We start from the raw sequence: 264,067 nt of genomic DNA on the forward strand, positions 1-264,067 counted from the left end.
GGTCTGACCAACTGTTTCTACCCCAAGCTGGTACTGCACAATTAAAAAAGAAGGAAAAATAAAACAAGAAAAAAATGGCTACAGATGTATTTCACATACAGCTGCATAGTTAGAAACTTTTCTCAGTTACGGTTCTTGAAAAGTGTTCTAATTACTGTGACTGTATACAATTTACCCCAAAACTTAGTGGTTGGGGTAAATGACAATATTTATTTTATTCATGAATCTGCTATATGGACCTCTCTCTCTCTCTCTCTTTTTTTGAGATGGAGTTGTTGCCCAGGCTGAAGTGCAATGGCGTGATCTTGGCTCACTGCAACCTCCACCTCTCAGGTTCAAGCAATTCTCCTGCCTCAGCCTCCCGAACAGCTGGTATTACAGGCACGCGCCACCACGCACAGCTAATTTTGTATTTTTAGTAGAGATGGGGTTTTTCCATGTTGGGCAGGCTGGTCTCAAACTCCTGACCTCAGGTGATCCACCTGCCTTGGCCTCCCAAAGTGCTGGGATTATATGCATGAGTCACTGTGCCCAGCCTCTTTTTAAAAAAAAAAAAAATTTTTTTTCTTGGATCTACATCTCTCTTTTTTTTGAGACGGAGTTTCACTCGTTACCCAGGCTGGAGTGCAATGGCGCGATCTCTGCTCACTGCAACCTCCACCTCCTGGGTTCAAGCAACTCTCCTGCCTCAGTCTCCCAAGTAGCTGGGACTACAGGCATGCACCACCATGCCCAGCTAATTTTTGTATTTTTAGTAGAGACAGGGTTTCACTATATTGACCAGGATGGTCTCGATCTCTTGACCTTGTGATCCACCCGCCTCGGCCTCCCAAAGTGCTGGGATTATAGGCGTGAGCCATCGCGCCCGGCCGGATCTACATCTCTTATGGTCTGCTCTCAATAGGGTTAGTTTGTCCCTGCTTAGCTTGGTGTCGGGTGAGGGTGGAGGCTTGAAGCTGGAGCTAGAATCATCTGATGGCTTCCTCAGTTGTATATCTGGCTATTGATGCTGACTGTCAGCAGAGCCTTAGCTAGGGCTGGTAGTTGGAACACCTCTTCATGTTTTCTTTATGTGGCTTGGACTTTCTCCCATCATAGTGGCTGGGGTCCGAGAGTGAGCATTGTAATAGGAAGCAAGCCTGGTAGAAGCTGTGTCTTCTTTATGACCTAGCCTCAGCAATCACATAGCATCACTTTTGCCCTATTGGTTGGAATGCTCACAGGCTCAGCCAGACTCAAGGAGAAGGAATATTGATCCCACTTCTCAGTAAGAGGAGTGTCAGTTACATTGTAAGGAGAAGCATGGGATGGATCATATAGATTGGTGTGGCATCTCCCAGGTTGATGCTTTCAATGTAAATAAAACAAAACAGACTGGTGTAGTCATCTTTGGAAAATACGTCTGTCACGAAAGCTTATACTGCTGCTCCTCCTTTTTCCAATGCTGTGCCTTTCCAAAGACATTATACAAAGTGATATTTTGCCATTACAGTATGAGATGAAGACATTCTCCAATTTAGTTAATGTTTCTAGTCAGAGATCATGCTGTGGAACAAATTTGAATTGTGCACTATGGAGAATCCCAAATGTTTTACTGTCTTGCATCTCATGTCTCTTAAGTTTATTGTACATGTGTACTTTTCTCATGTTTCAAAGCGTTCTAATGTTTAGTCTTTAATTTTCCCTCAAGGTATATGTGTGTATGTGTATTTTATTTTTATGTTGGTTTAAGTGAAGCCCTCAAAAGATTTAAAAAATTAGCAAAGAGCGCAGAAAAAACACCATTTATGCCAGGCACGGTGATATGTGCCTTTATTTCCAGCTACTTGGGAGGCTGAGGCAGGTGGATAGCTTGGGCCCGGGAGTTTGAAGCCAGCCTGGGCAACATAGCGAGGTCCTGTCTCTTAAAAAACAAACCATCTTTTAAAGATCAACTCACTTGCATCTCTCCTCCACCAACTTGCACCTAATAATAAATCTTGTCTTTCTGGCCAGTGCAGTAAGTCTTAATGTCTTACATTTTATGTAAAAGCCATATTTTAAGCAAAGTTTCTTATTGCTTGTATAATTTTCTGTTGCATCGATATATTTTTTTCTATTAAAAATATTTAGGTGCCTTAGGTTGGAATTGAACAGAATTTTGCCCATTTTAATTAATGGAAAAAATTTAACAGCTTTCCTCCTAGAAGCAGAATTTCAGGAATGAATTAAAACCACTCGGAGGGTGATAGCTGTATGTTTGTCATCTCCCCAAGGGCTTTTGGACAGCTTTCCCATCCTCTGTGCCTGTCACTTTTCTAATTCCCATCACCTGTTGTTCTTCCAATTAGTCACCCCTCCCTGTCTGTTTCAGGTGTTCAGTATTAATTGTGTTAGAATGCATCTGGTTGCAAGCAACAGAAAACTCAACAAACTCTGGTATACATAAGATTCCTCACCCCCATAAGACAGGATGGTAGTACAGGGTTTGTGTAGCTGCTTGAGTATGACCTAAACAAGCAGGCTCCTGCTTTCTGCTCCACCTTCCTTAGCACAGACCTCCTCATGACCGCTAGGCTGCTGTGTACCAGGTGTCACCTAGTTCCAAGCATAAAGCAGGGGAAAAGTGAAGGACACTAACTTCAAGAGAAGAAGGAAGGGAAGGTCTCCTTTGATACTTCTGCCTACATCTTATTGGCAAGGACTTTGTCTCACTGCCACCCTTAGCAGCAAAGAAGGTTTAGAACTGTGTGCTATGCTTTCCAGACCCTGTAGTGTAGGAGGGCAAGGGAGTGGTTGAAATAGATACTGAGTTAGCCTGCTACATAATTTGTCACACTGCGTTGAACTGAAATGTATTGCTTGGATCCACAGCGTCCTGGACATAGCCTTGTTCCTATGCTAGCACATTCTTACTTTTCTTTTTCCTCTTCCTTCCTGTAGCTATTTTCCTGGGGGGTGTGGTGTGGTCTTGAGGAAACACTCTTCAATTTTACCCTTTCTATGAGGATACTAGTTCCCTTATCACCCATTCCTCACCTCAGTTAGAAGAGATTAACTTCTGAGGTGAGGAGTCAGAATCTTCTTTGCTTCTTTCTGCTTTTCAAACACCTGTGCCTTCACCTCTACTGAACACCCTGACCCCTCCCTCTCTGAATACCCAAGGTCAGACTCAAGCCCAGGTCCTTCGTGAAGAATTCCACCATTCCTCCCTCCTCTTCTCGCTCAGTCCAAGTTTCCTCCGTTACACTCTCAAAGCACTTAAGCTGTACCTCTCCAGTGGTACTAATTATTTTCTTCGTTGAAGTGAAAGCAAGTTATTGAAAGTGGTACCGTTGACAAAATGTCTGGAGCATTGCAGGTGCTCAAAGTAGTATCTCTTACTATTACTATTACTGCCTTATCTCTAACAGATTCAGCTCTTTAATGAGAGGCTCTAAATCTTATGTTCCATTCACCTTTGTAACCCACACCAGGCCTGGAATAGAGCACTGCTCATAATTAATGATGTGCCCATGTAATAAGAGGGCGGCGAGTAAAGAACATCATTTCAGAGGGAGGGTGCTGTAATTGTGGGATGGGAGAAATTCCCAGAGCCTGGGTGGGAGCCAGAATCTTGCAGAGAAGCCCCTTACTCCGTCTGCACCGAAAACAGGTAGAGCGGATTGCCGTAAGATTCCTAAAGACGCAGGTGGAGTGCCTCCTCTGTGCTGCGATGAGGTAGGTGCATCCGTCACTTCACTCCTCCCTCTCCATTTGATCCGGAAAGGGAGGACGGAATGCGCCCCGCGCGGCGATCTGGGATAGCTGCGCAGGCGCAGCTTCCGGCTCCGTGTCTCGGGAATTATTTGACGCCACCGGTTCAGCCCCGCAGAAGGCGCTGATCTGGCGCAGTGCGCACGCGTAGTGGCCCACTTGGCTGGGGAGTTATTTGACGCCGCCGCCCCTGGCAGTCGGAAGTTGCCTGAGCAGAGCCCAGCCGGCTGGCCCGACTGGCCTTCTTCGTCCCTTGGCGCCCTGGGAGAGTGGCTGACGGGTGGACAACGGACCGCCTGAGGACGGCCGGCCAGGGCAGTGAAAGTGCCGGCCCCATGGCACGGGTCGCGTGAGGCGAAAGGCCGAGTGCGGCCGGCGGCGGCGGCGGCGGCGCCCGCCCCAGCGATGCGGGCCCCGCCCGTAGCCTCAGGTAACTGGGCAGCCGGCCCCGCCGCGGCGGGACCCTCCCCTCTCCTTTCCTTTCCTCCCCTCCGGGCGGTCTGGGGATGGCTGAGGCTGTTTCTCGACCCTGGGTGCTCCAGGGGCCCGGCCTTTGGAAGCGCATCTCCAAATTTTTGGGAGACCCACAGGGGCGGGGAAATCTCTGCCCTGGAGTGGGCGGCTGCTGTCGAGTCTGTGTAAACCCGGTCTAATCCTTAGGAGCTGCCCTGGCCGGGCCAAGCTCTCCCCTGGCAGCCTGGGGGAGGGGGCGGGTCTGGAGCGGAGCGAAACAACTCTGGCAAAGAATTTGGTCCAGCAGAAAGGGTAGGCGAGTTGCTGCCGCCCAGTGGGGACGATACTGCCCATCGCACAGTGACACTGATGAAGAAGAGTTGATGAGAGTAAACAGCTAACCCCCATTAAGCGATTCTTATCCGCCAGGCATCATGCCAGGCCATTACGTTAACCACGTCTAACTTACAGCAACCCTGTGAGGTAGGATTATTGTCCCCATTTTACTGATGAGGCGACTGAGTCCCTGAGTTGTTGGGTGACTTAATTACCCAAGGTCACAGAGCTAGTAATTTGAAACGAAGCAGTCCGACTCCAGAGTCCCAAGTGCTTAACAATTAGGGCAGTGGCTCTCCAAGTTTGCTACACGGTAGAATCACCTGGGGGAACTTTTGAAGGTTTCTGATGCCCATGTGGCATCCCAGACCAATACAGTCAGAATGTCTGTCGGGTGAAAGCCAGACTTCAGTACATTTTTTTAAAGATGCCCAAGTGATGCCAGCGTGCAGCAAAGTTTGAGAACCGCATGTAATTTGTTAATTCTGCATCTCAAAATGCATCTCTGCTTCTCCACCTTAAGTGTGCAGGAGAATTGTCTGGGACCTTGTTAAACATGCAGGTTCCACCGCAGAGATCTTTTCTTTAGGTCCGCTGACCACTACACCTTGTGAAAGACTGTTGGGGGTGGGAAATAACTTTCTCTGCAGGGATTCAGAGTCATCTGGAACATTTGAAATGTATGCATCTTATGCAAAACTGTGCGTTTGCAATTTTCCTAAATACACAGTACTTACGGGTGTAGCATCTCTAACCTCTAGGTTGTTTTTACATGTGCTATTCGTCTGCCTAGACCGTCCTCTGAGCTTTCTGGCCACTCCACCCCAACGCCTACACTTCTGCTCTCTCCTGTATACATATACACACCCTTTTCTTTTCTTTTTTTAGGCAGAGTCTTGCTCTGTTGCCCAGGCTGGAATGCAGTGGCATCATCTTGGCTCACTGCAACTTCTACCTCCTAAGCTCAAGCAATCCTCCCACCTCAGCCTCCCAAGTAGCTGGGACTACAGCTGTGGGCCACCACACCTGGCTAATTTTTGATTTTTTTATTTTATTTTTTGTTTTGTAGAGTTGGGGTTTCTCCATGTTGCTCAGGCTGGTCTCAAACTCCTGGGCTGAAGGGTCCCAAACCCACCTTGACCTGCCGTAGTGGTGGGATTAGAGATGTGAGCAACTGTTCCAGGCCTACATACCCTTTTCTTCCTTTCTCTGGCTACATAGCTTTAAACATTCCCTTCAAGATATCTCTGTCCCTGACTCCCACCCACCTTGAGTCCTTCCAGTTTGCTCTTTAGCAACATCATAATGAAACTTACCAGTTATTTTTCTGGGTTGTAATTCTGTCCATTCTTCTAGATTATGAGAAGCTTTAGGGCAGGGACCATGTTTTCTTCATCTCTGTATTCCTTCCAGTGCTTTGACATACAGACTCACAAAGCTTTTACTGATGGAATGGTTGGGTCCTTTTATGTTACAGATAGATCACGTTGCAAACAGATTCTTCTCTATTTCCATTTTTGTAAAAGATGTTTGGTAGTTCCCAGCTTACAGAGTTTTGTTCTTTTTGCTTAGGAATGAACATTTTAGTTATGTTCAGTCATTTGTCCAGCAGTTGAACACACACACTGAGTTCTTAACATTGCAAGGCACTTCGTAGGACTAACCATGTGCAATCAACATTGCTTGATTTTTAGTGTCTGATTTTATCACAGATGCAGTCATGTCTGTAGGGAAAGTCTTTTTATTATTGTTAGGCCTTTGCATGTGTTCCCTATTTCATTGTCCAAAAAAGTGTTTAGTTGTCATCCACTAAATGGCACTGCCTTGTTGGTATTTGGGAAATACAAGTACATGGAATTGCCAAGTAGATTCTGTTCACCGAGAGAGATGATGTAAATACTTAATGAGGAGTAAAATCATGATGTCACAGGAATTGACAAATTTAACACATATTTATTGTGGAATGCCTGAACTGCCATTGGTCCATTTGCCATATTTACAAGTTTTAAAGGAAGGCAGGCCAGTAATTCAGATTGGATTTGTTCTTGACTGGTCTTAAAACCATGTAAGAGTTTGCAAATGTTAGTGAATATGTGTGTGAAGGTCATTATGAAGAGGTTTTTGGACAATACAGATTTTGTTTATAGCAGTTAAACATGACAAAGTATGTAGACTGAATTAAGAACACATTTTATAAAATATTCCTTTTTTTTTTTTTTTCCTGAGACAAGAGTCTCGCTCTGTCCCCCAGGCTTGAGTGCAGTGGCATGATCTCGGCTCACTACAACCTCTGTCCCCTGGGTTCAGGCGATTCTCCTGCCTCAGCCTCCTGAGTAGCTGGGACTACAGGTGCCCGTCACTATTCCTGGCTAAATTTTTGGATTTTTAGTTGAGAGAGGATTTCGCCACATTGGCCAGGCTTGTGTCGAACTCCTGACCTCAAGTATTCCGCCCACCTCGGCCTCCCAAACTGTTGAGATTACAGGCGTGAGCCACCGTGCCTGGCCTATAAAATATTCTTTATAAAAATTTTCTTTGTTCTGTTTTGTACTATTTGCTCAGTTTTCAGGCTTAGCACTAATAGGAACTGATGGGACAATTTACGTTAAATTCAGATACTCAAGAAACTTGTCCTTGTGTGTCTGATCAGATATGGGCACAGTATCCAGTTCTTGCTTTAGCACATGGAAGAAACTTAATCTTTAAGCCTGAAAGTTTAAGTCTTTAGTTGAGCCCCAAAGTAAAGGTGAAAAATTCCACATGCTCAGAGAACAAAAGTGACTCTAATCATGATAGCTTGGGACCTAGAAATGGATTCTGTTTAATACGAGGTACTTGTCAGTGTTAGCAGGTGTGTTTCCTGACATGTGCAAAGACTTTTTGGGCAGAATACTTGATTTTATTTGGTGCAAGGTGATTTAAGTTTTAAAATTAAGCTGCATGGAGTTTCATTCTAACTTTTTATAGATGTGGAAAATGATTTGGCCAAGGCTACATGGTTAGCTTCCAGCACCTCCAGTACTAGAACATAGCCCTCCTTCCTCTGGACAGTGTCCCCTTTCACCCCGACCCCTGCCCCATGAGAAAGATTGTCTTGTGTATTGTTGTTTTGTGTTTGCACATCTGTGTGTGTGTATGGGCTAGGAAAGGGTAGAGAGTGATCTGCATATGTTGGAGAAAATCAATTAGGTATCTAGAGGCTCCTCAACTTATGATGGGATTACTTCCCAATAAACCTATCAAAGTTGAAAAGATTGTAAGCCAAAAATGCATTTAACATAGCTATAGAACATAATAGCTCAATGTGTTTAATATACCTACTGAACAGGATAGCTTAGCCTCATCTACCTTAAACATGCTCAGAACATTTACATTAGCCTTCAGTTGGGCAAAATTATCTAGCACAAAGTGTATTTTATAATAAAGTGTTGAATATTTCATGTAATTGATTGAATACTGTACTGAAAGTGAAAAACAGAATGGCTATGTGGATATTCAAAGTACAGTTTTTACTGAAAGCATATTGCTTTCACACCCTGGTACAGTTGAAAATCATGAGCTGAGGACTGTCAGTATAGTGAGTACTTGGTGTGTTTTCACACACTTAGCTATATAAACTGGGGATAAAAAGATAAATAAGACACAGCCCCTTTCCTCAAGGAGTCTAATCAAAGTTGAAATAAAAATAATAGTGTAGTATCTGAAGCAGCTCTGTGAGATAGAATTTTCTGCAATCATGGAACTAAATCTTATCTGCTCTGATATGGTAGCCACTGGAAAATGACTAGTGTAACTAAAGAAGTGGAGTTTGATTTAAATAGTTTAAACTTAAAACTATTTTAATTAAAACTATTAAAATTTAAAAAATTTTTAAATTTCAATAGTTACATGTGGTGATAGCTACTGTATTGGACAAAAAAGGTCTGAGGCGTAAAAGATGAGAACTGTGGTGGTGCTGGTGGGGGCAAACAGGGTATTCAAATATTCTTTGGGGCCAGGAACGTTGGCTCATGCCTGTAATCCAAGCACTTTGGGAGGCTGAGGCGAGCGGATCACCTAAGGTCAGGAGTTCAAGACCAGCCTGGCCAACGTGGTGAAACCCTGTCTCTACTAAAAATACAAAAATTAGCCAGGTGTGGTGGCATGTGCCTGTAATCCCAGCTACTCAGGAGGCTGAGGTGGGAGAGTTGCTTGAACCCAGGCAGCACAGGTTGCAGTGAGCCAAGATTGTGCCACTGCATTCCAGCCTGGGTGACAGAGCAAGACTCTGTCTCGGGGGAAAAAAAACCAAACCAAACCAAACAACTATTCTTTGGTTAGATTAGCAAACACCGCTGCTTTCCAGTTTTTGGGGAGTGGGGAGAGATGCAGGCAGAACCTGTCTTTCTTTTCTGTAATTCAGGTGTTTGATGGAATCTCCAGTAGCATCTGGTACATAGGTGAATATATTCCTTTTTTGCCAGCTTTATTGATGTTTGCCTTATGGGGTCAGTAGGACTGCAACAGAAAAATGAACTATAGTCCTTTTGCCTTTATTAGTCATGAGGTTATATGTATGAACTTGGTGGACCTGTGTACCTTAAAATCCAGCACAGTTCATTTATTTGCTCAATGTTTTATCACCCTGTACCCTATTTTTCCCAAGAGAAATAGGCATGCCTTATAATGTATACCTTCCATTGGCACATTTTAAAGTATGTCAATTTAGGTTGCTTTATTTGTTCCTTCTCCCAGGTCACTCTAGATAGGCACTGCTGGTATTCTCCCTGTTTTATAGATGAGGAAACTATGACAAAGAAATGCCAGGTGGCTTGGTGCGGTGGCTCACCTGTAATCCCAACATTTTTTGAGGTCGAGGTGGCAGGATTGCTTGAGCTCAGGAGTTTGAGGCCAGCTTGGGCAGCATAATGAGACCTCATCTCTATAAAATTTTTTTAAAAAATTAGCAGAGCATGGTGACATGCACCTGTAATCTCAGTGACTTGGGAGGCTGAGTGGGAGGATTACTTAAGTCTGGGAGGTGGAGGCTGCTGTGAGCTGAGATTGTGCCACTGCGCACCCCACGCTGGGCGACAGAGTAAGACCTTGTCTCAAAAAGAAATGCCAGTTGACTTGTCCAAGGTCATATGGTGAGGTATGGAGTTTGTACAAAGGGAAGCAGCTTTGGACTTTGAGGCAAGAGGTGGAGTTTCTTGTCCCAGCTCTGCTGTTACTTGATGTGATCCTGGGCAAGTCATAGCTTTACTTTGTTTCCTTACCTAGTGGTTAGTGACATCTGTCTTACTTAAGCTTCTAGGATTGTTATTGGAATAAAATGAAGTAACCTGTGAAAGCTCTTTGAAAATGATCAATTATGCAAAAGTACATTGTGCTCAAGCAAGATCTCAAGTAGATTCCCTCCGTCCCTCCCTTCCTTCCTTCCTTCTTTTTTGAGATGGAGTCTTGCTCTGTTGCCCAGGCTGGAGTGCAGTGGCATGATATTGGCTCACTACAACCTCCACCTCCTGGATTCAGGCAGTTCTCCTGCCTCAGCCACCCTGTAGCTGGGATTACAGGCACCCGCCTCTGCACCCAGCTAATTTTTGTATTTTTAGTGGAGATGAGGCTTCGCTATGTTGGCCAGGCTGGTCTCGAACTCCTGACCTCAAGTGATCCACCTGCCTTGGCCTCCCAAAGTGCTGGGGTTACAGGCGTGAGCCACCATGCCTGGCTTCAAGTAGTTTTTTTGTTGTATTATGCTGCTGTCATAACTCATCAGTTACCATATCGAATACTACTGTACCATGGTGTCATCTTTGATTTCTCTTGTCTTCCTCACTATGAAACTTTCTCTTGGGCAGCCATTGTGTTTTGTTTATATGTGTATCTCTAAATCTAGGACAAATTTGACATGTAGCTGGTGTTTAATGTTTATTTCATGAAATAACTTATGTCTGGATACGCTTTACCAAGTTTTAAAGAATTGTTCTCTGTAATTAGACTTGAAGCTCCTTGGGAACAGGGATGATGTTTATTTTCTGTGCTTGTTGCGTAGAAGGCATGTAATAAATATAGGTTGAATCAATTAATGTAATTAATGTCAGGCTGTGGTCTTAGAGTGTCCACCATTGTATTGATTATTTGGGTAATTTGTCATTTAGACCAAACTTGCATGTTATTTTGTGGTGGTGCTTATAAGCCATAAGCTGTTACCCAGCACACAGAACCTCCAGAGAGAATTCCTAGAAAATGAGTACATATAGAGTTGGGAAGGAAATTAAGGGATCTGCAGGGGAACACTGTTGACTTCTTCCCATCATATTTACTTCTGGAGCATTGAAGATAGAGATTTCTCTGCTAGCAGCTCAGATTGGCAGGAGACAGTCCACTGGGGAGGAGACTCAAGATCCCTAACTTTGCAGTTGAAGTCCTTTATCATTTAACTTCAGTTATATCTTCATATCTCATTACAGTGCCCAGTTTCTCCCAGTTACCTCCCTGATTGCCCTCAACCCTAGCCTTTATGGTAGTCACATTGGAGTTTCCTCTTCTGCTATCCCTTCAATGTATCTTAAACACTTCCCTCAAATTGCTTTAATGGAAATTTAGTTCCTGATGTGTCATTCCTCTGATAAGTTTAAACTTTCTTCTTTTCTTTCTTTTTTTTTGAGACAGCGTCTTGTTTTGTTGCTCAGGCTGGAGAGCAGTGGTGTGACCCTGGCTCACTGCAACCTCCACTTCCTGAGTTCAAGTGATTCTAGTGCCTCAGGCTCCTGAGTAGCTGGGATTACAGGTGTGTGCCACCTTGCCCGGATAAGATAAGGTTAAACTTTTGCTCATTAATTACAAATATTCAATCCTGGCATTTAGAGTCCTTCAAAATTGGTCACTGGTTACCTTTGAAACCTTACCACCTTCTACATAGAGCATTCTTTCCTTTCACTCTGGGTTTTCAGTTTCTGGTGCTTTTTTTTTTTTTTTTTGCTACCTGAAGCAAGTATCTTTTCTTTTATGTATTTTCTTTTTGTTTTTATCTGCCCCTTTTTACTCTCACTCTTATCACCTCAATTTTCTTACCCCTGTCAAAACCTTCCTTCAATGCACAGTTCGTATGCCCTGTATCTGTAGTCTTCCTGAGGTTACTCTGTTGTTTTCCAGCTCAGCATATTTTTCAATCAAAGGTAGTCTTTTTCCTTTGAAATTCCATGTTATCTCGCCTATAGTTTTTTAAAAAATAGCACATTCAACAGTTTAATGTTCTAACATGTTATAGTTGTTATGGTATTTATTATTAAGTTTTCACGCTGCTGATAAAGACATACCCGAGACTGGGCAATTTACAAAGGAAAGAGGTTTAATGGAGAAATGCTAGTTCCATGTCTGGGGAAGCCTCACAATTATGGCAGGAGGCAAGGAGGAGCAAGTCACATCTTACGTGGATGACAGCAGTCAGAGAACTTGTGCTGGCAAATTCCAGTTGTGTCTTTAAGACTAGGCTGGCCACTGACAATACTGGGCCTAATCGAACTCCCTCTACCAAGTGTATCACTACACTTTGCCTTCATCCTTTTTTTTCCTAACAGCAACCAAGATGAAATAAAATGAAGTTGTAGGACCTTCATAGTTAGGTTATAAGCCCAGTCCCTCCAGCAAAGGTGGGTTGGGGTGACTTCTGGGGCACCAGCAGCTTATACAGAGTATATACTTTACTATCCTCTTTCCACGAGGATTGTGCTAATTCAGTTACCAAAACTAGTGTATGCCTTTATCTGTGATGAGAGGCATACACTGGACCATAGATAAGTTCTTTTTTAGCCAACATTTTTTTTTAATCGTGAGTTTAGTTGGTAACATTTAAAGAGTAGGAGACTTTGTAGAAATGTCCAGATTTTCTGTGTCTCTTTAAAAATTGGATTATCTGGTAAGTCTGGGTCTATATTCCTACCAGGTGACAGCTAGAACTGAGTAATAGCTATAAACAGAGTGACTTTAAACAGAGCTTGTATATTCTCCTTTGCCATAGCACTCACTCTGCCCACTTTGCTACTTAATATGTTACATTCCTAAATTGGTGGTTTTCAGTCTTTTCAGATCTTATAAGTGGTAATTAACTACCTTTGAATCCTGAAATTAACAGATAATATATAACCTACTGACTGAGCATGGTACCTCACACCTGTAATCTCAGCATTTTGAGAGGCTAAAATGGGCAGATTGCTTGAGTCCAGGAGTTTGAGACTAGCCTGGGCAACATGATGAAACGCCCCAAAATACAAAAAATTAGCCAGGCATGAGTTGGGAGGATCACTTGAGCCTGGGAAGTCGTGACAGGGTGAGACCCTGTCTCAAAAACAAACAAATAAACAAACAAAAAAACAAACAAACAAAAATATATATATATATGGCCTACCAACACACAGATTTTTATATTTTGAAAAATGAAACTTTCTAACTCTAGTAAAGGAAAAGCATTACTGTCCAAATAAAATTAGCATTTCAATAAAAATATGTACAACTATCCTAGAGAGCACAATGAAGTAGGCAGGTGCTGTGTCTACTTATAAGTTGAGAAGTAAGACAGTAATATGACACTTTTTCTTTATGTTTGACTCCTTGAAGTAAGGGCTAAGTAAGTATATTTGTAGTTCTTGCAGTTGTGTTTCTGACACAAATGGGGGATATTAGCTCAGATACCTCAAGTGGCTTGGCCATTGATTATATGATTTTTCTAGAGTTGTGAACAGTTCTTGGTTCTAAAGATAATGAAGTTCAGTCTTGACTTCAATTTACATGAGTAATTGCATTATTGGAAAATTCAGTGTATTAAAATAGTGCAATGTGTTTTGTATTTATATGTAAATGAAGTTAATTTTTAGGCTTAGACAACTAAGTTCAGAATGATTTTCTAGCAGATGTTCAAAAGTCATGTGAGATGTAGCATAATTGTTCATTGTGCAGGACTGTCTCATGCAGTACAGGATGTCTAGATTTCCTGATTCTGCCTGCAATACCAGCAGCCTGCCCCAATCATTGTGCTATTTCCACAGTGCCTCTAGGTGACAGGTTTTTCTATTAAAAACCATTGCCCTAAGCTCTCGATTGGGTCCTTACCTCCTCATCAAAGTTGAGTTTTTTTTGTTGTTGTTGTTTGAGATGGAGTCTTGCTTTTGTCACCCAAGCTGGAGTACAGTGGCACGATCTCAGCTCACTGCAACCTCTGCTGCCTGGGTTCAAGCTTCTCGTGCCTCAGCCTCCTGAGTTGCTGGGATTACAGGTGCCTGCCACACTCCTGGCTAATTTTTGTACTTTTTAGTAGAGATGGGGTTTTGCCCTGTTGGCCAGGCTGGTCTCGAATTCCAGACCTCAGGTGATCCCCCCGCCTTAGCCTCCCAAAGTGTTAGGATTACAGATGTGAGCCACTGCGCCTGGCTCTTCTTGTTTGTTTCTAATGTTTATGTTCTCTTCATTGTTTTACTTAATATACATATAATTATAATGCATTTCTTTGTCGTAATGTTTTTTGTCTGTCTGCATTTTGTTAATGTTTAGCATCTTTTTTCTGTTACATACATTTTAATATTTTAGTTCAGCTTTTTCATTGTATCCTTTCTGTATCTTTTTTTTTTTTTTTTGAGGTGGAGTTTTGCTCTTGTTGCCCAAACTGGAGTGCAGTGGCATCATTTTGGCTCACTGCAGCCTCCACCTCCCGGGTTCAAGTGATTTTCCTGCCTCTGGCCTCCCGAGTACCTGGGGTTACAGGTGTGTGACACCACACCCAGCTAATTTTTTGTATTTTTAGTAGAGACAGGGTTTCACCATGTTGGCCAGGATGGTCTTGAACTCCTGACCTTATGATCCACCTGCCTCGGCCTCCCAAAGTGTTGGAATTACAGGTGTCAGCCACCATGCCTGACCTGTATCTTTCTACTTTGCATGTTTCTTGAAAACATTTTTCATTTTCTTACATTTAATCATTTAAACATTAATACATTTAGAAAATGAAAATTTCTTACATTTAAAAACTTTAAAAAGTTTGCCAGAGGGATTTAAGAGCTATTAAACCTATTTTGATTGGTCTTTCAAAATGTATACTCCTCTCTTCAGAATTGGGAGGGTGGTAGCCATTTCTTAAAAATGCAGATTTTCAGGCCCCACCTCAGACCTGCGGAATTGAGCTCTCTCTGGATGGGGCCTAGGAGTCTGCATTTTCAGCTAGACCCTTTCCTCCCCTGATGATTCTTAAGTATACAATAGAGTTTGAGAGCTAGTTTGTCCCTTTTTTTTTGGCCTTCTTAAAACCTGTTTTCTTTCAATAATGTGCTATCTGTGATGGCCACTGAATATGAAATATTCCTTTAATATTTGGAAATCATCCAGCTTTTATTTTTACTAGTAATTAGCTTCAAACAAATGAACATTTTTCAATTTATATTTGAATATAACATATACATTTTTGGGCATACTTTAGTGGAATAGAGGGAATATTCTTTTTCCTATCGGTAAACCTTGACACTCTGAAACACATGTTCAATGTCCACTGTGTGCCAGGGACTCAGACTTTCAGGTGGCGAGGTCGCCTTTCAAAAAAGGCTGACACTTTTGTGGTTAATATATCCGTACACTACTAACGAATGAGCTAATGGGCAGCTTTATATGAACAGCCAGTAATAGGCACTCAACTAAGAGGAGTTGGTCTGAGGAGTCAAGGAAGGTTTTACCAAAGAGAGGACATTTGAGTTGGGCTTTGAAGGCTGACTACTTCATAAGGTGGTTCAAAGCAAGGAGTGGCAGTTCAGTCAGTGGGAGTAGCATGATCAGTGACCTAGGGTAAGAAAGAATTTGCTGGGTTTGAGCAATCATCAGTAGTTCTTTGTGACCAATGCTTGGGATGTTGATGGGAAAGTGGCAGTAGAAGATGAGGCTGGCAGGGTGGTATATGCAGTTCCCATTAGAATTCTAGCAAGGCTTTGTTGTTGATTTTTTTGATTTGGATAAAGGTCAAATTGTATACCGAAGAATAAATGCCTAGAAGACAAAGTTTTGGAAAAGAAATATTGTATAAAACCACTGAACTTAAATCATTATGGATTAGCATGGGAATAGACCAATAGTTGAACAGAACAGAAGTTTCATAGATTCTAGAATAAATGAAAATTTAGTATATGACAGAATTAGTATTTCAGTTTAGTGCAAAAGAATGTATTTTAAGAGGTGACGCTGATACAACTGACCATACATTTAGAAGAAAGTAAAATTGGACTTTCCTACACCACTTTGCAGAAGTAAATTCCAGATGAGTGTAAAAGTTAAGTGTGAAAAATTGTACAGTTACCTTGCAGGAAAATCTAGGAGACTGCATATTCACATTAGGGTCATGTTTTCAAATGTTTGAACTAAGACCTGTAATAAGAAATGTATTTTCTATTGTGACCCAGATCATATGCATATATTACAAAGAAAACAAGTTTCACAGAAACATTGCTTACCTTTACTATGTGTGATGCCCTTATTGTATATCCTGTTCTATTTAATTAAAACAGAAGTATTATCCATAACATTTATTTCATGTCCCACAGTTTGAAAAACATTGATAGTTTTGTGACCCACAGTTTGAAAAGCATTGATAGAGGGGATGGGAGAGAGAAACCTAAGCCAGACTCAAAGCCAGAAGCTATAAAATAAAAGTAAATATTTGACTAGAACAATGAAATTTTATTTTATGCCTATCAAGTTGGCAAATAAATAAATAATGCTGATTTTTGGCAGGGAGTGGGGTAAATGAGAGAATGGCTCTTATCTATTCCTAATGTAAATGGGAATTGTTATGGCTTTTTTTGGTAATCAATCTGGTAAGACCTAATAACATTAAAAGCATATATACCATTTTACCTAGGAGTTTAACTTGAGAACTTATTCCATAGAAGTAAAAAGGACACTGCTTAAGGGTGTATTAACAAGTATGTTTATTGCATCATTATTTCCTAGTGTCAAAAAAATGGGGAATGAAGTGAATGCACATCGTTAAGAGACTGGTCGGGTAAATTAGACCATATATACTCAGCCATTAAAAAGAATCTGTTATTAGTAGGAAGGATATTCATGAGGTACCTGTACAATCCTTAGCTATGCATGTATGTAAGTTATTTTAATATGATTGAACCCAGGTGCAGTGGCTCATGCCTGTAATCCCAGCACTTTGGGAGGTCGAGGTGGGTGGATCACCTGAGGTCAGGAGTTTGAGACCAGCTTGGCCAAAATGGCAAAACCCCATCTTTGCTAAAAATGTAAAAATTGGCTGGGCATGGTGGCATGCTCCTGTAATCGCAGCTATTTGGGAGGCAGAGGCAGGAGAATCACTTGCACCTCGGAGGTGGAGGTTGCAGTGAGCCAAGATTGCGCCACTGCACTCCAGCGTGGGTGACAGCAAGACTCCATCTCAAAAAAAAAATGAGCTAAAGTTTTGAGTGGCGCAAAATACAGGAGGGAATAAACAAATGGGATCTAATTAAACTCCAGAGCTTCTGTGCAGCAAAAGAAACAATCGTTAGAACGAACCGGCAACCAACAGAATGGGAAAAAATTTTTGCAACCTACCCATCTTATAAAGGGCTAATATCCAGAATCACAAAGAACTAAAATAGATTTACAAGAAAAAAACAAACCCATTCCAAAGTGGGTGAAGGATATGAACAGACACTTTTCAAAAGAAGACATATATGAGGTCAGTAAACATATGAAAAAATGCTCATCATCACTGTTCATTAGAGAAATGCAAATCAAAACCACATTGAGATACCATCTCACGCCAGTTAGAATGGCGATCATTAAAAAATCTGGAGACAACAGATGCTGGAGAAGATGTGGAGAAATAGGAACACTTCTACACTGTTGGTAGGAGTGTAAATTAGCTCAACCGTTGTGGAAGACAGTGTGGTGATTCCTCAAGGATCTGGAAATAGAAATTCCATTTGACCCAGCAATCCCATTACTGGGTATATACCCAAAGGATTATAAATCGTTCTGTTATAAAGACACATGCACACGTATGTTCATTGCGGCACTGTTTACAATAGCAAAGACCTGGAACCAACCCAAATGCCCATCAATGATAGACTGGACAAGGAAAATGTGGCACATATACACCATGGAGTACCATGCAGCCATAAAAAACGATGACCTCATGTCCTTTGTAGGGACATGGATGAATCTGGAAGCCATCATTCTCAGCACACTGACACAAGAACAGAAAATCAAACACTGCATGTTCTCACTCATAGCTGGGTTTTGAACAATCAGAACACATGGACACTGGAAGGAGAGCATCATACCCTGGGGTCTGTTGTGGGGGTGTCTAGGGGAGGGACAGTGGGGGGTGGAGAGGTTGGGGAGAGAGAACATGGGGAGAAATGCCAGATATAGGTGACAGGGGGTTGGAGGCAGCAAACTACCTTGTCATATATGTACCTATGCAACAATCCTGCATGATCTGCACATGTACCCCAGAATGTAAACTACAATTAAAAAAAAAAAAAGATGTTAACAGGGTTACTTCTCTAACAATGACATAAGGAAGCTGAAAAAAAAAGAAAAAGATGTTAATAGGGTTACTTCTCTAACAATGACATAAGGAAGCTGAAAAAAAAGAAAAAAAAAGATGTTAACAGGGTTGTCTGTTAAGGAAGTAAATTATTTGGACAGGGAATGAAGCCTAACAAAAAATGAAAAGGGTGAAAAACCACACTAAAACAGAAATCCCTGTAGCATAATATACTTATGCATTTGTGTAAGAGACTATACAGTGTGTATATATTTATACTATATGTATATGTATGTAGTATATACATAAGTATGTGTATATATGTTAATTTTAAAAAGCAAGGAAAAAATATGTGTGGAAATTAGTTGTCTTTTGATGGTGATGGCTCCCTATCAGAGCTTTCCCTTTTCTCCCTTATACTGTTGAGAGTACTTATTTCAGGGGGACACCAGGATATCCTTGGGGGAATTCCTTATAAATCATGAGGAAACTGAGGCAATTTTAGTAGTCAGATGCATTTGTCCTTCCTTTGAATTGTGAGTGCTTGTTAGATGATGGTCCATTCCTCCTGCCTACCCGTTTTCAGGGAAAGATCCAGAGGAGGAGGCGGGGGGAGGGGGAGGGAGGGGGAGGGGGAAGGGGGAGGGAGAGGGGGAAGATCACAAGATCTTTATAGAGTCACTGAAGGGTACTTGGGCCCAGAGTCCCTCAGATTCCAAAGGAAGCTGAGTAGATTGAATTGGATGGGAGGGAAAATGTATGGATTCCTGTGTATGGAAAGGAGAAAGAAAGATAGTTTGGGACCACACTGTTAATGACTTTGACTCTCATACTAAAGAGTTTGATTTTCATTCTTTAAGTCTGTGATTCTCAAATGTTGTATGTTCTTCTTTTTAAAAAAATTCTTTAAATATTTTTCTTTATACTTCAGTAGAGTTAGTCTTAGAAAAATGTCATATACTGTTGATGTTCGGTGAGCTGGGATGAGGTTTCTCAGGATAAAATTAAACAATGCCAGTCTCTTTCCAGTTTAAGGAAAAAGTAGCTTTTGGGGATAGAACTTTTTTTTTTTTTTGAGATGGAGTCTTGCTCTGTTGCCCAGGCTGGAGTGCAATGGTGTGGTCTTGGCTCACTGCAACCTCCGCCTCCCGGGTTCAAGTGATTCTCCTGCCTCAGCCTCCCAAGTAGCTGAGACTACAGATGCCTTCCACCAGGCCTGGCTAATTATTGTATTTTTAGTAGAGACAGGGTTTCACCATATCGGCCAGGCTGGTCTCTAACTCCTGACCTTGCATTCTGCTTGCCTGGGCCTCCCAAAGTGCTGGGATTAGAGGTGTGAGCTACCACGCCCAGCTAGGTATAGAACTTTTTAAACATTAATAATAACTATGTAGTTTGCTTAAACTGCTTGCTGAGCAAACAGATTTCAGAACAAGTAGAAAGTGGAAGTTAACAGAAATGACTTGGAAAGGGCTAACCATCATTGATTCTTTTTATGAGTATGGCATTTATGGTTGTAATATTTACATTGCATTCATACAGATATGTTTTCTGCAGCTGACATCCCTCATATGTTCAGTAGACTTAACATATCGTTTCATGGAGTGTATACAGCATAGGCAAGAGCAGTACATGCCCTGGACAGTGTATAGATTAGGGAGAGGCAGCATGTGTCATGGCTAAGACCATATGCCCTGGAGCATAACAGATGTGGGTTGAAAACCAGCTCTGGCTAGGTGCGGTGGCTCACACCTGTAATCCCAGCACTTTGGGAGGCAGAGGTGGGTGAATCACCACCTCAGGTCAGGAATTTCAGACCAGTCTAGCCAACATGGTGAAACCCCGTCTCTTCTAAAAATACAAAAATTAGCTGGGCATGGTGGTGTGTGCACCTGTAATTGCAGCTACTTGGGAGGCTGAGGCAGGGGAATTGCTTGAACCTGGAAGGCAGAGGTTGCAGTGAGCTGAGATTACACCACTGCACTTCAGCGTGCCTGGGCAACAGAGCAAGACTCTGTCTCAAAGAAAACAAAAACAAAAAACCCTAGCTCTACCCTGTTATAACTTTGAAGCTTCAGGTAAGAAGCAAACCTTTCTGTGCTCTAGCATCTTCATCTGTGAAACAGGGATAATGTTACTGAATGTTCATAGGGTTGTTTTAGTGATATGAGTAGCATTTAGTAAATGCTTAATAAGTGACAGCTCTTAATATGTTTCCTGAAGAACACTGTGACTTCCCAGTGTTCCACTACTGAACGTTTCAGCACCACTATTGCGGAGAATGAAAGTCTCAAAGAATTTTTAAGTGCAGTTTGAGGACAGTGCTGAGACATTGCAGGGATATGTATCCAGCAGATAGTAGGTACTCTGAAACTGTTGACTGAAAATCTGGGTCTTAGTAAATTCTCCTCTGTCTCCCCTTCCTACTTAGGCCATTCCATTCTCCCGTGTTTTTCTATCTTGAAACCATTGAATTCGAGGGTTCCTTTATGCTATGAATGTCCCGTATCTGATCATGTTATTTCCCTGCCGAATCACTGTTTTCTCCAGCTCTGCCCCAGGGCTTCTGAGGGCTCTTGTAGCTTCAGAAGAGCTTCAGGATCTGCCTTCCTGTCTAATCTCACCCTGAAGTTCTGGGACATTCCCAAAACATTTAGATACATTTTTTTCTGTCTTCAGAGGCAAGATGTTTGCAGCATTCCTTATCATGCCAAAAGTCTATACATCTGTTTTACTTATTTCTATTAATTTCCAGTAGTATAATTTGACATGCATTTCTGTTTTGTCTTTTCAGGTGCCATTTGGATTGTACTTTAGTGGCACAATGTACTCTGAGTGGAGGTCACTGCATTTGGTGATTCAGAATGATAAAGGCCATACCAGTGTGCTGCACAGCTATCCAGAGAGCGTTGGGCGAGAGGTGGCAAATGCTGTAGTCCGTCCTCTTGGGCAGGTGTTAGGTACCCCTTCAGTGGCTGGTAGTGAGAGTTTGTTAAAAACTGACAAAGAAGTAAGTGTTTCTAAATTTCATTCTATTTTAAGAAAATGCACATTTGTTCTTGAAGAATTTGTTTAATGCTAACTTTTTTTTTCTTTTTTCTTTGAAAAGAGCTGTAATAGAATAACATCAACTTTCTAATGGATTTCTGCCCAATATAGTGTGACTTGCAATTTTGATCTTGTTTGAGTTGTGGGCTGGGACTCGGAGTTTATGGAGGTTATGGGAAATGAATTGTACTGTGTTGCTGCTGGGACTTTTTACTGGTTATGGTTAATTCTCCACTTGAGCTAAAGGCCAAGACAGAGACTTCAGTGTCAAACCCTTTCCCCAAAGCTCTAGCCTCAGTCTTCTGATTTCCATTTAGAGTGTGTTTAGAAGGCTTCATCCCTACCTCGAGATGGCCTCTGACTGAAGACTCATCTTGCGTCAAGTTGAAAACATGTATGCTGTGCTTAAGCTTTTCCCTGTCCCTATCCCTACCTACCCCTTCCTGGCTTCCAGGTTTAAGAGTGATGCAGAGAAGCCAAACCCTTCTGGCCTAAGCCTAGGTGATTGGAATTGGGGTTGTGTTTGCTGTTTCTTTTTTTTTTGATACAGAGTCTTGCTTTGTCACTCAGGCTGGCATGCAGTGGCATGACCACAGCTCACTGTAGCCTCAGTCTTTGTGGGGTCAAATGATTCTTCCATGCCAGTGAGTCCCAAGTAGCTGGAACTACATACAGACATGTGTCACCACACCCAGCTAATTAAAACAAAATTTTTTGTAGAGATGGTGTTCTCACCATGTTGCCCAGGCTGGGTGTTTGCTGTTTCTAAAGGTAGGGGCTCTTGGAATGGCTTGCCCTGAAGCTGGCCCTTTGTTCTTTCTTGGGTTCAGCGGCCTGGGCTGAAGTTAAATTGCCATTGGGAAGGTGTGATGGGGCCCTGAGAACGGAGTGATAGAGGAGCTTGCTAATATAAATTCTGGCTAAGATGCAGGATTAAAACTTTGTCCCTTGTGTTGAAGAAGCTCATGCAACCTTCAGTGCTCATGTTTAGCAAAACCTGTACCCTATTTCTCAGACCCTTTTTTCTGTTTGCTTTTTGGTTTCTTATGAAGGAGAGATTAGACTTAGATATAAAACTAAAACTTGTAGTTCTAGGGGCAGTTATCCCTCAGCCATGGGTCACTGAAGAGTAAAGGTCCTCAGCATTTTCTCCCCTCAGAGGACCCTAGATTTATCCCTGAGGATTAGCACAGGCCCTAGTGGTTCTCCTCCTGGTGCGTTTGGGATCCCTTATTGCCTCCTCCTGGGATGAGATGGTACATGAGTAGATAGAGGTGCTCTGGTACAGCCCTTGTTTTTCTCGTTTCTCACCCTTGAAAAGACATGAGAATTACTGTGTCCTCTAGAATTATAAAATTAAACGATTGTGTGAAGATATCACCAAAGATATCTTCTCCTTGGCTTTTCATCTGATAATTAGGGACCTGCAGTGTCTTTTAGAATCTCTTCTCTTACGTGGCTAAATCTTGCTACACCCTGCTCCAGATTTGTCACAACTTCACTGTGCTGTTGTAGGCTTCTCTATTATTTATGCAGTTAAACCATATATTTCCTGCCCTTAGCCTTTGTAGTTGCTTTGAGCTTAAAAATTTAATATGTATATTTATCTTGTTAGATTTGATTTTGGTTTTAAGCTGTTGAAGTCTTTTTGAATCCTGAATTTCTGTCCAACAAGTTGGTCATCCTTTTTAGCTTTGTGATGTCTACAGATGATCAACATATACTGTTTTTCTTTTTTTTCCCTCAAGTTAAAATCTTAACAGAGCCTTTGGCATGCCACTGAGCACCTTTTTCCAGAATGATCTTGGCACATTAATCTACTGTTACTCTGTCATGTGATATCTTGACCTGTTGTAAATCTAGCCATTCTACCATTCTCTGGGCCATATGTTTCCATCTTGTCCACAAGGAGATCCTGGGTCTGTTCAGATTTCTTGCTAATACCCAGATACCCATTTGCCAGAGATCTCTCTTAATGGCATGGTGAGAATAGCTTCAAATTTCTAGTTGGAAGACCAGGGTTCAAGTTTTCAGCTCTACTTTTTATAAACCACTGACTTGTGCCAAATTGCTTAATCTTGCTAAGTTTCTGTTTTCTTATGTATAAAGTAAGGATAGTTTACTCTGTCTACACAGGGTTATTGTGACGGCTAGGTGATATTTATGAAAGTGCTTTGCAAACTGCAAGGACTACATCGTTGTCAGCCCTCTAAATAGTAACACTGTTAATAAAAGAATGAAGCTCATTTGGCATGACTTCATCTTTTTGAGCAAGTTGAATCTTGGATCATGCTTCTTTTTTTTGTTGTTGTGGTTGTTTTTGAGACAGAGTTTTTGTTCTTGTTGCCCAGGCTGGAGTCCAGTGGGGTGATCTCGGCTCACTGCAACCTCCGCCTCCCGGGTTCAAGTGATTCTCCTGCCTCAGCCTCCCGAGTAGCTGGGATTACCAGACACGCACCACAACACCTGGCTAATTTTGTATTTTTAGTAGAGACAGGGTTTCTCCATGTTGGCCAGGCTAGTCTCAAACTCCCAACCTCAGGTTATCCACCCGTCTCAGCCTTCCGAAGTATTGGGATTACAAGCATGAGCCCGGCCTCATGCTTCTCTTTTATAAGTGTTCACTGATTGCTTAGTAATTTGTCTCAAAGTTTTGTTTGGAATTCACTTAAACTTTCCAGTTTACAATGTCTGGAATGCAGTTTCCTCCATTTTTGCAAATTAGGGTTCCTCATAGATGGAGACATATAGCTCAGATGATGATAGAATGGCTGGGTTTATAACTGGTCAAGATACTACATGACAGAATAATAGTAGACTAATGTTCCAAAATCATTTTGGAAAAAGGTGCCCAGTGGCACCTTCTAGTTGGAAGACCAGGATTCAGGTTTTCAGCTCCACCTTTTATACACCAGTGACTTGGACCAGATTACTTAATCTCTACAATTCTTTATGACTGCAGGCAGTGGTTCAGCAGTCTCTTAGACAAGTTCTCTCAGTCCCTAGGATTTGATTCAGGTAGGTCAGGATGCTGAGACTCATTCAATGCAGCTAAATGCCTTGTTAAGATCTTACCCATCTTCAGTCCTTTCTCAGCTGTGTTTGTTCTTCATTTTAAGTAATTTTTTTTTTTTTTGGCATAGAAAACAGTTGTAAAATTAGAGTCAAACAGTTCATCTTTCTTCCTGTTATTTGTTCATTTGCATAATCTGGAGATGGAATGTGACTGACTTTATATGATTTTCTAAATGCTACATATACTCATACACATTAAGTGGAGAAGAAAACGCTAAAATGTTCTGTTTTTGCATCTCTAATCTCTATGGAAAATTGAAATGACCTGTATTTACTTTTTAGTTCACAGAGCAAATAATAATATTATCTAAAGGGTAAAAACCAGCATAGGCTTAATATTTAAAAATAAGTAATTTGTTTTCTTCTTAAATCTTTTGCTTGGGAAATTGTATGTTTGATATGTGAAAAATGCATTCTCTAGAATAAATCTGATATTTACATTGAGATGAATATACTGTCCATTTAGGGACTTTTGGCAGTAAAAGAGGTTAACATTTTAAATCAGTCTACTGAGATAGGCATATATAATAATTCTATGTGGATATTTTCTTTTGTCTAGGTAAAATGGACCATGGAAGTAATTTGCTATGGACTGACCCTTCCGTTGGATGGAGAGACTGTAAAATACTGCGTTGATGTATATACAGACTGGATTATGGCTTTAGTGTTGCCGAAAGATTCTATTCCGTTGCCAGTTATTAAAGAGCCTAATCAATATGTTCAAAGTATACTAAAACACCTGCAAAATCTTTTTGTACCAAGGTAAGCTATACCTGTCTATCTTGCTCATTAACAGGATCATAGTAAAATATTCATAAATGTTACTGTAGTATAAAGAGCTGATTTCATTCTTCATCATCTGAACAGTGACTCCATGTGTTCAATTAAAGATTGTATTAATGTGAATGTTAGGAGAGATGGGCTTGTGTAATGTTTACTAGGAGTTTTTAACAGATATGTGTTCTTTAAAGGTTTTTGGCTTTGCTTCTAAAATCTTGTAACTGTTAGATATTAAAATACTGTAACATCTTTCCCTTCTACTGAAAAAAATATATATTTTTGCCTATCACAATTCTTGTCTCTCTTTAGGCTAAAGACAACTGAGGGAAGTGCATCTACCTTAACAGGCATCTTTCCTATGAGAGAATGAAGACACTTGAAATTATTATGGGCAAATTTGTTTTAAGCCAAAAGATTCCTCTTGATAGTTTGTTACTGATTTTTTTTTCCATCTTCTGAGGCAAGGGCCTTAAGTATCATAATGTAGGATACCTTTAAGGAGCAGCAGGGCATGTCTCCTCTTGGTAAAGTTCTGGTTAGGATTTTTGGTCTGTCATATGGTGAGGGACTTTGAAAACCAGCTATGTAAGTTTTAACTTTATAAATATAGAAGGAAGATTACTTTGGAAAATCTGAATTAGAAAAGAAGTCTCCATTAAGAGCTCTGGTCTGTAGGCTCAGAGGTAAACAGTGTGAAATGCCTGCTGTAGTGTGGCTCCTGAACAGACTACTGTTCTTAATTGCGCATGAGTGCTGCTCTTTAGTCAGACTCACACATCAAACATTCCCCTAAGACCTCTTAAAGATCCTTCCTATCATGATGTCTTTTTGTCTTCTTCCTTCTTCTCTCCATCACTACATTTCATTCTTGTTGGTTCTTAAAATCTGCCTTGTGAGGAGAAGTCCTACCTGAGCACTCAGTCCCACAGTGATTGCACCTGCTCTGAACCTGTATGATACTTTCTGCATCACTCTTGTACATCTCACTGTTTTGTTGATTATCTTTTAAAATGTGTGTCTCCTTTCCCTATCTAACCAACTTGAAGGCAGGAACTGTGTTGTCTATATTTTAGGCTTCCACAGTACCTGCGTCAGTATTGGTATTTTAGTACTTAGTACTTATCTTAGGTGTGAATTAAATGCATGTTGCTAGTATTTATTAATTTCAAATGGAATTAAAAACAGGAAATGGGCCGGGCACAGTGGCTCATGCCTGTAATCCCAGAAAGTTGGGAAGCCAAGGCCTGCGGATCACCTGAGGTCAGGAGTTTGAGACCAGCCTGGCCAACATGGTGAAACCCTGTTTCTACTAAAAATACAAAAATTAGCTGGACGTGGTGGCACGCGCCTAAAATCCCAGCTACATGGGAGGCTGAGGCAGGGAGAATTGCTTGAATATAGGAGGCAGAGGTTGCAGTGAGCCAAGATCATGCCACTGCACTCCAGCCTGGGTGACAGAGTGAGACTCCATCTCAAAAACGAAAACAAAAACAAAAACCCAAATGAAACAGGAAATGTTTGGTAATACTTAGAATATTGTTTATAAGCAGATTCTTCTAAAATGGTGTAATAGTTGTAATACTTTTTGTTATCTTATTTGGCAGACTACTGGGCTTTTCTTTGTGCCTGGGACAGTCTCATGAGTAGTATTATCACTGTGTCTCTTTCTTCTTTGTAACGCTACTACCTCTCAGTGCTCAGTTAATTTATATAGATGAAAAAAATTAATGGCATTTGAGTTAATTAGGCTTGCACCTTTACTTTACTCTTTTGAGAAACATGACTACCTTATAAATTGTTTTGCTATTTAGTAATTACCCTGTTTTCTCAAAAGTGTGTTTGCATAAGTGTTAGTAAGTTCTGAGAGGGTACTCAACTGAGAATAAGAGTTCTCTTCCTGGCCAATGTTATAGGAAAATTAGCTGAATATTTTCAATGCTAAGTATTGGTGTTATGATCTCATCTCCCATTATTTGAAGTTTTAGTTATTTATTTGATTCTGATCACAAAACTATCATCTAAGTTTACTTAATTAGTTGTTTTTATAAAAATTGACAGTCAGAATAGAGGGAACTACCTTTACCATTTTGCTAGAGATTATGTCAGAATGAATGTAACCTTTCTCTTTTGCCCATCAGTTTGATTTTTATCTGTAATTGAGTGAAGAGTAAATCATCTTTTAAAGTTGATTAAAGTTTTGATTGCTCACATATACTATACTGTACTTTATTTATTATTGTTATTTTTTTTAATATAGGGTTTCACCATGTTGGTCAGACTGGTCTTGAACTCCCGACCTCAGTTGATCCGCCCGCCTTGGCCTCCAAAGTACTTGGATTACAGGCATGAGCCACCATGCCCAGCCTATACTGTACTTTAAAAAAACATAATATTGTTCTAAAGCAGGGTTAACAAAGAGCCAGATAGCATTTTAGACTTTGCAGGTCATATCGTGTTGTAATTACTCAATTCTGCCGGTATGGCATGAAAGCAGCCATAGACAATATGTAAATGAATGATCATTACTGTGTTCCAATATAACTTTATTTACAATATAGATAGTAGGCCAGATTTGTAAACTCTTATTTACAATAAAAGATAGCAGGCCAGATTTGACCCATTGGCCATCATTCACCATCACTCTTCTAAAGCAGTTTTTCTGAAGATCGCAAGTTACTTTTTAAAAAGTAACTTGATATTTTTGACAGGGAAATCTCTGGTGTTTAGCTCTTCTGTTTGTTTTTATGTAAAGGTTACCTTGTTTCTTTTAGCTTTAGAACTTTGGACACTGTGCCTGAATTTAGGCCTTCTGAGTGAGGAGGAGCCTCAGTACCTGAGGAGCAGGTATTTCCTTTCCTGCCATTGGGCAAATGCCTGGAAATGGTAGGTAGGCCTAAGTTACAATGTGGGAGGCATGCACTCTTGGAAGAGTGTCAGTCCCAGGGCCATTAGTGGTATTTTTATTTCTTATTCTGAGCTTCCTCTTATATTACTTAGTTAGATTTGGGGCTATTATACAGTTTTTTCTTCTTCTTCAGGTAAGCCAGAGCAATAGACACAAGCTTGAACCTTAAAGCTTTACATGGACTAGATCCACCTTTAGCTGAATGTGGAACATCTCCCTGCTCCTGGGGGTGCTTGACTCTTCTAGGCAATTTTCTCATTATTTTGCCTTAGGTCTGACTACTTTAGGGAAAACTTAGTGATGTCATTTGCTTGCAACTCTAGGGTAAGTGTCCAGTTCTCTGCATCATAGCCCAGAATCTGAAAATCTCTATTCTAAGGTTGGGTTGAGAGTTCTAAGGGAACCCACTTTGTTTTCTGGAATTTCTTGAGGAAATTCCCCAATCTGATTCAGATATGTTTCTATCAGTTCTTTGTGACAAATGACAATATGTAGAAACTTGACCTCAAGACTTACTTCAGTAATATTAGATACTTCTGTTGGGTTTTCCATAAGAGGTCTGGACGTCAGCTTATCATTTGCTAATACAGTGGGTTTCCTACTATTTTCAAGATTCTCAGTGGTCTACTTTGGAAAGCGGAGGGTAAGGGGTGGGTGGTAGGGTCTGGACTTCAATCTTCCTCTTCAATCCTAGCCAAACTACTTCGATCTTTTTTTTTTTTTTTTCCCTTTTTGAGACGGAGTCTCGCTCTGTCGCCTAGGCTGGAGTGCAATGGCATGGTCTCAGCTCACTGTAGCCTCCACCTCCTGGGTTCAAGCAATTCTCCTGCTCCCGAGTAGCTGGGATTACAGGTGCCCCCCACTATGCCCGGCTAATTTTTATATTTTTAGTAGAGACGGGGTTTCACCGTGTTGGCCAGGCTGGTCTCGAACTCCTGACCTCGTGATCTGCCTGCCTTGGCCTCTCAAAGTGCTAGGATTACAGGCGTGAGCCACCACGTCTGGCCTGATGTGTTCTATAGATCATTCTTTATAAGATTTCCCCTGGAAAAAATGGTCTTGCAGTGAGTTTTAAAACTGTTGTTTCAGGGTATCCTGGGAACCTTGGAGTTCCCATCTTTGGCTAAGTGTCTTTTTCTAAAATTAGAGCAGCAGTAGCAGGTATTTATTTCTGAAGCAATGCCTACATACCTCATCAATTTTGGGGACCTGTTAGGCTATTCTATCCATCCCATAGGCCCTTCTCTAGGAGACCTTAGCTTCAGAGGGACTGTGAGGACTATAAAATCACATGCAGAATTCTTGCAAATATGTATTTAAAAAATTTAAAAAGAATGAAAAGACTGTTCTGCTTCAGTGTGAGCAGCAAGGGTGACTGTGGGTATTTACTCTTTCATTCAACAAAAACCTATTGAGTGCCTGCTAATCCGCGTTAGGCACATGGTAGACATAGAAAATCCAGAAGTGAAGTTTATGTTCGAATTCCCGCCTTCCTCCCAGAAGCTTTCCAAGTTCTCATAGGAGTGGTAGGTTTAGATCCCGGAGTGCTGAACTGTACAATGAGTAAGTAGTAGCTTTAAACTGCAGATAATATGCCTAGCTCTCTCTGCTGATACTGTTAGGGAGCTTCATTAAACAACTGCTTGCCACGTCCATGAGTCACCTGTCCTAAAGCTGTTGCTGTCTCTCCTCCAGGCTTGTCAGTGATATCTGTCTGTCTTCTTCAGACAGGAACAGGGTTCCAGTCAGATTCGACTATGCTTACAGGTCCTGAGAGCCATTCAGAAACTGGCCCGTGAGTCATCTCTTATGGCCCGAGAAACCTGGGAAGTCTTACTGTTGTTTCTTCTGCAGATTAATGACATACTTCTGGCCCCACCAACTGTTCAAGGTTTGTTTATTTTATTTCTGATTTATTTCTGAGCTCCAAATACAGTTCATCTTTAAACTTAGTGAGTGGTAGACTCATTGGGGATTTAGATTTTGGCATGACAGTTTAAAAATGAAGGTTAACAATTCTTAGAATGAAAACCCTCAGGCACAATATAACTTTAGCACTAATGAAATTATTTTACCTTTAGTAATGATTTTGCTAATGTAGGAAGGAACTCAGTGAATTATGCATGTTTAATAATAATGGCAACAGTAGCTTATTTAATATGTTAGGATAGGCTGGGCATGGTGGCTCACGCCTGTAATCCCAGCACTTTGGGAGGCCAAGGCAGGTGAATTACTTGAGGTCAGGAGTTTGAGACCAGCCTAGCCAACATGGTGAAACCTCGTCTCTACTAAAAATACAAAAATTAGCTGGGTGTTGTGATGGGTGCCTGTAATCCCAGCTACTCGGGAGGCTGAGACAGGAGAATGGCTTGAACCTGGGATGTGGAGGTTGCAGTGTGCCGAGATTATGCCATTACAGTCCAGCCTGGGCAACAAGAGTGAAACTCTATCTTTCAAAACAAAATGAAACAAAATGTTAGGATAGAGCCTATATAAGAAACAACTGACCGGGCATGGTGGTTCACACCTGTAATCCCAGCAGTTTGGGAGACCAAGGCAGGTGGGTCACCTGAGGTCAGGAGTTCGAGACAAGCCTGGCCAACATGGCGAAATCCAGTCTCTACTAAAAGTACAAAAATTAACTGAGCATGGTGGTGGGCACCTGTAATCCCAGCTACTCAGGAGGCTGAGGCAGGAGAATTGCTTGAACCTAGGAGGCGGAGGTTGTAGTGAGCCGAGATCACGTCACTGCACTTCAGCCTGGGTAGTGCAGTCTCAAAAAAAAAAAAAAGGAAACAATCAATTAAATTAGAACCTATAGATAATGTATTACAAAGTAGTTATCAAAGTAGAGTCTGAAAACTTGATAGTGACAGAAGATATTTTACTCAGCAAATGAAACCTCCAAAGTCTTTATTCTATTTGGAAGTGTGCCAGTTTGCTAGCTGTTACAATGCCTCCAATTTTATAAGACTTTACAGTGTGTTTCAGAAACCCTGCTTTGTATGTCATAGCACAATATATATAAACTATAAGTTAATCATCTGGTTCCAAGTTCTCTTGCTTATTTATCAGTATATTGTCTTTTCTAACACATATGAGTGTGCTTGTGCTCTCACACAGATGCAGTGTTCAGGGAAATATTTAAAAGGAAGCATAGAATTTCAGTGTGGGAGGGGACACCATGATAGGAATACTCTGTCTGGTATTGACAGTAGCTGGCCAGTCATTGATTCATCACCTCTCTGCTACTTACTCCCCATGCCAGGGATCTCAACAGCATGAGGCAGACAATTCATTCCCTTCTTGGGCTCTTTGTTGTTGAAACTTTGGTTTTGCTCATTTGAGACACACATTCTTAAAACTTTTCCTGTGAGTCCCAACTTTACCTTCTGGAGCTAGGCAGTATAGACCACTGCTGTATTTCCTCCTGGTTCCAGGGCTTTGAACGGGGAACAGCCCCATTTTCATGGTTAAGGTTCTGTCCTTCCCAGCACCAGTCCTTTTGCTCCATTATTTCTCTCTGTCTCTCTCTCCCTTGAAGGGTGGCTTTCAAATACTTGGAGCGTTGTATGGCAAAGTTTGGAGGTAAAAAGACATAGTTGTTTGTTCTGATTCCTTCACTTACTGGCTGCATGAAGTCGGAGAAGTTACTTAAACTTTCTGAATCTAAGTTTTCTCATCTTCAAAATGGGTATAATTGGCAGTTAATATTAGGTATTACAGATATCTATCCTACAGAATTAATGTGAGGATTATATGAGGTCACTTGTATGAACTATTTGGCATAGAAACTGACTCTCAGTGGTCAGTCATCATAGACAATCATCCTTTTCCTTCTTCCCTGTGTCCCTCTGGCCCCTTGCTGGAGGCTTGAGGCCTTCAATAAGAATTAAACAGGGCAACTTGAAATCTTTCAAAGTAAAAATATTTTGATGTATCTATGATTTTGGGCACAGGAATTCCTAAGAATTGCTTCTCATTTTCACTATTAAATGATTATTTGGAAGTCAAAACTTAGCATTGCGCTTATTTTAATTTTTTGACTAGTTCTCCCCAATCAGTGACTAAAAGATTCTGCTTTAAAACCAAGTTTGCCAAAGATGTGTTTTCTTTTCGTTGGTAAGGTGGCATTGCTGAGAATCTAGCAGAGAAGTTGATCGGTGTTCTCTTTGAGGTGTGGTTACTAGCTTGTACTCGGTGCTTCCCAACACCTCCTTATTGGAAAACAGCCAAGGAGATGGTGGCTAACTGGAGGCATCACCCAGCAGTGGTGGAGCAGTGGAGCAAGGTCATTTGTGCGCTCACTTCCAGGTAGGTTATTGTCATCACCCTGCCTTACTTCACCTGTCTGACCTTAGGCAGCTTTCTGGCATTCATGGAATACATTATTAAAAAGGCTGGGTCTGTTATTACTGTACTTTAGATACAGACCCAGCCTTTTTAATAATGTATTCCATGAATGAGCCACTTTTTAAACATAGATATAACAGTTTGGATAATGCCTGTTAAAAAAACCTTTCAGAATAATCAAGTATTTTTGAGAAACAGATAAATTTTATACCCTACTTCTCCAACAAAAAAATTCCATTCTTATTTTGATTATTAAAACATGCATAATCATTATTTTAAAGAAAGAAACCATAGAAAGGTATAATAGAAAAGTTAAGTTCTCCTGAAATCCTACCATGTATATTTAGATATAATTTTACAGAAATGGGAACCTACTATATATGCTACTTTATAACCAAAGTAGGTAGTTTTTTTATAATAATAATTTTACCCTTTTACCATTTATATATAATACCATCACTATTCTATAAGTATACTCTTAGGTTCATTTTTTTTCAGACTTATTTTTTCATTTCCATCCTGATGTTAGTATGTAGCTGTATCTTGTTTTATTGCATTTTACTATGTTGAGCTTCACAGATAGCATGTTTTTTTTTTTTTTTAAACAAATTGAAGGGTTGTAGTGACCCTGTACCAAGCAAATCTGTCGGTGCCATTTTTCTAACAGCATGTGCTCACTTTGTGCCTCTGTCACATGTTGGTAATTCTTGAATATTTCAGACTTTTTTATTACGATTCTGTCTGTTATGGTGACCTGGGATCAGTGATCTTTGATGTTACCATTGTAATTGTTTTGGAGTGCCACGTACTACATCTATATAAGATGGTGAACTTAATCGATCAGTGTTGTTTGTGTTTTGACAGCTCCACTGACCAGCTGTTCCCATTTCTTTCCCCCTCTTGAGGCACAATGATGCTGAAATTAGGCCAATTAGTAACTCTATAGTGGCCTCAAAAATGTGTTCGAGTGAAAGGCACAGAGTGAGCACATGCTGTTGGAAAAATGGCACCGACAGTATTGCATGTTTCTCACTTTAAATCAAAAGCTATAAATGATTAAGTTTAGTTAGGAAGGTGTGTTGGAAGCTGAAATAGGCTGAAAGCTAGGCCTGTTGCACCAATTGGTTAGCCAAGCTGCGAATGCAAAGGAAAAGTTCTTGAAGAAAATTAAAAGTGCTACACCACTGAACACAAGGGATGATAAGAAAGCAAAACAGGCTTATTTATGATATGGAGAAAGTTTGAGTGGTCTAGATAGAAAATCAAAGCAGTCACAACATTTTCTTAAGCCAAAGCCTAGTCCAGATCAAGCCCTAACTGTCTTTAGTTCTATGAAGGCTTCAAGAGGTGAGGAAGCTGCAGAAGAAAGATTGGGAACAGGCTGAGGTTGGTTCATGAGATTTAAGGAAAGAAGTGTGTCTATAATATGAAAGTGCAAGCTGAAGCAGCAAGTGTGATGGAGAAGCTGCAGCAAGTGATCCAGATGATCTAGCTAAGGTCGTTGATGAAGGTGGCTTCAGTAAACAACAGATTTTCACTGTGCATCAAACAGTCTTGTATTGGGAGAAGACATAATCTAGGACTTCTATAGCTAAAGAGCAGAAGTCAATGCCTGGCAAGCCGAAACCAGTGTTCATTCACCATTTGGAAAATCCTAGGGCGCTTAAGAATGATGTTAAAATTGTGCTCTCCTCGGCAGCATATATACTAAGAATGATGTTAAATGTATTCTGGCTGGATGCAGTCGCTCACGCCTGTAATCTCAGCACTTCTGGGAGACTGGGGTGGGCAGATCACTTGAGCTCAGGAATTTGAGACCACCCTGGACAACTTGGCAAAACTCTGTTTACAAAAAGTACACAAATTAGCCAGGTGTGGTGGCTTGTGGCTGTAGAACCCGCTTCCCAGGTTCAAGGGATTCTTGTGCCTCAGCCTCCTGAGTAGCTGGGATTACAGAGGTGCGCCACCACACCCTGTGAATTTTTGTATTTTTAGTTGAGACAGAATTTCACCATGTTGACCAGGCTGGTCTCAAACTCCTGGCCTCAAACACTCCACCCACCTCAGCCTCCCAAAGTGCTTAGATTACAGGCATGAGCCACTGCACCTGGCCTGACTTTCAAATCTTATTTACGAATACAGTTGACCCTTGAATAACATGTATTTGAACTGTGTGAGTCCACTTACATGTAGATTTTTCTCAATTAAAAATAGAAATTTTTTTTTGAAATTTGAGACAATTTGAAAAAAAATGTGCAGATGAGTCGTGTAGCCTAGAAATATTGAAAAAAATTAAGAAAAAGTTAGGTATGTCATATGCATAAAATATATGTTGATGCTAGTTTTGTATCATTTACTACCATAAAATATACACAAATGTATTATACTAAATTAAAATTTATTGAAACTTATGGATACAAATGCTTATAGACTATACATGGTTCCATTTGCAGTAAACAATAAAGAAATGTAAACAAGCTGCAGTATTAAATCATAATTGCATAAAGTTAACTGTCAGACATACTATACTACTGTAATAATTTTGTAGCCACTTCTTGTTGCTATTGCAGTGAGCTCAAGTGTTGTGAATATTCACTTAAAATTCCATGTGACACTAATGATCTCTGCTGGAGCAGTTAATCTCTCCAGTAAATTAGTGTGTCTCAGTAAAAAGTGATCTCGCAGTTTTCATTTATTTTTCATCATGTTTAATACAATACTGTAAACCTGGAATACATAATACCGTGGGACTCATAGGCAGAGGATTACTTTAAAAAATTACAGATCTGTTTTTAAATAAAACATTTATCTTGATTATAAAAATAGTACATGCTTATAATAGAAAATTTGGAAAATGTAGGGACAAATACTTATCATTTAGAGCCAACCCATGTTAACATTTTAATGTATTTTTTCATTTAGTTTCCTCTATAAAAGTGCCAGTTTGGCATTATTCTATATAACATTGTTATCTGCTGTTTTCATTTGATGCCTGATTCTTGTCACTTCAGTTACGCATACTTTTTCTCATTCTTAAATAGCTGTTGAGATCATATTTTTAATGATTTTGTAGTTTTCCATTATATACTTGAATTATTCATTTAATAATTTCCTTGTTATTATTGTTGTTATTTTTGTTTTTTTAAGGCAGTGTCTTGCTCTGTTACCCAGGCTGGAGTGCAGTGGCATGATCAGGGCTCACAGCAGCCCCAACTTCCTCAGGCTCAAACAATCCACTCACCTCAGCCTCCCAAGCAGCTGGGAGCTATAGGTGCATGCCACCATGCCCGGCTAATTTTTGTATATTTTGTAAAGACGAGGTTTTTGCCACATTGCTCAGGAAGGCCTCAAACTCCTGGACTCAAGTGATCCACTGGACTTGGCTTCCCAGAGTGCTGGGATTATAGGCGTGAACCACTGTTCCAGCATTTTTTTTTTTTTTTTTTTGAGATATGATCTTGCTGTTGTCCAGCATGGAGTACAATGGTGCAGTCATGGCTCATTGCAGCCTTGAACTCCTGACTTCAAGCAGTCCTTCCATCTTCCCCTGCTGCTGTTTTGACATTTATGTTGTTCCCATTGTTTTATTTAAAAAATATTGGTGATATGAATGATTTTTTTTTTTTTTTTCCAGAGACAGGGTTTTACCATGTTGGCTGGGCTGGTCTTGAACTCCTGACCTCAGGATTCCGCCTGCCTCGGCCTCCCAAAGTGCTGGGATTATAGGCGTGAGCCACTGCATCCGGCCAATATGAATGATTTATACACAGTCTTTTTTTTTTTTTTTGAGATGGAGTCTCGCTCTATCACCCAGGCTGGAGTGCAATGGCATGATCTCAGCTCACTGCAGCCTCTGCCTCCCAGGTTCAAGTGGTTCTCATGGTTCTCCTGCCTCAGCCTCCCAAGTAGTTGGGATTACAGGCACCCACCACTACCCTGGCTAATTTTTGTATTTTTAGTAGAGACAGGGTTTCACCATGTTGACCAGACTGGTCTCGAACGCCTGACCTTGTGGTCCACCCTCCTCGGACTCCCAAAGTGCTGGGATTTTAGGCATGAGCCACCTTGCCCGGGCTATACACAGTCTTTATATATATTCTGATTATATTATCTCTAGATAGAGAATAATTGAGTCAAACGACTTTGAATACTTTTAATACATTTAGAATATTACTGTTAAGTAATTGAGTTGTTGAATTTAGTTATTTTTATGGTATGTCATAAATTCTAAACTTCATGTAATTCTGTTATAACTTAGTTATGTTGCAGAAATTGGCAGTGAGATGAATCTTTAAAAATTTAAATATTGTATGATTATATAATGATGTATATAAAGAGCTATAATTTTTTATAAGTAATGTAATATATTTGTGATTTCTAATATGTAATTATTTAAATACAATTTTAAATTATATGTGTCTTAAATAATTTAAAACATTCTTTTTTTGGTGTACTTGTTTATTTTACCCAAAAACTCATGTGTGATGCTGATAACACATGTGTATAACATAGAAAATATATACACCAGAACATACTCTCCTCTTTCCAGCCTCTTTTTATTAGAAATCATTTTGAAAGTCTCCAATTTGTTTTCAATGTAAAACTTTTTTTTTTAATGGACACATAATAGTTGGACATATTTGTGGGGTACATAGTGATGTGTTTTGATGTATGTAAAATATATGGTGATTGGATCAGAGTAATTAGCATAGCTATGATCCCAAACATAAAAAACTAGAAATCTTTCCATTTGTCTGTTTTATAAATGAGGGTTTCCGTATATCTTATTCACTTATGTGAGGTACACGTTTCATGTATTTTCTCTTTCATGTTTCTATGCTTGAGTGTATTTTTCAGTCTGTTAAGAAATGGACTTGGTGTGCATTTATTTTCTAGATTGCTACGCTTTACGTATGGTCCTTCATTTCCTCCATTTAAAGTTCCTGATGAAGATGCCAGTCTGATCCCTCCAGAAATGGATAATGAGTGTGTTGCACAGACATGGTTTCGCTTTTTACATATGTTAAGGTATTACTTTTTTTTTATTATTTCATGTGCTATTTACCCAGTAAGTGTCTCTGGACAGGAACCATACTCTAAGTCTCTTGTTTGAATTCAGAATGTGGATGCTAAGCACCATTCATCAAATCGAACCCTGCTGGACAACAAGCACATTTCTGTCCTGTGCCTTCTGCTCGCCCCATCCCAGCAAGGTTAGGCTGTCCTCAGCCACTGTTGGTTTACACTCTCTAGGAATGTTTTCCCTGTTGTCAGTGCTGCATTTTTCTCTTGCCTGTTGCTGCAGCCTGGCTGATGATCTCTGTCTTGGGATTTTTGTCACATTCTGTGGGGACTGGAGATTGCCTTGCTCCTCTCTGTCCAGCACTGACTGGTCAGTCTGCCTCTCAGAGCCCTCCTCCAGTACCCTGTTTAAAGTTTCAGGCTGGGCATGGTGGCTCACACCTATAATCCCAGCACTTTGGGAGGCTGAGACAGGCTGATTACCTGAGGTCGGGAGTTCGAGACCAGCCTGACCAACATGGATAAACCCTCCTCTACTGAAAATACAAAATTAACCCGGTGTGGTGGCATATGCCTGTAATCCCAGCTACACAGGAGGCTGAGGCAGGAGAATCACTTGAACCTGGGAAGCAGAGGTTGCAGTGAGCCAAGATTTCGCCGTTGCACTCCAGTCTGGGCAACAAGAGTGAAACTCCATCTCCAAAAAAAAAAAGTATCAGTGAGAGATACACCCTAAAATATCATAGAGGGGTATACTACTACTCCCTGCTGTCCCTGTCTTTATAGTAATTCTCTTCAGTTCAGCTTCATCACTTTTTTCTTATCCCTCTTCTAGCCCCATCCATGTGCTCTGTGGGACATTTATTCTGTTGTAAATGATCTGATTCTTAAAGTTTTTTCTTGCATATCTTCTGTTTCTGGCCTAATTTTTCTATTTGTGTGTTGACTAGCCTAATTTTTCTATTTGTGTATCAGTAATTCTGAATTACTCTTTATGACCTTTTTATAAGTTAGGCATGTTAATCATTTTTTATTATTTCTTCCCATTTTGTAGTTATAGTGCTCTTTGATCAGATAGGTAGTCACCTATGATTTCTTCCAATTTTGTTTCTTTTGTAATAGTAAGTTCTTTTATATACCTCAGGATCTGTCTTTATACACGCGCGCGCACACACACACACACACACACACACACACAATTTGTAGAGATGGAGTCCTCCTATGTTGCCCAGGCTGGTCTCAAACTCCTAGACTTAAGCAGTCCACCTGCTTCAGCCTCCTTAAGAGCTAGAATTACAGGCATGGAGCCACTATGCCCAGCCTGGGATTTGTCTTTAGTACATATATTACTTTATTAATTTCTTCATTTACTTTTATATCAGATTTACACTCCTAATTATTTTAACTTTATAATCTTTACTGGTATTTAGTAGACCTAATGTTTTTCTCTTTCTTCTTCTCTTGGAATATTTCTCTCTTCTTGCCTGTTTAACATTTCTGATCAATATTAGAACTAATTTTTCAAGTTACAAAACATAAGCAAGCTGAAAGAAAAACCTCAACAAAACCTTCTGGGGTTTGGATTGTATATTAATTAGGGTAAAGAATACATTCTGCTTTAGCAAATGAACCTGAAAATCTTTTATAAAGTCTGGAGCAGGACTGGCTCTGCTCACATAGTCTTAGGAGACCCTGCTGGCAGAGGCTCTTTCATCTTCAACAGATGACTCCATTAGGGCCTCAATGTTATAAGCAGGAGTCTTGTATCTGGCTGGCAGATGGGGAACAGAGAGCAAGGAAAATTTTGTAGGAGGGTTTTATGTGTCAGGCTTTGAAGTAATATAAATCACTGCTACTCATATTCCATTGGCCAGAACTCAGACACACAGCACACTTAATTGTAAGAGAACAGAGAAGAAAAGAGAAAGTGGTGAACAGTTAGCCAGACTCTACCAAAGATGAGAATTGTATTAAGCCTATATATATATTCGGGAAAAGCTTATATCTGATATTGAGTCCGCCTTTCTAAGAGTATGTCTTTTTCTTTTTTTTAGAATTTTGCATATCTTATTGAAATGTTTTACAGTTTTCTTCACAAAGATTTTAATATTTTCTTTACCATTGTTTCTAGGTATTGCTGATGTTGTGAAAAGCTAACTCTTTTCTGCTATTCTGTCTTCTAGATGGCTATTACTGCTGTAAAGAACATTTTTTACTTTATGTTATTTTGCATACTATATATGGCATTTAAAAGAGCTCTGAGTATTTCACTGATTCTTCTGAGATATGGACACATATCTGCAAATAAGTGTCTTTTTTCTAATAATTCATACTTGTTTTGATGACTAAAAGTACTTTGGATGCAGTAAGACTTGGACTTGAGTTCTGCTAGTTTTTTCTTTGTGAATTTGAACAAACAATTTATTCTCTCTGTGCCTCAGTTTCTTTAATCTACATAATGGGAATAATGATAGTACCATCTCGTTATAAGAATTGAAGAAGAAAAAGTATGTAAAATGATATGATGCCTAGTGCATGGTAGGTGCTTGAAAAGTTGCTATTATTATTACAGTTAATTCTGTATATTATTTTACTGCATCCATCAGAATTTCTAGAATACTGTTGAATTAAAATGATACTGTTTTGGCACCTTTTTTGGTTCTGATTTTCATTGGAATGCCTCTAATATATGGAATTTTGAGTAGGATGTTGGTTGTTGATATTAGATGTTCTTTTTTATGCTCCTGGTTTCCTAAGCAATTAAAAAATTTAAAAAATATAGGCTGGGCATGGTGGCTCACACCTGTAATAATAGCACTTTGACAGGCCAAGGCGGGCGGATGACCCAAGCTTAGGAGTTTGAGACCCATCTGGGAAACATGGTGAAACCCCATCTCTACTAAAAATACAAAAAACTGGGCAAACTGGGCCAGGCATGGTCGCTAATGCCTGTAATCTCAATACTTTGGGAGGCTGAGGTGGACGGATCCCTTGTGGTCAGGAATTCGAGACCAGCCTGGCTAATATGGTGAAACCCCATCTCTACTAAAAATACAAAAATTAGCCAGGCGTGGTGGCACATGCCTGCAGTCCCAGCTACTTGGGAGGCTGAGGCAGGAGAATCGCTTGAACCTGGGAGGGAGAGGTTGCAGTGAGCCAAGATTGTGCCATTGTACTCCAGCCTGGGCCACAGAGCGAGACTTTGTCTTAAAAAAAAAACCCAAAAAAACAAAATACAAATTAGCCGAGCATAGTGATGCACCTGTAATCCCAGCTACTCAGGAGGCTGAGACACAAGAATTTTTTGAGCCCGGGAGGTGGAATTACAGTGAGCCAAGATCGCACCACTACATTCTAGCCTGGGCAATAGAGGAAGAGTGTATCAAAAAAAAAAAAAAGGAAGAAAGAAAATTAAAATATAAATAAAATCAGAAGTAGTACTGAATTGTTTCAAATAATATTTTTGAATCCATTTAAGCAATTAAGTGTTTTTTCTTCTTTCATCTGTTGATGTGAAATATTAATTAATTTCCCAACGTTGAACCATCTATCATTCCTGAAAGAAAAGATTTGCTTCGTTATGGAATGCTTTTCTTTTAATGTTTTTCTGAATTGTCTATAGTTCTATTTTTTGACGAATTGAATAGGAAAACTTTTTTTTTTATGCTCTGTTGTGTCAAAGTTTTATGTTCTCAAGAATTTGAAATAACAGAAAACTCTAGTCCTAGAGTCTTTTTTAGAGATAGTTCTTAGATAATCTTTCTTGTTGAGCTGACTGTGGTACTTTACTCAGGATCAGTTTGGATGGAAAAAATAGGAGACTACTTAAGCAAATGCAAGTGTGAAAAAGATTATGTGACGTTAAGAGCGTTCTTACTAGGCTCCATGAAGCAGCGAACAACCTTTTCTCATGTTGGAGAGGGATCCAGGCAGCCTTAGGACAAGCCACTCTGTCATTTGTCTTTCTTTGCTTTTTTGATTCTCTTGTGCATACACAACAATTCTCTTTCTCCAGCAGGCTTCTTCCTGAGTCCCTGTTTGAGAGGGGGACATGCAGTCTCTTGGTAACTGCCCAGTGGTGTAAATAGCTGTGATACTGTTTGACTTTAGTGCTTGTCCTTTCAGTTCATGGGGGCTTTCCTTTTGCTTAGTTTCTCAAAAGGGAAAATTGGGTCAAGTTATCTTTGTTAACTGTGTCTCTGGCAGACATCTGGATAACTCCTTTAGGACAATTTTACCTCCTTTCTTAAATGAGCTGCGAGTGGGTAGAGGGCAGGTCATGAGGATTATTTATGATTGTGATTATTTGATTGTTGGTAGATGTCCTAGGATGAAGGTGGAATATGATGGGGAGATAGGCATCAACATTTTGTCTTGTATGTTAGTGGTTTATCTTTTTCCAGGAAAACCAAAAAATGTTTCTTATTTTTGTTTCCCATACTGTTCTCAAATCCTTGTCTTTGGACTGTTGTATGACCACCTGCCCTTTAGGCCCTACCTGGAGATTGATCAGTAAATTTAAGTGGAATCTGGATTTTCAACAAGTTCCCCACGTGTGTCAGGTACACAGGCATTGGGAACTGCAGGAATGCAGTGTTTTTTTAGTTTCTTGTAGCCTTTGTTACCCATTCTCATTTCAGGTTTTATTTATGTTCTTGAATCTGTTCTCTGAATATTTGGGTGCCAGTAAAATCATTCCTGGTTTACCTCTGGAGAAGCTGATATGAACCTTTCTCTCTCTAGTTTTTGATGTGTAATAGACATGAATTTAGCTGAGCTCTGCTGGACTTAGGTGTAGTCCATTTCAGCCTTTCTCCTTGGTCTTCTAATTTCTGAATAGTTGAACTACAGCCCCCAGCAGGTACTGCTGCTAGAGACGAATCTTCCCTCCTCTACCTCACGTGATGAACTACAGTTCTATGGAAACAGTGTGCTACCACTGGAAGCCCATTTTTCATACATGCACACACATTCCCCTTTCCCCAATTACAGTTACTTGAAATTAAGTCTTTGGGTGGGTGGAAAAAAGGGTTTCGAAAGGCAGAGCATGTATAGATCACTGATTTCTATTTCTCAGCCTAGTTCTTTTGCCTTGTAGTTAGTGAAAATTCTGTTTACTGGCTTTAGATTATCAATATTACTTTGAATTGGAGAGGCATTTTAATGGAATGCTTAAGCAGATCATTTGAGTGAAAAATCAATCTGTTTTTTAATGGAAATATTTAAACCTATTTGTACATAAAATGTAATTTAAACACAAATACACTGTTTTGAAATGTGTGGCTTTAGTACATACACATGAATACAACATAAAACTGTAACACCAATCCTGATTTTCAAATTTGTTTTTTTTTTAAAAGAAAATTGGAAATGTTAATATTAAAATAAGATTTTTCTCCTTGGAATTCTTGTTGACATATTTATAGCTTTACCATTCCATTGCTTAATTTTTTTTTTTTTTTTTATCCTGAGATGGCCTGTTGCTCTGTTACTCTGGCTGGAGTGCATTGGCATAATCATAGCTCACTGCCACCTTGGCCTTGAACTCCTGGGCTCAAGTGATCTGTCTCAGCCTTCCAAGTAGCTGAGACCATAGGCGTGTGCCACCATGTCCATCTTCTATTGTTTAATTCTAAACATATTAGAAAAAATATTTATATATACTCTTAAAAAATTAAAACTTTTTCTAGTCTTACTTTGATTCTTATGCTCTGAATAGGCAATGTTCATTTAATCACACTGCAGATCTTCTGTAAAGAAGTGCTGATATTTGAATTATTAGCCCATTAAATACAAATCTGCCTCTTCTCTGAATCAAAGAAATAGATATGAACAGTCCTGTTCTTAAATTAGATTACATGTATTTTATTGCTATAGAAATTTCTAAATTTGTGATTAATTCTTCTCTCTCTTTTGATAGTAATCCTGTGGATTTGAGTAACCCAGCTATTATAAGCTCTACTCCCAAATTTCAGGAACAGTTCTTGACTGTGAGTGGAATGCCGCAAGAATTGAATCAGTATCCCTGCCTTAAACATCTGCCTCAAATATTTTTTCGTGCCATGCGTGGAATCAGCTGTCTGGTGGATGCATTCTTAGGTGAATTTTGTGTATGTTGTTATGTGTATGAAGAGCTTCATTTAGATAACTCTAGAGGCTAACCCTAGGAGTTATTAGAAAACACCCAGAGGAAAAGATGAACAGATTTGATGACAAATAACAAGCGAGGGAAAATTATTTGCAACAAATAAAATAGCCAGAGGGTTACTGTTGTTTTTATGTAAATATTTAGGTTGGTGCAAAAGTAATTGCACTTTTTGCCTCTTAAAAGAAATGGATATTGAGAGGGAACTAGCACTCTGCTATTGTCTGTGTGTCCCAAGCCTTCACTAGGTTGCTGGGAAAAATTTTCTGATGATATATTTTGATCTATGAAGAATAACTTCATTTGTCTTTTTTTTTTGAAGGCATTTCTAGACCCCGATCAGACAGTGCTCCTCCAACACCCGTGAATAGATTAAGTATGCCTCAAAGTGCTGCTGTCAATACCACCCCACCACATAACCGGAGGCACCGGGCTGTTACTGTGAATAAGGCCACCATGAAGACAAGCACAGTAAGAGTTTGCATCACCATTGTTATGCTATGTATAGTTGGCTTTTTAATCTGCCATTTTTTAAAATAAAGTCTTGCCATTTTCTCAAACTTTTCATGGGTATGGGTGTATTCTTGTGTTCTTCTAATAGGTTAGTACTGCTCATGCCGCAAAAGTTCAGCACCAGACATCCTCCACCTCTCCTCTGTCAAGTCCAAATCAGACTAGTTCAGAACCCCGGCCATTGCCTGCCCCTCGGAGACCAAAGGTTAACAGCATCTTGAATCTCTTTGGATCATGGTTATTTGATGCAGCATTTGTTCACTGTAAACTTCATAATGGGATAAACAGAGACAGCAGCATGACTGGTAAATATTACTCAAGAAATACGTTATCATTTTATTCCTTTTCCTTTTTCTTTTTCTTTTAGACTTTCCTACCTGCAAGATTAATATGTATCTTAAAAAGTTCTCTGTTTCTGACCAGGCAGTGTCTTGTGCTTAACCCCTTCCAGCTGAAGTAACAGAACTTTGAAAGTTTTCCTACCTGTTCTTTTTATGTATGTTCTATGAGGTTTGGCCTTTTGTCTGGTTTTATTAGACATACTTAAGGTTAGCCACATTTTGTTGAATCAGATTTCTTTTGGTAGGTGACCTGGAAGTTCCCTTCATGTCAGCCAGGATAATAACATTTATATAAAGAACTAAAAATTTGAACTGGAAATTTAGTTTACAAGAAGTGTTTTCTTAGATTTTGACAGCCATTCACTCATTAGTACATGTAAACAATCAGAAAAGTTTTGCTTTACACTATAACCTCTCAGATTTTAGTCTAGAGAAATTTATTTCAAGGGCACACTTTCAAAAATAGTATTTGCTCTTTAACTTAATAAGCGTGATTGGTGGAGAAATAATAACTCAACACTGATACCTTCATTTAGATTTTATTATGAAAAGGAAACTGTCTAAATAAGAACTGGTGTCTTTTTTGGTCATCTCAACCATTATATTTGAAAGTAGTGGCATAGGGGCCATGATGGATGGATGGGGTAATGCACAGTGTTTTGAATATTTATAATATGTCTTAGCTGAAAAATGACAGTGGCTGGCATTTATTGATAGCTGCTGTTACTGTGGGCCAGGTGCTGTGATATATCCATTAATGAGTGTATTGGTTGTTTGGTAAGAAAGCACTTTTCTACTAGGGTTGGAAATAGATCATAACAAAAAGATGTCTAATTATATTAGTTTATGTGTCTCTAGGGAGACTGTTAATTCCAAGGATAAAACTGATACAATGCCCAGAAGGGTCTCTGCTTTCTCTCAGAAATGAATTCTTAGCTGTTAGTATCATTTTTAGCTATTATTATTATCATCTCAGAACTAGGGTCTGTGTCTGTGAACATTATACACATGTAATTATTTTGAATGTTCTTATAAATCTTTAAAAGAATTTAGAGAAGTTGTGAATATAAGCACTATTAGGAATATAATTTGAGACTGCCATGGTTGAGTTTAGGGATACTTTTGCTTATTTTGTTCAAATTCAGACACTTTTTATTCTGCCATTTTCATATTATAATTTTATTCATAATTTGAAAGTACTGTTTACTTCTGGGATAGGTAAATGTGCTTACTTAACAATAAGTGAAAACTTTAAAAAAATCACTTTTGGGTTATGCTTGTTTTTATGTTCATGTACCTTATATTTTGAGTTTTCTGTACCATGTTTATATTTATTAATTTGTATTTTCTAGAATGAATCAGTCCTATTTTTCTTTTTTATTTTTATTAAGATGTAATTCTTACAATGTAACTTTTGGGTATAGAGCTGCTGACACTGAAATCTATGAATCTAGAGTGGCTCAACCTGCTGCTTGGTTGGTGGGCTTTCTTAAAGGGAACTTATAGATCTTTTTGCTCTCCAGGGAGTTTGTAACAGCTTTGCTCACCCTCTTGTACCAGAAAGTAAAAACCAGACTTCAAATCATATGTGAACAATGTCTTTAAAATTTTTCCTTGCTGGGGAGAGGATAGAAGTTCCTTTTCTCCTCATTGTGTTCTGAGATGATAAAGGCTGTTACATTACCCAGGAGGTATCCAAATAGTTAAAGGGGTTAGAATGCTAGGTGCCAATCTTGAGGTCTCAGGTCTGGTGGGAGGCCTGGGTATACTAACTGTTAAAGTACTGGCTGCCATCAAGGAATTCTGCCATGCAGTTCACCTCTAACTTAAAATGTTTGCTTCTTTGAACTGGTTAGCTTTAGATTTACATGACAGTACACTGTGCTTTGTAAAAGTAACATTGAGCTGGGAAGGGTTAATGAACTAAAATTTTAATGCACGTTATGGGCAGTTCAAAACCTCAATTCTTTGTAGTTGTGTAATTTTCTTCGTTCATTGTTTTGCATGATACAAAACTCATAATTTTGGACCTGAATGCACAATTTCCTATGTTTTTGAACTAGCTTGTGGTATTGTAAAACTTTTAATTTAACTTTTAAAAAGCTAAAAAGCTTCTTAATTTATTGTAAAATTTCACCATCTTTAAAGTATTTTATAATTACTACTGTCCTTTGATTTGTTTCCATTTATTTCTATTATCTTGCAGCATCTTTTATCCAAATTCTTCTTTCTTATAAATCTTGTAAGTAGGAACCAGAAGCTTCTCCTTAATTGCAGTCATGTTTTTATTTTTTTCATAATTCCATTAAAAAATTTGATTGTCATTGTCTCTTGTAGTTTTTGCACTTGGGAAGAAAATACTTTTCTGTGTTTTGAATGGGGAAGATTGTTGGCAAAAGCAAATTAATCTGCCTGAATCAGTCCCATTATTTCTGTATACTAGTCTGGTCATGTCATGAATTCAAGGACTTTGCACTAACTGTGTTTTGGCTTTTTTTTTTTTTTTAAAGCTTTAAGCTTATTTTTATACAGATTTAGTGTTTGATTTGTATGCATTCTGCATGTAGTGTTTTTCAAATGTATTATTGCTGGATAGCTTATTCAGGATTAAAAATGGCTCATGGGAAGTTGCATAAAGATTTACGCTTGACTCTGCATTCTATTAAATCTATTATAAAATAAGCATTTCATGTAGAGTAATAAAAGATTTCAGAGTGATTTTCAATACACTGTGAAATCTTTTGTTAAAAATAAAAGCAACTTTCGAAGGGCTTCTGTTTCAGTGATAACGAATGACCATGATAATCTTTCTTATCAATCCAATTTTCTGATTTATCAACCTCAAGTTAGCTGCTGTCTGTGGTTGTTAAAATTCATTCTCATTTTGCTTGGTTGGGCAATTCTTTGGTGTGTGTTTTGGAGTTGGGTGGATGGTGGGAATGCTCTCTTTTTCTCCCTGCCCACTTCTCATCCTTACTTTGGCCTCTCCCTCAAGTATACAGATTGGCATGGGGTTGCCCATTTAATTATGGTGTCCATCCGGGGTAATGTGTAAATTGCAGTAGCTATTTTTCTTAACATTTAAGCATTCTGTAGGGGGAAGAAAAAACAGGAAAGAAATAATAGAAAAGCCAAATTTTGTATTATATATCTGTATGTGGATACAGATATATACAAATGTACTCTGCTGATCAAAAATTCAGTTGAAAAATGCTTCTTGTACAAACTGTTAAACTGACAATGCCACTGTAAATTAATTGTAACTTATTTTCAAAGAAGATTTCAGAGAGCCCTTTTTAAAAACATTACGACATAGTTGCTAAACAAAAGCACTTATTGGATTCAAGTAGCTATTTAATGACACCAACATTTGATCTTTGTGTCCAGGGTCCCATGAGCCTACTTGGCATATTGCAAATATAATAAAACCCTCCTTTTCTCTCCCCAGCCATTACAACACAAGCTAGCATGGAGTTTCGACGGAAAGGGTCACAAATGTCCACAGACACCATGGTTTCCAATCCTATGTTTGATGCAAGTGAATTTCCTGATAACTATGAAGCAGGAAGAGCTGAGGCTTGTGGGACACTGTGTAGGATTTTTTGTAGCAAGAAGACTGGAGAAGAGATTCTGCCAGCTTATTTATCCAGGTCTTGGAATTTTTGTTTGTTTTTTCATTTATATAGTTTTGATAGTGAAGCCATTGTAGCGCGGCTTGGCAGACTGAACCGATGAGTGAATGTTGGTCTGAAATACCTACAGATGTCTGTAAGTGATTGGTATTTGCCTGAAATCTTTCGTTTTACCTGCCTCATCAGATTTGGTAAAGACCCCTTAAGACCCTTTTTGTTTTAGAAGTGCTATTTATGTCATCTTATTTGAATCTTTTTAATATGGAGAGATTTCAAAGGACCAAAATAATTTGTTAACAAATTTTTGGCACAGTATTCACATGTAGGCAGTCCAGAAATAAGTCAGCTGTAAATCCTGCCTCCAAGGTGCGTATTTTCTGGGCAAAGCCATGAACAAAGCCATGTACACACATGACAGTGATCCAACAGGAATAGGACGTTGATAGGAGAGGCACAGATAATGTGCTGTGGGCATTCAGGGGAAGACGCAGCACACATTTATTTACTCCAGGGATAAGAGTTATGGAGGATTGAATGATTATGCTGAACTTAGGGTAGTATTTAGACTCTGTTAGGAAGGTGGTTAGGGTCATCTTCTCCAAATCTCTGGCTTCAACCATCTTTATGAATGCCTCTGCCATCCATTCAGTTGCTCAGTCCAGAAACTAGAGTCATTTTAGAATCCTACTCTTCTGTATCTTTAGTTGATCAACCAACTCCTGCCTTTCTGCTCCTTAACTCTCTTTCTGATCTCTCTTTTTACTCTGTCCCCACCATTACACTTTAGACTTTGTCACTTTTCTCCTAAATTAACTCATAGTGGCCTCCTGTTCATCTTGACACTGTTTTGCCTTCCTTAACTGATCATTCACACAGGTGCAGAAGTGAAATTAATAACAACAGTATTTAGATATCTGCATACTTGCTAGGTTCTCAGGAGACAGAATTAAACTGACTCTTTCAGAGGGAACCAAGTACAGAAGTTTATAGATAGGAGAAAGAATGGCATATACAGGCAACTAGGCAGGGTTATCTTTTTTGTTTTTTGAGACAGAGTCTTGCTCTGTTGCCCAGGCTAGAATGCAGTGGCTTGATCTCTGCTCACTGCAGCCTCCACCTCCTGGGCTCAAGCAATCCTCCTGCCTCAGCCTCCCAAGTAGCTGGGACTTCAGGCACCCACCACCATGCCTGGCTGATTTTTGTATTTTTAGAGATGGGGTTTCACCATGTTGGCCATGGCTGGTCTCGATCTCCTGACTCAGGTGATCTGCCCACCTCGGCTTCCCAAAGTGCTGGGATTACAGGCGTGAGCCACTGTGCCCAGCGTGGGTTATCTTAAGTATAGGTGCTTGGCTTTAAGCAACAGAAACCCTGACAATCTGACTTAAGCAAAAGTAGAGTAAGTTGTGAGAGCTAGTGATATTTATTAAATTCTAAGGTCAGGAAGTGCAGCATGGCCTCATGAAGAGCAGGTACTCAAGGACCAGAACAATTTTATTCCTCTCTCTTTTGTCTTTCTGTCTCCCAGAACTGCTTCATTCTTCTCTTCTCTGCAGATCATTTTCTTATATTGTGGTGTGCTTCTAAGTTCTCAGTTTTCATGGCCTTGGTCTAGGTGACCATCAGGGCCAATTAGTATCTCTAAATTTTAATTATAGATTCCTGGGAAGGAAGATCTAATTAATCTGCCTGTCTCTGGTCTAGTCAGCTACAGTTGTGAAGGTGGGTCACATAAGGGTGCTGGAGCTCACCCCTTGTTGTGGGGATACATTTCTCAGGAACTGTGGGCTGGGGAGATACCCTAAATGGTACTGTAGTAGTAGCAGGGAAGACTATGATCATGAGCTTTCTGACTGAGCCATAAGACTGAATGGGTGGTAGTAGGACAGACTGAAACAACAGATTTGTGAGAGGGCAAGTGATCAGTGTAGTTTTGAATTGAATTTCTTTTATTTTTTATTTATTTATTTTTTTTAAAGGCAGGGTTTTTACCATGTTGGTCAGGCTGGTCTAGAACTCCTGGCCTCAGGTGATCCACCCACCTTGGCCTCCCAAAGTGCTGGGATTACAGGCATGAGCCACTGTGCCCGGCGAGTCAATTGAATTTAAAGTGCCTGTGGGATATTTATTAATAAATATATATTAAGTCCTACTTTGTGCCAGATACTGTGCACAGAAGTACCATACTAATCAGTAGGTATCCAGATATCCAGTAACCTTTTGGCTAATAGATCCAGAGCTCAGTTGAGAGGTGTGGGTTAAAATGATTTGATTATATTCAGTGACTTAAGAAGTGTTTAAAATCAGGCTAGTAAAAGAGAGAGCGTCGAGAACTGAGGTTGTCAGCCTGAGGAACACCACTATTGGGGGCAGGTAGAGTAAAAGAACCTGTTAAAGGAAGTGGTCGTAGAAGTCAGGGAAGAACAAGGAGAGAAGAAGGGAGTAATCAAAGGGTTGAATGCTTTCAAAAGGCAGACTGAGTTAAGACTTAGTCATGTCTTCTAGATTTGGCAATCAAGAGTGCATTAGTTATTTGCTAGTATGGTTTTAGTTGAGTTCTAGGGAGAGAAGATAGATTGAAATGGGTTGAGCAGTAACCAGTAGGTGAGGAAGTTGTTTCTGAAGAGTTTTGCAGAGAAGAGAAAAGTACTCCACAGTAGAAGAGTGTTTAACGTATAGTTGCTCTTGAATAACAGGAGATTGAATGCTTAGTTAATTAGAAGTTGGGGGTGGAGTTAAAACTAAGGTATATTCAGGTATATTCCTAAAAGGAATCTCATTCAGGTGACCTTCATGATGAATACAGAGGATCGAATACAGGTTTCTTTCTTTCATTGTACCCCCTAAGATAATAGGGAAGGGACAAAAATGTAAACATACTTTTTGCCATAGGAATTACTAAATTTTGCAACATTTTTCTGTTATGGAATTTAATTCAGCAATTCCCTCAGTTTATTGAGAAGTAGTGCAGCCTATTGTTTTGTTTTGTTCTGTTGCCTTATTTGCAGCCCCCTGTAACTTTGAGTTGCAAGGCTTAAGCTTTGAGAAGGTGTAATGAACATGAATTTTTTTTTCTTCATTAAGAAGGATGATTTGGGTCTTAGTGTATATGAATCAGAATTGTTTTAATTCCCGTAATACCTTTTAAAGGGTAAAATTCAGGTAATTCCAGTAAATTCCAGTAATTCCAATAATAATACCCTTTAAAGGGTAAAAATAGTGAAGGGTGGAAATAGACTTTCAGATAACTATGTAGCAAATAATAATTATGAAAACTTTTGATCAGCAGTTTGTTTAAAATTTTTTTCTTGCTTTCCTAGATTTTACATGCTTTTAATTCAAGGTTTGCAGATAAATGATTATGTGTGCCATCCTGTCTTGGCCAGCGTTATTCTAAACTCTCCTCCTTTGTTCTGCTGTGACTTGAAAGGGATTGATGTTGTGGTTCCTTACTTTATTTCAGCTCTTGAAACCATTTTGCCTGACAGGTAAGCTGTCATTCTCTGCTTTTAAATCAACTGTCTGATTTGGCCTGGTCTGTTGGTGCTTCCTCCCCAGTTTCCCAATGTATCCTGTCCAGTTGTCTTCATAGTCCAAGGGGACTCAGGCCACATTAAATAAGTATAGTGTGTCCAGACCCACCTCATCCCTGAACTCCTTCAGTTCTGATTTGTCTGTGGGGTTATTGAAGCCTTTCTGGCCTGGTCTAGAAGGGTAAGAGCAACTCCAGCACAGATGTCTTACCTTTGTAGAGTAGGCCTTACATTTTAGATAAAGAAATCAATCAATCAATCAGTAAGTGTCTGCTTTAGTTCGGTAACAGTTTAACTTAGAAATACACAATACACATATACACAATGCTTGGATTTGGAAAAATTGGCATTATATATATTTTGCAGTAGCTAAAAATGTACTTTAGTTAAAAATACTAATAGCTTTTTATTTTTTTGGCAGAGAACTCTCAAAATTCAAAAGCTATGTAAATCCAACAGAATTGAGAAGATCCTCCATTAATATCCTGCTTTCTTTGTTGCCCCTCCCTCATCATTTTGGCACAGTCAAATCTGAGGTATAGTTTTGTTAAAGTTTTTTATATTGTATATTCTGTTTTGTGTACTAATTTAAGTCAAATTTTATGTTAAAAATGGAACAGGAGCTTTTTTATTTTTAAACTCAAGTTATTTCACTCAAGTTATTTCAAGTGAATTAACAAAATTGATTTGTGATTTTTTTTTTCTATCAGTTTTTCTACCAGTTTTCAAGCAGTTACAGCCTAAGGACATTTATTAACATAGTGTTAGTGACAGAATTAGCACAGCGGCTAATACTAGACTGAAAGCTTTGCTCATTAGACTAATCTCTTCCTCTACTCTAGCTGTTGCCATGTGGGCATCATGAACTGTAACAGCTGATGTTAAATATTATTTGTTTTTTCCATAGGTGGTCCTGGAAGGAAAATTTAGTAATGATGACAGCTCTTCTTATGATAAACCAATAACTTTTCTGTCCCTGAAGTTGAGACTTGTGAATATATTAATAGGTGCCTTGCAAACAGAAACGGACCCCAACAACACCCAAATGATATTAGGTTTGTATTCACACATGATTTTGCAAGTGAAAACCCAAGTACTGTTGACTGCAGGCCTGCTGAGTCAGCAGTCGGTGACAGGAGCCTAAACCTAGTGTAGCTCTACTTTTCTGAGTCAGAGGCACAGTTAGTTTTTTAATGTAAGAAAATTTAAAGGGGTGAGATCAGGGAAGTAAAGTGTTACAGTTTGTCTTGGTTGGTCATTTTATTTGTGCTTTTGCTTTCTTCCTCCCTCGCTCTTTCTCTTCCTCCCTTCTCTCCTTTCTCTACTCTTTGCCTCTCCTTCCCGTCTCTCTCTTCTTTTCTCCTTTCTTTCTGCCCTCCTTCCTCCTGCCTCTTTCTCGTCCTCCTGCCCATTACTTACAGGTCTCATTGGTCTGCATTTTCCTTATAGTCCTCTGTGCCTCCTTCACACTGGCCTTTTTTTTCTCATTCACTGAACACATCCAGCTCATGATTTCTTCAGAGCATTACTTTATATTCCTCCTGCTGGGATGTTCTTTCCCTAGATTTTTGTTTGGCTTTTCTTCATCATCTTCTTAGAGAGAGCTTTCCTAACAGACCTTGCTAAAAATTAACTTATTTCATCATTTTTTTTCACAGCATGGAACCTGAGATTGTCTTATTTAAATGTTTGAACTCCCCCTTTTTGACATGTCTTTCAAAATATAAAGTATATGTTGATTGACAAATCTAGTGTTAGCACTAATGGACAGTCTTATCTCCCTGAAAATCTTCAAAGAGACCCTGATGAACAAAGAAACTCTTCTTTTCTTCCTCTGATCTGATGTTCAAATTGAGTAAACAGTAATATTTATATTTGAAACAGCAAATTATATTAGAAAGCAGAGGGTTTTCAGTTGTTGCTTCTGGGTCTCATTACCACTGAAGTGCAACCCTGGGTATTGAGATCACCACCCTTGACAGTGGAAACTCTCAGGAAAGTAGTGCTTTCCTCAGCCACCTAATAGGAGTCCCCACAGAACCATGTGACTGCAAATACCATCCCAGCCCTCAAACCTGGGTAACAGTTAGAGCTCCCTGCTTATGGAGCAATTGATCTCTGAGAATACCTTGACCTTGCAGTGGTTAGAGGCTTATTTGCTTCTCTTCATTAGCAAGACAAGGTTTAGGCTTCTTCCTAGCATCTTAGATTTTTATCTGTTCAAAAGTGGGATCAGACGTTTCCTTTAAGCCCTTATGTTCCCAGAGGAGGTGGGGTATATGTCCTTCCAACAGGAACACAATCCTTGGAATGGTTTCTGAAAGGCCTCTAAAACTGAGAGAGACAGATCCTGAAGAGATGGGTCACAACGGCCAAAAACCATATTTATCCAGAGACACCCAATTAGTAGGTGACTGGAGTTGTCTGTAGCTGGGCAAAAAAATTTAGGGTCTCATAAGTCTCAGATGCCATTAATTTAATTGTGGACACGATTTTCTAGACTCAGAAATGGAGGTTTTTGCTCTTTATATTCCCAGTTATGATGTATAGCTATATTCTTGTTCAGGCTGGCCTTTTAGAGACCTTCTGAAGTTAATGTGATCAGTCTGACCAAGGTTTGGAACAAGAGTCTACCAGTGGCTTCGATAACTGTCTCAGATACATTCTGAACACAGAGGGTGGTGTATGTGGAGGGGGATGTTTTGATATGTGAGAACTTCCAAGTTACAATGTTTTAGGTTATTTAAATAACATAATTTTGCTTAAAATCATATAATTTCTATGATTGAAGCATATTTGGTTTTGTTATACCCTTGCTCTGAGGCGCTCCCTATGTACTTCCCAAGGAAGAGTCAGTTGTTACTCTTGCCATAAAGTGGCAAAGCTCTTTCCATCTTCTCTTTATCCACAGTGGACAAGAGTACTTCCCATTAGGATGAGAAGCAGTGCGTTAGGCTCACCATCTCATTTCTGTCCTAGCCTTTCCAGGACAATGGGTTCCTTGATAATAAATAAATGAGCCTTACTTTAGGGTATGCAGATATTGACAAGCCCTAGACTGTGTGGCTTTAATCATTCCTAAAAAGCAGTGTGGTCAGAAAAGTATTGCTGTGACTTTTATTTTATAATTTTTGTTTTATTTTATTTATTTATTTTTCTTTTTACCTGTAGAAAAAAACAGTAATTTCTGTTTTATTTTTAAGACTAGAACCTAGTTTTTTATTTATTTATTTATTTTTTTATTGCATTTTAGGTTTTGGGGTACATGTGAAAAACATGCAAGATTGTTGCATAGGTGCATACATGGCAGTGTGATTTGCTGCCTTCCTCCCCTTCACCTATATGTGGCATTTCTCCCCATGCTATCTCTCCCCAACTCCCCACCCCCAGCTGTCGCCCCCCACTCCCCCACAACAGACCCCAGTGTATAGTGCTCCCCTCCCTGTGTCCATGTGTTCCCATTGTTCAACACCCGTCTATGAGTGAGAACATGCGGTGTTTGATTTTGTGTTCTTGTGTCAGTTTGCTGAGAGTGATGGTTTCCAGGTTCATCCATGTCCCTACAAAGGATGCGAACTCATCGTTTTTGATGGCTGCATAATATTCCATGGTGTATATGTGCCACATTTTCCCTGTCCAGTCTGTCATCGATGGGCATTTGGGTTGGTTCCAGGTCTTTGCTATTGTAAACTGTGCTGCAATGAACATTCGTGTGCATGTGTCCTTATAGTAGAACGATTTATATGCTGGGTCAAATGGAATTTCTATTTCTAGGTCCTTGAGGAATTGCCACACTGTCTTCCACAATGATTGAACTAATTTACACTCCCACCAACAGTGTAAAAGTGTTCCTATTTCTCTACATCCTCTCCAGCATCTGTTGTCTCCAGATTTTTTAATGATCACCGTTCTAACTGGCGTGAGATGGTATCTCAGTGTAGTTTTGATTTGCATTTCTCTAATGACCAGTGATGATGAGCATTTTTTCATATGTTTGTTGGCCTCATCTATGTCTTCTTTTGTAAAGTATCTGTTCATATCCATCGCCCACTTTTGAATGGGCTTGTTTGTTTTTTTCTTGTAAATCTGTTTCAGTTCATGGTAAATTCTGGATATCAGCCCTTTGTCAGATGGATAAGCTGCAAAAATTTTTTCCCATTCTGTTGGTTGCCGATTCACTCTAATGACTGTTTCTTTTGCTGTGCAGAAGCTGTGGAGTTTGATTAGGTCCCATTTGTCTATTTTGGCTTTTGTTGCCAATGCTTTTGGTGTTTTAGTCATGAAGTCCTTGCCTACGCCTTTGTCCTGAATGGTTTTGCCTAGGTTTTCTTCTAGGGTTTTTATGGTGTTAGGTCTTATGTTTAAGTCTTTAATCCATCTGGAGATAATTTTAGTGTAAGGTGTCAGGAAGGGGTCCAGTTTCTGCTTTCTGTATATGGCTAGCCAGTTTTCCCAACACCACTTATTAAACAGGGAATCCTTTCCCCATTGCTTGTTTTTATCAGGTTTGTCAAAGATCGGATGGTTGTAGATATGTTGTGTTGCCTCTGAGGCCTCTGTTCTGTTCCATTGGTCTATATCTCTGTTTTGGTACCAGTACCATGCTGTTTTGATTACTGTAGCCTTGTAGTAGAGTTTGATGTCCGGTAGTGTGATGCCTCCAGCTTTGTTCTTTTTGCTTAGAATTGACTTGGCTATGCGGGCTCTCTTTTGGTTCCATATGAAATTTAAGGTGGTTTTTTCCAGTTCTGTGAAGAAGGTCATTGGTAGCTTGATGGAGATAGTGTTGAATCTGTAAATTACTTGGGCAGTATGGCCATTTTCACGATATTGATTCTTCCTAACCATGAACATGGAATGTTTCTCCATCTGTTTGTGTCCTCTCTTATTTCGTTGAGCAGTGGTTTGTAGTTCTCCTTGAAGGGGTCCTTTACGTTCCTTGTTAGTTGTATTCCTAGGTATTTTATTCTCTTTGTAGCAATTGTGAATGGCAGTTCGTTCTTGATTTGGGGCTCTTTAAGTCTGTTATTGGTGTATAGGAATGCTTGTGATTTTTGCACATTGATTTTGTATCCTGAGACTTTGCTGAAGTTGCTTATCAGTTTCAGGAGATTTTCGGCTGAGACGATGGGGTCTTCTAGATATACAATCATGTCGTCTGCAAATAGAGAAAATTTGACTTCCTCCTTTCTTAATTGAATACCCTTTATTTCTTTTTCTTGCCTGATTGCTCTGGCTAGAACTTCCAGTACTATATTGAATAGGAGTGGTGAGAGAGGGCTCCTTGTCTAGTACCAGATTTGAAAGGGAATGCTTCCAGTTTTTGCCTATTCAGTATGATATTGGCTGTTGGTTTGTCGTAAATAGCTTTTATTATTTTGAGATACGTTCCGTCAATACCTAGTTTATTGAGGGTTTTTAGCATAAAGAGCTGTTGAATTTTGTCGAAGGCCTTCTCTGCATCAATTGAGATAATCATGTGGTTTTTGTCTTTGGTTCTGTTTATGTGGTGAATTACATTTATAGACTTGCGTATATTGAACCAGCCTTGCATCCCCAGGATGAATCCTACTTTATCATGGTGGATAAGCTTTTTGATGTGCTGTTGCAATCGGCTTGCCAGTATTTTATTGAAGATTTTTGCATCTGTGTTCATCATGGATACTGGCCTGTAGTTTTCTTTTCTTGTTGAGTCTCTGCCGGGTTTTGGTATCAGGATGATGTTGGTCTCATAAAATGATTTGGGAAGGATTCCCTCTTTTTGGATTATTTGGAATAGTTTCAGAAGGAATGGTACCAGTTCCTCTTTGTATGTCTGGTAGAATTCGGCTGTGAACCTATCTGGACCTGGGCTTTTTTTGGGTGGTAGGCTCTTAATTGCTGCCTCGACTTCAGACCTTGTTATTGGTCTATTCAGGGTTTCGACTTCTTCCTGGTTTAGGCTTGGGAGGAGGCAACTGTCCAGGAATTTATCCATTTCTTCCAGTTTTTCTAGTTTATGTGCATAGAGTTGTTTGTAATAATCTCTGATGATGGTTTGAATTTCTATGGAATCTGTGGTGATATCCCCTTTATTGTTTTTTATTGCATCTATTTGGTTATTCTCTCTTTTCTTTTTTATTAATCTGGCTAGTGGTCTGTCTATTTTGTTGATCTTTTCAAAAAACCAGCTCCTGGATTTATTGATTTTTTGAAGGGTCTTTCGTGTCTCTATCTCCTTCAGTTCTGCTCTGATCTTAGTTATTTCTTGTCTTCAGCTAGGTTTTGAGTTTTTTTGATCTTGCTCCTCTAGCTCTTTCAATTTTGACGATAGGGTGTCAATTTTAGATCTCTCCTTTCTTCTCACGTGGGCACTTATTGCTATATATTTTCCTCTAGAGACTGCTTTAAATGTGTCCCAGAGATTCTGGTATGTGGTGTCTTCGTTCTCGTTGGTTTCGAAGAACATCTTTATTTCTGCCTTCATTTTATTGTTTATCCAGTCAACATTCAAGAGAAAGTTGTTCAGTTTCCATGAAGCTGTGAGGTTCTGGGTTGGTTTCTGAATTCTGAGTTCTAACTTGATTGCACTGTGGTCTGAGAGACTGTTTGTTATGGTTTCCGTTCTTTTGCATTTGCTGAGGAGTGATTTACTTCCAATTATGTGGTCAGTTTTAGAGTAGGTGTGATGTGGTGCTGAGAAGAATGTATATTCTGTGGATTTGGGGTGGAGAGTTCTGTAAATGTCTATTAGGTTTGCTTGTTCCAGGTCTGAGTTCAAGTCCTGGATATCCTTGTTAATTTTCTGTCTCGTTGATCTGTCTAATATTGACAATGGGGTGTTAAAGTCTCCCACTATTATTGTGTGGGAGTCTAAGTCTCTTTGTAAGTCATTAAGAACTTGCCTTATGTATCTGGGTGCTCCTGTATTAGGTGCATATGTATTTAGGATTGTTCGCTCTTCTTGTTGCATTGATCCTTTTACTATTATGTAATGTCCTTCTTTGTCTCTTTTGATCTTTGTTGCTTTAAAGTCTATTTTATCAGAGATGAGAATTGCAACTCCTGCTTTTTTTTGCTCTCCATTTGCTTGGTAAATCTTCCTCCATTCCTTTATTTTGAGCCTTCGTGTATCCTTACATGTGAGATGGGTTTCCTGGATACAGCACACTAATGGGTTTTGGCTTTTTATCCAATTTGCCAGTCTGTGTCTTTTGATTGGGGCATTTAGTCCATTTATGTTTAGGGTTAATATTGTTATGTGTGAATTTGATCCTGCCATTTTGATGCTAGCCAGCTGTTTTGCACGTTGATTGATGCAGATTTTTCATTGTGTTGATGCTCTTTACCATTTGGTATGTTTTTGGAGTGGCTGGTTCTGGTTGTTCTTTTCTATGTGTAGTGCCTCTTTCAGGAGCTCTTGTAAAGCAGGTTTGGTGGTGATGAAATCTCTGAGTACTTGCTTGTTCACAAAGGATTTTATTTTTCCTTCACTTATGAAGCTTAGTTTGGCTGGATATGAAATTCTGGGTTGAAAGTTCTTTTCTTTAAGGATGTTGAATATCGGCCCCCACTCTCTTCTGGCTTGTAGGGTTTCTGCTGAGAGATCTGCTGTGAGTCTGATGGGCTTCCCTTTGTGGGTAACCCGACCTTTCTCTCTGGCTGCCCTTAGCATTTTCTCCTTCATTTCAACCCTGGTGAATCTGACGATTATGTATGCCTTGGGGTTGCTCTTCTTGAGGAATATCTTTGTGGTGTTCTCTGTATTTCCTGGACTTGAATATTGTCCTGCCTTGCTAGGTTGGGGAAGTTTTCCTGGATAATATCCTGAAGAGTATTTTCCAGCTTGGATTCATTCTCTTCGTCACGTTCAGGTACACCTATCAAACGTAGATTAGGTCTTTTCACATAGTCCCATGTTTCTTGTTGACTTTGTTCATTCTTTTTTACCCTGTTTTCTCTAATCTTGCCTTCTCGTTTTATTTCATTGAGTTGATCTTCAACCTCTGATACCCTTTCTTCTGCTTGGTCAATTCGGCTGTTGAAACTTGTGCATGCTTCGCGAAGTTCTCGTGTTGTGTTTTTCAGCTCCATCAATTCACTTATATTCCTCTCTAAGTTGTCCATTCTTGTTAGCATTTCGTCAAATCTTTTTTCAAGGTTCTTAGTTTCTTTGCATTGGGTTAGAACATATTCTTTTAGCTCACGGAAGTTTCTTATTACCCACTTTTTGAAGGCTGATTCTGTCATTTCATCACACTCATTCTCCATCCAGTCTTGTTCCCTTGCTGGTGAGGAGTTGTGATCCCTTGTAGGAAGAGAGGTGTTCTGGTTTCGGGTGTTTTCATCCTTTTTGCGCTGGTTTCTTCCCATCTTTATGGATTTATCCACCTGTCGGCTTTGTAGTTGTTGACTTTCTGATTGGGTCTCTGAGTGGATGTTCTGTTTGTTGTTGATGAAGTTATTTCTGTTTCTTAGTTTTCCTTTTAACTGTCTGGCCTCTCTGCTGTAGGACTGCTGAGGTCCACTCCAGGCCCTGCTTACCTGGGGATCACTTGCAGCAGCTCCATTTCTTTAATTATCCTCTACCATCCTCTAGACCTTTTCTCTTGCTGGGGTGACATCTCCAGCCCCTTTGGGACAGTCAGTTGGTGAGTAAGCCAAAGAACTCTACTCTAAAAAGCCACACACCCTCCTCGCTCCAGATGCTTGAACTCCAGCTCAAACCTAGTTTTTAAAGTATTCCATAATATTTTCCTTAGTTTGTATTACCCTTGAAATTGAGATGCTTACATCTGGTCTTTTATAGCAGTTAAAAAAAAGCTGATAATGAGCATTTTTTTAAATAAAGCAAAGTTTGACCCTCACATTCATTTTTTAAAATTTATTTATTTAGGTTTTATTTATTTAACTTTTTTTTTTTTTCCCTGAGACAGGTTCTTGCTCTGTTGCCCAGGCTGGAGCACAGTGGTGCAGTCATGGCTCACTGCAGCCCAACCTCCCGGACTCAAGTGATCCTCCCACCACAGCCCTTGAAGTAGTTAGGACCACAGGCGTGTGCCACCATGCCTGGCTAATTGTTTTTTTAGGAAAAAAAAATGAAGTCGTCCTATATTGCCCAGGCTAGTCTTGAACTTCTGGGCTCCCCCCAAGTCCTCCCACCTTAGCCTCCAAAAATGCTGGGATTACAGGTGTGAGCTGCTGTGCCTGGCCCACATTTATTTTAGGAAAAAATTTTTTTTGAGACAGAGCCTTGCTTTGTCACCCAGGCTAGAGGGCAGTGGCATGATCTCAGCTCACTGCAGCCTCTGCCTCCCAGGTTCAATTGATTCTCCCACCTCAGCCTCCCAAGTACCTGGGATTACTGGCACCCGCCACCATGCCCTGCAAATTTTTGTATTTTTTAGTAGACACTGGGTTTTTGTTTTTCCATGTTGGCCAAGCTGGTCTCGAACTCCTGATCGCAAGTGATCTGCCTACTTTAGCCTTCCAAAGTGCTGGGATTACAGGCATGAGCCAATGTACCTGGCCAGACTTAGGGAATTTTTAAAGAGTCTCTTCTGACCAATCAGTGGATTTATTATTAGAGTTGACCCTTGAACAACATGGGGATTAGTGATGCCAACTCCCTCAGCAGTTGAAATCCACATACAACTTTTCGATTCCCTGAAAACTAAACTGCTAATAGCCTACTGTTGCCCAGAAACCTTACCAGTAACAGTTGACTAACACATATTTTGTATTTTATGCATATTAATATATACTACATTCTTGCTATAAAGTATGCTGGAGAAAAGAATATTTTATTAAGTACATGGTGTAATCCCAGCACTTTGGGAGGCCAAGGCGGGTGGATCATGAGTCCGGCCTGGCCAACATGGTGAAACCCCATCTCTATGAAAAATACAAAAATTAGCCAGGTGTGTTGGCACCTTCCTGTAATCTCAGCTACTTGGTAGGCTGAGGAAGGTGAATGCTTGAACTTGGGAGGTGTAGGTTGCAGTTAGCCCAGACTGTGACATTGCACTCCAGCCTGGGCAACAGGAGCAAAACTCTCATTCTGTCTCCAAAAAAAAAAAAGGCTGGATGTGGTAGCTCATGCCTGTAGTCCCAGCACTTGGGGAGGCCGAGGTGGGTGGATCACGAGGTCAGGAGTTGAAGACCAGCCTGGCCAAGATGGTGAAACTCCGTCTCTACTAAAAATGCGCACACACACACACACACACACACAATTAGCTGGGCGTGGTGGCAGGCGCCTATAATCCCAGCTACTCAGGAGGCTGAGGCAAAGAATTGCTTGAACCCAGGAGGGGGAGGTTGCAGTGAGCCAAGATCACGCCACTGCACTCCAATCTGGGCGACAGAGGGAGACTATCTCAGAAAAAAAAAAATCATAAGAGAAAATACATTTGTAGTACTTTACTGTATTTATTGATACTGTAAATTGTCTGTTTACAAGATGAATCATCTGAAATGTTGGGTAGTCACAGGTGCAAACCATAATCTATGGTACATATCAAGCAACTCAGCTTTTTCTTGTAATGTCATGACTTTTCTCTGCTTCTTGGGAGCACTTCTAGCATCACTAGTGACACTTTGTATGGGTCCCACGGTGTTAGGGTTCATGGTGTTGCACTAAACATGATGAAAATACAGGAGAGCCATGATATGCAATTTACTGCAATATTCAATCTGCTAGAGAGGTGAACTACTCACGTGGAGATGGTTAGCATCACATTGTATTTTAGGGAGGATACTCATTAACACTTGAGCTCACCCCAATAACAACAGGAGGAGGCAACAAAATTATTACAGAAGTATAGTATGTACTACAGTTAATTTTATGCAGTTATTTAATAATGCATCTTTGTTTACATTTCTCTGAACTGCAAATGGCATCACGTATGATCTGTGTTTGTGTATATGTTTTGATACATTGTATCTTTTTATTTTTAATTTATTTGCAGAGACAGTGTCTTGATTTGTTGCCTACTTTGGTCTCGGGCTTCAAGCGATCCTAGGGCTTCAAGTGATCCTCCTGCCTTGGCTTCCCAAAGTGCTAGAATTACAGGCATGAGCTACCCTGCCCAGCCAGTTTTAACTTTTTATAATTTTTTTAATATTTCTTTTTTTTTTTTTTTTTTTTTTGAGATGTAGTCTTCCTTTGTTGCCCAGGCTGGAGTGCTGGGGTACGATCTTGGCTAACTACAACCTCCACCTTCCAGGTTCAAGCAATTCTTGTGCCTCAGCCTCCTGAGTAGCTGGGATTACAGGTGCATGCCACCACACCTGGCTAATTTTTGTATTTTTAGTAGAGATGGGGTTTCACCATGTTGGCCAGGCTAGTCTCGAACTCTTGACCTCAAGTGATCTGCCCACCTCAACCTCCCAAAGTGCTGGATTACAGGTGTGAGCCACTGCACTGAGCCATTTTTTGGAATTTTTTGTGCTATACAGTTTGGGAGTTTTTTCAAATTGTCACAGATCTTCAAAAATTTTCTAATATACTTATTGAAAAAAATCTGCATATGTACAGTTCAAGCTCATGTTGTTCAAGGGCCAACTGTAATTTCCTGGGTATTTCAGGAACTTTCAACCAAAACGATATTCTTATTTCACTATTAATCATATAAAATGTCTTAGCAATTTTAGTGTTCTTGTATATTTTATATAAAATACTGTTTTGTTGTTGTTGCAGGGGCAATGTTAAATATTGTTCAAGATTCAGCACTTTTAGAAGCCATTGGTTGCCAGATGGAGATGGTAAGATATAATCTGTCAGATCGGATTTTATGTAAATTATATACCAAAATGTCCATCTTTGTGAATTTTAAAGGCCTTTGGTTTGTAAATCCTGGTAATTGGCTCAGAAGGATTCTGTTTAAAAATAACATATATTTTGAGGATTACTTTTCAGTGCCTCGTAAAAGCTGTACATCAGGTCCCCTAGAGATTCTGTATGAGAGAAACTCCAGCTAAATCCAGTCTTTATTCCTGAACAGCATCTACTTAAAACCTTACTTGTTTTGCTGTGGTGACGAACTTGGTTGAATAACCTAGGAAAAGCTCTAGCCAGCAAGCATCTAATTTAACTTTTTCTTTCTCATCATTTCTTTCTAACCCCTCTAGACCTAAGTTTGAAGGTCCCTCAAAGCACCAATGCTTCTAAATCAAAAATGCTTCTCAGAGACTTCCATTGCTCTCTGCTTTGTCTTTAAGATATGTGATCCCTATACTTGGAGTAGAGGCAGGAGAATGGGGGGTTAATAGGATATACTAGGATAAGCTTGGTAGATGTAGGATGAGTGATCAAATTATTATTAAGGAAATTATACTCATGTCTCTTTAGGTGGTTAATAATAATTTACTGATCTGAATATAATGAATTGTGTTTGTATGGGGAAAAAATTAGGGAAGTCTAATAGATAGGTTTATTGGCAACTCTACATATCTTCATACTAACCCTAGTATTTTATTGTTTGTGTTTTCTGATATAACTATATTTGAAAGTTATTGTTTGTTTATTCATGTTTTTTAAGCTTATATTTCTGTTCTGAAGTTTTGCTTAGGAGGCACTAGGGTATTTTCCTTAAGGACCCAGAGTCAGTAGCTGGTGAAGTCTAGTGAAGATGAAAAAGCTGGGCCGGCCCTTTGTAAATAGTGGCAAAGAAGACCCCCAGTACGGGCAACTGTAGTAGTCAAACCCTTCGTACCCTCCAGCAGATGTGTCTATGTAAAAATACCACAGTGGTTTTAATCCTTTGTCAGTTTTTATCTGTTAATATCAATTTGTGCTATTCAGTTGGCACATTCTGTTTTATCAACAAGGTTTTTAATGACCAACTTTTATTTATACTTGTAAACTGTGATGTAACCCTCAAACACTTGATTCATTTCATTTAACTAGGGTGGTGGAGAAAATAACCTGAAGAGTCATAGTCGCACTAATAGTGGTATTAGTTCAGCAAGTGGCGGAAGCATGGAGCCCACAACTCCCGATAGTGAGAGACCCGCTCAGGCTCTCTTAAGAGATTATGGTAAGTCATGTTTCTTTTGAAATTCAAAGTTTAATAGAATGACTTTAATGCTCACATTTATAAAACAAAAACGTTAAAATTTTAATGTTCATGTTTTTTTATGTACTTAAGTGTGATAGAGAGGATGTCAGTCTAAGAAGCTAAGAGAAAGAAAACAAATCTTTTTAATTTAGCTGTATAACTTTTGTTGTAGTATATTGGATTTGGGGCAGTATATTAGATTTTATAATTGATAGTAGTGGGTGATCCAGAAACATTTCTGAATTCTCTACTATGTGTGGTGGTAGAGAACCAAATAGGATGTGGGCTCTGCCTCAGAGCTCACGGTATAGTGGCAGAGATGTCCAATAAGCCAATTATTACAGTGTGGCAAGGAGGGTAATGGGGGATGCATTAGATAGCAACCCAGAGGAGAGCATCTCTTCATGTTAAAACCTGTGTACCCTACTCACTAGGTTCTTTAGTCCGAAACATTTTTATTTTCTGCCCTGCCAACTAAAACATTTGCCAGCCAAGCATCCTATACAGGGCTCTCCCCTGCCTTGGGCAGTTGTTTTATCGGTTCTGTGAGTTTGTGGAGTACCTTTTATGTTTTTCTACACAAGTATTAACAGTGTATTGAATCTGTTGAGCATTTATCCAACTAGATTGGAGTGATATCTAGATTCTTAGATGTGAGCTTAATTTTTTAATCATCTAGAGAGTTCATGAGCCATGTTCATGAATTCATGAGGCATGTTTCTATGATTTAAGTTTGCAGCAGGTATCCTTAAAGATGTCAGATACATAAAGCCATTATGTGGATATTTGAATAACACCTTTAAATATATTTGTAAAGAAGTTATTTAAATTATCTTATTCACTGTGTATGTAGATTTAGGTATTCTATAGATTGAAAATTTATTGTTCATGCTTTCTAAAACATGTTTAAGCTAAATAAATTTGTCATTCTGCGCACAGTGGCTCATACCTGTAATCCCAGCGCTTTGGGAGGTCAAGGTGGGCAGATCACCTGAAGTCAGGGGTTTGAGACCAGCCTGGCCAATATGGTGAAACCCCATCTCTACTAAAAATACAAAAATTAGCTGGGGGTGGTGGCGGGCGCCTGTAATCCCAGCTACTTGGGAGGCTGAAGCAGGAGAATCGCTTGAGTCTGGGAGGCAGAGGTTGCAGTGAGCCAATATTGCGACACTGTACGCTAGCCTGGACAACAGAGCGAGACTCCATCTCAAAAAAAGAAAAGAAAAGAAAAGAAGTTTTTCTTTACTGCATGTGTTCTAATATAAATGTTTTAAGTGATTATTGTTTGTTTCAGCATTTTGAACTGGTGTTAGTGAGCTCTGCTTGTAATGTCGTAAAATATTTTTTACTAAGAAATCCTGATTTGTGTTAGTGTTGCATGAGTGTCTCTCTTTAATGATCATTCCTTTTTCTGTTGTCACTGCCCTCTTTCTGATAGGATCGACAGGTATAATGTCCCTAAAGCTTTTTTTTTTTTTTTTAATAAATTCAGTTTAATTGTCCTTATTTAATTTTTTCTAATTTTCTATTAGCTAACTAGTAATTACTTTTAAATATAGATTGGAGCCCAAATAAAAATACAGTGGCTTGGTTATTTAGTTTTTTTTAGAAATATTAAAGTAATCTTGGAGAATTAAATGTTAAAGTGTGTTTGAAAAGGCATTGCATGTGAGTTTTGATGGTTTAAACTCTATAAGTAATTTCAACAGATGCTTGCTTTAGAGTAATTCCCAGCATCTGAAGAGGCTGTAAAATTTGAATTCTTTCCTCTATAAAGTTTTAAGGAAATAATTGATAGCCTTTTCATCACTTTTTGAAAATGTAGCTCTCTATGAGTTGATAATTTATAAACTTTAAGATTTACATTGTTATAAAAATAGCACTGAAACTGCCAAATCCCACAGTTGTGTGAAAGTGCATGAACCAGGAGCTAGAAGCTGCTCTGGTCCAGCACTTGTGCCTGTACACCGTTTAGTCGGACTTGGCACTCAGGCCAGTGGGGTGGGGAGCGTAGCACTGTGTGGGTGCCCGTCGTTCTCACTGTGCCTGCTATGGTCTGTGCCTAGTGGATGCTGTGCTTCTCGTTACTAATGCTTAGTTGTTTTCCCTCCCTGTGGGATGTGGCATTGGGGTTATATCCTAGCTCTTAATACAGATTCAGCTGCTGGGCTCCTGATTCGCAGCATTCATCTCGTCACTCAAAGACTCAACTCCCAGTGGCGCCAAGACATGAGCATATCACTGGCAGCTCTAGAGCTCCTCTCTGGCCTTGCAAAGGTGAGGAAGACAGTCCTTTTATTTTAACCCAACAGCCTTTGGCCTTGGCTCTTTTTTCTGTATCTCTTGACCCCTTGTGTGGGTATTTCAGTGTTGATCACTAGTGTTGATTTAGTTTGGTTTACATCCAAAGTGTGCAAAATTGAGCCTCCAAGTGAAGTTTTACGAAATGAACTTTACTGTTTAAAAATAGGTTCAAAGAGTATGAATGAGATTTTTACTGTTAAATTATAGGAAACATTTCAATACTTGCCATTTATTTATTTGCATATAATAGAATACATACTGATTTTGTAAAAAGTGATTATCTTAATGTATGCCATTTGGGATTACCTGTGGCTCTGCCATCTTCCATTATCAGAGATAAGTGAAAATTGGCTACACTTTTTTTTTGTTTTGTTTTTTGAGACGGAGTCTTGCTCTGTTGCCTAGGCTGTAGTGCAGTGGTACAAACTCAGCTCACTGCAACCTCTGCTTCCAAGCAATTCCCTTGCCTCAGCCTCCTGAGTAGCTGGGATTACAGGTGTACGTCATCACAGCCAGCTAATTTTTGTATTTTTGGTAGAGATGGGGTTTCACCATGTTGGCCAGGCTGATCTCAAACTCTTGACCTCAAGTGATCCACCCACCTCAGCCTCCCAAAGTGCTGGGATTACAAGTGTGAGCTACTGCACCCGGCCTTGGCTACACTTTACAGATTTCTTTCACAGCTGGTATTTCAGTTTTGTGGAACCTTAGAACTGGGTGGTTATTTGTGCTTCTCTTAAGCGTATTCTTTCTTTGGAGATGAAATTTGCGTAATATAAAATTAGCCCTTTAAAAGCAAACAATTCAGTGACTATTGGTACATTCAAAATGTTGAGCAACTTCTACCTCTAGTTTCAAAAAGTTTTTATCACCCCTAAAGGAAACCCATACCCATTAAGCAGTTTTGCTTTAGCCTCTCCACCCCTCCTCCTCTGACAACCACCAGTCTGCATTTTGTCTCAATTGATCTGCCTATTCTGGACATTTCATATAAATGGAATCATGCAGTGTGTGACCTCTTGTCTCTGGTTTCTTTCACTTAACGTAATGTTTTCGAGTTTCATTTACGTTGTAGGATGTGTCAGAACTGTATTCCTTTTTATGATTGGATAATACTTCATTGTGTGTATATACCCCAGTTTATCCGTTTATCACTCAATGGACATTTGAGTTGTTTTCATCTTTAGGTTATTTTCAGTATTGCTGCTGTGAACATGTATGTACATGTATTTGTTTGAATACCAGTTTTTCAGTTCTTTTGGGTGTACACCTAGGAGCAGAATTACTGGGTTATATAGTAACCCTATGTTTAACTTTTTGAGGAACTGCCGAACTGTTTTTCATAGTAACTGAATCATTTTACATTCCCAGTGTATGAAGGTTTCACTTTCTTTGCATTTTCTCTAACATCTAAGTGTTTTCTTGTCAGTAAGATGAGCAGGATTATCTTACGTATAATACATAATTGAGGAAATACATAAAATATTTTGTGAACAAAAAGCTGATAAACAGGTGCTACTGTCTGGGATGATATGGTTCAGACCCTCATTTTTCAGTTGTGGGAATAGGTGTCAGAGGCTGTGACTTACCTAAGCCATAAGAAACAAAATAAGCAATAAAACCTAAGATGTTTTATCGCCACTTAGAGGTTACCTCAAAGGTCCTCCAGGATGGACATCATAATTTTGCGAGAAGCAGTTAGTGGTACAGAAAATAAAAACAGCCATTTATGAGACATACAGGAGCACACTGTCTTTGAGAGTAAGGTAGTACTTCCTGTGACCTTTAGTACACTCAGTAGTAAGGAATAATTAGCCCTAGATGGAGCACTGCTCCGGACTTACAAATCATAAAGGGCAAATCATTAAAAAAGATTTCTAAAATCTTTTTTACTACCTGATTTAATGATTTACTATAAAGCTACAGTAATCAGAATAGCCTGGTATTGGCATAGGGTTGGATAAATTCATCAGTGGAAGAGAATAGTATATCCATATATAAGTGGTCATCTGATTTCTGACAAAGGTGCAAAGGTAATTCAAAGGAGAAAGGATAGTCTTTTCAACCAGAGGTACCATAAAAACAATTGGATATTCATATACAAAAAAAAACAAAAAGTTTTGATTCATACCCTGCACTATGAACAGAAATTAACTCAAACTGGCTGGGCACGGTGGCTCATGCCTATAATCCCAGCATTTTGGGAGGCTGAGGCAGGAGGAGCACTTAAGCCCAGGAGTTCGAGACCAGTCTGGGCAATGTAGTGACATTTCGTCTCTATTACATTAAAAAAAACGTAGAAAACCTAAAGTATAAAACTTCTAGAAGGAAATAGGAGAATATCTTTGTGACCTTGGGATAGATTTCTTAGATATTACGCTATAGAAAAACAAACTGATATGTTGGACTTCAAAATTTAAAACTGCTGTTCTTTAGAAAACACTGTTAAAAGAATGAGGTGACAAATCACAGACTGAGAGGAAATGTTTACAAAGCATATATTTGATGAAAGATTTGTATTCATTTGAAGAAAGATTTGTCTTTATTACATCAAGAACTCTCAGAACTCAATAAGAGCCTTTCCTTTTGGTGGTGCACAGCAGCAATATGGTGAAAATTTCTAAGAAGAGGAAGTTTGATAGCATCTTCAGAAATAAACTGAGCGAGTTCTTCACTCAGAAACTTGCAGAAGGTGACTACTCTGGAGCTGAGGTCCAAGTTATACCAGCTGGGATAGAAATCACTACCTTAGCATCCAGGATGCAGAGTGTTCTTGGTGAAAAGAACCACTTTATCTGTGAATTGGCTGAGGTAGTTCAGAAGAGGTTTGGCTTCCCTGAGGTCAGGTAAAGCTTTGTGCTGAAAAGGTGGCCTGAAAGAATTCTCTATGCCATTGCCCAGACAGAGTCTGTGCTATAAACTACTATTAGGTTTTCTGTGGGGAGAGCCTTCGGTAGTGTGCTGTGCTGTGGAGAGTGGGGCAAGGGCTACGAGGTCATGGTGTCAGGGAAACTTAAGGACAGAGAACTGAATCCATGAACTTTGAGTATGATCTAATGATCCACAGCAGGGACTCTATTAGCTACTATGTTGATACCATCATCCCATATGCTTCTCAGACAGGGTGTGCTGGGCATCAGAGTGAAGATCATGTGTCCTGGGACCAAGTGGTAAGATTGGCCTTAAGAATCCCCTGCCTGACCACGTGAGCACTGTGTATCCTAAAGATGAGATACTATTCACTGTGCCTGTCTCAGGACAGATGGTTAGGAAGCCATGTTCTACCCAGCCCCAACTGAATAATAGGGTCTCCTTGGCAGCTGGTTCTGGAGTCTGGATGTTGCCTTGTAAAGACCTTTAATAAAATATTTTAAGATGACAAAATACAACAACAAAAACCCTTACTAATACAACAAACAACCAAATTAAGAATTGGCCAAAAGATTTGAACAGACATTTTATCGAAGATGATTATACAGATGACAAATAAGCACATGAAAAAATACTCAATATCATTAATTATTAGGGAAATGCAATTAAAACCATAATAAGATACTACTACAGATCTATTAGAATGGCTGAAATATAAAATACCGGCCATACCAAATGTTGGTGAGGATGTGGAGGAACTGTTGATGGGAATGTTAAATGGAACCACCATTTTGGAAAACAGCTTGGCTGTTCCTTAAAAAGCTAAGCATACACCTACATATGACCCAATAATTCCACTCCTAGGAGACAGGAGAACATAAATTGATATAAATACCTTGTACATGAATGTTTATAGCAGCTGTATTTATGATATCCAGAAGCTGGAAACAACCCAGTGTCCATTAATAGGTAACTAGATAAATTGGGATATATCCATGCAATGGACTACTACTCAGCAATAGAAATGAATGAACAATTGATACAACTAAAAGTGTAGTTAAATCTGAAAATAATTATGCTGAGTGAAAGAAACCAGAACAAAAAAAGGTACATATTGTATGATTTTATATGATTTTATTTATGTAAACTCTATATAATATATATGCAAGCTAATCTATAGTGACAGCAGATCAGCAGTTGCTTAAAGAGAGGGGCAAAAAGGTGTGGGAGGAAGGATTACGAAGGTGCATGAAGAGATTCTGGAGGTGATAGATATGTCCACTGTCGATTGTGGTGATAGTTCACAGGTGCATACTTATGTCAGAATTGACCAATTGTATACTTGAAATATTGGGCCGTTTACTGTATGATGATTATGTCTCTGAGCAGCTGCACAGAACTTTGTGCAGAGCCTAGAGCATCACTGTGAGGCTGGGTTAGGGATTTAAAAATGTGCCCATGTTCTTTCAGTCTCTGGCAGTGATGAACAGGTATACACAATGGGTTTGGGTTTTAGGGCATGAAAAAACTATGCTAAAATGAAATACTGTTTCAGGACTTGAAAAATGCCACTATTTTTTGTAGAGTATTATACTATATCTGAAATATTCTGTTCCCATATATAAATAATATAAAAAAGCAAGGCTTCCTGTAGTGTATCACATTGTCAAATAGGTCAAGCTTCAGTGCAAATGCTTTGAAATAGGTACAGTAATTCCTGGCTGATTGTTTTTGTTTTCCAAATGAATATGCTCAGGTAAAGGTGATGGTTGACTCAGGAGACCGGAAGCGAGCCATCAGTTCTGTGTGCAGCTACATTGTTTATCAGTGTAGTCGGCCAGCTCCTCTTCACTCCAGGGATCTGCACTCCATGATAGTGGCAGCTTTTCAGTGTCTCTGTGTCTGGCTGACAGAGCACCCTGATATGCTTGATGAAAAGGTGAATTTATTTTATTTTAAACCATTAAGTAAAAACAATGTATGCTAGCAAAGTGCCTTTTGAAAGAGAATTTCTAAATTTAAATACAGTATTGCACACTTTAAACTGAAAATACATGTTAGATATAATGGAGCACTTGTCCTTTTGGGTACAACTTGAAAACTGTCATTTTGCTTATATTTGGTTGCAGATTAACTCATAGAGAAATTCTTTAGAAAGATGGGACCTTGACTAATTTATCTGAACTATCAAGACTGTTCTTTCTTGAAAGGATGGTAGCCTGGATATAGCTAGTAGGCACTTTGGTCACCCTTCACCAAACAAAGAAGGGCAGTTGATTGCCAGGCTGCAAACCTAGAGCACAGCTTGTCCATAAAGGTTGCTTCTATCAAAAATGTTACTTCATACTCATTTCTTCACTCTCAAGTGGGCGCAGGTAACTAGTCTGCGTTCTCTACCATTGTTTCATGTAATGTCTTCCTTATAGGCAAGCAGGTGTTATAAGGAATTCACAGCACAAATAAAAGGAGAGATCATTGGATATTTATAGAAACCTTTATGTAGTTTAAGAAATAATACTGTTGATTAAATCTTAGTCATTTTCATCATGGCTTCTGAAGTTACAGTACCAGAAATTATCTAAAAATGTCAATGACAAGATTTCCTTTGGATATTATACCATGTCTTAAACCAGCTCACGTTTCACTGAATTTCTGTTTCATCTCTTTGTGCTTTGATTTACAGTCTTTGGTAATTTTACAAGAAAATTGAATTGAATTTACTTATCTAACTCTCTAAACACCCAAATTGAGTTCTTTAAAGAGAAATCAAGGGACAGGGGTGTAAAGTTTATGATATTACTATGAAGTTAATATATACTCATTAAAGAAATTAGCAAGAAACTGGAAGCCCTTCCACCAAAATGCATCTACTGTTAGCATTTTGATGGATTTCCTTGTCTTCTCATGAGAAAGGTATGTTACAAAAATGGATCTGCCTTTTCTGCTTTTAGGACTGCCTTAAGGAAGTACTGGAGATTGTGGAACTGGGTATCTCAGGAAGTAAGTCCAAGAACAGCGAGCAAGAGGTCAAGTACAAAGGAGATAAGGAGCCAAACCCTGCATCTATGAGGGTAAAGGATGCTGCTGAAGCCACCCTAACATGGTATGGAAGTGACTGCATAGGGATTGTGCCTAGGAATTAGATGGGGTTAGCAGTGATCCACATTGTTTCATTTCCTTCCCAGTTGTTCAGCTTTATGTGATGCAGCCCCTTTAGGGTACTTTTTCTCCAGAAATAAAATGGAAAGAAAATCTGTATGTTTTTTTTTTTTTTACCAGTTTTTTAGACCAAAAGAAACTAGGAACTTGGGGTTGAGAGTTTGAGTCCTTCTTTTTCTATACTGTTTGATGTTAATTCAAGTTGTAGTGTGTTACAGCTAGCAAGGATCTTGGAGAGACTTATTACACACCCTCACTTCAGTAGCTAAGTCCAGAGATGATGTCTGTCTTTCTGTGGTTACACTATGAGCTCTGCTTTCCAGCTCAGTGGTCTGTGTTCTCTGCTATACCATTTGTATTACATAGTATAGGTTAATTCAACCAAGATTTATGAACTCTCTGAAGAACTGAGAATAGAATCATAAAGATAAATCTGATTTATTCACCACTACCTTTACCACCTTGTCTGCTAGGGAAGATGAAATATGAACACAAATAACTATAATATTTGGTGGAAAATAAGTGCTCCAAGAGAAGGGATATAAATAAAATGCTGGGGAGTTGGAAGGAGGAAATGAATACTTCCAGATAAGGGGAAGTCAAAGTAACATTCTTAGTGAAAATGACATTGAACCTGACTGTGAGAGGATGGGTCAAGTTTGAGCTGCAAGCCAGATTATAGGGTTGGTAAGAAGGCACCAAGACTGCTGTGTTGAGCATTTTGGTGTAGTGAAGGGGTAAAGACAGTTTGGTACCTTGAAAAAGAGTAGCAGAGAAAGTTGAGAGAGTTTGTGTTTGGCTTGTAAGTGAGCATAGGGGAAACAGGGAAGGAAGGCAGCCTAGGCACGTTTGTGGACTGAATGGAACAGGTACTGGAGATTAGGTGGAACCATAGTACACATGGAAAGATGGGGCTTATGAAAGGACATGTGCAGATGAAGCCTCAGAAAATGTAAAAGCAGCAAAGAGGAGTATCAAGTCTCTGGGCTTGCTCATTTTGGTCTTAGTATAAAGTGGCAGGCAAAACCACTTGAAAATTTGTGTGTAAGTCCATCCTTACCAAGATCCCAGCAGCTTCTGTGTTCGGTGACCGGTTGCTTACTTGGGACACGCACAATCAAGTTGGATTTGTTTCTGTTCCTGTGGGCTTAAGTCATTCAGTAAATTTTTAGAAGAGTGCTTCCTGTCGTTTAGTCCTGCTCACTATGCAAATGTTGAACTTTCAGTGACTTTATGGAGGTTTGGCTAATACCTAGAAAATAAAAAGTATATATGTGAATAAAGCTACTGAAGCATGTGCTTATGCTGATGATGAGTACTAGAAGTAATCTAAGTTCAGAGAGAAGACCGTGTGTGGGCCAGAGTAGCCTTAAACGTGTCATAGGGTCTTAAGCAACTGCTGATCTGTTGTGCAGTGGCTCATGCCTGTAATCCCAGCATTTTGGGAGGCTGAGGCTGGTGGATCATGAGGTCAAGAGATCGAGACCATCTTGGCCAACATGGTGAAACCCTGTCTCTACTAAAAATACAAAAATTAGCTGGGCGTGGTGGCGCTCACCTGTAGTCCCAGCTACTTAGGAGGCTGAGGCGGGAGAATCACTTGAACCCAGGACGCAGAGGTTGCAGTGAGCCGAGATTGCGCCACTTCACTCCATCCTGGAAACAGAGCAAGACTTCGTCTAAAAAAAAAGTTTCATAGAACTAACTAAAACTTGATGTGTGCCTTGAAAAGTAAGAAGGATATGGAGAGAAAGGAGAGGGCATTTTTCACTAGAAACTCTTTATTATACAAAAATAAGTTTGCTCCATCCTAGCCTGGATGGGGTTTTTATGAGAGCATGACTGGCCATGAGGATTGGATATGTGCTCAGGGTGAGTAGAGTCTTAGGATGCTTCTTCTCAACCTTGCCAGTAAGCTAGATGGCTCATCTGTTTCTCTTCAGTTGTCTTGTCTCTGCTGGCAACTCTGCAAATGGTATCTCCAGTTTTCAGTCTAAACTGACTTCGTGAAACATGTCCCAAACCAGATTTCTCTGTTCTCTCACAATTGCTGCTTTATTTTAGTATCATTGCTGTTTGCCGGTTATGTAAACACAGAACTTTGGCTGTTTCTCTAATTTATCTCTCTGTCATTCCCCATGTAAAGCCAGTGGCTGAGTTCAACAGACTTTATTTTTGTAAAGTATTTCCTCCATCCCCTCCAACCTGGATAGCATCCTAGTCCAGGCCCTCCTCACTTCTTGTCCGATTGCCCCATTTTCAGTCTCTTAGCCCTTCTTGTTCATCTTGTATTCTATTGAAAAACTCATCATCCCTAAGTATAATTTTGATCCTGCTGCTTGAATGATTGAAAACCTTGAGTAGATCTGTTTCCTGCCTTGTTGTCTAAACTCCTTTTTCTGGTTTTCAAGGGCACCATCTGATCTTTTCCACCACTGCTTTGCAGCTTGTTCCTTCTGCCATTGTCAGGCCTGACAGACCACTGTGGCTGTGAACTGGCCATGCTTATACCTACTTATGCTCTTCCCCTGGGTTTCAGGACCTCTCTTTTCTCCCTTTGGCTACATCTTCCACTATTTAGTGCCTAGAGCAAATCTAGCTACCTCCATGGGGCCTTTGGTTTTTCTGCTTCTGAAGATGACTCTTTTCTGCACTTCTGTGCTCATTCTGTCTGACCCTACCGCACAGCAAGGAATTCTATACTGTCATGATTGTACCTGGTTACATGTGTTGCATGCTAGTGTTGTCTTCCTGGTCTGGGTAGAGAGCACATTTGCCTCTTTTGCCAACGCAGTGCTGAGCACATAGTAGAAAATTATGGAGTACAGATTAGCTGGTTAGGTTTTTTTTCCCCTGTGTGTACTAATATAAATTCAGAATTAGGGCTCTTGGAAGTCATTTCAACAGCCCTTTTGCCTGTCACCTTTAAGACATATTTAACAAATTATTTAGCCTCTAATACGGGGATTTTCTAACCCTCGAGGTTGCCCATTTCATTTTAATTGTTAAAAACTTGAAACTTTACATTGAACTAAAATCTCTCCCACTTCTATGCATTGGTTCTCATTCATACTTTTGATCGTTAAATCCTTTTTGTCCAGGCAGTAGCAGTATCCAAAAGCAGTGCTCGTGTTCTCTCTGGTTCATTTCTGCCATTACTTTCAGTTTTTCTTTTTTTAATATTACAAAGATTCAAGTCTCTTTATCATCCTGGTTATTCTCAACTGGCATAGATTTGACTCTTCACTTCTTACAGGTGGTTTACAGAGTATAATGCTCTTATTATTATTTTTTTTTTTCTTGAGGCTGGAGTGCAATGGCATGATCTTGGCTCACTGCAACTGCCGCCTCCCGGGTTCAAGCTATTCTCCTGCCTCAGCCTTCCGAGTACCTGGGACTGCAGGCACGTGCCAGCATGCCTGGCTAATTTTTGTATTTTTAGTAGACGGGGTTTCACCATTTTGGCCAAGCTGGTCTCGAACTCCTGACCTCAGGTGATCCGCCTGCCTCAGCCTTCTGAAGTGCTGGGATCACAGGTGAGAGCCACTGTGGCCAGCCATATTTTTTTTAAAGAAATAGAGACGAGGTCTCCTTGTGTTGCCCAGGCTGGTCTCAAACTCCTGAGCTCAAGCAGACCTCTTGCCTCAGCCTCCCAAAGTGCTGGGATTACAGGTGTGAGCCACCCAAACCCGGCTGAGTACAATGTTCTAGATGTGATTTTATGATCTTTAAACTCTGTATAATATTATGTTTTCATTAAAATGTATTCAGACTGCATTGCATTTTTGAGAACTTGGTGATTTGCATTAAATCAACTAAAATTCTTGAGTTGGTTTTTTTTTCACACGTTTACCTTTCATCTGTTTTTCTCATCCTGTACTTATTTGGGAGTGTTTGAATGCAATGCACAGAACTTTACATTTAAACTTGAGATTTCTTCATCTAAGATTTACCTCATTATTTTTAATCTTTTAAGATTCTTTTGGATCTCAACTCTTACTATGGTATATTATCTCTGCAACTCAGCTTTTGGTCAGCTGCACATTTAATGAGCATATCCTGTGTATTCTAAATACATTAATAAAAATATTGAATAGATAGACTCACAAGGCACATTGTCAGAGGATTTCCTTCAGGTCCACAGAGATTTTTAAATCTGTCTACAAGTTCATGTATTGTATGAAATAACATTTCATATAATGTGAAATGGGAATAATAATGGTATATTGGAATAATAGTGGTACCTATCTCATAGAATTGTTATATTATGTGAATTGTGATGTTATTATATCACATAACAATCCTGTGAGATAGGTACCATTATTCCCATTTTATAATGAAGAAAGGTTATCTTCATAAGAAAAAAGACTATCTTGCACAGAAAGAATCTTACAATTAAAACAAAGATTTTATCTTGTGGTTCTAATATCACCTGACCCTTCATATGCATCTCATTTGGAAAACCGACTCTCAACTCTCAACTTGAATGGCCTCTCCTCTTTCACTCTAAAGCTTGAACCCAAAGATATCTAACAATGGAAAGCAACATTGCTCAACAGATTTTTTTTTTCTCCATTTCCTTTCTCTCTAAAGGAAGACTGTGTAAGAATTACAGGGACCAGGAGAACTTGGCATTAAGTTCAGGCCTCTCATTGTTTGCAGAAAATAGGAGAAACACCAGGAGATCAATAATGAGAAAATATGGCTTTGGTTTTCTGAAATGGGACAGAGATGTTGTCACAAAGCATATGGAATATCAGTTTGTTGTGTTCTATGCACGATTCTAAGATATCAAATAGGTTGTTGGTAAGGTCACTGAGATCACATTATACCAGCCTAACTGTATTTTCTTTTCTGGATATTGACCAGACTGGAAAGGCAGATAAATGTCTCTGAAATAAAGACATACAAATATGCATCTGGGGTAATCTTTTAATCTTGGAGGGGAGAGTCTGGACAGCATGCCATGGCATTCACCACAAAGAGTAAATCTGACCTGTCAAGAAGCATGGCTGTGGTCAATTAAAATTCAGAAGAGTGGAAGGACACATTGATGCACGAGGTAAACTGAAGATTTTGCTTTGGGAATTAACTGTTATCTTTTCCATTCTCCATAGCATTATGCAGTTGCTTGGCGCATTTCCTTCACCTAGTGGTCCTGCCTCTCCTTGTAGTCTTGTGAATGAGACCACTTTGATTAAATACTCCAGGCTGCCAACCATAAACAAGCATAGTTTCCGGTACTTTGTCTTGGATAACAGTGTCATCCTGGCAATGCTGGAACAACCTCTTGGAAATGAGCAGAGTAAGTTTTAGTACTTTGAGCCTTCTCTACTTCTGAATCAGTATTACCAGTACCACGAAGCTGTTTCTAGGTTCAGGGAAGGATAGACTACAGATTCTAAGCAGATCAAAAAGACTTCTAGGTGTGGGACAATAGCACCTGAAAAATAGGGAGCCAAAAAATAGAATCTACGTATTAAGTAGAGTCTTTTAAAGGCTCTTTATATACATCTGAACTAGCTCTGTAGTTTTCTAAAAGGTGGAATTTTAGTGGGATACATTGTTTTATCTTTGTCACTTTTTCTTCCCCCTTGAACTTTGGATCCTGCCCCTCTGCTCCCCTGCCTCTCATTCCTCATGTTCTGTATCAGTTGTTGGTGCTACTTAACACAGGCTAGAAACTTGAGGAGTTATCTTTACTTGCTCCTTCCTGTTACTCCCTTATATAATTCGTTTCTAAGTTTCCATCTCCAAGTGCAGGACCTTATTATTTCTCACCTAAATTATCAGTTGTTACCTACCTACTCTGATTTCCCCAACCCCCAAGCCCCTTGTCAGTTCAAACATATGTTTACCCTACTCCTATCCTACTTGCTGCCATCATAGTATTCATCCTCAACTACAAATGACCATGCCAGTGCCCTACTGAAAACCCTTCAGTGATTTTCCATTAACACAACATGCACGGTTTTCCTCCTTTCCCTCCGCCTCAGTTATAAGCCATCTCACAGTATGTGATTATCACTGCGACCCAAACTATTCACAAGTACATTTTTTTTTTCTGATGGTAATTGGCATCAGCCAGTATGTAAAAGAAGCATATACTCAGAGGGGAAGGAAAGTGAAAGTTACAGAATTTGTGGGTATAAAGTGACCCAAGGAATCACCTGGTGTACACTTTCCTTAGTTATGAGGGAAAAAGCTCAGGCTCATCGAGGGTATATGACTTGCCCAGGGTTACTTGGGACTAAAACCCACATTTTCTAAACCCTATATTGTTGCTTTCTATTACTTTTGTCACATAGTGATAGAATTTGCTGAGTGATTAAAGATTTGCCTTTTTCCCTTTTGTAAAGGTGAACAGAGTCCTGTGCCAATTTTGTTGATTATATGAGTAGGAGCTCATAAATCCATAAAGTGAAAGTGAGACATTTCCCTGTAGTTTGAGATGAAAGAATACCATCATAAATTTCCATTGTGTTATGGTGAGATACCGTGTCATTAATATGAAAAAGAATGATGCCTTTTATTATTGCCTAACTCCAGAAGTGCTGCTCCCAAGTCTTTTCTACAGGCATCTCATCCTTCTCTACCCTATACCTGGAGTTTGCTTGGCTTTCTTTCCTAGCCTGTGCCTGTTCGTGATTCCTCCAGCCTCCTACTCCCAAGCCATCTGCTGAGGAGTCTGCAAAATCCCAGTGTCCCCTTCAGACTTCCTGGCCTTTTTCTAGCTTTTTAAAGACTCTTCTACTTTCATTTCAAATAATTTCATTGCACAGGAAGTTTACCAAAAATATAAGCAATTGGAATTGTGTAGATTTACAAGGACATTTTAATAGTTTATAATAAGAAGAAATTATAGAGAAGTTTGAAAGTGTTTGACTCCCACACCTGAGACAGAAGAATAAAAAGAAGGATCTGGGTCACTCAGGAAGTCCATCCTGAGTTTTTTTTTACCCCCACTGCACCCCTGAACTTCTGCTGAGATGGAGCAGTGCCTGCCTGTGGTGGGCAGTGGTACACAAAGGCATGAGTAAATATAACACTAACACTGCAAACACCCAGTCTGTCTTTCTGCACTTAAGTTGCTCCCAACATTGGAAGGTTAGGAGTATTTAGTGTTTCCCGCAAATGTGTACATGTACCACTGGAGATATGTGAGATGATCTTAGTTGATACATTAGTGAACATTATGTATTTTTAAGCATGTGCTTTAAAATTATATAATTAACATGCCAAAATTCATGATTTTCCATTTAGAAAAATGATGCACAAGAGTGGTTGATACAAAGTAGTAGTGTTTAGAGTACATGGGTATGGCAGAAACCACAGAGGTGGTACACAAAGGATCAAAGCTTAGGAAGCACTGTTGGACCTTTGATTATGAGAAGCTCTGCAGTTGATATCAAGTTTATTTCAAATGGTTGTTGTCTGAAATTAAAACTTTTATATACACATTTTATTCTAGATGATTTTTTCCCCTCTGTCACTGTGCTGGTCCGGGGGATGTCTGGAAGACTTGCTTGGGCGCAACAGCTTTGTCTTTTACCCAGAGGAGCAAAAGCAAATCAGAAGGTATTCATCAGAAGTTACAGGGAAGTGTGTGTGTGTTTTGTAATTTAAAAGTTAGATGCCATTCCAACAAAAACCACAGATCAAATAAATATTTTTGATCCCTAGCCAGATTCTCTGTCAGTAGGTTCATAACAGGACCATCTAGTAACCTAGAATTCCAGATCTACTCAATTATTCTTTAAAGACATCTTCAAGGCAGGTATCTTTTCAAAAAGCCTTCCAGGTGATTGTGACATCTACTTAGGAATAATTGCTGTCTGGACAATGGCCTCAGTTTTTTTCCATGTAATTTTACATATAATAAAAGTTAGATATATACCATACATGAAAATTTTGGTGAGACCTTTGATGTGTCCAGCAACGGGACTTAGTTTCACATTACCTTCTATGATTTGTTCTTATATAATAATTGGTAATATGTTGGATATTTATTATTTTTTTTTTAAAGAGACAGGGTCTTGTTCTGTTGCCCAGGCTGGAGTGCAGTGGTATGATCATAGCTCACTGCATCCTTGAAGTCCTGGGCTCCAGTGATCCTCTTGCCTCAGCCTCAGGAGTAGCTGAGACTGTAGGTACATGCCATGGCACCCAGCTCATTTTAAAAAGTTTTTGTGTAGGTAGGATCTTGCTTTGTTGCCAGGCTTGTCCCAAACTCCTGTCTTCAAGTGATCTTCCCACCTCAGCTTCCCAAAGTGTTAGGATTACAGATGTGAGCCACCACACCCAGCCTTATTTAAAAAAAAAAAAAAATATATATATATATATATATATATATATATATATATATATGTGCATGCTATGTATAATTTAATGAAATCTTTTCGGGTGCATAGTTTATTTGCTTTATTACATTTGTAACTGTGTGAATAATACTTGAAAAGTTGGGAATATAATGAAGAAATTTTAAATCACCTGTACTCACTATCCAGAGGAATATAACCACTGCTAATATTTTAGTGGATTTCCTTCCCATTTTTTTCTTTTCATACACAATAACACTTGAATAGAATTTGAGTCATTTTGTATACTGCTCTTTTCACTTATAACATTGTAAGCTTTTACTTCTGCTACTAAAAATTAAAAATATGACTTAATATTTCACCAGCATTTGAGAGACACCACAAAATTGGAGCATGTGCCTAAAACCATTTAATATCCTAGATGTCTCTGTTAGATGTGTTTACCACCCAGTGAGGAGCACTCTTCTATTTTCTCTTGGGGGTGTTGTGCAGATCACATTCTGTCAGCAACTTTGTAAGCTAGTAAGTTAGCACTGAAAACTGAAGAGGAAGAGAACCAGGAGAGGAGCTAAAATTTGTTCAGGGTTCATCGTGTACCCATATACATATTAAAAGCATGGATTTGGAGCTATGAAGACCTAGATTTGCTGCCCATACTCTCTTAAACCATACTAAGGTTCTTGTTGAAATCACTTTGTAGAGATGCCCAGTGAGACCAGACTTGTACTTTATTATATGGAATGATGTGAGAGCCCCTCAGGAAGAAAGTTTGAATCTTAAAGCTCCAAAATGCTTTACCCACTGGATTACCACTGAATATGGGAGATTCAGATCTGTTGCAGTAGAAGTCCACAGCCTATTTTTCAGTCATGAGAGCTATGATAAGTCGATGAATATTTTTAGAAAAATAGAATATACAGGGGCATAGGCTGCTTACCTTTCCTGTTACCTGTAGCATTTGCAGATTCTCAGTGAGTTTTTGTGACATGTAATCCTAGGGAAACACAGGCATCTAAGAGACCAGGGAAATACATGTCATTATGGATGGGTCTTAGATCCTGTGTAATAAACATAATATCACTTGTTTTAACAGCTTTTTGTGCCTGAACCTCGCCCAGTTCCTAAAAATGATGTTGGATTTAAATATTCTGTGAAACATCGGCCATTTCCTGAAGAGGTGGACAAGATTCCTTTTGTGAAAGCAGATCTCAGCATTCCAGATTTGCATGAAATAGTTACTGAAGAAGTAAGTACGTTATTTTTAGCTGTTGTTAAGGGGATGAATAGAAATATTCTTAAATGACTTCCATGGTCAAGACAATGCCTTTAGTGTTGTTGATTCTTAAGATGACAAGGGTCTCTGTCATCCAGGAGGTTATCATGTTTCAGACAAATACAGATTGTGGCTGATCAAAAGGAACTGCACATCTCTTAGATAGAGGTGTGACTGGGCTGCCTGGCTGTTCATGGTAGGTTTCAGTAAAGTAGTGACATGATCAGACTCTGGTAGTATAGTTATTTGGAGAAGGAAGACCAGTTCAGAGACGATTATGACAATTCAAGTCCTTATAAGAAAGGAAGGACTATTTCACTGATACGGAAGTTTAATATATAAAATGTATTGTGGAGGTAGATCCGAGCAGTCTTGAATTGATGAGGGAAGGAAAAGAGCCAAAGAATTTTAGATTTTGAGCTTGAGTGACAAAGAGATATCAGTGCCATTTGCAGAAATATAGACATTAGGAAGAAGGATAGTTTTGGGAAGATGGGAAAAATTTATTTGGCTTTAGATTAATTTAGAGAGTCAATTAGATAATTGGCCTCTTAGGTCAGGGGAGAAGAATTTTAAGAAGTCGAGGACAGAGGTATGTCAGGACATGAGATAATAGAAGAGCAGGAATGGAGGAAGGGCTACACTCTCCAGTGCCGGAGAGATCAGGGAGAAGAAGGAATAGAAGAAGTACCCTGGATTTTGGCATGAAATTGTAGGTGACCTTTGAGAACAAGTGTGTATAGTAGGAAGCAGAGTTCAAAGGACTGGGGAGTGAATGTATTGAGGGACAGGCAGTGAATAGAAACTACACTGTTAACAGTAAAGGGAAGGGTAATAATGGGTGTTAATATAGCTTGAGGAAATGGCCTCATTAAGGAAAGAAAGGCTAGTTTTTTATTTTTTATTTTTGAGATAGTTTCGATGTTGTTGCCTAGGCTGGAGTGTACTTGTGCGTTTTTTGACTCACTGCAACCTCTGCCTCCCAGGTTTAAGCAATTCTTCTGCCTCAGCTTCTTGAGTGGCTGGGATTACAGGCGCCCGCCACCACACCCAGCTAATTTTTATATTTTTAATAGAGATGGAGTTTCACCATGTTGGCCAGGCTGGTCTCCCAACTTCTGACCTGAGGTGATCCGCCCGCCTTGGCCTCCCAAAGTGCTGAGATTACAGGCGTGAGCCGTCACACCTGGCCAGAAAAGGCTAGTTTTTAATATTTTTTTACATTCAAGGATGAGAATATTATGAACATGCTTATAGCTTGAAAGGAAGGAACCAGTAGAGAGGGTTCTGGCTAACACTGTAAGATGGGCAGTGGGACTTACAAGTAATAGAGGCAGTAGGGTCAAGTCTAGTCTAGAAAAAGGATACTTCTAAGACAGAAGGAGAGAGTAGGTGAAGGTTCAGAGACATTTAGAGAGGAAAGGAGGGTAATTGAAGAAGCTTATGAAAATTGTAATTCTGGTTCTTGGTAGTGTAATAGGGGATCCAAGACAATTCTTAAGAATTACCAGGCAGTCCAACTGAGGTTAAGTATCATTGTCTATAGTGAAGTTACTTAACTCATTCTGCTGACTTTCTTCAAAAGTCCTTGGGATCTGTGAGCATAAGTAAAGAATTTAGTGTGGAGATTCACAGATATGGACGTTTGGAAGGAGACGGTTCAACACAGCCATTTAATGTGCTTAAGGAGAGGGTATTTAGCTGTTAGATATGGGGGACTTTGGCTTAGATGGGAAGCAGATGAAGCCAGAAGGATGCTAATGGGGTGGGAAAGCAGGGGGAGAGGTTGAGTGCGCCATAGTGACGGTAGAACACTAGCTTAGGGAGGGAAGGGATAGGAGCCGCACAAGGGCACTTATGACTGGAGAATGAATTTCAGACTTACAGCCCTGGAAAGCAGAGCACAGCTCAGGTTCAAGTTTGTTTTCATGGATGGCCAAAGTTCGGAAGGTTAAGGAGCTTGTAGAATTCTGAGCCAGGTTGTTAGAAGGATCATCACTCATCAGGGGATGGAATTTTAAACAAGGATTGATCCAAAGGAAAAGAGGAAAGGTGGGAGGAGTCTCTAAGAGTACAATCATGTCATCTATACAGATGAGGATTTCAAAACAGAGAGAGCACGTCAGGGTGAATGAAGATGGACAGTGATCTGGAAGGGAGGGGTGGGAGCAACAACTCTGCCCCTGCCCCGTTTCTTGCCTGTTTGAAGGGGACCAGAGACTGAATGTTTTCATTTACAGTGAAGACATGAAGGAGCAATTGTTGATGGTATAGAGAAGTTCTTTTGGCATTTGTTTTAACCTTGAACCATGTTTGCTTAATTGTATACTCTATATTGAACTGAATCACAATATTCATCACTGAAAATTATCTTCATTTTCTTTGTTGCTTGTACCTTTATTTTTATTTTAAAATTAAGATTGACTTAGGTGCAGTGGGGCTCATGCCTGTAATCTTAGCACTTTGGGAGCCTAAGGCAGGAGGATCACTTGAGCCCAGGAGTTCAAGACCAGCTTGGTCAACAGAGAGAGACCCCTGTCTCAAAAATAAAAAAAAATTAAGATTGGCCTTGTTAGTTTGATATAGTTTCAAAAAATGAAACATCTGGTTTATTTCAGTTAGAAGAGAGACATGAAAAATTAAGGAGTGGCATGGCCCAGCAGATTGCTTATGAAATACACCTTGAGCAACAGAGTGAGGAGGAATTGCAGAAGAGAAGTTTTCCAGACCCAGTTACGGATTGCAAGCCACCGCCTCCTGCCCAGGAATTTCAAACAGCCCGCCTTTTCCTCTCACACTTTGGATTTTTGTCATTAGAAGCATTGAAGGTAATTTTCATGAACTTTTATGAATAAATATATTCATAAGTTAACATTCAGCTGACAGGAGCTAAAATATTTTTATGAGGATAGAAGCAAATTAAAAAAAAAAAACTGGTTAAAATTTTACCCTGCATGCAAATAAATGAAACTCTGTGCTACTGTAGGTTATAGTTTGTGCTACAGGATAGGTCACCCCATGAATGCATTCAGAGTTCTTCTATCTGCGGGGACTACTTTGATAATATATCTAACTCTGAATTTTCCTAGACAATGCAGGACCCATATTATACAGATAAATGAAATCTATACGTAATTAGAAAAAGAATGTTAAAAATCTTCCCTTAGTAAGTGTTATTACTGAAAATATAAGCTGCAATTAACTTTGCTCTTTCATGCCACATTTAAAAAGGAATGAAGTTAATACTGTAGTATTTGTAAGCCAAGCACTTCTTACGTTGTCCAATTTGTGAGATCAAACTATCTGGCTTTATGTCCTGGAATCACTGCTTGCCAGCTAGGTGGTCTTTGGTGAGTTAGTTACCTTGTCCTAGTTCCTCATCATCTATAAAGTGAGGATGATAAAAGTATTCATCTCATTGATCATGTGAAGATTAAATGTGTTAACTTGTGGAAGATACTTGGTATAGTATTTAGCACAAAGTAAGCCAGGCTATAATATTGCCATTATTCTTAATTCCATTAGCCTTAAAACAATTTTACAGCCAGGTGCGGTGGCTCATGCCTATAATCCAGCACTTTGGGAGGCCAAGGCAGGACGATCACTTGAAACCAGGAGTTCGAGACCAGCCTGGGCAACATAGCGAGATCCCATCTCTACAAAAAATTGTTTTTAAAAATTAGTTGTGTGTGGTGGCGTGCCTATAGTCCTAATTTCTCAGGGGTCTGAGGCAAGAGGATCGCTTGAGCCCAAGAGTTCCAGGTTACAATGAGTTATGATCACTCCACTCCACTCCAGTGTGGTTGACAGAGTGAGACCCTATCTCTTGGAAAACAAAAAGAATTACAAGACAAGGGATGCTATTCCTGTTTTATGGATGTGGACATAGAGGCTCAAAAATGTGAAATAACTTGTTTGAAGGTGGACTTGGAGTTTATTCTAAGTCCTATTTGTTTTGAAAAGTACAACTGAAGATTGCCAAGCAAGAAGTTGCTTATTCTGTAAGTTGTCCCATGCCCTTACTCCCTAGGAACTACCTGGTTACAGGCCATTTAACTTTGTAGGAAAGTAGGGAGACATTGCTGTTTGATTTCATATTTCAGCATGTAGAGGGAAAATAATTTTTCACTGTTGAAAATTGAGTTTGATGCAGCATATGAACATAAAAACTTAAAAGAGCAGAGAGAGGAAAATTATAAGAACTATAGTGGTAAATATGGAAGGCAAAGAAAAGAGATGCAGCCTGCAAATGATTAGAGATATTTCTAGTGGAGAAAATTGAATAGAGTAGAAGCAGTAAATAAAAATATACTAAAAGAAAATTACTGCTTCCTACGGACTGCAGGGAGACAAGAAAGGCCCTAATAGCCTTGTCTCTGAGATTATAGTTTTCCACTCCTGTTACCTATTCTAGTTGAAACTTTTAAGCTTTTAAGGAAGTAATTCTCATGCTTTCTCATCTGCATGAGAACATAGGAAAAAGAAAGTTACCTGGTTTATTTTATGAACCTTAGCATATTTCTATTAACTTAAACCTGATAGCTCATTCATACAAAACTACAAACCAATCTTACTTATGAATATATGTACAAAAGAATTAAAGGGAATGCTAAGCAAACTGAATTCTGAATTAATAGCATGTTAAGTGAATTGTCTACCATGATCAAGTAAGGTTTATGTCAGGAACTCAACAACTAATTATTGGGAAATATTAATAAAGCTATTAAGAAAATAATTTGTTCCCATTAGCAGGTTAGTCAATGAAATAGTAAGTTAGTATTTACTAGAAAATATATTCTGATTTTTTTAAAATACAAACTAAGCACTGCTAGTGTAGGTTCTTACTTTAAAAGATTTCTCTAAATGACAACACAGGAGTAAACCAGAGGAATCTTTTGTTAAAATCAGAGGTAAAGGTTATCCACCTTGATGACTATTTAACAATGAGAATTTATTAGCCAATGCAGTTTTTTAAACTTTCTAGTTTTAAATAATTATAGATTAGCAGGAAATTGCAAAATAAAGATATGACAACCTTCCCATGATGATAAATTCTTATATAATGACACGACAGTACAGTATCAAAATGAGGAAAGTCAATGAAATGTTAAACTAAGAGGTAAAAATCATTGGAAATTAGAAGGCAGTTTGTAGGTAATATGACTTCTAATTAGACAACTATTAGAAAATCAATAAAATATTTAAAATAAATGAGAGTTAAGATTGCCATACAAAAAAGTACAAAAATTAATGATTATCTCTATGATATTCACTTAAAAATACAATGCAAAAATGCCCCATTTACAGCTGTAATACTGACAAAAGTTACCTTAACAAACTATGTACAAGACCTAGAGGAAGAAACTATTAAAAATTATTAAGAGATACAAAATATGTGTATGTTATATTCCTGGATTAGAAGATCATACAGAAGAACAAGTTGAGGAAATACCTTATTTTAAAAAAAAAAGAATGAGGACATTCTGGCCTATAAGGTGTATTGCAACATGCTTGAGGTCCACAATTCCTTATCCATGATTTCAAAGTAAAAGCTGAAAACTGGAAAATTTTGTATATGTTTGTAGTAAATTCACTTAGTGGCAAAGTTGGACCTAAACTGACATGAGGCTATATTTGTAATCTTATGTCACTTAGTGTGAATACACTTCTGTTTGACTGCAGAAATATTAATGTCTTTTATAGAATATTTCCCTAAACCTTGCTAGGAATGTTATATAATTGACTAGAAGACTAGGCTCACAATTCTTGCCAGTGTGAAAGACAATCATTCTTGCTTTCTCTGGAGGATACTTTCCTAAAAGACACTGTGGTTAGCAAAACCTTGTTTGGCAAGATCAAGATCCCAAAGAAGATAGGGGTTTAAGAGGAAAACAAAACAAAAATGCATTTTTGAAAAATTGTAGCCTTAATTGTTTTAGAGAAGATTTAGGTTTTCAGAACAATTGGCAGAAAAGGTAGAGCTGTCATACACCTTCCCCACAGCCCAGTTTCCCCTGTTACCAACATCTTGCATTGATGTGATATATTTGTTATGATTGATGAACCTATATTGGTGCATTGCTAACTGAAGTTGGTGATTTACAATAGGGTTCACTCTGTGCTGTACAGGTTTCTGGGGTTTGACAAGTGTGTAATGACATGTGTCCATCATTACAGTGTTATACAAATAGTTTTACTGCCCTAAAAATCCACTTTACTCCACCTATTCATCCCTCCCTCCTCACTCCCCACTCAACCCCTATCAGCCACTGGTCTTTGTACCATTTCTCTATAGTTGTACCTTTTTCAGAATGTCATATATTTGGAATCATACAGTATGTAGTCCTGTCACACTGGCTTTTTTCACTTTTATCAATATGCATTTAAGGTTCCTTCATATGTCTTTTTGACTCAATGGTTTATTTCTTTTTATTGCTGAATAGTACTCCATTGTATGGATGTACCACAGTTGATTTATCCATTCACCTTTTGAAAAACATCTTGGTTGCTTCTACATTTTGGTTATTATGAATAAAACTGCTATAAACATTTGTGTGCATGCTTTTGTGTGGATGTATGTGGAAAAATACTAAGGTGTGCAGTTACTGCATTGCATGGTAAGCCTATGTTTGGCTTTGTAAGAAACTGCCAAACTGTCTTCCAAAGTAGCTATACCATTTCACATTCCACCAGTAATGAATGAGAAAAAAGGTATGTTAAAAGTAAGTTCTGGAAAGCACAATATTATAGAGAAAACAGGATTCAAATTTGTATACACAATATAATCTCAGTTGTCTTTAATTTTAAAAAAGGCAAATAAAAGAACTAAAAGGAAATACGTTAAATAATTTCTTGAAGATTATGATTGTGTTTATTCCTACCATTCTATATTTTTTAATTTAATTTTTATTAAACCATGAGCAAGTACTGTTTTTATAATTATAATGATGAAAATAGGTAGTAATTGCTCCTTTTTACTTTTGGTGGCAGGAACCTCCAAATAGTCGTCTACCTCCTCACCTTATTGCACTTGATTCCACGATACCTGGATTTTTTGATGACATTGGGTATCTGGATCTCTTGCCGTGTCGTCCTTTTGACACAGTTTTTATTTTCTATATGAAGCCAGGTCAGAAAACGAACCAAGAGGTAAGAGTTATGGAATTATTTTTTGGTAATTTTTTGTGCTATAAATACACATCTAAAGAAAATAAATGAGGCAAAATTAATATGGAGAGTTTATTTGAGCCAAAATTGAGGACTGCAGCCTGGGAAATGCTGGAGAGTGCTTCCAAGAACAAAGGAGAGGCTCACGTGTTTAAAGATAAAAAGGATGAGTCAGTAGAGCAGAACAAAAGTTGTTTTTTAGGAATTCTCATTGGTTTACAGAAATAACATTGATTAGTGAGTGGATAAAAATTATTGAACTGTAAGGTATGAGCTATGATGTCAAGCACCATTAGATTAGTTTATGAACTATTGGTGGCAACACTCAATCTGAGTTCATAGTAGCAGGCAGCTTTGAAATGATTACTTAGCTTAAGCGGGAGTGAGATATGACTGCTATCAAATTTCAGTGCCTTTATGGGCGTGATAATTTGAGGGAGACTCAGATTTCTTAAAAAGTTTCATTCTCATATACAAAATTTTACATGGTATGCATTTGTCATTGTTAAGAAGTATTTTGTTCTCGATGCCTAAAGACTTGTTATGAACCAGTCTGAAAACAGAATTAATAAAAACCATGTTAGGAGTCTTGAGTCTTTTGGCCCTTAAGGAATGTGATTTAGATAGGAGCTTTATCATGTCTTTCTTCCCCTTAAGGAATTCAGATTTATAAGACAAAAGAAACTGAAATAAAGAAGGTTAGTCATAAAAAAGTTAAAGTAAGGCTCAAGAACAAAACAACAACAAATATTTATTGAACATCTTCCCTGTGGCTTCGCATGCCAGAATACAGAAGTTAGTAATAGTTTCCCTTTTGAGAAGCAGCTCACCTTCCTAGTAATTTCACAGGCAAATCATTTCAGTTGAGGAATGCAGTGTGCAGTGAGGGAAATAACACCTGAAATAAAGGATAAAAACAGAAGGACTGGCCAGGCGCAGTAGCCCACACCTGTAATCCCAGCACTTTGGGAGGCCGAGGCAGGTGGATCACTTGAGGTCAGGAGTTCGAGACCAGCCTGGCCAACATAGTGGAACCCTGTCTCTACTAAAAATGCAAAAATTAGCTGGAAGTGGTGACAGGTGCCTGTAGTCCCAGCGACTTGGGAGGCTGAGGCAGGAGAATTGCTTGAACCCAGGAAATGGAAGTTGCAGTGAGCCAAGATCGCGCCATTGTACTCCAGCCTGGGCGAAGAAGCAAGACTTTATTTCAAAAAGAAAAAAATCAAAACAAAAACAGAAGGACTAAGTAAAACATACATGGATATGTGTAACAAGGAGAGCAGGAGGAGGACGAAAAAAATGTAAGATAGGTGAGAATGGAAAACTGAGAGCAAAATGGCAAGAGACTTGAAGTGTTTTTGGAAAGGAATAATTGAAATATGGAATAGGCAGGCAGTTACCAACCGTAAGTAGGAAAGAGACAAAGGAAGACTTGTAAAATGTAGTATTCAAATGTGAAGGGCACTATGACTACATAATCTTGGAATTTTACTGTAGTCATTGTAAGACCATCAGCTAATCAAATTAGCATACCTAAAGAAATTTATCAAAGTTTCCAAATGTTTACACTAGAAGCACTGTTTCAAATGATTTGTGAGCTCCTAGAAAAGAACATTGATTTATGAGAAAGTTATTTTCATTTTATGTTACTGAGTCAATAAAGTTAATAAGTGTCTGTTGTTAGGTACCAGGGTTATAGTAGTGAACAAAATCTACAAGATTTCTGGTGCCCTAAAACTACTGTATAGAGGGGAAGACAGATGATTAAATAAGCAACCAGCCATAGTAAAGGGTGCTAATAGGGTCATTAAAGCATGTTATAGGAGCTATAGCAGGAAAACCTAATCTGATTTTAAGAAGGTGGCCTGGAGGAAAAGACATTTAAGCTGGTATTTAAGGTATGCATTAGCTCTAAGTAAAGAGGCAGAAGCAGATTGTCACTGACAAAATAATAATAACGTGTAAATTCTTCAGGGTAAAGAAAGTATTATATTTTCATGAAATTCATTATGGGGTCTAATATGCTTGGAGCTTAAGAGAAGGTAGACTGGTGATAGCCAGAGATGAGACCCATGGGCTCAAGTGTTTTAGAAGAACCTCAGTAAAATTGGATTAATTATAGAGATTGGGGATCTGTTTTGAAGGAAGTCAGTGCATTGTTTGTATGAGAATAATGAAGCCACTTTTCTCCTACCTGTACAAGAAGAAGACATAAACCCTTGAGGCACTTCCTAACCCAGTTCAGTTTCCTTAGGTCTTTAGAAGCTGAGGGTGACTAGGAATCAAGGAAGATTTCCTGACACCTCCTTTGGAATGTCTGAGACCTGCCTTCCCTAGCCACAGGGTAGATTAAGATTAATTTCTGGCTGCCAGCAAGTGGCATGCAGGTTGCATTTGATTCACTTATTGCTTCTTGACTAAATTTTCAGAAATTGTTTAAAAGTTTTACTTCTAGATGAAAATTTGAATTGCAAAAACTAGAAGTGGTTGTTAAGTCAGTTTCTTGGCACTCATAAGAATATGAAGGGATATGGGTAAACTAAATAGGTTTACGTCTAAAGAGACTGGTTTTGTGTTTAAGAGGTAATGACCTTGCAATGACTTGCAGTGGGTTTAGATGCAATGGATGTAACTTCCTATATTTTGACTTTCACAGGCCTCTGTAGGATCTTGGCATAGATTAGCATTGTGTGAATGACATCAGTGATCTGTGGACTGGCTGCATCACAGTCATTTGGAGGAATTTTTAGAAATAGTGATTCCAGGATTCTGCCTTCACTGATTTTAGTGTAGAAGGTCTAGAGCAAGCACAGAGAACCTTATTTTTAGGAGATTTCCCAGAAGATTTTGATATACTCTGCTCTCCACCCTTCCCCTTTCATTTTTAATTTGGAAAGGAATTCCTTGTTTTCCTTCCTTTAGAAGTGAATTTTTCAAGAGCAGCACTATTGCCATCTTGGGCCGGATAAGTTCTTTGTTATGAGGACTGTCCTGTGTATTTTAGAATATTTAGCAGCATCTTTAGCCTCTACCACAAGATATTTGTAGTGTGCCTTACCAGTTATGACAACCAAAAATGTTTCCAAGTGTTGCATGTCCGCTGAAGAGTAAAATGACCCCAGATGAGAATCACTGTTTTAGAATGAGGGACTCTTTGTGAGGCCTATCGAAAGCCCACACATTACATTTAGTGCTTAGTGAAGAGGAGAGAACTTTCTGGTCACTTCATTTTTCCTGGAATTCTCTTCTTTGGCCTAAGAAAAGGATATTTTCATACCCATTTATTAATTACACCTAATGTTGATTGAATTTTAGTAGGTTTTGTAGAATTTGTCAAGATCTATAATTAAATAATTGCATACCTACATAATATTTTTCACTAACCAGATGGTAAACTCTGTGAAGGCAGGGACACAGTGTCTGTTAGTAAACATGCCTTGTTCAGTAATTGTTTTGCCAGGAAGAGAGCTCAGAGCTTTACTTGCATTACTTCACAACCATTATTATTATCTCCACTTTATGAATTAAGAAACTGAGGCAGTGGGGTTAAAAAACTTGCCCAAGTCTCAGCCAATCCAAATCTGTCTAAATCAGGAGAATGCATTTTTCTCCATAGCGATATATCCTTAAGTTTATTCTGAGCTTGGACATGATTTGTCAGAAGCTTCAAAGGCTAACCAACTTTTATGAAGATTTATTTTGATACGTTCTTTTGTTTCCTTCATTATAGCTGATGATTGGTATGTATTTCAGATTTTAAAGAATGTGGAGTCTTCCAGAACTGTTCAGCCCCATTTCCTAGAATTTTTGCTTTCTCTTGGATGGTCAGTAGATGTGGGCAGACACCCTGGTTGGACTGGGCATGTTTCCACCAGTTGGTCTATTAATTGTTGTGATGATGGTGAAGGATCTCAACAAGGTAAAACACAATGTTTCATATGTCAGTTGTTTCTTGTTTTGTTAGTCTTGATTATTTTCCCCCTTTACTATGATTTATAGTCTTGTTAAAAACACAAAACCAGCCTGGGCACAGTGGCTCATACCTGTCTTTGGGAAGCCAAGGTGGGAGGATCGGCTGAGGCTGGGAGTTCAAGAGCAGCCTGGGCAACATAGCGAGACACCATCTCTGCAAAAAATGGAAACATTTGCTAGACTTGAGGGACATGCACTTGTAGTCCTACCTGCTCAGGAAGCTGAGGTGGGAAGATCACCTGAGGCCAGGAGTTGGAGCTATGATCATGCCACCGCATTCCAACCTGGGTGACAGCAACTCCCTGTCTCTAAAAAACAAAAAACCAAACAGACAAACAGAAGTATATAAAGGAAAATGATCCTTACCCTAATCCCAGTCCTGGCAGGGTAATTTAATAATAGTTTATATATTCTTCTAGACATTTTCAGTATATATGAAAGATACATATACACGTAATGATAGAGTTAATTAACACAAAATGACTGGCTTATTACCATGCTGATAATCTCCTTTTTTATAATATGAGTAAGATTCAATTTTTTATACAAATGCTATAATAAATATAGGTCATCCATACAAAACAATACAGCTTCCTAACAAGCATGTTTTGTCTAATAAGTAGTTTTCTATTAACCAGTGTGTTTTATCAACTGTGGCTGTCAAAAGAGTCACACTTAAAGGTTACATTCTTGGGATATTATACCAAAACCTTTGTGGTAAACAGCTGATCATCTCTGAGGATTTTTGCCCATTCTGAGAAACTGTAATCAGAATAACAAGTACCAGAGCAAGTATAAATTTAAACTTAAGACCTTTGCCCCACCTGGCTAATGCTTTCTGTTCCTGGGTTCCTGAGGTCACTGGAAAATTAATATTACTTCTCTAAAGTGATTAATGCCTATGTCCAGTGCACATTTTTCATTTTGATAAGTATGTCAATTGGATACTTATGGTTGCAAGTATCAGAAAACGTGACCCAAACTGCCTTAGATTTTGAAGGTTATTTATTGCCCATGTAACTAAAAATTCCAGAGGTTGGTTAAGTTTTTGGTGTCATTTGATCAGCATTCCTGTTTTATTTCTTTACAATTTTCCTTTAGCTTTGCTTTCTGTATTTTGACTTTTCTCCAGCTTGGCTTCTCTAATAGTGCAGAAAGGCAATTCCAGGCTTTACATTCACATACCACAGCAGCCTGAAGAGGAGAGATTAGCTAGATCTCAGAACCCCCTATTCCCCAAATCCAGAACTATATAGCAATTGGACTATCCCAAGCCTGTCCTTATGGCAAGAAAGATAGAATGACTCTGGTGGAGAGATACAGACAGGATAGAACTAGTATCGGATCAGTCCCACCTGCACATTTTGCCTGCTGCAGAATAGGGGTGGATAGAGTGGCTGCTGGGATAGTAACCACAGCGTCTACTACAGCAGATACAAAGTGCCTGCCTGGAGTCCACACTAGGAGTCAGAAAATTAAAGTTCATTCCTGTTTTTGTAAATAAAGTTTTATTGGAACTCGATCACATTCCAGTTATGGCAGCTTTCATGCTACAATGGCAGAATTTAGTAGTTGTGGCAAAGATCTTCCTACCACACCTAAAACATTAACTGTATGGTCCTTTACAGAAAAAGTTTGCTAACCTCTGGTTTAAGCTTTCTATTTGCCATACCTTCACCAGCATTAAGTATCTTCCAGTTTTTTAGGTGAGAAATTTTTAATTTTTAATAATGGTTGAGCATATCTTATCAGATTTTTATTTCCTGAGAAGTACTGGCTCATTTCCCTGCCCAATTTTGGTCAGATTGTTGGTCTTTTATGTATTACTGTTAGGACACTGAGGTCATTTTAATTGAGAACTATATAGCCCTCATGAGAATTTCTTTTGTTAATTCAGTCTTCCTAGCTTAGAGCAGATACTATTACCAAAACTGTCTGTATGTTTTTATACAATGTCACTGACCATTGAGGAAGGTGGAGCATAGGCCAATATGAGGAGCCATAGAGAGAGACCAGGGATAGAAATGTCTTGAAAGCAAGAGTCCAGAGACCACATGCACATGTGCACTCTCTCTCTTCTCCCTCTCTCTCCCTTCCCCTCCCCTTCCCCTCCCTCCTGCTGCTGCTGCTGCTGCTGCTTTCTTCTTTCTTTTTTCTTCTTTCTTCTTTCTTCTTTCTTCTTTCTTCTCTCTCTCTGCCTCTGTCTCTGCCTGCTTGCCTCTCTGGCCCAGCTCCCTTCTGAGGGACTGGGCTGGTCTTCCTTTTGATTATTTACCTACCTGATCCAAAGGACTACTCCCTTAATCTGCTTCATAAATTAAAAGCCTTGCTAATCAGAAGTGGTCTGATATATAGTTGTTTCAGAAATTATGAAATTAAGATTTTTTGATTTAAAAATAAAGACATTTAATACGCATTATATTTTCTTTCACACTAATTGGTTCTTGTTGGAAGCATATGTTTTATTTATCACTTTATTAGCCAGTTAACATTTCATGTAGCAAGATGATACTGGTTTTTTTCTACTTTATGAAGCAGTAATGTAGTGTTTCTTTTTCCTAGAAGAAGTGATTTCCTCTGAAGATACTGGAGCTAGCATTTTCAATGGACAGAAGAAGGTGCTGTATTATGCTGATGCCCTTACAGAAATAGCTTTTGTGGTTCCTTCTCCTGTGGAGTCCTTAAGTAAGAGCATTTTCTGCATGGTCCTATTTTAGGATCTATTTTTATATTCCTGGGTTGTGGGATATTACTGCATTGGAAGAGATTTTGAAGTGATCTGAGGCATTCTCTAGCTTCTAAGGCATTATAACAGATTATGCAGAAGTACAAGATATCTTCTCAAGTTTCTTACAGAAAGTAGTTAAAGACAAGCAGACTGACCCTCTGATAATCTTTAAATAGTGAAGGAATCCCACTTCAACCCCTGTTTTGCTTTCTTTAATCTAATTAGTTTAATCAATACATAGGCTTATTTTCCAATTCATTTCTTTCTCCAATTACGAGTGATCCCTCACCTACTCTCTATTTCCATATGAGAGCTTTTGCACGGAACCACGTAGTATCCTACAACTAGAAGGATCTCATGATAGCATCTGACCATTCTTCTAACACTGAGAAAGAGAAACTTTTAAGTAGCCTGGAAAAGATGGTGGTCAAGAATTTGCTTTTTAAGGATTGGGAGTAATTATTACTTCTTTTTTTTTTTTTTCTTGAGACAGAGTTTCGCTCTTGTTACCCAGGCTGGAGTGCAATGGCACGATCTCGGCTCACCGCAACCTCCGCCTCCTGGGTTCAGGCAGTTCTCCTGCTCAGCCTCCTGAGTAGCTGGGATTACAAGCACACGCCACCATGCCCAGCTAATTTTTTGTATTTTTAGTAGAGACAGGGTTTCACCATGTTGACCAGGATGGTCTCGATCTCTTGACCTCGTGATCCACCCGCCTCGGCCTCCCAAAGTGCTGGGATTACAGGCGTGAGCCACCGTGCCCGGCTACTTCTTAGTCTGAACTCACAGTTTTGTTTTGCCCAGAACCTTTGCTTTTTGCAAATTAAGCCTGTTTCTTCATGCCTGACCAAGTAGGTGGTCAGGCAGTAGGTAGGAAACTTAACCTTCTTCTTTGAGATCATTTGTAGGATGGGATCCTATACATCAGGATTTCACAGTCTCATCTCCAGACTGATGACTTTTGTTGTGCCCTACCTTGGTAGCTTCTTAACCTTTGTACTTTGACCCTTGATTTCTCACTCTAGGCCCCTCCCTGTCTTACTCTCTGGGGCCAACTGTATCCCTGGAAGGTTGGACCTTCCATAGTTTAGATTTGTATTATAGCAGCTATTGGGCTTCCTGTCAAGGTTTTGGTTTACTACTATAATTCCAGAAACCAGAACCTGTCCATCCTCTTTGAGGACATACCTGCCTGGTTTCTCTAGCCTAGCCTGTTAGTACCAGGCAGGTCCTCTCAGAGCTAGAGCCTTGTCCTTTCACTGTAGCTCCTCCAATTGGGTCTTTGTCTTCTGTTGTGAAACATCCCCTATGCCAACTGTGCCCACTCCAGCTCAGCTTCCTCCTATTTCTGATATTTGAGGTTTTTTTTTTTTTTTTTTTTTTGGATGGGCTAGAGGATAACTTCCTGTGTGCTTATCTCCAACCAGATTGCTCTTAATCACAGAGACTAGGTCTGTTGTAGCTTCTGGATGTCTCAATGCCTATTTGGCACAATGCTACACGATTGAATGTGTAGATGTCTCAATGCCTATTTGTCACAATGCTACATGATTGAATGTGTAATCAAAATAATTCAGAGAGTAATAATGGCATTTATTACATTCTGCATCTGAAAAGTAAAATATTTTCTAGTCTTATTTTAGTTATCTGTAGAGTAGGAGCTGGCAAACTACAGTGGCACAAGCCAAATGCAGCCAATAATGGATTTTACATTCTTAAAGGGTTACAAATAAAATACAAAGAAGAATATGCAAGAGATCTGTATGGCCAGCAAAGCCTAAAATACTTAGTACTGAAGTTCATCAGCTCTTGCTCTAGAAGCAATGCTTTAAGTGACTTAAGTGAGACTGGTGAGCATAATTACTTTTAACACTCTTGCTCCAAATAAGTGGTATGTATTATAGTTGCTTTTTTCATTTACCCTGTAGCTGATTCATTGGAAAGTAACATCTCAGACCAAGATAGTGATTCAAATATGGATCTTATGCCAGGAATTCTGAAACAGCCATCCCTGACACTTGAGCTTTTCCCCAATCATACAGACAATCTTAATTCCTCACAGAGGGTAAGTTACTTTGTTGATATGTCTCCAAAATTTTGTAGTGGAATGGGGGTGATTATAGAATCTTGCCTGAAAAGCTTTTAACTTTAACCCAGAGAGTAATTATATTAGAGTACTGATTCCTTAGTAACATAATTTTTAAAAATAAAATTCTCACAGTTTTCTCTTTTTCAGCCTGCAACAAATAGTTCATTCTGAGACAGCCTTTGTAGTTTCTCTTGATTTCACCATTCTGGTCCCATCTCTCTCCCCTGTTCCTTTTTAAGCCTAGGTTTAAATTTTGTCCCTGAATATCCGCTAAAGTTATTACAGTAACTACATGTTTTTTTGTCTTTAATCTTATAATGTTCATCTTAAACAAGTCTGACCGTATAAAAATAGGAACATTTTGGAGAATAACTCAGTATGTGGATAAATATTCTGAGTGAGGAACACAGCTCCTACTACAAGAAGAGCTTTTTGCTTTTATCTTTTTTCTGACCTTATCAGCGAATGTTACTTCTTTATCTGTGTTTTACCCTCATGTTATCTCTTCATCTTTACTGAAAATCGATACCCATAAGTGATAGCAAAAGTACAGGATCAGGTCAGAAGTGTAGGAAGATTGACTTAGAACAAATCATAACAAAGACGGAAGTGTCAGCTTGACCAAAGGTGTTCCTCCATTGTGCAGGATTTTAGGTTGGCTTTCTTCCACAGTGAAAATTATTTTTAATGTAGGTGTATGCTTCAAAGAGAGCACAGGGAAGTTTTTACCTTTAAAATTGATTTAGGAAAAAATGCCAGGTGGTGTAATAGTCCCTGGAGTAGACTGATTTGTAAATTAGAAGGTTTTTTTTTTTTTTTTTTTTTTATTGCATTTTAGGTTTTGGGGTACATGTGAAAAACATGCAAGGTTGTTGCATAGGTGCATACGTGGCAGTGTGATTTGCTGCCTTCCTCCCCTTCACCCATATCTGGCATTTCTCCCCATGCTATCCCTCCCCAACTCCCCACCCCCCCGCTGTCCCCCCCACTCCCCCACAACAGACCCCTGTGTATAGTGGTCCCCTCCCTGTGTCCATGTGTTCTCCTTGTTCAACACCCGCCTATGAGTGAGAACATGTGGTGTTTGATTTTGTGTTCTTGTGTCAGTTTGCTGAGAATGATGGTTTCCAGGTTCATCCATGTCCCTACAAAGGACGCGAACTCCTCGTTTTTAATGGCTGCATAATATTCCGTGGTGTATATGTGCCACATTTTTCCTGTCCAGTCTATCATCGATGGGCATTTGGGAAATTAGAAGTTTTTAAAAGTTTTTTACAGAATACAGTTTAGAGATGAGCAGTCAGTATTGCATGGCAATGCAAGATTTTAGCTAAATCTAATACTTAAAATTTTTTTTTATTTGAGATTTGTGGACAGATCTAGTATGCAGTGATTAGCTGCCTTTATACTCATTTTCTGAATGACAGCATAGTTATTCCTCAGAACCCAGATAAAGCACCATGTTTTTATTTCTCACTTATACTGTAGTTTGCAGACACTAACAAACTAAAAAAGAAAAAAAAAGCAAAATCATATGGTTATCTCAATAGATTGGGGAAAAAGCAGTTGACAAAAATTCAATACTCATTTATGAGAAAAGTTCTCAGCCAACTATGAATAGAACTTTCTCAACTGGATGCAGAGCATCTACTAAAAACCTATAGCTAACGATTATACTTATACATTATACATTATTCTTGAATGCTTTTCCTCTGAGATGGAGGACAAGGCAAGGATGTCTGTTTTTACCACTTCCATTCAACATGGTAGAGGAGGACCTACACAGAGAAGTAAGACAAAAGGAGCTACAGTACATAAAGATTAGAAACAAAGAAGTGAAACTGTATGTATTTGCAGATGACATGATCATGTAAGTAGAAAACCCTGAGGAATCTTTTTTTCAAATCCACTAGAACTATTGAGGTGAGTTTAGCAAGATTATAGGAAAAAAGTCAGGGTAAAATTTTAAGATAACCCCCCGTGACCTTTGCCTGTGTATAATGTCCTTTCCTGTGACTATGATAAGATATCCATGATTATGGTACATTATTTGGCAAAGGAATTTTGTGGGTTTAATTAGGTCATTTTGAGTTAATCAGAAGGGAGATTTTCCAGGTAGACCTGACCTAATCACAGGAGTTCTTTAGGGTTAGAGGTCAGAGATGGAAGAAGTCAGAGAGTCAAAGCTGATTAGGAGTCTTGATGCTAAGAAAGTAGTCTGTGAATGTGGCCCGATGTCTGTCACTAGTTGGAGAGAAATCTATTGCTCCTGCCATTTTCTGTGACTGTCAGAGTAGATAAAAGCATCTGGGGACTTGGCATGGAGTCTGATCATCTGGTAAAGACATGTTTATTTCTGTGCTAATAAAGCAGTTTTAATTTCAAAATTCGCCTAAAGTGTGAGATTCTCCCCTCTGTACACATGAGCTTTGATTAGGACTTTAGCATAAACTTAGCTCTGCTGCATGCCTCTAAAGAGGTGCAGCTCAGAGTTCCAGTTTGCTAAAGGAGAGCCACATAGTCCTGTTAGCCTTGCAATGAAACTTTGAGTTGATTAGGGTGGCGGGAAGCCAGAAGCACACTGCGTGGTAACGAAGGCCCAAACAACTCTTATTTTTCTTTCTACTGACGAGAAAAAGGAATTAGGCATAGATTGCAGTAGGAGACATTTAGTCTGGGAACTAGGAATAACTTGCTGAAGGGACATTTTAGAGATTAGGATCCCCAGGCAAGTAGTGATGTTTCTGTGATGGGGAAGCATACTGCTCTCTGGCCCTAGTAGAGACAGACTCAAATCCTTTAAGCCCTCATTAAGACACTGTGTGTAAATTTTGTTTTTATTAATGCAAATTCTAATTATTCAGTATTTCTTTCATTTTTTTCCTTTCACAATTTTAAGCCTTCATTTTCTTGTCCTAGGTTAAGACTGATGAACAGGAGCCAAAGAAGAGCTTTGTTGCAAATATATACACTTTTTCCTAAAGTGATTTTTCCATGACCTGATACTTGTATCACTGAGCATCTTGATAAATGAATAACTGGGTGGTTTTATTAAGCCAGTTTTGTTGTTGTTGTTGATATTATTTTTTCCCGCTCTCCGTCTTCCTTTCCATACAGCTCAGTCCCAGTTCCAGATTGAGGAAACTGCCTCAGGGTCGCCCTGTTCCTCCCCTTGGACCTGAGACAAGAGTTTCTGTAGTCTGGGTGGAACGCTATGATGATATAGGTACTGTATGAGGACTCTGTCCATAAATAAAATGACAATGACTTGTTAAATGTCTACAGGAATGGGCACATAAGCATGGTGTGGTGGCCAGGAGCTAGTCCTGGAGTTCAGCAAGCCTGGGTTTGCACCCCAGCTCCACACTCAGTTTCTTTAAGCCTTAAATTACTCCTCTGTTAAATCCTGGTACTTTTTTCATAGTTGTGAAGATTTGATGAGACTAATAGATACAAAACCTTTAGCTATTCATGTTGGCATCACAATCAGTGGTTTGTTGCCAGTTGGTCTCAGTCATCCCAGGACCTTTGAAAAGGGGAAGGGCAAGCACTTCACTTACCCTCTCTTCACCTACTGCCTAGTTTTAGTATAAAGCTTAATTTGTCCTTAAGAATTACACTCTGGGTAAGTTTTTATGATTTTTACGTAGGCAACGTTAGAGCATTAGAAATGTATACTTTGTGTAGAATCCCACACAGCCCAGTTTGTGGGAAAAAGTGTGATAGTTACTTTTCAACCAAGCCCTCAAAGACCACAGGACATATTTTCTAAAAACTCTTTGCTTTAGATGAAATTAGCTAAAAAATGTCTTGTAGGAGAATTTTTTAATTTGTAGAGACTAATTAAGATGATATTTCAGGACAGCACAGTCCATATATTTGCCACTGATTTACGTAAAGAGATTAGAAAATTAGGTTTCCTATTATCTGTTCGGGAAAATTGGGGAGATATTAATTGTAATGCTGTCATTTTCTTCCAGAAAACTTTCCCCTCTCAGAGCTGATGACAGAGATCAGTACTGGTGTGGAAACTACTGCAAATAGTAGCACTTCACTGAGGTACACTCTATTTGCTTGAAGTTCATCAGCATGTTTTTTTTTTAATATATTGATTGCAGCTTAACAAATAATTACGAAAGAGTTGTAGACAATTAGAAATAAAAATAGAGAAAAATGATCAAAGAAAGAAGTTTGTCTGTAATGTACAAAGTTATCAAACTACTATAGCATGGATTTTTTAAAGCCACTTATTTAGGTATGACTGATTGACATGTTAAAAGCTATACATATTTAATGTGTACAACTTGATGAATTTTGAGATAAGTATGTATCCATGAAACCATCACAACAATCTATTCCATGAACATGTCTGTCATCTCCAAAGTTTCCTCCTGCCCACTTCATTCGTTATTACTTTGTGATAAGAACACTTAACATAAAATCTACCCTCTTAACAAATTTTTAAGTACACAATACTGTATTATTAGCTATAGTCACTATACTCTACTGTTGATCTCTAGAACTTATTGCATGACTGAAACTTTACATCGTTTGGCTAATACCTCCCCATTTTTCCCTCCTTCCAGTTCGTGACAACTAGCATTCTGCTCTCAGCTTCTCTGAGTCTAACTATTTTAGATTCATCATATAAGTGATATCATTTGCAATTCGTCTTTTTTTGCCTGCCTTATACTTAGCATAAGGTACTCTAGACTCATCTATGTTGTCACAAATGGCAGGATTTCCATTTTAAGACTGAATAATATTTCATTGTATGTGTACACCACATTTTCCTTATCTGTTTATCCATTGATGGATATTTAGGTTGCTTCCATGGCTTAGCTGTTGTGAATAATGCTGCAGTGAAAATGCCAGTGCTGCTATCTCTTTGAGATCCTAGCTTTAGTTGCTCTGGATATATACCCTGAAGTGGGATTGTTGGATCGTATGGACATTCTATTTTTAATTTTTTGAGGAAGGATACTGTTTTCCACAGTGGCTGCATCAGTTTATATTTCCACCAACAGCATACAAGGGGATTCCCTTTTCTCTACATTCTCGCCAACACTTGTTTTCTTTTGGTTTTTTTGAAAATGGCCATCCTACCTGGAATGAGTGCTATCTCATCAAGATTTTGATTTGCATTTCTCTGATGATAAGTGACATTGGGTGCTTTAGCAAATTTTTTTTTTTTTTTTTTTTGAGACAGAGTTTCGCTCTTGTTACCCAGGCTGGAGTGCAATGGCGCGATCTCGGCTCACCGCAACCTCCGCCTCCTGGGTTCAGGCAATTCTCCTGCCTCAGCCTCCTGAGTAGCTGGGATTACAGGCACGCGCCACCATGCCCAGCTAATTTTTTTGTATTAGTAGAGACGGGGTTTCACCATGTTGACCAGGATGGTCTCGATCTCTTGACCTCGTGATCCACCCGCCTCGGCCTCCCAAAGTGCTGGGATTACAGGCTTGAGCCACCTTGCCCGGCCGCAAGATTTTTAATAGTATAATTAATTGCTGTTTTACATTTATCTAGAGCAAAAAGAAAATGGAGTAGAGGCAATTAAATATTAATAAAGACCGTAATAATAGGGTAGCAATATTAGATTGAAATAATGGAGTTAAATTGGCCAAAACAATGGGCAAAGTAGCAGTTAAAATATCCTAAACCATATGAGCTACTTTACGGAAAAATGTTTCTAAGTAAAATGTAATACTAACTTTATAATTGGGTTAAAATTTCTGTTTTACCTGCCCATATGCAAGAAGGATAAAAAGAGAATAATCTGATACTAAGAATGGTAACAATGTATTTGTATAGGCTTTGTAGTTTTCAAGGTTTGCTTGCTTGTTTTTCATTTATAACTCTTACGAGTTCAACAGTTGTTTTCCCTGTTTTACTAGTGGGATAAAATAGGCTCAAAGAGGTTATTCCTCAGTATCACACATCCAGTAAATGCAGGAGAAACTACCTGAATCCAGGCCTTTGACCCCAAATGCTTTGGTCCTGCATCTTTCTCATCACAGAGCTACCCTCAAATTTGATATTTTAAGTTCCTTCTAGTTATATGAGCTGGTTCAAATTGCATGAATTTATTCTAATATTGTTAGATGATTGTTGTTGAAATGAAGTCAGTAAAAATGATTGATTTTAGCATTATCATCTTAAAAAACTTCTAGAAGAGGGCAGGTCATTCCTAAAACATCGATGTTTTCTATGCTTTGGTGTTTTAAAACAAGTTACAGATATCTTAACATTCCAAATATATTAGTATGCATCTGAAAAGTAAGAACACTTTTCAGATAGCTAAACATAACTTTGCAATAATGTTAGTAATACTTTCTTGATATTATCTAATAGCCAACATTCAAATTTCTTCATTCGTACTAAAAGATTCTTTACAATTGGTAAAGAATTCACTCCGGGACTGTGTATCTGGTTTTAATTCCTTCAGTCTCTTTTAATCTGGAACAGAACTTTTTTCTTTATGACACCAGCTTGCTAAAGAAGAGAGTATGGAATACTCAATGATGTAACTGAGCGAGTTAGAAGGAATGCGCCATGATCTGAGTTCTAAATTAAGAGTCCTTTATTGATTTGCCGGCGACCAAGTGACGGCTAATGTTTAAAATTCTCTCGGCCCTGAGGAAGGGGCTTGATTATCTTTTATACCTTGATTTAGGTAGGGGACGGGGAGTCTAGTTGAAGCGGAATTTTACAGAAGCAGAAAAGCAGGTTAGAGGAAGGGGCTGCAGGCACAGGAGGTTTTCATACCATTACCAAGAATGGGGGCCATCAGGCTCCTTCTACACAATGATCAAAGGGAAACTTTTTTCTTAAAATAGCAGGGGGGAGGTATGCCAAGCAGGATGTGGTTACAATGGTTACAAGTGTTAGGAACAGTGCTTCAACACTTCTAAGTACAGCATGACCCAGCTATGCACTCAGGGGCTGTGGTAGGGAGGGGGAAGCCAGGTTGGAGTTTACAGCTAAGGTGGAGTCAGTGATGCTAGCCCAGGGTAGGTTATTGCATCATGAGTAGACTTTTCTAGAACTAGTTTAGAAGAGACTTTACTTATCGTATACTTTCTTTGTCGTTTTCATTTTTTAAAATAATAATAATAATAATAATAAATTTGGGACAAGGTCTCACCATGTTGCCCAGGCTGGTCTCCAACTCCTGGGCTCAAGCAATCTTCCTGCCTCAGCCTTTCAAGTTTTTATCTTTTTAGGTCAAAAGTTGTAATACAGTTTGATAGTAAAATGTATATTTTATTGGTAGATTAGCAAAGTTTATAATTTGCCTTGGGGACAGAATTACTCCAGGATTGATTTTTCTTTTTTTTAAATATCTTGAAAGATTGATTCAGTGTTGCTTTGGCCAAAATTACTTTACCTATATAGAAAGAAAATTCACTAGATTGCAAGAAGACCCCAACAGGTAGCTCATAAATAACATGAGTTCCCTCTAGATAGGTTGGCCTATCTCTGGTGTGTAATGAGTAACTCACCCCTCCATAGGGGCAGTTGCTGACTTTAGCATCTGCTGCCTGGCCAGAGGCTGTGAGGGCTTTGGCCCTGCCACAATGTGGTCATTTATCACCTTAGCTGAGAAGGACACTTGCAGCTGGCTTAGATTCATGGCTCTCCCAACCTCCTTGACTATGCTGGAATTCCCTGTACTCTGGCCAGCCACACTTTTGTGTTCCCTATAAGAAAAGGAACTAAAGTAAAAGTCCCATAGCTGGTTGCTAGATTCTTAACTCCATGCAGTAGAGTTCTCTGGCCTCTCCTTCCACTCCATGTCCCTAGTGGTTTTACAAGTATATATATTTTTTCAGCTCCTTTCTGTTAGCTTAGAAAGCCTGACCCAGTAATGGACCTTTAGGACCAGGTGTTATGGCGGGCAGCAACATGGACTCCCAGAAAGCTGATTCTGAGCAGACTGACCCCTTGGCTTTTCTCAGACCACTGCCAGGCAACAGGTCCCTTTAGTAATATTATGCTATATATGTGAGAGACTTCAAGTCTTGGGTGTCTGGGATAAAAAGAATTTTCTTTTCTTAAGATCTACGACTCTTGAAAAAGAAGTTCCTGTCATCTTCATCCACCCTTTAAACACTGGATTATTCCGGATTAAAATTCAAGGAGCCACTGGAAAATTTAACATGGTCATCCCTCTTGTGGATGGGATGATTGTCAGCAGGCGAGCTCTTGGTAAGGTCTTCATATGTGGCTGAAGAGTTAAATTTTCTTTTTCTTTATTATTTTTATGAACCAAAAAGAAATAAAAATAAGGAAATGGTGATAATTAATAGCTTCCACATGTAGGAAATGGTATGACTGTTGTTAAAAAGGGAGCATGTTTTGTTCTGTTTTAATCTGCCTTTAATCTAGTAAATATAAGTAGAACCTCACCAACTTCTGGTGTTAAGAAAATGAAGATAGCTATTCGTGATTCAGGAAGGAAAATAGGCTGTTAGACTAGATTTTGATTCTCCTTTTCCTTGTCATTTTATATTTCTTCTGACAGGTTTATCTTTGTCTCTCTGGGGCTGGGAGGTTTGCAAATTGAATGAAATAGTTTGAGTATGTGAATAGTTCACCTGAATACTGATAGTTCACCTACTGAAGTGACTAGTTTTTAACATTTATTTTAAAACTCTCTGTTTTCAAGGCTTTCTGGTAAGGCAGACTGTAATTAACATTTGTAGAAGAAAGAGACTGGAGAGTGACTCCTACAGTCCACCCCATGTCCGCCGGAAACAGAAAATCACCGACATTGTCAACAAGTACCGGAACAAGCAGTTGGAGCCAGAGTTTTATACTTCACTTTTCCAGGAGGTTGGACTCAAGAACTGCAGTTCTTAGACCACTGAATTTCTAAGACTGTTGAACCCCAGTTTGGGAACTATAACACAGCAGAACAGTTTGATAGGTGATCACTGTAAAAATAAAAACAAATCACTCCCAAGAGCTTACTGTTTAATCACCAGAATAGAAGAAACACATTATAACCCATTTGATAAAAGACTTTTGGCTATCTAGTGAAATAGCCTCCCAGTCACAATCATATTCCTGCTGATAATGATGACATACATTTTAGCCATAAACTTTCTTTTAAAAGTGACAATTTTAGTTAAACCGAAGCCTTTTGAGGAGAAAGGCTTTTATGCATCTCAGTTAAACACGTGCATTGGTAGTATCAACAAATTTGCAATATAGAAGTTGAAGCTAGTTTTATACCTCACTTTTTAGGAGGTTGTATTAAAAAAAATCTGTCTCAGAATCTTCCAGGACATTTAAAGACTCATGTTGATAGCATGGAGGAGAAGGAAAGAAGTCTCAGCCTTCTACTCACTTGTAGGTCTACTTGTCATCCAGCTGTCAAACTGACAAAAAGAAAATATGATACATGTTTTTTTCTCAGATAAGAAGCCTGGCATTAAAATATGTCATATTTTTTTCTCCACATTTCAGAAAGTTGTCCTTGTCATCACTGCACAAATATGTTTGAAAGCCTCAGTTTCTGGGCCACCCAGCAACAGATCAGAAATGGCGCATGGCCTTGTCCTTTAATGAGGATGCAAATAAAGTTTGTAGGGTTAAAAGTTCTAAGACAGCAGTGATACCCCCACTCTCTCCATTATTGTCCAGCGGAGTGACATAATGACAGGTTAAACATTTGTGATTCATTAATTAAATATCATTTAAAGAAATGTAAGTTCACAATAGGGGTTGAAAATGATTTGGTTTCATCCATGATCTCTTATTTCAGGACCAAGCAGCAAACTGCAGTAGTTTATGAAGGATTCTAGTTTGGGGTTCAGGAATAGCCTCTCAACGCTCCTTATTCAGATCTCTCCCAGAGAACTACTCGATTTCCTTATAATTGACAAACATGAGTGACCACCTCTTTGGGTGGCTACTGTTAGAAATGGCTAACAGTTGTCATCTTTTCTGGACTTTGCCAACCAACAGATCCCTGCCAGGTTTTGGAAATACTTCTGTTACCTCGCTGCTACTTTTCTGCAGGGATAAAACTTTTGAGGTGGCCAGACCCAGAACATCCTTACAAGGATTCCTGTTACAGTGCTACAGTATACACTGCTCATTTACCCTATTCTCATGTGCTTTCTTCTTTAGTAAGATTATTTTATGTTAAGAAAGGAAGTGATATTTGAAGTCCAAAGAGGAATGATCACAGTTGTATAAGAAGTGTTTTCTCACTTGAACTCTGATGTCAGTAGACTCTATAGGTCAAAGCTACAACAATCTGTTTGGGTTGATGTTTTGGTAGTTTACTTAGGGGGCGGGGATAGTGTGGGACCTAATTCCCTGTGCAAATGTCTCTTATTCCAGAAATATGCATTTTGCCATCTATGAGCAAGAAATATGGGCATAGCAGCTCTTGGTTTAAAGTTTGCCATAACCTTTTCTTCATGTTTGTTTTAAGCTCAGGTAAAGATAACCTCTTCTTTCTATGACTCCAGTTTCCTTTCAGGTTATAGTATTATTCAATAGTTGATTTTCTTTTTAAGCTGGGCAATAAATTGATGTTTCCAGATGGTAGCATGGGAGAGGGCTTAATGGGATAAAGATGAGAAAATTTTACCCTAAAAATGTTCTAGTGGTTCACAGGAAGAAGATGAGGTTTAACAACTTTTAAGGTAATTCTAGATTGACATTTTGAGGGGAAAATGGGCTCTTGTTTTAGTTGAAGTGAGCAGAGAAGGCTGTAAATTGATGTGTAACTTAACATTCCAGAGGTTAAAAATAACTGATAAGATGCACTTCTTCAGTGTGATTCTTCAGATCAAACTTTTACCTTGGCATAGTTAATGTCAGAAAAATGTGCCGTGTGTGTGTAAGGGTTGGGCTTCCCAACCCTTCAGTTAGCTCTAATTTCTGGCAACTCCTTGTAATTCCAGTGTATTTGATAAGTGAACAACTATGTTGAATGCATTTGTGATCTGGGAGACTCCCTGGTCTTCCAGGGAAGGAGAGATGTGCAGCCCTTGAAGGCATGAAACTTCTAATGTGTACGGAGCCAGTGGAATATGGGATACACATACTGCTCAAAATAACATCGGCCCAGAGAGGGAGTGTGGTAAGAACCCTTAGATCCAGTCTTTCGCTAATATGGATTTGAGTTCATGGTCACTATGTTTATCCACCTGTCTGTGTTAAAAATCACTTTGAGTAAAATAGCACCAGAGGAACATATTTAGTACCTAATATTAATATTTAGTAGTCTGTTTGATAAATTTGCCAGTGTATGTTCTAGCCTTTGGGGGAAAGCCAGGGCCACTTTTGTCTGTGGCTTAAACAGTTCAGTTGCTTGTCTGTTGGGTATGCCAGGAGGTGGATGAGTGTGGCATTCTATGAAGAGGAAGGTAGTAAGTAAGGTTGCCCATCTACTGCTGCCTTAAATTGGAGGAGGGAGCTTTTCTCCTCCTCTCTGATTGGGAGCACTGAGGTCAGTGAGGAGGGCTTTTACCTTGTTAACCCTTTCCTTGTTTAACTAGCTTTCCTTTTTGTCTAGGACTTCTTCCTGAGACCCTCTTCCATCCACTGGGCCTTTGAAAGGACTCATTACATGTTGGGTTGACCCCCTTTTTTTGCCAGCACACGCGTGCACACACACATGCATACTCATGCACATTTTCTGTCATTTCCAAGTCCTTTATTTCAGGGCAGCCATTTTCCTCTGGACTCATTGATAAATACAGATACCCACACCTTTGGCCAGTAATGTTGGTTCCCTGCAGGTTCTGTGTATGAGGCCTTCGTGAATGGTTACTTTTCCGTATACTAGGGAAGCATTTGTCAGACTCTGCAGACTGGGTTCTAGAGAAGCAGAGTCTTTAGGAGTACTCATTTCTTCTGGAAGGTGGAGCTTTACCCAAAGTGGAAGTTAGCCTTGCTCAAAGATGTGTTTTGTGGTAGTTGGTAAAAAAAAAAAAACCTATTGGAGATAATTTGACACTCCTGCTGGCAGTAGTTCTCCATTCACCATTTTAAAGCCCATTCAGGTTCTATCTTCCTAAAAAAAAATTGGTTGCTGTGTTTACATGAAATGATGATTGGAGTCAGATAGTCTGTTTTAAAGATTTCCATGACAGCCTCTTTTCTTGAGTTGGAGAGATGGGAGGTGGTCCATCCGTACAATGTGGAATCAAATGGTGGGTTTCTTACTAGCTAAAGAAGCCGTGTACCTATAGTGTTTTTCTCAGAATATCAACTCATGTTCTTCAGATGCTTTTCTTTTTTTAATGGTGAGGGAAAAGGTGTAATTTGGGATTCCACAGTGCCTTGAATATAGTAGGCGCCCAATAAATACATGTTGAAGCAAACCAAGTTTCCCAAGTTCTCATCTCTTACAGTGACCAAGACATCTTTCTCCTCCGAAGGGCTTGGCAGTTGTGGCTAAAAAATAAGCAGTATCATTATTTGCTTGAAAATCATATATACAGTTTGTATGAATTTCAATATGTTGCCAAGACATGATCTTTTTCTTACTGTATTTTCTGTAAATATTTCTGGCACTGAACTGTAAAGTAAAGGCAAAGTGTAAATATGAAGGCGTGCCCGTGCCCCTTGCCTCCTGTGTTTCATCTTCGTCAGTTAGGGAAGAAGGTCCAGAGGTTTGTTTGTATTTATGCCGATCCTTTGTCCAGAAGAAACCCATGGAATATTGAATGTAATACATTTAGTCAATTAAATTTTAAGGCGATTCTTATCTAATGACTGTGTGTGCTTTTGGATCCAGGCTGGGGGTTACTCCTATGCTGCTGCTCTTAATTTTACCCTTCCAGGGGATGTCTGCTGGGCTTTGGCTGCCCTTCATAATTTAGATGTGTAGTTTAAATGAACATTAAGTGAGTATTTCATGAAATACTCAAAAATTTGATTAATTTCTAAGAAAAATATTTGGCCTTCTCTGCTGGAAGGAGCTTATATAATTGAAACACTGCCAATAGAGGCTCACCTTTCAGAGGCTGGGAATTGCTGAGGAGATAGATGCTTGTGTTACGGGAACAAGAAGGTGCCAGCTGTGCCCTCTGCTTGCAGAAAATTTGAGCCCTACCAGGGCTAGACAGGAAAGAGGGGAGGTGCAGAGGTCATCCCCTGCCGCCCACTGCCCACTTTGTGTAGGGCAGACTGTAGAGGGTTTCTTGGAGCCAAATGAGTGCCTTTAGGCCTAGATCACAGAGTGGAGTGAATGGACCACTTGAAACAACCTTGAGAACCATGTGGTGCATGCCTCTGCCAAGAGCTATGCCTCTGACCTAGCACAGACTTAATGTGACGTGTGCCACCCTATTAACTGTGTCTGGGAGCTGCCTGCTTTGCACTGTGTGCTCTGCCTGCTCTGCCCGCTCACAACCAGACCTCCAGCTGGGCCTAGTGGCCAGGAAAGCTGACAGCACAGTAGCCCTGTCTTGGTGTCTGGAAAGGTTTTGTAGCCAGAAAAATGTGTGCTCAAGCCTTTCCCATCTGTGCTGCTCATCTAGCTCTCTCTGACCCCAACCTCTTCAGCACTCAATGCCAGGGAATCACTCCCAACCCAGACCACCTGCTCCTCCTCCTCTTGGCCTCTGGGCCTTGCATCTGGCACATCCTGCCTGGGCACTGCTCCTCTTGGACACACATTCTAGTCCATTTTCCCAGACCTCCTCTTGTAGGAACTCAGGCCATCCCTCAGCTAGGCTAGGACTCTTTAAACCATGCCCCAGCTCTCCCAGCCCCTCCCATGCTCATTTTTTCCAGTTGCTGTCCCTATGTCCCTTCTCCTTGAATTAGTGTCTTTTCCTATAAGGGGGTCCTTCTCCATGTTTCTCCCTAGGTTTACCACCCACTTCCTGCAGCTGCTCCCCCAGCCTGGACCTGCGTTTGCCTTACTTTTCAACAGGTGCTCTTAAGTCATGAGATGCTGTGGTCTCAAAATCAAGCCTGCATCAGAATCATCCTAGTTCCTTATCAGTATGTTGAATCCCAAGCCTCACCCCTGCCCCCAAGAGGTCTGAGGAGACGAAGGTGAGCCTGGGAATTGGCATGTTTAATAAATACACTCCAGCACCCACCCACCTGCTGGCAGTCACAGGCAGATGGCCCGAGGATCCTCTTGAAGAATACCATGCAGCAGCCAGTCCTCCAGTGGGAAGCCTGAAGCCTCTTCTGCCATGGTCTGGCACATGGAGATTTACTGAATACTTCATGAAAGAACAGATGACAGAAGATAACGATGACGTGGGAGTGTTCTGCTCACTCAGGAGATAAAGGAAGAAAAGATTAAACTCGTTAGATGCCCCTCACTGAAAACCCCAATAAGGAGAGGCACAGAAGCTTCCAGATTAAGAAATAATCATGTATAGTCATTTACTGTAATAATCATTAGAATAATTACTATGTGTGAGATTTTAAAAGTTTTAAGTGGCAGCCCAGTGACCAATCTAGCTTGGCAGACGTTTTGTTTTGCAAACAGTGCTTCAACAAGGTCTGATCCAACATTTTAAATTTGAGAGATTTCACATAGAAATCCAGACTTTTTGCCTGTCTTGGGAAAGTTAGGAGTCCTGGCAATAATGGGCCTGCATTTCACTCGTGGCAGTTATTGGCTGGAGCTGCCACCACTGCATGCTTAGGATGCAGTAAGCTCCATCCAGTTTGCTGCAGTCCCCAGCACTCCCACAAAGTGTGGACGCGGGCACACACAGCTGGTATTACAGGACCTGGGGACTTGGCTGGCTCCAAGAGGGGTCTGTGACTTCAGATACATGAACACCGACCCTGGGGGTAATTTTTGTCCCATCTATTTTTCTAACTTATAAATTACCTCCATCTTACAAGAAAGAAGGTCAGAGGGGTGCCATGAACCTAATAGCTACTGGGCTGAGATTCAAACCCAGGCCTGCCTGGAAGCCTGGGCTTTTTAATTCTCAGCCAGACTGTCTCACTGCGTCTCTTCCCACCCATTCATCCAGAACAACTGTCCCTCAAAGTGTCCCCTGCATGCATGCTTTGCCTGAAGGACACTGTGACTTCCTTGTTACGTCACAGCTCGGTCACAATTGGGCTGAGAGCAGAGCATGGCCCAGCCTGCCAGGTCCCCAGGGCAGCCCTGCCAGCCAAGCCCAGGCTGGCCCAGCATAGCCACACATGTGCCATGAAGTACCCTTTGGTGACGCTGGTGAATGACCTCACATTTTCTTTCCTGGGTTTCTGGTTCTGCCTCCCTGTGGGTTTGCTGCTGTTATTATTGATCATCTGGTTACACTTCTTACTTAGCCAAGGTGAGCTGTTTACCCTGCCCAGGCAGGGCCCTAATCCTGGAGCTGGGTAGGGGGCCGAACAGGCCAGTGTGTCCTGAAACAAATGCAGAAGGGGTTTCATTCAGTCATTTTAAGTGCTGGCTCAGATGCAAGCAGTCAGCTCTTAAGTGGAAAGGATTGGTTTGGTTATTTAGAGAGTTTCTTAACCTAGAGTTCGAGAGTGAGTCCATAAGTTTGACTGCAAAGCAGTATGTGTGTGTGCACGCCTATAGCATGCATGAACTTTTGAACAAAGGAAGAGGTTATCCCTCCAGGCAGATGAACTAGAAAAGGGTGTCCCTTTCTGTGGATATAGCTGGGCATGAGGCACTGTCAGCAGAGCGTGGGCTGGATTTCAGCCCCGCTCACCCCCTCAATTAGGTGCGTTTGTGCAGTAAACAGTTTGCACAATGGGATACAGCATCCTTAGGCATTTTTCAGGCACCCGCAGATCACTCACTGTTTTCTGCCTAGACCATATATCAGAAAGGATCTGGCTTCTCTGGGAGACAGGCTCATGGAAGCCAACTGACATTCATCCTGACCTCAGCATGCCACCAAGAGGAGCAAGAGGAGGTGGGACGAAGCCAGCTGTGGAGGAAGCTGGGGATGGCGGGGCCAGGATATGGCCTGGCTGTGTGGCAGGAGGCGTACTTCTGCTCCTCTGGCATGTGTCTCCCTGAGCATCCCCTTCAGCAAGAGGGCTCTTCCTGTTGGCACAGTGGCTCACGCCTGTAATCCCAGCACTTTGGGAAGCCAATGGCTAGATTGATCGAGCCCAGGAGTTTGAGACCAGGCTGGGCAACGTCTCTACAAAAAAATACAAAAATTAGCCAGATGTGGTCGCGTGCATCTGTGGTCCCAACTACTCGGGAGGCTGAGGTGGGAGAATTGCTTGAGCCTGGGAGGTTGAGGCTGCAGTGAGCCAAGATCACACCACTGTACTGCAGCTGACGAGTGAGACTCTGTGTCAAAAACAAAAAGGCTTCTTTGTGGGGACCACTTAACCTCCCACCTGCTGCTGCTGAGCGCCATGACCTTTGGCCAGCTAGGCAGGGAGGGTGCAACATGTGCTACCAGCAGTGGTCAGATGTAATTGAGGCAGGGTAAGAAGTCCCTCCCTACACCCCCACTAGCTCCATGATCTCAAATGTAGGGGCTGATCATTGTGTAATTATTGGGAGTTCCTGGCAAGAGCCTAGGATGTCCTCTTGTTTCTAGAAAATGTTTATTTAAAGTGTATTTTCATAGTCCCAGGGTAGACCACAGCCCTCCCTGAGGGGCACAGTTTAGGCATTGGGCCCCACAGCTGGTAGGGAGTCAGACTTGTTTGCATACTGGCAATAAAAGTTGTCTCTCTCGAGTCTGGAAGACATGGGTTCAGATTTCATCCTTGCTCTTTTTTTCTTTTTTTTTTTTTTTGAGATGGTGTCTCATTCTTGTCACTCAGGCTGGGGTGCAGTTGCACAATCTCAGCTCACTGCAACTCTGCCTTCTGGCTTCAAGCAGTTCTTCTGCCTCAGCCTCCCAGGTAGCTAGGATTACAGGCACCCGCCATCATGCCCAGCTAATTTTGTAATTTTTAGTAGAGACGGGGTTTCTCCATGTTGGTTGGGCTGGTCTTGAACTTCCGACCGCAGGTGATCCGCCTGCCTTGGCCTCCCAAAGTGCTGGGATTACAGGCGTGAGCCACTGTGCCTGGCCAATGCAAACATTTTAACAGCTTCATGACAAGCCATCAGATAGAAGGACCGGGTCTCTGTGTGGTGTGATGGTGCCGCAGCTTAGTCACCCAGACCTCTCATGATCTGTGGATGTGGACAGTTCCCAGGTGTTTTATTGTTTATATGTATGTGTTTCACCACAAAACAGTGCTGCAGTGGAAATCATTGCGTCTTTGTACTCAGATATTTGTTAATGAATCAACTAGTGGACAAATGGCTGGATGGGTTAATGACTCTGTCACCTCACTGCCTCCTCCTGGACCATGCCTAGTACAGTATATCATTGGCTCACCTCTGTGTTCTTCCCCTTTAATAGATGGATATGGCCACTTTCCCAGTCCCAGGAACAGCCTTCTTTCTTGATCCCTGGTCACACTTTAAGGCCCTGAAGTCTTCTGAGGCCTCAAGGCTGGCCTGTGGGATTCTGCCTTGGCCCTAGCCTCAGACAAGGCTGCAGGGATGCCCAGGCCTGCCAGGGGACTCCTTCCTGGGTAAGGGGCAGGAGACAGGATATGACCACCCAGGAGGTCTTGCCTCGTATCTCCACAGATTCAGAGGAAAATGACTCCAATGTATCCTTGGATTGGGAGCCCTGGAGCCAAGGCCCGGCCGAGTTTTGCTGGAAGGGGACACTTCACAGCCAAGAGAAGGAGAGGCCCTGCTGGTAAGCCTGCTGTGCCATGGGAGGCCCTTCCAGGGGCCAGGGGGACCCTCAGGGCCCACCCAAAGCCTTGGGCAGCTGCTATGTGGGCAAGAGGCTGTCTCTACCATATTGGAGGTATGCTCCCTGGCCATGCTGGACAACGGACTCTCTCCAGCATGTGACAGCCTTCTGCCTCATTATGGGGGAGACCTGGTGTTGCCCTGTTGGAGGACCAGCCCCCCTGTGCCACAAGAGGCCTTTACAAAGGTCCCCTACCCCTTACCCTAGGGCCTCACCGCCAACCACTCTCCTGACGGTCTTCTGCCAGCTGTTCCCTCATTCCTCTGTGCGGGGCACTCCCTCACCTCTGAGGGCTTGCTCTAATATCGCTTTTTCAGTAGGGCTCCCCTGGCCACCCTATTCGATATTGAAGCCCCCACCCTATCCTCTGCATCGTTCTCCTTACCCTGCTCTGCTTTCCTTTCACCGTAGGACTTACCGCCTTCTAACACGTTCGCTCGTGGCTGTATCCAAAGCCCCAGAACACTGCCCAACACACACCGGAGGCTCAATACATATTTGTAGAAGGGATGACATGATATTATTATTGTCATAATGGCCGATATTCCAAAAAAAATGGCTGATATTCCTTGTGGGCTTAATAGGTATCAGTGCCTGTCTTAAGCATTCCCCTCTCACAAGCTTACTTATGAAATCCTATGAAGAGGATATGATTCTCACCTCCATATATAAATGAGAACATTTACAAATGAGACATACACACACATACGCTCATGTGAGGTGTCAGGGCAATCAGATGTTGTACTCAAGAGCCCTTGCACCCACTGAATACCCAGGAGACCTCAGCCATTCCAGTGGGGTTAGATGCCATCTCTATACCAATGGCCCCAAAATGAGTGTGTCTCATCTAATCTCCTCCCAAGCTTTGTTACCTGTCTGCTTGACACCCTCGTGCCTAGAATGGGAATCTTGATTCCCATTGCCACCCAGCAAAGCAAAACAGCACCCTGATCTTATGCTAGCTTTTCTTCATCTCCGTGAATAGCACCAGCTGGGACTGATTCTATTGCTCGAGTCACACACCTGGGCGGCAACCTTCTCACCTCTCTCTCCGTCTCTCATGTGTCCGCCTTTCTCTGTCCCCTTGGCCACCATAGCCTGCCCTGCTCTGAAGGTGATTCATGCAGCATGTTCATAGCCCCTGCCCTGCCTGAGTAGAGGGAGGAGGTGGTGAAAAGGAGCCCCTCCCTTACCTCAGTTGGAGGGATTTTTAGCCTTTTGGGTCATGATCTTGAACACTGAGGGCCCTTTTCCCAGGAAAACTCACTCTTATGCATGCCCTCAGAGATTTGTGTACGGGGCCAGCTCCATGGATATGTACCCTGCAGTCCCACAAGGTCCCATGCTCAAAAGGGTCCCATGCTCAAAAGGGTCCCATGCTTGGCTGCGGTTGTATTGAAATACAAGGGGCCCCACATGTTAATTTGCTATTAGGCCTTGTGAGTTATGTAGCCTGTCCTGTTTTTATATCATTGGTGGCATAAGAAAAGATTTTCAGACCCTGCCCAAGAACCCTATCCCACTTATCCAGAGCCCTTCCCACCCCTGTCACTTACCTGCCTCTTTTTTTCTTTTTTCTTTTTTTGTTTTTTTGAGACAGGGTTTCTCTCTGTTGCCTAGGCTGGAGTACAGTGGTGCGCTCTTGGCTCACTGCAACCTCTTCCTCCCAGGTTCAAGCAATTCTCCTGTCTCAGCCTCTGGAGTAGCTGGGACTACAGGCACATGCATCACACCTAGCTAATTTTGTATTTTTAGTAGAGACCAGGTTTCACCGTATTGGTCAGGCTGGTCTCAAACTCCTGACCTTAGGCAGTCCACCCATCTCAGCCTCCCAAAGTGCTGGTATTGCAGGCGTGAGCCACCATGCCCGGCCTGACCCACCTCTTTCTTACCCTTTCATCCCAATGGCATCCCTAGTCCCAACCTTCCTTTTGTTTCTAGTTTGTTTTCCTGGAGTCAGCAGGGCAGTAGCAATGGCGGAAGTGGATGGGAGAGACTTGCCAAGGAGGCGAGAGGACTTTGGCAAATGTGGTCCCTCCCTGGAACCCCCAACTCATCTCCTCTTCAGACTGACCTGCGAAAGCCTCCAGAGGACCCAGCCCTTCTCCAGCATCACAGATGACCTCCAGCCCTGCAGGGAGTCGCCTGGGGCTGGGAGGGCATGAGAGCAGCAAGCAGGCCCATGGGGAGAAATGGGCCAATTTAACTCAGAGGGATCTTAAAGCAGGGCTGAGCCAGAGGGTGTGGGTCCATATGAAAGAAGCGAGGGGCTTCCCATGCCCGAGGGACCCCTGACAAACTTACCAGGCCTGACCAAGTCATTCATTCAACTAGTGTAGGTCTGAGACTCAGCCCTGGCCCTGATTCAAGCCATGTAGGACCCTTTGGGAATGCCCATCTGTTAAGGGGAAGTGGGGGCTTGCTCTGAACTTCCATTCTCTGATTTCAGACTCACTCCTTGATTGGATTTCAGGCTGATCTTAATAAAAAATATTTGATAAATAGCTGCAGAGTGTCTCAGAAGTACCTAGTTTGGTAGGAGTAGGAATAGCTATAGGAGCAGCTCACATTTAGTGAGTGCTTACTACACATGTCAGGCACTTTTCTATGTGCTTTATACTTACGATTGCTGGCCGGGCGGGGTGGCTCATGCCTATAATCCCAGCACTTTGGAAGCCGAGGCAGGCAGATCACTTGAGGTCAGGAGTTCGAAGCCTGGCCAACACAGTGAAACGCCATCTCTACTAAAAATACAAAAATTAGCCAGGTGTGATGGCACATGCCTGTAGTCCCAGCTACTCAGCTAGCTGAGACATGAGAATGGCTTGAACCCAGGAGCAGAGGTTACAGTGAGTTGACATCACACCACTGCACTCCAGCCTGGGCAACAGAGCGAGACGTGGTCTCAAATAAAAAAAACCAAATACATATGATTGCTTTTAGCCCTTTAAGAATTCTGCAAGGTAGGGTCTTTGGTTACCTCTGTTTGACACATGAGGAAATAGGCACAGGGCAGTCAAGTAAGTTGGTCAGAGTCACACTGGGAGGGTTGGCATTTGAACCCATGACTCCAGAACCAGGTCCCATTCCACCATGCCAGTTCTTCCCCAGGGGGGGTGCTGGGGGAGGTATGGTGGGAGGTGTAAGGTTTCAGAGGGATAGGCCCTCCAAGATGCCAACTGGGCATCATCTTTATCCCTTCTTTCTCCCTCACTCCACACCCCACCAGCCACCATGACTTCTAAATGTCCGAAGGAGAGAGTTGAGCCCGAAATTATTAGCCGGTCTCCTGGCCTTGGTCTCTGCTCTTTCTGCCCTGTTGGAATGATCCACCCAAAGCACAAATTGGGACACGTCCCTTCCCATCTTCATGCCTTCCATGCTTTCTTTTGTCCCTGGGCTAAAGTCTGAGCTCCTCATCAGGTGCAGAAAGCCACCCTTTGGGATTTGAGCCCCACTGAATTTGCTGGATGAGGTTTCTATTCTTACCGACAGGCAACAATGAACACTCTTGAACCGAAATCCTTGCACATAAGTGTGCTTCTATCCAGAGAACACATTCTGAAAGGAGAAATTGTAGACTATAGACATGCATTTACATTTTGCAGATACTGCTAAGTTTCCCGACCAAATGGTGGCCCAAAGGGTGTATTAGAAGTACCTGTTTCCCCTGTCCTTTGCCTGGCTGTGCAGTCTCAACACACACTCTTACATACAGACACAGGCACTATCACACACTCACAGACACACATTCACACACAGACATGCACAGACACAAACACGTCCTCACACACATACACTCACACCCTCACACCTACACATGCTCATACACACATACACATTCACACGCATACACACATGCTCTCAATCTCACACCCTCACACACACTATCATAGATACACATACCCTCACACACTCACAGACATATCCATTGACACCCTCACACATACAGACACACTATCGCACACATACTCATACGCTCACAGAAACACACTATCTCAGACACACACACACTCTCATACACAGACCACATATACACTATGCACCCTTACATATCGGTATATGCATACACACTCACATACACGTATACATACACACATACACACACCACCTCATGCATACACACTATCATGCACTCTCACAGACACACATGCACAGACGCACTCTCACACATTTAAATATTTTGTTCTCAATTAGGCTGTGGCATTTAAATGAGAATGAGGAATAAATGTGGGCTAGATGACACACGCATAATCGCACGGACAGATGTGCACTCACACACATGCACAGACACGTACACTCACATGTACTCACATGCAGACATGCACACTCATATGCACAGACACGTGCACTCACGCACATGCAGACACACACTCACATGCATAGACACGTGCACTCACACATGCACAGACACGTGCACTCACATGCAGACACATGCACTAACACATGCATGGGCACGTGCACTCACACATGCAGACACGTGCACTCATACATGCACAGACACGTGCACTCACACATGCACAGACACTTGCACCCACACACATGCGTAGACACACACACACACACAACCCTCCCTCCTCCACACCAGCTTTGCTCCAACTGAGGAACTTTTGTCACCACAGGGTTTTCCTGGGAGCTGCAGGGGTGGCATTGAATGAACCGTGTCAGCAGCTCCTCCCCATGGCTTCTGCCTCTGCCTGGTGTTGTCTGCATTTTCAACAAGTGCTCACTTCCTTGGAGTCTCCGTGTGCTGCTAACTCAGCCCTGCCCGGTAACTCGACCTTGCCCGTCCGCGCTCTGAGGGGCTGCTGGGCCATTATTTAGCCTCCTTTCTGGCCTTGAAAAGTCAGTGGAGCCCCCCACACCCCGCCCTCCTGCCCCACCTGCTGAGGACCCGACCTGAGGAGAGTGAGTGCAGCGAGCCCTGCGCTGTGGTCTGGGAAGAGCGTCTGCCATGCCCCCTGGAGCCTTTGAGGCAGAAGGCAGATGAGGCCTCTCCTCAGGACCCTGGTCAGGTGACAGCTCTAGAGAGCAATTGTGGGGAGAGCCTTCCCTGCTTTGGGTGGGGGCTGAGACCCCGGGCCTCTGGGGATGTGGGCGAGGTCCCCATTCTGGCACACACATGCACGCTCACACAGGGGAGATGGGCGTGTGACTAGTAAACACATCCCGTGACGCTCTGGTCACAGGCTCCTGAGAGACATCATCCCCAAGTAGCAGCCACGGCTCACTGAGTGCCCACGCACTGTCCCACTGAATCCTCACAACAGCCCCCTCAGTCGGGTCATGGTTCCATGTTCAGACGGGAAAACAGGTACAGAGACGTTAAGTAACTTGCCCAAAATCACACAGCTATGAAGTGGCCCATTTTTCTGACTCTTAACCGGGATGTGTGTCTCCAGATCCACAGGAATACCCCTGGCTCTTCCTAGAGCTGAATGATGGAGGTTAAGGCTGTACTTGGGACAGCAAACTTGTCTCCCCAGGCTGTAGAGCGCAGGGAGCCTGCGAGGACAGTCACCAGCATGACGTGGGAGCACCACAGGGGCGTCAGTGATGCAGGGCCCATCTGACTGTCGTGCCTCTCGCTCAACGCCACACCCCTTGTCGCAGCATATGTTCTAGGCACAGACTTATTTTCTATCTCTAACCCTGTGGCCGCAGGCCTGGACTCCCTAGAGCAAGCCCCTCAGCCGCCATCACCATCCCATTCAGCCTCAGTGTCATTGTCTGCAAAACAGGGCCAATCTCCTCTGCATTTGTTTCCAGAACTTCTATGACAGTGTCACAAGCTGGGTGCTTTGGAACGGCAGAAGCCTGTGTGGGTTGATACTTCTGGGGGCAAGAAGTCTACAGTCAAGGTGCTGGCAGCGCCAGGCTCCCCCCAAACCCTGCAGAGGAAACAGCCTTCCTTGCGTCTGGCAGCTTCTGGTGGTTCCAGTGTGCCTCGGCTTGTGGCACCATCACCCACCTCCGGCCTCTGCCCTCCCATGGTGTCCCCCCTCCTACCGGCCCCGTGTATCTTCATGTCACCTTCCTGGTATGCATGCCTGTTTCTGGGACTGATTTTCCCCTTTCAGAGGGACACCAGTCTTACTGGGTTAGGGCCCACCCTACTGACCACATTTTAACTTGATTATCTCTGTCAAAACCCTATTTCCAAACAGATCCACTTTCAGAGGTACTGGGGTTAGGACTTCCCATGTTTTTCATATGTTTTTAGCGGGACAATTCAACCCATAACACTCTCTAGCGAGGTTATCATGCGGATCGCATGTGCTAAGGCATGTAAAGCTCTGAGCGTGGTGCTTGGCTGGCACTTCATTCCATAAATTGCTTTTCAAAGAAAAAAGTTGGCTGGGCATGGTAGCTAACACCTGTAATCTCAGGAAGCAGAGGTGGAAGCATCACTTGAGACCAAGAGTTTGAGACCAGCCTGGGCAACATAGTGAGCCCTGTCTCTACAAAAAATAAAATAAAATAAATGGCTGGGTGTGGTGGCGCACACCTGTAAATCCTAGCTCCATCCAGAGGCTGAGGCTGGAGGATCGCTTGAGCCTAGGAGGTTGAGGCTGCAGTGAGCTGTGATCACACCACTGCACTCCAGCCTGGGTGACAGAGTGAGACCCAGTCTCAGAAAAGGAAAGAAAAGAAAAGACAAAAGCTGAGCACCTGGCAATTAGATGCTCAGTGTACATTGTGTGCCAGGCCCCCCAAATCCTCACAATCACCCCTCAAGCCAGACAAAGTTTTCATTTAAATGATGCAGAAGCTGTGACTCAGAGAAGTTAAGGCATTTGCCTGAAGTCACACAGCCTAAGTGGCAGAGCTGAGTATCAGCCCAAGCCTATGAGGCTCCACCTCATCACACTGCATAGGACTGCGCTGTAGTGGGAAGCGAGGGCTGCTTGGAGGGGCAGAAAGGCAGGGAGAAAAGCGCTGAGCACATGACACGCAGGCCCTGGGGGGCTTTCTGGGTTTGAGGGACCTAGGATGAGTCTCTGCAATAGTGAGAAGCCCAGCTGACGGCAGGCTGCCGGGGGAGGTGCTGGCGGACTGCCAGGGTGCAGGGCCAACAGGTCTGAGCCACTCCGCTGTGACCTAACCGGCCTGGCCGATACTGGGGGGGTGCCGGGGGGTGGGGGTTGCTGGGACAGGGCTTAGCTGGGGCTGAGGAATGTTGCCCTGAGCGCGGGCACACTCACTTCTCCAGGCTTCATTCTGAGTACACGCAGCTCTCCAGGAAGCCAAGAGGGCACTTCCTTACAGAGGCTGGAGAGTACGATCTTCCAAGGTTCAGGCCACTCTCTCTTCCTTTCCTGCTTTCTTCTGAAGGGTTCCTTGCACCTAAGGGAGGTGACAATGTTGGGAGCAAATTCTGACATGTGTGGTATATCACATTGTTTGCTGAGAGCGGTGGCAAGGAAAACCTAGTTGGCCCCCCAAAGTGGAAAACTGACCCCAAAGCAGAAAACTGCTCAAAGCATTTTAAAGCAGTAACCAATATGAATATGAATATGTCTCGCACCAGATGAATTAGTTCTTTGGACACAGAATATGTGACTCTTTCCTTTGTTCCCTCGTAAAGAGGGCTTTCTAGTCTATCTTTAACCTCTAGTAAACATCATTAGCTGCCTGGTGAGTTTACCTTTACAAATGAAAGAACACAGAGCATCCGCTTGTTAAACTTGTCACTGAAATGAAAAGAATAAATACGTGGGTCAGAGTCTGCTCTGGGCTCTCAGCTGGGAACACTGTGAGACCCCCGATGCCCCATTCTGATCACCCACCTTTGCTTTTTTCTTCTCTGTGTCTGTTTCTTAATTCCTTCGGCGCCACCTGGGTTGGGGTCTCCACAGCCAAGCTGGTCTCAGCATGACAATGAGCTGGATTTTCAGTTCTGGACTAGAAGTTCATTTACTCAGGTACTAATTTATTCACTCATTTACTCTTCCACCCATTCACCTAGTGGCTCACTGATTCATTCATTCACTCATGCTCTCACATATTCATGTCCATGCCATTCACTGTTCCACCTACCCATCCACCCATCCATCCACCCATCCAATCATCATGCTCTCATTCAGTTGTCTTCTCATTCATCCCTTCTCTTATCCCCCATTTTCCCAACCAATCTTTCATTCTTTCTCCTCCCATCCATCCATCCACCCACCCAAACTTTATTAAGCACCTACCATGTTTCCCACACAAAACTCCCTATGGCTCCCAAAGTAGTTTTGCACCCACTTCCATGGATAATTCACTTACTTATGGAGCCATGGCTCCTTGGCCTCCCAGTGGCGTGGTTCCCTTGTGTCCTCCGCAGGAGGAGGTTCAGGAGAAGTGGATAGGTGGTCATCTGCACAGCCCTAGTCTGCAGGCTCCAGCCAGCGACAGCTGCCTGAGACTCTGGGTGTTGCAGGACCCTGTGTGCTGCGAGGCCTTTCCCATCTTTAAGAACCACGCACAGTCCTGGGTACTGTGGCTCCAGCGGGGCCCTGTTTCCAGCTTCTTGGGCTCCATTCTTTCCTCTGTCGGGCCAGAGCAGAACTTCAGACTGTGGGGACCCATAGACTTGGGGTCCCTCCTTGAGGAGGACTTTGAGGCCTCTCTTCTGAGAGTACAGGCAAATATGCTGCCTGGAAAGATTCACGGACATCCGCAGCCTTAGAAGAGGGCAGGGCAGGGCCGGGCACGGTGGCTCATGCCTGTAATCCCAGCACTTTGGGAGGCCGAGGCGGGTGGATCACAAGGTCAAGAGATCGAGACCATCCTGGTCAACATGGTGAAGCCCCGTCTCTACTAAAAATACAAAAAATTAGCTGGGCACGGTGGTGCATGCCTGTAATCCCAGCTACTCAGGAGGCTGAGGCAGGAGAATTGCCTGAACCCAGGAGGCAGAGGTTGCTGTGAGCCGAGATCATGCCATTGCACTCCAGCCTGGGTAACGAGAGCGAAACTCCGTCTAAAAAAAAAAAAGAGGGCAGGGCAAGCCACAACAATCATGGTAAGTCTGTAGCATCCATCCTGGCCAGAGGACAAGAGAAGGGGCTCATGGTCCGAAACGGATGCAGGGAACAGTACACGGCCAGGGTAGCTGGCAGGAGTGCTTCTCATATATCCCTAAATGCCCTACTGCTACATCTTGGCATGTGTCCTTGTGGGTGCCTGGAAACTCCTTCCCACTCCCCACCCCTACCTGACACTCAGCCTCTGCTCTCCTCTCAGCTGAGTCCGCGTGCTCCTGCTCTTCACTCTCAGACACTCTGGTCACTTCCCCCAGGGTGCCTACAGAGCTCCATAAAGATTTCCTGAATGAATGAATGAGTTCTCATTTTACAGATGAGGGGTTTAAATTCCCCAGCTTTCCCCCTCCCCCAGCCTTTTCCCAGCTAGTTCCTCCTCCTTTACATCCCAGCCAAAAGGCCAACCCCGGCAGGGTCTCTGGACAGCCCTCACTTCCCCACTCCCGTTTCCTGCTCCCTTCCTATCCTCCTGGCCAGTGCCCAGGTCCTTCTCTTTTTACACCCTGACATCTTTCTGCTTGCTAGTTTCCTGTCTCCTGGCAAATGTCACCATCCCCATTTCACAGAGGAGGAAACCACGGCTCAGAGAAGCCTCAGAGGGAATGGTCCAGCCAGATAAAAACCCCTAGGTTTGAGCACTTTCTTCCACCCATATCAGCCAGGTGCTTTATTCAAGTGGTTTTACCCTGAAATCGGGAGGGCTGTAGGTAATAATGGTGGTCACGCAAATCATATTTCATGACAGTTTTTGAACAGCACCATTTCCACTTGGCAGTTCCAGTGTCGGTGGGCGGCACTCAGGGGTGCTTGTGCCCGCGCGTTCCTGCCTGTAGGTGGCCCCAGCCAAGCCAGCGCCGCCCCAAGAGAAGGCTGGACATTCGTCCTGCTTGAGGGTGTCTGGGAACTGGGTGTGCCACGGGGGCCCTGCCTCCCTCCTCCCTCTCACATTGCCGAGGAGTCAGCCCCACGGCTGCGGCTGCGGCACCCTGACGGCCCGGGATCCTCGAGGTGCCAGCCCATGGCTGAGCCTGCCATCCTCCCGGCCACCCAGATGGAGAGGCTGGCCCCAGCGTCCCTAGCCTCACCATGTCCTCGGATCCCGCGGGCTCGCATTGCCAGGCGCTGCGCCCAGCGCTGTGCCGACCTGGGCTGCAGGTACAGGAGTCACGGGAGCGGGAGGGAGGTTGGCCCTACTGTGCGCCAGGGGCATGTGCCATCTGTCTTCACAACATCCCTGTGAGCAAGAATCTTCCTCCGTCATACAGATGAGGAAACAGAGGCTTGGAGAGTCCAGGGACTGGCCCAAGGTCACCCGACTGTCAAGTGGTGATGGCTTCTAGCCCTGGTCCATGGGACTCCACACCCAGGCCTTCCTGGGACACAGCATTGCCTGGGCTCATGCTGCCGGCCTCCTGCAGGGGTCATTGACTTTTAGATTCTTAGAGACCACGAGTGACAGTGACGCCAGTATGTGCCATTTCCTCTTCCTCTGAATGTAGAGAGTACTAGGGGGCCCAGGGGCTCAAGATTCAGGAGTCTCTGGGGCAAGATTTTGGGTCAGTCTGGCCGTGTGGTCACCTTGCTGAGAACTGGTGACCCCTTGTTCCTGTTCAGCCTGCCACTGACAGTCAGACAGAATTTTCAAATAGTCATTTCCCCCACTATGATTACATCACATTACAATTTGATTATTATAGAAAGTCAAACAGTACAGGAATACACATACTTATTCTTGAAAACTTACTACTGTTAAAGTTTTGACATATACCTTGGGAGAATTGACATATAAACCTACACTTGTATCGTTTTACACAAATAGGATCATGGTATACATGTGCTTGTAAGGTTTTTTTCCCCCAACCCCTTAATTCATGTTAGGGACAGCTTTACATGTCAGTAACATAAAGATCGAATTCATTCACTTGGCCTGCCGGGATCCAACTTTGTGGATACCTTTGGTTCATTTGAATCCGTCCCTGTCTAACGGACATTTAGGTTGGTTCCAATTTTTAATAATTCTAAGCAATACAGCAGTGAACATCTCTGGGGACGTGCAGGGGTAAAATTCAAGTCCCAGACTTGTAGCTGCAAGTTTAGAAGGAATGTTTGTTAGAATCTTAAGCCAGATCGCCCTCCAAAAGTGTTCTAGCTCAGAACACACCTGCAGCGGGAGACCCTCATTGCCCCATTCATTTGCCACCCAAGGACCTGAAGACTAGACGAGGTCTGTACTCAGAGAGCAGATTCAGGGAGGAGGTGATCCTGATTGTAGGACAACTGAGTCCCAGATTTCTCTTAAGGGAACAACTTCTAGGCTCAGGAAAGGGAGGGGGAGCTCGGTGAGACCATTTCATTCATACGGCATGTTCCTGAGTTCCCATGTGTGTGGGGCTCTGCCCCATCCCAGGCAAAAATTACTCAGAATTACTCGGGATATGATTTTAATGAGAATCAATCTTAATAAGCCAAAGACAAGTTTGTGTATCTATCTATCTTCTATCTAATCTATATCTAATCTATGTATCTATCTATATGTTTCCTATTGCTGCTATAACACATTATATAAGCTTATCTATCATCTCTCTCTCTCTAACCTGTATTCGTTTTCTATTGTTGCTGTAACAAATCACATAAGCTTAGTAGCTTAAAACAACACAAATTTGTTATCTGACAGTTGTGAATTGTAGAAGTCCCGAATCGAGGGCTCTGTAGAGCTCTATTCTGTCTGAAGGCTCTAGGAACCGGTTTCCTTGCCTTTTCCACCTTCTGCCGGTGCCCACATTCCTTGGCTGATGGTCGTCTCCCATCTTCAAAGCCAGCTCTGTAACACCTTCACATCTCTCTCTGACTCGGCCCTCCGCCGTCATCACCATGCCTCCTTCTCTCACTCTCCTGCCTCCCTCTTTCATTTATCAGGATTCTGTGATTACATTGGGCGCACTAGGTAATCCAGGATCTTCTCCCAGTCTCAAGATCATAGCTTAATCACATCTGCAGACTCCCTTTTGCCTGATAACATATGTTCACAAATTCTGAGGATTAGGATGAGGACATCTTGATGTGATGAGCTGTGATTCAGCTGATCACACCATCTATCCAATCATCCGTCTATCCATCCATCCATCCATCTACCTACCTATCTACCTACCTATCTGTTATGGCCGTTCCCCTGGTCCCACCACCACCCTCCCTTAATCTCCTGGTTCCTTGTGATCTTTGAGGATATTAATATTGAATTCACTATAAGAGCTCCTGACCCATTGAATGTGCTTAATAACTACTGGTTGAATGAACAAATGAATGAACTTAAGAGAGTTTAAAATTTGAATCATTCATTCTCTTTATTACTGAAAACAACAACAAAAGCTACATTCTTACTTCCAGAACAGTGTTTGTTTTAACCAGGGTTCTGCAAACATTTTATTTGAATTTAATTTTTATTATATCTTTCAAGTATTAAACAGCTAGTAAAAATACTACCTCCACTCAAGTATCCCAAATGTTTTTTGTCAACCAAAATTATCTTGATTGTATGAGCTGTAAATGCTTTAAATTAAACTTATAAAATCAGCTTATAATAATATCACTGTTACTCTTTTGTTTTTTGAGAAGAGATTCCACTGCCAAATAAAAAAAAAAAAAAGCGAAAACCACTTCCCTGGGACAGGGTTGGTCTGTTTGCTCCAGGCCAGTGTTCTTGTGTATGGGCTTACAGGTCACTAGGTCAGTTCCCCCAGTCCTCTGAGTCTGTTCATTTCATAGCTCACTTACTTGTGAGTCATTTAGTTATTCAATAAATTCTAGCAGGACTGCAACCTTCAGTATGCAAACCTGGTTCTGTTCTGTTTACCCACGGCTCTCCAGCACTGGCACAGGGCTGGCTCATTGTAGGTGCTTATGAAATATTTGCTTGATGAATGAAATGCTCACTGCCTCTACATGAAGTCCCGTGCTGGACATGAGGGCGTAAGCATGAACACGAAGCTCTCTCAGCCCTTCAGATGTCCACAGGCTGGCCCAGGAGGAAGACATAACGTTGGTCCACTATCACGTAATACACTAAACGCTGACCGGGAAGGTCTGAGCAGGGATGGGTAGAGTCAGTGTTGCCATTAAACAGAACTTGCCATGATGTGAGTGAGGCGCAGAATTCACTGTCTATGCAGACTTAGTGTTAAAACCATGCAACATTGACCTTTGGAAGTGCCTCAGAGACCCAGTAGGAGTGAGGTGACTCTTGGAATTCCCCTTATCCCTGCTCCCCAATAGAAATATATTTTCTGTTAATTCCTGATTGCTATAAAAATAAAAAAAAGTAGCAAGTGAAATCCACCTGCCCCTCCCACCTCCAACCCACAAGAATAGCAATTGTGAGAAGTTAAGTATACATCCTATAGGATTTTGTGCTTCATAAATATTTACATACATGTATATGTAAAACGTATATATAACCCAATCCATGTACATAATTGTACTTATATATGTGAATTGGTTTATATTATGTATACTATTTTATAAATGACATTTCCCTCTTTATAATATCTTTTCCTGGAAAGACATAGAAATCAACATTATCGGGTTTTTTTTGACAGAGTCTTGCTCTGTTGACCATGCTGAGGCTGGAGTGCAGTGGTGAAATCACTGCAGCCTCCACCTCCCAGGCTCAGGTGATCCTCCCACCTCAACCTCCCAAATAGCTAGGACCACAGGCATGTGTCACCACGCCTAGCTATTTTTTAAATTTTTGTAGAGAAGGGGTCTTGCTATGTTGCTCAGGCTGGTCTCAAACTCCTGGACTCAAGCAATCCTCCTGCCTCAGCCTCCCAAGTAGGTGGGACTACAGACATGTGCCACCGCACCTGCCCTTACACCGTCCTCTTTAAAGACGGTGTGATGTTTCATTTTATGACCGAATAGGACTTTTGTTAACTAGCCTCCTGTTGATGGAATTGTAGATTGTTTATTTTTCTCTTTTGGTTGTTATCACAAGCTATACTGCAATGTTCTTGGACATGTATCTCTGCGTACTTATCCTTATGATACATTTTCACAATAGGAATCATTGCGTCCAAAGGTGGATACATTTAAAATTGTGGAACATATTTTGGGAGTTGGTTTTCCAGGAAGGCTGTACCCAATTAAACTCGCCAAGGGGGTGTAAGCTTGTTTCCTAGTAGACGTGACAATCTTAACCAGGCATTATTGTTCTTTTTAGTCTTAGCTAATTGGATTGAGAGAAACCCATCTGTTGTTTTAATTCACCCTTTTTATTATTAGTAGTGAGGTTGAGCATCTTTTCACATGCTCAGTGTCTGGCAGAGTTCAAGGGTAGATCAGAGAGGCAGAAAGACGCATTTTGAGTCTAGTGCACCAGGCAGATTTCCTTAATGAATAATGGGCTAAATGACTTGGCTGGTTGCACACAGATAGCTTGTAGAATCAATCACCTTTACAAGGTTCACCTTCACTCATATTTTGCTCATGTGTAGCTCAAGTCTCTGCCACTGGGGTCAATGCCAGCTGATCTCTCCAGACATCATGTCCCTTTAAACCTCCAGATACGCCCCCCTGTATGTGAACCCAAGCACTAATAAATCACCTACACGTGGTTTAAATGTGTCAGGTGTAGGACAGCCTGAATCTCAAAGCCCTGCTTCACCACTTATCAGCTGTGGGCCTCTGGGGAAGTTACTTAACCTCTCTGAGCCTCGGTTTCCTTTTTTATAAAATGGTTGTGAAGAGCAGTACCTGTTTCTTAGGCTTGTTGTGAGGATAAAATGACATTAATGTGTGTGAGGGCTTAGTATAGTGCTCATCAGGTAGGAACTGAACAATTTGTGTCAGATATCAGATATCAGATATCACAGGTGAAGTTCTTTGAGCTGACACCAAATAGCACAGGCTTGTTTTCATGGGACAAGTACATTCAGGACTACTGACTCCCTGGTATGGTAGAAAGATTTGCATTTGGGTCCTAAATCCTCCACTCATCCTTGGGAAAGTTCCCTCACTTCTCTGAGCCTGATCCTTCATTTGTAGAATCAGTGGTATTCAGATTGTGGCTGCCATTCACAATCACACATCCCCCTGGATCAAAACCCGGAACAGCCACCTCAGGACTGCAGCTCCGGGAACCAGGCTGCTGCTGGGGGCTTCTGACCACCTTTGCAGGAAAAAAGCCATTGCAAGCCGCTTTCCTCCAGGGCTCTCCAGCAGGAGGGGCCTCCCTGGATCCTGCTTACAAACCAGCAAAGGGCAGGTCCTTTCGGATGGGGCTTCCTGTTTTCCCTCTGCTTCGCACAAGGAAGCAGAGGTGAATGTGATTGCACGAGTGGTTAGGCTGCGTCCTTCACAACCCTGGGGTCCTCACCCTGCCTGCAGCGTGGAAGTCACTTCTCCACCTCCCCTCCTGTTAGGCATCACCGAGTCTACCCAAGTTGACCAGCAGATGCTCATCCAAGTGTGAGTATGTCTTTTCTCTACACTTGCCAGCCCTGGGTGTTGGCAGTCTTCTCTGTGTTTGCCAAACTGATAGATGTAGTTTATCCTTGTTTCAATTTGCATTTCCCTGATGACTTGTAAGGCTCCACATCTTTTCACATAGGGTGTTTGCATTTTATCTCCTGTGACTTGTTGATTTCTATCTGCTGCCGACTTTCCTAGTAGATTTTTTAAGTCTTTTTTTTTCTTGTTGCTTTCCAGGAACTCTTTACATAGACTGGATAGTAACACTTTATCATTTGTTGCAAACATTTCCTCTCAGATGAGGAAAAAGCTCTTATGACATTTTTTATAGTGTCTTTTGCCATACAAAAGTTTTAAGTTCTGATGTAATCAACTCAGCTTTCTTCCGTGATGGCTTCTGGATTTTAATTTGCTTGGAGAGACGTTCCCCACTACCATTTATTTCTTACTGACCTTGTTCTCATTAAACCCTAATATAGACTTCTATCCACCCAGGGAAATTCCTTTGGACTTCCCATCGTAAAGACCTGCTCCCCTTCCTGAGAGATTTTGCATATCTCATTTCCTCTCTGACATTCACTGACTGTTCCTTTAAAAGTGAGTTCTGGCTGGGCGCAGTGGCTCACGCCTGTAATCCCAGCTCTTTGGGAGGCCGAGGTGGGCAGATAACAAGGTCAGGAGATCGAGACCATCCTGGCCAACAAGGTGAAACCCCATCTCTACTAAAAATACAAAAATTAGCTGGGCGTGGTGGCGTGCGCCTATAGTCCCAGCTACTCAGGAGGCTGAGGCAGGAGAATTGCTTGAACCTGGGAGGCGGAGGTTGCGGTGAGCCAAGATTGCACCACTGAACTCCCGCCTGGCGATAGAGCTAGACTCCGTCTCAAACAACAACAGAAAAAAACAAAAAACTCAGATTGAGTTCCCACACTTCCTCCTCTAGGAAGCCTCTCCTCAGCCCACTGCCCCTTCAGTTCTCTAGTTACTGCTCTGTCCCCTGAGGCTGTTTGCCCCATCTTAAGTGGACTGTAGGCTGCATGTTGGTTGGAAAGCAGCCTTGTGTGTTCATGTTTTTGGGGTACTTCCTGTGGGCTGAATGTTTTACAGGCCTTACTTCATTTCATCCTTATTGTCTTCTGTATAGTATCGCACCAGCACCCTGATTTTAGAGGCCACACATAAGAGGATAGACCTAGGCCCAGACAGTGTGACTCCAGGGCCTTGGTCCTCAGCCACTGTAGTCAATGTTTTCTGTTGCAGCAATAACAAATGGCCACAAATTTGGTGGCTGAAACAATACAGATGTATTATCTTATCGAGTTCTGGAGGTCAGGAGTCCAACATGGACCTTACTGGTCTAAAATCAAGGTGTGGCAGGGCTGTGATCCTTTCTGGGGGCTCTCAGGGACAATCGACTTTCTAGCTTCAAGAAGCCAACCTGCCTTCCTTAAGTTGTGGCCCGCCTGCATCTGCAAAGCCAAAAGTGGCCAGCTGAGTCCTTCTCATGCTACCGTCTCTCTGGTTTTCACTCTTCTGCCTCCCTCTTCCCCATTTAAGAACCTATGATTTCACTGGGCCCACTCAGACAATCCAGCATCATCTCCCCAAAGTCAGCTGATTAGCAACTGTAATTCCATCTGCAACATTTATCCCACCTTTGCCATGTAACGTACGCATTTAACGACTCCAGGGAGGTGTGGGTAGTGGTGGTGGGGCTGTTCTGCCTACACGCAGCCACTCTTCCATATTGCTTTTCTAAACTTCGATCACCTGCTTCCACCCCCAGGTGTCATCCTCCCTCCCTCCCTCCAACCTGGGGCTTAGATCAGCGCCTTGGAGCCACCTGGAGGGCTTGTGCAAACCCAGGCTGCTGCACCCCACCCCCAGAGTTTCTATTCTGTAGTTCTGGGGCGAGGGCTGAAAATGTGCATTCCTAACAGGCTCCCGGGTAATGCTAATCCTGAAGGTCTGGGGCCCACACTTTGAGAACCACTGCGTTAAATTTATTAATCCTTCAAATATTTATTAATATCTGTTCTGTTTGGGGAGCTGGGCTCACACAATGATAAATAAGAATGTCTCTGGTCTCAAAGAGATCCCAGCCTAAAGGAGAAAACAAATAGGCCATGACTTTGGAGGGTGGTAAGTGCCAGGACATCAGTGAGCCCAACACCCACCTGTAGGAGGACTGCAGTGAAGGCTTCCTGAAGGAGGTGCTGCCTGAGCTGAGTCCCAAAGTAGGCACTGAGCAGGCCACGGATGGGAAGGAGAAGGGTGTTCCTGGCAGTAGCTGCCAACTGGGCAAAACTCCAGGGCAAGAGGGAGCCTGGTGCCTCTGAGAGGTATACGTAGCTCACGCTGGCTGGAGCAGAGAATGGGACAGAGGAGAGATGGGACTGGAGTTTGCTTTCAAGCCCTGAGCCCAGTTCCAACCCCAGGGCCAGGAGACCTGATGGTGGGATGACAATCTGGCTCGTAAGCCCTTGAGTGTGCAATGGAAGAGTGAGCGACGAGGGCCTCCCTATGAAGATGCGTGCAGCAAAGATAGAGATAATGAGGCAGTCCCTCACCCCTAGGCCAGCCTAAGAGGAGGTATAACCATGGCAACCAGCCTGAGGCTCTTTCTGCTGGTCTTTTCTGAAGGCATTAAAGACCAGATGTTCTTAATCTGGGGCTCAAGGATGGAGCTTCAAAGATCTGAGAGCCACTAAAATTATTTGCTGAATGTTGCGCATCTGTGTGTGTGTGTGCAGTTTTCCAGAGAGAGGATCCACAACTTTCATAAGGTTTTAAAAAGCTCTCCCCACTGTGCCACTCCCCACCCAAAACCAGCTGGGAAGATGTTATAGATCAGGAGCTGTCAACTCTGGTGCCTACAAGGCTTAAGCGGGACCTTCAGGGAGTCATGTGGCTGCAGAGATCAGCTCGGTCGTGGAGACCCCAACCCAGGTGGTGCTGAAGGAATTAGGAAACTGACACAAAGATAGTGTGCGAAAATGAGAAACAGAGTGGGACATCAGGGGACTGGCAGCATTTCCCAGCTGAAGGCCCAGAGCAGACTCTGACTCATATATTTATTCTTTGTGAACAAGTGATTATTTTTAATAAGCAGGTGTTCAGTGTTTATTCATAGAATAAAGATAGACTAAACAGGCAGATAGTGCCTGTTCACTACCAAATAAAAATCAGCTAGAAAGCACTCTTTGCGAGTCAGCAATGGGCACAAGGTCATGTATCCTGTGCTTTGCGAACTGGTTTAACTAGTTCATGACTGGTATGAACTAGTTAATACTCACTATTGTATTAACTCACTAGTTAATGCTCACTATTGTATCATGCCCTGAGCAGTTTTCTGCCTGGGGACGGCTTGGCATTCCATGCCATCGTTTCTCAGAAAACAATATACAGTCCATCACACACACGTCAAGACCTTTTCCCAGCACGTGGCAGAGTGTAACATCTAGGGCATGGTGAGGATTGTGGTGGAACCGAGGTGTGAATGGGAAAACCAAGGTCTGTAAAGTATTTTAAGGTTTCTTCTGAGCCAATATAAGTGGCCGTGGCCTGGGAACACAGTCTCAAGAGGTCCTGAGAAGGTGTGTCCTTGGCAATTGGATTAGAGTTTGGTTTTATTCATTTTAGGGCAGACAGGAGTTACAGGCAAAGACATAACTCAACGCATGGAAGCTGTATAGTGGTTTGGCTGGAAAAAGTGGGATATCTTGAAGCCGGGGCTTACAGGTTATAGGTGGATTTAGAGATTCTTTAATTTACAATTGGTTAGAGGAGTAAAGCTTTGTCTAAAAGTTTCAAGTCAGCAGAAAGGAATGTTTCAGAGAAGGAAGTCCATTAACCAATATCCTGGGTCAGAGTTACTCGTAGGGATGTGTGAGTTCACCTTTGTCTGGCATGGCAATAGGTCCTGTTTATAATTCGTTATTTTATTGTCACAAAAAGTCCATTTTGTCAGTCTTGTGATTTTTTTTTTTTTTTTTTGGCAGAGTCTCTTGCTGTCACCCAGGCTGGAGTGTAGTGGTGAAATCTCAGCTCACTGCAACCTCCACCTCCCGGGTTCAAGCGATTCTCCTGCCTCAGCCTCCTGAGTAGCTGGGACAACACCATCACACCTGGCTAATTTTTGTATTTTTGGTAGAGATGAGGTTTCACCATGTTGGCCATGCTGGTCTCAAACTCCTGACCTCAAGTGATCCACCTGCCTCAGCCTCCCAAAGTGCTGGGATTACAAGTGTGAGCCACCATGCCTGGCCATTGTGATGTCCATTTTAACATTAATGCTGGTCAGATGCTGTGCCTAAATACAAAAGGGAGGAGAGTATAATGGGGTGTGTCCAACCTCCCATCGCATCATGGCCACCAATGCAGTTTTGCGGCTTTCCCTGGGATTCTGCAAAAGTGAGTGGGTCTGTTCAATTGTCTGGGGGGCTTAGGACTTTATTTTTGGTTTACAGAGGACACTGAGCCTATTTAAAACTTGCTTTTTTTTTTTTTTGAGACAGAGTCTCACTCTTTTACCTAAGCTGGAGTACAGTAACACAATCATAGCTCACTGCATCCTCAAACTCCTGGGCTCAAGCAATCCTCCTGCCTAGGCCTCTTGAATGACTAGGACTCCAGTTACGCACCACCACACCCAGCTAATTTTTTTTTTTTTTTTGTAGAGATAGGGTGTTGCTGTATTGCCCAGGCTGATTTTCAACTCCTGGGCTCAGATGATCCTCCTGCCTTGGCTTCCCAAAATCCTGGAATTACAGGCATGAGTCACTGTGTCTGTTCTAAAACTTTTAATATGATCAACTTAACAACATTAATACTTAATGTTATTTTAATAAAAACAACATTTTATTTAACCCAATGTGTCCAGAATATTTTCACATGTAATCAATATAAAACATGAATGAAATAGTTTACATTTTCAAATATGAAGTCTTCAAAATCCAGTATGTATTTTACATTTCCAGCAATCTCCAATAGGATGCTAAATTTTCATCAGAAATCTTTAATGTGTATTTAGATTTCATACAATTTACAGTTGGTAAAGTAGGTTTGTGTATCCAAGTTGTTCTAAACGTATTTACACCTTTTCCAGTAACTGAAACAAGTATCTAGTTTTAAATTTAAATTAGTTAAAATAAAATAAAGTTGGCTGGGCATGGTGGCTCATGCCTACAATCCCAGCACTTTGGGAGGCCAAGGCGGGCAGATCACCTGAGGTTGGGAGTTCGAGACAGCCTGGCCATCATGGAGAAACCCTGTCTGTACTAAAAATACAAAAATTAGCTGGGTATGGTGGTGCATGCTTGTAATCCCAGCTACTCGAGAGGCTGAGTCCTTCTCATGCTACCATCTCTCTGGTTTTCACTCTTCTGCCCTGAGGCAACAGAGGCAACAGAGAAATTCGCTTGAATCTGAGAGGTGGAAGCTGCAGTGAGCCAAGATGACACCACTGCACTCCAGCCTGGGCAAAAGAGTGAGACTCTCTCAAGATGAGATGGAAGAAAAGAAAAAGTAAAAGAAAAGAAGAAAGGAAAGAAAGAAAGGAAGAAAGAGAGAGAGAGAGAAAGAAAAAAAGAAAGAAAGAGGGAGGGAGGGAGGAAGGAAGGAAGGAAGAAAAAAGAAAGAGTGAGTGAATGAGTTAAAAATTTAGCTCCTCATTCATACTTAATACCATATTTCAAGGGCTCAGATGGCTAGTGGCTACCATATTGGGCAGTACAAATCAAGATGATAATCTAAGTGACTCAGGAAGGGACACACAACGGTCTATAACCTTGTTGGAAGGATGGATGAGGGCAGGCCCAAACAACTTGAAGACTTTCAAAGCTTCTCTGGCAAGTACCATGGGGCCACGCTGCTGGCTGGAGCCCATTTTCAGAGGCAGCCACCACTTGGCTTCAGCCAATTGTCATTTGCAGAGAGACCCAAGATTATCATCTCCACTCTGCTGATGATGATTTTTTCCTGAGAGAAATTGGAACTAGAGGATTTAAAAACATGAGACCTCCTCATTTTCAGATGATGGCAAGCTATTTAAAAGGTGTGAAAATCCAGTGTGTGTGCTAGGCATGTGGTGGAAGGGATGCAGTTTGCTATCTCAGATGGAGATTGGTAGATCCTGATCTTCTGTTGGGAATATTTGTCATCTCGGAGTTCATGAGCAGTACCTTAATCTCCCCCAGCCATCTCAGAAATGCAGGCTGCCCCTCCCAGAAGTGCTATGTGAGAATTTTGATGCAAGCCATCAGTTCCCACCCAACTCTTGAAATCTGTGTCATTCTCTGAACCTCGGCAACATGATGATACTCCTGGCTCCCAACCCTGGTTGCACAATGGAATCAACAATACTGTGCCCAGGTCCCATTCCCAGCAGTTTCAGTGTCACTGGTCTGGCTGGGGCATTGCTTGGGCATAACGGGCTGGCAAAGCTCCCTGGGGGACTCCAGCCCATGGGCAGGGTGGAGAAGCACACGTCTCCAGGCCTGGCCTTCTTGGGCCCAGCATGGGTCCTCTGTTCTTCTGATTTGTGCCACCTTGAACAGCCGAAGACGGCACCCATGGCTCTGCCTCTCCCTGTCTCCCTGCCCAGCCTCCTGTGTGATTCAGGCAGCTAAATTACATTAATTACATTTCAGAATGTTTTATTCTTGTTGTCTATAACACAAAATAGCCATGCTTGTGACTTTCATAACCCGCAGATCAGCTCTAGCAAAATTGTTATATGAAAGAGATATGGCAAGCGTTGTTCAACAATTCAAAGGATGGTCACACTGGCCAGAATGAGCCAGTCTTCTTTGTCTTCATGGGAAAGTTGTAGCCACAGAGGGGTTTTAGGAGCTCAGTTAAGATGATGTGCAAAAATGTAAAGGTCAGATTTGTCTTTCATAACATCTCATTCCCACCCATCCCAACTCTGTCCCCACAGGGGTTGCTTCATAGATGTGAGTGTTGCTGTGTCCTGTTGTTCAGGTTGTGCACTGCATAAGAGTGTTACACTCAGAGGGGTACCGTTTACATCATTGTCATGTACTAAGTTATGTCAGTTCTATGGGTGGGCATGAAGAATCCAAACCTCCTGGCAAGTCCTGAGGCAACAGAGGAGAGACCCTCTTCATAGGCACACATGGCTATGTACATATTCTTGAGTGACTGTGCACCCACGGTTCCCTGGCATACCCATATGCACATGGCTGTGCCCTGAGATTGCCTTTCAATCTCTGTCCTAAGGGGCCCAATTCCTAACTTTCATTGATTTCTGACTCAGGAGCGATGACTTTATCTGGGGGTTGGAGATAGGGTGGAACATGGAGTGTGCACACAGCCAGTGGCATGTGCACCTGGCACCCGGGAATGTGTGTGAGTGGCAGAGAGTGGGCTCACTGCTCCTCTGGCAGAGCTGCTGGGGTTGTGCAATAGTGTGCTGTCCCTATCAGCTATCACCGTGTGACAAATGATCCCCAAACCCAGCAGTTATCATTTCCTGAGGTGACGTTGGGTACTCCTGCTTCTGTGTCTGAAGGAGGCTGGGGATTAGCTGCTCTACCCTAGGCTCTGCTGGGCAGCTCCATTTCTAGCCGTGGGTCCAGCTGAACTTATTCCTCCCTGCTGACTGGGCTATGGTCTGTGCCATATGTGTTCGTTCTGGTACCCAGGCGGCAGCTGTCCAGGGACGATTCTTCTCACGGTGTTGATAGAGGTGTGAGAGGGACACCTCACCACCCGGCCACACTGCATACCTGGGCTTGCCCAGAGCCAAAGGCACATGGCATCCCACCAGCCACTCCCCCATGGTGGCCAGCTCTCTCCCTCCTTTCTCTTCACCCCCAGCTTCTCATCTTCCCCCAGACTCCCCGCTCAGCAAAGTAAAGCTTGGCACTGCCCAACCGCGGCTGTCTGTTGCTCCTCCAGCACGCCCCCGGGGATGATCTCAGTCCATCGCACCACAACATATCATTACCCAACAATAATTTTGGGACAAGGGATGTGTTCAAAAGAGTGCAACAACCCTGTGGCTCAGGTGCTAGGGATAGGAGGAGCTCAGCTGATCAGAGGCAGAGCTGGAACCGCATCTGGCCGGTGGTATTCCCTCACCAATCACAGGCTGCATCCAGCCAGCGAAAGAAAAGAAAACATTCACAATGGAGGAAAGACGGTTGTACAGGCGGCTTATTGCACAGGGGTTGAGAACAGGGACTACAGAGCCAGACTTCCTGGGGTCAACTCCAGTCCTGCCATTTACTCGTCAGGTAACCTTGCAGAAGTCACTTTATCGCTGTACCTCTGTTTTCCCATCTGTAAAATGGGATAATAATAAGTTGTGAAGAGTAAGTGAGTTAATCCATGCTAAGCAGTGATTCTCAGCCAGGGTGATGGTGTTCCCCAGGGAACATCTGGCAATGTCTGGAGACATGTGTCATTGTTAAAACTGAGAGGGATGCTTTGGCATCTAGTGGGTAGAGGCCAGCGATGCTGCTAAACTTACTGCAATACACAGGACAGCCCACCTTCACAGCCAAGAATCAGTCACCTGAAATGCTGTTAGTGCTGAGCCTGGGGAACTTTAATGCGGTGTTCCGAGTTCTGGGGAACATTCTTGGTTAGAATAGTCAATGCCAGCTTACTCCAGGACCTGTGTTGGAGTCACTTGTCCCTCTGGCCACAGAATCTGAGCTTGTGACTAAGGCCTTTTCCTTCATTCACTGTAGCCGATAATATTTATGATGAGGATAATGGTGATACTGCTGCTGATGATAATAATAAGTATTATTATAACAATTCCCATTTCTTGTTCAGATTTTTTTTTTTTGAGACAGAGTTTTGCTCTTGTTGCCCATGCTGGAGTGCAATGGCTTGATCCCAGCTGACCACAACCTCTGCCTCCTGGGTTCAAGCCATTCTCCTGTCTCAGCCTCCTGAGTAGCTGGGATTACAGGCACCCACCACCACGCCAGGCTAATTTTGTATTTTCAGTAGAGATAGGGTTTCTCCATGTTGGTCAGGCTGGTCTCGAACTCCCGACCTCAGATGATCCGCCCACCTCGGCCTCCCATAGTGCTGGGATTACAGGCGTGAGCCACCGCCCCGGGCCTACGCCAGATACTTTGTCAGACATCTTCTTTATATTTCCTACGATCCTCACAGTGAGGATAGCTCTGATTGGCCCCCACTTTGCAGAGGAAACTGAAGCTCAGAGAGGTGAAACATCTCACCCAAGATGCCACGGTGTCCTGACAGACGGAACTCAGCCTGTTAAACTCTGGAATGCCACGCATGGAGCCACACCCTCTGCTGTCAGAGTTTCATCAGAGTCAGAGTGGTGAAGTCAAGGGCAGGCTCTCTCAGTGGAATAGAGGGCTGCCCCCAAAGCCCTAATTGCCACTTTTGGGGGAAGCCCTTGGCTGGGTTGCTGAAGCCAGGCCACATCCCTGCCCCAGCAGGTCTAGGCTGAGCTCACCTAGTTTGGCTGCTGGAGAGGAGGCTTGGCCACGCCTCCACCAGTTCATCCCGATGGCCCACATTCTTGCTCCTTCAGTCATGCTGGCTTTCGGTTTCGCAGGCTCTGGCTTCTGTGGCTGTCAGCCTTGTATGGGTTTCTGTAGTCCTGCCCTTTGGCAAAGGCCTTTGCTCTACTGTCATATGATTCTCAGTGCCTGCTGTGACCTTGGGGGCAACGATCTCACTATGATCATCTTGCAAAGCCCCCTTCTCTACTCCTCTTTTCCCATTTTACAGATTTGGAAACTGAGGTCCATAGAGGAAAAGGGACATGTCCACAGCTGCACAGAGCATGAGTCGGGGAGCTTGGACTGAGCTGAGGACATCTAGGCCCTGCCTCATCTTCCAGGACACCTGGAAACTGGGGAAATGGGGGGAAGTTCATGTGTGTGGAGAGAAGGGCTTTGCATTCAGGAAGGCTCTAAGCCACTGTGAGGGCTCTGTCCTTTTGACTCACTGGGGGGAATATATTTCTTCCATGGTCTGTTCTTGCAAGCGCCTGACCACTCTCTGCACGACAGGAACTAGAGGCCACTGACTGGCTGGGCAGTCTTGGGTGAGTCACTTGCCCTGTCTGAATCTTAGATAGGAAGAGCCCAGAAGCAACATATATTGATCAAACTAACATTGACTGAGGACTTCCTATTCTAAGTCCCTTATGTGTATTAGCTTCCTAGTAACTGTCTCAGTAAACATTTGCTGAATGAGTGAATTGGCTTTTACGCTACACTGCCCCAGGAAGTCTCTGTTAGCTTCATATTAAAATGAGGAAGCTGAGGTCCAGCCAGGTTTGGGGACTCCCCAACGTGACTTTGCTAATAAACAACAAATCTGGGATTCAAATTCAGACCCATTTGACACTAGAGCCAAAGTTCTTGACTTCTAAACTTACAAATCTGTTTATCTATTGCTGAGTGGCACATAACAACATAATTTTATTCTGCTCAGGGATAGGATGGGTAAGGAATTGGGACGGAGGGGGCAAGGATACCTGCTGTCTGCTCCATGATGTCTGGGGTGTCACCTGAGAAGACGGAACGGCTGGGGGTGACTTCATGCTGGGGACTGGAGTCATCTGTCTGGAAGCTTCTCCACTCACGTGTCTGACACCTACTCTAAAATGATTCAAGGGTGAGGTTCGGCTAGGGCTGGTGACTGGAGCACCTGCATGTGACCTTGCACTTGGCCTGGGCTTCTCAACGTAGCCACCCATTCCAAGGAGCAAGCAGAGAGTGAGAGCCAGGTGGGATCAGCTTGGTCACTGTGACAAGACGGAGAAGTCCCATCGCTTGACCTCCGCTGTGTTGTCTCGGCTAAAGCTGTCACAAGCCTGCCAGATTCAGCGGGAAGAGACATAGGCCCCACCTCCCCACAGGAGAACTGTCAAAGAATTTTTGGACCATACATGATATCTGCTTACAACTACTACATTCCAGGCAGTGTTCTAGACACTGGGGAGGCAACAGTGAGTAGAGAAGCCAAGAAAGAAATAGTCCCGATTGCAATGAATGTGTTATACAAAAGCACATAGCAGGGACCTAATCCAGGTTAGGGATGAGAAAAGTTGTGTTTGAGGAAGTGATTTTGTGTCTGTGACCTGAAGGGTAGTTGGCAAACAAGGGAAAGACATTCCAGGCAGAGGGAAGAAGGAGGGATGGGAGATGAGACCAGAAGCGTAGGCAGGTCAGTCCAGTGCCTTCGGAAGGCATTTGGATTTTATCCTCAGCGTCCTGGGATACCATGAGGATTCCTAGAGGGGGTGACAGGCCAGTTTTGTGAGCTTGGTAGATCTTTCTGAACCAGAGAAGGATATCTAGAAGAAACACAGGAAGATTGTGACGAGGTGGTCCAGGCTGAGAAGTGATGGTGGCTTGGACCAGAGTGGTGGTTAGAAGTTAGTGGATATAAGAGTTGTATGAAACATAAAATTCATTAGGGGTTCATGGGATGTGGAGACACCAGAACGGGTGTGAGGAGTGGCTCTCAGAGTGCTTGATGGTACCATCTGGTAAGACAGGGAACTCTGAGACGGGCACAGTGTCTGCAGTGGGGAAGGAAATGCATTCAGATTACTTCACTTACACCTGGGGGCTCCATAAATCATCTAGTGTGGCAGTTAAGCGCCCTGGCACTGGAGCTTGCAACCTGGGTTCAAATCCAGGCTCTGCCACTTGCCAACGGGAAAAGTCTGGGTGGATCCCCCAATCCTTTTGGGTCTGTTTCCTTGTCTGTGAATTAGAGACAATAGCACCCCCACATGGGACTGACGTATTAAACTGATGCTTGGCCAGGCTTGATGGCTTACATGTGGAATCTCAGCACTTTGGGAGGATCACTTGAGTCAAGGCATTTGAGAGCAGCCTGAGAAGCATAGCAAGACCTCGCCTCTACCAAAAATAAAATATTAACCGGGCATGGTGGCATGTACCTGTAACTCTAGCTACCTGGGAGGTTGAGGCGGGAGCATCGCTTGAGCCTAAGACTTTGAGGCTGCAGTGAGCTATGACCGCGCCATTGCACTCCAGACAGAGCAAGACCCTTTTCAGAAAAAGTAATAATAAAGAAACTGATGCTTGGAAATGTTTGCTGCTGGGTGTGTAGTAAGTACTCAGTAAAGGTTTAAAAACCAAATTACAACTGGAGGCAATTGACCCCGCTGTATACTTAGGACATGTATACACTATTCTTTGCATACACTACACATCAACAAAGCGCTGGAAACAAAACATCAGCTGTATTTGTGAGGCTCTGAACACATTTTATGGATGTGTTCTCTTCCTATCATTCTCTTCCTAAAAGGGGGTACCCCGCTCACCACCACGCTGCAAAATGTGATGTTGGAGCAATTACACCTTCAGCACCGTGGGTGTTTCATTTTATTTCTGTTCTTTCCTGTGCCCCTCTCTGACCTCCTCGGAATGTTCATCCAAAGAAATAATTGCTGCCCCCTCACTGCTTAGCTATCAAATGCTGATAGTGTTGACAATTTTGCTTTGGTTTGGTTGCTGCGGTTTTCAAATTGTCACGAAAACACACAGATGCCAGTAATTTCAAAGCGAATCGCAAAGCAACCAAAGAAACAGAGCTGTGCCCCCAGCATGGGGTGCCGAGCAGATTCGCAGGAGGCAGTGACTAGCAGTTTTCTCAAGAAGCGTAAATAGAGCGGAACAGCCAATTTTATAATTAACTGAGACTTGGTGTCCAGGGAAGCTTCTGCAGATGCTCGAGATGTCGCCAGGAGGTTGTGCCCTGTCCCTTTTTTCCGGCTTTGGCTGATCGGAGGTGTCTTTGCTTTCCTACATTCTGAGTCTGTTTCGGGATGGAATTGTTTATGACTCAGAGTTGAGCTCCGTGTGGGCAGGATGCTTGGGAGGAAGTCACAAGCTCGGGTCTATGGTAAAATCCCGGCAGGACAGGTCATGTGCAAAGAGAACATGGGCCCCTCACTCAAACGTTGTGAAGAATTTTGAGATGATGACAGTTGAGCCCTGAACCAAGTGTGGGCTGCTTTTACACCCGGGCCCTGTGTGACTGCACAGGTCACACAGCCATGGAGCCGGCCCTAAGTCCTGGGTTACACCTCCAGAAAGTTGGGGGACAACAGTGAGTAAGGTCATAGGCAGAGGGTAAAATACAGCCTCAGGGACTCCAGGGCACGGGATCCACAAGGGGGGCTAAGCAGACAGCAGGGGTAAAGTCAAAACAAACAAACAAACAAACAAAAATCCAGTAAAATAGCCCTTTTTTGGAGGCAACGTGGCAAGATTTCAAAAACCCTTTGATTCAGCAATTCTACTTCTAGGATTCTCTCCTACTGTACAAAGGAGCAAAGGTACCAGATGGTATTACTTGTGATATTGACAAATAGAAACAACCCAAACCTCCATCAAAAGGAGATGGGGATATTTCAAGTAAACGCACTGTGTGGGGACCCTCCTGTGAGCATCCAGCTCCTCAGCAAAGAGCTATCAAATGCTTAGCGTGCATGGGATGCTTGTGGGGCTGGTGGAGGACTTGAGTTCGGTGTCTTGGCTCACATGAGCCCAAAACAACGTCCACTGAGGGGCTACTCCAGCCCCTCCAGCCCCACACGGCTTCCAGTTCATGTGCCTGATACTGACTCAACACCTTGAGAGAATGAGATTAGCTCAGTGATGCATGACGCCTCTGTGCTCAGGTACTTGCTCTATTCAAAGTTTGTTGGGAGAGGGTAAAAGATGAGGTGCTCCTGTGATACCAACAGGAAAACCAGGGCTTGGCAGCCAGACTCACATAGGAGGAGGCGGAGGTGTGAGGGAAGGAGACAGGAGATACTCTGGGTGAAAATTCAGTGGGATCCGTGAGGGACTGCCTTGCCATTTCCTCACCCGTCCTGGTGTTTAATCTCCTCTTGTGAGTGCTGCCTCTACCATATGTATGCCTTTAGGTGAAGTATGCCTGGGGAGAAATATGAGATGTCTGCACACCGAAGTGTTAGCATGGAAAATGCGGTCGTTGTCACAGGAGAATGATTGATTTTCTACTTTGCTCACTTCTGCATTGCTGGGAGTTTTTACAATTACTGTATATTGATTTTATAATGGAAAATATAGCTAACAAAAGTATGTTTTAAGGCTGGGCTCAATGGCTCACTCCTGTAATCCCAGTACTTTAGGAAGCAAAGGCAGGTGGATTGCTTGAGCCTAGGAGGTTGAGACCAGCCTGGGTAACATGGCAAAAACCCTGTCTATGAGAAATACAAAAATTAGCCAGGCATGGTGACATGTGCCTGTAGTTCCAGCTACTCAGGAGTCTGAAGTGGGAGGATGGCTTGAGCCTGGGAGGCGGAGGTTGCAGTGAATTGTATCACGCCACTGCACTCCAGCCTGGGCCACAGAAGCAGACCTTGTCTCAACAAAACAAAAATGAACAAACAAAACAAAAACAGAAAACCATAATTAAAACAAAGTCAGCATGTGGATGGCTTTCCCTTTTTAATCCAAATGAGTCTTCTTTTTTATTTATTTTTATTTTATTTTTTTAGATGGAGTTTTGCTCTCGTTGCCCAGGCTGGAGTGCAATGGCGCAATCTCGGCTCACTGCAACCTCTGCCTCCTGGGTTCAAGCGATTCTCCTGCCTCAGTCTCCCAAGTAGCTGGGATTACAGGTGTCCACCATCTCACCTGGCTAATTTTTTGTGGGTTCACCATGTTGGCCAGGCCGGTCTCAAACTCCTGACCGCAGGTGATCCACCCGCCTTGGCCTCCCAAAGTGCTGGGATTACAGGCATGAGCCACTGCGCCCGGCCTAATCTTCTTTTTTAACAGGACAGTTCAAACCACCGATGTTTATGGGTTTCCTTCGCCTTTTGTTTGTTTCCACGTGGGCACTTAAATACCTATAGAACTTGCAGAATATGCATTTTTCCTATTTGCGGAAACTGGGAAAATGGATTTCTTCCCTCTCTTCTGGCAGGGGTAGTTTGCGGTCTATTTGCTAACGTGTCAAGGTCTAGGAGATTCCAGTCTAGTATTTTTGTCATTATGACCAACCCCACCATTTCTCAAGGATTTGGACCGGCAGCAGAGACATTTTGTTCTTAAGCTCTTCTGAAGTCCTGGACTTCATTTATATGGACCAGGAAACTTGCAGTGTCTTACTCTGAGATTTTTTGATTGCATGAAGCAGAAGTTCATTCAGTGTAGTTTGGGAAGAAGAGGGGGATTAAAGGGAAGGATGTAGGAGTTGGGGCTCTAGGGGTAAACTACATAGCGTGGATCAAGAGAGGCTGCAACTGGGACCTGTAAAATCAAGCTTAGGTCACCCCATATCCCTCCATGGCTGCAGAGGCACCCCTCTCTGCTTCTCTTGGAAGACTGGCCACTCCCACCCCTCCAGCCCCATCCGGCTTCTAGTTCATGTGCCTGATACTGACCCCTCTGTCCTTGGTTCAACACCTTGAGGGAATGAGATTGGCTCAGTGATGCATAGTGCCTCTGTGATCAGGTACTTGCCCTAATCAGAGCTGGCTGGGAAAGGGGAGGAGACGAGGTGCTCCCGTGATACAAGCAGGGCTTGGCAGCCAGGCTCACAAAGGAGGAGGTGTGAGGGAAGAAGACAGGAGACGCTCTGGGTAAAAATTCAGTTTGATCATGAGGCACTGCCCTGTCATTTCCTCACCTGGTCTGGTGTTTAGTCTCCTCTTGTGAATGCTGCCTCTACTATATGTATGTCCAAGCCTGTTCGCCTTGACCAAGAAGGTAGAAGCAAGCAGTGGTCTCTGTCCCCTGCAGCATCACTGGTTTCCAAGGATCCCACAGGGGTGAGGGGTCACCAGTCAATTTGCTGAGATCACCCTGAAAAACATGCCTGGGAAGCTTTCTCAGCCCCCAGGGGCCCCAGGCTGATTTCTGGAAAGCCACAAGCCTCAGCACAGACCTGATCTCCCTGCACCTTCCCCACTTGCTACAGCTCTGTCCCCTCCTCGGGCCGAATGAATCAGCTTCCCCAGAAGAATCCCCTGCGACCACGCCCTGCTGGCTGTTCCCACTCCCGGATGTCCTCAGCGGAGAGCTCCAGCATGGACAGCTTTTGGATGGAGGTGGAACGGATCCAACAGAGGGATGAGCTGAGGGAAGAGGACAGTGGTGGGAATGAAGGCCAGCTTCCAGAGGGTGAGGGACCCTGGCTGGGGCCTATAGGGGTAGTGGGAGGGCTTGATTCCAGACAGAGAAGTGTGAGAGGATCCAGACATGAACCAGAACATGACAGCATTTTCTCTGTTGCCTGGACTGGTGCAGTATCCTCTTCACTGCTCTCCCGACTTCACCTGTGCTCCTTACTGCCTGTCCTCCATGCCACAGTCAAGACAATCTTTTAGTAATGCAAATTAGATTATGTCCCTCCTCAGAGTGAGTCCTTCAGGAAATATTTATGGAGTGCCTATTATGCACCAGGCACTGTTTAAGCACTGGGGATACAACAATGAACACAAAACAGTTTCTTATCTATGGAGCTAACGTTCTAGGGAAATTCTAAGCCGTCTGCTCAAAATCCTCAAATATCTCTCCATCTATCTCAGAGTAATAGGCAATTATGTGCCCCTATTATCCACTACTACGTAGGAAACCACCTCAAACTTAGCAGCATAATGCAACAATAATTAATTGTTATGACTATTACTAAACCTCGCTGTTGGAGGGTTGACTGGGTTCAGCTAGGCAGTTCTTGCTCAGGGTCTCTCATGCAGTTACAATCAAATGGTGGCTGGGGCTGGAGTCATCTCAGAAGATTGCTCATCTATGTGTCTGGTGATGGATGTGATCATCAGGGGGCCTCATCTGGGATTATCATCTGGAATACCTGCATGAGGCCTCCACATGTGGCCTGGGCTTCCTCACAGCATGGCAGCTGTGTTCCAAGCACAAGACCAAGAGAGAGAGCTGGGTAGAAGCTGTCTTGCTGTTTATGACCCAGTTTTAGAAGAAAGACATCATTGCTTCTGCTGCATTCTATTGCCCTGCATGTAGCTATGTTCAAGGGGATGGGAATTAGACTCCACCTTTTGATGGAGTGAGAGTCAAAGAATTTGGGGACGTGTAATAAAGCCACCAGTTCGTAACTTACCAGGCTTTACAAAATTGGCTTCACGCCTCCTCTCTGCCTCTTCTCCTTCCACCCTGGCTAGCTGTCACTCTACTTCTGCCCTCAGGCCTCCTTGCTGGTCTTTGACCATGAAAGCACTTTCCTGCCTTAAGTCCTTTGTCCTCACTGCTCCCTTGGCCTAAAATGGTCTTGCCCAGGCATCTGCACGACTTTTTCTCTCCCATCAGGACGGGGCTCAAATGTCACCTCCTCAGAGAGGTCTTCACAAGCTTTCCTACATAAAACAGCACCCCTGCCCATCACTCTCTAGCCCCTCCCCTACTTTATTCACTGCTACAGCAACGATCACTGCCTGACATTACCTAGCGCACTTTACTGTGCATGCGTCTGTGACCCCACTAGAATGTAACTTCCATGAGGCCAGGGACATCATCAGCCCTTTTCATTGCTGTGTCCACAGTGCCTAGAACAGAGCCAAGCACATTCCCGTCCTCCATCCTTACTTGTTCAGCACATGAGGGAATGAAAGGGCTCATGTGGAACCCTTCCTGGTTTGGCATATAATTAACTCAGCTGGGCTTGCCCCTGGTTGGCAAAACAGACCACGTGGTGATGCAGACCTTCTAAGGGCTTAATAGTCACAGGCAGAGCCTCCAAGTGTGGAATGTAAAAAAAATCCACGGTGACACTTGAAGTGGTTTCAGGAGATGCCCTGCGTTAGATATCCTCCATGTGACCTGTCTGGCGTCATGATGTGACCAGCAATCTAATTTCCAACAACACAGAGGGAGCGGAGTCAGAGTGGGTCAGAGAGGAGCCACTTTGGGCAACTAAATAAACACAGGAGCTTTTTTAGACTCACAGGGCAGAGGGATCCTGAGTAGCATGGAGCCAAGGTTGTTTTTCTTCCTCCTTTCTTTCTTATTTATTTATTTATTTGTTTGATTTTTGAGATGGAGTTTCACTCTGTCGCCCAGGATGGAGTGCAGTGGAGCAATCTTGGCTCACTGCAAACTCCACCTCCTGGGTTCAAGTGATTCTCCTGCCTTAGCCTCCCAAGTACCTGGGACTACTGGCATTCACCACCACACCCACCTAATTTTTGTATTTTTAGTAGAGGTGGGGTATTGCCATGCTGGCCAGGCTGGTCTCGAACTCCTAATCTTGGGTGATCTGCCCACCTTGGCTCCCAAAGTGCTGGGATTATAGGCGTGAGCCACCGTGACCGGCCATCTTTTCTTTTTATTTAGACACCAACTTGAACCAGAAGGATTGTTAATAATTTATTTTTCCCATCAATGTCTACTCACGGCAGGTGATGACGGATGCTCCATTTATGGTGGGGATCTTGTTTCCTTTTAAAATGATTTTTTAAGTGAAAAATGTAGCCCGTGATTAAGGGAATATATTTCGTAAGGAATTTTACAGGGATAATTAGATACAGATAAAAATTACAAAGGTGGTAGGTGAATTTCAAGAAATAGTGGCTCATTGAAAGGATCCTGTACAAACAAAAAAATGTCTGGTATTGTGATAGAATCAGTACCTCCAGCAAGCACAAGTCAGAAATGGACCCGCAACACTGTGGCTGCCCTGGAGGCATCTGTTCTGGTTCCCAAGTGCAGGGAAAATGTTGCGGGAAGACTTGGCTTATTTGCACACCCTGGGCTGCCATAAAAGTAGTTTTGTTTGGGCTTTTAAAAGCAACTATTACCTTGTTGTCTAACTTGGTCAGCACTGGGTACAACTACCAATCCTCTGGCACATGTGTTCAACTTCCAGTTGAACTCTCGTACGAGCCCTGGTCCATTTCCTCCACGATAAGGCTAGTGTTTCTCAAGTGTGATCTGAAGACCCTATTGCATTAGAATAATCTGAGGAAGATATTCCAAGTGCAGATTCTCAGGCTCGAGGTCTGAATTCCTGGAGCAGAATCCCTGGAGGCAGGATCCGAGATCCTGCAGTCTCAACACACCCTCCCATTCCAATTAATGGTTTTGCTATGGGACTATGACAGTTTCCTTAGGAAGCACAGTCAAAGGGACAATTCCAACACCAACAGGGTCTTGAAATGGAGGACTTCGCAAGGGGACATCGACTCCCAGCACCAACTTCCCAAGGGGACACCATGTGACCCTGTGGTGGTCTCTGCCAGATTTTGGAGAAGTGGATTCATTACTTCGGAGAGAAGTGGGTCCAAAATCAGAACATGTGGCGCCCTTCTTCAGCCAGCTCTGTTTGCCAGGGATTGCTATGTTATGGGTTGACATCCACACACTGGCTAATGCCATCAGTACCCCTCCACCACACCCCCAATTCTCAGATGGCTCATTAGATCTTCTCCCCCAAAGAGCCTGGTTGGTGTTCATAGGTCTCACAATCATATGCAGGAACTCCTGTGTCCAGGTGAGTGTGTGCTTCCACGCGGAGCTTTGGTTAGCATGTGTGGCCGAGTGCAGAGGTGTGTGTGTTCATCTGGGTTTCACTTCCATTGGCAGAAGGGGAAGCTGAATCCCAGTGGCTGCAGGACACAGGCCTGTTGGGCCTCCTTGGTGGCCTGGGCTTGGACGGTGATCACCAGGAACTCCTGTCCACCCTGACACAGACCCAGGTGGCTGCTGTGTGCCGCCGGCTGGACATCTATACTCGCTCACTGCGAAGACGACAAAAGGCACCTGTGAGAGATGTCAGGGATGTCTTTGGGGTCTTCAATTCAGGGGTGAGTGGCATATGAGTTGCTGCAGACCCTGTCTGACTGGGGTCTCTGTGCTGCCACCGCAGCCTGAGAGATGCAGTGATTCTGCTGCAGGGCTATGTTGGGGTGTGTGTGTTGGGGTGTGTGCATGTGTTGGGGTGTGTGTGTTGGGGGGTGGTGTGTGTTGGGCGTGTGTGTTGGGGTGTGTTGGGATGTGTGTGTTGGGGTGTGTGTGTGTGCATGTGTTGGGGTGTGTGTTGGGTGTGTGTGTATGTTGGGGTGTGTGTTGGGGTGTGTATGTTGGGGTGTGTGCGTGTGTTGGGTGTGTGTGTTTGGGTGTGTTGGGATGTGTGTGTGTTGGGGGTGTGTGTGTGCATGTGTTGGGGTGTGTGTTGGGTGTATGTGTATGTTGGGGTGTGTGTTGGGTGTGTGTATGTTGGGGTGTGTATGTGCATGTGTTGGGGTGTGTGTTGGGTGTGTGCATATGTTGGGGTGTGTGTTGGGGGTTTGTGTGTGTGTTGGGGTGTGTGCATGTGTTGGGGTGTGTGTGTTGGCTGTGTGTTGGAGTGTATGTGTTGATGTTGGGTGTGTGTGTGTTGGGGTGTATGTGTGTGATGGTGTTGGGGTGTGTGTGTTGGGGAAAGTGTGTGTTGGGGTGAGTGTGCATTGGGGTGTGTGTGTGTGCATGTGTTGGGGTGTGTGTGTTGGTATGTGTGTGCTTGGTGTGTGTTTGTGTGTTGGTGCGTATGTTGCTGTATATGTTGGTGTATGTGTGTGTTGGGGTGTGTGTGTTGGGGTGTATGTTGGTATGTGAGTGTGTATTTAGAGTACATGGGTTTGCACATATATGTCTTCCTGCCCTCCGCTATGTCTGTAGGGACATGTAGGTCTTCATCTGCCATGCACGCCCCTGCATATATATATGCCTGTTGCCACTGTGTGTGCTTGGGTGAGCCTGAAAGCCTAGGTTCCTCCTATATAATTGTTACTGATGCAGGGCAGACAAGCCCCAAAACTGGGGTTTAGCTCTGGAAGGTTTTGGTTTCACTCAGGAAAGAATTCAAGAGTGAGCTGGTGGTAGAAGAAAACAACTTTATGGAGGTGGCAGTGATATAGGGCCGTGACTGCTCCTGCAGAGCAGGGCCACCCCGTACAGTGTGTCCAGAGTGGCAGGGCGGGAGCAGTTCTGCCTTTTAATTACATGCAAATTAAGGGGTGAGTTATTCAGAAATTTCTAGAAAAGGGGCAGTAATTTCCAAGCGTTGCCATGGCAATGGTAAACTGTCATGGCACTGTGGGCATGTCTTATGGAGAGGTGTTTTTGCTTCTTCCTTGTTTCAGCCAAAGTCCCACCTCTTACCTCATTATCAGTACAAAATACTTTTTTATTGTCACTATGTGCCCTGCTGACACTTGAAGCCTGATGATAGGTTGTGGGCATCATCTTTCTTGGAGCAGCTCTGAAGTGGCATAGCACAGTGATTAAAACCACAGGCATTGGAGCTAGCCAGACTTGGGCCCCAGTGCCCATTCCCCGACTTAGCCACTGAGGGACCTTGAGCAGGTAACTCAGCTTCTGGCCTTCAGTGGCTCCATCTGTGTAAAGGGGTTGTGAGTGGCTCCTATCTCCCAGGGTTATGCGAGCATTGTCTGCTTCCCACACGACTAATTGGGCACTGTCTGTAATTTGCATAGAAAATGTCATCTGAGAATGGGGACTCCAGTATGAAATGGGCCCAGCTGAGTTCCGGGGCCTCTAAATCTCCTCCAGGTAAGTGGTCTTCATTCTCCAGGGCGCTGAGAATCTCCTAGGCTGCACAAAGGGCTGCTCTGTGAAGTAAGAGAAGGTGAGCACCTCCCAGCATTTCCCTCTTCCTGCTGACTCCCTGCCTTCCCTGCTCAAGGGCAGTCGGGAGGAGCCCTGAGGGGACAGGCTGGGCCCTTAAGTGAGCTGTTGCCATCAGGCCCATGGGCCTCAAGATGGGAAAAATCTCTTCCTGGGCAATTGGCCTTAAGTAGGAAATCACTTCCTGGGGGCAGTGGGTCTTAGCTGGGAAATCACTTTCTGGGGCAGTGAGGGTCTTAGCTAGGAATTCACTTCCTGGGGTAATGGGCCTTAGCTAGGAAATCACTTCCTGGGGCAGTGAGGGTCTTAGCTAGGAATTCACTTTCTGGGGTAATGGGCCTTAGCTAGGAAATCACTTCGTAGGGCAGGGAGGGTCTTAGCTAGGAAATCACTTCCTGGGGGCAATGGGCCACAGCTAGGAAATCCCTTCCTGGGGCAGTGAGGGTCTTAGCTAGAAAATCACTTCCTGGGCAATAAGCCTGAGTCCTAAACCTAATGATTTGATCCTGGGGCTTTGAACTTGAGCCTGGGAGATCACTTCTTAGGACTAAGGGCCTAAGTCCCGAACCCCAGCACTTGCTTCCTGGTAGCCAGTTCTCACTGCCTTTCTGCTTTGTTTCCCCTGCAGCAGCAGAGCCTGGGGAGCTGCTGGAGCAGGCTGGGAGGGAAGAAGCCTTCAACATGGACTCTGCCTACTCAGAACAAGCTGCTGTTCTCCTGCAGAGGAGCAGCTTGTCACCAGGAGGCGCCTCTGCCTGGGGCAAGTGTTCCCTGCCAGTGAGTACGCTGTCCAGAGGGCTGGTGGCTAGGTCCACCTGTGCTCAGGCACCAACACCTATCTCTTCACACCTTCCACACTGACAGGCACCCAGCACAGAAGTTGTTGAATCATTCATTCATTTAATTCGTACCACAAATATTTACTGAGTGACCGCTGGGTGTGAAGGACTGGGGAGCAGGGTGCTTATAGTTCAGCAGGCCTGTCAGGATTGTCTTCATGCTCTTTGTTTTTATCCTTAGAAAGCCCTCCCTCCTCCAGCAAGCTTATAGCTGTCCATCAACGTATGGTTTTCTAGTTACTTTTAAAATTAATTTTAGTGCCTGGAGTGACAGAGAGGGACCTAACATTTTCTTTCTTTCCTTCTTTCTTTCTTTCTTTCTTTCTTTCTTTCTTTCTTTCTTTCTTTCTTTCTTTTCTTTCTTCTTTCTCTTCCTTCCTTCCTTTCTCTTTCTTTTTCTCTTCCTTTATTCTTTGAGACAAGGTCTTGCTCTGTCACACAGGCGAGAGTGCAGCGGTGCCATCTCAGCTCACTGCAGCCTCAACCTCCCAGGCTCAAGCTATCCTCGCATCTGTTTCCCAAGTAGCTAGGACTACAGTTGCATGCCACCATGCCGAGCTAATTAAAAAAATTTTTTAGAGTTAGGTTCATCCTACATTGCCCAGGCTGGTCTCAAACTCCTGGGCTCAAGCAATCCTCCAGCCTTAGCCTCCCAAAGTGCTGGGATTATAGGTATGAGCCACTGCACCTGGCTGTTTTATTTCCCCCAAATATTTGACTATCCCAGCATAGTTCCTTCCAAATAGGATGTAATCATTGCTAGGTTTTTAAAGATTGAACTAGAACTCACTGTTAACTGAGTTATAGTTCAGATAATTACCATGTACAGTTTGGCATGTATACCTGTGTAAATACCACCAAATCAGTACAGAAACTTCCTCCCTTGCTTGACAACTTGTAATATGGAAAAAAAAGAAAGAAAAATCCTGCCCCACCACCCCTTGAGCTCCCCCATGCCCTTCCCAGGTAATCCCCTTCTCCACAGAATAACCACTATTCTGACTTCTCTCATGGAGTGAAAATAGTCTTTCACAGTCCCACTGTTACTAAAGGAAGTGTTTCTTCGTTGACTACGTGGTGATGTAGTTGATGTAATCTTAGGTAACATTTTACTGAGGGCTGCCCTAACCCAGGGCATTGTTTCCAAGGCTTCCAGTGCCCTCATTTCTCCCTGACTGTATAATAGAAAAAAAAGAGACATAGGGCCAGGCACAGTGGCTCACGACTATAATCTCAGCACTTTGGGAGGCCAGGGTGAGAGGATTGCTTGAGTCTAGGAGTTTGAGACTAGCCTGAGAAACATAACAATACATATATCTACAAGAAATTTTTGAAGTAGCCAGGCTTGATGGTTCAGGTCTGTAGTCTTAGCCGCTCGGGAGGCAGGAGGATCACTTGTACCTGGGAGGTTGAAGCTGCAGTGAGCTATGATTGCACCACTGCTCTCCAGCCTGGGCCACAGAGCAAGATCCTGTCTCTAAAAAAAAAAAAGAAAAAGAAAACAAGAAGAGAAGTGGCACGTATTAGTCTGTTTTCATGCTGTGATAAAGGCATGAAAGAGGTTTAATGGACTTACAGTTCCACGTGGCAGGGAGGCCTCACAATCATGGCAGAAGATGAAAGGCATGTCTCACATGGCGGCAGACAAGAGAAGAGAGCTTGTGCAGGGAAACTCCCCTTTTTAAAACCGTCCGATCTTGTGAGACTTATTCAATATCACGAGAACAGCCCAGGAAACACCTGCCCCCATAATTCAATTACCTCCCACATGGTCCCTCCCACAACACATGGGAATTCAAGATGAGATTTGGTGGGGGGCAGAGCCAAACAATATCATGGCTCCCAGAGAGGGAAATGCAGAATTGTCATGCAAAGACCAGGACTGGAACACCTGGCAGCCTGATCCCAGAGCCTTCCCAACTGATCACTACTCTCTACTGCTTAGGAAATAGGCCCCACCCCCTGCAGTAGCCTCTGTTCCAATGTGAGAGTACTTTCACTCATTCAAATTGAATTTGAATTTGTGAATTTCCTTTTAAACTTTTTACTTTTAATACTTTTAGGCCCACAAGAAGTTGCAAAAACAGAGCTCCCACATACTCTATACCTAGTTTATCTCAGTGACAGTATCTTCCATAGTCATAGTACACCAAATAACACTTTTATTTATTTAATTAATTTATGTATTTTTGAGACAATCTCACTCTGTTGCCCAGGCTGGAGTGCAGTGGCGAAACCTTGGCTCACTACAACCTCCACCTCCCATGTTCAAGTGATTCTCATGTCTCTGCCTCCTGAGTAGCTGTGATTACAGGCACGTGCCACCATGCCCAGCTAATTTTTGTATTTTTAGTAGAGAAGGGATTTCACCACGTTGGCCAGGCCAGTCTTGAACTCCTGACCTCAGGTGATCCACCCACCTCAGCCTCCCAAAGTGTTAGGATTACAGGTGTGAACCAACGCACCCGGTCTAAAATTTTTAAATAATGAGTTTCTATTTCTAAAACATCAGAGATAATTAATATTCAAAATTCTCTTGGCGTCTTCCTTGGTAATTTTTCTCCATTAAATTATGAATGTTGATAATTAATCATGCTAAAGGGTCAGGTATGATGGTGTACACCTGTAATCCTGGCACTTTGGAAGACTGAGGTGGGAAGATCACTCAAGGCCAGAAGTTCGAGACCAACCTGGACAACATAGCAAGACCCCATCTCTACAAAAAATTTTAAAAAATAATTGGGTGTGGGCCAGGCATGGTGGCTCATGCCTATAATCCCAGCACTTTGGGAGGCCAAGGTGGGTGGATGACTTGAGATCAGGAGTTTGAGACCTGCTGGGCCAACGTGGTGAAAACCCATCTCTACTAAAAACACAAAAATTAGCTGGGTGTGGTAGTGCACATCTATAATCCCAGCTACTTGGGAGGTAGAGGCAGGAGAATTGCTTGAACCTCGGAGACAGAGGTTGCAGTGAGCGGAGATCATGCCACTGCACTCAAGCCTGGGCAGCAGAGTGAGACTCCGTCTCAAAAAAAAAAAAAAAGTTGGGTTTGGTGATGTGCACCTGTAATCTTAGCTACTCAGGAGGCTGGGGCAGGAGGATTGCTTGAGCCCAGGAGTTCAAGGTTACAGTGAGCTGTGATTGTGCCCCTGCACTTCGGCCTGGGCAGCAGAGCAAGACCCTTCTCTGAGTAATAATAATGCTAAAGAAATCACATATTGATCTTTTACCACACACTAGGCATTACGCCAAGTACTTCACATATTTGATTTAATTTCATTCTATTAAGTTGGTGATAGTTGTGTAAATAAACTAAAAAGTAGTCATAATAAGTATTGAGTACTCACTATGTGTCAGGCACCATGTTTCATATGGTTTATTGAATTTAATCTCACCAACAGTCTTGTGAAGTAGATACTGTTATCAGTTCCATTTTGCAGATGAGCACACAGGTAAAATTATTTGCCCACACTCACAGATAAAGTCAGGATTTGAACCCAGGAGATATGACTCGGTAGCCCATGCCCCAAGCACTAGACCATATTATAAGTATCAGTTAGTATCAATTACTATTCCTTTCCCTTTGAGCACTGGGAAGTGGTCTGATCACGCCCTCCAAGCAGTGCTGAGCAAGCCCTGCCCTCCTGCTTGCCTTCGAACCTTGGGAGGAGGAAAGCCAGGACCTGCCTGCTGATTCCCAAGGTGGCCTCTAGATGGCACAGTTGAGCATTCTTTATTTCTGCCGGTGGCATGGCCAAGGCTGGAGACAGACCCGGTGAGGGAGAGGAATAAAGGCAAGAGTAGAAGCAATAATAATAACAGGCCCCTGGAGTGATCGCTCTCCTCCAGGCCCTCTTGTGGGAGGGCAGGCAGTGAAAACAGCCTCCGTTTCCTGGGGCTTCGCTATGTGCTTGGGACTGTGCTAAGCACTTTATATCCATTAGCTCATTTGCTCCCACAAAAATCTTATGAGGCTGTTGCAGTGGCTCACGGTTGTAATTCCAGAACTTTGGGAGGCTGGGAGAAATGCTTGAGCCTAGGTGTTTGAGACAAGCCTGGGCAACATAGGGAAACCTTGTCTCTACAAAAAATACAAAGATTAGCCAGGTGTCGTGGTGCGCACCTGTAGTCCCAGCTACTCAGGAGGTTGAGGCAGGAGGATCGATTGAGTCCAGGAGATTGAGGCTGCAGTGAGCAATGTTCATGCCACTGTACTCCAGCTTGGGCAACACAGCAAGACTGTGTCTCCAAACAAACAAACAAACACACAAAAACCTCCTGAGGTAGGCTCTATTTTATGATTATGGATGAAGAATCAAAGGCTCAGAATGTCAGCTCGTTTGCAAGAGGTGGAGCTTGGACTTGACTTGAGGATGGACTCCCGAGCACCTGCTCTCATCCACGCCGCTCTTCCTGCTGCCTAAATGCCCAGGGGAAATGAGGGAGCCCCAAAATACACATCAGACACACGGCCTGACAAATTGTCTTTAACTTCCCTCTCTGTTAATAGAAGTTCACCATCCCCAAAGGCAGACTTGGTGTGACGAGGATAGGGGACTTGTCCCTGCAGGATATGAGAAAGGTGCCTTCTCTGGCCCTCATAGAGCTGACCGCACTGTGTGACGTCCTTGGCTTGGACCTGAAGAGGAGCAAGGCGGGGAAGTGGAAAGCGGCAGGTGAGCAGCCGCAGCCCGGGGAAAGCTTTGTGGCCACAGTCCTGGTTTCTCATAGGGAGCTGCACACGGACTCTCCCACCAAGACATACTCAGCATTTTTTTTTTTTTTTTTTTTTTGAGACAGAGTCTCGCTCTGCTGCCAGTGGTGCGATCTCGGCTCAATGCAACCTCTGCCTCCCAGGTTCAAGCAGTTCTCCTACCTCAGCCTCCCGAGTAGCTGGGACTACAGGCACATACCACCATGCCCAGCTAATTTTTTGTACTTTTAGTAGAGATGGGGTTTCACCATGTTGGCCAGGATGGTTTTGATCTCTTGACCTCGTGATCCGCCTGCCTTGGTCTCCCAAAGTGCTGGGATTATAGGCGTGAGCCACGATGCCCAACCCTTTCAATACTTCCTTATCCAGCTGAGATTTTCTGCTCTGAGACATATCTCCTCAGCAGTAGTGTTTTCGTTACTGCTGAGGCCAGATGTTCTGCTCAAGAGGAGAGGTTCGGATCCAGCCATTCTCTACAGAGCTCAGTCCTTCCACAGGAAAAGAGGTCTGATTCTAGTTGCCCAGAAGGACTTGCAGGTCAGAGCCCAATGGTGGTTCCAGGAAGTGAAATACACCTTCTGCTCTTTGACTTCCTGCAGAAACTCGCCTCTTTGGCGTGTCCCTTGACAGCCTGCTGGAAGCTGACCACAAAGTCCTCCCCAGCACGCAGGTCCCGCTGGTCCTTCAAGCCGTAAGTCGTCCCCAGCTTGGGTTTATTTAATCCATCAGAGGCTGGCTCTGGGGGACATTGTCAGGAGACAGGTAGCAAAGGGGTGAGAGGATGGGCTTTAGAATCAGGAAGACCTGGGTTCAAATTCTGGCTCTGTTACTTGCTAGCTCGGAGACCTAGAGTGGATTTTTGTTTTTATTTTATAAATTTTTGTCTTAACTTTTTTGTAGAGACAGGGTCTCACTGTGTTGCCCAAGCTGGTCTCAAACTCCTGGCCTCAAGTAATCCTTAGAGTGGATTTTTCTTTTCTTTTCAATTTCTGAATCTTAAAGTCAAGGGTGGATTTTTGAACTTTCCTGAGCCTCCCTTTCAATATCTGTAAATTGGGATGATAATAACAGTATCCTCCTCCAAATGAGAAAAATGTATATAAGACTTTCAGAATGCCTGGCTCATGGAAGTGGTCACGAAAACTATTATTATTTTGAGGGAAACCCTTCTCCCGGTACTCCTCTTTCTGATTTTCATGGGAGACAAACACACCCGCAGTTCCTGGTTAAATTCTGGTTTCTCTCTCTCTGACAGCTGCTGTCCTGTTTGGAAAAGAGAGGACTGGACATGGAAGGCATTCTCAGGGTGCCCGGATCCCAGGCCAGGGTCAAGGTAATGATTTGGCTTTCCCCGCTTCACCGAGGCTGTGTCTCCCCGATCCTCACATGTGTGTTAAGCCAGGAGAGAACCCAGTCTCTGGCTTGCCAGTGATCTGTCTTTGGTCTCTGTGTGGGTCAAGGGTTTGAGAGGCTGAAGGTAACAGGATTAGCATGGTGGCGGAGAGTGTAGACCACCAGCGTTTAATGAGCAGAGCTCCGTGCTCAGTGGCACACACATTAGGCCATTTCGTCCTCACATCAACCCCATGAGGGAGGTGCTCTTGTCCCCACTTTGCAGATGAGGAAACCGAGCCCTAGAAAAGCGGCAGAGCAACTTCTTCTTTTTATTTTATTTTATTTTTGTACTTTAGGTTCTGAGGTCCATGCAGATCATGCAGGATTGTTGCATAGGTACATACATGGCAAGGTGGTTTGCTGCCTCCATTCCCCTGTCACCTGTATCTGGATTTTCTCCCCATGTTATCCCTCCCCTACCTCCCCGCCTCCTGCTGTCCCTCCCCTAGCCCTTCCCCCAACAGACCCCAGTGTGTGATGCTTCACTCCCTGTGTCCATGTGTTCTCATTGTTCAACACCTGGCTATGAGTGAGAACATGTGGTGTTTGATTTTCTGTTCTTGTGTCAGTTTGCTGGGAATGATGGTTTCCAGATTCATCCATGTCCTACAAAGGACAGGAACTCATCACTTTGTTATGGCTGCATAGTACTCCATGGTGTATATGTGCCATATTTTCCTTGTCCAGTCTATCATTGATGGGCATTTGGGTTGGTTCCAAGTCTTTGCTATTGTAAACAGTGCTGCAATGAACATACATGAGCATGTGTCTTTATAAAAGAACGATTTATAATCCTTTGGGTGTATACCCAGTAATGAGATTGCTGGGTCAAATTTCTATTTCTAGATCCTTGAGGAATCACCACACTGTCTTCCACAATGGTTGAACTAATTAACACTCCCACCAACAGGGTAAAAGTGTTCCTATTCTATGGAAGCCCTGGGTCAACTGTGTTTTCATGCCCCTCCTTGCTGTAGGGGCTGGAACAGAAGCTGGAGAGAGATTTCTACACTGGCCTTTTTAGCTGGGACGAGGTTCATCACAATGACGCCTCCGATTTGCTCAAAAGGTTCATCCGGAAGCTGCCGACGCCTTTGCTCACAGCTGAGTACCTCCCGGCCTTCGCCGTGGTGCCCAGTGAGTGTGCCCGAGCCCTTAGCAGGTGCAGGGATGGAGGGTTGGATGTCACTGGTCTTGGTTGGAGAGGGGAAGCCGTGCAAAGGCAGGATTCCCTGTTCCTGGAAATGTCTGTTCCAGAAATGTCCAACTGATGGGGAAGACACAGGTCCGAGCATGTGCGCCCAGTGTGTGTGCATACGCATGTGCACGCGTGTCCTGTATGTGTTGTATGGCATGTGTGCAAGTGCATGTGTGTGAGGAGGGGAGGCTAAGGTTTTGCATACCAAGCCCCTATTAGTTCCCACGTGGATGAGCGGACCAGTTTCCTTCACATCTTGACATCCATAGGGTCGAGCTTATCACTGTCGTCTACCTGTGTATCTGTGGGCACGCATGTTTGTGCATGTCCATCTGTGTGCACGTCTGCAGATCAGCGTGTATTGCATGGACCTTGCTGCATTTATAGTCTGCATATATATATATTCCTGTCTGGACTTCTTCACAACCCACAGTGTGCAAACATAGTCACTTTTATTTTTCTCAAAAAAGTAAAGCAACTCTCCTGAGATCTCACTCGTGACTGTGAGGTACTCCCTGTCTCTCCGAATTCTCCAAAAAGCTTCAAGGCTCCGGCAGTCTGGTTTCCACCCCCAAGCTAGGGACAGGGATCCTGAGAGGTCCTCTGGGTCCTTTGATTCCGACAACCTCAGTGTTTCATTTTGTTTGTTTGTTTTTGGAGACGGGGTCTTGCTCTGTCACCCAGGGTGGAGTGCAGCATGATCCTAGCTCACTGCATCCTTGAACTCTTGGGTTCAAGTGATTCTCCTGCCTCAACCTCCCAAGTAGCTAAGAATATAGGCACATGAGACCATGCCTGACATACTTGTTCAAATTTTTTTTGTAGAGATGGGGGTCACGCTATGTTGGCCAGGCTAGTGTCAAACTCCTGGCCTCAAGCAGTCCTCCCACTTCGGCCTCCCAAAGGGATGAGATTACAGGCATGAACCATCAGGCCTGGCCTCAACCTCATTGTAAAACATAAATCAGATCCCTTCCCTGCGCTGTTTCCCGCCCTCCACAACACTCTTGTAATAAGCTCCCACCCCTTACTGGGCCCACCTGCTCTGGCTGAGGTCCTGCCTGTTTCTAGTCCCCTTCCCTCCTGGCCCCCTTCTTCCCCGCTGTCAGCCAGGCTCACCTGCTTTGCTGTTCCCCTCCTTTTTCCTTCCCCGGGCCTCTGCGCTTGCTGCTGCCTGGGAGTGGAACCTCCTTCCGCCCTCATTTGGCTGCTTCCTGCCATTCAAGTTTCAGCGGGCTGTCAGTGCCAGCGAGGGGCCGTCCGTGACCCCATGTGCCACCTTGCTGCCTGCCAGCCTCTGCAATGACACAGGGATGCCTGTCACTCCTCTGATTTTTTCTTTGCTGTGTATTGTGTCTCCTCTCTGAAATGTAAGCTCCACGAGCCTGCGACTGTTTTCTTCCTTCACTACTGTGTTTCAGGTTCCTGGACTGAGCACAGCACCTGATAGGTACTTGATAGATATGTGTTGAGAAGGGGTGGAGGGAGGGAGGGAAGGAAGGAAGGAAGGAAGGAAGAAAGGAAGGAAGGAAGGAAGGCAGGCAGGCAGGCAGGCAGGCAGGCAGAAAGGAAGGAAGGAAAAAAGGTTAGTCATACGGGATCATAGGCACCTGATAGGTACTTGATAGATATTTGTAGGAAGGAAGGAAGGAAAGAAGGAAGGAGGGAGGGAGGGAGGGAAGGAAGGAAGGAAGGAAGGAAGGAAGGATCGTAGGCTTGGCGCCCGGGATGCTCAGCCTCCGTGTCTCGTATGCAGCTCCTCTCCAGGTTCCAGCCATCTCTCAGCTGCTAGGTGTTGTCTGGCTCTGGTGAACTCCTTCTCTGAATCTATAACTACTACCTCCTCCTACCCACCTCCTCTCCCTGGAGATCCTAACACCAGGTGTGAGACAGCTTTTCATTTTCAACCCTCACAACACAGAGGGTTTCAAGAAACCTTCTATCTCGGCCCATTGAGCTATTTGTCTCCCCTCCTAAGGGTGATTTGCTGGTTGATTGCATCTCTGACCTTGGGCTGTAGCCTTGGACTGCATATCTGGGCGTGTGCAGCATTTGCGTGTTTATGTCGTTACACGAAGTATAGCAAGTGACCCTCTCCACCAGCACTGGGCAGGACTCTGTCTGAACCAACATTAGACAAGGAAACAGTCCCACACCTTATAAAAAAGGGTTCCTGGCTGTCCCCTGACTTTCCAGCTCTGGAATTTCCCCAGGAAGAGACCAGACTGAGGGAGGGAGAGTCCCTGAGCCTCCCATGGAAACTGACGCCCCTCCCTTCCCGCAGACATCCCCGACCTGAAGCAGCGCCTGCAGGTTCTTCATCTGCTCATCCTCATCCTCCCAGAACCCAACAGAAATGCCTTGAAGGTAAGAGTTACCATGCACCACCGCCACTCTCCACCTCAGCCCACAGCCTCCAAATGTGCTCATTCATTCATTCATTCATTCGGCCACTCTGCCACTTCAGCCCACAACCACAGTCATGCTCCAAATGTGCTCACTCATTCATTCATTCATTCAGCCACTCTGCCACCTCAGCCCACAGCCACAGTCATGCTCCAAATGTGCTCACTCATTCATTCATTCCTTCAGCCACTCTGCCACCTCAGCCCACAGCCACAGTCATGCTCCAAATGTGCTCACTCATTCATTCATTCCTTCAGCCACTCTGCCACCTCAGCCCACAGCCACAGTCATGCTCCAAATGTGCTCACTCATTCATTCATTCCTTCAGCCACTCTGCCACTTCAACCCACAGCCAGTCATGCTCCAAATATACTCATTCATTCATTCATTCAGCGACTCTTGAACCCAGGAGGTGGAGGTTGTGGTGAGCCAAGATCGTGCCATTGCACTCCAGCCTGGGCGACAAGAGTGAAACTCCGTTCCTGCCTCCCCAACAAAAAAGAATATTTTCGTCCCCAGGACCTCTCGGAGCCTTTGGCATACGGAGGCTTTGAGAGAATCTCCAAGTGTGATTAGCGTATGCAGCACTCTCCAAATGCAGTTGATCACGGACCTCTTTTGTTGTGGAAAGCATTGCACAGCACTGGTGTTCCTTGTGGAACCAGTTTGGGAAACAAACCCTTACCAAATTCCCCTTGTCGTATGGGAGCGGATGCTCAGCCTTGGCCCAGCTCCCTGTATCCTCTTGGCTGTTCTTCCATCAGACTCAAGATGAGCCTCCAGGGTCAGCCTGTGAGGAGCCCTGGGGTCTTCCTGTTTGAATTTCTGCTTCCTTTTCAGTAAACAGAGGATGATAATAGCATTAACAGCATCTTGTCTAATTTTTTTGGAAATTATAAAAGCTAACCCATGAAGAATCATGGGGTAGAAGATGCTTTGCAAGGTACTCAATATGTGTCTTCTCTTCCTATCCTCGCTCCCTCCTTCCTCCCTTCCCCCTCCTTCCCTCCCTCCCTCCCTCCTTCCCACCTCCCTTCCATTTATTCTTCCTTCCTCTACCCATTTATCTTCATCCATTCATGTATTCATCCTTTCTCTCTTCATCCATCCATCCTTCCCTCCCTTCTTCACTCCATCTCTTTGTCCTTACTGACTGTGTGACCCTTGGCACATTCTCCAAGCTTGTTTCCTTCTCTATATAATAGTAAGAGCTACCTTGGCTAGGCGCAGTGGCTCACACCTGTAATCCCAGCACTTTGGGAGGCCAAGGCAGGAGGATCACTTGAGGTCAGGAGTTCAGGACCAGCCTGGCCAACATGGTGAAACCTTGTCTTTACTAAAAATATGAAAATTAGCTGGGTATGGTGGTGCACACTCGTAATCCCAGCTACTTGGGAGGCTGAGGCGAGAATGTCGCTTGAACCTAGGAGGCAGAGGTTACTGAGCTGAGCCAAGATCATGCCACTCTGACTCAAAAAAAAAAAAAAAAAGAGCTACCTTATAGAGTTGCTGTGAGGATTAAATGAGATGTACCAACTAAAGGCCCAGAGCACAAAGAATATATAGTAAATGGTAGCTCTCATCACCTCCCCTGCTCTTCCCAGCATCTCTGCTTCCCTATTCTTTCCTTTGTTTTTGGGTAGATCCAGACTCCAGAAAGAAGGAGTTGTCCTGGGCCTCACCAGGAAATGACCCGTATTCCAGACCTGTGGCCCTTTTCTACCGGGAAGTCGAAGTCTGACCCAGATGTCTCATTAGTCTCTGAGGGAGCAGGGGAGGGAAAGAGTATTGGACACACTGCAGAGCAGGAAACGGAGACACGTAGAGGTCACAGAGTGGGCTGGTGGCACAGCTGGAACGGGAGCGCCTCTTGCTGCCTTCACAGCTCCTGGCTTCTTTCTAGCGCCCCTTTGTCATGCATCAGGATGCCCTGGGGATAGGGATGGGAGGCGCCAGGGATAGGCTGAGATTTGAGGGATGTTTTGCACCCTTCCCCAGGCACTGCTGGAATTCCTCAGGAAGGTGGTGGCCCGGGAACAGCACAACAAGATGACTCTGTGGAATGTCTCCACTGTGATGGCCCCTAACCTCTTTCTGCACCAAGGGCGGCCGCCCAAGCTCCCCAAAGGCAAGGAGAAGCAGCTGGCAGAGGGGGCAGCTGAGGTGGTGCAGATAATGGTGCACTACCAGGATCTGCTGTGGACGGTGAGTGCTGCTGGGTGCTGGGCACCCCTCCTCTGCGTAAAGCTGCCCTGCCGCCCTGCCCTTCAGGAACCTGGACATTGTCCTTTCAGTTCCCTTGTGTGTCCCTGCCAGGACCTTTGCTGGGCTCTGCACAGGCCTGTGTTCTCTTCTTCCCCCTGCTTCAGTGACCAGGAAGAAGAATCTTCACTTTCTGTCTCCACTGCCACGCCTCTCAGTCAGTCTGCTGCCATCTGGTCTACCCCAGATTGCAAGAGTTCCCCCAACTTGTGCAAATAATTCCTTCACATCAAAGCTTTTATGCTGCTGAGAAAGCCCCATCCCTGAGGCTCAGGATCACAGGGCCTGCCTAAGACAGAGCCCGGAGCCAGATAACGGATACCCCTGCCTCCTGCCCCCACTGTAAGCTTTGCCCTGAGTAACAAGTGACAGCAAGGGGAGGAGCCAGAGGAGGAGCGAGGCCCCCTCTGCAGTGTCAGCATGCATGGTGCCCCCAGCACTGAGACCCCTCCAGCTCTTGAGACTGCTGTGAACACAAGGTAGCGTCATCTACCACTGCTGACCAGGTGACTTTCTCACCTAGAGATGTGTAGCCTCTTCCCTCCATCTGTTCATTCATCCTTCCATTCACTCTCCCATCCACCCACCCATCCATCCGTCCACCCACTCCACCCACCCACCCATCCATTTATGCAACTGCCCATCACCCACCAACTCACCCACCCACCTGTCCCCCCACCCATCTACCTACCCACCCATCCATCCATCAACTCCTCCAACTTATCTACCAATCCATCCATCCACCATTCACCTATGCATCCACCCATCTACGCAACCATGCATCTATCAAACTATATACCCATACATCCCCCCACCCATCTACCCAACCATGCATCTCTCTATCTACCATCATCCACCCACCCATCTACCCAACCATGCATCTATCCAACTATCTACCCACCCATCCACCCACAGTCCTTCCTCCTATCCTTCTCTCCTTCCATGAAGTCATTAGGTTAGATTTCCTATTCCAGAAACCAGCAAGTGAAGTCCTCTCTCCCTGTTCCCAGTTTCTCTCTGACCCTGCCTGGGCACTCTTCTGTGTTCTAAACACACCAAGTGCCAGATGGCACTCCAAACTCATCTTGTACTTCACACTTCCGAATCTTTGCTTATGCAGTTCACTCTGCCTGGAATTCCCTCCCCCCACCTTTTTTTAAAGAGCAGAAGCCTGGTACCCTCTGCTCATTCTTTAAGACCTCCTAGTTCAAGAGTCAACTCCTCTGTCAAAAGTCCCCTACTCCTCCCTCATACACCCCTCACACTCCCATAGTTCCTTTCTTCTCTGCACTCAGCCCTTTGAGATAATGCTGCTACTAGAACACATTGGATTGTAATACATTTTTTATTGGAGGGAGCTTTAAAAATTCAAGAAATGCCTGAATGTTTTGTTAGAAAATCTTCAGACAACATAGATGTAGAAAAAGTGAAAGGGGAGAGCCCCCATCACCCTTGTCCTTCCCTGTGTGTGTCACCTTTAGACAGCACACACATAGCAAAGAGAGGAGCTCAGAATCCACCCCAGTTCCATCAGACCCTTGGAGACAGACGTGTTATTATCAGGGTCCATGGAGCCTGTGTTCTCTGACTCTGTCTGCTGAGTTCGGATCCCACAGAGAGGTATGGGTTGATCTGGAGGTCTCTGTAGGAATCTCCCAGTGTGGGCTGCTTGGGGGTTCTCAGAGCAGAGCCTGCTCCAGGTGTGTTTTGGGGACACCCTTGTCTGAATGTGCACGTGAGCAGCTACCCCTTAGCAGGCGCAGGACCCTCCAGCCTCTGTCGGGGGGGGACCACTGTCCACTAAGCCTCAGGATGGGCTCCACTCTCAGGGTCTCCTACTCCAAGGCCCACTTTAGGGGCTGAATGCCCCCTCCTCATCCCGCCAAACCAGTGCTTCAGTCCCAAGCCCAACAAATGCAGATTTCCAAGCCCTGTGGGACGCTGGGGCAGGGAAGAGGCCACGGTGACTGTGGAGGGGGTTCTGCCTCTCGACCCCAGCAGTCCTGTCCCCCTGCCCAGACTTGATCCTTTCTGGCCAGGTCGCCTCTTTCCTGGTCTCCCAGGTGCGAAAACTGAACGACAGCAGCAGCAGGCGCCCCCAGCTGTGCGACGCGGGCCTCAAGACTTGGCTGCGGAGAATGTATGCAGACAAGGACAAGGCAGGGAACGGCCTCGAGGCGGTGAGTGCCCCCGACCCCAGACAGGTAGAGAAGGGCCGAGGCGACAGGAGGGCACCGGGAGCTTGGAGCGCGGTGCATCCCTTCCTCCAGGTCCCTGCTACCGGTCTGCCAGCAACGGCCCAGTGAACCCACGAGGGGGCGCTGCAGCGCCATCACGGGGAGCGAGGTGGCGTGGCTGAGAAACCAGGGCTTAGAAGCGGGTTGGGGAGGGGAAATGGAGTGACGCGGAGACTTCCCCTAGGCACCATCTCCTCTGCCCAATTTTTGGGCAGACCCTGGCCAAGGATCGGGAAAATGGGGGTCGCTCTGAGGGCTGTGAGGTGATTGGGGCTGAGAGGGAGATAGTAGAAGGGAAGAGCCTTCCAAAAATACTGAGTATTCCTGGGAGAGGTCCTGGACACAGTTCCTTATTAAAGTCCCCATCAGAGAAATTGATCAGCATCGAGTCTGCACCGTGCACCATGTGTGAGTGATGGGTCTTTATACAAACCTACGTATCTGTTTGTGGGTGCGTTGCATGTACTCCTGCTATGTGTACGAACGCAAAACAGGCGTAGAAACACAAACACGGGCGTAGAGACACAGGCATGTTTCTATGTCTGTGTTTGTGTGTGCACACATCTGGAATGTGTATGTCTGTGATCTGTGCCCAAGTGGCCTGTGTGTGTGTGTGTGTCTGTGAGTGCATTTGTGCATCTTGTGATTTTTAGTGTGGGCATTTGTGTAAGTGCCATGTTTGTGTTTATGCATCCACGTTTGAGCTCCAGGCATGCTGCGCCTGTGTATATGGACTTTCTCTCTCTCTCTGCAGACTCTCAAGGTGGCAAAGATCCAGGTGGTCTGGCCTATCAAGGACCCCTTGAAGGTGCCTCTCACCCCCAGCACCAAAGTGGCCCACGTCCTGAGGCAGTTCACAGAGCGCCTCAGCCCTGGTTCCAATGGTCAACAAGGCAGTGAGGACACGGACAGCCTCCTTCTACAGTAAGGAGCACTTTCTGGAGGCGGGAGCCTCTCCCCTGCAGGGAGGGTTCTGCACCCCAGAGCCGAAGGCTGCCAGGGAGTTACACGTGCTGTTGGCCTGGCCTCCCTTTCTGGGGTGGTCAGATGGGTTCTCCAACCTTAGAGAGCTCCTTGGCTCCAAGTAATAATCATCATGACCACCACTTGCTAATTCATTTATTCATTTTAATGGATATTTAATGGATGCCTACCACCAGGCACCATTTTTTGTTTGGTTGGTTTTGTTTTGAGATGGAGTTTTGCTCTGTTGCCCAGGCTGGAGTACAGTGGCACAATCTTGGCTCACTGCAACCTCCTCCCAGGTTCAAGTGATTTTCCTACCTCAGCCTCCCAGGTAGCTGGGATTACAGGCGCCCACCACCACGCCTGGCTAATTTTTTAGTATTTTTAGTAGAGACGGGGTTTCATCACGTTGGCCAGGCTGGTGTCAAACTCCTGACCTCAAGTGATCTGCCCACCTCGGCTTCCGAAAGTGCTGGGATTACAGGCGTCAGCCACTGCACCTGGCCCACAGTGTATTAATAGAATTGTAGACTGGCCATGGAAAGAACAGAGGCCCTGCTCTTAAGAGCTCACAGCTCTGAGGAAGAGCTAGACAAAAAGCACATCGTTACGAATCAAAGCTCAAGTTACAAACTGTATTACGTTTCATAAGAAATGCAGGGAACGGTGTGCCTGGAAGACGAGGCTGGTGTAGTCTGGGGGCGAGGTGAGGCTTCCAGGCAGAAGTCCTGCAGCAAGCAGCAGAGCCTGGCCAAGGAGCTGGAAGAAGGTCGGGGCTGATGTGCAGCCGTCATTCCCAGGGTACAGGAAACAGCCTGAGTCTTCAAGAGCTTCCGTCTTGGCATTGGCACAAGGGGCCCTCAGACTGTCATCTTCAGCAAGTGTCTGGTCCAGGTCCTCCTTGAACAGATGAGAGCACTGAGACTCAGAAAAGAGAAGGTGCTTGCCTCAGGCCACATGGCAGATAAGAAGCCATGGAATTGAACTCAGGATACCCATAATTATCATGTAACAATTGCTATTCTTACATGATAAGCATAATTATCATATGTAATCATACAATGTCCATAATCCGTCTTGACTCAAAATCTGCCCCTCACAGCAGGCTCCTGTCCCCATCTGTCACCACTCATTTTCCTGCCCTCGAAGTCTCCATTCTGATGCCCGGAAGGAAGGGGCCTCGCAGTGGGGTGCACCCTGGCTGCGCCTCACCATGTGCCCTCCAGCTGCCTCTCCCCAGACCCTGGGTGCTGGACTCTGTCACTGGCTCCAGCTCTTTCTGGAGGGTCCTTATGCTTCTTCTCCCCAGTGGGACCAAAAATCAGTGAGGACTGCTCTTTCCAGGCCTGGGGGCCATGGACGGTTGTTGCTTTTACTGTTTCCAGAAGAAAAAGGAAGCAGTTTTTTTTCTCTCTCTCTGTCTTATGCCACAGGTCCGTGGAGTCAGCCAGCATCCTCCTCTATGAAGTTGGAGGGAATATCAGTAAGTTCCACTGTGGGAAGTGGGAGCAGAACCTGGGTCCCTGGGAGTTCTTCCACCTCAGAGACTCACTGGCCCCTTCAGGGGGAGGCCAGAGCCCTTCAGGCCTCTGTCTCCAGTGAAACCAGGTGGCGTCCTGCCGTAAGGTTAAAGGTTAGCCTGTGCAAGTCTTAGGAACCTATCTTGGAGTTTGGATTTTGCCTAGAACTGACCTAGAACCTAAGCTTGCAGAGAGAGGCAAGATGTCTGTTTAGTGTGAAGGCTGTCAGTACCACCAGTGAAACTGACGCCTCTGGGATACCCTAACTGAGATGGAACTCATCCCTGGACCAGGGGCCAAGGAGTCCTTAAGGAATTCTGCAAACACATGTCCGGCTCTAGGAGGTCCCTGGCTCTGATGGGAAGCTGTTTCCCTTTGCATTCTCTAGAGCAGTGATCCTCAGACTTTAGCAGGACCTCAGAATCCTCTGGAAGGCTAAGACACAGATGGTGGGGCCTGATAATGTACGTTTCTGATGAGTTCCCAGGAGCTGCAGATGCTGCTAATTGAGGGGCCACACTTTGAGCGCCACTGGCCCAGAAGCAAAGGCTAAGACGTGGCTTCAGGAGTACACGATGCTTTGAGGGGGAGCCCTCAGGAAGAGAGTTCCAAGGGAAGCAGTGAAGGAGGATCAGGCAGGGGCAGTGGCCGGGAGTGTCCACATCCTGGAGCCTGGCCTGATCCACAAGGGGGCTCTAGAGTACAAATCACATCAGAGTTGTTCCATGTGGAGGCAAGGAGACTGATCTTTTGTACGTCTGTGTCAGTCAGTCATCAACTGTGGGCTTCCCCGGGGGAGGGTGGGGGTCGTCACTTTTCTGGCAAGGCATCTTCCATCAGTGAGGTCAGTTCTCCAGCGAAAGAGGTAGCTGTGAGCTGTAGCAGCCAAGATGCATAGAGCCAGGGGACTGGTGCCTGGCGAAGGGCTCTGGGCAGGGCAGCAGCACGGCCCACAGCCTACACTCAACCTCCTTCACCCCTTCTTCCCACAGATGAGCATCGCCTGGACCCAGATGCCTACCTCTTAGATCTGTACCGTGCCAACCCGCACGGCGAGTGGGTCCTTAAACAGAGCCCCACATAAACCCTGCGACTCTCAGGAGCAGCCCGGATGCCTCCTCCTCTCCCCTGCTGGCTCTGTCTTCAAGTACCCAGCATGAGAACAGAGCTATTTCAGGGGGAAGGTCTGAGTCTTCTTCCAAGGCATCCTTCTCTGAAATGCTTCTCAGACCCCTCAGAAATGGACTCAGAGCTAGTGCTCTCTGCAATCAGAGGGGCTAGGGCCTCAGGGAAGGGAAGCCAACACCATAGCCATGATCAGCCCTGGGAGAACTGGAGACAGGAAGGCTTCCCTTCACAGCTCACATGGGTTTTTTTGTTTTGTTTTGTTTGTTTGTTTATTTGAGATGGAGTTTTGCTCTTGTTGCCCAGGGTGGAGTGCAATGGCTTGATCTCGGCTCACAGCAACCTCCGCCTCCCAGGTTTAAGCGATTCTCCTGTCTCAGCCTCCTGAGTAGCTGAGATGACAGGTATGTGCCACCATGCCTGGATAATTTTTTATTTTTAGTAGAGATGGAGGTTTCTCCATGTTGGTCAGGCTGGTCTCAAACTCCTGACCTCAGGTGATCCTCCCACCTTGGCCTCCCAAGGTGCTGGGATTACAGATGTGAGCCACTGCGCCCCTCCTCACAGCTTTCAAGTTTTAACCACGCACACAAAGCCTTCACTCCCCCGCAGCCCTCCAGAGAGTCGCCTCCAACAGCAAGCTTGCTGCATGACAACACCACTCGGGGCACTTGGATCTCCATGGACTTCTCTCCATGGCTTCCAGACTGGAGGAAAATTAAAAATGCAGCACCTCTATCAAGAGGTAGTTGGGTTTTATTTCCCCAGGGAAAATTGTTTTGAAAGTGGCCCTACAGTGTGTAGTGGCAGCAGCACCAGAGACAAAACCAGGAGAGCTCTGTGACCTTGAACAAGTCCCTTGGCCTCTCAGAGTCCTTCAAGGAAGAGGGGCTAGGGCCTCAGGGACGGGGAGCCAGCACAGTAGCTATGATCAGCCCTGGGAGAACTGGACAGAGGAAGACTCTTCAACGCTCTCATGTTTTAAATGTTGATTTGTACAACCTTGTCCTTTTGTAATATGATATTTAAATTGTTTAAACATTAAAGGCACAACAAGCTCAATGTCACGTTTACTTTGCTTAAGTGTTTTTCTCTCCAGTCCAGCGCTTGGTGGATGTTGTCCTTCCAGAGAGTCGACATGGGAGCTTGGTGATAAGAGCATCTTGCTGAGCTGCTCAAAGGACTCTGGCCAATGTGGTCCAGCCACACCTTGAAGCCGCAACCACTGGAGGGGCAGGAAGAGCACTCAGAATGGGGAGACATGGAGTAATGACACCAGTTGCTGACAGGTAGGGGCACTGGAGGGACAACCTCTCTGGGAAACCTCTCATCTTCTGCGGTCCCAGGTCTCTCCCTCCTTTCCTCTGCCCTGGGTCTGTATCCTCAGGGCAGGTGAGGCTTCACTTATTTGTTCACGTAACAGTAAGTTTACTGAGCATTTAGTATGTGCCAAGAGGTTCACAGATTTAATCTTCGCAATAATCCAGTGTCTTAGGTTTGGGCTCCTCCAGAAGCAGAATGTGAGGCAAAGATTCAAGCGTAAATAGCGGTCCTAAGAAATGCGAGAGTGGGGAGACGAGAGAAAGAGGGGGAGGCAGCCTATAAAATGGTGCCCAATCAAGCAAGCTACCGCTGGGGGCAACTCGAGCTTAATTCCACTGGAGAACTGTGAGAAACAATGTGCTAGATGTCCCTTAGAGTTACCCTACCCAAGCGGCAAGGGAGCCAGTGTGTTTATTCAACTCCTGTGAGTCATTGGTTGAGGGCTCCTCCTGAGGAGCGTAGGTATTTCTTTCCTGGTACTTCCGCCTGCCAGAGCACAGGCACAGTGTGCTCCAATACTCACAGAAAGCCCTCGAGAAGAGATGCAGATGCTGGCAACTACACATTGGCCACTGTACTCTGAGATGGCAGTGCTGAAGGGATATGGGTGGGCATCAACATTGCCTGTGAGACAATGATGATGAGGTACAGCTGCTGCTGCTCCTGATGTGATGATGGTGATGGGGATGCTGATGCTGCTGTGGTGGTGGTGATGGTGATGATGACAGTGATGATGATGGTGATGCTGCTAATGGTGACGATGGTGGGAATAATGATGGTGATGCTGCTGCTGCTGCTGCTGCTGGTAGTGATCCTGCTGATGGTTTTGATGGCTATAATGATAGCGATGCTGCTCATGGTGATGATGGTGATAATGATGATGATGGTGATGATAATTATGGTGATGATGGTGATAATGATGATGATAGTGATGATAATTATGGTGATGATGGTGATAATGATGATGGTGATGATAATTATGGTGATGATGGTGATAATGATGATGATGGTGATAATTATGGTGATGATGGTGATAATGATGATGATGGTGATGATAATTATGGTGATGATGGTGATAATGATGATGATGGTGATAATTATGGTGATGATGGTGATAATGATGATGATGGTGATGATAATTATGGTGATGATGGTGATAATGATGATGTTGATGGTGATGATAATGATCGTGATGATGGTGATGCTGCTGTTGCTGATGGTGATGATACCAAGAGCTTGACAAGTTTAATCTTCACAATAATCCAGTGTCTTAGTTTGGGCAATGGTGGTGATGATGGCAGCTGTCACTGAGCAGTTACTATGCATCAGGCATTTTACAGACTAGTTCCTGTGATTCTCACAGCAACCCTATGTGACACATTATTATTCCCTTTTTATAAGAGAGGAAAAACCAAGGCTCAGAAAGTTAACATTACTTGTCTGCATGGCTGATGAGTGACAGGTTAGTCTGGTGTCAAGATGCAAGCTCTACTATTTTAGACCATAAATCTGAATGGTTTTGCCTTAAATACCCAGATTTAAAAGTGTTCTGGTAATAGTCATCTTCCTCAATGTCCCTTCCTCCCTCCCCCATTCCACAACATGAATAATCTCAGAATCAGAGAGAAGATATTTCTCTTAAACCAAGAAGACCTAGTAAGGAGGGTTGATGTTTGGCCTGGAATTCCTCAATAGGGCATTTGAAGCTTGTAGCTGGTTAAGAGGCTCCAAGTGGCCTCAGTTTCCCCAGCAGCCCCATGTGAAGAATCAAGATATAATGAAGCATGAATTTAGCCCAGCACTAGCCCCACAATCCTGAGGTGAGTGTTACCATAGTTCCACTTTACAGATGAGGAAACTGAGTTTCAGACAAGTTAAACCATGAATTCGAAGTCACGCACAGGATGGGAAACTTGGATGCCTGATTCCAGATCCAGGGCTTTTTCAGTCATACCATGATTTCCTGAAGCTGGATCAAGTGCCTGGTAGGTGACAGTGAGAAGAGTCAAGAAGAGCGGTAGGAAAATTGGACAAATTATTCCAGCTGGGGAGATACCAAGGGATTCAGCTAGAGTTGCTGCTTCTGTTCACCAGTGTCCTCCCTACCTCTGTGGTCTATCTACAAGCCTTTTGGACCTCCCTCCAAAATATACTCCAATTCACTCACTTCACTCCTTCGTTCCTACTACCATCCCAATCCAAACCACTGTCATCTCGATGCCTTCAATAATAGTGATCATGATTGTGGTGGTGGTGATGGTGGTGGCCGTGGTGATAATGGCGATTATGATTTTTTTTTTTGAGAGGGAGTCTTGCTCTGTCGCCCAGGCTGGAGTGCAATGATGTGATCTCGGCTCACTGCAACCTCCGCCTCCCAGATTCAAGCAATTCTCTTGCCTTAACCTCTGAATAGCTGGGATTACAGGCATGTACCACCACACCCAGCTAATTTTTTTGTATTTTTAGTAGAGACGGGGTGTCACTATGTTGGTCAGGCTGGTCTCGAACTCCTGGCCTCATGATCTGCCCGCCTGGGCCTCCCAAAGTGCTGGGATTACAGGTGTGAGCCATCACATCCGACTGGTGATTGTGATTTTTATGGTGGTGGTGGGATGATGGTGGTGGTGATGGTGGTGATGATGGTGGTGGTGGTGATAGAAATGATGGTGGTGGTGGTGGTGATGATGGTGAGGATGATGGTAGTGGTGGTGGTGGTGATGGCGATGGAGATGATGATGGTAATGATGATGGTGGTGGTGGTGGTGATGATGATGATGGTCCTGGTGGTGACTGATAAGAATGATGATGGTTTAAAACAGTTAAGAGCTTACATCTTGACACCAGATGGTGCAAAGCCTTGATGGCCTCAATGCCTTTCAACTGCTCTCCCTTCTTGCCTTCCTCTCTGTTCTCCATATACCAGTCACTGTTAGCCTTTAAAAATATAAATTCAATCTTACTGAAAGCCCTCCTACTGAAAACCTTTGAGAGGGATCTCATGAAACAAATATCCCAACTCTTTACCCTGGCCTATGAAGCCCTGTGTCTCCGACACCACTCCCGCTCCCCTCACTGCAGAGCCAGCTCATGAGCCTCCTTCCAATTCCTCAGACATCCCAAATTCCTTCTTGCCTTGAGCATTTGCACCTGCTGTTCTCTCTATGCACAACACTCTTCCCCCAGCTACTTCCATGGCCAGCCCCTTTTACTGTGGGATCTTGGTTCAGCTGCCCCTTCCTTCGAGAGGCCTTCTCTGACCACTCTATCTGAAGTTGCTTCTTCCGTCACTCTCTCTGACATCGCCTTAATTCATTTTCTTCCTAGCATTTATTACTATCCTAAATTATCTTATTGAGTCAGTTTTTTATTGTCTGCCTCCCCGACTAGGATGCAGCCCCATGAAGGCAGAGACCATGTAGGCTTTTCTCACTTTTAGGGACATAATGGATAGGATGCGGATATAATGGTACTAGTAGGTGCTCAATAAAAATTGGCTGGATAAACGGATGGCTGGATGGCTGGATGGCTGGATGGCTGGATGGATGGATGGATGGATGGATGGATCCCTCTCTGTCCCTTTGTTTGCTCCAGAAGCTGTTGCCCTTACGACCTGATTTAATTCTCACTTCCCTGGGTTGATATATGAAAATGAAAAAAAATGCATCTAAAGTACTTATAGCCAGTGCTCAGCCAGTGCTCTCATTATTATTATCATTAACAAAGGCCAGACAGCCTAAAATAGTGACTAATGGTGTTATCCTCCTGTGCTTCCCAGCACCTGAGCTGGTCCCCTTGCACACCTCATTCACTCATTCCCAGGGTCAGGATGACAGGATGCTGTGTGGCTGGAGGGAAAATCCTTTACCTATGGCAGGAGGTGAGGCAGGTGCCTCTATGGGTGATAGAGCCCAGGCCCGGCTGTGCTAACTTCGCACTCAGAGTGGGCTGTCAGCCACCAGCAGAGGATCCCAGTTTAATCACATGTCAGTTTCCCCATTCATCTTCGGTGCTATCTGAGGGCTCATCTTTTTCTACTCTGTGGCATCATCGTGATTGATGATCCTGCACCAGCTCCACTGCCGGGATAGCATAGCTCACAGTGGGTGCCCAGCTCCTCCGGGCTCTTTGCAGTCTGGGCCAGCACGGGCTGGCATCATGTTTATCTTAAGGAGCTCTGTTATTAACTGAATCCTGTCCTCCCAAAATTCATATGTTGAATCCCTAATCCTCAAGGTGACTGTGTTTGGCAATAAGGCCTTTAAGAAGTAATGAAGGTCAAATGAGGTCCTAAGGGTAGCACCCTAATCCAATAGGACTGGTGTCTTTACAAGAAGAGGAAGAGACACCAGAGCTCTCTCTCTGTCCCCACAAGAGCACAGAGGACATGCGGTGCGAGGACACAGTGAGGCGGCAGCTGTCTGCAAGCCAGGAGAAGCCTTGCCAAAACCCACATTTTCTGACACCTTGATCTTGGGTTTCCTACTTCCAGAACTGTGAGAAAATAGGTTTCCATTGTTTAGGCCACCCTATGGTGTTTGATATAGGAGTCTCAGCAAACTAGTACAAGCTCCTTGCTGCCTTTATCTTCTGGGAGGAAAGAGGGTGGAACTTGTAAAGATTTCTTCAAACAGGAGTGTTTCCTTGGACAAAGAGTAGAAATGAGCCTCAGCAGAGGCGGTGTCTCACCTGGCCCTCAGGTGACTGCTTTCTGGGGAGAGGCTGCATTTAGTGCTACGGGACAGCAGGTGATTTGCCCAAACTGAAATTTGCAGGTAATTTGCAGACTGAATCTCTATACTCCTAGAGATTCAGTTTGCTGTTTCTACATCACCAAAGAGGATGGTGAGGATGAAATGAGAGAACCTACAGTCACTCAACAATTCTATCAAGCACCTACTGTGTGGCTGGCACTGGGCTAGGCTGGGGCCACTGTGATGAGCATAACAGGGAAGATTCCAGCCTGGTGGACTGAGAGATACACTAACCTAGAAATGAAAAGATTTCATATTGTGATACAATTCTGCTGAGAAAAATAAAACAGAGAAGAGAGAGGATATGGGGAATGTGGGCGAATCTTTGCTTTGAGGGCCCAGGGAAGGGTCTTAGATTGAGTGCCCTCAGAATCAGACCCTGAACCAGGAACCAGAGGGCAAATTGCTTGGTTGGGAGGTGATCCCAGAAAGACCCAGTGGAGGAATGGGGTCGTGAGGTAGGGAGGGGAGAAGCCAGTGAAGATGTGCTAAAGAGCAGGTTACAGCTTCAACGGAGGCTCCACGCTTCAGGGGTTCCCAGGAAGCTGTGTAGAATATGCCTCTGACATGTGCCAACCGAGGAGTGAAGAAGGGAGAGTGTTCACCACCACCTCCCACCTCTTACTGGTGGAGGGCTGCTCCCAGGGCTGTTTGTCCCCCGGCATTTCTAATTGGTCCCCCAGGCAGGCTCAGCACCCTCCTGTGCCAGAGGAAGACCCTAGGCAGAGTCCCTAGGCTGGCAATAGAAAGCCATCAGCACAGACAGGAGCCATGGGTGCCGAGGGGATGGGGCGGGGCAGATGTGATCTCTCTGAGGAGGCGACCCTTGAACTGACACCAAAATGATGAGAAGGGGCCCAGGTACGGGCTGAGCTGGGAGAGGAGCTCTGCAGATAAAGGGAACAGAAAATCTCGACCAAAGCCCTTATCAACGCTTTCGTTGTGTGCAGGTCAGAGAGGCTGTCGGGACAGTGTGGGCTGAGGGGTGGATCAGGTTCCCCAGGAGCTCTCCATGTCCACCCAGACCCCTCCCTTTGTACCCATCTTCAATGGGGGCAGTGATTGGCTGGCCTGGAGTGTGGGCCTTTGGGGTCCAGTCCCAGGAGGATCTGGGCCATTCATTGGCCCCTGTGGGAGGTGGGTGAGGTGGAAAAATGGGACGCTCCTGAGGGAGGTGAGAAGCAGGACAAGTTGACATATTCTGCAGCGATGACTGCCCTCACTTCCCCAGTGCTGGAGGACAGGGCTGCGTCCTCCCTGGCTGTTCAGTGATGCTCCCATGTCACACTGGTCATGCCTCCTGGTGGCCCAAAGTGGCCTGTCCCCAGCAACTCCAGGTAGCCCCAGGACACAGGGACCACCAGCTACCATGTCACACCAGCTACCACTTCACACCAGCTACAGCATCATCACACCAGCTACCACGTCACACCAGCTACCACCTCTCACCAGCTGCCACCTCACACCAGCTACCACCTCACACCAGCTACAGCATCATCACACCAGCTACCGTGTCACACCAGCTACCACCTCTCACCAGCTGCCACCTCACACCAGCTACCACCTCACACCAGCTACAGCATTATCACACCAGCTACCGTGTCACACCAGCTACCACCTCTCACCAGCTACAGCATTATCACACCAGCTACCACCTCACACCAGCTACAGCATCATCACACCAGCTACCGTGTCACACCAGCTACCACCTCTCACCAGCTGCCACCTCACACCAGCTGCCACCTCACACCAGCTACCACCTCACACCAGCTACAGCATTATCACATCAGCTACCGTGTCACACCAGCTACCACCTCTCACCAGCTACAGCATTATCACACCAGCTACCACCTCACACCAGCTACAGCATCATCACACCAGCTACCGTGTCACACCAGCTACCACCTCTCACCAGCTGCTGCCTCACACCAGCTACCGCCTCACACCAGCTACAGCAAACATCACACCAGCTACCACCTCACACCAGCTACCACCTCACACCAGCTACAGCATCATCACACCAGCTACCACCTCACACCAGCTACCGCCTCACACCAGCTACAGCATCATCACACCAGCTACCGTGTCACACCAGCTACCACCTCTCACCAGCTGCCACCTCACACCAGCTGCCACCTCACACCAGCTACCACCTCACACCAGCTAGAGCATTATCACATCAGCTACCGTGTCACACCAGCTACCACCTCTCACCAGCTACAGCATTATCACACCAGCTACCACCTCACACCAGCTACAGCATCATCACACCAGCTACCGTGTCACACCAGCTACCACCTCTCACCAGCTGCTGCCTCACACCAGCTACCGCCTCACACCAGCTACAGCATCATCACACCAGCTACCACCTCACACCAGCTACCGCCTCACACCAGCTACAGCATCATCACACCAGCTACCACGTCACACCAGCTACCACCTCACACCAGCTATTGCGTCACACCAGCTACCGCCTCACACCAGCTACAGCAAACATCACACCAGCTACAGCATTATCACACCAGCTACCGTGTCACACCAGCTACCACCTCTCACCAGCTGCTGCCTCACACCAGCTACTGCCTCACACCAGCTACAGCATTATCACACCAGCTACCACCTCACACCAGCTACAGCATCATCACACCAGCTACCGTGTCACACCAGCTACCACCTCTCACCAGCTGCCACCTCACACCAGCTGCCACCTCACACCAGCTACCACCTCACACCAGCTACAGCATTATCACATCAGCTACCGTGTCACACCAGCTACCACCTCTCACCAGCTACAGCATTATCACACCAGCTACCACCTCACACCAGCTACAGCATCATCACACCAGCTACCGTGTCACACCAGCTACCACCTCTCACCAGCTGCTGCCTCACACCAGCTACTGCCTCACACCAGCTACAGCAAACATCACACCAGCTACCACCTCACACCAGCTACCACCTCACACCAGCTACAGCATCATCACACCAGCTACCACCTCACACCAGCTACCGCCTCACACCAGCTACAGCATCATCACACCAGCTACCGTGTCACACCAGCTACCACCTCTCACCAGCTGCCACCTCACACCAGCTGCCACCTCACACCAGCTACCACCTCACACCAGCTACAGCATTATCACATCAGCTACCGTGTCACACCAGCTACCACCTCTCACCAGCTACAGCATTATCACACCAGCTACCACCTCACACCAGCTACAGCATCATCACACCAGCTACCGTGTCACACCAGCTACCACCTCTCACCAGCTGCTGCCTCACACCAGCTACCGCCTCACACCAGCTACAGCATCATCACACCGGCTACCACGTCACACCAGCTACCACCTCACACCAGCTGCTGCCTCACACCAGCTACCGCCTCACACCAGCTACAGCATCATCACACCAGCTACTGCCTCACACCAGCTACAGTGTCATACCACCTACCATGTCACACCACCTACTGCATCACGCCAGCTACTGCATGGGTGACTGGAGCTGAATTCCACTGGGAACCCAGGGAGACAGTGGAGACAATTCTCAGGGTTGGTCACGCCTGGGAAGCAGGAAGCAGAGGAGTACTGAAAACCCTACTCTGGACTGAGCATAATGGTTCATGCCTGTAATCCTAGCACTTTAGGAGTCCAAGGTGAGAGAATCACTTGAGTCCAAAAGTTCAAGACCAGCCAGGGCAACATAGAAGACCCGTCTCTACAATTAAAAAAAATTAAAAATTAGCTGGATGTGGTGGTACATGCCTGTGGTCCCTGTTAGGAGGCTGAGGTGGAGGATCATTTGAGCCCAGGAGGTCAAGGTTGCAGTGAGTCACGGCCACACCATTGCACTCCAGCCTGGGTGACAGAGTGAGATACTGTAAAAAAAAAAAAAAAGCGCTATGATCGGTAACTGCTCAAGGCCGCTTTGGGGGTGGTCATTCCCCTGCATGTCCAGCCTGTGTGTGTTGGAGGGAAGACTCCCTCCTTGGAACTTGCTGGAGCACACTTAAGTCACAAGCTTGAGAGATTTGGATTGGCTAGACAGTATTACCTCACTAATTTAGAAATTCAATTAACTAGAGTTGCATTCTCAGTAATTTCCACAAACCCACGAGGTTAATGTAGGATGCCATGTCCCTCATTTGACCTTTGATCCCTCAGCCCTTCTCCCAACCCTAGCTTTCCAACTCCAGCCTCCCTTTGCTGCAAGGCACCGTGTCCCCAGGAGGCACCATTGAAGGGGATTCACACCCACCATGGCCCCTCATCACTAGCAGGGGCCACCTAGAAGCCCAGCCCTAACTCCCAGAAGCAGAGACAGCCCCCTCCCAGCCATTCTGCCTGCCTCCTTGTTCCTCCTCCCCTCCCCTCTTTGGCCCCAATGTCCTCTGAATGTACTGTCTGCTCCTGCATCAGAGCCTCTGTGTACATTAGCCCCTCTTCTTAGAACGCACTCCCACGTCTCCAGTTTCTGCCTGTTGAAAAGTTTCACCATGCAATCAACAAAAACGTCTATTGAGAGCCAGGCACCGGGGATGGAACATTGAATCAACACAACACAGACCTTCCTTTTGGAGTTTGCACTCGGGTAGAAAAAGAAATCAGTAATCACACAAATGTTTCTATACTTACAATACAGTAAATGCGATGAAGGACAGGGAGCCACACACACATAGGGCGGGGGACCGGACTGGGTCTGGAGTTTCCCAGGAGGTTTCTGGGGCAGTGACATCCAGCTGAGACTTGAAAGGCGAGCGGGTGGAAGGGTATTCCGGATAGAAGGGACAGCATGTTGGCGCTGAGATGGACTCTGCACAGCTGGGGTGGCTGGAGTTGAGAGAGGGCAAGTGGGCAGGGGGCTGCAAATGGATCCTGAGAGGTTTGGGAAGACAGGAAAGGTTTAAATCTACCTCCCTGCCTGGGAATTCTGAGGCCACCCTAGGTTTACCCTCAGCTCCCCTAAATCCAGCCCCCAAATCCTCCTTTAGGAGACTGTTGCTCATCTGCTCCAGAGACTGGCTTGGGACTCACTGCCCCAGGCACTCCAAAGGGGTCTCATACATTCTTCAAGGCCTGATTCAAGTTCCTCCTCTCCGAGAAGCTTTCTAAGCTGAAGTCAGAAGAGACCTCCACCTCCCAAGTCCTCCTTAGCTCTTGGCTCTTTGGCATCTGAGAGCACTGGGATGGGGGTGAATATGCCTTAGTCTGCCACTTTGAGCCAGGAGTTCAAAGCTGCAGTGAGCTATGATCACATCACTGCACTCCATCCTGGGCGACAGAACAGGACTCTGAGTCTTAAAAAAAAAAAAAAAAGAACCCTACACTCTGTGGCCTCCTGACTTAGACCTGCTTTAACCCCTAAGGAGAGCTAAAAGTTAAAGAGCCGAGAGCAATGGCTAGCATCTCCTGTGTCCCAGCATAGACCAGGAACTGTGGGAAGAGCTTTTCAGGCTTCCTCCCTTTGAACTCCATGAAGTGGGTTTCCTCCTGCTTTGCAGACCTGGGTGCCCCATTTCCTCTTGGCCTGGGTGCTGTGGAGACCAGCCCCTGGGCCTGGCTGGCTTCTGTCTTCTTCACCATGCTTGGTAAAGGAAGTGAAGTACAAGGGCAGCCTAGGCTCTGGCTCCAGGAACGGTGGAGGACGCTGCCCGGTACCTGGCTGTGGGCAGGTGTGGGCCACCACCTCCAAGGGCCCATCATTCCTGCCTGTCTCTCACACTTGGAGATCACAGGATATGTCAAATTGAAGCTTCTAGGGATCCATAAGGGACTTCATCCACAGACTTGCAGGGAATGATGGTGAGAGGGGTGTGGGGTCCTCTTGTCTTGGTGTTTCAAGGCTGGGGTGGTAGAAAGGAAAAATGATTCCTGGCAAACCCATGCTGCTGTCCCTGCCCCCTTCCCAGGGCTGCTGAGACAGTGGGAGATGCCTTCTATTGAGAACTCCCCACCCCCATCCCCAACCACTTTGCATTCTAGGGGAGGGGAGTGGGAGCCACCAGTCATTGTTCCTGAATACTGGCTGGCAGGAGGCCCAGGGAGGGGGGTCCCCAATAGAAAATCTGCAGCTGTCTGTCTTTAAGGTAAAATTACCATAATTACCCCAATTACTAAATCCATCAAGAGCTTTGGACTGGAGGCCTGGAGAACAATTGGGCCCTGATGGATATGAGGAGTGTGAGTCATGGGGGTGGGGGCACAAATTCTCCATGGGATGAAGGGGAGTGGGGGCGGCAGCTGATGTTAAACCATGGGTGGGGATGGGGAAATGCAGAGAGATTATGATTAGCCAAGACCCCACTTTCCTCCATCAATGAGACTTTTCTTCTCCATTGGAAAGAAAAAAATACCCGAAATTCTGTCCGCCTTTCCTTTCACAGAATCCTGCACCTTGGTTGGGTGTCGTGACTCACACCAGTAATCCCAGCACTTTAGGAAACTGAGATGGAAGGATGGCTTGAGGCCAGGAGTTTGAGACCAGCCTGGGCAACAGAGGGAGACCCCACTTCTTCAAGAAATTTAAAAATCAGTGTGGCGTGATGGCACATATATAGCTATAGTCCCAGCCACTCCGGAGGCTGAAGTGGGAGGATCACTAGAGCCCAGGAGTTCAAAGCTGCAGTGAGCTATGATCGCACCACTGCACTCCAGCCTGGGTGACAGAACAGGACTCTGTCTCTTAAAAAAACCAAAAGAACCCTACACTCTGTGGCCACCTGACTTAGACCCACTTTAGCCTCTAAAGAGAGCTAAAAGTTCAAGAGCCAGGAGCAATGGCTAGCATCTCCTGCGTCCCAGCATGGACCAGGAACTGCGGGAAGAGCTTTTCAGTTTTCCTCCCTTTCAACTCCATGAACTGAGTTTCCTCCTGCTTCACAGACCTGGGTGCCCACATTTCTTCTTAGCCTGGGTGCTTTGCAGACCAGCCCCTGGGCCTGGTTGGCCTCTGTCTTCTTCACCATGCTTGGTAAAGGAACTGAAGTACAAGGCTGGCAGATTAGGTGGGTTACTGGGAAAAGCAGCTAACAAGACATGCCCCTTCTTTTCATTTCTATTAGAATTTCACTACATTTGAAGAGCAGTTAAAACATTCAGGTTCTTCCTCTCAGTTGATCTGTATTTGTAGTCTAAGGAAATAATCTCTAATTGTGGAAAGGCTAGATCATGAAGATAATTCTTTCAGAGTTGTTTATTGCTGGCTGCACAGTTTAAGAGAAGGCCCAGGCTGCCAACGTCTCTGTACTCCATTACCAGGAGGAGTTGTGTCTGCAGGACCCCAAGAGAAGAAGAAAGAGAGAGATCCCCTTGGCAGAAGTAGACTTAAACCAGAGTTGGGAGTCAGATCTGGGTTTCCACAGAAGACACTGGGACCAAAGCCTCCACGAATTATAAAATTTAACTATGACCTGGCTTGCCCTTGGTGCCTGTATCTCCAACGTGACTCTGCAGGGCTTATAGGTGTTGGTCTAGGATTTAGGATGTCAGGGTCCAGGCCAAATAGCTTCCTAACTCATCATAACTAATATGGTTAACATGGAAAACTGTGAAACAATTTAATGTCAAAACATAGGGGCCAGCGTGGTGGCTCATGCCTGTAATCCTAGCACTTTGGGAGGCTAGTCGGGAGGATGGCTTGAGCTCAGGAGTTTGAGACCAGCCTGGGCAACATAGTGAGACCTCATCTCTACCAAAAGTCAGAAAGTTAGTCTGGCATGGTGGTGTGCACCTGCAGTCCCAGCTACTCAGGAGGTGGAAGGAGGATCACTTGAATCCATGAGTTTGAGGATACAGTGAGCTGTAATTGTGCCACTGCACTCCAGCCTGGGTGGCGGAGTGAAACCCAATCTCAAAAAAGAAAGGAAAAGGAATGAAAATAAAATAAAACAAAACATAGAGAGACTGGCTGAATAAATGAAGTTTTGTGCAGGCTTTTAAAATAATGAGTAAAAATATTCCTTTGAAATCTGGGAAATTACAATAGAATGTTTATTGTAATGCTGGTTTTTTTTTTTTTTGTTTTAAGACAGGGTCTCATTCTATTGCCCAGCCTGGAGTACAGTGGTGCGATCACTGCTCACTGCAGCCTCGAGCTCCTGGGCTCAAGTGATCCTCCTGCCTTAGCTCCCTGAGTAGCTGGGACTACAGGCATGCACCACCACACCCAGCTCATTTTTAAATTTTTCATAAAGATGGGGTCTCCCTCTGTTGCCCAGGCTGGTCTTGAATTCCTGGGCTCATGTGATCCTCCCATCTCAGCCTCCCAAAGTGCTGGGATTACAGGTGTAAGCAACCATACCCAGCCAATAATGCTGGTTTTAAATTTTTTATTTTATATATTTTAATTTTTTTGGAGACAGTGTCTTGCTCTGTCACCTAGGCATGAGTGCAGTGGTGTGATCATAGTTCACTCTAAACTCAAACTCTTGTGCTCAAGGGATCCTCCTGCTTCAGCCTCCCAAATAGCTGGGACTACAGGTATACATCACCATGCCCCACTATTTAAAACAAAAATTTCCTCCTGTACAGACAGGGTCTTGCTATTTTTCCCAGGGTGGTCTTAAAATCCTGGCCTCAAGGGATCTTCCCACCTCAGCCTCCCAAAGTGCTGGGATTATAGGCTGGTGTCACCACGCCTGGACTGTAACGCTGTTTTAATAATGAAAAGCTGAGACTGAGTGCAGTGGCTCATACCTGTAATCCCAGCACTTTGGGAGGCCTAGGCAGGAGGATCACGTGAGCTCAGGAGTTTAAAATCAGCTGGAAAACAAAGTGGGAACCCCATCTCTACCAAAAAAATTTAAAAATTGGCCTCGCATGGTGGTACCCACCTGTGGTCCTAGCTATTCAGGAGGCCGAGGTGGGAGGATCCCTTGAGCCCAGGAGGTTGAGGCTGCAGTAAGCCATGATCATGCCATTGCACTCCAGCCTGAGTAACAGAATGAGACCCTGTCTCAAAAAAAAAAAAAAATAGTATACAGTTTAAAGCAATGTAAATATTCAAAAATTGGAGATCCATTGAGAAAAGTATGGTTCACCTATGCGATAGAATTATGTATGCTGTTAATAGTCATTAAACACGATAAAACAACAAAAAAGCAGTGGTACAGAAAGATACTCGTAACATACTTTGAAACACTTTATTGTGAAAATTTTCAAACAAAAGTTAAAAGAATCATAAACACCTATATACCCACTACCTTGATTCTACAATTAACACTTTATTATTTTTGCTTTAAAACACACCTGACATCTATCCATCCATCTTTTAAAAATACATTTTAAAGGTAACTTGCTGTTAAGTTCAAAGTAAGTTATTCACCCATAAACACCTCAGCATGTAATGATATATATTTTACTATTTTACTGGGCATAACTTATATATGATAAATGACATATATTTGTACCCATAAGTACACACTCATGAAACCATCACCATAATCAAGATATGGAATAATTCTATCACCTCCGGAAAATTTCCTCATGCCCTTTTGCAATTCATCTCTTTCTCTCTTCCTGTCCTCAGGAACACAGACACATAGGGGCCGGCGTGGTGGCTCCTAATAATGTCTTTCTCCCTAAGTGAGGAGACCAGTGTTCCACCCTGGTCCCCAGGAAACCACTGATATGCTATTTCTCACTAGAGACTTGCTTGCATTTTCTAGAATTTTATATACATGAAAGAATGTAGATGCACTCTTCTTTGATCTGGCTTCTTTCACTAAGCAAAATGCATTTGTGATTCATCCACACTGTTATGTAACAGTAGCCAACTTTTTATGGTTGAGTAATATTCTGTTATTTGGATGTGAACGTTTATTCATTAGTCTTGTTGGTGACATTTGAGTTGTTTTCAGTTTGGGGCTATCAAAAATAAGATTTCTATAAATATCTGTATACAAATCTTTGTATATAAGTATGTTTTCATTGTTTTCTGGGGTAAATACCTAGAGGTACGGCTGGGCGAGGTGGCTCATGCCTGTAATCTCAGCACTTTGGGAAGCCGAGGAGGGTGGATCATCTGAGGTCAGGAGTTCACGACCAGCCTGACCAATGTGGTGAAACCCCACCTTTTACTAAAAATACAAAAATTAGCTGGGCATGGTGGTGGGTGCCTGTAATCTCAGCTACTTGGGAGGCTGAGGCAGGAGAATTGCTTGAACCAGGGAGTTGGAGGTTGCAGTGAGCTGAGATCATGCCACTGTACTACAGCCTGGCAACAGAACAAGACTCCATCTCAAAATAAATAAATAAATAAATAAAATAAACCAATTAAATAAAATACAAGTTGAAATTTAAAATGAAATGTTCTCATGGTGTCCTCTGTCTACAGCCCTGTGATGGGACCTGGGGATACTGCCATAAACCAGACAGAACTAGCTGCCCTTCAGAGCTTCCAAGGCAGCCACACAAGTTGCTCTTTTTTGAAATTTCATGGTTTCCTCTTAAATATTCACATGAGGCTGGGCACGGTGGCTCATGCCTGTAATCCAAGCACTTTGGAGGCCAAGGCGGGCAGATCACCTGAGGTCGGGAGTTCAAGACCAGCCTGACCAACATGGTGAAACCCCGTTTTAAAAAAAAAAAAAATTCACATGAAATTGACATTTTATTTCCCTCTGTAGGTGTGCTGGTTTTTGTAATTTTGAAATGATGTTTTTCACAACAATATGAATGGAATTAACGTCACTACTGGATTGCCCAGTTGAAATGGCTCAAACAGCAAATGTTATGGTATGTATATTTTTATTGTGGTAAAGCATACGTAACAAGAACCTTACCATTTTAACCATTTCCGAGTGCACAGTTCAGTGGCATTAAGTCTATTCACATTGTTGTGCAACCATCACCACCTCCAAAACATTTTCATCTTCCCAAACAGAAACTCTGTACCCATTAAACTCAAATTCTGCTTCCCTCCCTGCTCCCACCCCCAGGAGCCATCAGTGTACTTTCTGTTTCTTTTTTTATTATTATTTTTATTTTTTTTGAGAGGGAGTCTCGCTGTATTTCCCAGACTGGAGTGCAGTGGCACAATCTTGGCTCACTGCCACCTCCACCTCCTGGGTTCAAGAAATTCTCCTGCCTTAGCCTCCTGAGTAGCTGGGACTACAGGTGCATGCCACCACGCCCGGCTAATTTTTTGTATTTTTAGTAGAGATGAGGTCTCACCATATTGGCCAGGCTGGTCTTGAACTGCTGACCTCAAGTGATCCACCCACCTCGGCCTCCCAAAGTGCTGGGATTATGGGTGTGAGCCACCATGCCCAGCCTGTACTTTCTGTTTCTAGGTATCTCATATAAGTGGAATCATATACAATGTGTCCTTTTGTGTCTGGCTTATTTCCTTTAGTATACTGTCTTCATGTTTCATCCACGTTGTAGCACGTAACAGAACGTCACCCCATTTTATGGCTGCGTGATACTCCATTGAACGTATATCCCAATTTTCGTTTTATCCAGTCATTCTCTGTAGACATGTAGGTTATTTCCACCTTTTGTCTATTGTGAGTAATGCTGCTATGAACGTAGGCGTACAAATGTCTGTTCAAATGCCTGCTTTCTCTTCTTTTGGGTAGATACCCAAAAGTGAAATTGCTGGATCACATGGTTAGGCTATGATTAATTTTTTAAAGTACCCACCATCGTTACACTGTACGTTTTACCACAAAAAATATTTGAGTCCAACATTAACTGTCACGTTTTTTTCCTGTATATTTCTTTGAATAATGTGGACATTCCAGGAAGGGGCACCTGTGGCTTCTGGCACTTTCTGGTACCCTGAAAAAAATATACCTCTTTGAAAAGTATGGCTATCATTCATTCTTTCCACAAATATTGGCTGGGTATCTGTTATGTGCCAGGAACTCTACTAGATGATACGAGGATGAACAAAACTGGTCAGAACCCCAGGCTTCATGCCCTTCCTGCCCATAGGGGAGGCAGAGATCGATCACAGCATCTCTGTCCTGAGGCACTAAAGGCCCAGCAGCCCATTCTGGGAAGCAGCATTTCAGTCGGCAGTGGGGATGCTTCTTGGTGGGCTGGCCCAGATCCCAGTGTCCCTTTGCTTTTCTGAGCCTCGGTTTTCTCATCTGTCAAATGGGAGTGATCACTCTCCCTCAGCCTCTTAGTGTGGCAGGATGAGGTTCTCTGTTCCTCTTACCCTCTTCTCACCTCCTTCCTCTGTGAGACCAGCAAAGGCAAATTCTCAACCCAATTTTGCAGATGAGTAGACTGAAGATCAGGAAGACAGGGCAGAGTCTTCACCAGCATCTTTCCCAGGATGATCTCTGTCCCTCACTAAGTCACTGGATCTGCCTCCCCAGCCTGGGGGCACTGCCACCCCTCCAGCTGGGCTCCTACCGAGTGCCAGTCACTATGTCCTGGTGTCTGAGGGCAAAGACTAGAGGTCAGGCAGGACCCTCCCAGGGCATCTCCTTTTTACCTGTGTCCTCCCACCAGGCAGGGCTCCCTGGGCTCCAGCGGGGTTAGGCAGGACCTTGCCTTCAAGGGCACTCCACTTCCCCAGCCTTCAAATTAGTTCCCTGCCTGTGTTTCCTTCTGTCCAGTTGGAGCACAGGTCCCAGAGTCCCACAGACCTGGGCTTAGTTCTTAGCTGATCTGTGAGACCTTAGCTGGGGGTCTTTAAGTCTCATTGTCCTTGCCTATAAAACCACTCCTTCTGGTGGCTAAGGAGACTGTGCTCACCTGGTGGAACACTGCTGCATTCACCAACTCAGGCTGCCAACAAAACACCACAGCCTGAGTGTCTTATGCAACAGAAAATGTATTTCCTCCCAGTTGTGAAGGCTGGAAGTCCAAGGTCAAGGTACCGGCAGGGCTGGTTTCTCCTGAGATCTCTCACCTGGACCCGCAGATGTGTCTCCACATGGCTTTTTCTCTGTGTGCATGCATTCCTGCCATCCCTCCCTCTTCTTATAAGGACACCTGTCCTATGAACCAGGGCCCAAAACTTACGATGTTCCTTTCACCTAATTACCTCCTTAAAGGTCCTATCTCCAAATGCACTCACCTTGGGGGTTAGGCTTCAACCTACAAATTCTGAGGGGGTGAGGAAGACACAATTCAGTCTATAACTACTCAGCAATTAAAAGGAACAAGCCAATGATGAGCAAGAGAAGCCAGACACGAAATGTAGACACTGTCTGATTCCATTTATATGAAATGCTGGAAAAGTCAGAACGAATCTACAGTGACAGAAAGCACAGCTGTGGTTGCCTGGGGCTGGGGGAGGGGAGGATTCTTGGGGCAATCCGTGGGAGGACTGACTCTAAAGGGGTCCAAGGGGGCTTTCTGGGGGTGATGAAAATGTTGCCTCTTGATTGTGGTCATGGTTGCATGGAAATATGCTTTTGTCAGAACTCATTGAACTGGATGCTGAAAATAATATGTAAATTATTCTTTGCTAAAATAGAATTAAAAACCCTACCTCAAAGGGTTAAAAAATAAGACTGAAGTTAGATGGCTGTTAGAAGTAAAGGAGTGAATGCCTGCAAAGTGCTTAGCTTGGAGCCTGGCATGTGTACGTGTGCAAGCAAATGGTAACCATGGTAACCTGAAAACAAGACTTTTGCCCAGTGAGCAGGCCAAGAAAGAGAAATAAACACAGAGGGCAAGGGATGGGGAGCGACGCTTCTTCCAGGCCCAGAGCAGACCGGCGGGGGCTGTGATCTCAGCCTCCTGGAGTCAGCGGGTCACTCTCCTGGCCCAGGGGAGGATTCCCATAATGCCTATCAGCGTCTTTTGGGTCCTGGGGGCAGCCACCTGCAACTTAGCCTCTGCTCAGCCCTGATCCTGTTTTGTTTCGTTTTGTTTTTCCATTCATTCCTTCACTGAACATGCACACTGGACCACCACCTAGCACAACAAAAGGTATCAATAGCTGTTTCTGTTTACTGAATGCATCTTACGTACTCTGTGCTTGCCATTTTAGGCTGAACCAAATGAAAGAGCTGAGATTCCACAGTTTTTACCCGTAGAACACAGCTTACTACGGTTCAACCTGATACATAATCTTTTTCATCATTATGACAAGTCTATAGAGTAGATATGATTATTCCCATTTTGTGGCTGAGAAGATGAAGTTCACAGAGGTGAAGCGCCTGGCCCAAGGTCACACAGCTGTGAGTGGCTGGATTTGAACACAGGTCTGACTCTGAATCCCAAACGTTACATGTTCCTTGTCTTTAAGGTGTACTGGTCTAGTGTAGGGATGAACACATTCAATAGGGCCCCAGGGTCTCACCCACTCGCTCCCTGAATCCCCCCAACAGGCTGCCCTCAGCTGTTCAGACACTGGACCTGAGTGACCTTGGTCTTCCAATGATGCCAAAGTCCTGCCGCCCTACAAACAGCTCCCTGCCCACCAGGACATCTTGTCTTCTCCAGGCCTGCTTCTCCCCAGACCTCGGGGGTTGTGTGATCAATGCTGGCTGGTTCCTGCTGAAGCTATACTTGTGTGTCTCCATTGCCCCAGGAGTTGGCCTCATTCTGCCCATCTTGTCCTCACTCCAGGCCCGCCCCTTCTTAAAGACTCCCTCTGAGTTCAGGTTTGTCTTTAATTCACAGCTCATTAGCAGATCAAAGAGGACAAAGACACCCTGAGTCTAAGGGGCCCGCAGGCAGCCCCCTCCTCACACTGTAACAAGGTGCCCCCTTGGCAGGAGACAAGGGGATCCCCTGGCTGCTCTTTGTGAAGCAAGGAGAGGGGGCTGGGACCTGGCTCCAGGCTCCCCCATTTATAACAGGGCCAGAGGTTCAGCTGGCAGGGCTGAGGCAGAGGCACTGGGAAGCTGTCAGCCCCTCCTCCAGAGCCTGAGCAGGACAAGGACAGTTAATTCCTCTGGTGTTATCAGCTGGGCACAGGCTCTGGTTGCATAGCAACCCAGATTGCTCTCTGCCTTTAGTGCTCCAAAAAAAAAAAAAAAATGAATTTTCTCCAACTCCATGAAATGGAAATGGGCCTTGGGCAGCCCAGGCTCCCTGCCCCCAAGTGTGGCTCATTTGTAGGAAGCCCCAACCCATACCTTGCTGTGGGATTCCCCATGCTTAAGGCTTTCATCCCCCTCTTGTCTCACCCATACCAGGCTGGGGGTAGGAATTCACCCATCACCCTACTGCTGCAGTGTGGAGCTGGGTCAGAGGTGAAGTCTCAGTTTGTTCAAGGGGATACTGGACAGGCCTGGGATCTGGGTAACAGGGCATGAACTAGTGGGGGCCAGCCAGTTCTGGCAATGCAATTTACTTATTCATTCATTAAGAAATGTTTATTGAGCACCTACTGGGTCCCATACCCAGATTTGGCGGGTTAAAGATGGCTGCCAATTCTTTGCCACTCCTTCCATGGAGAAGTGGAGTCTATTTCTCTTCTTCTTAAATTGGGGCTGGTTCTGTGGTTGGTCTGGCCAGTGGAATGTGACAGTAGTGACACTGTATAACTCCGAGACTGAGCCGTAAGAAATTAGCAGATTCTACCTTTACAGCTTGAAATGCTCCTTCTTGGAACCCAATCACCATGATGTGAAGAAGTCTAAGCAGCCATGTGGAGTGGCCCTCTGTAAGTCTGTAGCATTTACCAGTCGCTTGAGTAAGGCCATATGATATATGAAGCAGGAGAATCCTCCAGCCGAACCCTGACCAAGTCCTTGACCCACAGAATCATGAGCAAACTTTGGAGTAGCTCGTTACACGATAACAGACAACCAAAACACCAGGAGAGCTTAGTTTTCATTCATAGAGTCTCAAATATCAACACACATGGTTTAAGTGCCTGATGTATGCTAGGCCCCGTGCCAAGCTCCAAAGCAAAAGGCTACTCACGCTAGGGAGCTGGAGGCATCAGGAGATGGCACAGAGGCAGAGAGCAGAACCAAGAGCCCAGAGATAAGAGCAGACAATTAAATGGAAACCGCCTACAGTTAAAGGGGTCACAAATGAAGGTGGGGAAGGCAGTTTCAGTTGGGGCTCAGACCACACAGTGTTAAATTCAGGTATCAACTCTGCATATTTGGAAATGGGTTCCTGGGCCACGTGGGAAGGATTCTGAGGTGAAGTCCTAGCTCTGGGGTGATGGATTCATGGTGTCTACAGTGGGTGGGGAGAGGAGAATGCAGGGACTTGTGTCACGCCTGTGCTTCTTGAGCCCATGCTGTCTGCTGGCCTCTGGGACTAACTCTTCTGCACCTGTATTAGAAACAGATGTTGGAAATTGTTTCCATCATGCCACGAGAGTAAAATGAACAAAGGAAAACACACAAATTTATCCCTTAAGCATTTGGGGTCATCCTTACCACTGTATCTGATCTCCGCTGGCTGGAGCCAGACCTCACAATCTCAACTAAAACCCTATTGGCTAACAACTTAAAACTTTTCTAAACAGGTAAAAGCAATGGGGAGCTGGGACATGCCTGTGAGCACGTCCAGCACAGATATCTTGGTTAAAGTACAAGGACATAGAATGTACTACGCGCCTGTAAGAATGGCATGTCTAACAGCTACATAGGATAAGGCTTAACAAAGTTATTAGCACACTTATTCTTTAACAAGAAAGGAAACTTTAAAAAGGAGCTTTTCTACTTCCCACAACCTGTTCAGACAAGGAGAGAGGCTGGAAAACAGATTGTTCAGGCAGGCTTCGTGGGGGCTGGAGCAGAGAGGACCCCAGGCGGGTATTCGTACTTTGCAAACCAGAGTTACAGACCTCCTTATATACCCGCAGGACAGCTGCACAGGGTTTGTTTTTAGTTTAGTTTAGTTCAGTTTTTTTTTTCAAATGTCTCCTAGTCAATTTAGTTCAAAATTCCATCGTCTTGCTCTGTGTTCTTGGGTCAGACTTTCACCCGGCTCTTTTTTTTTGAGACAGAGTTTTGAGACTTGCCCTTGCGCCCAATGGCACAATCTCGTTCACCGCAACCTCCACCTCCTGGGTTCAAGAGATTCTCCTGCCTCAGCCTCCCGAGTAGCTGGGATTACAGGTGCTCACCACCATACCCAGCTAATTTTTGTATTTTTGGTAGAAACCGGGTTCCACCATGTTGGCTAGGCTGATCTCGAACTCCTGACTTCAGGTGATCCGCCCACCTCAGCCTCCCAAAGTTCGGGGATTACAGGCCTGAGCCATGCCAGGCCTCTTTTTGTTTTAAATTTTTGTTCTAATACTGATGTTTGGGCTCTACCCACCCACCCGCTTTGCGCCTGCGCGTCACTATTTTACAACTCCTCAGGTGATTCTAACATGCAGCCACAGTTGAGAAAATAGCTGCCTAACCTTTGGAGACACACAGCTGGGACAAGGAAAGTTTTGATTCTCAAGAAACAGTCTAGGTTTGGGGTAGGGAGTCGGGGGGAAGTAGGAGGCAGTCGTGTGCTGATAAATGTTTCTGTGTTCAGGGAAAAGAAGCCAGATTTCTAGCATTTGATGATTTCTGTGATGTAAATACTTTCATTATGGCTGATTTCAAGCCATCAACTCGACATAACTGAATGCTGGGTTAGGACGAGAGGCACAATGGGCACACCACATCACCAGAGGCAGGCACAGCCACAGCTCATGAGAAGGCTGGGTGAGAAAGGCTCTAATTACTTTGCACTGGACCAGCATCAGACCAGCAGCCCTGGCACCACATGGGAGTTGGTGAGAGAGGCGGAAGCTCAGGTTCACTCCAGACCAACTGAATCAGCGTTGGCGCTTTAACCACTCTCCAGGTGATTCGTGAGCACATTCAAGTTTGAGAAACTCCGCTCCAATAAATGGATCTGTAAAAACCTTTTCTGAGTCCAGGTATGGTGACTCATATCTGTAATTCCAGTACTCTGGGAGGCCAATGTGGGAGGATCACATGAGGCTAAGAGTTGAAGACCAGCCTGGGCAATGACATACTGAGACACCTGTATCTACAATAAAATTTTAAAAAAATTAGCTGGGCATGGTGGTGCATGCCTGTAGTCCCAGCTACTCAGGAGGCTAAGGTGGGAGGATCCCTTGAGCCCAGGAGTTTGAGGCTGCAATGATCAATGATTGTGGCAGTGTACCTCAGTGTGGGCAACAGAGTGAAACCCTAAAGAAAGAAAGAAAGAAAGAGAAAGAGAGGAAGGCAGGAAGGGAGGGAGGGAGAGACAGGAGACAGAGAGGAAGGAAGGAAGGGAGGGAGGGAGAGACAGGAGAGAGAGAGAGGAAGGAAGGAAGGGAGGGAGGGAGGGAGGGAGGGAGAGACAGGAGACAGAGAGAGAGGAAGGAAGGAAGGGAGGGAGGGAGAGACAGGAGAGAGAGAGGAAGGAAGGAAGGAAGGAAGGGAGGGAGGGAGACACAGGAGAGAGAGAGGAAGGAAGGAAGGAAGGAAGGGAGGGAGGGAGAGACAGGAGAGAGAGAGAGAGGAAGGAAGGAAGGGAGGGAGGGAGAGACAGGAGAGAGAGAGGAAGGAAGGAAGGAAGGAAGGGAGGGAGGGAGAGACAGGAGAGAGAGAGAGAGCAAGCAAGCAGATGGAAATAATCACACCTAAAAGGGTCAGAGAAGCTTTCCTAAGAAGAGTGGCATAAGAATTGGGTTTCAAAGGATGAGTAGGAGTTTTCCGTACAGATAAGAGGTAAATGGGAAAAGGAATTGTTGAGGGGGATCAGTATGGACAAAGGTATGGAGTGGGGAAAAGGTGGTGTGGAGAGGGCATGGGGTGCAATGGGAGGAGGGAAGGGTGGAGAACTGGGTTCCCAAAGTGTGGTCACCTGACCAGCAGCATCGCATGCTAGAAACTCGTGTGAAATGCAGATTATGAGGCTCTCTCCTAAACCTACTAAATCAGAAATTCTGGGGGCAGGACTAGAATCTGTAATTTTCTTTTTTTTTTTTTTTTTTTTTTTTTGAGATGGAGTCTCACTCTGTCTCCCAGGTTGGAGTACAGTTGCTCACTGCAACCTCTGCCTCCTGGGTTCAAGCGATTCTCCTACCTCAGCCTCCCGAGTAGCTAAGATTATAGGCGTGCATCACCAGGTCCAGCTAATTTTTGTATTTTTAGTACAGATGGGGTTTCACCATATTGGCCAGACTGGTCTCCAACTCCTGACCTCAGGTGATCCTCCCGACTTGGCCTCCCAAAGTGCTGGGATTACAAGCGTGAACCACCGCACCTGGCCTAGAATCTGTAATTTAAGGAGTCCTTCAGGTAATTCTGACTCACACTCAAGTTTGAGAACTTCTGGGCTAGAAAGAGCCGGAGTGTCCAATGCATTCTGGCTGGTTTTCAGGTCTAGGATTTCAGGCCTTTTTTTCATGGAGACCCCTTGACAGGTCACCCCTTGACAGGAGCTTACAGCTCAAGGGCTGCTCTTTTCCTTGGTCCCTTTTGGCCTCACCTGACACTAATGTCTGTCCTGGTCTCTCTCCCACTGGAGGACACTTCTGCCATGCGTTACAGCATCCATCACGACACAATTGTGGGCGCTTCCCTTATCCAGGTGCTCGGGTTGTGTACAAGTGTCTCATCAAATCACTCCTACCGTTAGTTCAGCCCCGAGTCCTGATTCCTTTTTTTTTTGAGACAAAGTCTTGCTCTGTTGCCCAGGCTGGAGTGCAGTGGTGCGATCTCAGCTCACTGCAAGTTCTGGCTTCCAGGTTCAAGCGATTCTCCTGCCTCAGCTTCCAAGTACCTGGGATTACAGGTGCAGGCCATCACAACCAGCTAATTTTTGTATTTTTAGTGGAGACGGGATTTCACCATGTTGGCCAGGGTGGTCTCAAACTTCTGACCTCAACCTCAGAGTCCTGATTTCTGAGAGACAGACGATGGCATGTGCATGACCAGTGGGCTCTGCTGAGCACCAATGGGTTTGCTGATGGGATAGTTATGCAGAAGAAATCCCCTGAAAGCATCCTCCACCTCGAACTCATACTCACTGGTGACCTTGGCTGAAATGCCACTTTCTCTGCAAAGCCCTCTCCCAGCCAGCCACTCCCCATCACTGTGACTCCACAGCGTCCTCAGCCCTCCCCATTACCTCTCAAGCTGTTCTCTAATAGCTTGGCTGTCCCTCCAGCACAAGGCCAGGACCTTGTACATCTTGGGGTGACATCCCAAGCACACTGCCTGATGTCACCCCCATTCCAGCAGCTCACTCTGAGCACTTACTGTGTGCAAGCATCATGCCATGAGATTTACCCGCACTGTGTCATTTAAACCTGAGAACTGCCCTATGAGATGGGTTCTGTTGATGTCATTCCCATTTTATAGATGAGGAGACTGAGGCACAGGAAATAAAATACATTGCCCAAAGCCACATGGCTGGTGAGCTGCAGGCAGCCTGCCTCCAAAAGATAAACACATGTTGTTGTTGTTTTTGTGCTTGTTGCAGGAAGGGAGGGAAAAGGGGAGGGAAAAGTGAGATTTCCTGAGCATCCTTATTACCCATGAGGTTCACAGTGCCCTCCCAGATTCCTGGCTATTGTCCCTTCACTTTGAAGGATGTTGGGGAAGGACCTGGAATTGCTGAGCCTTGTCCGGGACCAGTGGCTGCTTTATTTAGGGCACAATGAGCCAGTGTCTCTGCTGTGACTCAGCCATGGGCCCGGGGATCTCCAGGGAGAGGGGACTGTCTGCAGGCCCTGGCTAGCAACTCTCCACTAACAGAGCTTTTCAGCTCTGGCTCTCTCAGCTGCTAGCTGCTGTAGCCATTAGCGCTGAAATTAGCATTGTAATTGCCTTTTAACTATTCATAGCTGTGAAAGAGATCAGGCTGGCCCCGCCTCTCCCTCCCTGCCTAGAGAGTAGCATTGGCTTCCCTCCCTGGGTCTAGGGATCACTCCCTGTCCACACTCCCAAAAAGGGTACTTCACCCTCCTGAGCCTATTTCTTCGTCCTTCAAGTGAGGGTGATAATCCAAGCTTCAAAGGCTTATTGTGATGCATATAAAATTCTTGTCAGAGTTCCTAGCACACTGTGAGCAATGATACCAGTTGTGTTTGGAGACCAGGCAGTGTAAGGATATGTATGCAAGTCCGCGCCATAGGCAGGGTTAGTGCTCAGGTCCTCCTGACTCTGCGCTTAGGGCTCTTACTGTCCCACCATGTCAATCCTTAAAATGTGCCTTTCCCTGCCAACAATGGCTTGATTATTTGTAGGCTGGGCAATCACGCTTGTAATCCCAGCATTTTGGGAGGCCAAAGGCAAAGAATCACTTGAAGCCAGGAGTTGGAGACCAGTCTGGGGAACATATCAAGACCCCATCTTTCCAAACAATTTTAAAAATTAGATGGGCATAGTGGCGTGTTCCTGTACTCTCAAGCTACTCAGGAGGCTAAGGTGAGAGGATCACTTGAGCCTGGAAGGTAGAGGTTGCAATGAGCCGAGATAGCACACTCTGTACTCCAGACTGGACAATAGAATGAGATCCGTCTGTTATAGGTAGAATTTTTGATGCTGCAAAAGAAGTAGCACTTGAATATAAATTTCCTCAGCAAGGCAATACTTCTATAGAAGGGTGTGGCTCACAGATGGAACAATGGTGAGCACACACCTGAACAAGGAGCGGAAGGGGTACTTATGCCTGACGGGGGTCGCCCCTATTGGCTAGTGTTAGACCGCCCAAGCTAGACTAATCCTGATTGGCTATTTAAAAGAGAGCAGGGGTCTGAGCTGGAGTGGCAGGGTGGGTGGTTTGGCGGGAAGGATGGTTACGGGCAGGTCAGAACAGGTAGCCAGGGGTGACCTAGGTCAAAGAAGGTGACTGAAGCAGGTGACTGAAGCAGGGGACCGGGATGAGTCAGGACGGAGCTGGGGGCTGGGGGAACAGATGTGAACTACTCATTAGAACCAGTGGAGAAGGTTGTTTACTGGAACTACAAGGAAGATAAACTTTAAAATAGATAATTAAAGAATAAGAGAGCTGAACATACTGACTGATTCTTTGAAGATAAACTTGGGATTCACTATGTCTAATATGTCTCAAATAAAAACACAATCGTATGAGCTGACAGTAGACAAGACCTTGCCTAAAAACGTTCAGTTTTGCCATCATAATTAGATTTTTACTATAAAATAATCAGGCCTCAATGAAGAGAGGGGACTTACCCCAAATGGGTTGCAACTACTGGGTCATCTAGTTTGTCTACTAAAAATATGAACACTAACTTTTGAGATGCAGCAGAGTAGTGGTTGAAGGGACTGATGATGAAACCCAGCTGCCTGGTTCCAGTCCAGTTCTGCCACTCCCCCCAGGGTGACCTTAGGCCAGTTACTTAACCTCTCTGTGCTTCGGCTTCCTATTCTGCAGAATGAGGGTAACAATGCCTTTCCTATATGTGTGTTCTGAGGTGTGAATCAGCCAATGCACATGAAGCACCTGGCACAGCAGTAAGACACAGTGAGAACCAGGTGAGTGTTTGCTCTTATTACTCATTAGGCATCTTTATTCACCTGCTTGTGTGGCTTCTAAACTGCAGTTTGGGGAGGGGCTTCTGCAATCATCATCAGCAAATTGTTTTTAGGCCAGTTACCATCACATGGACGCAAAGTACTTTCTTACCCTCAGTTTCCACTCGAATCTGAGTCAGGCCAGGAGGGGAGAGCCCCAGGCTGACCCCCTTTAAGATGCAAAAACTGAGGCTTGAGAAAGTTAAGTGACTTTCCCCAAGACACACAGATTATAAAAAGAGGGGCCTGGCCTTGAATTCAATCAAGTCTCCTATGCTGGGAACCAAGTAGCAGGCCCTTCAGCTGGCCCTGCATCTTCTCCGTCCTCCTCATAACCCCTGTCAGTAATCCCCATTTAATGCAAACACCATATTCTTCCCTCCATGCCGAGGCATGATATCTAGCAGTGCTTAAAAGCACAAATTAGCTGAGATTGTTATAAGGATGAATTGAACTAACATTTATACAACCAGTACAGGGCATGATAAGTGCTAAGTTAGTAATATTTATGATGATGACTATTACTATTATTATTTTGTGACAGGGTCTCACTCTGTTGCCCAGGCTAGACTGCAGTGGTGCAATTAAGGCTCACTGCAGCCTCCACCTTCCAGGCTCAAGTGATCCTCCCTCCTCAGCCTCCTGGGTAGCTTAGACTACAGGCACATGCCACCATACCCAGCTAATTTATTTATTTATTTGTAGTGAAGAGGTCTCACTGTGCTGCCCAGGCTGCTCTCAAGCTTCTGGGCTCAAGGGATCCTCCTGCCTCAGCCTCCCGAAGTGTTGGAATTACAGGTGTGAGTCACCGCGCCTGGCCTGTTATTATTTAGCTCAGAAAATCAGCCCTAATGACCTCACCGGATACACCACTTCCAGCTCTACACAATTTAGGGCTGATTCCTGCTTTAAATATGTAAATGTTGTTGTGAGAAAGACGTCCTCGGGAGGGAGAAGGCATGGGGTCAGAACCTAAGACTTGCAAGGCACTCAGATGAGGATTTGGGAAAGCTGTGAAGAGGAGGTCCCTGTCTAATCTTATGAAGTTTATGGAAAACCACCTGATTACAAGATTTGATTCAGGCCTTGAAAAAGGAGGGAATGAACAGGACGCTATTATACAGAACAACGGAGGGGTGGGAGCTCCACTTCTGATCAGAGGGTCAGGGAGGACTTCTTGGAGGCGGTAATAGTTAAGCTGAGACCTGAAGGAGCCAGTCATGCAAAGACTGGGTCGACAGCTTTCCAATGCAGAGGGAATCAGGAAAATGATGGGCTTGTCTGAGGAACAGAAAGGACAACGAACTTGTGAGTCACACTAAGGGACGCCGTGGTGCGGGATGAGGCTGGCGCCCGATCACTTGGGTCTTATCGGCTACGGTGAGGAGTCAGGGTTTCGTGCGCCCCTGGAGTCAGAAAGAATGGCCCAACCCCAGTGCCCAAAGTCCGGAAACATTCAAAGCTGGGCCCAGGGTAGCGGGGTCCGGGGCCTTTGGGGGCCCAAGAAGGACGTTACGTTCAGGGCTACAGGGTGCAGTCCTGGGGCCCGTACCCCTACCTCCAGCCTAGGGCCGGCAGCGTTCGACCCCTTTTCAGCGCGGGCCCTCAGCTCAGCTCCCTCTCCGCTCCCCGTGTGCCGGCAAGCGGGAGGGAAGGGAGGCTAGGGCGCCCTGTCGGCTGCGTCGCCGCTTTCCGCCATTGTTTAGTCGCGGTGCTTTCATTTTCTCTGCAATCAACAATTTTCTGCTCGGCTCCGCGCCAACCCGCGAAAGCGCTGCTCTTCCTCGCCCGCCTGATGACAGCAGACCGTGAGCCGCGCAGCTGATCGGGAAGTAACCGCCGGGCGCCCGTCGCCCGCCGCCCGCCGCCTCCCAGGCGTCCGCTGCCGCCCACCCACGCCAGGCCCCGCCCCTACACACCCAGGTGTTTCCGCCTCGCTCCCAGAGCCCCGCTGCGCCCCGTCCGCTGGCCGCGCAGGCGCACCCAGCACGGCGACGGCCGGTGGTCGGGTGTTTCCGCGCTCCGAGTGCGCCGCTCGCCCAGCTGCGGCTCATCATCGCCCTTTTGTTCTCCGTCGCCGCTCGCCCTGCGCTAGGAATGCTAACTGTAGACGTCGCCAGCCCCCCTTTCCTGCTTCCCTGGGTCGGAGTGGGAAGGGAGTTTTAAATTGAATTGTGCTCAGTCCGACTCCCAGCCCAGTCTTCCTGGCGCCATCCGTTCCTTCATCCACTGCGGACACCCATGTCTAAGGTTCGGGGAGGATTTCCGGTGCACCCTCAAACCCAGCCCGTGGGATCCGGGAAGGCCTCCTGGAGGAGAGTCCACGAGGCCCGGTGCCGAGGATGGGGTGGGGTTAGGTCTTGGAGGGCTTTGAATTCCCGGCAAAGGATCTGGGATGGTTCTTGAGGCCAGCAGGGATTTTCAGGGAGATTGGGGGTGGAGGTGGGCAGAGGGTCTTGGTCACATTGGTGTTTTACAAAGGTCCTTTGGCTTTTGGGAGACGGAAACTGAGACTGGAGGCCGGGGGACCAGGGAGGAAGAAGTTACTGCTGTGGTCCAGGTGGGAGAAGATGTCGGTGAGGTCTTGTGGGCCAGAACACAGGAGAAGACTATTTAGGGAGTAAAATGTACAGAACCAGTGGCCAGTTAAGTTTAGGAGTGAGGGGGAAAATGAGGACACGCCCAGGATTCTGACTTCCGGAGCGTCTCTCTGAGAAGCGGGGAAGGAATGAGGGTTGCTGGGTTGAGCAGGTGAGGGAGCCCACCTTCTCCCATCCCCTTCCTAACCTTGTACGTTCCACACCTGTGTGAGTACGGCCCTCATTTCACCCTTGCGTCTGTTCAGCGTCCCCTCCTCTGAGAGGCCTTCGCTGACCCCCTTTTGTAAGACACTCCTCATCCTCTTACCCTACCCACAGTTTCTTCCCAGCCCTGACAACCTAAAGTTGTATTTGGATTTGTCTGTTGGTTTCTTTTCTGTCTGCCCCACAAGACTGTGAGCTCCTTGAGGACAGGGGCTTTTGCTTGGTTCTTTGCAGTATTTCCAGGACCTGAGGCACCATTGCCTAATGTCTGCTGAAAGAAAGAAAAAAGAGAGAGAGAGACAGAGAGAGAGGAGAGGGGAGGGAAGAGAGGAAGAGAAAAAGGAAAGAAAGAGGCAGTGCAGGGTCCAGGCCTTGCTGGTTCATCACTGCATTCGAAGCTCAGCACTAAATAGCAATTTGTTCAATAAATGCATGAATGGATGGATAGTTGCTTCACAACCTAGTAGATAAAATCTAGGCCGGGTGTAGTGGCTCACGCCTATAATCCCAGCACTTTGGGAGGCCAAGATGGGTGGATCACTCGAAGTCAGGAGTTCAAGACCAGCCTAGCCAACATGGTAAAACCCCATCTCTACAAAAAATACAAAAATTAGCCAGGTGTGGTGGCGTGCACCTTTAGTCCCAGCTACTCAGGAGGCTGAGGCAGGAGAATTACTTGAACTCAGGAGGCAGAGGTTGCAGTGAGCTAAGATTGCACCACTGCACTTCAGCCTGGGTGACAGAGTGAGACTGTCTGAAAACAAAACAAAACAGCCTAATAGATAAAATCTAGAGTCAAAATGTGAGCTGCAGTACCATGAGATACCATCAGGATAATGGATCAATGATAGCCCATGTTTGTTGAGTGCCTCATTCCGACCAGGGTTGTGCTACCTGCGCAGATGGGTTATTTCAGTTAGTCCTCATGACAACCCTATGAAATAAGGACTTTTGGTGGCTCTGTTCACTCACATGAGGAAAATGAGACCCAGAGAGGTTGAATAATGTGCCCAAATTCACACAGCTAGTAAACGGCAGGGCCAGGATCTGAACCTAAGTTGGTAGCACTATTACCAAGTCACAGCACAGTACATGGATGCTGTGTCTTGGTGGAAAGGGTCAAAAGTATCCTCACACCCATCCCGAGGCTTCTCCTAACTTAGATGATTTCTTCTCAAGGGGTCAGAAGCTCCATGTTGCCCCAGCCAGGCTCAGAACAGCAGCAGAAGTCTGGCTGTGTAGAGAGATGCTGATACCAAGTCTACCTGACCAGTCCTGGACTGTGAGACCAGCACTCTATGTATGTTACAACATTCAGTCTTCACAGCAAACTTGATGAGGCCCTTGCTGTAGTCATTCCCATTTTCCAGATGGAGAAAGTGAGGCATAGTGAGGTAAACCAGCTTACCTAGGGCCACTCAGATATTGTGTGGGACAGCTGGTGTCCAAACACAGGCAGGCTGATTCCAGATCCCACCTCTGTGCTTCCTTTAAGCTGACCACAGCAGGAGGCTGGGTATGGCCAGCCCAGCTCAGGCTGGCCATTCTCTTTGCCAGGTGGTGGCTGCCAGGCATGGCTGGAGCAGTGTTTACCCTGTGGCCATCCTGCCTCTGCCCATTAAGGGGGCAGCCCTGGGAGCATCATAAACCCAGCTGAGGCTGAACCGACATAGCAAATCCGCATCCTCCATCCCCTGTCACTGGACATCCTGTATTCAATCACCCACATATTCATTTCTTCTAATCTTTCTTTTCTTGACTGTGATAAAGTCATTTTTATAGTGCTGAGAACGTGCAATTCATTTGAATTAAGTCTGTTGAAGTAGATCAGTTTGTGTTGTAGAATCAGGGTTAAAAAAGAAGGCATATTTCAATGTTCTTTTAACTGATTATGCTCCAGGAACTTATTATAAGAATCTCATTTGGGCTGTGTGTGTGTGTGTGTGTGTGTGTGTGTGAGAGAGAGAGAGAGAGAGAGAAAGAGAGAGAGTGTTACATCCACGTCTAGAACCATGGGGTGCTCAGGAAGACACCTAGAAGCCTCTCTATAGGCAGGGTCTGGACCTCCCTTAGAGAAATGATGAAGGGAACTCTGCTATTATCTCCATCAGGTGGTGGCTGCCCAACCTCTAGGGAATGGGGCAGAGAATTCACTCTCATGTAGGAGGGCCCTGAAAGATTTGGGTGCTGCTGAAGACTGTCAGCTCATGCCAAACCGTGTGCAATGGCAGAGAAAAGCAGAGTGATTTGAATGCCTCCAGCCCCCCATCTGGGAGGAAAGGGTAGGCAGACATTGCCAGTCTGAGGGGTGTTATGTGGTAACTGTCCTGGGAGCTCTTTGAGGATAGTCCTGTTCATCACTGTCTGCCCAGTGCCTGACCCTTTGGAGGCCCTCAATAAACATTTGGTGAATGAAAGGATGGAGAGAGTGAGAACTGGCCATCAACACCAGCCTCTACCTGGGCCAATAGAGAAGTTACCCCAAGGAAGGGTAGACCCAGCAAAGGTCCAGGGCATCAGGGTTTCCAGACCCAGCAGGGGCCCCTGTGCTCAACCTCAGCATTCAGGCCTCAGAAGCAGCTGCTTTCAAGGGACTATGTGAGTTTGGATGATGAGCATTTCAGCAGTAACCAGTGAAAATGGAAGAAAAGAGGATTCTCCCCACGTGACCTGCTCTGAATAAATCCTTGTGACCTTTCTTCCACTGGCAGGGGTAGAGGTGGGGTGAAGAAGCTTCATTAGGACCAGTTAATTTCCTTCTCAGCCAGGTGGATGAGGATTTAAAACTGATCACATTTGATTCAAAGAAATAAGTGATAGATGATTCTGGGTCCTAAAATTATGGGGTTAATTCAGCTTATTTCAGGGGCATTAAGTGGGGTTGTACAAGTGCCCCTTGTCCTAGGAGAAGCTCTTTTAAGTTCTTCCAACTGTCAAGATGACTATTTTGTTACAAGAGCTAGAATCTCTAAGAGGCCAGGTCTGCTAGGGCCTCCCAACTGATGGTGCAATGGACAACCTGTGGCTGAAGAGAGAGACTTTCTAAACCGGCCAGCCCAGGCCAGAGCTGCCCTGTCTAAGGATAGCATGTCACTAGTTCCCCCAGGCCCCTCTGCCTCAGCGCCATTCCTCATCTCCTCTCCAGTGACCTCCTACTGTCTCCCTCTAGAGAGGCATTTCAGCCTGGGATGAGCGATGGCTCTCAGGTATGTGATTATGCATGTGTGTCCAAACACACCTGTGGGCATGCTCTGTGCATTTGTATGTATGCATTCTGTATATGAGAATATGTGTGTACATGCACTTGTGTGCTCTGTTAGGGATTTGCTTGTGTGTGTGTATATAGAATCTAGGTTCTGTGTACGTGAGTGCATGTGTCTCTGTGCATGTATGGACTATCATATAGTCACACTATATGTGTGACTGTGTGACCACAGGACAGAGGGCCCTTTGATGATGGAGGGAACTCCCACACCACATCCTCTGCACCCAGAGCAAGAAGGCTTGTGTGTTGGCAATGGACTGGCCTTCTTTAGGAATCTTCCACCCACTGAGAGGCCTAGTAAGCCCTAGTCACGGCCTCACAGCAGCTGCTTCCAGACCTCAGAATTCTCCTGGGTTGTCAAGCCGTGGAGAAGCAAGTGACGCCCATAGCAAGAAGAAACAGTGACAGTCTCAGGTACCCTGTCTGCCTGGCCTGTGGTTACTCAGGATTCTAGTGTGTAGATTGGGTGGTAATTTCCAAGCCATCCCCTACTTCTCTCTCTCCCACCAATGCAGGGGTAACTTGTATCAGGCAAGGTGCTGGCAGTTTTCATCCTGGCTCTAAGTCCTTAGGAAAATCATGTCACTCTCTGAGCCTTAGTTCTCTCAGGAGATAGAAAACCTCACAAGATTGTTGAGAATTACATAAAAATTAAATCCTGTGCAAAATGAGAAAATACCTTCTGACTGGGCACTTCCTGAGGACCTGGGCATGTCAACTTACCTTCGTGTCCTTGAGCTTTGCCTGGGATGTGATGTACGGCAAGCTCTCACTTCACATTTCTATGAACAATTTTGAAATATGAAAGCCCTTCCAGCTTCCCAGCTAAATTCATGCACCCATTTATTAATTCAGTATACTTTTATTGAGCATCTACTTTATTTTTGACCCTATTTGGGGTTTTGGGAATAGAGCTGTCAATAAAAGGGCTTACTTTCTGGTGCACATTAGCATATTAAAGGCTCTGAGAAGTCCAGCAGTACTAGGTTTGTGATAAACTTTGTTTAATTCAATATTCTCTGTGTTTATGTAATTGTGGAATTCCCCACACCCCCTTCAACTCCCCCCGCTTTTTTTTTTTTTTTTTGCTAATATGCAAATTTGAGGCAGGTCATGGTGGCTCATGCCTGTAATCCCAGCACTTTAGGCGGGTGGATCACCAGAGGTCAGGAGTTCAAGACTAGCCTGGCCAACATGGTGAAACCACGTCTCTATTAAAGATGCAAAAACTAGCCAGGCATGGTGGTGGGTGCCTGTAATCCAAGCTACTTGGGAGTCTGAGGCAGGAGAATCACTTGAATCTGGGAGGCGGAGGTTGCATTGAGCCGAGACCATACCACTGTACTCCAGCCTGGGTGACAGAGTGAGACTCTATCTCAAAAAAAAAAAAAAAAAAAAAAATTAATCCTGTTATATTCCCAACTCAAAGCCCCTTCAGAAGGGCTATGGAATATAATAATTAAAACAACTATTCTGGAGCCAGACACCTGGGTATGTGATCCTGGGTAAACCTCAATTTCTTCATGTGTAAAATGGTGATAATGGCTAGGATTAAGTGAGATAATGTTGCATCTCCAATGTTCAGCATTGTGCCTGGTATTTAGTATAATTCATTTAAATATCACCTATCACTCCAGGTCTCCTAACCCCTATGAGATAATGCCAATTGTCCTACATGATGCCCAATGCCCTAATTGCCTCCCCAGAGTTATCTGAACTTATTCTCCCACAGCTCTCTCTTAGGAGCTGGTCATTCGGAACCACTTGCCAGTTCCCATGGCTCCCAAACAGTTACTTGTTGTTTCATACCTTTGCTCTCATGTTGCTTCCTCTTCTTAAAATTTTCTGCTCAGTGTTTCCTACCTGGAGAACACACATTCATCTCCCAGACTCATCCCTTCATCACCTCCTCCATTAAATACGTACTCACTCCCTGATCTTCCAGCCCCAACTGATCCACCAGCTGATTGCATTTGCATGCATTATCCAGGCAAGACCAGGAGAGGAATCACCCAGTTCATCTACAGAATCATAAGAAAATAATATGTCATTATTGTTTTAAGCCTTTAAGTTTTGGAGGTGGTTTGGTATGCAGCAATAGACAACTAATGCAAGCTCCTTGAGGCCAATAATAACTAACTTCACCTCATCTTCATCTCACCCTTTGTCATTCAGAGGAGTACATGGGGACCCCTAGGACTGTTGGTGAAGCCAGGAGAGAGTGAATGCCCTTGGTTATCTCCATTCCAGACTAGAGTGGGGATAAATGAGGGACTTCCCCTGAATCATCAGTGATAGGACCCTAGGAAGAATGAACTGTCTGAGAACCTACCCACAGATCCTCTGGGGACACTGTGAGCTGTCCAGGGTGCTGAGTCATCTGTTTTAGGGGAACACAGTGCCATGCTCTGATCTGCCCACTCCTGGGCCAGGGTCACCCTACTCAAGACCCGCCCTGGTAACTGTTATGCTGACATCTGAGAGAACCAGCCTTATGGTGGGAATAGAGGGTTTGACATCTGTTCAAATGAAATTGAAATCGATTCTTATACCTTCACCCTTCCTTCTCCCTTCCACCTTCCCTCCCAGGAACCATCTGACCATTATAATAAAAATCCAGCTTTATGTAAATACCCTATCCTCCAAGTAATAAATGCCATTAGCTGAGCCTGGCTGAGCAATTGCTCGCTTTTAAATATCCATTTGAAGATCTTTGAAAGCTCTCTCGAGGCTCTTGCTCATAATTCACTAAGTGGGAGTTGGTAATAACTGTGTTAAATGACCAGGCCCTGCAATTCACAGGAGGTGTGTCTGTTTGTGTGTTGTTGTTGGTGGTGGCAGGGGGTGCTGGGAAGAGGATGCCCTTCGTTCCATGCTGATCGGTTACTTATTTTTAAGAGTCCCACTGGGGGCTCACAGTCCTTTGATGAGCTACTAATGAAAGAGCCAGATCTAACAATTAACTTCCCTAGAGTTATTATTTATTGTTTTGGCAACATTTCTCTGAAAAGCCTTAATACTCACCTGGCTTCCTGATGGTTGAGGAGAGCCATGGATTGAGAAGAGAAATGAGTTTTACCTATTTATTCAGCAGTCATGAATTGAGCACCTATGCGTGCCAGGCACTGCACTGGCACAAGATACACCCCTGCCTTCAGAGAGCCACCAGTCTGGTGGGGGGCAAGATAGGGAAGGGAGCAGGCAGTAACAATACAGTCTAATATCTACAATAGAAGGGACAGTGTAGGGGCCTATGGGAGCCAGGAGTGGCACATAACCCAGATTGAGGGAGTCAGGGAAGGCTGCAGGAGGAAGAGTCCTTAACAATGACCTAGAGCTAACAAGATAAAGGAAAGGGAAAGAGATATAGGGAAAGGAAATACTGTGGGAAGAAAGACCAGCATCTTCAAAGACTGAGAAGAGAGAGAGCATCCATAAAATGTTGGTGAGGTAGTGTAGTACTGAGAATTCTGTCACTGTTGTCACTGTAAATTTGTATAGCCATTTGGAAAAACAGTTGGACACTAGTAAATTTGGAGATACACAGGCCCTGTAACCCAACAATTCTGTTTATTTCTAGAGATACTTCTGTATACAATGTTAGGAGATATATACACAACAATTAGAGCAGTATAGTCCGTAATAGGCAATGACTGGAAACAACCAAAAACCTTTAAAAGGCAGAATGAGTAACTGTGGTGTAATCATACAACAGAATACTATACAGTAGTGAAAATGAATGAGCCGCAGTACACTTAGCAACACGGCTAATTTTTATATTGACACAAATACATACAATATGACTTCTTGGGTGTGAGTTTCACAGGGTAGAATGGAGTCAGGTGATGTTCTGGGAGAACCTGAGGGGAGAGAGAGCACTGCTTTGTCTTTCTACCTGCAAGTCCCCAGGATGGGTTAGGATTGTGAGGTGCAATCTGGCCCCAAAATCCAACTTCAGGGGCCAGGGTCTCTCCTAGGTGGACTCTGCAGTGGGTACACTAGAATGAACATTGCCATGAGGATCTTGCCTGGTTCCAAGTGACTCTGAATCTTTAACAGAAATGAACCTTGATGTCGATCTGGGGAAGAAGATGGGTGTCCCCAGGTTGTAGGAGCTGAAAGGGATCTCAGTGATCCCTTGTATCCAGCCCTTGGGACTTTAGCTTTTGATTAAGTCTCAAGTCAACTTTATAATTGTTCATTTGTAAGAGTAATATATTCTTTCAGAACAAGTTATACAATGTGAAAATGAATATAGAAAGTATTGTGGTTTCCCTTATAATCTCATCTTGAAAAAAAATATTAAGACTGAGCATGGTGGCTCATTCCTATAATCCCAGTACTTTGGGAGGCTGAGGTGGGAGGATTGCTTGAGCCCAGGAGTTTGAGGCCAGCCTGGGCAATGTAGAGAGACCTGGTCTCTAAGAAAAACAGAAAAATTAGCCAGGTGTGGTGGTGTGCACCTGCAGTCCCAGCTACTGGGAGGTTGAGGTGGGAGGATCACTGGAGCCCAGGAGGTTGAGGCTGCAGTGAGCCATTACACACACACAAAAATAAATAACAATAAGAAAAGAAATCAATAGTCTGGTATATTTTCTTCCACATGTTATGCCAAGCTCATACACATATATACAAACCTGGAGTTTTCTTCTTTTTTGTTTCAAAAAATGGGATCATACTGTGCTCATTACTCTGTGATTTGACATTGCATCTTATAATAGATCATGGACATCATTTGAGATCAGCCCTTCCAAATCTAATAGATTTTTTCTTCAATAGCTGTGTAATAGTCCCCAGTTTGGATGTAGCAGAATTTACTCAACCAGTCCCCTCTTGATAGACTTTTAGGTAATTTCTATTTTTTGCCACTATATATAAAGTTCAGTAAAAATCCATTGCTTATATCTACATGTCCTGCTGCATTTCTTTATGTAGAATAAATTCTCAAAGCTAAACTGTGAGTGAAAGAATGCACTTTTTTATTTTAATAAATCCTGACAGAATACTTTCTCAAGATGTAGTCTTTCATACTTTCACCAATGATATAGGACATTCTCATGTCTCGACACCCTGTGCTGGCAGTTATCAACTCACAAGGCTCTCTTCCCTCAATATGATGATAAGCAAAGCAGAAAAATAGCAGAAATAAAAACAACACCAAAAAAGCTTATTTTATTCTGATTTGTACTTATCTGATCACTATTAAGGTTGGTTATCAAATGTTTGTTCATTGTTTATATTTTCTTCTCCAAGAAATGCTTATTCATATCACTTATCCATCTTTATATCAGGTGGTTTCTCTTTTTATTACTGATTTGCTGAAGACCTTTGTATATTAAGTGATTAACCATGGTCTCTTGCATGATCCTTCATTTATAAAGATAGAAAATGGTAACAGAGGGGAAGTGAGTTGTCCAAGGATACCAGATTGCGAGTGTTAGTGGTGGACTGGGTCACGCCTCTAGATTCCCTGCCCAGGGCTTAATCACTGGCCTTTTCCATAGCTCAGACTCTTGTAGCCAACTTTCTGAGAATTACCAGAACAAATTTTCTCAGAGTATGAGCTAAAGACTTCCTTCATCAGAATAATCTGGTGCTTCATTATAGTTCAGATTCTGGGACCACATCCCAAACCTATTTACTGAGTCGGAATCTCTAGAAATGGGGCCAAGGAATCTAGATTTTAAGAGAGCATTTTAGGTTGCTTTTGTATCCACCAAAATTAGAGAACAATTACCCTAGAAACTCAAAGTCCTTGCAGAGGCACTGAGTGGGAAGAGAGGGGTAGGAAAGTCAATGGGAACATTGTTTAGTGATTCCCATCACCACCACCACCATCACCACCAGCTGAGGAAAGAGCCCTCAAGGTTGAAGCATCAAACCAGAGCTATCACTGGGGACCTTTTGGCCTAATTCTGCCCTTAAGCCACAATCAAGCCTTTGTGGCAATAGGGGTGAATCTAATATATCACTTTCTTGTCGGTATAAAGGTGTAAATGTCAATTTCTCCTCCTTTTTGTGAAGATTTGACAAAGCACTTAGAGCAACACCCATTTTAATCAACAAAGCAGCCAGAAAGATCACAGGGCATCAAGTGTGCCATATCCTGTCTGAGCTTTGGGTGGATTTGAAAATTGCACTTTTAATTAAAATTGGCATTTCCGCAGCTCAGATTGGAACTGGCCGTTTTGCTGGGGAATTGCAAACTGCGAGGCAAACAATCTCGCAGATTGTTTAAGATTGAGAGGGAGGTTTAAGAACGCAAAGAGGAAGGCTTGTGTATGAACAGGAGGCGCTTGTTTAAATAATGAAGTGGAGAAAAGATAATGTAAAAATGCCTTTGTCTATGTTTAGTTAGGTTTCCTCAGAGACCCTGATAATTGCAGCTGAGCTGTCCGAGGTGCTGACGGCTGGGCGAGAGGAGCGGTTGAATGTATGCGCAACGCCCAAAGGTAAATAAATGCCTGGTCTGCAGTTCTCAGCCCAATCAAGTTTGGCCTGCTTTATGGGTTTCTTTTCGGCCAATGACAAACAAACTTCCAGGCAGGTGATTACTAACTTTTGTGCTTTGAAGGAATGAATGATCACTGATCACCTACTATGTATAGTGTGTGGTGCTCTGAAAAATGGGAAAAATGTCAACTAGAATTATTGGATCCTGGCCGGGCGCAGTGGCTCATGCCTGTAATCCCAGCACTTTGGGAGGCCGAGGCGGGTGGATCACGAGGTCAAGAGATCGAGACCATCCTGGTCAACATGGTGAAACCCCGTCTCTACTAAAAATACAAAAAATTAGCTGGGCACGGTGGCGCGTGCCTGTAATCCCAGCTACTTAGGAGGCTGAGATAGGAGAATTGCCTGAACCCAGGAGGCAGAGGTTGTGGTGAGCCGAGATCGCGCCATTGCACTCCAGCCTGGGTAACAAGAGCGAAACTCCGTCTCGGAAAAAAAAAAAAGAGAATTATTGGATCCTTTTCTTGTGATGTTACAGTAAACCTCACAATTGATCTTGTTGTGAGATTTCAGGATTTTGTGAACCAGAAAAATTTTAAGCCATCAAGGACAATGCCAAGTGAGACATTTAAGAATAACAACTATCACCTCTTCTCTCCAATGCTTGATAAAAACAAGGGGCATTTTAAAGCTTATTAAGTAGAGGGAAAAAACTTAATAAGTAGGAAAACCATAATCGCAGAATAAATAACAGTTACTTAAAATGGTTTTATAAAAACTCTCATTGTTTGACCTTATTTTTCTAATTTCAATGAGAAACACAGGAAACATCACCATGCATCATCATCAGCTTAAAAACTGGCATTTGGGAGCCATTGATATGGGTCCTCAGGAAAGAAATAGAATCTCTCAAAAACATGGTAATTGCAGAACATCTGACTTTTGGCTACACATCTGATCTCCAGGGTCAGCCTGTTGTATAGTCTTATTAGAAAGTTTTTTCCATAGTTACAGTGCCTTAAATATGTGCAGGAAAGTGTCTAGGGGATAGGTGGAAGGAATAAAATTGACACTTGTTGAGAACCCACTGTGTCCAAAATCTTAAACTGTTTTAAGATGTTACACTTAACTTTATCACACATAATCTGGTTTTTTTGCCCTCATTTGTTAGATAGGCATCATTAATACCCCAAGTTAAGGATGGAAAAGGTGTTACACATAGTAATTTAATTTATAATAAAAGAACTTTCAAAGATCAACTTAAAATGGAACAATTTGTCAATAAATGGTATAAAGATAATTGATGAGAAAAAAATTATTTTGACCTTCACACCAGAGCAGTCATTAAATACTTCCCAACTGAATTAAGTGCCTATGTGTAGATAATATAAACATATAACATAGTTTTGTCCTTTTTTTTTTCTTTTTTTCTTCTAAAAAGGGTACATGTGCAGAAAGTGCAGGTTGGTTACATAGGTATACATGTGCCATGGTGGTTTGCTGCACCTATTGACCCATCCTCTAAGTTCCCTCTCCTCACTCTCCACCACCCAACAGGCCCTGGTGTGTGTTGTTCCCCTCTCTGTGTCCATGTGTTCTCAATGTTCAACTTCCACTTATGACTGAGAACATGTAGTATTTGGTTTTCTATTCCTGTGTTAGTTTGCTGAGGATGATGGCTTCCAGCTTCATCCTTGTCCCTGCAAAGGACATGATCTCATTCCTTTTTATGGCTGCAGTAAAATATTTTTAAAACATAGATAAAACCCTGAAAACATAATTTGTGTAGTCATCAGATCTCTTAAGGTAAAAGGGCTTTTCAAAGCTTAGCAACAACTAAGACATTTAAGAATAGCATCTAAGACATTTAAGAATAGCAACTATCACCTGTTCTCTCGAATGCTTCATAAAACAAAGGGCATTTTAAAACTTAATAAGTAGGAAAACCATACTCTCAGACTAAGGAACCATTATTTAAAATGGTTTTTTTTTTTTTTTTTTTTTTTTTTTTGAGGCGGAGTTTCGCTCTTGAGACCCAGGCTGGAGTGCAATGGCGCGATCTCGGCTCACCGCAACCTCCGCCTCCTGGGTTCAGGCAATTCTCCTGCCTCAGCCTCCTGAGTAGCTGGGATTACAGGCACGCGCCACCGTGCCCAGCTAATTTTTTGTATTAGTAGAGACGGGGTTTCACCATGTTGACCAGGATGGTCTCGATCTCTTGACCTCGTGATCCACCCGCCTCGGCCTCCCAAAGTGCTGGGATTACAGGCTTGAGCCACCGCGCCCGGCCTTAAAATGGTTTTATAAAAACTAAAAATTGTTTTATAAAAACAACTAAGACATTTAAGAATAGCAACTACCGCCTGTTCTCTCAAAAAAGAAAGAAAGGAAGAATGAACAATATTAATTGCTGGGATGAAAGGATTCTATTAGACTTAAATCTCATTTTATAAAAGTTGATATTTTGTAAAAATGAACATTTCAAATTAAAACAGTGAAATCCATAGTGGTTACTTCTGGGGTAGAGCAGTTGACTAGGAATCTTATAGGGAAAATGTTCTCTATTTCCATCTGGGTAAAAATTAATTGAACTAGATATCTATTTGAAATAAGCACACTTTGCTGTGTACTTATACCTTGATTAAAAAGTAAAAACAGAAAACAAAGTGAAACCCATTCTAAATGCACGATCTCTGTTTTGAACTACCAAGGAGAAGGATATCAGGTTCCAGGGCAGTAAAACCTCTTTAAACCATTGTGCTTTGTGTGAATGAAAAAGATTTGAAGATTCTAGTTGACCACAAACTCAAGAATGTCAATCGTGCAACTCAATTAGTATCAAGAGAGCACACGACCCAAGGTTTTATTGGTAAAGGCATAGTGCTACCAAAACAAGAAGTAAGAGATACCTAGCTTAGGGCCATTTCTCTGACAGACTGGCTAATTTTTGAATAAATTAATGAAACTGATTGTCTTTCAAGACGATGTGTAAGGACAGAGGCAATCCAGCCTAGACTTTGGAGTAATACTGGCCTGGATTTCAATCCCAGATCTGGCAACTACATGCCATGTGATTTTTTTAAGAAAATAATGTCATTTCTATGGGCTCAGTCTCCTCATCTGTAAAATGGGGGTAATAATAATAATATCATCGCTGAAAGGCTGTTGTAAGGACTAAATGAGATACCATATGTAGAACTCTTAGTGTAGTGCTTGACGCATTCCAGTTCTCTCACTTCAGTGATAGCTTTTACTAGTGCTATTATTAACGATAAGTTCCAGGGTGAGGCCTTCCTTGTATGTCATCTCCATGGGATTCCTGAGGAAGTATGTTTTCTGGGGAGCTGGAGAAGTTGTGCAATCTTTGCTAAGAAAACCAAGTTACATCCTGCCATCCACATCTCACCACTGCCCTAGAGATACCCCAGATCTCTTCTGGTCTTGTTTCCCATTGTGAACTGCTGCAATCAGTGGCCAAGGCTGCAAGCCAGGCAGAGAAGAGGACTGTGCTGAAGGCAGAAAATGAAGAAATCGGGAATCCTGCACAGCAGCAACAGTAGCTCATTGACTCCTTCTCCCCAAGGGCCAGATCAGGCAGCTGGAGAGGCCTGTCATTAACTCTCTTTATTATCTACATTTTCTGCCTCACTGGCTCATCTGAGGCTGCAAATGGGACTCACTCCTTGCATAAGCCTTGCTTCATTGGCTTCTGGAACTGGGAGGAGCTGAATTACTGAAAACATTTATCAACTTGGGGGTTAAATGTGGGAGATAGGGAACTCGGTGTGCATATAATACACCAAGTTGTATTGTCCTGGGAACTTATCCTAAAAGGATCATGGTAGTTTCTACCCTACTGTGGCTTCTTCTGAAGCCAGCATCTCCTACCACTGTCATTGAAGGATCACCATTGTCCTTTCTAGCCAGATTCATATAATTCACCTCTTACATTTTAAGCAATGTGTCTATACGGTATTTCCCTACAAGAACAGGAGCAGTGTTTCATGGGCTTATAGTGATGTGCTGCTTACAAGTCACGAAACCTTAGACTCTCTGAGCTTCAGTCTTTTCTCTGTAGAATGGGGATGATTACCTGAGCCTTGAAGTTCTGGGTAAGGATTAATAATATCATCCTTCTTTGGTAAGCATTTACCAGACTCTAAGTGCTTGAACATACGCTATCTAAATCCAATCCTCAGAACAATGAGGTAAACACTATTATCATCCCCATTCTGTGGATGAGGAAACTGAAACACAAGTTAAATAACTTGCCCAAAATAACACACCTCTCTCCCAACCTTCCTGCAGGGAACTCATCTACTCCCATGACTTACAATATCATTCATAGACAACAGCTCCTATGTTTATTTTTTTCAGTCCTATTCTCTCTTCTGAGGCCCAACTTACTTGACTGGTCAACTTCGAGGTTTAACAGATCTCTCCAACTTATTTCTCCCAAACAGATGAAGACACTGAAGCAACTTGCTCGAGGTCAAACAACTAGGGAGTCATCAAGTCAAAATTGGAACCTAGGTCTCTCTTTATCTGCAAAGATCACACAACTGGGCACATTCTCTCTCTCTCTATGAGTTGGTGCTCTCTTCTAAATACCCCTGTCAGTCAGGCATAGTGGTACATGCCTGTAGTCCCAGTTATTCAAGGGGCTGAGGCAGGAGAATCATTTGAGCCCAGAAATTCAAGGCTGTAGCAAGCTATGATTGTGCCTGTGAATAGTCATTGCACTCTAGCCTGAGCAACATAGCAAGATGCCATCTTTATTTTATTTTAAAAGTAAAAATAAAGAAATAAAAGAAGACCTCTTTCCATTCTCTGGCTCATACCCTAAGTCACATCTACCAGACTACTGTGATACTCACTAAACCATGCCAACTGTCCTCTCCCCCATGCTAAAGAGGCCTTGAGCACCAGACTCAGGATGTGCTAAAAAAAGAAGCTATCCATAGGGGCAGAGGGAAGCCCCAAAGAGGTCTCATCAGAGAAAGTCACGGGGAAGAAGAGCTGTGAAGACATCTAGTCTCCTTCCATCAGAAGCCCCTGTTCTGTAGCTCAGGAATTATGTCCTTGAGGACTTCAATGAGTGTGTGTTGGGTGGGAGGGCAGGGTACCTTAGGGAGGATCTCCGAGTTTCTCCAAAAGAGTTATGGTGTATGACAGTTCTCATTTATCAAGGCTGTGTATGCCTTCCTCCATCTGCCAATCATCTACCTTCTTCCTATCCAGTGTTAAACACCCTAGTAGCACATGCTCTGTCACCTCCTTCTATACCAAGTGTTATCTTCAGTGTGGAACACAGGCTCAGGCACTCTGATCAGGCTATGCTTCAAAGTGATGAAGCCCTTCTTGACTTCCAAAAAAATAGATGGAGAAAACTCATCCTTAATTAATGACATGTGGCAAGTATCTGCCCTATGTGACCTTGTGGGGACTCCATGATTTCCCTCTATGGTCTAGAGAGAAAAGGGGATTTGCCCAGGGTCATTGAAAGTTGACAGCAAAGCTGGAGCTTGACTTTGGGGTCTTTGTGACTATTCTCTTTACCTCAGACCAGCCAAACACACACAAGGAGCTTTCCTGAGATAACCTTGCATTTGACAATCTTGGAGGTCCATTTTCAAGCATTCCAGTCTTTCCCACTTCTCGGGAATCAGCCACAGTGTGATTCCTCAGGTCCTCCCCAGATAGCCCCTTTTCTGCCTCATAGAGTCAAACTATGCCTTAGTTGGAAAATCCAAAAAAGTGTTTTAAGCTAAAAAATGAAACCCAGGACTTTTCTTTTACAAACATAGGGGCATGTTAACCAGTAAGTGTAAGAATCCAATTCTGTATTAAAAATTCAAAAAGATACTGGATACTCAAGGTGAATGGAGAGGTTCAGGAGTGAAACAGAAGAGAAGCTAAGCTGGGATCTACTTCCTCCCAAGGTCACAGACATTGCCATCAGCTGGCAGTGGAACTTCAGGCTAGTTATTAAATCTCATTCATACTCTGTTTCCTCATTTGTAATATGGAGGATCTGATAGCAACTATGTCACAAGGTGGGTGGGTAGACTAAGTGAGTTCTAGCATATAAGTAACTTAGCATGGAACACAACAAATACTTACTTTATTATTGTTGTCACTTCTTCCAAGTTCCTTCTTTGGCCTCTATTGGTATGCAGTATCTCATTGCTTTTTTTTTTTTTTTTTTTTTTTTTTTTTTGAGACGGAGTTTCGCTCTTGTTACCCAGGCTGGAGTGCAGTGGCTCAATCATAGCTCACTGCAGCCTCGAATTCCTGGGCTGAAGAGATCCTCCTCCCTCAGCCTGCCAAGTAGCTAAGACCACAGGTGTGTACCACTATGCCCAGCTAAGTTTCTTAATTCTTTTTAATTTATTTTTTATGTTATTTTATTTATTGTTTGTATTTAGATAGGGCCTGCCATGTCACCCCAGGCTGGAGTGCAGTGGCAGGATCTTGGCTCACTGCAGCCTCAATCTCCCAGGCTCAAGTGATCCTCCTGCCTCAGCCCCCCAGTAGCTGAGGCTATAGGCCTGCACTACCATGCCAGGCTAATTTTTGTACTTTTTGCAGAGACAGGGTTTCGCCCTGTTGCCCAGGCTGGTCTCAACTGCCTGAGCTCAAGCACTCCTTCTGCTTCAGCCTCTCAAAGTGTTGGGATTACAGTTGTGAACCATCATGCCTGGCCACATATCCTTCTTTTTCTAAGGTCATAAGAACCTTTAATCTTACTCACTTGCCCTTCCTTGGTCAAATAGTCTTTTCTTCAACCACTGGCCAAGTTGAAAGTAGAGACTAAAAAATACCACACCATTATTTGGCCTGCAAAGAAACTCTCCCTCCCCTCCCCTCGCCATTTCCTCTCCGTTTCCTTTTACCTCTTCCCCCTTTCCCCTCCCTTTCTTCTCCCTCCCTCACCTTCTCCTTTCCTTCTTTCTTTCCATCCCTGATTGCTTCCGCTTAAGAAAAGGCCTCGCAGGACGCTGTCCGTGGTGCTGACTTGTTTTTCTCTCTTGTTCAAACTTTGTATGCAAATAAAAAGACCACATAGCTATTGAATGTTGAAACTGGGGACATTCCCCAAGCTAATCTCTGTGCCTGTGGTGTGGCCAGGGCTCTGACCATCATCTCTGGCCACAGTGTCCCGGAGATGCTGATGCTGACCTGGACCAGAGGTGCCAGCCTGGGCACTCCCAGTCCCCACAGCCATTGACTAGAGCCCCAGGGCACAAGCAGCTAGCACTTTATCTGGGTGCCCCAGGGACTGCTATTGGCAAAGTGATGGCCCCTCAGGAACCAAATGTGGAGCTAAAGCAGGATACACAGGCTGGAGATAAGGCCAAGAACAGATTCCCTTTAGCGCTCAAGTGCTGTTCGTCAGAAATCGACAGCCCCACGGCCCTAGCCGGTGACAGGCACAGGGTGATAACAATGCCATGTGATCAGCAGCCTTGGAGGACAGGCTGTCACTGGCTCCCAGAGATAAGGAAACAATGAGCAACCCCTCTGCCTAGGGAAAGGCCTGCATGGAGTCCCCCATGGCAAAGCAGCAAGATCTAAAGTGTGTCTCTGACCCCTGGCCCCTCACCAGCACCCCCTCCTCCCAGCAGGCCCCCAGAGCTCCCTCCTGTCACCCAGGGATCCCTGGCATCCATTGTGCACCCACTCTTCTGACCCCTGTTCTCTGGAGTTAATCATGTTATCTCTTAGAGCGCAGGTGTTAGTGGATGATAACAGGCAAGCAGTTCCCTCCCTAGCTCGCTGCGCCATAGACACTGCTAAGGGTGGAGTGGGAGAGCAGAGCTTTCTCCATGTGGTTTATGCAGGCCATGGACTCAGCACTAATAGATTCTCTCCAGCCTTGGACTCTTGAGAAATCAAAAGGGTGGGTGTGGAGGGGCTCCCACATTTTCTAGTGTCTTCCCATTCTACCCCACTGGAGCAAAGCTGTTGACCATATACTTGAGCACTTATTTTGGGATGGGTTCCACAGCCCGGGATTGGCTATATCCCTTCCCTGACTGCTGCACACCCTTTCCCTACCATAGCCCCAGTAGCCATGGAATGGGCACTCAGCACACCTAGGCCTCAGTTCCTTCCCTGGCCCCAGCTTGATGAATGATTTAGGGATCATAGGCAACTTACTTCACTCTCTGGCCTCAGTTTCTTCAACTGTAAGTTGGGTTTACTCATCTGTAACTATCGGATCTGCCAAGTGGTATGAAATTCCAGTGAGATAAATATATGTGAGGAGTGGGTGGTGGGAGAGCTGGGATTTACCCCCGACTAACCAGGCCCATTGAGCACAGCATGGAGCACTGCTGGGTGTCAGCTTGGAGGTCTGCTCTGCCTGACACCCCAGGTGGCAAGATCATCCCCTTGTTCCCCTCCTCTTCTGTGCCTAGGCTGTGATTTTTCATGGGCTCACCTCTCATACCCTCCTTTTTTCTTTCTTTCCATGTCTGTCTCTCAAATGGTTCTTGTTCTTGCCTTTTGCTGATCTTTCACATACATTTGCAAACCTCACTCTGGTTCCTCATTTGTTGCTGATGAAGAAAGAATGCAAAGGATTATTTATTTAGCTCATATTTGGCACCATTATGGATGACTTTGATGTTGCTTTGGACAGTCATCCAAAATCCTGGCTTCATAGTTTTTTTGACCTCTTCTCAACTCCAATGACCTCCACCCCCTTATCCCTTCAGTTGGTGCCCACAGACACATTCTAGACTCTGTCTTCACCCACAATTAACCCATCTCAAAAATATATTAAACTTTCTGGTGATAGCTGCTGTGTTCTTCATTCTCTATTTCCACTCTGCCTTCTCGTTAGCATCGCTAAGATCCCCAGTTCTTTCTGCCTCCATTTCCTACCAAAATGCTTGCCCTCTGCTTGGTCTGTTTCTTTTCTAACTGGCCAAGAGCCCCTGACTCATTATGTCAGATATCTCCCTGCCCATGCCTCCTTTGTCCCTCTGCTGCCCTCTTTATTTACTCATTTATTCATTCATTCATCCAATACATTTTTAGGGCTGGTCAAGGGTATCAGTGGTATTTCTACAATACTTTTTTTTTTTTTTTTTTTTGAGACAGAGTGTTGCTCTGTCACCCAGCTGGAGTACAGTGATGCAATCGCAGCTCACTGCAGCCTCGACCTCCTGGGCTCAAGCTATTCTCCCATCTCAGCCTCCTGAGTAGCTGGGACTACAGGCATGCACCACCATGTCCAGCTAATAAAAATTTTTTTGGTAGAGACAGGGTTTCACTGTGCTGCCCAGGCTGATATCTAACTCCTGGCCTCAAGCAATCCTCCCGCCTTGGCCTCCTGAAGTGCTGGGATCACAGGCATGAGCCATTGTGCCCAGTCCCAGTACACTTTTATTGTACATCTACTATGTGAGAGGCACAGTGCTAGGATCTAGAGAGACTCGTAAGCAAAAGAGATAATAGTCCTCCTCTAGAGCTCTAGAATTCAATTCAGTCTATTTCACTCCTGGCTATCATATTTGGGGTGCTGAGTGTTGCATATGAATTTCTGGTTTCTAACATTCTCTGGACCCTCATTGTTGCTGTCCAATCTTTTATTTTTTATTTATTGATTTTTTTTTTCTGGCCAATCTTTTACATGGGTGCTACATTGGGTCAGAAGTTCTAGACATTTTAGTATTCTGACATATATACAAACCTCTTTTTTTTTTTTTTTTAATTTGAGATAGGGTCTTGCTTTGTTGTGATCCTCCCACCTTGGGGCCTCCCAAACTGCTGGGAGTGAACCACTGTGCCCAGCCTACAAATCTTTTTATTTTTATACTTTTTTGAGATGGAGTCTCGTTCTGTCACCCAGGCTGGAGTATAGTGGCACGATCTTGGCTCACTGCAACCTGTGCCTCCTGGGTTCAAGTGATCCTCCTGCCTCAGCTCCCAAGTAGCTGGGACTACAGGTGCACACCACCACGCCTGGATAATTTTTTTTTTCTTTCTTTTTTATTGTTGGTAGAGATGGGGGTCTTGCTATGTGACACAGGTGTGTCTTGAACTCCTGGCCTCAAGCAATCCTTCTGCCTCAACTTCCCAAGGTGTGAGGATTACAGGCATGAGCCACTGTACTCAGCCATATGCTGTTGCTTACACAGGTCAGTCCCAATCAGTGTGAATGGGAACTACCCAAAGGCATGGATACCAGGAGAGGAGAATCACTAGGGCCATCTTGGACACTGGCTACACCTATGGGAGATGGTCCCAGTGGGGAAACCATGATGTTTGTGCATAAGTTGTTTGTAAGTTGAGACTTTCTCAGTCATATCTGCCTGTGCTTTTGAGGACATCTATTAGTCTTTAATTGTTCATTTTACTTTGCATTCCAACACCACGAGGTTAGCTAGCAAAGTGTATTTTTCTTCTGTTACAAGTGCAGGTGTGTAAGTTATCACTACGTTGGGAGTAATGAAAACAGCCATCCTTCATGTAGCAGTTACTAAGTGCCAGGCACTCTCATAAGCACTTTATATATAGTAATTCATTTCACCATTAAAAAACCCTATGAGGTAGAATTTACCCTTGCCCCCATTTTACAGATGAGAAAAAGAAGGCACATAAAAGCAAAGTAACTTCTGCAAGGCCCCACAGCTAGCAAGTGCCAAAGGAGGGGTTGAACTATAGCAGTCTAGAGAGTATGTGCTCTTAGTCACCACCCCTGACCACCAGCAGAAGGGGTTGTAGATGGTGTGGAACGTAGATGTACCCAAGTTCTCCTGGGAGCATTTAGAGAGGGTCAGTGACTGAGGACCAAAGAGCATCGACTTCAAGAGCAGAGCATGGGAAGGAGATGAGAAGAGGTGAACTAAGAGGTAGGAAAAGAAGCAGGAGATGGGTGTGTGCTGGAAGTCAGATGTGAGAGGAGCAAATGTGGGCAAGAGTGAGCGGCCCAGGCCACAGACTCACTGAGCAGAATGAGGATGACGTCGGAGGCCCTGGATGAGGCAGTTTGGTGGAGTGGTGTGTGGTGATCAGATTAAAGTGGGCTGAAAGTGGATGGGAGGTGAGGCGGCAGGTATAGACCACTCTTGGGACAGGTCAGCTGTGAATGAAGTGGGAGGCATGGGGCGAGTGGAGGGAAAGAGAAAGCCCCCTTCCCGCCCTCCACAGGACATGGGGATGGATCCAGAACAGATCCCAGCCTGAGCCCAGGCCTCTCACCCAGGCACGAGCAGAATCTGCCAGGCAGAGGCTTTCTCTTCCCAGAAGGAAGCTCCCATCCCAGTAAGTGCCAAGTGAGGCCTGAAGACACAAATATTTGTTCGGCTTCTGCCCTTCTTATTCAAACAGGGCATTCTCTTTGGGGATGGAGGTTGGCTGCTGCAGCAAAGAAGTGAGAAGTCGGTGAGGGTGGGAGGGTGGGAAGGAGGAGCAAGTGCTCTGGGGGCCACTAATGAATCCCCCAGGCTCCTGAGCTACTGGAATCCATTAGCTCATGAAAGCAGCTAAATAATACCCGGGCTGCTTTAGGAGACATCTGTTCAAATAAAGCCAACCTTTCTCCTCGAGATGAGACTTCATCCCACTCCCTGGTGCCCATCCTGCTCTGTCTGACTGCAGCTGAATCAGGGGTCGTATGATACTGCCTCTCTGCACCCCCACCATGAGACTGTGTGTTATTGTGCGAGGGTGTGTGGTTATGCCATGACCGTGTGTTACTCTGGAGCTATCCTCTGTGTGGGTTTCTTTTTGCCAGTGTGTAAAAGTCCACCTATGAATGGAATGACTCTGTGTTTGTGTGTGTGTGTACACATATATGTTTGTGACACAGTCTCACTGTGCAGCTGTATTACGTGGTTTGTGACTGTGTCACCCCAAGGCTACACGTCTGGGACCATGTGTTGCTCTAAGAGTTTCTTTCTATGCTGCGATAATATGTGCCTGTGAGGATTCTGAAGCTGTCTGGACGCAGAAGAAAAGGTTGTGAAGTGATATAGCACATTACTGTGTGTAATTTGGTAGTCCACTGTGAGAGGCCTCCTCTGTGTGTGTGTGTGTTCATGTGCACAAACACTATAAATTTATAAGTGACTTTGCCCATGGCAAATTATGCTGTCTTGTGTACAGAGGTTCCCATACAAGGATGTGCCTGTGTGTTACTCTGTGAATTGGGTGTTGTGCTACACACAGTGAAGTCATGGGACACTTTGTATTAGTGGGACACTTTATTGTGACTACTGTGTGCACAGAAGGACCTAAATCTCTGACTTCCCCTCGCAGTGGACAGATGTGGTGAATGTGAATGATGGTAGGTGGGATGGGGCACCACTTTTCAACTGTCAGATAAAGTCTAAGCCTTAAATCCCAGGAAGGATCAGTCCAGGGCAGAGGCGACACCCAAGAGGCAGCCAGTCCAGTAACTGGGCAAAAGAAGGAGCCTGCAGTGAATCAAGGTGGTCAGCCAGTGGCATCCAAGCCCAAGGAGGCGGGTGGACAAGTGGGGGCAAGGGCAAAACCTGGAGATTCCAGAACCTGCAAATCTCTGCTGCCGCCATGATGCAGGGGGTTTAGACAAGCAACATCCACATGCATCAGAAGCACTGGGGAATTTTATCTAAATGCAGATTCCTGAGCCCATAACCAAAGACTCCGATTTACTAAAGCTGGAGCAGGGCCCTGGGATCTACATTTATACCAAGACTCCTGGCCAGTCAGGGGACCACACTTTAAGAAACACTGGATCCCAGGGAAAAGGTGGGGAACATGAGGCATAGTAAAAATCTAGAGGGGAAAAGGAAGAAAGCAGGAGAGGAACAAAAGGAGAAAGGGAAGAAGAGATGGAGAAGGTGATGAAGCAGGCATCCTTGGCACCCTGCCCGTATCTCCTGAGCACTGGTCACCACGGTTTGCACCTGAGTCCTATGCGGTCTTCACCTGAGGACTCTTAGATTCTCTTGGATTTTCTCTCTCTCCCCTCCTCTCTCTCCCCATTTCCCCACTGGAATCATCTATAAAATAAGCTATCAGCGCTCACATTCTTGTCTCAGTGTTGGCTTTTTGGGAAACTTAACCTGAGACAGGTGAAGGGAAAAAATCCCACAGCTCAGCCTGAAGCATCCAGCTGACCGGCTAGAGGAACAAGGGTGTGGGGTGGGACTGCCAGGCTGCTCCTCCCATTGGCTGTTTAAGTCTCTCCCCAGCTTTGGGAGGTTACAACTGCCTACTCAGGTGGCCTGCTTCCTCTCTGGTCTTTTGGATGCCTGATCATTTTAATTGATCGTCACAAGTTTCCACTTCCAAAGCATTGTTCTTGAGGCTACAGGCTGTTGCCCCCATGCCTGGCAGCCAGCAGTTCCACTCAAAGGCCCCTTAGCCCCGGCCTGGGGAGGTGACAGCTGGCCTGGGCAGAACTGCTGAAACCCCCAGCAGCTCCAGTTCTGGAGGCCTCCTTCCAGTGCCATCTGGATGGAATTCCTCCGCTCAGACTGTTTGGAGCAATGTCTGCATGGTCAGATGTTGCTGCTCTTTGATAAACCCAGCCTCTCTCCCTTGGGCAGCCCTACCATCTGCTTTAGCTATTTCCTGCAGGAATATACTGCATGAAAAAAGACCCCTCTGTGGTGGGACCCAGCTGCCCGAAGGTCAGCCCCTGTGAATAGAGAGCCCAGGCTTTGTTGGGGAGTCATTTTGATGACAGCCTCTGACAAGTGCCCAGCACTTCCCAGCATATAAAGCACCATTCCAGCCTTTCCCCCAGTAATGGAAAGTGGGGATTTTGGATCTGACCCATGGGTTCATGGGTCTTCACTAGAATAGCAAATGAGTTTCATTTTGAATGGCACCCTGATTATGGGTGGCTCCCCAGGGCACCACAGTGAGGATTCTGAAGCCGTCTGGACTCGGAAGAAAAGGTTGTGAAGTGGCTTGACACAATGTCCTGGAACCTGGAGTGGGGAACGGTAACAGACTGATGCCCTCAGCCACCTCCAAGTTCTTCTCAAGCCTGAGTGGACAGTCCCAGGGCCTGCTGGTAGCTGCCCATCTTGGATCCTCATTTCACTCTTCTCAGCCTGAGGTCTTCCTCTGGTGCCACAAGAGCTAGTGCAGTCTACTGACAGGGCAACCTGGAAGTGCCAGAGATTTAAAAACCCCCAGGGTGAGGGCAGCCTCAACCTATGAGGGATGGCGGGTCAACGGATGATCCAGGTTCCCTGCCCCTTGCTGGGCCAATTCTGAGACACATTCTATCTGGGTGTGGTGGCTCATGCCTGTAATCCCAGAACTTTGGGAGGCTGAGGTGGGCGGATCACGAGGTCAGGAAATCAAGACCATCTTGGCCATGGTGAAACCCCATCTCTACTAAAATACAAAAAATTAGCTGGGCGTGGTGGTGTGCACCTGTAATCCCAGCTACTCAAGAGGCTGAGGCAGGGGAATCACTTGAACCCAGATTGTGCCACTGTACTTCAGCCTGGCAACAGAGCAGGACTCTGTCTCAAAATAATAATAATAATAATAAGACTTGCAGTTGCCCAAATGCACCAGGTCTTTCCCATCGCTGGAACTTGCTAGAATGCCCCTCTTTCACCCTTTTCATCTAAACAACTCCTTCTATTTTCTCAGGACTCAATCTAAGTTTCATCCCTTCCAAGAACCCTTCTGAGGCTCCCTCAAATTGAGACCTCCCTTTCCCCTATTCTCTTGGCCACAACACTTTTCTAAGGGGCTGTATCCCCCCAACATAACTCTACACCGAAGCCACCTAAAGTAAACCCAGTTCCATGAACTTGCTCCGGAACAATACCTGATGTTTAGAATACAATGCGACTTTATCTTACCTTCCAGCTCTATCTTCTACACCTGCTTTTTGCCTTCTCCAGCTCCCTCCACACTTGACATCCCCCATTCCTTTGCCATGAATTTTCCCCTTTCAGTGAATGAGAAGTGCCCCAGATGGTCCCCATGACATGTTAGCATGTGCCCTGTGCAGAGAGGGGTGGGAGGGACTTTGAGATGCCTGGAGGATGAGAACTGAGACACATGCCTGGGAGTGAGATAAGGCTGCAGGGCCCTCGAGCTCCTAGTCAGACAGTCCTGGGTTGAAACTCAGTGGTGCCACCTACTAGCTATGTGACCTTGGGTAAGCCATTTCAACTCTATAAGCCTTGGTTTTCTCCTTTGTTTTTGTTTTGAGAAAGAGTCTCACTCTATTGCTCAGGCTGGAGTGCGATGGCATGATCTCAGCTCACTGCAACCTCCGCTTCCTGGATTCAAGTGATTCTCCTGCCTCAGCCTCCCTAGTAGCTGGGATTACAGGTATGTACCAGTGTGCCCAGCTAATATTTGTATTTTTAGTAGAGACAGGGTTTCACAATGTTGTTTAGGATGGTCTCAAACTCCTGACCTCAAATGATCCACCCACTTCAGCCCCCGAAGGTGCTGGGATTACAGGAGTGAGCCACCATGCCCAGCCAGTTTTCTCATTTGTAAAATGAAAGTATGAATACCTGCTTGGCAGGGGTGTCGTGAGAGCCCAGTAAAATAATGGACACAAAATGATTAGCACGTGACTGACACTTTGGGAAAGCATCACCAAATTGCCATAATCATTGTCATGAAACAAGTCAATCAGAAAACCTCTGCCATTTTTCCAGCCATAGCAGTGACAGGGGAATGCACTTTTTGCTCAGACCTGACAGCGCCTGGCTTGTCAGGATAATTCAGGATCCTCCAAGACCCAGCTCTGGGAGGTTCAAGACTAGTCAGTTGCAGTCTGGCAATTTTGTGTTGAGGATCCAGGTCATAGAACCCCAGAGGTGATGAAACTGTTGTTCTTTATGGCCCAAGACAGGGTCTTGGGAGACCCTGGCCTTAGGATTGTGGAGGAAAAGCCTCCAGCTTCAGCCTTTATTTCAGGTGTCCTCATCAGAGCAATTCTCAGTGGCAGAATTTTCAAGACACCAGCCTTGGCCAAAAAGCAAGTTCCAAGGTGAGGATGGAGGATGTGAGTTCAGACATCCCTCAACCAGCAGTGGCAGAGCAGACGGGGGTGCCACTCAGGCACCTTCCAGCCCTGTCTTCCGCACATGCTTTTTGGCCTCTTTAGGTTTTAAGTAACAGTATTTTTTCCTTAATCATACTAGAAAAAAGCCCCACAGAGAATGATGATGTCTACACCTGGGTCACCACTCAGGGTGGGGTGGGGGAAGGGGCAGATAATTCTCCAAGAGAATGAATTTCAGGGGTACCAAATCCACAAGAATATAATGGCCCCCACCCCACCATTTTATAGAAGAGAAAAGTGGTTGCTCAGAGATGCCAGGTGCCCTGCCCAAAGTCACACAGCCAGTGAGTGGAAAAGGCAGAACTAACACCCAGGGTTCTTTTTTTTTCCTTTCTTTTCTTTTTTTTTTTGAGATGGAGTTTCGCTCTTAGTGCCCAGGCTAGAGTGCAATGGCGTGATCTTGGCTCACCTCAACCTCCGTCTCCCAGGTTCAAGTGATTCTACTGCCTCAGCCTCCCAAGTAGCTGGGATTACAGGCATGCACCACCATGCCTGGCTAATTTTGTCTTTTAAGTAGAGACAGGGTTTCTCCATGTTGATCAGACTGGTCTGGAACTCTCAACTTCAGGTGATCCGCCCTCCTCAGCCTCCCTAAGTGCTGGGATTACAGGTGTGAGCCACCATGCCTGGCAACACCCAGGGTTCTGAAGCTTTGAGCTCAGGATGCTTTTCTCATCCCTAGCACTGCTTCTCAGAGGCTAAAGAAAAGTGATCCTTGCTACCTCCAAGAGAGCCCCGGCAGCAGAGCACTCTGAGGGGGTCTTTAGTAACGCTGGTGAGGACCTTGATGTGGACAGATGGGGCTTCTACTGCTGCCAATTCCCTCCTGAACTGGCCTGGGTACGGATTCAGAGTTCACAGTGGGGCAGGACAAGCAGAGACTCTCCCCTCCCAGTCATCAGCCGGCCCATGCCCAGGCGCAAGCTGTCCTGCGTCCTCCCAGCCAGGCGACAGCAGGAGTCCAAACAGGCAATTAATTACTGCCTGGCTGCTGCTGGCTCTCCTCCTCCCCTGCTCAGCCAAGTGTGTAATGGAAATGGAACCAAAACAGACTCCCCTGCCCAGAGGGACCCTGGCATGCCCAACAGAGGATGAGCTCCAGGGAGGAAGGGAGGAGGACCTGAGACGCAGAGGTGAGTTTATTAACACAATGAACTTCCCTGACACCTTCTCCCTCACCTTTCCCTGTCTTTTGGCTGCAAAAAGCAGTCTTTCCAGGACCCTGATCCCAGGTGATTCCTCCTTGGCGGCCTGAGGGTAGTGGTATTGTTGGTATTAATTTTAGATAATATTAATAACAGTGAAGTAGGCAGTGTCCTACAGAATTCACAGGCATTGACTCTTCCAATCTTCAAATCAGCCTTTGATGTAATTTTTATGCCCATGTCACCAAAGAGAAAGGTGGAGAACCAGAGAGGCGGAATGGAAATGTCTTGATTTCCCTTTGCTTTATTTACCTTCACTTTGGAAAAGTGTTTTCTTGCTAGATACTGAATTCTTGGTTGTTCGGATTTCCTCCAGCCAGTACTTTGACTATGTCACCTTAGCACTCTCTGGTCTCCATTGTTTCTGATGAGAAGTCACCTGTTAATCTTATGAGGTTTTCCTAGTATGTGATGAGTCATTTTTCTCTTAGTGCTTTTGAAATTTTTCAGTATAATATAGTGGTCGGAGTACAGGCTCTGGAACCGGACAGACCCATTTAGGTCACTTGCTAGTTGTTTGGCCAAGGCAAGTTACTTAACTTCTCTATGCCTCAGTGTCCTCCTCTGCAAAGTGGTGATGATGGTCATATCTACTTGTAAGGTCACTGGGACAGTGTTTGATGTGAAGCCCAATCAATGGTAGCTCTGTGTCTTCAGAGGGTAGGTGCTGTTATCCTTGTTCTACTAGTTTACATTAAAATAGTAAATGATTCAGTGTACAAACTACACTCAATGCACATGACAAACATCACAAGTGACTAAGAAACTTTTCTTCAGCAGAACATTCTCCTGAAAAAAAAAAAACACACACACAAAAACAAGAAGCTTTTCATCCACAAGATTTCAGGCCATTTTGAATCCTCTCGCCCTGCCTTCTGCATGCCTCACCAGGTAGCAAGCTCAGCTGGGCGTCATCTTCTGTTCTTTGTATTAAGAACGTAATGGGAATTTTTATTTACTTCTGGAAGAGCCATTGACATTCTGATGATGAATATTCTTTTATAAAACTTAGACACACTTCCCTGCAAGAGATCCTTAGATGTTCCCCAACCTAGTTAAACAAATCATTGCCCCTAGAGCTGGGCGTGGTAGCTCACACCTGTAATCCCAGCACTTTGGGAGGCCGAGGTGGGTGAAAAACCAGGAGTTTTAGACCAGCCTAGACAACACAATGAAATCCTGCCTCTACTAAAAAATACAAAAATTAGCTGGGTGTGGTGGTACGTGCCTGTAATCTCAGCTACCCGGGAGGCTGAGGCAGGAGAATTGCTTGAACCTGGGAGACAGAGGTTTCAGTGAGCTGAGATCATGCCACTGCACTCCAGCCTGGGTGACAGAGTAAGACTCTATCTCAAAAAAAATAAAAAAAAAATCACTGCCCCAGACTGGGGGAAACTCATCCCCCTAGACATCCAGATGGGCAGGCTGGCCAGTGTGTGGCCAAAGGGAAGAGGAAACCCAGTTGAGACTAATGGCATCAAAAAGGCAAGGTACAGACACTAAAATGAGGCAGGAACTGCCCCTCACTCATTCATGGCTTGCTGGGGGTGCCCTGTCTTCCCCCAGCCTCTGAGCCCTGGGGAAGGGGGAGCTGAGCTATTTCATTTCTGTAGCCCCCACACCTGGCAAGGGGCCCAGCACAAAGCAGGAGATTGGTGAATACTAAAGAGAGGAACCGGCAAATGAATGAATGAATGGCATAGCTATTTGGGGAAAGATACTAAGTATAAAGGTATAGAGAAAAGAAGAAAGAAGAAATACAGTGCTGTCCATTCTCAGCTCCTTACACGTGCTGAATAATCTCTACATTCTGCTGTGAACGATCTCGAAAGACATATTGCTAAGTGAAAAAAAAGCTAGTACACAATAGGGTGTAGAATCCTTTATCTTTGTTTTTAAAAAGTGAAGAGAACAATAAGAATATACATGTGTATTTGCTTATATATTAATAGTTGCACTTGTGGTATAGGCAGATGAGAGGCTACTTAAGAAACCAGAACTGGCCTGTAATCCCAGCACTTTGGGAGGCTGAGGTGGGTGGATCACTTGAGGTCAGGAGTTCAAGACCAGCCCGGCCAGTATGAGGAAACCCCGTCTCTGTTAAAAATACAAAAAATTAGCTGGGCATGGTAGCATGCTGCTGTAATCTCAGCTACTCGGGAGTCTGAGGCAGGAGAATCCCTTGAACCCAGGAGACAGAGGTTGCAGTGAGCTGAGATCACGCCACTGCACTCCAGCCTGGGCAACAAGAGTGAAACTCCGTCTCAACAACAAAAACAACAACAAACCAGTCACTGTGCTTAGGGCCAATCAGAACATGGGTAGATGGGAAAGAAGAGTTACAGGGAGACTTTACCCTATATGCACTTTATATATTCTGTAAATTTCTAAATCATGTGAAGTTAAAAAATAAGTAAAGGAAAACAGAAATACTGAAAATGTCTGCTCCAAGAAAATGTTGAGTAAGATCCACCCTGGCTTGATGGCTGGGGAGGGAAGGGAGTGCACAGTGAATACCTAGTTACAGCCCGTCTTCTCAAGGAGTCAGTATAACTAAGGGCTTAGAGTTCTCCAACCTATTGATCTTGGAGCAGAAAACATTAGCTGAATTCCCAGGGGCCTTGAGCTTTCTGAAGTTGTTTCTCTAAATTCCACATCTCTCTTGCTGATAGCTGGTAGCCTCTGCACACTCCCACGATGGCTGAGGGGTGCAGTTGGTGTGGGCTACTGGGGCTAGAGACGTTAGGAAAGACCTCTTAGAGGGGCTGGAGACCACCCTCGGGTGGAAGGGGAAAAGAAGCCCCAAGGCCTGGATACAAAAGGCAAAGGAGGCAACAAAAAAAAAAAAAAAAAAAGAAGAAGGAGAAAAAGCAAAGGAAGCATTGTCCCTGCTTTCTCCTTGTCACCTCTCTTCAACACCCACCTCCTGAGAAACGTCATAATATCCAATATCTTGTAGAGAGACTCTATAAGCTGTGACATTGGGGTAGGTGTAATCCCTCTGACATCAGGATTATATTTGTAATTGACAGATGCAGGCTGGACACGGTGGCTCACGCCTGTAATCCCAGCAGTTTGGAAGGCCAAGGTTAGTGGATCACTTGAGGTCAGGAGTTCGAGACCAGCCTGGCCAACATAGCGAAACCCCATCTCTGCTAAAAAACTAGAAAAAAAAATTAGCCAGGCATAGTGGCGTGTGCCTATAATCCCAGCTACTCGGGAGGCTGAGGCAGGAGAATCGCTTGAACCTGGGAGGTAGAGGTTGCAGTGAGCCCAGATAACACCACTGCACTCTAGCCTGGGTGACAGAGCGAGACTCCATCTCAAAAAAGACAAATGCAGAATAGCACAAATGCTTTCAGGGAGCCCTGGACACTGAGAGTCTCGGCACAATGGGCTGGGAGGACGGGGGTAGGGGGAAATCTACAGCACCACACCTGGGTTCAGAGTTGATTCTGGAGCCAAAGGAAGGAGCCAGTGCCTGCACGTGGCTGGCCCAACTCTGAGGGGCTTGGGTGCTGTCCAGGCACAAGAATCTCTCCTTGTCTTTGGGATCTAGACCCAGAGACCCCACAGTAGGAGGCCTGTGTTCTATAGAGGGACACCCTCTATAGGAGGGCTTTGATGAGCACATTCATTTGGCTTTTATACCTGAGAGGGCTCCTAACCCGTTGTTGATATCCATGCTGATAGACAAAGCAGCCCAGGCTGTAATTCCCCAAGAAGAAAACCCCATCCCTGGTCTGCAGCTGCAAGGATCAAGGGCAGAGGGAGGTCTCCAGCAGGCTGTACAAAGCTCAAATAACTTTAAGCACTGCCCTGGAGCCTGGTGACAGGCTAGTCCAGGCCATGGCCTCCTTTGCCATCAAACACCCATTTCTTAACAGGATTTGCTCATCCTGGGAACAGACATTTTTCTTTGGCCTGACCTCTCTCAGGGACTCCTGCCTCATGTACCCACCTGCAAGTACCCCCATCCTCTTAGGCTGAATACGGTCAATGTTGGTAAAAGTAAGTATACCAACAGCAATAATAACAATATTATCAAAGCTGTCATTTACTGTGTTTACGAAAAGGCACAGGGCTTTACCCACATTATCTGATTTAATCCTCACAACAACCCTGTGAGGAATGTACTATTATTGACCCATTTATGAATTAAGAAAAGGGCACAGAGAGGTATAATAACTTCTATTGGGTCTCACAGCTGGCAGAGGTAGTGCTGGGATTCAAATCAAAGCAGTCTGATCCTAGGATGGGTTCCATTAATGGCAATGTGACACCAAGCTCTTGCTGGCCTTCTTCCCCGACCAGCCTTTCCTCCCAAACTCCCTGCATCAGATGTGGCTTCTCCTGGATCCCTGTCATTGGCTGTGGAACCTCAGAATCATCACTGATAAGTACTTTGGCTTTGGTGACAGACAGACATGGGTTTGAGTCTTGACTCTGGCTCTTGTTCCTGTGTGGCCTTGGGGAAGGTGATCCTGCTCTCTGTTTCTTGGTCTCTAGTTGTGTGAAATGATCTGGCAATATCTGGTGGGCTTCTGTCACTGCCTGCCCAGTGCCTGTCCTTACTCTGAGAACTCTCTTCTCACCCCCATCCACAGGGCCATTGTTGGGTTGCCACAGTCTTGCATGACATTGATGCTGAATTGACTCTAACTGTAAGACTGTGGCAACCCAGTGATTGCATGGTTTTTTGTTTTTGTTTTGTTTTTGAGACAGAGTCTCACTCTATTGCCCAGGCTGGAATGCTGTGGCGCGATATTGGCAGAGGCAACCTCTGCCTCCTGGGTTCAAGCAATTCTCCTGCCTCAGCCTCCCGAATCGCTAAGATTACAGCCATGCCCCACAAATTTTTTGTGTTTTTAGTAGAAATGGGGTTTCACCATATTGGCCAGGCTGGTCTGAAACTCCTGACCTCAGGTGATCTGCCTACCTCAGCCTCCCGAAGTTCTGGGATTACAGGTGTGAACCGCTGCACCCAGCTGATGATTGCAAGTTTACTGGAGTTGGGGGAGGGGGGCGGTGCTTGATTTGAGCTGGCCAAAGTCCTTCCCCTGGACTTTTCAAGCCAAGCTTATGACCAACAGCCAGTTCCACTCCAGCAGTGATAACTGTAAGATGGGAGGCTTGGGAGCGGCTAGCGTCATGTTTACTTCAATATGGAAGAAGTTCACAGCAAAAGAAAAGATGACATGCTGAGAGCACAGAAGTGAAGAGAGGGGTCTTTGGTCCTGGCTTTCCTGAGGCCATGCTCCTGAGGTCTGCCCCTCCCAGTATTACCTGAGACCACAGCATTCTTCCAGTAATGCCCTGTTGGACCTACGCTAGTGGCTGAGGTTGAGGATAAGATGAGATAATACACGAGGGGCACTTAGTACATTAGATGGAAAAAGTAAGTCCTCAATAAGTGGTAACTACTATGACTTTTTTTTTTTTTTTGAAACAGAGTCTGGCTCTGTCACCCTGACTGGAGTGCAGTGGTTTGATCTCAGTTCACTGCAGCCTCCGCCTCCCAGGTTCAAGTGATTCTCCCGTCTCAGCTTCCCGTGTCGCTGGGACTGCAGGCACCCAGCACCATGCCTGGCTAATTTTGTATTTTTAGTACAGACAGAGTTTTGTCATGTCGGCCAGGCTTGTCTCGAGCTCCTGACCTCAGGTGATCCACCCACCTCGGCCTCCCAAAGTGCTGGGGTTACAGGTGTGAGCCATCAAGCCCAGCCTATTATGACTATTACTAAGACAGTACAAGCCTGGGCAACATAGCGAGACATCCATCTCTACAAAAATTTTTTTTTTTAATTAGCCAGGTGCAGTGGTGGACACCTGTGGTCTCAGCTACTTGAGAGGTTGAAGTGAGAGGATTGCTTGAGCCTGGGAGGTTGAAGCTGCAGTGAGCTGTGATTGCACCACTGCACTCCAGCATAGGTGACAGAGCGAGACCCTGTTCAAAAGAACAAAAGAGCACAGACTCAGCTCAAATTCACGCCCTGAGAAGCAGTCAATGAAAGGAGAGAAGATTAAATTATATTTTCTATATGCCACTGTGAGCTGTGAGTCCAGGAAGGCTCCTTGGGAGGAGCGAAGAGCTTGAGAAGAGGGTGGAAGGCATCTTGGCAGGGGCTGGAATGGGGAGACAGTTTGCTGAAGCAGAGGGCTGGACTCAGCCCCACCTCCCCTGCTCCAGGCCCTTGGAGGCCAGGCCTCCAAGGGGTACTCAGCATCTCTCTCTGTTCCTCGCTGTCAGCACAGTGGTTTGTCCACAGGCTCGTGGAAGCCTCCTTTATAGCAGCCTTTTGCTGAGCACCAGGATAGAAGGATGAGAAAGACATCAGCCACACCCTCATGGATGTATAACATGCCAGGGCAAAGCACAGAGGGTGGCAGGAAGACATAAGAGGGGCATACTCAAAACTTGGCAAATCAAAGAGGGCTTTCTGGATGGACTGACATCTAAGCAATGACCTAGGAATAAATGAGGATCGTAGCTAATATCCCTGAAGGATAGATTGCATGTGAGGTGTTTTAGATGCTTTGTGTCCTTGAATGTAATCCTCTCTGCCACCTCGAGAGGACTGATTATGTCCATTGAGCAGATCAGGAAACTGGAGCTCTGCTGGGTGAAGTGCTTCCTGGTCACACAGCTACAAAGTGGTGGAGCCTGGATTTGAGTTCAGCTCTGCCTGCTTTACAGTGCATGTTCTGAACCACAGAAATGAGAGTAAATGAGAGTCAGGGTGGGAAGCAGATCATCCCCTGCAGCTGGAACTAGGGCGATCCAATTGAGATGCTGGACAGGAGGCTGCTGAAGCAGGCAGGGGCTGGGACACACCAGGCCTTGCAGGCTGGGGGCACGGGGCGGGGGAGTTTGTGCTTCATCCTGGGGGCAGCTGAATGATGGAAAAGGCCAGGGCTGGCTCTAGAACTCTACCAGGTAAGCATCCTGTCCACAGATGCGGGCTGGAATGCCAGTGCATGGGCCTGTGGCTCATGTGCCCTGAGTAACAGGCTGCCCACTGAGTCTCTCCTGCCTGTTGCAGCCCCCCCTTGGCCAGGCGCTGGAGAGAAGGAGCCCAAGGACTCAGGCCCTCTTCATCTGGAGCGGGGAGCGAGCTGAGGATTCTCAGCCAATCATTGAGCTGTCCCTAAATTAGCCGTAATCACCCCTGATTGCTCCTTTGTCACTGGGCTGGCTCTCAGAGCCGCTTCCATCTGAGGCTGTGGGGAGGGGCCCTTCAAACCAATGTGCAATGCTGGTTTCCTATTTTAGAATAAACACTTGTGGTGGGGGGCTGGGCACCTCCTGAGCCCTCAGAGATCCAAAAGACAGGCACAAATGAGTGCAGGGGTGAACAGAACCAGTCCCCACAGTGGGCAGGACTTTACAGCTGGTGAGGCACTTCTCTGACCCTTGAGGCAGGATCATATCCCTATTTGACAAATGAGTAACAGGCTGAGAGAGAGGGGTTAGTGTATGTAATCACAGAGTGCAGGCAATAGAGCTAAGGAACGTTTCATCCATTCATTCACTTGCCAAATATGTATTGAGCACCTGCTATATGTCAGGCACTGTGCTAGGTGTTCAGTATAAACCCAGAACTTTTCTGATCATGACAATTATAACAATAGCCAGAGTTTATTGAGCATTTACTATGTGCCAGGTGCTCCACTACCTACATTCCATGTGATGTCTTGTCAATCCCCCCAACAGCACTGTGAAGTGGAGTGAAGCAGGCACGCATATGGGGAAGGAAGCATTTCTCTCTGTCTCCATCCCAAAGATTGGCATATGCCAAAGGTGACTCACAAATAGTGGCATTTGAAGGAGACAGGAACTGAAGAGCTGAGGGGATGAGAGAGAGGGTCCAAAGAGGAGGGGTGACCTCAAGGTGGTGACCACATGGTGACTACAGGGGATCCGATCAAGGAACTCACCCTGCAGAGGGTGGGAAACCCAGGGGAGCTGATTAGGTACAGCCACAGATTGCACTGTATTGAGAGATCCAACTTAACACAAGTAAAAGCCTCCTTTACACTTTCTTTTGAATGCCTGTGTGCAGCTCCCAGCTCTGACCAGTTTAACAATGAATGCCCCACCCCTTCCTCCCCCTGCTGGGGCAGGGTTCTAGGGTGATCATTTTTATTCCCATTTAATAGATGAGTAAACTGAAGCAGAGAGGCCGAGAGTCACCTCCCCAGGGTCACTCAACCAGCAGTGGCAGAGTTGATTCCAGAGCTGAACCCTGAAGCAACATCCCCCTCAGGCTGGTCCTGTGGTCATGAGTCTAGCCTGGGGACCCCTTGATACCTGCAGGCAGTGGATGAAACAACCTCAGCCCCTCACTGAGAAACAGCAAGCCCCTCCCCCTCCTGCATCTCACCCTCCCCACGGCCCAGCTCCGCTCAGAGCTATTAACCAGGTCACGCTGGCTTGTCCCAGTCCAATAGTTCCCTTAATTGCCTTTTTATAGCACGTCGTACAACTGTTCATTACGCTGTCATATTTCCCCTCGAAGGCAGCAGTGGGGGAGCCAAACTGAGGATGGGGACCCACCCAGGTGGCAGGGGCTGTGTGTGGGGCACCAATGTGTGAAGCTTATTTTCTACTTGGTCAGAACGAATTAAATGTGTGCTTCTCACACTTGGGTAATCCAGGAACCACGTTTAAAGGGGAAAAAAGTCACAGCCCCCCATCAACAATTGACAAATTATCTTTATTACAATTTTATGAAAATACGTACAGACAGAAAGCTAGGTATCAACTCCTTATCCTTTTAGCTCTACACAATTGGAAAAGCAGAGACAATATACCAGTGCAGCACAAACAAAGCCACAACATCAGACATTTCCAAAGAACGCGAATAATTTAACGTGATGGATAGTGTGTGGCTGAAATGAAATCGCACTTGCACAGTGAATGTGGTTCAGCATTTAGCCCCCCTCTGTTCTTTTGTCATAAGGCACATGACAGTTAAAGCAGTATTTGGTCATCTAGGAGACCTAGAATCTGCTGGTAGGTTTTTTAGATATAATATAATATAAAATTGGCTGGGTGTGGTGGCTCATGCCTGTAAATCCCAGCACTTTGGGAGGCTGAGGCAGGCAGATCACTGCAGGTCAGGAGTTTGAGACCAGCCTGGCCAATATGGTGAAACCCCATCTCTACTAAAAATACAAAAATTAGCCGGGTGTGGTGGTGTACACCTGTAATCCCAGCCACTCAGGAGGCTGAGACAGAAGAATCACTAGATCACAGGAGACGGAGGTTGCAGTGAGCTGAAATCGCACCACTGCACTCCAGCCTGGGTGACAGAGTGATTCCGTTTCAAAAAAAAAAAAAAAGATATAAAATTGGCCAATTCTGAGAGAGAATTGGTTAATTTTATAACCAATTCTCACACCCTAGGTTGAGAAACAATAAATGTCCCAGGAGCTTTTTTTTTTTTTTAAGACGCAGTCTTGCTTTGTTGCCCAGGCAACATCCGCCTCCCGGGTTCAAGCAATTCTCATGCCTCAGCCCCTTTTGCATTTTTAGTAGAGACAGGGTTTTGCCGTGTTGGCCAGACTGGTCTCAAACTCCTGACCTCAGGTGATCCGCCTGCCTTGGCCTCCCAAAGTACTGGAATTATAGATGTGAGCCACTATGCTGGACCAATCATTTATCAGCTGTGCAGGTCTAAGCTATCCTATGGGGAAAAGCCACGCGTTCTTGGGGCTGGCAAGCCAGGACACAGGGCCCAGACCAGTAAGGCCAGATCTCACCCAGACTTCAGTGAAATCCACAAGGTCTTCTGAGAGAAGAGCACCTACTCTGTACCTGGCCCTATGCCTCCCACCTCCCTGTCCCAGGAGTTGCCTATGTCGTCGGGAGGGAGATAGGGGTGCCCCAGAGTAGATGTATATACAAGTCAGTGCAGAGAGAATGCCTGGGAACTGATACAGAGAGATGTTTGGCCAGGGGGAGCCAGATCTGGATCGCAGTTCTTCCCTGGAGCCCAGAGACCCAAGCCCTGCCCTGCAGACTCACCAACAGTGCTGAGGTGATAAAGACAGCTCTGATCCTGTGTTCAACTCCTGAATCTGTCACTATCTAGCTGTGAGACTATGGGCAAGTCGCTTAACCTCTTTGCACTGCAGGGTCCTCGCCTATGAAGCAAACATAAAACCAACCCATGTTCACGGGGATGGTGTGAGGCTTGTCCATGCTGGTGTGACCCAGGGAAAGCACTTAGCCTAGAACCTAGCAAAGAAGAAGCTTTTGGTAAATGTTAACGTCAGTATCTTACCCCATTCCAGCTTTCAACAGAATTCGAAGAGAAAAACACGTCTAGATGGGGTTTTTAGGCTGGAGGCCATGGACTCACCACAGATGGGCTTAGGGACTTGAAACCTTCTGCAACATTGTGTGTGTGTTTCTAGAAGAATCTGCAGCCTCACCAGATGTCCATGGGGGCTGTGACCTAGAAAACTCTTTGGTTGCTGAGCTAGGTCAGGGCTGGCTGAAGCACTCAGTCTTAGTTCAGGCTGTCATGATAAAGTGACATAGCCTGAGTGACTTAAGCAACAGAAACTCATTTTCTAACAATTCTGGAGGCTGGAAGCCCCAGATAACAGTGCTGGACCAACCTCACTTCTGCAGGATTCGTTTCTAGGGAGGGCTCTCTTCCTGCCTTCTCCCTGTGTCCTCACGTGGCAGAAGGAGAGAGAGAAAGAGGAGAGAGGATGCTTTATTGTCTCTTCTTATAAGAATACTGATCCTATGAGATTGGCACCCCACCCTTTTCACCTCATTTAACTTTACTTCTGTAGAGGCATCTCCAAATATAGTCACATTGGTGGGGAGGGCTTCAACATATGGATCTGGGGGTCACAATTCAGTCCATAGCACTCAGTGAGATAGATTATTCTAGATCTGGGTACAGGCAGGTTTTGACCAGCAAAGGCTAACCCTTGAGGTTTCTAACTAAAGCAAGGACCTCCTGCAGCTCCCCTGGCCCCAGTGATCATCAGTCCTCCCAACTGTCCCCTTCCCTGCTTGTGCCCATTGAATTATCCATTCCCCATGTCCATTCCTGCAGGCCCTGCCTCCAGCCTCCTGAGATGACAGTGGGCTAGTCACAGGATTGTGAGAATTTAAGGAAACAGTCCTGAGAGTGCACTTTCAACAGTGCCTGGCACACAGAGGGCACTCAGCAAAGGCGAGCTCTGTACCTGGAGAGTGTAGGAGGTCAGACACACGGCCCCTTCGCACTGCTGGAGTCCAGGGTCCCTGTCCCAGGGTTCACTAGAATCAGAGCCCCCACTATAGCTGTCTCTCCCGGTTATAACCAGTGACTCACAGATTCCTAGAGACCTAGAATCTGCTGGTAGGTGCTGAGTGTTCTTGCAAGGAGTCCCTGAATCTATGTGTGCACCCCAAGCCCTGGATGAACAAAAATCACATCTCATACACCTATGTAGGACTGACTTTCAACTACATAAAAGATGATGTGAGCATAAGACAGAAGAGCTGCAGTATTTGTAATTCAGAGCTGGACTTTGGCTGTTGTGTGTTTCTCGGGAGGGGAAAATGGTTTTGTGACATTGACTTAAGTCACCTCCATGAATGAGTGTCTACTGTGTGCTGGGGACCCAGTGAGGGATAAGGCTGACATGATCCCTGCTTCCCAGCAAACTGGAGCTGTGTTCTCAGAAAAGGGCAGGAACCATTGGTCTAACCCACTAAGCCAGGTCCAGGGCTCCTCCTTCAGTTCCAGGAAGCTTCTGGTTTTAAAGGCTGCTGAGGGCAAGACCTGGGTCTTCATGCCTCCTGCTCTCTGACCCCTTCTCAGAGCTGTCAGCCCAGAAAGCATGAACCCGGAACCCCAGAAGTCATGAAATGCAGCCTCCCTTACCCTGAGGGAGGACTTCTCTGGACATTGTCTCTGATAGGCCATCCAGCCTCTGCCTGGACACCTCTGGAGATGGGATGCTCACTATGTGTGCAAGGAAAACTGCTACTATCTACATGGTCATGAATGTATTTTAATGTCTTACCCTGAGCTCGCAGGGGCAGCACCTACATGGTCCATGTCCCCACCTGATTTGACGCTGAAGGGAGAAGAACCAGGGTCTTTCTTCCATGTATGGGCCCCCACCTGTCACCTCAGCCTTGCTGCCCCTCTCCTCCCTTGTGCCCAGGGACACAGCATCAGGAAATCAGGTTTTGGTCTGGGGAAAGGTGAACTTGGCTCCCTCCAACTGTAGGGAAACCTCACCAATGTCCCAGCCCCGGAATACTTGGGGGTGGGAGTGGTCTATGAAGCCAGTGCCTGTCCCCTCAGCAGGAAAAGCCTTGCAAGGCAGACTTTGCTCTGGAAAAGGAGGGCTCTGAGCCACAGGGGAGGGGGAGGGGGTCTATCTGTGATCATTCAGCCCCGAAATGATGCTCATGATGTTGGCTTTCCAGGCCATTAATTCAAGGGCTCCATGCCCCCCTCCCCCCAACTTGCTGTCTGCTCTGGGAGATAAGCCCAGTTCTATTTAACCCTATTTACTCCCCCAAAGTCTCTGTTAGCCAGGCATTTAACCCCCTGGGTACTGAGGCATCAAAGACAGAGAGATTGAGCTCATGTGTCAGGAGGGGTTGTGTGCGTTTCACTTGAGCCCTGGCATCAGGGAATCTGATCCAGGCCCTTCCTGATCCACAATCCTGATCCAGTAGTCCATCTTTCACAGGGCTCTGCCGAAGTCCTGAGAGAAGGTAGAGACACCCCAGGTTGGGTATCGACAGCGCCTGCTATTTCTCCACATACCCTCTCCGTCCCTAGTTTCTGAGTCACAGGATCTGGGATCTGGCATTGGCAAAAGAGGAAGGCTGTGGCATCTCTGCCTCTTTTGTGTCCCACTGGCTGGTGGCTGCGTCCAGCACGGCCTGCTTCCATCTCCCTCTCCCTGCTTGGTCCTTTTTATATCTCCCCTGCCCCTTTCTGCCCTTTGTTCGCTCCTCTTTTCCCCTTCAGTGATCACGCAAGAGTAGTCCTGTTGGTCTCAGTGTGACTTTGTGTGTGTGTATGTGTGCGCGTGTGTGTGATTTCTTGTGTGTGGGGGCTTGTCTGTGCGTGTGTGTTTACCTGTCCTTGCACTGCTGTATGTCTGAGCCTGTTATCCAGGTGCCTCTGTCCATGCAGAGGGACCCACCAGTGTCTGTTCTGATTCCTTTATGTGGCAGGCAGTCTGGGTACAAATCTTGCATGTGTCTGTGTGCTGGCCTGTCCTTGCTCTGTCATGTCTTAGAATGCTCTGTTCAATCTACTAGAATCTGTATGTTATCCTCATGTCTTTGTATATCTATCCATTGGCTTGTCATGCTCTGTGTGAATGTATGGGTGTGCTGTGCTTCAACTCAGGGACTAGCCTGCTGCAAAATCCTCTCCTAGGGGACCCCTCTAGAGGAGCTATTTGGGAGAATTTGGAGGTTGATGGCTTCACTAGAGCAAAGCCCAGCTCACTACCAGCAAGGGAAGTCATCCCAGTGGTCTCCTGGACTCTGCCCTCTGCCCTGCTCCTGACCTCCATTCCCTTCTCTCCAGGTCAGCTCAGGACTGCGAGGAGTAGGAGCAGAAAGTCACAGGGCAGAAACAGAAGAGTGTACATTCCAGCTCACTCAACTCCCAGATTAATCGCAGGCTTTTTCTTTTGCACTCCCATTTCTCCCACCCCCGATAATGAGAACTGACCATTGAGTATAGTAACTACAACAATAATAAAATAATTGCTATCACATATTGGGCATGCAGCATGTATTAAGCATTTCATATACAAGATCTCATTGAATTTTCTCAATAATTCTATAATATTCTAAAGGATGTTATTCTTATTTTCATATTTTAAAGATGAGGAAATGGAAGCTAGGAGAAGTTAAAGAAGTAGTCAATGTCACAGAGTTGGGGATGGAGTAGAATTATTCAATAAAGTGTGGGTTGCTTGAGAACTTGACACACCTGCCTTTCACCTGGGAATTTCACCTGGGAAGAGGCATTTATTACAAACAGCAGGAAGAAAGGGAAATATGGGAGTTCCTTTCCCAACTTTTGGCATCTAATTATAGCCAGGGGGATTAGAATCTGATTTTGAATTTCATCTCTTTGGGCAGTGAGGTGGCCAAATACCAAACGGCAACCAGGGAGAGAGGATATAAAGAGAAGATGAGGTGGTGCAGGGAAAGGCATGCTGGAGAGAGTCTCAGGATTCCTGGGGGTTCTAGCCTGGCTTTCACCTGGATTCTGTATGACCTTGGGCAGGACACTTCCCTGCTCAGGCCTGAGTTCACTTGTCTGTGAAACTAGGTTAAATGTGAGGCTCTGTTGGGATGTTTGGGGGAGGTTTAAATATTGCAGAAAGGAAAATTGGACCGAGGGCTTTCTAAGGTCCTAGACCCAAGAATTGGAGTGGAGAGTATAGGAAGAGACCATTCTGTGTCATCTTGACAATTCCTAGAATAGCCAGAATAGAGTTGCACGCACAGAAAGGGCTGTGAAAAGGTTCACTGAATGAAAGAATAAATAACCCCATCTCTCACTGATGAAAACACATCACAGCCTACCTTGGGTCCTACAGCAAAGAACACCGTAAAGGACAAGAAAAGTAAGTAAGCACTTTAGACTCACTTGTCAGAGAAGGCATCAGTGGTCATCTTAAGGTCTGGGTGAGATGGGGTGGAGGAGGCACTAGGGAACCCTACAAGACCCAGCCTTTGCCCAGATCATCTCATGTGGGCCAAAGAGTTTCACCAAGAACAGAAGGGGAGAAGATGGTAAGTAGGATGTGGAGGTCTTTGTCTATAGGAATCTGTAGGGAAAATTCTCTCTCTCTTTCCAGTATCCGGGAATTGGGGTGATCCGAGGGTCTCTGTACAGGGCAAATTTCAGATGGGGAATCACTTCTATCTCAAAGCCTCCTTGGAGGAGAGGATCTCTGTGTTTGGAGGAAGAATCTCTTTCCTGTCTTTGTTCTGGGTCTTATCATGACTTAGTGTGTCTGTATTTGGAGGAGGGTTCTATGGAGAGGCTTTTTGTTTTCTTGTGTTCGTTTTTTGGTCTTAGTAGCTGGAGGCTAAGAAGAGGGTTTCTGTCTTGGTTTCCACCAGGCAGGAGTTTCCAGGGCTTTCCAGAGCTTCTGGGGAAATTAAGGGGGTACCTGGGGAGAGGTTAGGAGCATCTCTGTCCAATGTGGTGGAGGCTCTCCAGTCTATCTGGAGAGAAGCCTCCTCCGGGAGACTGGGATGTGCTTGGGTGGGAGGAGGTGGCAGGAGGTGGGAGGGTGTACAGAGGGAAGCCTGTCTTGTCCTGGGCAGCTCCAACTCTCTGCTCAAAGCCCTCGGGCTGCCCTACTTGTGCGCTGGCGTGAGCTAATCTAGAAATACTGCAGCGAAGGAGTGGACTGGGGTTCCCGGGTAGAAAGGGCCTCGGGAGACGGGAGATTGGGAGCCCCTTCCTTTTTTGTTTCCTTTGGTTTCTCTGTCTGCCCCCGCCCCCACTTCCAGTCACAGCCGCTACTTCTCCATTCAGGCTGGGACTGCCAGGTGGAGCCCTGCGGTTTACTGTTCCGGAGGTGTCCTCCGGTCAGCATCTCAGTTGGGGACCTACACTGGGACCCATTCAGAGCAGCGGACCATCATGGAGACTACTACAAAGGGACTCACATAGGCACAAACGCAGGTAACCCCATTCGGGAACACATACGCACGCAATCCAACGCACCAGCTCCGGCACACAGACTCGAGTGCCCACAAAACCACACAGACACAGAATACACGCGGTTACCAAATCTCACATTCGGAGGCCACACTGATCCAGCTTCAAACAGTGTCTGATAGAGCATCAGTCTTTGTCTCTGGGTCTCTTCCTTACTCGAGCTCACACACCCGTACCCCAATCAACAGAAACAGCCCAGGCTCTCACCGCCTGCAGGCAGCCGTCGGAGCAGGGACCCAGCGCTCCGCGAGCCTCCGCTTCCTCCACCCCGCTGCGCCGCAAGCCCTCTCGGCGTGGGCATTAGCAGACCCACTAGGAGGCTGCCGAGAGGTGTCCTCATAGAGTCCTGCCTTCTTCCATACCCCCAAACGAAAAGAAAGCGAAAAGCCAACCTTTCGCCTCCATTCTGCATACATTTGGAGAGTGGCTGGTGGCGAGCGACCTGCACAATCGCTTCCCTCGCGGCATCCCTGGACAGGCGGAGAAAGGCCGGGTGACCGAGCCCGAGGCTGAGCTTCCTTGGGAGCGATCCATGCCAGCCACTTCTACCTTCAAGGGGGACTCGCGGCCAGGTTTAAGCGAGAGGGATGCGTGCCAGAGAAGCTGACTTCTAGACGACCCGCTCCGCCTGAGACGGGCAACTCAGTCCTGCGGGCTTTCGGGGTGCCCAGACCAGTCCTTAGCCAGAGGATCTGGGACTGCACAGCTCTGGGACTCTGGAGGGGGTGGTCCGGGGGCGGGAGGCTGCAAGCATCAGTCCACGCCGGCCCCCTCCCTCCCTGCGGCGGCGAGGTGGGAAGGGCCAGGATGCGAGCTTAGCACCTCCCCTAGAAATGCAGCACTTCGCCCCCCTCACCTCCCCTGCCTTCGGCGCTCCCTCTTTCACGCGCTCTCTCCCGCCTCCTTCCCAAGGGCGCCCTTCTCCTGCCCCCGGCTCACGTCTGAATCCCTCGGTGCCCCCTTCCTCTTCTCCTAGCCCCTTCCTCATATCCCCTGCCTCCGGGTATTTCCTCTCTCCAACCCCCCACCCCCTCACCGCCTGATTCCGAGGGGCGGGAGCGCATTGGGCCGCGCACGGGTGGGGGCGCCGCGCCAGCTTCGCGTAGCTGCTCTGACGCCGCTACCGCCGCCGCCGCTGCCGCCGCCCTCCGCAGCCCAGCCCGCGCCCCACGGCAGCTCCGCAGTGCACTAGCCACCGCCGCCGCCGCCGCTCCGCCAGACCTGCTGCCAGCTTGCCCGGTCCAGCCCTGAGCGAGCGTCGAACGCCAGCCGAGAGGGTCATGAGCCAGAGAGCCCCGGGGCGCGGCGGGGAGAGCAAGCGGAGATAGCGGCTTTGCGCCCCCCGGCCCTCGCCGTCTTGTATCGCGTCCCCCGCATCCTTTGGTCCTTCTGTCCTTTCCGCTGTCCCCACCGCCACCATGGCCACCTTGCTCCGCAGCAAGCTGTCCAACGTGGCCACGTCCGTGTCCAACAAGTCCCAGGCCAAGGTGAGCGGCATGTTCGCCAGGATGGGTTTTCAGGCGGCCACGGATGAGGAGGCGGTGGGCTTCGCGCACTGTGACGACCTCGACTTTGAGCACCGCCAGGGCCTGCAGATGGACATCCTGAAAGCCGAGGGCGAGCCCTGCGGGGACGAGGGCGCTGAACCGCCCGTCGAGGGAGACATCCATTATCAGCGCGGCAGCGGCGCTCCTCTGCCGCCCTCGGGCTCCAAGGACCAGGTGGGAGCTGGTGGTGAGTTCGGGGGCCACGACAAGCCGAAGATCACGGCGTGGGAGGCAGGCTGGAACGTGACCAATGCCATCCAGGTAAGCGCGGGATTCCCAGTTCTGCCTGCCCTCCCCCTTCCTAGCTCAGCGAGCCGGACTCTGCTCCCAACAGAGGCCGCGTGATCTCGGCCTCGAGACCCCCTCCTGTACCCAGGAATCTCCGTTTCTCCATCCCTCCCAGCCCTGCTCGGGGACCTACGCCCCCAGGTGGTGTCTCCCGCCCTAACCGACACTCCCTCCCACGTCACCAGCTGCAAGACCGCTACGCTGAGGTTCGGTCTGAAACACCTGTCCCGAGACACTGCAAAAGTGAAGGAAATAGGGGGAGGGAGAGGGGAGGGATGAGGGAGAAAGAAAATCAGGATTGGAGGGCACGGTATGGTCTTGGACTCTGGAATGGATTCACAGCTGCGTTTTTGGGAGGAAAGAAGAAGGGGAAATCGCTGAACTGGGAGTCTCCTCCCCCCGCACACACGCAGAGACACGCACACGTACACAGGCAGGCACACCGCAAGCCCACAGCCCCCCTTCCCACGAACAAACGTGCAGGCAGGCAAAGGCTCACGACATGGATCTATATATAGACCACAGTACTATCCCCAAATGTACCTGCGTACACCCCTACATCTCCATGAACAAAAGCATGTACCTGCACATACCAAACACACGAATACTCGTTTGAACATATGCACGAACACACATGTACAGACGCATGCAGACAGGAACCAGCCTGCTCCCTCAGGTGCGGCCCTGTTGGAGACATACAGGTGTACACCCACGAACGCACACACATGCTCCCAACAAGCACATTTAGTCCGCAAGAATCCCGTATTACCTGCGCACAGGCTCGCCCCTCTCGCCCGAAATCCCGGCTGCACCGCAAAGAGGCGGCCGGCTCCTCCGCGGGTGACGCTGGCAAAGCCCTCTCCGAAGGCTAAGAATGGCCCCTGCTCTCTAGGCCCGCCACCTCTCCCCTTATTCCCAACCCCCCACTCCCCGCCAGGCGGCGCAGGACTCCTCCACCCGGAGCAGGTTTGGAGTATTGGCAACGACCTCGGAGCTAGCAGGGGCTGACAGGCCGCGGTTTTCGGGGCCAAAGGAGACTTCAGCTGTAGGCATCCCCGAACCCTTACAGCTTGGCCCCGCGGCGTCCCTGGAGCGCACTATCACTGGGGCCACGGAAGGCAGGTTTTCTGGGAGCAGGAGGCCTCCCTGGGACGGGTGCTCGACGTCTTGGGCTCAGCAGGACTCCACCGGGCCCTGCACACCAAATGGCCCGACACAAGGCGCTTTCCGCTCCGGGGCGCGGGGAGACCGCCTTGCTGGACCACGGACCAGGGGCTGCTCCCGCCTTCACTGGTCCGCGCCTTTCTGGGGTGTCTTTGAAGGCTCCGTTTGGTAGGCCCCGAGAGAGGCCAGGGCAGGAGGCTGGAGGCTCGCAGTCCTCCGGAACCCCGGATTTCGTTAGTTCTTAGTCCCCATGTGGACTCTAAACCCTACAGCCCTGTCCGCCCGATCCTGAAGCTTCTGGTTCTAGACTCCTGCTCGGCTCGGCTTTGCGGCCGCGCTGGTGCCTTCCCGCCAGGGTCCTCCTCCTGCTTCCCTCCGGCCGCCTCTGCTTAGTCCCCTTCCTTAGGTCTCGCCTTCGCCCCACTCTGACTCCAGCCTTGTCCTAAAACTCTCAGTTTCCAACCCTGCCTCCTCCTCCCCGAGTCCTGTTCCCCCAAGCATCTTCACATTGTCTCTGTTCTGGCCTCCCAGATGCTTCACCCACCTTCAGCCCCTCTCCCTCTCCACCCTGTCTCCTTCTCCCTCCCACTGTCGCCTTTAACGTTTCCTCCTCTGGTTTGAGGCTGAGACTCCCGAGTTTCCCTCTTTAGCTCCCACTCCCCCCGTTCCAGCCCTACCATAAATACCGTGCCCACTCTTCCAAGTGGCTCAGGCCCAGCTCACCTTTCTTAGCGCCCCTTTCCGACCATGCTTCCTCCTGCCCCTTCTCATCATCTCCCCCCACTCCTCATTCTGGTTCTGTCCCCAGAAACCATCCCGAAGTATTTCTGCTTTCCCCTTCCCTTCTGAGGCTTCTTCCTATTCTCAACCCTTTCCCACCCTAGCCCTCTCGCTATCTCCAGCCATCACTGCACCTTTCCTTCTCAGATCCGTCCATACATCCCTCCCTCTCCATCTCTAGCTCGACACCCGGGCTATCGGTTAGCTCATCTACATCTCCACCGCAGCCTGCCCTAAACCTCTCCTCCCCGGCGGCTCGGACACAATTCTCAGAGTCCTTAGCGCCCTCTTCGGGCCACAGCGTTAAGCCACGCCCCCCCGGACCCCCCTTGGGTTTCGGAGTTCGCTGAGCGTCCGCGTCTGGTTGCCTTTCCGCCCCACAGGGCATGTTCGTGCTGGGCCTACCGTACGCCATCCTGCACGGCGGCTACCTGGGCTTGTTCCTCATCATCTTCGCCGCCGTAGTGTGCTGCTACACTGGCAAGATCCTCATCGCGTGCCTATACGAGGAGAATGAAGACGGCGAGGTGGTGCGCGTGCGGGACTCGTACGTGGCCATCGCCAATGCCTGCTGCGCCCCGCGCTTCCCCACGCTGGGCGGCCGCGTGGTGAACGTGGCGCAGATCATCGAGCTGGTGATGACGTGCATCCTGTACGTGGTGGTGAGTGGCAACCTCATGTACAACAGCTTCCCGGGGCTGCCTGTGTCGCAGAAGTCCTGGTCCATCATCGCCACGGCCGTGCTCCTGCCTTGCGCCTTCCTTAAGAACCTCAAGGCCGTGTCCAAATTCAGTCTGCTGTGCACTCTGGCCCACTTCGTCATCAATATCCTGGTCATAGCCTACTGTCTATCGCGGGCACGCGACTGGGCCTGGGAGAAGGTCAAGTTCTACATCGACGTCAAGAAGTTCCCCATCTCCATTGGCATCATCGTGTTCAGTTACACGTCGCAGATCTTCCTGCCTTCCCTGGAGGGCAACATGCAGCAGCCCAGCGAGTTCCACTGCATGATGAACTGGACGCACATCGCCGCCTGCGTCCTCAAGGGCCTGTTCGCACTCGTCGCCTACCTCACCTGGGCCGACGAGACCAAGGAGGTCATCACGGATAACCTGCCCGGCTCCATCCGCGCCGTAGTCAACATCTTTCTGGTGGCCAAGGCGCTGTTGTCCTATCCGCTGCCATTCTTCGCCGCTGTCGAGGTGCTGGAGAAGTCGCTCTTCCAGGAAGGCAGCCGCGCCTTTTTCCCGGCCTGCTACGGCGGCGACGGGCGCCTGAAGTCCTGGGGGCTGACGCTGCGCTGCGCGCTCGTGGTCTTCACGCTGCTCATGGCCATCTATGTGCCGCACTTCGCGCTGCTCATGGGCCTCACGGGCAGCCTCACTGGCGCCGGCCTCTGTTTCTTGCTGCCCAGCCTCTTCCACCTGCGCCTGCTCTGGCGCAAGCTGCTGTGGCACCAAGTCTTCTTCGACGTCGCCATCTTCGTCATCGGCGGCATCTGCAGCGTGTCCGGCTTCGTGCACTCCCTCGAGGGGCTCATCGAGGCCTACCGAACCAACGCGGAGGACTAGGGAGCAAGGGCAAACCCTCGCCGCGCTTCCGCGCTCTCCCCCTTCTCCCTTCACCCCGCCCCACCAGCCCGGTGCGCTCTGCCGCCGCGCTTGGGAAGCCAAGCTTTAAACATCTCTGGTTCATAGTTTCTGATTATTCGGGGATAGGGGGTGGGAGGGGATAGGGATTCACGATCCATCGCGTCTGCGTTTCTGTTGTCCTTTCTTTTCCAAAACACCCTGGTTTCGGGGGGGGAGGCGGGGCGCATTTGCGGGGAGGGTTCTCTGTCCTTCCAAGTGGGGCCCCGACACTTTGGCTCCAGTCACCGAGCGGTTTGGGAAGGGAGGGAGAGGGGGCGCAGCTCGCAGGCGTGGAAACTTGACCTTGGGGGGACATTTTACATCCATCCAGTGCTCGGAATCTACAGCGTCCAGCCATTTCCAGCAAGAGCGCCTCCCATTCCTGAGACGTTTCAACCCTGCAGCGGGAAAGGCTGACTGGGAAATCCATTTCGGGTGGGCGATTTCCTTCAATGAAGCCGGGAGGCGAGAAGCCGCGGCGGGGCCAGCTTGCCTGCCGGTTTTAAGGAATCCAAACTCATCTTGTGCAATTTATCAGGTGTGGAACTGTTCTACTGTGCGTGTGGTGTGCTCGTGGTGAATAAGATGAAATGTATATCAGAAAAAAAATCTATCTCTAATTTAGAATGCGGTACATAATTATATCCGCAAATAAAGAAGAGACAAAGGCTTGCGCGGCCTGGTGTCGATTTCGTGTTCGTACCAGCCGGGATTCTCGCGCGCTGGGAGGCGTGGGAACTGGCTCCCGCCGACTGAAACCAGAGATGGTGAGCAGCTGTGTTTAAAGGGTCCGGCTAGGGCTCTAGGGAGCACAAAGGTTAGTTGATGCGGAAGAGGCTTCTCAGGTGTGAGGAGAAAGCGGAAGACCAGGAGTGCCGCAGCGCTCCCCTCAGCTGCCAGGTCGAGGTTTGTTCGAATCTCTCCCCCGAGGCGGGTCCATCTGAGAATTTGGTGGAGGCTCTCAACTTCCAATCTCAAAACAGAGTGGGACGGGGGAGCTTTTATGTATCAGAACCTTATAAATTTGTTCACCAATATTTATAAACAGCCGATCAGGGCTGGGACAGTGTTGGAAACCTGGAGAAAGAAACTCAGCCTCACCCTCCTGGAGCTTACAGTCTATTTAGGTGGAGATAGGCAATAAACAAGGGCAGGCAGAAATCCACAACGTGACTTCAGATTGTGAAGAGGGCTATAAAGGCAGTCAGAAGTGGACTGTGCATTTCGCCAGGCCCCCAGAGCCAGGAGCCAATCTGGCCTGGCAGGAGACATCTCCCACCCAGGAGAACCCCTCCCTGCAATCCGAGCTGGGGTTGGCACAGCCACAGCGAAGAGATCTGACTCTAGAATCAACAGCCTCAAGCTGTAGGGTCCCAGTCTCCCCTTGTCTTGGGCAGACAGTCTGATAAAGTGTTTGCCTGAGTTACCCAAAGGATCTAGTCGTTTTCTGTGCTGATCCCACCCCAGGCACAGCACCTGCACTGCCTCCAAGAGAGCCAGTCCAGGGACTGTTGGGAAAGGTCAGTCAGACTTTCTGGATGGGAGCTGGGAGTGCAAGTCGGCTGGGTGGATTCCGGGGTCCTCTCTCACAGCGGATGCAGAGGCTTCGTTAGGAACGACTTCTCCAAGTGCGAATGGTGCACCGGCAGGAAGCCGGGGAGAACGCTAAGTAGTGTACATGTTCCTCCCCGCCCGCTTGCAAGTAGCCTGTGAGAGACTAGGTGAAGATTTGCTTGTGGGGTAGGGGAAGCTGCCTCGTGTGTTGTGAGAACCTTGGTAAGTGTGAGTGCGTGTGTGCAGAGCATCCGTGTGGGCGTGCTCCCTAAAGCGCCTGCGACAGAGGTGACCTCACTTCCAGTTCAGGCGGCCACAGAACTGGAGTGGGAAGCGGGGAGGGATAAGACCCAGTGCCCTCAGCCATCACTGCGGCTCTAATGCTTTAAACGAGCCATCTGAGAGGTCTGCCACCTTCTGCCTAATTCCCCGTTGTCACTATTGTCACGCGTTCAGGATCCTGGACTGACTGAAGAGTCCTCAGTTTCCCGTCTTCCCAAGACCACTGACGTCTCCCAGGCCTGGGGTGCAGGGGCGGAGTAAGGGGCTGATTGTTTATTCCCCTCCCCAACTCCCAAGGCTTCTCAGCAGGTCCACGGACCCTGGGGTGCACTCTGAGTCAGTGTATCCTCAGAAAAATCCCAGACTTTATAGTGGAAGGGAAGGCGAGAGCGTCACGCTGCACCAGCTCTGTCCTTCCCTTCTTTAAAAGGACGAAGGAGACACCAGGCAGCCTCCGGACGGCGGGCTCGCCTGGATCCACTCCACTGATCCCGGCTCCAGGTTTTGTGCTCATCTTGTGGCGTCCCTTATCCTGGGGGGTGAATCCTGAAGGTGGCCAGGGCGAGGGAACTAGCACCCTAGACACCCAAGGAAAACCCGAAACCCTGGTCGGTAGGATACTGATTCCCGGACTCGCATCTAGGACACTGGGAGAAATGGGGAGGAGGCGTGGATGGGACCCTTCTCTGTACCTCTCATCCCCCGCACCCGTCTACCCCCACCTTCACCATCACTCAAGCGTAAAAGTAGAAATTGAAAGGAAGAAGTCTCAGCTCTCCTCGCAGTGGGCTCGCTGTGCAAGTCCAAGGGAGCAGGTAGTTCTGGCAAGGCTTATTCCGGGGTCAGACTGAGAAGGAGAGGAGGAATCCGCGTCAGCCCCCCCAGGGCTCCCGTCAGTTCTTATGCGGCACCCTAGCTGGACGCTCTGCAGACGCTGTAAACTGTCCCCACCTGCGTCCGCAGCAGAGGTGTGTAGGTGTACCTGGCCCCTTGCCTTGGGGCCAGGACCTGGAACCACCAAGACCCACGTGCGCCAGAGGAACCCAAGATCACAATCGCAGGGTCCCAAGGCCACCCTGCGTCGCCCCCCAGCGGTGAGAGCTCAAACTGCCGGCCGAAAGGAGGGATCTCCACCCTAATCCTAAATGCTTCCTGTGTCCCCACACCCCACCTCCTGCCCAGTTGATAACTATTGCTTCTTTCTAGAGTTTTATTTCAGGTCCTCAACATTACAGAAGTTTTTAGTCATTTTTCTCCAAACATAGATGGATGCTTACTTTTGAACATGTTTTGTTATATGACACCGTCCTATCCCAGGGACTGAGTGTTCCTCACTTAAAGACCTTGTAGGAAGGGAGCCAAACAGGCTGGTGGGGGGAGCATCCAGGAAGTGGAGGGAATCCAGGCCTTGCTATTCTAGAGGGGACTTCAGTGACAAGAGCCAGAGAGAGGCTTTGGTCAAGGAGGGGCCAGTCCTCTAGGTGGGCTCCATCCTCACCATGAGTGAGAGTGTGGTGGGGAACTCAGTCCTGAACAGCGAAGGATTCATGCATTGCGCTGGTTTGACCTCAGAGAGCCAGCCTTGGGTGTCCTTCTCATAGCTCTTTCATTTTTTCCTTTTCAAGATTATGAAGAATTTCCAATGTATAGAAAAGGTGAAAGAATTCTACTCTAAACATACATACACCCACCACCACCTAGACTGAGTGATTAACAGTTTACATCACTGTATTTACCCCATACCTATCAATCTATCCATCCAACAATCTACCTTTAAAAAAAATTCAAATGTTGCAAACATCAGCATATTTCCCTCTCAAATAATAATTATTATTTTTGAGACAGGTCTCGCTCCGATTCAGTGTGTCACCTTCAGAAAAATCTCGGACTTCTATAGTGGAAGGGAAGGTGGGAGCATCATGCCGCACCAGCTCTGTCCTTCCCATCTTTAAAAGGGAAAAGGACTTGCCCAGGCTGGAGTGCAGTGGTGAGTACACAGCTCACTGTGGTTTTGACTTCCTGGGCTCAAGCTATCTTCCTACCTCAGCCTCTGGAGTAACTGGCACTACAGGCATAGGCCACCATTCTCAGCTAATTTTTATTTTTTATTTTTTGTAGAGATGGCACCTCATCATGTTGCCCAGGAGTCTCATCAAACTCCTGGGCTCAAGCAATCTCCCTGTCTTAGCCTCCCAAAGTGCTGGGATTACAGGCATGAGCTGCTGTGCCCAGCCACCCCTCCCAAATTTTTAAGCATGCAGGACAAGTAACAGTGACATTCAGATAGCTACCACAGCATCAGTACAGCACTAATCTGAACCACATTGGAGATCAAGGCAAAATAAAAAGCAATACCCATCCTTTATTTACTTCAGATGTTATTTTGTTCATATTATTTTGAACATTAGTGTTCACTTTTGCATTAATTTTGATTTTTAAAAAATATTGCATTAGCCAGGTGTGGTGGCTCATACCTGTAATCCCAGCACTTTGGGAGGCTGAGGTGGGCAGATCACCAGGTCAGAAGTTCAAGACCAGCCTGGCCAATATGGTGAATCCTTGTCTCTACTAAAAATACAAAAGTTAGCCAGGCATGGTGGCACCCACCTGTAGTCCCAACTACTCAGAAAGCTGAGGCAAAAGAATCACTTAAACCCGGGAGGTGGAGGTTACGGTGAGCTGAGATCATGCCACTGTACTCCAGCCTGGCAACAGAGTGAGACTCCATCTAAAAAATGTTTTTAATTGCATTAAAATATTATTTATATCACTTCCTGAATTTTTTGCACCCTCTTAAATCTTAGTACCAAAGAAAATGCCTCACTTGCCTCATGCTAGTCCTGGTCCTGGATGTGAGGCTAGGCTTGGGAGATGAGCTCTGCCCCTCTGAGATTTGGATTGAGTCTTTTCAAGAGTCTGACTGTAGCTGGTTCCACAGTGATGCTTTGGGCACCATCTCTGCCAGTTGTGGAGTCCAGGAGGGCGTGGTGATGGCAGGGCCTCTGACCAGGGACACCCAGCAGGATGGTCCAGCAGAGTCACATAGGGGGCTGAGTGGAGGGAGCTTTATGATTCCAGATGCTTCCTGCAACCCTCTTGGGGTGGGATGGAAACAAAGTGAAAAGACTAAAGATGGCCGGGCACGGTGGCTCATGCCTGTAATCCTAGCACTTTAGGAAGCTGAGGCAGGTGGATCACTTGAGGTCAGGAGTTCGAGACAAGCCTGGCTAACACGGTGAAACCCTGTCTTTTCTAAAAATACAAAATTAGCTGGGTGTGGTGGCACATGACTGTAATCCCAGTTACTTGGGAGACTGAGGCAGGAGAATCGCTCGAACCTGGGAGGCAGAGATGACGGTGAGCCGAGATTGCGCCATTGCACTCCAGTCTGGGCAACAAAAGCAAAACTCCATCTCAAAAAAGAAAAGAAAAGAATAAAAAGAAAGAAAAAGAAAAGACTGAGGTGCTGTAGAGGGGTTGGTGGTATCTAGAAAGGAAGGAGGTGGAGCTAGAAAGGAGAGCACAGTTAAAGGAATTGTTAGTGTGATCCAGTACCTGTTTCAAGTTCTGGTAGTCAAACAAGATCTATTTATCAAATATTTGTTAAGCACCCACTCGACGCCATGCACTAGGCTAAGGGCTAATGTATGAGAATTCAACAGCAAACAAGACAGACATGGCCTCTCCGTAGTTGTCAGTGCCACCCCATGTTACCTAGATGCACCTAAGTTTACCTGAAGCTGTGGAGCAGGAGCCACTGCTGGTGCCTCCATCTGTCTCCTCAGCTCCCTGAGGGCTTTCTAGGCTCCCTTGGGAGCATGGCTTGGAATTGTTGGGGAGCTAACAGCCCCCAATGCTCAATCAATTGGCCATAACTGCCTGTCTCCTGTCCTCTGATAGGATCATTTTAGGTCTATTCCACAAGGTATCTTGGAGGGTCCCCAACAGGATTGAACCTCAGGTGTCCACAAGCTCATCAAGCAATCTTTATTTGGCCTTTCCTCCCTCCTTTTCTTCGTTTCCCTACTTTCACTGTTCACCTCCTACATACATGGACTGCATCTGAATCTTTGTCTTACAGTCGACTTTTAGGGAAAGCTAAACTAAGCTCCTGTATTCACAGTGCCTCTAATCTAATATAGTGGTCCCCAAATAGCTTTCCATAGTCAGGTGCCAGGCTGGGTGAATCAGAATCAAATGGGGAGCTTTCTAGAGATTTCTGCTCCCCACCAAACCCCTAGATTCAGTTTCAGAAAGACCTTTCTCCTCCTCCTCCTCTTCTTCCTCCTCAATCTCCTCCTCCTCTTCCTCCTTCTTTCAAGTTTCTGATGTGCCACTGGTTTGGGATCATTAATACTGAGAAGGTTTGGTCCATTGGAGGGTGGGTGGATGAATGGATGAATAGATAGATGGCTTAGTGGATGCTTTGAGGTCAGTGGTTGGATGGATGAGCCAATGAATAGATGAATCAGTGAGAGAAGGAAAGAATGGATAATAGATGAATGGTGGATCAATAAATGGTCCATGGATGGAAGGAAGAAAAGAAAGAAATATAAACAGGTCCATAGCAACAATCTTTAAGTATAGTAAACTCCACAAGGGCAGGGATATTATCTGTGTGGCACCCTACTGCATCTCAACCATCTAATACAGACCTGATATATAGAATGTTCTCAATAAACTGTGTTCAATAAATAAATAAATGGATAGATTAATGTATTTTCAAAAAAGTTATCAACACATTAATAGTACTAAAGTCACAGAAAGTATGAGGTCAACCAGGAGAGTGGATGAACATTAAACAAGCACTGGGCCAATGACCCTGGGTAACAGCAATATTTAAAGGTCAGGTAGGCGGGGCATGGTGGCTCACACCTGTAATTTGAGCACTTTGGGAGCTGAGGAGGGCGGATCACCTGAAGCATGAGTTCGAAACCAGCCTGACCAACATGGTGAAAACCTGTCTCTACAAAAAATACAAAAATCAGCCAAATGTGGTGGCACGTGCCTGTAGTCCCAGATACTTGGGAGGCTGAGGCAGGAAAATCACTTGAACTCGGGAGGCAGAGGTTGCTATGAGCCGAGCTCACACCACTGCATTCCAGCCTGGGTGACAGAATGAGACTCTGTCTCCAAAAAAAAAAAAAAAAAAAAAAAAAAAAAAAAAGTCAAGGAGGAGGAAGAGAAGGAAGAGTCAAGAATCAAGACTGGGAAAACATAGTCTGACAGGGAGGAAAAGAATAAAAAGAGAATGATGTCCTGGAACTGAGGAATGAGGAAGGACAGGTTGCAAGATGTAGAAAATGGTAAGAATTTATTTTCTTTCTTTGGACAAATATCATCTTGATTTGGGGCAGTCATGGAGATATGGTGACATAGTTTGGATGTTTGTTCCCTCTAAATCTCGTGTTGAAATATGATTCCCAATACTGGAGGTGGGGCCTGGTGAGAGGTGATCGGATCATGGGGAGGATCTCTCATGAGTGGTTTAGCATCATCCCCTTGGTGATAAGTGAGTTTTCACTTGGAGTTCATGTGAGATCTGACTGTTTTATTTAAAAGAGCATGGCACCCCACCCCCACTCCTTCCTCTTGCTATCACCATGTGATGCACTTGCTCCCCCTTCGCCTTCTGCCATGATTGAAAGCTTCCTGAGGCCCCATCAGAAGTGGATGCTGGCTCTGTGCTTCCTGTACAGCCTGAAGAACTGTGAGCCAATTAAACCTCTTTTCTTTATAAATTACCCAGCCTCAGGTATTCTTTTATAGTAATGCAAATGGACTAATATATGTGGGTAGTCTTTGTTTCTAAATTTTGGAGTAGAGGAAACACACCTAGAAGTTTCTCAACGAAGAATGAGATCAGACTTGGAAACAATTCTCATGGAGCCTTTACTCTGAAGAAGTGTTCAAAGAGGGAGAGTTGAAGAATACAAGTAAGTAAGGCAGACCAAAAGAAGCTGAAGAGAGAGGAAGCTCACAAAGCTGAGGACTCAAAGGAGGCTGCCTTAGGTCTGATTCCCCCAGCAACAGACCTTGACACTAGAGACCTATTTGACTGAAGTAGTTCACACGGGAATGGATGCCAGGAAGTACCAGGAGCACAGTGGAGGAACGAGACAGGGAAGGAACAGGAAGAATGTCAATTCAGGAAACTTTACGGGCAGAGAAGCGCCTGTCAATAATGGGAGCCCAACCTATCTGAGACGTCTGGGAGGTGAGAGTTTGCCACCAACAGCCTCTTACTGAAATAACTATCAAAGGATAGACTTCGGCAAGAAAGAAACTTAACCCACAAGGAAGGAAGGACGATGTAGGAAGCAAATCTGTGCCTAAGCAAGTACTGCCCGTAGAAAACAACAATAGCAACAATCAATTCTTGGTATCAAAGGTGGAACTAAAATTTTGGTAAATAATCTCTAAGATAGGAGGGAATGATTGGAGTCTCATCTTCTATGGCTTTTTAATTCAGATATAGGGAGAAATATCGATTAACTTTAGGCTTAATGATGAGCAACAGTGTTACTCATACACCACCCCGTCACAGCATCAACAACAAATGGACGGAGAATGTGTAACTTCCAACCTAGTAGAAGGCAAAGCGCAAATAAACAAACTCGATCAATGTGGAAGTCAGGAAAAGAGAAGGAAAGGAAAGAAAAGGAGCAAAATTAAGGCCCTTCTGGTCAATACGGGGTAGTAAAAATAAATGACTCAGTAATAAATATAAGTGGACTAAACTAGCCAGTCAGAAGACAATGATTCTCAGATTGAATTTTAAAAGTCTATCTATGGCCGGGAGCGGTGGCTCATGCCTGTAATCCCAGCACTTTGGGAGGCTGAGGCAGGTGGATCATGAGGTCAAGAGATTGAGACCATCCTGGCCAACATGGTGAAACCCTGTCTCTACTAAAAATACAAAAATTAGCCAGGCATGGTGGCATGCATCTGTAGTCCCAGCTACTCAGGAGGCTGAGAAAGGAGAATCACTTGAACCTGGGAGGTGGAGGTTTGAGTGAGCCCACATTGTGCCACTGCACTCCAGCCTGGCAACACATCAAGCCTATGTCTTAAAAAAACAAAAAAACAACAAACAAAATTCATCTATATGCTATTTGCAAGGTATACATCTAAAACAAAAAGATGAAGAAAGATTAAAGTAAAAAGATGGAAACATTTGCCAGGCTAACATTAATCAAAAGAAAGCTGCCAGGCGTGGTGGCTCATGCCTGTAATCTCAGCACTTTGGAAGGTCGAGGCAGGTGGATCACCTGAGGTCAAGTCTTCAAGACCAGTCTGTTCAACATGGTGAAACCTCGTCTCTACTAAAAAATACAAAAAAGTTAGCCGGGCATGGTGGCACACACCTGTAGTCCCAGCTACACGGGAGGCTGAGGCACAAGAATCGCTTGAACCTGGGGGGTGGAGGTTGCAGTGAGTCGAGACGGCGCTACTGCATGCAACGGCCTGGGCAACCGAATGAGACTCCTTCTCAATAAAAATTTTAAAAAAGAAAGCTATTGTCATTATAGTAGTGTTAGACCAAATAGCCCTTAAAGCAAAAAGTAGCATCAGGGATAAAGGAGACAAAATATGCCAGGAAGATTATTCTAAACTTGGTATTTCTAATAACACAGATTCCAGATATGGGATGTAAAGAAAAATGGACTAATTTACAAGCATAGTAGGAGAGTTTATTTATTTTTTATTAAAATATTTTTGTTAAGATAGGATCTCACTCTGTTGCCCAGGCTGGAATGTAATGGTGCAATCATAGCTCATTGCAGCCTCAAATTCCTGAACTCAAGTGATCCTCCTGCCTCAATCTCCTGAGTGCTGCAGGTGTGCACTGCCGTGCTTGGCTAATGTTTTTATTTTTATTTTTCTGGTAATGGGGTCTCACTATGTTGCCCAGGCTGCTCTTAAACTCCTGCCCTTGGGCGATCTTTACACCTCAACCACCCAAAGTGTGGGGTTACAGGCGTAAGCCATCATGCCCAACCAAGGAGAGTTTAATATACTTTCTCTGATGTTCAAATTAACTTGCCTTTTCCCCCTTTTGTTCACTTTTGTTTAATATGTCTTTGCCCATACTTCAATTTTTAAAATTATTTATTTATTTACTTACTTATTTTTTGAGATGTAGTCTCGCTCTATCACTCAGGCTGGAGTGCAGTGGCACAATCTCAGCTCACTGGAACCTCTGCCTCCCAGGTTCAAGCAATTCTCCTGCCTCAGCCTCCCAAGTAGCTGGGATTACAGGTGCATGCCACCACACCCAGCTAATTTTTGTACTTTTAGTAGAGACTCCTGACCTCAGGTGATCCTCTCACCTCGGTCTCCCGAGGTGCTAGGATCACAGTCATGAGCCACTGCGCCCAGCCATACTTCAATTTTTTAAGTTTTATTTTTTGCATCACATGTATGTATAAAGTAAAGAATCAATGCATTCTACAAGTTAAAACAAATAGCACTCTCTAGCCCCTTTCTCCAATATCTCCTTCCCCAGAGGCAACTACTTTCAATTCTTACACTTGATCCTGTTAATATTTATCTCCATGTCTCCAAATAACATGCTTATATTGGGCCAGGTGTGGTGGCTCACACCTGTAATCCCGGCACTTTGGGAGGCCAAGGCAGGCAGATAGCTTGAGGTCAGGAGTTCGAGACCAGCCTGGCCAACATGGTGAAACCCTGTCTCTACTAAAAATACAAAAAATTAGCTGGGCATGGTGGTCGACACCTGTAGTCCCAGCTACTCAAGAGGCTGAGGCACGAGATTGACTCCCCACTCAGGCAGGTGAGGTTTTATTCCTTTTCCTACTTCTCCAGTCTACGTCCCTGCCCCTTCAGTTTCCCAGTATAATTAAACGATAATTTAGTTAGCTTAGTACTCAAGATTTGCATTGTATGATATGTGTACTATGATTACACTTCCTTCCCTATACAACTTTTTATTGTATAAGAAGTTGCCTTTAGCTGGGCGTGGTGGCTCACGCCTGTAATCCCAGCACTTTGGAAGGCTGAGGCGGGCAGATCACGAGGTCGGGGGTTCAAGACCAGCCTGATCAACATGGTGAAACCTGCTCTGTACTTAAAAATACAAAAATTAGCCTGGCGTGGTGGTGCACACCTGTAATCCCAGCTACTTGGGAGGCTGAGGCAGGAGAATCGCTTGAACCTGGGAGGCAGATGTTGCAGTGAGCCAAGATCGCGCCACTGCAGTCTAGCCTGGGCAAGAAGAGTGAAACTCTATCTCAAAAAAAAATTAAAATTAAAAATATTTTTAAAATTCAGTTCTTCAGTTACACTAGTCACATTTCAAGTGCTCAATGGCCACATGTGATTACTGGCCACTGTGTTAGACACAACAGATATTAGACCATCTCTATCAATTTGTACATTTCCAGTGTATAAAGTTCTGTTGGACAGCATTGGTCTAACATATTAGCGGTTTCTTCCTGCAATAATACTGCATAGCAACTCCAGAATTTCAGTGGTTTATATCCGAGGCAGGTGGACCACCAGGTCAGGAGATCGAGATGAGCCTGGCCAACATGGTGCAACCCCATCTCTACTAAAAATACAAAACTTAGCTGGGTGTGGTGGTGCCTGCCTGTATTCACAGCTACTCGGGAGCTGAGGCAGGAGAATCACTTGAACCCGGAGGAAGATGTTGCAGTGAGCCAAGATCGCGCCACTGCCCTCCAGACTGGGTGACAGAATGCAACTCCATCTCAAAAAAAAAATTTTTTTTTTTCTTGTTCAGAGGTCCCTTGGGCAGCTCCACTTTAGGTCGCAGGTTGGCTGGCCTTGGCTTTGGATTGCAGTTTAGGTTCAGATCTGCTTCATGTGTCTCTTATCCTCTTTGCTTCAGGTATGTTCCTCTCATGACTAACAGCAGGAGTTCAAGAAGGCAGTCTAAACCAATCAAATTCAATTAAGAGTCCATTGGCTAAAGCAAGTCACATGACCAAGCCTAATATCAGTGTCTGCAAGGAAAGGCTCTACAAAGTTACATGGCAAATGGTATGGATGTATCATCCTACTATAAAGGAGTGAAGGGAAAAAAAAGTAAAGGACTGAAGAACTGGGAATAATAATCCCATCTACCTCATGTTGTGCCAAACCCTTATCAAGACCAGCCTGGGCAACAAGGCCAAACTCCATCTCTACAAAAAATACAAAAATTAGCTGGGTGTGGTGGTGTGCACTTGTAGTCTCAACTATTAGGGAGGCTGAAGCTGGTCTTGAACTTCTGGGCTCAAGCAGTCCTCCCACCTCAGCCTCTCAAAGTGCTGAGATTATAGGCATGAGCCACCACACCTGGCCATCTCCGTTGGAGTTGTCTCAAATATATCTATATATTTACCTTGGTGCTGTGTGTGTGTGTGATGGAAGTCTTGCTCTTATTGCCCAGGCTGGAGTGCAATGGCACAATCTTGGCTCACTGCAACTTCCACCTCCTGGGTTCAAGTGATTCTCCTGCCTCAGCCTCCTGAGTAGCTGGGATTATAGATGCCTGTCACCACACCCCAGTACTAATTTTTGTATTTTTAGTAGAGATGGGGTTTCACCATGTTGGCCAGGCTGGTCTTGAACTGCTGACTTCAGGTGATCTGCCCACCTTGGCCTCCTACAGTGCTGGGATTACAGGCGTGAGCCACTGCGCCCGGCCCATGAGATTTCTTAACGTAAAGGAAGCGTCAAATGGTAAAGGGTCCCTTCTAGCTGGGTTGCAAAGCTGAGGGCGAGGAAGCCACCCTACCGCGGGGCCGCGGGCGGTCGAAAGCGCGAGCCCGGCGAAGGGGCGTGCGCAGGCAGAGAGGCGGGGCTCCGCCAAGCGCGGCGCTGTGGCTGGTGGTGATACGCATTGGGGCGGGGCTTCCAAACGGCGTCCCGGCTAGAGCGAAGGGGCGTGGTCACTCATAGGCTATTGGGGGCGAGGTTAAGC

General features: G+C 44.8%; 4 protein-coding genes across 9 annotated transcripts; all 4 read left to right on the forward strand.

Moving 5' to 3' along the window:
- Nucleotides 1–20,834: 20,834 nt before the first annotated feature.
- RALGAPB (Ral GTPase activating protein non-catalytic subunit beta) lies at nucleotides 20,835–111,041 on the forward strand. 6 transcript variants are annotated; one of them, XM_012455026.3, is made up of 30 exons: nucleotides 20,835–21,050; nucleotides 24,723–24,925; nucleotides 29,576–29,739; nucleotides 31,976–32,162; nucleotides 37,098–37,229; nucleotides 43,144–43,322; nucleotides 43,691–43,839; nucleotides 43,970–44,186; nucleotides 46,429–46,464; nucleotides 47,671–47,872; nucleotides 51,175–51,342; nucleotides 51,809–51,923; nucleotides 52,295–52,442; nucleotides 63,065–63,129; nucleotides 64,274–64,403; nucleotides 66,568–66,701; nucleotides 71,356–71,538; nucleotides 72,551–72,702; nucleotides 77,876–78,063; nucleotides 80,230–80,336; nucleotides 82,170–82,322; nucleotides 84,968–85,177; nucleotides 89,340–89,498; nucleotides 93,270–93,435; nucleotides 96,051–96,173; nucleotides 98,145–98,281; nucleotides 101,423–101,531; nucleotides 102,286–102,364; nucleotides 106,368–106,516; nucleotides 106,977–111,041. In XM_012455026.3, the coding sequence occupies exons 1-30, from the start codon at nucleotides 20,865–20,867 to the stop codon at nucleotides 107,168–107,170; spliced, it is 4,524 nt and encodes a 1,507-aa protein (XP_012310449.2). In that variant the 5' UTR covers nucleotides 20,835–20,864; the 3' UTR covers nucleotides 107,171–111,041. The 6 variants fall into 6 exon arrangements, with proteins under 6 accessions (XP_012310449.2, XP_064238502.1, XP_012310450.2 ...); XM_064382432.1 differs by having other exon boundaries at nucleotides 96,054–96,173; XM_012455027.3 differs by having other exon boundaries at nucleotides 66,580–66,701.
- On the forward strand, nucleotides 109,362–118,562 carry ADIG (adipogenin). The gene is given in 5 exon segments (XM_012455031.2): nucleotides 109,362–109,409; nucleotides 112,149–113,595; nucleotides 115,887–116,001; nucleotide 116,899; nucleotides 118,003–118,562. Coding segments are annotated over 4 exon segments (747 nt in total). The 5' UTR covers nucleotides 109,362–109,409; nucleotides 112,149–113,318; the 3' UTR covers nucleotides 118,357–118,562.
- Nucleotides 118,563–126,105: 7,543 nt separating this feature from the next.
- Nucleotides 126,106–172,908, forward strand: ARHGAP40 (Rho GTPase activating protein 40). Its single transcript, XM_064382433.1, has 15 exons — nucleotides 126,106–126,242; nucleotides 147,513–147,715; nucleotides 151,145–151,365; nucleotides 153,037–153,112; nucleotides 153,816–153,964; nucleotides 158,540–158,705; nucleotides 159,343–159,434; nucleotides 159,999–160,076; nucleotides 161,116–161,275; nucleotides 163,621–163,703; nucleotides 165,741–165,947; nucleotides 168,044–168,184; nucleotides 168,996–169,165; nucleotides 170,641–170,690; nucleotides 171,720–172,908. The coding sequence occupies exons 1-15, from the start codon at nucleotides 126,106–126,108 to the stop codon at nucleotides 171,809–171,811; spliced, it is 2,025 nt and encodes a 674-aa protein (XP_064238503.1). The 3' UTR covers nucleotides 171,812–172,908.
- Nucleotides 172,909–247,049: 74,141 nt separating this feature from the next.
- SLC32A1 (solute carrier family 32 member 1) lies at nucleotides 247,050–251,949 on the forward strand. Its single transcript, XM_012455023.2, has 2 exons — nucleotides 247,050–247,675; nucleotides 250,030–251,949. Exons 1-2 carry the CDS (start codon nucleotides 247,286–247,288, stop codon nucleotides 251,215–251,217), a joined length of 1,578 nt encoding a protein of 525 aa, XP_012310446.1. The 5' UTR covers nucleotides 247,050–247,285; the 3' UTR covers nucleotides 251,218–251,949.
- Nucleotides 251,950–264,067: the final 12,118 nt, after the last annotated feature.

Source organism: Aotus nancymaae, unplaced genomic scaffold, assembly GCF_030222135.1.
Source record: "Aotus nancymaae isolate 86718 unplaced genomic scaffold, 86718_ANA_hifiasm-v0.15.2.pri h1tg000029l, whole genome shotgun sequence".
Lineage (NCBI taxonomy): Eukaryota > Metazoa > Chordata > Mammalia > Primates > Aotidae > Aotus > Aotus nancymaae.

What these genes read in the sequence shown, in the direction of transcription:
- RALGAPB (XM_012455026.3), top strand. Translation starts at nt 20,865, where the DNA reads ATGTACTCTGAGTGGAGGTCACTGCATTTGGTGATTCAGAATGATAAA. An exon ending in ATTTGTGCGCTCACTTCCAG is followed by an intron (nt 32,163 to 37,097) that starts GTAGGTTATTGT and finishes TTTATTTTCTAG; the next exon opens with ATTGCTACGCTTTACGTATG. An exon ending in GAGCAAAAGCAAATCAGAAG is followed by an intron (nt 80,337 to 82,169) that starts GTATTCATCAGA and finishes TTGTTTTAACAG; the next exon opens with CTTTTTGTGCCTGAACCTCG.
- ARHGAP40 (XM_064382433.1), top strand. Translation starts at nt 126,106, where the DNA reads ATGGCTGAGCCTGCCATCCTCCCGGCCACCCAGATGGAGAGGCTGGCC. An exon ending in GGGGAAGTGGAAAGCGGCAG is followed by an intron (nt 158,706 to 159,342) that starts GTGAGCAGCCGC and finishes GACTTCCTGCAG; the next exon opens with AAACTCGCCTCTTTGGCGTG. An exon ending in GATCCCAGGCCAGGGTCAAG is followed by an intron (nt 160,077 to 161,115) that starts GTAATGATTTGG and finishes TCCTTGCTGTAG; the next exon opens with GGGCTGGAACAGAAGCTGGA.
- SLC32A1 (XM_012455023.2), top strand. Translation starts at nt 247,286, where the DNA reads ATGGCCACCTTGCTCCGCAGCAAGCTGTCCAACGTGGCCACGTCCGTG. An exon ending in ACGTGACCAATGCCATCCAG is followed by an intron (nt 247,676 to 250,029) that starts GTAAGCGCGGGA and finishes TCCGCCCCACAG; the next exon opens with GGCATGTTCGTGCTGGGCCT.